This window comes from Sphaerodactylus townsendi, linkage group LG03 (genome assembly GCF_021028975.2).
Source record: "Sphaerodactylus townsendi isolate TG3544 linkage group LG03, MPM_Stown_v2.3, whole genome shotgun sequence".
Lineage (NCBI taxonomy): Eukaryota > Metazoa > Chordata > Lepidosauria > Squamata > Sphaerodactylidae > Sphaerodactylus > Sphaerodactylus townsendi.
The window spans coordinates 9,124,335-9,344,143 of NC_059427.1; the positions used below are offsets into that span (position 1 = coordinate 9,124,335).

Here is a 219,809-nt window from a genome sequence, read left to right on the forward strand (position 1 = left end):
ATTTGGACTTTACAGTTTAGGGCTAAAGAGGGGACCACAAGAGGATGCTAAAATTATGAATGATGTGGAGACAGAAGAGAAAGAAAAAAGCATGTTTGTTATTTCCATTATAGAACTTGGTTTACTGGCAAATTCAAAGTTCTTTTGGTTTACCTATTTTAACTTTGTTTCCATATCCCTCACTGTTAGCATTGATATCTGTTGTTGTTGAATTTTTATCTATTGCAAAATAGTTTTATCCCTTGGATGTTTTTTTAATTGCTCTTTTTAAAATCTTCTCTAACACTTTCTGCAATCTTATCTTGTTTTTCTTTTTTTACAGAATTGTACTGATTCACGTAACCCTTCATAAAAGCTTTACTTGCATGCCAAACTATCCTAACATTAAGTTCAAATAATTATCTCAATATTTTATTTCAATCCTGAATCACCGTGCCTTTTGTAATAAAATCTCATTCAATCTCCATCTGAATATGTTAATTTTCTTTTTATAGTATAGTTGGCTGTTGTGGATTTACAGTCCAAACTTACTGGATCGTGATCTGAAAAAGTTTTTGGTAGAAACTCTACTTTATTTACTTTAAAGGCCAAGTTCTTTGAGACACAAATCTTATTGATTCTTGGAAAAGAGTTCTGAATAATATGTATATTTTCATGCATTTGCATTCTTATATCTCCAAACCTCCACCCAAGCAAAAAATGTCCATCATATTGGCAATTTATCTTGTGTATTTTTAATACTTTTTTCCTGAAGCTCTATCCATTGGTGGCAATATAACACCATACCAGTCCCCCATCACACATTAACTTTAATATGTAAGATCTGTCCATTTCTCTAAAAGCCTGTTTCATCTTCATTTGATGCATATATCCCCAAACATAATTTTAACCCTCAACAGACTGAATTCCACCCCCGCACATCTACCTTGTTCATCAGATAATGTTTTACATTCAAAATATGATTTAATACAAAAGAACATCCCATTTTTCTTTTTAAGACTTGCTGAAATAAATTTCTGATTCAGATATTTTATATCCTTTTTTCTGATATTTTTGCATCACTGTTCTGAGAGAGTCTCTTACCTAAAACGGTACATGATGCAGAGATGCAATGGACAGCCTCCACTGTGAGTTGCTAAACTTGCTGTGTACATCAGGAATATTACAGTTGAACCCACAGTAGCAAAGGGGCAGGATTAGCTCAGACCAGCTGAGGATAATTGGAAGGTGGCAGGGCATAAGTAATTATTCATGCAGAGATGCAACAGTCTTCTCTGGAGGGCAGCTAATTCTCCTAGGAAAGAAGTGATTCATTAATTTGCAGTCAAGGCAAAGCTGTCCCAACATAACACTTCCCCTAGCAGAGGCAAGGCTCAAACAGAGATGCATCAGGAAGCCTCCTGAAAAGACAGCTAGTTCTGCTGGACTTCTGCATCAGAAGTTTTCAATTTAATTGCATTGCAGGCAATGAAAAGACGGGGACAGAATGACAGGCTGATTAGAAGAAGGCCGAATCAGGGCAGCGACTCATAAACAGTTGCATCAACTACCCTCCTCTGTGGGTGGGCGCTCAGGGGTTTAAGGTAGCAGTTTCTCGCGTGATGTCACTGTGGTCATTATTTATTAGAGGCACATTTTTGAGAATTACTGCCTGGGTGCTGATTTCCCATTTTATTTCTAACTGGATGCTAAAGCGATTTTGCGGCCTAAACGGTTCCAAGCGCGGAAGGACCGATTAATCCACTTTCGTTAATCCGGAGATTCCGGACCACCTACTGCCAATATAAACGAGTCCTCAATCTGTTTTATTTTCTTGAGGAAGGGGGATGAGGTTCACTCTATAGGGTTAAATTGAAAGAGTCGCTATCCTAGAGAGGACATAAAAGGAGCAAAAAATAGAAGCCGTTCGAGCTGCTTCCTGGACCCGCGCACCACCGTGGGAAAGCGGGCCTTTTATTTCCCACGGGGGTCGAGATGAGTAGCTGCGATAGTTCTGGTGAGTTCAGAGATGCAGTGCAGGAAAGAGCAGGCGACGGGGGTGGTCAGTTTGCATCAGGACTTGCGGGGTTGGTGTGGGAGATATAAGGCTTACTGTGCCTTACTAAAGAAAGGTCCCTGCACATAGAAAACCAAGCCATTCAGGCTAGGCAAAAGTCTAGCTTTCTGCATATGTTCCTTCCTGTGAATCCAAATTTGCATCTGCAATGGTGTATCCCAGGTAAGGGTTTGCTACTTCCTTTGTAGTCAGTGAGATTTGACTGACACGTGCAGTCCGGTTGAGTGAACTGGATTGTGATTGGGCACAGCTGTGTGGTTCAAGGGTAGAGTGCATGCTTTGTGCGCAGGAGGTCCTAGGTTCAGTTCCCAGCATTTCCAGGTAAAAGGGTCAGGTAGCAGATGCTGTGAACAATGGGCTGTTGTGCGTTTTCTGGGCTGTGTGGTTGTGGTCTGTTAGATTTCGCTGCTAACGTTGTGCCCGAATGTATGGTTGCCATCTTCAGAGGCATGCCATGGTAAGGTATGTTCTCTCTATGTCACTACCAGACCACGGCCACGCAGCCAAGAAAAACAAGAGCCCGTAGATTCCAGCCATGAAAGCCTTCGACAATTTGATGTGAAAGACCTCTGGCTGAAACCCTGCAGAGCAGGCAAAACTGACCAAGGATCACTATTCCACAGCGGAATAGTGCCTAGAGTGTCAGACTAGGATGTGGGGGACTGCAGGTTCGTGTCCCCACTTTGCTTGCTGGGTGACCCTGGGCCAGTCACATACTCTCAGCCTAACCTACCTCACAGGGTTGTTGCGAGGATAAAACAGAAGTGAGGAGAATGATGTAAGCAGCGTTGAGTCTCCATTAGCGAGGAAGGCAGGATGTAAATGAGGAGTGAGATAGGTTTTAGATATTTTTATTCTGTTCTGCTTTTCTGCTTGCACAGAGTGTGGGTTTTTTTTAATACATGAGGGAGGTTTTTTTAATGATACTATACATCTCATGCAAAGGGGAGAGTTTGTCCTATCCTCTCCTTCTGCATAGCTTGCACTTAAGAACTAGACAGGAACAGCTGTGGAAAGTTGCTGAGAACTCCAGTCTCAAAAGCAGGGAAAACTCACAGCTTTTCTCTGTCTTCTAGCCAACTACTCTCATGCACGGTCAGTTAATTGGTTAGATTATGGAGTGCAAAACTAAATGTCTGCTGGGTGCTAGGCTGTGTATTGGAAAAAGGGAAAGTTCAAAGATCTCTAGTATAGCAAGTATGCGGAAAGGCCTGTCTCTGAAACACAGAACATGCCCCTCAGGGAAACTGGTGAAAATTGGTTGATTTCATTGACCATATTACTTGTTTCACCTCCTCATGTGGAATGACGGGTGTGCTGGCAATTCATTAGAAGGCAATTGAATGACAAAAGACTGATGGTTGAGCTGACAATTCATTAGAAAGCAATTGAAAAGACAAAAGACTGGTTGTTTATTGTTAAGAAGTCACAAGGTGATCCACGGGAAAGTGCAATAGTGGAATCTTTTGACTGCTCACACAGGATAATTGCACTGAATGTAAGGACTGATCCTTCCTGTGAACAAAACATATGAGTGGTATCATGCATGATATAGATATTTATATTAGGATAGTTGTTAAGAATTAGATATGCAATAAGCGAATGATTGGTGTTAGTTCACATTATAGGATATTGATATAAGCATACAGAAATGTGATCAAAGTTATACTATTGTGGTTGTGTTTGGTGTGCAACGTTGTTTTTTTCATTCTTGACATACTGCCGTTGCACACTGATTCTTTCGGTTTTGGTCCACAGTGTGAAACAGGAGCCTGGACTAGATGGACAACTGGCAGAGCTTATACTTATGACTTCAGGCTATGAAGTTTTCAGGATTCAGGCATCACATGAAGTCAGGGTTTAATTAAGTCGATTATAATTATGCACAGGCCACTCCACCTTAGTTGCATGGTGCGTTGTGGTCTATCGAAGCAAGCTCTGAAATGGTGGTTTTGCAGGAAGTTACCTTATGCTGAATTAATATAATAATGATTAGGCACACAGAGAAACAAAACCTGCTGAGGGGAAATCTGCATGACTTTCTGCAAAGGAGAACTCCTGCCTCACCAATCTTTTGGCGTGCTTTGAGAAAGTGAACAAGCGTAGAATGATAGAATTGGAAAGAGCCGGAGAAGCCATCTAGTGTAATCCATCAGATCAGCCTAAAGAAGAAGAAGAAGGGTTGGATTTACATCCCCCCTTTCTCTCCTATAAGAGACTCAAAGGGGCTTACAAACTCCTTGCCCTTCCCCCCTCACAACAAACACCCTGTGAGGTAGGTGGGGCTGAGAGAGCTCCGAAGAACTGTGACTAGCCCAAGGTCACCCAGCTAGCGTCTGTTGGAGTGTACAGGCTCATCTGAATTCCCCAGATAAGCCTCCACAGCTCAGGTAGCAGAGCAGGGAATCAAAACTGGTCCTTCCAGATTAGAGTACACCTGCTCTTAACCACTAAAGCATCCCTGAGAAATGTTTGTCGAGCTGCTGCTTGAATGCTGCCAGTGAGGAGGAGCTCGCCATCTTCCTTGGCAGCCGATTCCACTTCTTAACTATTCTTACTGTGGACAAATTTTTTCCTAGTATCCAGCTGATACCTTTCTGCCCATTATTTATATCTATTATTGGGAGTCCTATCCTCTGCTGCCAACAGGAACAACTCCCTGCCCGCCTCTAAGTCACATCCCTTCAAATATTTAAAGGAAGCAATCACGTCCCCCTCTCCCTCCACCTCCTTTTCTCCTGACTAAACATTTCCAAGTCCCAAAGCCTTTCCTCCTAGGGCTTGATCTCAACAGACTGGATGGGTGAGTGACTATGCGATAATGAAGTTTGGTGATAAGAAGTGTAGAGTGATGTTCATTGGGACAAAAACTTCCAGGTGTAGGCTAATGGGATCGGAACTTGCTGAGATGGAGCGGGAAAGAGATCTTGAGGTTGTAGTCGATAGCTCAATGAAAATGTCATTCAGTGTGCTGCAGTGGTGAAAAAGGTTAACTCTTTTGAGTTATTAGGAAAGGGATTGAAAACAAAATGGCTGACATTATAATGTCCCTATATAGGTCTGTGGTGCGGCCACATTTGGAATACTGTGTGCAGTTGTAGTCCAATCCAATCCAAAAACCTTTATTAGGCATAAACCAGAAGTACCATACATTCCAAGTACAAAAACAGGATCATTGCTATATATCATGTAGAACATGGATTAAAAATGTAGCAACTGCTTCAGAAATTTCTACATTAGGGCTGTTCAATAGCTTAGACATTTTTAGTTTGTCTGAGAGAAACATAAATTCTAGGGGTAGTAAAGCTCCCAGATCGGTTCTAATATCATTTATACCACTACTCCGGAACAGTAAAGCTAAGGATATGAGGGGAGTTGAGTCCCATAGCATTGGGACAGTTACCATTGCCGACAAGCAAGCCGCTCACTTTGTGGGAGTTAAGGAAACGGCCTTGAAGATAGACAGAGGGGAATGAGTTGCACCTTGCTCTTGTCATGACCCATCATGCAGTTGTAGTCACTGTCTGTCAAAAAGGATGCCGCAGAAATGGAAAAAGTACAGAAGAAAGCAACCAAGATGATAAGGATGTTGGAGCCCCTTCTCTATGAAGAAAGGCTGAAGAGTCTGGGACTTTTCAGTTTTAAAATGCGATGACTAAGGGAAAACAGAGATTTATAAAATCATGCATGGGGTAGAAAGAGTTGATAAAAGGCAAATGTTTCTCCCTCTCCCAAAAGACTAGAACTCAAGGACATCCAATGAAACTAATGGGCAGTAGATTCAGAATGGACGAAAGGAAATACATACTTCTTTACACAGTCAGTTATTAAAATGTAGAATTCGCTGCCAACGGATGTAGTGATGGCCACAGGCATAAATGACTTTAAAATGGAATTAGGCAGATTTGTGGAGGAGATGCTGGACCAAATGGACCACTGGTCTGATCCAGCAGGGCTCTTCTTTAGTTCTTACCTATGAGCTTCCAAGAGTCAAAGCTCTCATCATTGGTCTCCTGTTTCACACTGTGGACCACCAGTTCCCCTGAGGGGCATGTTCTGTGATCTGCCCCCCCCCCCTTAACATAATTGGGACCCACCGTTTCCCCCCTCCTCTCTGGGAGGGTTTTAATAAGGATTTTATCTTGGGACGCCCATTTACTGTACTGACCACTGTATTTTAATGGATTTTTAGTATTTCCAGTTAATGGAGCTTGTGTTGTTTATTATATTTTGTATTTTGCTTATTTGCTCCATTTGTTTGGTGGGTATTTGTATGAAACTCTGTTGTGTACCGCCCAGAGCCCTCCGGGGGTAGGGCAGTTTATAAATCTCAATAATAAATTAAAAAATTAAAATAAAGTGCTTCTGGATTCACATCTAGCTCTTCTACTGCAGACGGCCACCCGCTGGAGCAAGCACCGAATGTATTTTTCCTATAGCAGCCCTCGAATGACTTCATTAGAAGCCGATATGATTAGATTGATGGAGCAGAGGAACTTGTTGACCACTGTGTGAGACAGGATGGGCCACTGGTCTGATCCAGCAGGACTTTTCTTATGAATCCAGCTGTTGGTCCACCTAGGTCAGTATTGTCTCCTCACACTGGCAGAAGGTCTCCAGCATCTTCTGCCACCAACTGCCAGATTTTTAACTGGAGATGCTGGGGATTGATCCTGGGACCTTCTGCCTGCCCAGCAGAATCTGCACCACTGAGCCACTGAGCCCCTCACTGTGTGGTCTATGAAGACAGCTAGCCTGCCTTGTTCACTGGAGCTGTCCTCATCAACTCGCTGTTCACAGAGATTCCTAGCCAGGGTGAAAGCGACAAAGGCAATCAAGCATCTCAGTTACGGTCTGTGAGCCAGATACTGGATTCAGAAGCTAACCATCATTGAAATAACCCCTGTTTTCTTGTTAATGTTTGAGCAGATTGTTTTGTGTTCCCAAGATAATAGGACTTGGAGAGAGATCAATGAGGAAAATCTTCAGCAGCTAAGCCCTGCATCAGAAGAGGTTGCGGCTTTGCTAGGAAGATCCCAAGAAGAGCATCTTTCCTTCCAGACTGAGGCAGGTGAGTGAGAATAGTCTATTTCTTTGTTATTTGGAATATTTGAATCCCAATTTTCCCACAAGGAAGCCGATGACAGCTGCTGAATGCATCGATTAACACTGTTTGAAGCACCCAGTGGTTCCAGAAATTCCAACAGTTGATTTGCATGTAAACCTTAATCTGTGTTTAAAATTCTCCCCAATGATCAACTCGATCAGATAGTGGTGCACTGGATGGATGTCAGTTTGGTTTGTATATACTGTCAACCTTGGCTCTTTTAAATATGCTTTGTGAAAAAAGGATTTGGCTTGCCTCCAAAGGAAACAATCTCCTGATTTAGTAGCCTTCACTCTTCTCTCCAATTTCCCCACCACCACCACCACCAATTTCCCCTACTGTAGCAATGTAAAATGACAATGAAGGCCTGGTGGGTAAAAACAGGTTTTTTAAAACCTTTTTTTCCGATGGAAAAACTGGAACATTTTGGAAATAAAATAATTCTGGTTAGGGTTACTTTTTAACCCCCCTTTTAATGTATTGAATGCCTTTTAAAGCAAGGTCTTGCTCATTAAAAATGAAAACGGAGGGATGTTTCCAAGGAACTAAAAAAACTATAAAATATATATTTTGTTTTCCAGAATGAAGTAAGTGTGGTATAGTGGCTAAGAACGGTGGACTCTAATCTGGAGAACTTGATTCAATTCCCTATCCTCATGAAGCCAGATAGATGACCTTGAGCTAGTCACCATTTCTTCAGAACTTAGCCCCAGCCACCTCACAAGGTGTTGTTGTGGGGAGAAGAAGATGTTTGTAAGCTGCTTTGAGGCACTTATATAGTTGAGAAAAGCAGAGTATAAATCCATACCCTTCTTCTACAAGTACACCATTTGGAGATATCCGGTGTTGGGGAAGCCCTTCTCTGTGGTGATCCATGGAGAAGTGGTATTAGTCTGATACCATACAGACCTAGATAGACAGCCAGGTTTCACTCTGTATAAAGTCAGCTTCTTGCATTCATCAGGAGCATTTTCACTGCAACAGAAGAACCGAAGAGTTTGGATGTATATCCCACTCTTCTCTCCTGTAAGGAGACTCAAGTTGGTTTACAATCTCCTTTCCTTCCTCTCCCTATAACAGACACCTTGTGAGGTGGGTGGGGCTGAGAGAGTTCTGAAAGAACTATGACTATCCCAAGGTCACCCAGCAGGAATATAGGATTGTGGAAACAAATCTGGTTCACCAGATGAGTGTCCACTGCTCATGTGGAGGAATGTGGAATCAAATCTGGTTCTTCAGAGTCCATCAGCTCTTAACCACTACACCTTGCTGGTAGAAGGAACAAAGAATTGTGTCACTTTAAGGAATTTGTTGTAGCATATGTTTTGTGAGCAAAGAACCCACTTTGTCAGACATATGAAGAGCAGTGGTTTACATAGTGAAAGGGTGTGAAGTCAGACCAGTGATGGCGAACCTATGGCACGGGTGCCAGAGGTGGCACTTGGAGCCCTCTCTGTGGGCACCAGCACACAGAGTTCGTCATATGGGGGGGGGGGCAGAAAATTACTCCCCCCCACACACACATCTAAGCTGGCCTGAGCCACTGAGTACGACATGTGCACACCATGGTGAGCAGGGAGGACTCGGCTGGCAGGCCTGGTACTTGTGCTCTGGGTGGCTGCTGCCCGAGGGGGGGGGGGGCGCAGAGGAGGCAGAGATGCTAGAGAGGCACAGAGTGGTGCGCGCGGGACTTGCTGGAGGCTAGAGCAGGCTGGCCCCTGCTCGAGCAAGTGGGGCAGAGGAAGAGGGAGCCAACCGTTTTTTTTCTAAACTAAAACCTCAGCATTCAGGTTAAATTGCCGGGTTGGCACTTTGCGATAAATAAATGGGGTTTGAGTTGCAATTTGGGCACTCGGTCTCGAAAAGGTTCGCCATCACTGAGTTTGACCCAGCTCTGTTGTTTGGCATTTTGCTAATTTGGTCTGTTTCCTGTTTTTTCCTTTGATGTCTTCAAACATTTCTCTCTATGCTCCAGCAGGTGATGGGTGGGAGAGTGAGAATCAGGCAAAACCAATTCGTGTGTTGCCAGAAAGAGCTGCGTGTCAGGAGACAGAAGAAAAGCTGGAAGGTCAGGCAGTAAATGCAACAAAGACCTGGAGGGATGAATCCCTTTCTTTTGAAGAAAATGGCTTCCCAGAAATTCAGCGAGCAATGCACGCAAGTGAAAATAAGAATACATGCACTGTGTGTGGGAAAATATTCAAAGATGACTCAAACCTTAAACGACATCAGAGAATTCACACGGGGGAAAAACCTTATCAGTGTTTGTACTGCGGGAAGAACTTCAGTCGGAACACAAACCTCACTTCCCATCAGAGAATCCACACAGGGGAGAAACCATATACATGTTCCGTATGTAGCAAGACCTTTTGTGACAAATCCAGCCTTAACCGTCATGAGAGAATCCACTCTGGGGAAAGGCCATACGAGTGCTGCGAGTGTGGGATAAGTTTTGATCTGAGCCAATCCCTGATCAGCCACCAGCGAACACACACAGGGGAGAGACCGTATAAATGCTCAGAATGTGGGAAAACATTCAACCGGAGCCAAAACCTCCTTAGCCATCAGAGAATCCACACAGGAGAGAAACTGTATAAATGCTCAGAATGTGGGAAAAGCTTCAGCCGAAGCCAGAACCTCACACGACACCAGAGCAGCCACACAGAGGATAAACTGTACGAATGCTATGAGTGTGGTAAAAGCTTCCGGCTGAGCCAGTCCCTGATTAGCCATCAGAGAATTCACACTGGAGAAAAACCATATATGTGCTCCCAGTGTGGGAAAAGCTTCAACCGGAGTCAAAACCTTATTAGCCATCAGCGAGTCCACACAGGAGAAAAACAGTACAAATGCTTAGAGTGTGGAAAAAGTTTCAATTGGAGCCCAGACCTCCTTCGCCATCAGAGAATCCACACTGGAGAGCAGCCGTTATGAAAAAAGGTGGTGTTCCAGAAAGATGTAGGGGAGGCAGAGCTGTCACGTGAGCGAAATCTTAATGGAACATATGAGAATCCACATGGATAAAACAACATTGGATTGAGTATCATTTACACAGGACAGTATCTTATCAGCAATTAGAATATCCACTCATTCAGAGGAATGCTATTAAAAATTAAATACATTTTAGCTATGACACTATCTTACCATGTATACTACTAATTATAATGTCTGACTTTTCAGCCCCTCAACATAAACTGCACCCGAGGTATATCACCGAGGTTGATTTCCAAGATGGCCGCCGGAGCTGTGGCACACCGAGAAAGGAGATCACACTAGCTGTGGCAGAAGCATTTTGCCTGCATCCAACTTTGAGTATTAAATTCACCATTCTTTTTTGTGTTTTTATGTAAAGCTAGACTTGTAAATCCTCCAGCTTTGATAAAGCCACAGTCTTTGCAATTAGAGTTGCTCCATTGGCTTTGAATGCCGTGTTAGGTATTACTCTGTGTAAACAGTATCTGCTTCCTTTAAAAATTGCCTTGCTTAATGATATTTTTAAAATTCTAGTGAGCCACTTTTGAGGGAGGCCTTGTGGGTACTCACAGTCTTTGGCATGGGAAGCAGCCAGGCAGTCTCCCGTCTTGCCTTCATCCTGTTCGTCCTCTGATTATGAAGATTGCTTTTAGTCAACTTTTCTTACAACCAGTGAGATACCTTCATGAATTTTATTGGTATCTATTTTATTTTTGAAATTTACCAGTAGCTGCAGTAGCTGCATTTCCCACCCTAGACTTACACTCGAGTTTCCCAGTTTTTTGTGGTAAAATTAGGTGCCTCGACTTATATTCAGGTTGACTTATACTCAAGTATATAGGGTATTATCTTTCCTAGTCATATTTTATTACCCAGTTGTCAGCCTATGACCATCATTAGATGTTATAGTTTAAAGCAGGGGTCCACAACATGGTGCCAGTGGGTTCTATGGCATCTACTAATGCCTTTTCTGGCACCTGTCAGGTGTTTTATGAAAGTTGGCAGGGCCAGGTGGGGCTTTTGCCCAGCAAGGCTTCTAGCTGAGCACTGGAGATTTGACTGGCTCTGTAGATTTTTAAATATGTTAGTTTGGTAGCGCCTGCCACCATGGCACAACAATCTTTGCTGTGTGGCTGTAGGTAAGCTACAGCAGCCATTTTGTGGCTGAATCTACCTCCTGCATTTTATGGCAGCCATTTTGTGGCTCCGCCCACAAGGTGCGCCAGAATTCCAAAGGTGCCTACAGACTCAAAAGGGTTGGGGACCCATGGTTTTAAAAGAAATCCATAATCTCCTGTTGTAGATGGGAAAACACTTTGGATGCTGTTGTCAAAGATCAGAGAAGTAACGGGCAATGTCTGAGACGTGGTGGCTTCAGTAACAGGTAGAAAACCATACAAAACAGAGTTAGGATCATGGTTCCATAGCACCCTGATGAGAACCGACTCAAATTAGGCAGAAGTTAACAGACGGTTCCTGCATCCCTACTATCTTCTAATACTCCGCTCTCTACCACTGTTGGCAGAAAGTCCCAGCAATTTAAAGACCCTCCAGCACAGAAGTGTTAGATTGGCCAGATGACGCACAGCTTTTCATGTGCTGCTTTGGGAATCACATAAGTACCTCCAGACCAAGCTTCTTGTTCACTGAGGGATAAGGGAAGCGCCTGCAGACAGCTCCAATAAAGCCTGTCCCTGCATGTGAACAGTGTATAACGGTGTCATCTGAGGAGTAATCTCTCCTCCTGCCCCTGGCCTGGTAATCTTTAGCGATTTTGCAAAACCAGATTATGCTTTCCTTGAGCATGTACAGAAGATTCTTATTGACTCATCTGCCTGATCCTCTTTCATGATGAGGCAGCATGATATAACGCAGTGTAATCTCAGACGAGGATTTAAAAGCCCCACATTTAAATCCCCACTTCATCATGGAGGCTTGCTGGGTGACCTTGGGCCAATCACACATCCTCAGCCTAACTTGAGGGATAAAATATGAGGATAACATTTATTTATTTATTTATTTATTTTTCCAGTTTTTATACCGCCCCATCCCCGGGGGGCTCACAGGATTAATACAGCTTATCGTAACTAACAAGTACAAAGTAAACAACTAAAACTGTTAAAACTATTAAAAGCAGCGATTCAATAGAAAACTAAACATAGTAAATTGATTTAGAGGATGGCATCCGACAATTCCATTTCAAACTCTCTTTCAGGAGGGAAGAGCAGCCAATCCCCAGATGGCAAGAGGCGTAGATGTAAAGGCCGGGGGGGGGGGGGCACCATCAACGGCTGGTTCCTCCAAAGGCCCGGCGGAACAGCTCTGTCTTACAGGCCCTGTGGAATTCAGTAAGGTCCCGCAGGGCCCGGACAGCTGGCAGAAGAGCGTTCCACCAGGGCTGGGAGCCCAGAGCCCGTAAAGAGCTCTGGCCTCGCGTCAGAAACCAACCATTATCATCGAGGGCCAGGGACCACCACCAGTAGAAGTTGGCACTCCACAGCTGAGCAGAAGAAGGCATTACAGGGAGTTATGTGGGGGGTGAATCAGCGGTCTCGGAGATACGAAGGTAACATGGAGGAGGGGAGAATACTGTAAGCCATTGTTTGTCCCCATTGGGGAGAAAAATAAAATATAAATGAAATAAATAATTTCAGTATAAATTAATTACTTAATAGTGTATAAATTAAGTAAATAAATAAATTCAGAGGTAGCTGTTTTGGTCTGCAGTAGAACAGCTGGATTTGAGTCTAGTAGCACCATGGAGACTAACAAGCTATTTGATGCTTTCAGAGTCCCCTTCCGCACACGCAAAATAATGTGTTTTCAAACCACTTTCACAACTGTTTGCAAGTGGATTTTGCCATTCTGCACAGCTTCAAAGAGCACTGAAAGCAGTTTGAAAATGCATTATTCTGCATGTGCGGAATGAGCCAGAGAGTCAGAGCTTCCTTTAAAAGATATGAATCTTTCCATCTGATGAAGGAAATTTTGACTCACTAAAATTTGTACCCTAGAAATCTTGTTGGTTTCTATAGTGCTACTGAACTCAAATCTAGCTGCAAATAAATAAACTAACCAGCCTCCAAAATGCCACAAAATTAGTTCCTTGTGATGTAGGCTTGTGATTCTTAGGATGCATTCAACAAGCAGAGTATAGGACATAGCAGTATGGTATGTGTGAGTTTCTGGTTTTCATCAGAAAGTAGAGGAAAAACACCCCCCTGCCTCTGAAGCGCTTTGGGACTCGGCTAATACCTACACACATTCAAAATTCTACTTTGTGATGTCGATCTAGTAGCAGGGCTTGCTATTTATTTCAGAAATTCCATGGAAAAGAAGGACATTGACCCCTTCTGCACATGCAGAATAATGCACTTTCAATGCACTTTGCAGCTGGATTTTACTGTGCGGAATAGCAAAATCCACTTGCAAACAATTATGAAAGTGGATTGAAAGTGCATTATTCTGCATGTGCGGAAGGGGCCACTGATTATCAGAAGCAGTGTATTTAACACATTTCGACAACAGTATGTTCTAATAAAATATCTCTCTAGCATCTTTTTCATAGAATCTTAGTTGGAAGAGATCCCCAAGGACCATACAGTTCAATCTCACACAAGAAGAGATCCCCAAGGACCATACAGTTCAATCTTTCTCACAATACTAGAACCAGGGGGCATACATTGAAAATGCTGGGGGGGGGGGGAGAATTAGGACTAATAAAAGGAAACACTTCTTCACGCAAACGTGTGATTGGTGTTTGGAAGATGCTGCCACAGGAGGTGGTGATGGCCACTCACCTGGATAGCTTTAAAAGGGGCTTGGACAGATTGATGGAGGAGAAGTCGATTTATGGCTACCCATCTTGATCCTCTTTGATCTGAGATTGCAAATGCCTTAACAGTCCAGGTGCTCGGGAGCAACAGCCGCAGAAGGCCATTGCTTTCACATCCTGCATGTGAGCTCCCAATGGCACCTGGTGGGCCACTGCGAGTAGCAGAGTGCTGGACTAGATGGACTCTGGTCTGATCCAGCTGGCTTGTTCTTATGTTCTTAATTCCCTGCCATGTAGGAACACATACTCAAGGCACTTCCGACAGATGGCCACCCAGCCTTTGTTTAAAAACCTCCAAAGAAGGAGACTCAACCACCCTCTGAGGAAGCATATTCCAATTTCAAACATTTCTTACTGTCAGGAGGTTTTTCCTAATGCTTTAGGTGAATAGAATAGAATAGAATAGAATAGAATAGAATAGAATAGAATAGAATCTTTATTGGCCAAGTGTGATTGGACACACAAGGAATTTGTCTCCGGTGCATATGCTCTCAGTGTACATAAAAGAAAAATACATTTGTCAAGAATCATAAGGTACAGCACTTAACGATTGTCATATAGGTCTAGTAAGCAATCAGGAAACAATCAATAAAGTAATAAAAACATAAAATGCTAAAATCATTAAAATAAAATGAAATGTCAGCACAGGCTATAGTCATACAGTCATGAAATTGGGAGGAGATGGAGTAATAGGAATGAAAGTAGAAAAGAAAAGTAGTGCAGTAATTATATAATAAATATTTAATAAATAGTTTGACATTACTCCCGAGGGATTATTTGTTTAACAGAGTGATGGCATTTTGGGAAAAAAACTGTTCTTATGTCTAGATTGTCTTGGTGTGCGAAAGTGCTCTGTAAGCCCCGTTTACCCAGGAGTAAGAGTTGAAAGCTAGTTTATGTCCTCCCGGGATGCGAGGGGGGTCCAGATAAAATATTTTCACAGCCCTTTTTTTGACCCGTGCAGTATACAGGTCCTCAATGGAAGGCAGGTTAGCAGCAATTGTTTTTTTCTGCAGTTCTGATTATTCTCTGAAGTCTGTGTGCAAGAGGACCCTTGCATAGGTCTTTGGCGATTCAAGATGCTGTAGGATATAGTGCAAAGTGCAAAGCCATATTAACAGCATCATCTGTCGATCTATTTGCTCGGTATGCAAATTGCAAGGGGTTAATGCTTTAGGTGGAATCTTTATTAATGCTTTAGGTGGAATCTCTTTTCCTGTCCTTTGATTCCATACTCTGTGTCCTAGTCTCTGGAGCAGCAGATAACAAGCTTGCTCCCTCGTACACATGGCATCCTTTTATTTAAACATGGCTATCATGTCACCTCTTAACCTTCTCTTCACCAAACTAAACATACCTGACTCCCTCTCCTCATAAGACATGGATTCCAGACATTTAATCATTTTGGTTCCCCTCCTCTGGACCTGCTCCAGCTTATCAACATTCTTTTTGTCTTCCCTTCTGCAAAAACAAGGGGTGCTTGGATATATGTGTGGTTCCCTTTCCTTTTAACCCTCAGGAACCCTGCGAAGTAGGCTAGGTTCACCGCATAGCTGGCTCAAGTTCAGCCAACCACTGTCATTGCAGGGTTGGGTTTGAACCTGGATGTTCCCATTCTAGTGTGACACTCTAATTACTACTCCACACTGCCTTGCTGTGCTAAAAGCCTGGCTGTGTTCTGAAGCACCCAGAAGGCATTGGTGTTTTTTTTAAGACTTGGGAGGCGTTTGTTATTTCAGAGCTGTCTGGAGAGCAACCTTCATACCTAGTGCTTATTACTTACTACCTGTACAGAAGTTCCTGCTCCTATGAGGCCTTGTCTCTATGATGTCTGCAACTCCCAGAGCAGTGGCAGGAGCCCTCTCTGTCTCATTTTCTTCATGCACCTCCTCAAAACACACCCATCTGTGAAACCTTGGTCCTAACCTGAGTTCCCTACCAAAAGTTCTGAATATCCTTTGCTTGTGTCTCTCCCTCTCCCCAGTTTTCCTCCTCTCTCTGCTGTCTCCCTTAGGTGAAAAATATTTTATTGGATTATTAGACTGCCCCCCCTCCCTACTTGCATGGGTTCAGAACAGTTTCCATCATTTCCTCCATACAATAAAACAGTTAAAATATAAATTACATTAGCTAAAATATATAACAGAATACAACATACTGCCACTAAATAATGCAACATCTGGTAAGGATGGGAGGAAACAGTTTTGCTCACAAAACTGGAGCAGCAGTGGCGTAGGAGGTTAAGACCTCATGTATCTAATCTGGAGGAACCGGGTTTGATTCTCCGCTCTGCCGCCTGAGCTGTGGAGGCTTATCTGGGGAATTCAGATTAGCCTGGGCACTCCCACACATGGCAGCTGGGTGACCTTGGGCTAGTCACAGCTCTTCTGAGCTCTCTCAGCCCCACCTACCTCACAGGGTGTTTGTTGTGAGGGGGGAAGGGCAAGGAGATTGTAAGCCCCTTTGAGTCTCCTGCAGGAGAGAAAGGGGGGATATAAATCCAAAACTCTCCTCCTTCTCTTCTACATGTTAAGGCCTAATGTGGTGGTCTCATATAAACCCTGAAAGGGATACCTAATGCCTCTATCCATATGCCCAAGGGTTGCCAACTCTGGGTTGGGAAATACCTGGAGATTTTGGGAGTGGTGCCTGGGGATTGTGGAATTTGGGTTAAACAAGGACCTCAGCTGTGTACAGTGCCATAGAGTCCATTCTCCAAAGCAGACATTTTCTTCATCTCTGATCTCTGTTGTCTGGAGATCAAGCGTAACACTGGGAGATCTCCAGCCCCCACCTGGAGGTTGGGAAGCTCACCCTTTACTCTGCTATGTTCCATGTCTCAAAATTCTGGATTGCGAATAGGGCAGGGACCTACCTTGCTATTGGTCTATATAGCACCATTCATATTGACGGAGATTATATTGATAGTTGGTAACTCTTGGAGGAGGGGAATAGGTATTTACATGTTAAGGCTTAACATAATTTTGACATATACAATCTGACAGGGTACCTGATTCCTCCATTTCTTTTCTTCTTTTAAAAGTATTTTGCTTCATTCACATTCTTAGAAGAACCAAGTGGCAGGCCCTTTCTTGAGGTCAAGGGGACCCACCCTGCTTCTCCGATGAATCTGGGGAATTGTGGTTGGTTTTGTGATAAGAACCTGTCCCTCGTGACAAGATGTTCTCATGGTAGCAAGTGTAAAGGCTTTGGGTCACTTTTGTGAGATGAGTTTGGCAACGAGCATAAAGATCACAGAGCTCGCTAAAGGAAGAGGTTTTATCAAATAACAAAGATTTAATTGTGCACAGGCAAAGCTACACATGAATTTCTCCACTCCCTTGCTGAGACAATTCCTTCTTACAGGCTCTGGTCTGTCAAAAACCCATTCATTGCAAGAGACCTCCTCTCCAAAAAAGTATGGATAGTATAATCTATTCATTATTTTAAAAAATCACCCTACCTTTCCGCATGTGCCTCACCCTCTGTAAGATGAACAAAATATATACCCTACAATATAATCACTCCACACTGTGCCACGGAGACAAACACATCTTACCATGAGAAGACTCTGAAGATGCCAACTGAAGATGCAGGCGAAATGTTAGGAGCAAAAACTATCAGACCACAGCCACACACCCCAGAAAAACCCACAACAGCCAGTCATCACAATTCACCCCAATTCTTAATTACTTTATTCTTTAAAACATTTCTCCTTTTTGGAAATCAAGGCAGTTTAAATAACATGATTAATAAATATCACAGCTTAGCAGATGCTTTTTAGGTCATGTCTTGTCAAAGGGTTTTACTTTTCAGTTTTTGGAGACCTTATCTGTTTGGTCATTTTCCTTTTGATATGATAGGTGGCTGGTTTGTTTCTATCTCATTGAGTGGTTGTTTATGGGGCTGGGGGTGATTTGTTAAGCTTTTTTCGTTTTTCTTCTCAGATCAAATCATATAGGGAGTGAAGAGGAGCTTCCCAGCTGCTCTCAGTTATATTTTCCCTCTTTTTCTTTTCAAGTTATAGGTTGTTAGAAAATAAATAACATGAGTACAAGAAGCACAATATGAATAAAATGACAATTATTAAAAAGGCATAAAAGTTCACTTTAAAGAACTCCTATTAGGGCAGCCAATAATTAACTAAATCAGTCAAAAGCATGTTGATAACAGCAATCCAGTAGTCATCATAAACTTGGGCCCCTTCCGCACATGCAGAATAATGCACATTCCATCCATTTTCACAACTGTTTGAAAGTGGATTTCGCTATTCTGCACAGTAAAATCCAGCTGCAAAGTGCATTGAAAGTGGATTGAAAGTGCATTATTCTGCATGTGTGGAAGGGGATGTCAGTCTCCAGGTGGGACTTGGGGGTCCCTTGGAATTACACCTCATCTACAGGTTGCAGAGATCATTTACCCTAGGAAAATGGCTGGTTTGGCAGGCAGGCTCTTTGCCATTGCGTTGTATTCCACTGAGGTCCAAGCCCCCCTTCCCCTCCCCCTCCACACCACCCAGGCTCCATCCTCAAATCTCCAGGCGTTTCCAACCTGGATCTGGCAACCCTACAGCCCCTGCCAGGGGCCAGAGGGGAGCTGGCAACACTATTACTGCATGATGGAAGTTCATGCATCATAAAGCTGTTTTGTGTGCATTGTTCCCCGCTTCTGGGATCCTAAATCCTGCCCCATCGTTTGGTGGAAGCTTTTGCTGTCTTGTTTTTGAAATGGTTTTGCGAAACCCCTTTTGAGTCTCAAAGCAGGAGGGGAAGGGACAGGGTTGTTATTTTTGGTCAGCTGGCAATTCTAAGAAGAAAACTGGCCTGGGGGCGGAAAAAAGCTTTGATTGATTGGCTGGTTGCAAACCCTTCCGCCCATCCAAACTGTGAAAAGGACAATTAATTACAACAACAATAACAACAACAACTTTTATTAGGCAATATGAGGACAATAAGTTCTCACAATCTTTTTTAAAACTGCCCTTTCTGTACATGCCTTAAGCAGCCACTGGGGTCCTCCGAAAGGCGCGAGCCTCTGCGCGCCGCTTGAGCTGGAAGAGTTAAAACGATAGAGCCTGCCAGTCCTGGCCAGAGAGGCACGTTGGAATTTATGAGCGAGCCAGGCAGTAAACAGTCCGAGGCCCCTTCCTGCTCCTCGCCCCAGAAGCCTGGGAGGACCTGCCGCCCCCCACCCCCTTTTTAAAAAAAAACCATGTCCCCTGCCCACTGAGGAATTTGTGCTCTGGGGGCATCCTCGGATCCAGCGCAGGTCGGGGCTGCGACTTCCCGGAGGGGCGGTGAGTGGAAGAGGCTTTAGGGCGATTGATTTAATCTGGCTTTGTTATTTTGGGCTGCGAGACTCCAGGGAGGGAGGAGGAAAGGCGACCTGACAGACGGGCTACTAGCAGCTTCACAAGGGCCCCTGCTTGGTTGTGCAGCTAGCAGAGATCTTTTTTTTAAAAAAAAAAAACACTCTCAGGCCTCTTGTTTATTTGTTTGTTTATTTGCAACATTGCAACATTTGTATCCCATCCCACCTTTTTGCCCTCCCGAGCCCCACCCCCCCTTGGATTGACGTTTTGAAATATGCCCCCTTTTTTTTAAAAAAAATAAATAAATTCACATTTAAAAACCATTAAAATAAATCCCCTCTCCGAGAAAACACATAATTAAAACCAATTAAAACGAAGAGGAAGAGCAAAAATAAGCATAAAGGCTGGAAAACTGCGAAACTGGGGGTGGCTCTTGCGATACTTGTTTTGTTTAATCCTGGGGGCTTGCCTGAAGTTTGACAGGTGGCTTGGGGATCTCCTGGGATTGCAACTGATCTCCAGACTTCAGAGATCGATTTCCCCTGGAGCAAATGGCAGATTTGGAATTATACACGGAGGTTCCTCCCAGGTTCCATTTCCCAGGAATTTCCCAATCCAGATTTGGCAATTGTCCCAAAGCCAAAATGTGTCTAGTATGTAATATCCTAAAAGCTAACCTGTTTCTTGCTTTCTAAGCTAGAATCCACTTCATTTGATGCATGAAGCAAACCATCTGTCAGCATGCATGCACTTGTGCATGCACACGCAAGTTCTGTAGACAAAGGGCTACAAAATATAAACTGTCTGATCTGTGCTATATTATCAATCAAAAGCCGAACAAGAGGAAGACAGTGACCAGATAATGTTGCCAACAACCTGGAGAGAAATGCCCTGTCCCTTTAATAGAGACTTACTGGGTCGGAATGGGCAGCTGAAGCATTTCCTGGCACAGAGATTAGTAACATTCCCTGGTAAAATAATATCTTTTTGAGCTGCTATTAAAGGAACAGACCATTAATTTTGCATGAATTTTTTCCAAGAGCAGGGAGCCATGTGGTCTGCTGGAAAGTGCCATAAAAAGAGTGCTGTCTTAAGTGCTGTCAAGTCGCTTCTGATTCATGGTGACTCGTATCAATCAGTCTCCTCCAAAACATGATCCTTAACCTTGTTCTTGCAAACTGAAGGCCTTGTTTCCCTTTATAGAGTCAGGCCATCTCATGTTGGGTTTTCCTCTAGAAAGGGTGGGAGAAGAAGTCTACAAATATGTGATTTCTTCTTTAAAAATTCAGTATTTAAATGTTTCCCGCAGACTCTCTCCCTCTGGGACCTTGGTGCAAATAGCAGGCCAAGAAATACGTGCCCAGCCCTGGCGTTGTTTGCAGAAGTTCCCAAGGTGAATCCCTGGCATCTTCAGTTTAAAAGCTCAGGGAACCTCTTGACAGCCAAGACTTTGGAGAGCTGCTGTCAATCATGGAAAACAATGCTGACCCTGAAAGGCCTGACATTGCTGAATGCAGATTTCCCATGTGTTCAAGGCAATAATTGTATTGTCAGCAACAAATAGTGTATCTCTTTGCATGTCTTCATGCAGTAACATCAGCCAGGCATCCCTGTAATTTTTCATTTCCTCTCTGCCTCCTTCTTAAAAGAGCCAGTATGGTGTAATCATGGTTCTTGTCAGACTAGCAGAGGTGGGATCCAGCAGGTTCTCACAGGTTCCCGAGAGTAGGTTACTAATTATTTGTGTGTGCCGAGAGGGGGTTACTAATTGGTGATTTTGCCACGTGATTTTTGCCTTAGTTACGCCCCTCCTCTCAGCAGTAGCGCGCAGAGCTTGAAGCAGTCTAGCAGGAGGTGCACCGGCGTGCGTGTTAGCCTGCGCCTGCGTGCATTCGTTTCCTGCCCAAGGACCGGCGCAGTGGCTGCGTCCTTGTCACAGCCCCGCCCCGGAATGCCCCGCCCCGGAATGCCCAGCCACGCCCCCGTCGTCCCCCGCCCAGCCCCATTGGCGCTACACCACAGTTTGAATCCCACCACCATGGGAACCTGTTACTAAAATTTTTGGATCCCACCACTGCAGACTAGGATCTGGGAGAGCCAAGTTTGAATTCCCACTGTGACATTGCTGGGTGCCCTTGAGCCCGTCACACAATCTGGGCTTAACCTACCTCACAGGGTTGTTGTGAGGATAAAATAGAGAGAGGAGAATGGTGTTAATCTCCATTGGCAAGAAAGGTGGGTTCTAAATGAAGTAAATAAAAGCGTGCTTACTGTGAACAGTGATTTAGCTATTGTCTTTTGAAAGAGAACCGAAGAACAGTATCTGCTCAAAAGGTTCACACTTGGGGGTGAGGATTAGAGAATGTCATAAAGTTGGAAAAAATGCATCTTGAATTGGTTTCCTTTGCCTCACCTCAGTTGTTGCTGTTAGAAACTGCCCCAACTGCAGGCTGGGGAGCCTGACCTAGAGCGTCAGCTAACAAAACAGCATTCCCAAAGCTCAATCGCCGAATGCTCTTAATTCTAGATCTGTTTCTTTCAATACCAAAAGCCGTTTTGCAAGTGAATCGAAATTGTTATAACCCAGTTTAGTTAAGCTGCTTTGGGGGCTCGCCCTGTTTATTCATTCCTGAACAGAAGCACAAGGTCCTGAAATGGGGGTGCGGGGGAGAGATTATCCGCTTAGAGCACCCAGCTGTCTGACATGATCCTGGATTCCTTTGTGATGGAAGAGCAAACATTCAGGTGGACGCTAAACCGGAGGCTCCAAATGCTGCGCACTATTCAGAGACCAGGAACCAAAGCAAATAGCTGTTCCTTTTATTTACTGACCTATATATGAAACCAAAAAAATCATGTTTTTCAAGCCAAGCGGCGTTCAGTCATAAAACATGTAGCAGCTATCTTTTGATCCAAAGATCATAAACTAGTTAACAACACCTGTGGTAGTCAAATATATAATCTTTTTTTACCTGGCAGACTTCTAGTATTCTGTGACTTCACAGCTCCCAGTGCCCTAAAATCAGGATTTCGAAATTCCAGCCCCTGCTGATCTTTGTTGACCCATTCTCTAACTATAATGGCCTGCTTTCTGTTGCAATTGTGCTGTGTATGGTTCTGGTTGCCCTGTCTCAAAAAAGGGCGTTGCGGAGCTGGAAAAAGTTATGAATAGGGCAACCAAAAAGTTGAAGGGGTTGGCGCTTATTTCCTAGGCATGCGTCTGCCACTCGACATGTTTTCTCCAACTTTTGAAATCTTTTCTTCCTTGCAGAAAGAAATACCTCTGTACCAACTGAGTAAGCCGTCCGTGTCTGTGTGACTTGGGTGCCTCCAGAGATCCACTGGGGGATAGGAACCTTCCCAGCGGGAACTTCATTGATCCTGAGGAACGCTCTGTTTCACAGTGATGTAACTACCGTTTAAAATTAAACTACATCGTGATGTCACTACAGTTTACAGTTTGAAAAATCAACAACCGGTGGCGAGCCTGTCTCTTCTTCAGTGACACCAAACATCACACTGAGCCAAAATCATCCGTCGTGGGAAGAAATGGCTGCCGAGCGGGGGGAAGCATCAGCCCTGGGCCTCCAGTTCCCAACTGTGGTAGACCAAGGGGTGAACACCACCATAAAAATGGAGGAAGAGGAGCCCGAAGACCTGAAGCCAGAGTTGAGATTGGAGGAGGGAAGAGACGACCCTCGCTCTGCCCATGTGGGGACAGCTGGAGAATGCCCAAGATGGAGAACACCCCTCCATATTAAACAGGAACCGGAGGATGGGCTTTCAACTCAGCCCTGGGAAACGCAATGGCATGATTTCCTGGGGGGAGTACAACCACCTCAGGTAGGATGGGGAGCCAGGGAGCTACCAGGGACGGCCCCCTGGGGGGGGGACTTAAGAGGGACTGCCCTGGACAGCATTGCACATTTACCCAGGGGTCCTCGTCCGCCGATCCCAGCTTGGCACTGAGGGGAAGGACCGTTTATCCACTCACTGCCAGCTTTCGACAGAACAACTCGGCAAACAAACAGCAGGCTGGATTCTAGAAGTGGCGGAGAGTTGAGGAAGGTGAAGGAGGAGATAGGAAGCGAAGATGCAGTCAGCACGGAGATTGAACGCCAACACTTCAGGCAGTTCGTTTACCAGGAGGCCGAGGGGCCTCGAGAGGTTTGCAGCCGTCTCTGGGACTTGTGCCACCAGTGGCTGAAGCCGGAGAGGCACACCAAGGAACGGATCTTGGAGCTGCTGATCCTGGAACAGTTCTTGAGTGTCCTGCCTCCAGAAATGGAGAACTGGGTCAGGGAAGGTAGGCCAGAGACCTGCAGTCAGGCAGTGGCACTGGCAGAAGACTTTCTTATGAGGCAACAAGAAGATGGGAGACAAGAACAGAAGGTGAGGGTGTTTATTATGAACAGTTTGAAGTCATTGGGAGTCACTAACCTCTGCCTCCCTCAACTTGTGTTCTGGTTTCTTTTAGTTAGTCAGAACCCTGGTTACTAGAGATGTTAAAAAGAATTAGGGTCCCTTTGCCTGTTTGTGGTAGTCGTGTGCTTTTGCCACCAGTGACTGAAATTGGATTGACTGTTTTCAGGAAAAGTTAGAATTCTTTTTATGGTTCTCTTTTGAACCTAATTTAATTCAATGTATTGTCGAAGGCTTTCACGGCCGGACTCAACTGGTTGTTGTGGGTTTTCCAGGCTGTGTGGCCGTGATCTGGTAGATTTGTTCCTAACGTTTCGCCTGCATCTGTGACTGGGTGTGACCATGGCCACACAGCCCGGAAAACCCCACGACAACCAACTATGGTAATTTAATTCCATGATTAGAGTCCAGTAGCACTTTAGACCGGCAAGATTTCCAGAGTGTACTTTTGAGAGCCATAAAATCATAGAACCATGGAGCAGCAGTGGCGTAGTAGGTTAAGAGCAGGTGCATTCTAATCTGGAGGAACCTGGTTTGATTCCCCGCTCTGCCACCTGAGCTGTGGAGGCTTATCTGGGGAATTCAGATTAGCCTGTACACTCCCACACACACCAGCTGGGTGACCTTGGGCTAGTCACAGCTTCTCAGAGCTCTCTCAACCCCACCTACCTCACAGGGTGTTTGTTGTGAGGGGGGAAGGGCAAGGAGATTGTAAATCCCTTTGAGTCTCCTGCAGGAGAGAAAGGGGGGATATAAATCCAAACCCTTCTTCTTCTCGAGGAGAGGAGGGATGGGGAGGGAGCCCACCATCTGGGCGTGGCCCACCCTGAGGCGGAATGGTGAGAGAGGAGGTGGGGTTAGGGAGGGGGCTGTCATCTGGTCATGGCCCACTTACCCTGGGGGGAAGGGGAAGGGAGGGGAAACTGTTCCTGTCAGGAGCAGAGGATAGGATTTGCAATATGGGTTCAAATTATAGGCAGAAAAGTACTTGCATGACATTAGGAATTTTTTGTTCACAGTAAGATCAGCAGTGGAACCTCTGCGACTACCTACTTCCGTGGTGGTGAACCTTTGGCACTCCAGATGTTATGGACTACAATTCCCATCAGCCCCTGCCAGCATGGCCATGCTGACAGGTGCTGATGGGAATTGTAGTCCATAACATCTGGAGTGCCAAAGGTTCGCCATCACTGATCCTACTCCCTTATGAACCTTATGAGTCGTTTGGCCACATACTATAGAGAGGGGCCATGGCTCCATGGTTCCATGTCTAGGTCCCAGGTTGGATCCCTGGCATCTCCAATTAAAACAACCTGTCAGGAGGTGCTGTGAAAGAGCAATTACGTGCCCCCCTCAACAAATAAATCAAATGAAATAAATACATTTTCTCAGCCCGAGACCCTGGAGAGCAACGGCCACTCTGCTCATTCCGCCCAGCATGTTTGTGACGAGTTGCAATCGTTATAAATGAACTCGTTTTCCATTTCTAAAAAGGGGAAGCGAGGAACAAATTATAATGTTAATGCAACTCGTTATAAATATACTGTCTTGAGGAAGCGAGAAACCTCTAATTGAATATGCAAGAGACCTTGAGGGGCCAGTGGCCTGGTTAAATGAGAAGGCAGTTTTGTGTGTTCAGTGTGTTGATCAGGTAAGAGAGACAGTTGATTTTCCCCTCCCTGCCCCCATTTTTATTTTAAAATATGCACAAGGTTTATTTTTGTTTCTATTGGATTTCTATCCTGCCCATCCCTTACTGGAGTCAGGCTCAGGGCGGCTTACAAAATATAAAACATAATATTACAATAAAACACTATGATAAATTAATAACATTAAAACCTATGTTAAAATCAGTTAATGGTGGAAATGACAGAAATATATGGTAGCTTATAATCCGTACATCTGTCTGTATATCTATATATCAATATATCGATATATAGATATCTATATCTATCAATAGATTTAGATATATAGATACATATCTACACACACACACACACACATATATATATATATCCCCTTCTTGATTGATTTTTATAGCAGTTCTTCTAAATAGCCTTGTCTGAGTTAGGGGAGAAGCATCAACTTGAGGAAGAGAAAAGGAAGGAGAGTGCTCAATTTATCCTTCTTAGGACAAGGTGAGAGATGACAGTTGACAGTTGGTTAGAAGATCAGGACTTTGGCCCTTTTGTTTCTGATTGCTCTTGGCTCTCCACCATCTCAGACAAAGAAAAAAAAATCTTTGCCAACCGCTTTAACTGGTGATCTACTTGTTGTTAACAAAATATACTAATATATTAGTGCAGCAGGAAATATGAAACAAGAATATTAATAAACTGTGGCACTACAGCTGTGAAAATTCAATAAACTTTTTATAACAACCGCTGTGTCTTCTCTTTGTCTAATTTATTAGAATTATGCAAACATAATTGATCAAGTAAAAATTAGAATTGTGCAAACATATGAATTATGCAAACATATTGATCAAATAAATTAGACAAAGAGAAGACACAGTAGTCGTTATAAAAAGTTTATTGAATTTTCACAGCCGTAGTGCAACGATCTACTTGTTGTTAACAATAAAAGAAAGGCCAAACCTGCAGTTATTTATGAGTCACTGTGATTCATTGCTGCTATGGGAGTTCCTTTGATGGGTGTCTGGCATGCTTGTAGAAGGATTAAGTGTTAGTACATTCCATGCTTTGAGGTACTTAATATTTTGTATTCAAGTTACCTTGAACCAGTGCGGCATAGTGGTTAAGAGTGGTGAACCTTAATCTGGTGAACTGGACTTGATTCCCCACTCCTCCACCTGAGCAGCAGATTCTTATTTATTTATTTATTTATTTATTTATTTATTTATTTATTTATTTATTTATTTATTTTATTTTATTTTATTTTATTAAATTTCTATACCGCCCTTCCCCGAAGGGCTCAGGGCGGTGTCCATCATTCAAATAACAGTTAAAATCCATTTCACCCCAATCCCAGTTAAAACCATATACAAATTATAAAATTCAAAAACTTGTTTCCCCGTTCCTGCACATGAAGCCTGCTGGGTGACCTTGGGCCAGTCACAGTTCTCTCAGGACTGTCTTAGCCCCACCTACCTCACAAGGTGTCTGTAGTGGGGAGAGGAAGGGAAGGAGTTTGTCAGCCGCTTTGAAATTTCTTATGGGAGAGGAAAGCATGGTATAAATCCAAATTATTTATTTTAATAAATAATATTAATTAATTAATTAATAATTTTAGTTAAAAGGAAAATTTCAAATCATTGCAGTCCATCTTTCTTGGGATGCTCATTCTTTTTTTCCTTCACTCCTCTTTGTACCTAAGTAAGTCACTGCTGATTTTTCAGGGGCCGGGGATGTTCCACGTGGTGACCGTGAATTTTCCTGACGCAGACCGGGCAACACTGGAAAATGCACAGAGGCAGCTCGGCAGGCAAATCAAGGAGGAGGATGGCGGGGAAGGTCACTCAATGGGTAAGTGCTGCTGCGCACTGTGGGGATCAGCAGGGCAGGAGACTGAATGACTCTCTGTACAAGAGGCTTGGATAAGTGGAGATGCAGGAGACTCTGAGGTCCAATGTGGTATCCTGCTTAGAGCAGGTGATGGAAGCTGCCAACCACAGGTTGGGAAGTTTCTGAAGATTTGTGGGCGGAGCCTGAGGGGGGAAGCATTTGGGGAGGGGAGGGACCCAGCAGGGTATAATGCCATAGAGTCCACTGTCTGACACTGCTGTTTTCTCTAGGAGAGCAGGCCTCTGTAACTTGGAGATCAGTTGTGACTCTGTAAGATTTCCAGGCCGAACCTGGAGGTTGGCAATCCAAGCAATTGCCTGTATGGCTAATGGTGCTGACATACCAGTCAATTTTAGTTATGAAATCACTACTGTCCCTAATGAACCGAGGTATACCCTTCAAAAAAAGGCTGCAAATAAAATTCAGTGAGTTTAGCTAACGGTTCAAATATAGAACCAATGTGGGCAGTATTGGGTGATCTCCGGGAGCTTTATCCCGTTATGGATTTTCGGTAAACAGTAAATTATTGGTGCCCGTGGATTCCTTTGAATTCATTAGGATTTCAGTTACTAAAGGTGTAATATTAGGATTTATAGATGAAAAAACAGGACCATTCCTTATTCAAGAGAATCCATGGGCACCAATCATTTACTGTTTACCGAAAATCCATGACGGGATAAAGCTCCCGGAGATCACCCAAAACTGTCCAGCGTTGGTTCTATATTTGAACCATTAGCTAAATTCAGTGGTTTTCACTCGCAGCCTTTTTTGAAGGATATCTCTTGGTTCATTAGAAACAGTAGTGATTTCATATCTGAAATGTACTGATCTGACAGTCCCATTAGCCATACAGGTGCTTGCTTGGATTGCTAGCCTTTGAGCAACCAACCCCACTTTCATGATGGCTGACTAAGCCTGGAGGTTGCCAACTTTAAGAGGCCACCAACTGTCCTTGTTGAGTCAGTGAGCTTTTTCTGGAATTCTGAGAGAGAGTGGAAAAGGCCAGCCAAAATGGCCGCCACGTGATGCTGGAACAGCTGCTTGCTTTGGGGTTTGGTTTTGTATTAAAATTGGGGGGACAGTTCAGTCCCTTCACGGCCACAGCGAGAGGTTCAATCTCAGAGACATAAAAGGATCTTGAGTTCATAGTTCAACTGTTGGTGAACAGCTGTGATGCACCTGCTGAGAATAAGCTCTGAGCTTTGCCGTTTTCATTCAATACCTTTTGGATTTTATCCCCAGGAAGATGTAAAAGGACACCAGGAAACAAATCTGTGGTGGATCACTGGCCTAGAGTGTCAGGCTAAGACTGGGAAGATCTCAAACAAGATAAACTCTCTTCCATCCTATCATAGTTCACAGGGGATTTGTGAGGGTAAAAGAACATTAGCCACTCTGAGATCCTTGTGAGAAGCACAGGGTCTTGCTCTAAGAACCTCATCCTGGATTCCAGTCTTTGGTAACAAAGTGGAGCTGTTCCAAAGGAGCCAGGCACTGTTGGAGGTTGCATTAATAGAAGAGCTTAGGTCTAACATGACTGCAGCATGCAATCAAATCATTGGTTAGATTGTGTGTGTGTTGCTGTCAAGTCGCTTCCGACTCACGGCAACCCTATGAATCAATATCCTCCAAGATGTCCTATTGTTGACAGCCTCACTCAGGTCTTGCAGATTGAGGACTGTTGCTTCCTCCATAAAATCCATCTTAGGTTGGGTCTTCCCCTTTTCCTGCTGCCTTCAGCCTTTCCTTGCATGATTGTCTTTTCCAGTGACTCTTGCCTTCTCATAATGTGACCAAAGTACAGTAGCCTCAGTTTAGTCATTTTAACTTCTACGGCACAGTTCAGGTTTGATGTGATCCAGAAACCACTTATTTGTTTTTTTGGGTGGTCCGTGGTTTGTGTAAAATACATTACATAATACATTTCAAATGAATCTGTTAGATCACTAGATCAAAAAATCTTATGCTTGCAAAGGAGGAGCTCTGCCACTGATCCACATCACCACGTTCATATTATGCGACTACACACAGCTGCTTTATCCAGACGGTTGATCTGCCAAGTCCCCTGTTGTGTATTCTGACTGGTAGTGATTCTCCTGATAGGGGATGCTGGGGATTGAACCTGGGACCTTCTGCTTGCGAGGCTGATGTTCTGCCGCTGAGCCACGGCCCTTCCTCACCATTTTGAAAACCACAATTGTTGTTATGAATTGATTGCCTTTCCTAGGGATAGAGAATGACACATGTTTGGATTGTCTCTTTCATTGCAGCTGACGACGGGCCCATGAGCGACAGCAAGGAGGCTGCTGCATGGAAAAGTGCTGGCCCTGCAGAGCCAGGGAGAGCGGGAGATACCGGCAGGCTTCCCGAAGGGGAAGGTGTCTCTGAGTCTCTGAAAGGGCCCCAGGCAAATGCCCCGCAGGCAGCCGAAGGGAGCACTGCTGGAGAGAAACAGTCCTTGTGTTCTAACTGCGGTGGAATTTTCAATCCAAACACGGGGCTTCTTGGGCCGGACGGAGCAAATCCTTACAAATGTTCTGTGTGCGACAAGAGTTTCTGCCAGGTGGCGAAACTGATTGCACACGAAAGACTCCACACAGGTGACTGGCCGTACAAGTGCTCTTTCTGCGGGAAAAGCTTCAACAGGAGCTCGGATGTCTCCCGGCACGAGCGAATCCACACAGGGGAGAAGCCGTTCCAGTGCACCACCTGCCAGAAGTGTTTCAGCCAGAGGTCCAAGCTGATCGTCCATGAGAGGTTCCACACGGGGGATAAGCCTCACACCTGCTCGTATTGTGGGCGGAGCTTCCACCAGAGGTCGGACCTCGTGAAACACGAGCGCATCCATACAGGCGAGAAGCCGTACAAGTGCTCCGATTGCGGGGGGAGCTTCCACCGGAGCTCGGATCTCGTCAAGCACAAGTGGATCCACACAGGAGAGAGGCCGTACAAATGCTCAACGTGCGAGAAGAGCTTCCGGCAGCGCTCGGCTCTCCTGTACCATGAGAGGACCCACACAGGAGAGAAACCGTACACGTGCTCGGCCTGTGGGAAAGGCTTCAGCTGCAAAGCACACCTGGTGCTTCACAAACGGACCCACACGGGGGAGAAGCCGTACAAATGCAATTTCTGTGGGAAAAGCTTCACAACCAGTTCGTACTTCGTCAAGCACCAAAGGATGCATCTGGGGCAAGAGCCGTTACCGATGCACTAAATGGAGGAACACCCACAGTGGTAGAGCAGGAACACGTTATCAGCAGGAGACTTTATTGCCAGACTGTACCACTTCAGTCTGGGGGATGAATCTTTGAATGTTACATATACTGTCTAAAAATCTCTTTGCACATGCAAAACTAGCATTTCAGGGAGAGGGGTTCAAGTGTAGCCTTTTCCCTGACATGGTAGGTTCCTATAAACGGGGGTATTTTTTTTCCTATGGTTGTGGGAATGTTCAAATGTTCCTTGACCTCTGTGTCTGAAGTGGTACAGCCCGGCATCAATGATGACTTCCTGAGAAAGCTTCTGCTGACTGTGAACATTAGCTCTTACAGTTTGCAGTGACCAGAGAAGAAACACTTTCACACACACAGGAGGGAGAGAGAGAAGAAAAAATCAAATTGCTTTACCGGGGCGGGGGGGATCCCAAAGAAGCTCTGCAATTGCTTATGTGATGAGAAATGGGCCCCTTCCGCACATGCAAAATAATGTGTTTTCAAACCACTTTCACAACTGTTTGCAAGTGGATTTTGCTATTCCGCACAGCTTCAAAGAGCACCGAAAGCAGTTTGAAAGAGCATTATTCTGCGTGTGTGGAATGAGCCATGGATAATTTTATCAGTATCAAAGGCTACTTCAAAATTTTGTAATTATATTAACCTTTTCTATTTAGAGAGCACTTTGGGACATTCAAAAACATTTTCCAGAAACTGTACAGCAACCCTTTACGTTAGGCCACTATTATCCCAATATTACATATTTTGGGCAGCTGTGAGACAGAGTGGGTGGCCTAAGGCAGCCTGGTGTGTTCATGGCAGAGGGGAGATTTGAACCCAAGACCTTTGGGATCATAGCCTAATATTACACCATATTTCACCGAGCCTGTTAAATTTATTAAATGGCCACAGAGAAGTGAGCATTTCTCAGTCTCCTGTAATGTAGAACAACTTAGTGAATTACTGTCTATATTAATATGAAAGTGGGTGGTTTGCATTCACCGCCAAGCCGGGTGCACATCAATAAGACAGGGGTCTTTTCCTACTTGGGAGACTCTTTAGGTATGCATAAAAATATGGCTTTGTAAATTAACCGAAAGAAAGATGACAAAGGAAACCAAACAGCCCAAGGAGAAGAAGAGTTGGTTTTTATACCCTGCTTTTCTCTACTGAAAGGAGTCTCAAAGTGGCTTACAAACTCCTTCCCATCCTCTCTCTACAACAGACACCTTGCGAGGCAGGTGGGGCTGAGAGAGTTCTGAGAGAACGGTGACTAGCCCAAGGTCACTTGGCAGGCTTCATGTGTAGGAGCGGGGAAACAAATTTGGTTCCCCAGTTCAGAGTCTGAGGACGGAGTATGTTCAGTGAGGCTCAGGATGCTGAGAAGACTTGAGAGTGTCCTATGGGAGAGGGCAAAATGGGGTGGGGATTAAAGAAAGTGAAATCTTTTCATCCACCTTGGTCAGCATTGTCCACTCAGACTGGCAGTGGCTCTCTATATTTTCAGGTGGAGGTTTTTGACATGACCCACTGCCTGGTCCTTTTTAACTGGAGAAACCAGGGACTGAACAAAAGATTTTTCATGCGCTTCTGATAAACAATGAAATGTGTTTTATTAAGTTCTTCAAAGAACTAGAAACTGTACAGAATATACAAGAAAACCAGGCTTACCCACCTAGATTTAATATAGAATATATGAAGAAGGAGAGTTTGGATTTATACCGCGCCTTTATCTTCTGTAAGGAGACTCAAGGTGGCTTACAAGCTCCTTTCCCTTCCTCTCCCCACAACAGACACCTTGTGAGGTAGGTGGGGCTGAGAGAGTTCTGAGAGAACTGTGACTAGCCCAAGGTCACCCAGCAGGAATGTAGGAGTGCGGAAACACATCTGGTTCACCAGATAAGCCTCTGCCACTCAGGTGGAGGAGTGGGGAATCAAACCCAGTTCTCCAAATTAGAGTCCATCTGCTCTTAACCACTACACCACACTGGCTCTCTGTGTATCACTGGTCAGATTTTTAAAAAATAACTAAAGCCACAGCGGGAAATGAAAACCATAGCTTGGTTGGGAAAGAATCTTAAATAAAAGGAAGTGCTTTATTTATTTCTTGCACAGTTAAGTTTCTGATCCTTGAGCACTTACATGGAAGACGACCTCCAAATGTGTTGATTAGATTTTTATCTCGCTCTTCCTCTGTTGAGCATAGAGTGGCGGAGAGCTTTGTGAAATTTACTTGCAAGAAAACACGCACTAATTTCAGGCTGTCGCTTAAGGGACTGGCTGTGAGAAGTGTTCATGGCGTTCAACACAGATTTTTAAAAAGATAACCTGACAATTCAAGGAGATAAGCTCTATGTATTGTCGAAGGCTTTCACAGCCGAAATCACTGGGGTGATTTCTGGGCTGTATGGCCGTGTTCTAGCAGCATTCTCTCCTGACATTTCACCTGCATCTGTGGCTGGCATCTTGAAGATGCACCTGCCACGAATCTGGCCTTTGACGTCAGGAGAATACTGCGAACACGTATGCAAACCTTCTGATAGCTCCAAGGAACTCCACAGCACCACAGGTAAGCTTTGCTAATGGCTGTCATGATAGTTTAGTGGACTCCCCATGTTTAGAGGCAGTGTATCTTTGAATACCTGGTTTTGGGGGCAGACAACAGAAAAGCCTAGCTTGTAGGGTTTTTTAAAAAAACATCTGACTGTTGGAACATAACGTAGGAACAGTCAGACCCGGTCAGACCAGTGGTCCATCTATTCCAGCATCCTGTACTGCACAACAAACAGTGTTTAGATAAATATTGCATCTGTAAAGCAGTAAAGCAGTTTTTAAAAGAACCCAGCGGATATGAAACCAAACTGGCTCAATAGTGACTTAGGACTGCAGTGTTCAGTTGATAATTCACAAGCTTTCAAAAGATTTATTAAACGAACCCTCCCGATTAATCAGGGGCCATTTTGGAAGAGGTGTTCTTCCTTTTTCTCTCTCTTCTTCCCCTGTCCCTTTAAATCAGTGCCTGCCATTTCCTTCCCTTTCCTATCTCTTAGACTGGGCTAATAGGATAGAAGGGTGCACAGCGCATTGGAATACTCTCGTACAGTGATGGTGCTGCTGGACCGCATCTACTTGGTTACAAAACAAAACCCGTCCTGCCACCAAGACAAATACATCAGACTATGAAATCAGTGGAACTTATGTAGCCCGATCCAGAAATTGCATCCTTAAAAATGCTTTTTGTGTGTGTGTACAGACTTGTTCAAATCGAATCGACAAATTAAATCAACCAACGCTCCTCCACTGCATTGACCTAAGATTTCCTGAAGCGGGTGACCCCTCTGTTGATCATAGCAAGATATGTTTTATGCTTAGGACTCTGGGCTGATGCTCGCTTTGATTTTGAAGGCTTCACCCTGAAGGTTAAAGAAAAGGAAATGTGTGGATTTTGTGTTTATGGTTTTTTGTTTTCTATCCCCGAGTAAAGAAAACAGTGGAAGAATAGCAAGAACTTGTTTATGAACATAAAGAGCGGCATACATTTAGCCTACATGTGATACGGAGAGGGGGGGGGGGGGTGTCATACACATCCATTTCATTAGCGGCTTGATGTTAGTGCATTGTGGATGGTATGAAGTTGACTAGTTTCCGTTTGTGGTCAAGTCAGCCTGTTTCTATACATGAGCCCAAACTCTTGACTAAGAGCTCTCAAAACTCCTCCTCCCCAATGAACAGTAATGGAAACCTTGGTGAAAACCTTTAGCTTTTGCCACCTATTTGTTCCTCTCAATTTGCCTCCATCTTGGCTGAGAGGAGTCTTGAAGGAGGCCTTTGCTGCGCCTCCTGAGGAAAAAGCTGCCGAGGAAGTTGAGAGGCTGTAGGGGGTGGGGGAGTGGTAGAGCAGGAAGCCTCTGGAGACCAGAGTCGAGTCCTCTGATTGCTACTCTTAAGATAGTAGCTACTTGTAGCATCATGATGAAAATGAATTTCTGACTTTCTAAATGCCTTGGTGCACTGGTTCTCGTGTTGGAGAACGAGCTGGTTCAGCCCTGAGGCGATAGAAAAGGCTGCGCTGCTTTGGTGGATTCCAGCTTTGAATGATCCTTTGTGTTTAAAAAAAAAAAAAGTAAATCCTTCTCTGCAATTAGAAAACTAGCACCACCAGGTCGAAAAGTTTTCTGCTTGCAACACAGCTTTTCTGCATGCAAGGGGATTGTTAACCGAACGGAACATTCCAAACTGTGATCTGTTGCCAGTAGGCAGAAGTGGCCCCACCCTTTCTGTATTCTCAGAGCTCCACCATCTCATTTTCTTGCATGCGTAACCCTGAGTTGATGGAAGTTTTCAGGATATTACATGTCTATGCGCGGGGGGCGGGGGGGTAGGTGGGTGGGTGAGGAACGCATGGGAAAATTTTAATCACTGTTATTATATTGAAGATTCTATGTTTATGCTGTGTTTTATTATGTATATAACCTTGCACATTTCTATGCCTTGAAGGACTGAGTATCTTTGTGGTCCACAATGCCATTCAGGTAGCCATGACTCTGAACATGCAGCTATGCAACCCTGGACATTTTTTGGCTTGTGACATTGACTGCTACCCAGCCTTGTGTCTGTCCATTTGTTCTCTCCTCTTCTCTGGACTCAAAGTCTGATTTTGCCAAAGAGCACTCTGCCTTACTCCAGCCTTTTAAGTATGTCTGCAAATGTTACTAGTCTTCAAAAAAGAAAGAAAGAAAAGAAAAGCCCTTGTAATCTATGTTTGTGGTGCATGAGGGCGACAGAAGGAAACACAAAAAGGAGCAGCTCTCTTCCAGTTTTGTGTAAACATCTCTATAGCTCACCACGGGTAGATCGACAAGCAATGAAGCTTGAGACATACACTGCCTTACTTTTCTGCCGGTACTTGAGCGTTGATTAGCATTATAGCAGTGTGTGAACCCTCTCCAACACGTCAGGGATGCTGTAGTTCCTCCATCTGGACTAGTTTCTTGACATCCTAAAGATGTTTGCGTGCAGTGTGTGGTACTTCTCTGTGTTTGTCTTCTGAACTTTACTGTTGTTTTGTTTTGTTTTGTTTTGGCAATGGGTGCGTGTAAACTAACCTGCTGCACCTTCTTTTATGAATATCCTTCATAGAGGAACATTAATCCCAGGGGATACTGGGAGAGGAGTTTTGAAGAAACGGGACTCGTTCACTCTTCAATACGAACATTGGTATCGGGTTGTCCTCTTTACCAAAGTGCAGCCATGTTCTTTGTATTGACAGGTGGAAGTTTACATCCTCAAAGTTCCATCTACCATAGAGGTGGTTTTGAAAGTTGTAAGGTGGCTGCCTCCCAAGTCTCCCCCCGCCCTTTCCGTTCTCTGCTTTCTGTCTCTCTCTCTTTCCTGATAAATTAGTTTTTATGTGACTCAAATTTGCATGTTTAATTAAGCCATTGAACTTGGGGAGGGGGGTTGCCTGTGATTGGTTAACAGCCACGTGGTTTTTGATGGCACAGGCATGTACCGCCTGGAACTTTTTAACCTTATAAAACAGTGTTTTGGGGCAGAGCCTGGCATCCATTATCTTGGCTCTGCGGCAGGGTTGTTTGTGAAAAATGCATGCCCAATAGTATGTCTCATGTTTTCCAATTTAAATGGAAAATATTCAAGATCTGATACCCTGCCATCTCTGGCTGGTCACAGCTTTGGGGCAGTGCTAACTAGCAATTTTAATGTTTATGATTGTCTTGTACACCAGTTTTGTGTGCCTGTTTATGATGTTTTCTTGAAATAAATGTTCCTTTGATTAAGCACCCCAGAAGCCAGCTTTTCTTGTTTTAAAGGCAAGATTTGTGAGGGGTGGTGGCAGTGGTGGGATCCAAAAATTTTAGTAACAGGTTCCCATGGTGGTGGGATTCAAACTGTGGTGTAGCTCCAATGGGGCTGGGCGTGGCCGGGCATTCCAGGGGCCCGAGGCATTCCTGGGCGGGGCTGTGGCAGGGCCGCGTTGCTACTGCATGGGATCCTTGAAGGAAGCGAGATGCCACGCAGGCTCCAGGCTGCCATGCATCGCCGGGTGCACCTCCTGCTAGACTGCTTCAAGTTCTGGCATGCATCTACTGCTGAGGAAGGGAGTGGGTGTAACTAGGGCAAAAATCACGTGGCAAAATCACCAATTAGTAACCCCCTCTCGGCACACACAAATAATTAGTAACCTACTCTCGGGAACCTGTGAGAACCTGCTGGATCCCACCTCTGGGTAGTGGTGATAGGCCATCTTGCGTTATAGCATATTAACAGGGGTGGCTGTAAAAAGCTTCCTTTAGCCTACCTGATGGAGAAAAGAGACAGAAACTTGGGGGCAGATTGAATGGCAGAGAACCCAGTCCAATAAGAAAGAGTAACTATGCAGTGGGAAAAGGGTCCGGAGAGAGAAGACGCTGTATGTTTTTGAATGAGAGACACAAGATGATTAGCTGGAAAAAAAATGCATGTGTTAAGATAGCTGAAGGCAGTGTGTTGTAGGAGCAACAGACACAGTCTGAGGCAACATAGTGGAGGGGTCCCCAAACTGAGGTCTGGAATTCTGATACATTGTGGGGACAAAATCAAAAAATGGTTGCCACAGGAGGTAGATCTGACCATAAAATGCCTGCCACAAGAGACAGAACCAACCACAAAACGTCAGGAAGTAAATGCATGCATTGCTCTGATCGTAACTCATCAACATTTCAAGCAGAAGCTCTGTATTACAGAATGTCTTTTTAAAAGAATGCCCTGTTTTTTTAAAAAAACGTATTTCTTTTGCATACACACAGCCTATCTTCAATCACATAGCGAAGTTCCTTATGCTGTGACAGCAGGTGCTGGCAAAGCAATGTTTTTATTTTATTTTTTATTTATTTATTTATTATTCTACTTTTATACGCCTCCTCGAAGGGAATCTTTCAGGCCCAGGCTACTTACAACAGTGATAAAACAATAAAATATTAAAAAAACAATTTAAAGCAGCATCCAAATTTCTGTATCGAATTTAAAAAAGAGCCAGAGATGGCGTCCGCTTCATTAAAACTCCTACAAAGGGAACAGTGGGTTGTAGCTGTTACTCGGGCATTCCTCATCATGCTGCTGGACTCTCCAAAGCCTCAAGCCGGGAATAACTCAGTCTTACCAGGCTCCCATGCGAATTCATTAAGGTCTTAACCCACCAGAAATCTCGGACAGTTGGTGGAGAGAGCATTCCCACCAGGCAGAACCAGAACCGTGAAATCACCCACAGGTTCTAGTGGAAAACTTTCAACCCAGCGATCCTTAGAAGCGGGGATCCCTGGCTCTGAATTAGCCTCTGCCGAGCGCAGAGAACCCGATGCGTATTGGACATATGGGGCTGCAGACGGTCTCTTTAGGCACGAAGCGTCCTGCAGACCGCTGTGGGGCCTTTAAAGGTTAACACCAAACACCTTGAAGTTAATAATCCGAACTCAACTGGGTTTGCCAGTGCAAAGCGATGCAAACACCGTACGGCATAGATGTGATCTCTAAAGGCACCTCTCCGGTGGAGCAAAGCGTGGCCGGCTGCATGCAATTTGGACCAGTTTCAATTTCCGGATCCCAACAGCCGCAAGAGAGGGGAGGCTCCAGCGCCGCAGCTGAAGTTTTGTGCCAAAATAGTCCAGCCACGGAGGTGAAGCCCGGTTTGCCAAAATGGGATTACAGTGGCCAAGGTCTGTTCTGGGAGAGGTGAAGCAAGGGGACCAGCTGCCGGGCCTGCAACCCGTGGAAGATGGAAGAAGGCAACTCCGGGTTACATGGAGCCACCCTGGGTCTCCATTGAAAGAGAGGCGAATCCAGGTGGGACCTCCCCAGGCTGTGGGACGGAGGAGGGGGTCGGGTGCCAATGAGACCCCCTCCCACACACCGGGCGGCTGGAAATCCCCCACTCCCCACGGCTCTTAGCCAGAGAATCTCCGTCTTCGTTGGGATTCAGCCTTTTAAACCTGCTCTGCTTTTAACCTGCTCTGCTTCAAATTCAACCAGCTACCGCCTCCCAAACAATGCTTTCGTAGAGCTGCAGGGGCGGTGACTGCTCCCCCCTCCATCGACAGAACTGGAGCTGTGGGAGTGTCATCAGCATATTGGTGGCACACACCAGCCCAAAGCTCCGTACCAGCTAGAGCAAGGGGTCGCATGTAGATATTAAACAACAAAGCGGGGACAGCAGCGCCTCCCTGGGGCACCCTTACATAATGAAGTGGGCACCGCCGGAGGTCCCGGTCCCCACACTCACACTTGCCTGACCCCGGTCCCGGAGGAACGAGGCAAATCCATTGAAGGACAGTGCCTCGCGACTCGAAGGCCGCCAGGCGCAGTGGAGTCAAAAGGTCATGAAGTGCGACCACATCAAATGCCGCCGGTAAGATCCAATAATACCAGCTTGGCTGGCCGGATCCACGCTTCTCGGTCAAGCTTCGCATACGGAGCTGCATCTGCAGATGACAGTGACGCCAGAAAACCGAGTCTCCTCGGCCCCACCTTCTGCCCAGCACGAGGAAGCTGCCAGACTGGAAGGGATCGAAGGCCGATGCGTCCTCCAGAAAACCTTGAAGCTGCTCCAACACCACTCTCTCAATTACCTTCCCCAGAAACGAAAGATTCGAAACGGGGCGGTAATTGGCCGGATCACTAGGATCTAACAGCGGTCTTTTTAAGAGTGGGCGGACCACTGCCTCCTTCAACCCACCCGGAAAAACTCCTTGCTCAAGATTTTAAAGATATGCAGAGCCAAACAGAAGTCATTCTGGGCAAAAGCCCCATCTGACTCAGCCCACTTTTTAACTCTACTTTATGTGTGCCAGGAAAGGTATCAGTGGGCCTTTCCCCACTTACCTTAAGCCCTGTGCTACTTGAGGAGAGTAGTGCGGGGTCCCCTGGCACTCCCCACGAGAGGGGCGGCGACAGCGCAGCTGCCCCGATGCTGCTGCTGTCGTGCCCCCTCAGCGCGAGGCATCCCTGGCGCTCTTGCAAAGGGCGCCTTTTGATGACCCTGCGCAGGGTCGTGGGGACACCCGGGTGTGCGCCAGGGATGCCGCACGCTGGAAATTGCGCGCAGCGACGGCAGGAAAAGTGGGGAAAGGCCCAGTGGGTGCCTGGGAGCACCATCGCATCCCTGGGCATGATGTTAGGGATTCCTGTCACAGTCCCACAGCAATTATGGTTTTGGATGTAGGACCCAATTCTGTTTACTTTGTCTTTTACAGTATCCACTACCACATTAGCCCAAGGTACAGTGACTGCAGAAGCAAACTCTGCACAGTGTTGAGTAATTCTCATGTTACACCCAGTGCGTGTACAGCTGAACAGGTGAAGTAAGCCCCTTGTTTATCCAGGCAATCAATTCCACTTTCATTTGTAAAGTGAACATGTGTTGGGTCACATATACAAACAAAGGACGCATGGGCAGGCAGGATACGCAAGCTTTCACAGTAATGTGTCAACAGGGCTAGTTGGCAAAGTCTACAACTGGTGCAGGACCAGGAGGAAACAGGCATGGGGCATGCATGCCACATCTAATGCTGTCCCAAGAGCAAGCAAGCCCAGCATCTGGCACTGGCTCAGGTTGGGCCTGGGCAACCATAATAGGAGTCCAGGGACTGCTGGCTACGCTCATCACATGATAGGTTTATAAAACCACGCACGGGATAGTGAAAGTGGACTTTTTCTCCATCTCAGAACTCAGCAGAAAGTTAAAGGCCAGTATTTCCAATGCTAGGAAAAATCGAAGGTGGCAGGAAAAGAGGAAGGCCCAACATGAGATGGATCGACTCAATAAAAGAAACCTCAGCCCTCAGTTTGCAAGACCTGCGCAAGGACGAGACGTTTTGGAAGCCATTAATTCATAGGATCGCCACAGGTCGGAAAGGACTTGACAGGACTTAACATACACACATACTGTAAGCCATGTTGAAGATCTCAGCATAAAAACCTGGACAATCTTTACCAGTCAGGGCAGACAATACTGCCAATCAGACAGATTATATTAAAAAGTAAGAGATCAGGTCGAGGACTCTTGCTGTGCCTAAAGAATTGGGTTGGTGACAGCCCAGTTCATCAAAAGCTCCACGGTATGAAGAGTATCATATTCATGGGGTCATGGCTCGGAAATAGAGCATCTACATGATCCTCCTTGATCTCAGATTGCAAATGCCTTAGCAGACCAGGTGCTCAGGAGCAGCAGCAGCAGCAGAAGGCCATTGCTTTCACATCCTGCATGCGAGCTCCCAAAGGCACCTGGTGGGCCACTGCGAGTAGCAGAATGCTGGACTAGATGGACTCTGGTCTGATCCAGCTGGCTTGTTCTTACGTTCTTATGTTCTTACTTTGCAGACAGAAGATACCATGGTCTGGGTAGTAGCTATAATTTGTTTTTTTTTTAAATCTGTCTTGCACATGCCCAGCAAGAGTTAAAACCAACAGAACTATGATTCCCAGAGAGGAGCCAAAAGACTATTTGCAAAGCGGGGAGAGAGAGGAGATGTAATTTTTTGGGTGTGCGAAGTCGTCCGCTCTCCTCTTTCTAAACCCCCGCCTGGGAGCAGCTGCCTTTAGAATGGTTCGGGTTTATGCTCGCAGAAAGCTTTGCTTCGGCAGCTTTCATGTGGAGGTGAGTTCAAAGAGTGGGTTGGGGGGTAGGGGGAGAGATCTAGACTAGAATTGCGTGGCAGCTAGAAATGGGGTCGCACGACACCCACAGACACAACCTTGTCGGGTTGGTGCATGATTCTACAGCGGGGAGGGGGGCGGGACGGGTGGTCTACTGAAGGATTAGACGAGAAATAAAGTAGATGCGTAAGAAGCACAGAAGGGCTCCCCCCCCCCCAAAAAAAACAAACCTTCAAGGGTTAAGAAGGGCTGTGCCTTTCTTCGAGGAAGTCCGATGCTTCCCAGGTCACTGAGAAGCAAAGCGAGGCTGAGGCTCAATTTTTTGCATTATTTTGCATCAGAGTGTTTCTTTGGCGTCCACCCTGGCAAGACCTCCCCTCCCTCCCGCTGTTGGGTTGGTCCAAACCGGCTACGGACACGGAGGGTCGTACCACTTCAGACTGCAGGAGGGAGGTTACGTTTTTGATTGTTTCCTTGACATTTTTTTAAAAAAGTCATTGCAAGTAGAAAGCTAAGCGCCGCGAGAGACTGGCTGGTTTTTTTGCGTAGCTGATCCACTGGTGTTCGTTTTGTTTTCTTCCGTTTCAACCTGCAGGGGGTTTTTCCTTCACAAGCATTGAACATGATATGCCTTGTTCTCGAGATATTTTATTATTCACACTGCTTTGCTCAAAACTTCCAGTTCTATACCCTTGTTTTTCTTGCTTTTTTCAATAAAGGCTGTTTGGTTAAGCGCAGGTCAAGTTTTAAGTGGGGCATCCACAACACTAACCTGGGCCTTTTCAGAGGATTGCATAAAATGCCATAAAAACATAAATAAATCGGGGATATCATTAGTTAAAAAAATGGGGGAATCGAAAAGGTTCATAGCCAACATCATAAGAAAATCAAATGAAAGGGGGAAAGGGCAAACTCAGACATTCCAGCCCAAAAGCTGAACATTTAATTGTCCACTCATCTCTTTCTACAGAGCTAACTTTTTTCAACCTGTTACCCAAAGACTCTTCATGGATGAACCAATTCTCCAGAGACCCTGATGGTAAGAAGAGGGGTTCAAGATGTCCCAGTAATCCTTTGGCGGCAATGTAACTACAGACAAAAAAAAGCATAAAATTTGTCCAGTGTTTTGTGGAAAAGGAGGCCTGAGCGGAAATCATGGCCTCCAAAGACTCTATTGAATTTGGCTCCCACTCCCCCATTCTGGTTCCATGCTTTCAGGGTGAGAATCCAGGTGTGAAAATGGAAAAAGCAGAGTCAGCAGGCCCCAAACTGGAGTTGGGAACTATCAGATCCTGTTTAAGAGGAACAGGACTGCAACATGTCAAAAATGAGCCAGAGGATGGAGTGTCATCACAACAGTGGGAAGCCCAATGGCAGGAGTTCCTCAGGACAGTTCAGTCCCCTCCATCTGGATGGCCGAACCCAGAGCCTGCCCCGTGGGACAATGCAAAGACTTCTCCAGATCCCACTGAGGGGGCCGTCAGTTCACAGGGACAGTGCCAAAACTTCAGGCAGTTCCAATATCCGGAAGCCATAGGTCCTCAGGAGGTTTACAGCCGGCTCCGAGAGCTTTGCCATCAGTGGCTGAAGCCAGAGAGACATTCCAAGGAGCAGATCCTAGACTTGGTGATTTTGGAGCAGTTCCTGGCTATCCTGCCTCAGGAGATGCAGAGTTTGGTGAAGGAACAGGGGTTTGAGAACTGCTGCCAGGCAGTGGCCCTGGTGGAGAACTTCCTCCTGAGACAAAAGAAAAGAGAGAACCCGAAAAAGGTGGTGAGAACATTTTGTCCTTTTGTAGTGGAGAGTCTAAACCTGACCCTGACCTAGAAGGCTAGCCTGATCTTTTCAGACCTCAGAAGCTAATGAGGGTTGGTCTCAGTTAGTACTTGGATGGGAAACTGCCAATGAAGTCTAGAGCTGCTGCACTGAGGACAATTCCGCGCAAGTCACTGAAAACATTTGCGAAACATTTTACATCTCATTTGTTCACACCCACTCCCTCAAAACACTTTCTCGCCACCATTTTGTGATTCCTCTATTTTATTTTGGCTTTGCTGTGGATTTGTAGCTTCAATGCTTCAACGCCTCAAGCTGCAATTCTCTGAGTTGTGTCTTTATATCTTCAACCTTCCCCTCCCAAAAAAATCTGACACAGGTGAGATGACAAAGAGAGTTCGGAAAATGGTATGGAGGAGGAAGTCCAGGGACTGCAGAGAGGCGTGAGAAATGTTTTAAAGACATATGTCCAGTAAGTGAAAATGTTTTGAAGACATTTTCACAAAAAGAATCACTACAATCCAGGATGAATATAAAATGTTTTGAGGCTGGAAATAAAATGTTTTGGGCTAAAAACCATGCGGAACTCGTCGGAGGAAACATTTATTTCCGCCCTGAAAATGTTTTATTTTGGTTGTGTGGAAAGGGCCATGGACAGGTCATGGCAAACCACTCTGCTCATCTCTTGCTTTGAAAACCCTACACAGTGGTTCTCAACCTTCTTAATGCCGCGACCCTTTAATACAGTTCCTCATGTTGTGGTGACCCCCAACCATAAAATTATTTGTGTCTCGGTTCCTAAGACCATCGGAAATATGTGTTTTCCGTTGGTCTTAGGTGACCCCTGTGAAAGGGTCATTCGACCCCCAAAGGGGTCGCGACCCACAGGTTGAGAACCACTGCCCACAGGGTCAACATAAGTGGGCTGCCACTTGATAGCACTGTCCACTAGCACTAGTCCAAACCTGACCACACAAAGCTGCCTTATCCTGAGTCAGAACTTTGGTCCACTTAGCTCAGTATTGTCTGCTTTGAATTTTATTTTACTTCATTTGTACCCTTCTTTCCCCCCAGTGGAAACCCAAATTGGCTTCCATCGTTCTCTCCTCTGTATTATCTTCTTAACAATCCTGTGAGATAGGTTAGGCTCAGAGTGTGTGACTGGTTCAAGGTCACTCACTGAGCTTCTGTGGCAGAGTGGGGACTCTGACATTGATCATCTGGTATTACTCTCCAGGGTTTCTGGGAGAAAAAAGGGTCTTTTCTAACACCTGCCATTTTAAACTGAAGGTATCAAGGATTGTAATAGGGAGCCCTTGCAATGTATTGCTCACCTGTGCAGCCAGACCCTTTCCATGGCAATGGGGCACAATGAATAGGACAAAAATTTGTTGTCACCCACTGTTTCATCATTACTTGACAATAGTCTGTGATTTCTCATTTTTCAGGAGCCTGCAAAGCTGTTCCAAGAGGTGGTTGTCAGTCTTCCAGTAGAAGAAGGGCCTTTGCTGGAGATCTCAGAGAGAGTTCCACCTGGAGAGGTCAAACAAGAGAGTGAGGCAGGAGCAGGTAAGGACTGGCTGTGCCCATAACTTATTTATTATGGATCTGGGTGGCTTGAGGGGGGTTGTGATGACTAGGTGCTTTCTCAGCGCTCTATCCTGCCATATCTTCCAGTAGCAATGACTGACTTAATTTTAGTTATAATGTGTTGCAACTCATCTGTGAGGCACTGTTAAGAAATCACGGTGCTGGATTACATGCTGCTATTGCAGAGGAACGTAGCGAGTTAGAGTAGGGCTCTGAAGTAATTTCAATTAATTTTCCTGCCATCTTTTCCTGGAGTGATTTATACCGACATCTTCCTTTTACAATTCGAAAAATAAATATACCTGTATTGTGTCTTCTTTAGAAGGACTGAGTGCTTAGTGGTTTGGTGAATAAAGCAAGGAATTTAACAAAGTATTGGTTATTTACAGTGATTGATCGCAGATGTCCTGTAAAACAGTTACAGTTGCCCTCACCCACAGTTTTACTGAACTGACAATTTGCGGCAGAGAGAGAAAGAGAGTGATTTCACTTGGGGCTTCTTCTTAAAGTCAGGAATCTCAGCTTGTTGAAATGGCGTTAGCTTGTCTCTGGATATTTCCCTCAAGAAGAAGAATGTTTTTATAGCTCAGTTTTCTCTACTCTGACATGACAAGTAGCTTACAATCACATTCCTTTCCTTTCCCTACAGTAGGCACCTTCAGTCCCCTGGAGATTAAAAAAAAACAAGCCAAGGTCGATGGTGCAAAATAGGTAAAATAATAATTTATTACTCAGATAAATTTCCCTACGCATTTCATCCAAGAGGCTTCTTTAGGAGAATCTGTTAGTCTTGCAGTGATGAAAGAGATTCCCCTGAAATAGCCTCTTGAGTAAAATGTGTATAGAAATGTATCTGAGCAACAAAATGTAATGTTATTATATTTTGCACCATCGGCCTTAGCCTTATTTTTTATTATTATTTCTGGCCTTGAAAAACCTTATGGGATTACCGTAAAATGGCTGCAACTTGATGGCATTTTCTACCATCACTTCCATGTGCAATTGAAACAATTCTTGGTATGACAATGAGATTTTTCTGATATATAAAAAAATCCCACACTGACAAACATAAATGGCTTGAAACCCTTGGAGAAAGTAATTAGAATCATAGAGTTGGAAGGAGCGATACAGGCCACCTAGTCCAAACCTGTTTGAAAATGGCCTGTAAGGGAGAACTCACCCCTCCACTAGTTCCTACGCTTACTGAAAAAAAAAATCCTAACATTTTCTACCTATAAATTAAACTCATTATTGCAAATTCTATCTCTGTTGCCAACAGGACTAGGTCTCTGCCTTCCTTCACGTGACAGCCTTTCAATCCGGTTCTGATTGGCTGCTTCCATTCAAGTAACATAGACTTTTTTCTCTTGATTCCAACAGGCAGTGAATGTCAGGGTGAGACCAAAAGGCAGCCACATGTGGTGTTATGGAAATGTGTCAAACAGCATGCATTGGAAGGAAATGATGGAGTAAATCTAGTCGAGGGAAAATGGAAGGAGGGCTATGTAACCAAGAAATGGAAGAATGAATCCATTTCTTATCAAGATGGTGATTTTCACGAAGTCACAGTACAGCCAAGAATGCACAACAGGAGACGAAGGAATAAATGTACTGTATGTGGGAAAATCTTCAGAGATGAAACTTACCTTCACAAGCATCAAAGAACCCACACAGGGGAGAAGCCATACAAGTGCTCAGATTGTGAGAAGAGCTTCCGGTGGAGCTCAGACCTCCATCGCCATCACAGAACCCACACGGAAGAAAAACCATATAAATGTTTGGACTGTGGGAAAAGTTTTCATCGGAGTTCAAACCTTCATAGACATCGGCAAACCCATACAGGAGAGAAATCGTACAAATGTGGCGACTGCAGAAAAAGTTTTCGTTGCAACTCTAGCCTGATTAGTCATAAGCGTACGCATACCGGAGAAAAACCATACAAGTGCTCTGACTGTGGGAAAAGCTTCCGCCTGAACTCAAACCTTATTAGCCATAAGCGAACACACACTGGAGAGAAGCCTTATGAATGCCCGGACTGTGAGAAATGCTTTCGTCGAAGCTCACATCTAAATACTCACAAGAGAATTCACACAGGACAGAAACCATATAAATGCTCAGATTGTTCCAAAAGCTTTTCTGATAAGTCCAACCTTCTTAGTCACCTGAGAATCCACACAGGACAGAAACCGTATAGCTGTTCAGACTGTACCAAATCCTTCTCCAATAAATCAAACCTCCTTAGCCATCAGAGAATTCACTCAGGGGAGAAGCCCTATGAATGCTTAGACTGTGGGAAAAGTTTCAGTGTCTGCCAGTATCTCACCAGACATCAGAGGAGACACACAACAGAGAAACTATATGAATGCTCAGACTGCAGGAAACGATTCAGTCAGAGCCAGTATTTAATTAGGCATCAAAAACACTCACATAGGAGGCAAAGCATGTAAATACTTGGGCAGAACAAAATATTCCATCAGAATGTGCACAACTAACCATTAAACTGTTTTTACCAAATGAGGATCATGTCAATTCTCGACCTTGGGGAGAGCGATAAAACTGGAGCACAAATACTAACATTCCATTTGCCTCTACCATAGAAGATGTGGGGGATATGATGCAGATAGGACACTGTCAGTGGCTCACGACAGCAGAACTGCTTCCTTTGGGACATGCATGTTGCTCCCTCCTACTGGCATTTGTGGGGCCGGGTAGAAATTTTCTGGAGAGTGGAAGATGATGGTCATTAGTTACCTGCTGCTGCCATTTCTTCCCCATTGCTTGAAAATGTGATGGGATTTTTTGCTCATTTGGTTTGGTTTTTATCACCCCGATTCGAAAATAGTTCATTTTAATGTGATTTTATCATTTTCTCTGCCATCGGGTGGATTCTGGGTGGATAAATAAGGAACATATATGACATCTGTATAACAGACCTCCTTGTCTGATTGGACACTGAGAAATCCACATGGGAGAGACAACATAGCTGGGTCTAAAGTTCTGGTTTCATTGCATGGTATGGGAGAAAGTGAGTAAAGCTAACTTTTTCCTCCCCCCCAGAATTCCAAAGCTTGGGGGGGGGGGTGTCACCCAGTAAAACTGATGACAAGGGCATAAGGCAGAAAGAGGCACTCTCTTAATAAACTGTGGAATTCTCTGCGCTTGTGTGTGGGTGTTAAGTGTCATCAAATTGCCCCTGGCTCATGGTGACCCTGTGAATCACTGATGCCCTCTAAAACGTCTTATCATCTTATCGTAAACAGTCTCACTCAAGTCTTGCAAATTGAGGGCTGTGACTTCCTTGATGGAGTCAATCCATCTCATGTTGAGTCTTCTTTTCCTGCTGCCTTTCGTTTTTCCTAGCATGATTTTCTACTCTTGTCTTCTCATAATGCCACCAAAGTACGATAGTCTCAGTTTAGTCATTTTAGATTCTAAGGACATTTCAGGCTTGATTTAATCTAGGGCCCACTATACTCTCTTCAAACAACACATTTCAAAGGAATCTGCCTTCTTCTTGTCAGCTTCCTTCATTGATCAGCTTTCACACCCATACATAGAAATAGGGAATATTATGGCATGAATTAACTTGATCTTGGTATCCTCTCACTTAGATGACTGTAAAAGGCAAATTCATGGACTTTGGGTCCAAAGATTCATTTGGCAATAAGCATTGATGCTTTTCCAAAAATTCAGTTAAATACATAACTGTCATGTAACAATTAATGGGAGACAGATGTGTTTGGCTCTATAAAAGCAAGAATTTTTTTAAAATTTAACTCCACTGGGGGGGGGGGGGCAGCCATTCTGAATCAAAGTAGTGGAACATGTAGGTTAATATTGCATTTCATACAATGGTTAAACAAATGTGAAAAAACTTGGAATTCACTGCCAGGGAATGTAATGGTGGCCACAGGCATAGACAGTTTTAGAAAGGGATTAGATTAAATTTGTCAACTGGAGGGGAATTAACATGGAAAGAGGCTGTACTTCTGGATTCCCCCCCCCCCACACAGCTATGGCAATACTACCCAACTGTGCACCCATTGACATCTTACCTTGTGCACCAATTAAAATTCAGCTCAAGTATCATGAATACAGAACCACTATGTTCTTCCTCTCCTTTAAGCTTTCTCAGAGATCTGTGTATCTCATCTGATGTTAGAAAAAAAATTGGCCTATTGTGGGACAATCTGTTTTCAATGGGAGGACTCTATTTTTAATATTTTCTCCCTGAACTGTAAGGATGCAACTGGCCACCAGTGTCATTTTAAACCTATACACCTGATCAGCATTTTACAGAGGATGCTGACAAGACAAGACCTTAACTTTGTGCCTTGAGAGATCCCTGCTCCCTTCCTCCCCCCACCTTTTTACATCCAGCCCAATGAAGAATTTTTGAGGAGTCCTAATAAGTAGTTCAATGGGGGCTCCTTTTGGATGTTGCTGGCAACCCATTGTTCAAAACAGAACTCAATAATTGGGCAAGAGGAAGATGTACCAGATTGATGCAGGGGAACCCCAATTGCAAATTATACCCATTATTCCTCTCCAGGATCACCAAGACTTTCCCATTTGGCTTAACAAACCCATCTCCAAATCAACCTTGTGGACTAACGCCCCCTCCCTCTCCCCAAAGAAATTGCTTTGCCTGTTACACAGACTCTGGTCGATTCCCCACCCACCATTAGATGCGCGCTCCTCATGGCAAATACCCCGGGGTCCTGCAGCACTCCCCACTACACCAGCAGCGACAACGCCGTCACCCCGATTCTGCCGCTCCTCCCACCCCTCAGCGCGCGTCATTTCGGATCCTGGTCGGAAGGACACCTTTTTGAAACCGCGCACCAAACACGGAGCAGGGGTGCCCTCCACTTTCACTTTTGAAGTGGGGAAAGGGCCTTTGGCTGTAAATCCCATAACCCTGGAAGGGAAGGAGGGAAGTGTCTGCATTTGTCTCTCACACCTCCTTCCTTCCCCATAGCCCAGATCTTGAATGCCAGTTTAGCCCCATTCCTGTAGCACTGCTGAAATGCACGTGTGGAAGGCAGCAGAGGGAGACCAGGTCTGCCACAATAGCAGTGGGGAAACTGGAAGACTAAGGGGAATAAGGGGAAATCTCTTCTCTGGCTTGGAAAGTAGCCTCAACTGGACAAAGCAAGGCTGTCATTCAGGGAGCCCAACAAGCTGCTTGTTAGGCCTCGAACCATGAAACAATAAATGGACTCTGTAGTGCTGATCAGCAGCATTTATGGATAGGCATCGAAGCACCCAGCTTGTCAATGCCAGTTCTGGCGAACTTGGCTTTTGCTACCCTCTTTATTCTGATGTTAGCCCCTCCCCTCCCATTTTCCCAATCAATGTGAGAAAGAGTTAGTTTGGAGCTAAGGCGCCCCAAGGTCAGCGATAGATAAGAGATAAAGCCACCTGGCATCCTGTCCCCACAGGACAGCGGAAACATCCTGTTTCCCATGAGACCAAAAGTGTCAGGGGTAAGCCTAGTTATCTACTTGGAGTGTGAAGCTAGAAAACAGAGATCAAGGAAAGAATGTCCCAGAATAGCAATGGTAACATGTAGCAGGCTGGTTACATATATCTTGTAGCAATTGGGCTAGGAATGCACCTCAATCAACTAGACACAATTCCTCTGACAGTGCTTGAGGGTGCCTTGATGTTCACCAATGGGTTTCCCACCCTGCTTGCCACTTCTCCAAGGCAAAGTGACAGTTCCTGGTTTTCCTCCTCTGGTGCTAGAGGTGCTTCAGAGGAGTCAAGGAAGGACTATCTTGGATGTAGGGCCGCCCGATTTCCCAAACGTCCGGAACTGTCCCCAGCTCCCCTGGAAGCTACTTTTGTGATCGGCCCGGCCTCCATTTTGTGATTGACACCAGCCCCACCGCAGCTGTTTTGTGGTAGTCACCGGACCACCACAATTCTCAACCTTTCAAAAGCACACACAGGCTCAACAAGGCTGAGGATCCTTGTCTTAAGTACTTCCCTCTGTGGACTAGGCATGTGTCGACTGAACCAGAGAGAGAGGGGTTCAAATCACGAAGCTGGCTTAGGCCAAAAGAGAGGTAGGCAACTCTAAGGCACATGTCCTGAAAAGCAACACACCTGTTCAATTCACTTGGCATGCCAGTTCTCTTTTGAGAGCCCAAAAGAAGGCATGTAGTTCATCAGCGGTCGGCTGAAAGGGAGAAAGATCATGAGGACTAGTCCCTTCCTGTAGAGAACGATGCCAGGCTGGAGTGGGGCAGGAACACGAACATTTGAGTGTAAACTCTCACACTGGTGACTCTGTGCCCTGTGGCCAACTCTCCTCACAAATGATAGGACCAGAGACTAACCCAGATTCAGATGCTAGATTCAGGTTACTAAACGTGATTATTAAATATAAAACCACTGATGTTTCACACTGACTTTCCTAAAGCAGTCTTATTTTAGTCACTTCTGTGCAAAACAACAACAATAAAAACAAAATACACATGCACAACCATATACAATGTACACAGCAAGTCTGACCAAGTATACACCTTGTGGCTGCACCTTGGTCTCCCCCTCATGACCAGATACAAACATACAAATACCATCACTGGTAGCCATGTTCTTTGTTTGGGGCTTGGGTAAAAGGCTGCTTATGGCAATCTAGACACAGCACAAACAAGATCCTATGTTTATTCAGAACTAATTTGTAGTTCCAGTCACCAAACCAAACCCTGTCACAAACACTCCTCCCACCAGGGCTTGTGTGATTGTAATCACACTCCTGAGGTTGCAGAAAATAAAAAAGTCTTGATAACAAAGAATCACATCAGGACTTTCCCCAGTATAAACAGAAACTGACTCTTTGAAGGTCAGTTCAGGAATGGCCGGAAACAGCCTATTAAAACACAGAAAACCGGAAGCCTATTTAAAAAGAAGGAGCAAGGGGAAACTGTAAAATAGAGAGTAGCTCTGAAGTAGCTTGTGTTAGTGCACAGTCAATACATATTAGCCGGCCTCACAACTGTTTAAAAAACTTGCCAAAAAAAGATTGGCAAAAAACACTGGAATGCAATTGTTTGGAAATAACACTACAAGGAGAATAAAACAGATCAAAGGAACTATGTCCAGTTACAGAATAAATGGCTAGTATGGAAATTTTCATCGAGTCGATATAACGTAGAAATAATTTGATAATCTCTGGATTCAAGTCTAGGAGCAGCTCAGAGACCAACAAAATTTTCAGGGTAGAAGCTTTCGACAGACAAAGCTCGCTTCATCAGATATGAGTTGGAATGGAGATGGTCAAGTCCCTATATCGCAACTAGAATTTGTTTAGGGGCAGAAAAACTAGCATCTGTAGTGAGATATGAATTCTACATCCGTATTCAGCCCTGGAGGTGGGGGTGCATTGTTCTGAATAAGAACATAGGGTTCATATCTCAACACAGATGCTAATTTTCTGCCCCAAAGTATTTCTCCTCTAATTTCTCCTCTGCGTTTATTTGCTTATTTGTCACATTTTTATCCTGCCCAATCTAATTGGGCATCTAATCTAGTTGATTGCATTTCGTGATGTACCTCTGCATCCTGAGTTCCCTTTTTTTTTGCAACATACCTTCCATCTTCTGAAAGGGACATAAAGACTCAGAGAATCCAACTCATAAAGAATCGACTCATATCGGATGAAGGGAGCATTGATTCTCGGAAACTTATATCCTGGAAACCTTGTTGGTCTTTAAGGCGCTACTGAACTCGGATCAAGCTGTCCTACTGTAGCCACTATGGCTACCCTCTGAAACTCAGCAATCTGCTTTGTCATTGGGTTCATATATCCGGCAGGCTGCACAGAGCTCCCAGTGAGCTGTCCCAAGGGTTAGGCAGTGTGTTCACAGCAGAGGCAGTTCCTCTCCCATTTTATTTTCCTCAATTTTCCCATGCTTGGGGCTAACTGCACCCAAAAAGGTCCTCCTACGTTTTGTAAAGCTCAATCTGCCACTGAGGAGTCGTCATCCCCGTGGGTTCTTTTGTGGGCCACCAGGGTTGAGTAGTAAGCAAAGCTCTTCCCGCAGGTCACGCATATGTACAGGTTCTCTCTTGTCTGGACTTTCACGGCCGTGTGGATCTTCTCGTGGCTTTCAAACTGAGCGCGCTGGCTGAAGGTCCTCCCACAGTATATGCATTCGTATAGCTTCTCTCCTGTGTGCATCTTCTGATGTGCACGGATGGATCTTGCGTCGTAGTTTTTGCCACAAGCACAGCACTGGTAGATCTTCCAGTCTGTAACCGTTTCTTTACACGGCGTAAGGACGGATTTCCAGCGGAAGGTTTTCCCATAGCCTGTCCAGACCTCTTCTCTTTCCCCCGCCACCATTTGTCCAGAAGTCCCTTTGCTCTCTTCCTCTCCACCCAACACTGCCCCCTGTGGTTCCCCCTCTCCTGACTTTCCCGGTTTCTCTTCCACCTTTACTGCTGCTGTCTTGTCATTTGCAGAGGAGAGAGAATCTGAAAAGAAATAAATTCCCGTGAGAAGAGAAGGAGAATCACATGCTTAATCCCAGGAATGATTATGAAGAAGAAGAATGTTTGAACCCAGTGGCACCTTTAAGACCAGCAAAGTGTTATTCTTGCTATCCAGAGAAGTGTGCATACACACGAAAGCTTATGCCAAGAATAAAATTTTGTTGGTTTTAAAGGTGCCACTGGACCCAAACTTTCTTCTGCTGCTCCCAACCAACACAGCTACTCACCAAATCCTTGAATTCCGCCAACGCGCACAAACTAAAGCGGAAAGATTTCTCCACTTTGAAAGGAATTGGCTATATTCACTGTCATCGCCCACCCTACCCCACCCCGCACTTCTCTGCAGAACAGCTAGGTGCCCCCACCCTTCAAATCCCTTCTTTTCTGCAAATCCCCTTTAGCTTCACTATCTGGCCTTATCCCCAGCTGAATCAGAGTAGGCAGGGAAGGAGCGGCACACAAGGGAAGGAGTTCCAGGACAACACAGGGGACAGGGCAGAGCCATTCTGTGCTGCCATTCTCTCCCTGATTCCACTGTCTCTTGTTAAGGGATGGCTCTACTCAATATGTGCTGAGAGGCACAGGGCCCAGCAGGAGGCCCCCACGCAAGTTGTGGCAGGGCCCAGCCTGAGCAATTTGTGTAGCATTTACTGCTCAGCAAGGTGCACAGTGGCTACCACCGGTTCCAGAAAGTCTGCTGTCCAATGGGGGCCAGGATAGAGGACGGGTCACAATTGGTTTGCCCCAATTACTGAACAGCCACGGTGTCAGTCACTGAGCAAAGGGACAAGACAGTTTCAGCTTAGACCCAGAATGCTGTGCAACAGCTGTTTGTTGTTGCCTCGTTCCCAAACCTGGCCCACCAAGCTGGTGGGCAGTTCAAGAGATAGCGCAAAGCCTCACTGGAAGAGCCGGGATGAGGCACACCTGAGTCAAGTTGCTGTCAGGCTGAGTCCTGCCCGGCCACTGATCAGCTGTCCAGGCACACGGGACCCTTTAAATCACTGGCTGCAGCTTCCTATAGCCAGTACCAGGGAGTGATGGGCCATAAAGAGGCACTGGAGCGATTCTGGCAGCAGCCTGCCCTCACTGCCCAGGCCTCAAAAGGAGCCAGGGAGGAAGGCAATGTTGGATTTCCTGATGGCCAGAAGCAGAGCAGGATAGAGAAAAAGATGCCCTAAAACCGTGGTGGTGAACCTTTGGCACTCCATGCTGGCAGGGGCTGATGGGAATTGTAGTCCATAACATCCAGAGTGCTGAAGGTTCGCCACCACTGCCCTAAAAAGATCTAAATAAAATCAGCTCTAGAGAGGAGGAGGAACAGGGTGAAAAGCAACCCTTCTCTCTTCTGAGGCCCTGCTCACGGGGATCATGGACCTATGCCCGGCCTGACAAGGAAGAGGACATCGCTGCCCACCCCCCGCCTGCATCAAAGAGGGCAATGTGGGAACTCATGGTTTGCTCTGAAAACCTGCTATAATTAATTCTCTGCTAGTACCTTATTTAAAATTTAATCAATATTTCCCATTTTCTCCCTACCTGGATGACAGGTTGTTCCTGGTTCTCCCTTCAGAAGTCCAACTGATGCAGACCCACTTGGAAAGGCAACATTCCACTGGGCATGTCCTTCTGCCTTCGCAGGAGCATCCACGAGAGAGTCTTCCTGGCTCATATTCTCCTCTTTGATCTGCCTTACGGACCCATCACCTTTTGGGGTAGAAAATGCAGGAGGACAAATACCTCTGCTAGTCCCAGAAGGATTTGTCTCTTACAAGGAAGTAGGGAACAGAATGGGCTCAACCTTTCTCCTGCTGAGCCAATTTTGAGAGATGTGCGTGGGTGTCTGTGTTTTTGGCAGAGAGGCTTATTCAAAACTGTGACCTCCCCCCAGCCCAACAAGGAGGTGGGAACTGCAGCCTTCCCTTGCGCTTGACCCCACCCACTGCAAAATGGGGGCTCACATTTTGCTCTGAAAGTTATAATTGATTCTCTGTGAGTACACCATTTGCCTGACCTGGATGGGCAACACTAGCCCGATGATGGCGTAGCACCAAGGGGGCGGGGTGGGGTGCGATGCACTGAGCATGCGCAGGTGTGGAGGCGTGGTGGGGGCATTCCAGGGCAGGGCAGGGGTGGGCATGGCAGGGTCACAGGACGCAGGCATGCCCCAGGTACAGTTCCCCCTGTCAGGACGGGCCCTGACCGTTGTGTCCGGAGGAGAAGGACCCACCCTCCATTCAGAGGGCTATCGGCCCTGGGCTGGGTGCCAGCTCATCTGCGCTCTCCCTCCCTTCCTTAGCATCAGACTGGTATCCAGGAAGGGCCACAGCCCTCCTAGCTGTAATGGTTCCTGACTTTTGTGTCAACGTTTTCTAACTGAATCACTGTATTGTTTCCTTTGTTTCTATGTTGCAGCTGCAGCACCTTGGCCCGGCGGGGGCGGGTCCAAGGCTGTGGGGTTTTTAAGATCTATTTCTTGCCTTGTGTCCTCAGAAATCGTCCATCTTTCGTTATGCCTTGATCACCAATAAAGTCTATAGTTCTAAATCTACAGATTGCTTTATTCTGCGACTGAGGTCTTACACCCTCTTGCCCCGCCCCGGCCCGATCTCATTAGATCTCAGAACCTGAGCAGCAGCATCCCTAGTCCTCCAAGGAAGTTCAGACCAGTTCTTGCCTTGAAAACCATACAGGTTCATACTAAAGGAGATGTGACCTGGTAGCACTTTCCACCTGTGGTGTAGTGGTTAACAGTGCTGGACTAGGATCTGAGTTTCCCAGGTTCAAATCCCCCCACTGCCATGGAAGCTCACTTGGTGACCTTGGGCCAGCAATGAATTTTCAACCTAACCAACCTCGCAGGGTTGTTGTGAGGGTAAAATGGGGGAGAGAAGACTGTTGTAAGCCACTTTGGGGCCCCATCTGTGGGAGAAAGACAGGGTCTAAATGAGGCAAAAAATTAAAGGATTTTGATGATAACCATTGTTTTCCATACTCTACTCACTTGGTTTGCAGGTTGTTCCTCGTTCTTCTTTTGGAAGTTTGACTAGTGCAGACTTGTTTGGAGAGGAGATGCTCCTTTGGGCTCTTCCTTCTGAAGCCAGAGGCGCTTCCACGAGAGAGTCTTCGTCACTTAGATTCTCCTCTTTGATCTTCCTCACGGTTCCACCACCTTTTGGGGTAGAAAATTCAAGAGGAAATAAATATCTGTGCTACACCCAGAGGGATTTAAAAAAAAAATAGGGCCAGAAGTAGGGCCAGAATGGGTTAGCTCTTTGGATGCAACGATTGATCATTTCTTCTGTTCTTGTGCAATTTAGTCTGATCTGAGATAGATTTTTCCAGATCCTCATCTTAATAAGTTTTTTTTCTCCCCAAATTATCATTTAATGCATTTGTTAGCCAATTTGAATTTTAACACACGTTTGCAAATATGTCACTACTGATATTAAATGTCATTTGTTTTTAATAAATAATGAGCAGCAATAAATTTTGTTCTATTGCTGTCTTTTTCTGGACAAAGCCTTCCGGCTTTAAGAGTTAGAAGGAATTGTCTTTTAAAAGAAAGCAGGGCGAGAATGGGCTAGATCATTCTTTCTGAGTCTGCAGGCACCTTTGGAATTCAGACACAGGGTGGTGGGCAGAATGACATGAGAGGTGGAACCATGAGAGGTGGAACCACACACACACATATACTGGAAAGGCAAGCGCACAGGACTGGAGGGCTAATTTTACAAAATACCCTAGGAAAGAGGAGTGTGTGAGAGAGAAAAACCTACCCAATGATGGCACCTGCTGGCAAAATAACATTATTTGAACTGCACAGTCAATCAGATCTCCTGTGACCAATCAGGGCAGGAGTCTCACTTGGCCTCACCCACTGCTTAAAAACTGTAGGCACCACAGTACTCACAGGCACCGTACTGGATCCCTTGGGCTAAACCTTTCTTCTGTTGGGCCAGTGTGAGACAATAATGTAAATCTGGCCAATAATACAAAGCAAAACCGTGCTGAGGTATACTCTGTCTCACAAAAAGATGTTAGTAAGGCCAGCTGACGTGCAGAGGTCAAGAAAATTTAAAGCTTTTTGCATTTGAATGTAGTCCCAAATGAATATCAAAATCATCCTTCATTTTACAATCGAAACAAGAATTTGATGAGAAATGGGAACTATATTTCTTAGTTGAGGCTGAATCAACCATGTACAAATAATAATAGTAAGAACACTAATTAGTTAATGATTAAGATACAAGAAATTAATTGTTATGATCTTTTAGAACCAATGGTTAGAATGTAGTGAACTTTAAAACTATGCAATATTCTCTCTAATGATATCAGTTTTGTAACCTTGAGATCCAATGTGTTAAGAGTTAATACTCATACAGTTCTTGGGTAGCTGTATTACTTTTCCTTTCCTTTTCCTTTCTTTTTTCTGTTCTACACTTTTTTGCTTGTCAATTACAATGAGAAAATTAATAAAAATATCATTAAAATTATCATTCATTTTTACACATTGCCTTTGTCAAAAAACATTACTTTGTGGATTACTGAAGCATAAGCATAAGCATTTTATTGTCATTGTGCACGCACAACGAAATTTACAGCAGCATTCCTCGATGCACACAATTCCAGACTCATACCCCATCCTCACTTTCCCCTTCCTCCACCCATCCCTACACAGCCCCAAACACATCAACATGAAGCCGCGGAGTTCAGCATAGCCACAGCTCTAGAGTAGAAGCTGTCTCTAAGCCTCTCTGTCCTAGTTTTGATAGACCTGTATCGTCTGCCGGATGGTAACAGTTCAAAAAGAGAGTGTGCTGGATGAGACGGGTCTCTCAGAATATTTTGGGCTTTCTTTAGGCTTCGGGAATTAAAGAGTTCTTCCAAGGAGGGGAGAAGGCAGCCGATAATCCTCTGTGCAGTAGTCATCACCCTTTGGAGCGCCTTCCTATCTGCCACCGTACTGAACACAGTGCTTTGAAACAAGTGTGTTTCAAACTTTCAAACAGATAGTGGGGAGCAGGGCTAGGTAGGCACCAGGACCCAGGCAGAGCATTCAACAACAAAGGTCCAGCATGTTGAGTTCTGCAGCCGAGGAATATACAATCCTACTAACATCTTTTTCTGAGACACACTAGAGAAGTAATTAATAAATTCCCATGGTAAGTAGCATGTTTAGTCCAATTAGAAACGACCAACTAAAGAATGTTTATGCTACTTTGGTAAATTGTAATGCCCTGTTTAGAGCAAAGTAAAGATCGTGTGTACAGTTGTTCAATTATAAGAACTCAAAGCACACAGAACTTCCAGCTTTTTTTTAAAGAACAACTACATAAAAATGAAACTGAGCACAGATGAGTCTAAACACAACTGGATGGTAACGTTAAATAACCAGCTCTTGTCAAAGATATAATGCAGTTCCATATAGAATGGTAACACATGTTCTTTACTTTGCTCTGAACAGAACATTAACATTTACCTAAGTAGCATCAAAAATCCTTCGTTGACGGTTTCTAATTGGACAATACGTACTACTTACCATGGGCCAGTTTGAGAGGCTTTGTTTGCATAGGGACTGTGCTGCTATGCACGGCATTGTCATACACATATTCAGCATGACTTCTCTCCCTGGCCATGACAAGAGGGTAGAAGCAACAGCCTGCCCTCACAATGGTGATACAGGGGCTCACAGTTGATGATGGAAATGGTTATGATTGATTCCCTGTAAGTACCATATGTACACAAGTATAAGCCGACCCGAATATAAGCCGAGGCACCTAATTTTACCACAAAAAACTGGGAAAACTTATTGACTCGAGTATAAGCCTAGGGTGGGAAATGCAGCAGCTACTGGTAAATTTCAAAAATAAAAATAGATACCAATAAAATTACATCAATTGAGGCATTAGTAGGTTAAATGTTTTTGAATATTTATTTCAAAGAAAAACAGTAAACTAGCTCTGTAAGTGGAAAAGAGGGTCAACAAAAACAATAACTGTAAAAGTACAAAAACCTTAGCTCAATCAGCAACCAAGCTAAAACACAAGAGTTAAAATCCTTCAAAGCTGGATTCCTCCTCCTCATCTGTATGTTCAAACAGAGCTTCAGCTGTAGCTGGTGTGAGGTTATCAGCATAGTGGCTATTGTCACCGATTGTCATCCACACTGAGTTCGCAGTCATCACCATCACTGCTGTCGTTCTCATGCAAAGCGCTGTCTTCACTGCCGTCCATATCATTACTAATGCCACATTTCTTGAAGGCGCGTTGCACCATGTCCTCTGGAATCTCTTCCATGCATCCGCGGACCCCACTTTAGCTATCAATTCGTATGTCGGGCTTCATCAGATTTCCAACTTTTGTCAGTCGAGGGCTTGACCAGATGACATCCATTCATGCCACATCTTTTGCACCAATGCAGTCTTTGAGAAAGATTTATTTAAACACACACTCTAGGGGCTGTAATACAGTATGTAAGCCCGATCTGGAATAACGGCGAAAGTAACTTGAGAGAAGACTTTGCCATTTTTTTAATCGTCATCCAGATGTGTGGGCTCTTGAAGACATATCCCAAAACTAGCAATGATGGTTTTTTCTTTAAAGGCTGCCGTTCCTGGTCGTCCGTTCCAAATTTCTTCCAGCCATTTTTTTTTTTTGTTCCGTCCTTCATCCATCCAGCCTTTAATATGTGCTTTCAAAGCACTGTGATTCGTGGTGGGAATTTGACCTTTTCAGGCAAGGTCTTTCTTTTAAAAATAATGACAGGCCGCAGCTTAGTTCCATTAGCCAAACATGACAGAACGACTGTGAAATGGTTTTTTTCATTTCCTGTGGTTTTGAGTAAAATAGTTTTGTCTCCCAAACTTGCCACAGTTCTGTTGCTTGGAAGATCAAAGGTCATAGGTGTTTCATCCATATTCCCAATATCTCCCAGGTCATAGTTATGGATCCTTCTTTGTTTAATGATGAATGAATGGAATGACATCACTTTTTCATCAAGGTCTTTTGGCAACTTCTGTGAAATCTTTGTTCTTTGCCGCAAACATAAGGCAAACCTATTCATAAAGCGGGTACACCATCCTGCTGACGCCACAAAATGTTCAATGCCTGGTGCTTTAAATTTTTCATCTTTAGCTATTTGAAGAGCATGTAAGCGAATTTCCCTGCGTGTTATGCAGTAACCATTTTGACGACACCCCATAACCCATTTATGCAATTCAGTCTCTAGAGCTTCATATGAAGTTGTTAAACCACGTCGAGCTTTTTTTGCCTTTGGAATCTTTTCCAAGTCAGCTTTCATTTTCCGCCACTCCCTCACTTGTTTTTCGTCAACACAAAATTCCCTACTTGCAATACTGTTACTGCTTTCTTCTGCTCTTGACACAACCTTAAGTTTGAAACCAGCTTCGTATGACCTGCGTTTTTGTTTTGGTCCAGGATTAGAAGTATTGGGATCCATTTCTAACAGGATAAAAAAAAAGACTTTGAAAAAGAATGCCGTACCATAGCGATTGAATTCTCAAATTATACCGTAAGCCCTACTCCAAAAATAAGCCCTAGTTATAGTTCTTAAGAGAGGTCAATTTACAGTAAAAATGGTGGTGTCCAGGCAACTATACATATAAACAAGTAAAATCAATTGGCAATAGAATGCAGCAAGACAGATAGACTTCACCACGGAAAACAGATACCCCTCAAAAGAATCTGGGTCAAGATAGGGGTTAATAAGAAAATAAAGAAAAATAAAGAAAATAAAGAAATAAAGAAAAATAAAATATAGCAGACTGAGTACTGTAAATAAACGTACTGTATATCCAAGACCAGACATATACCGGTACTTGTATTCAGCAATGCTTGGGTGGAGCAAGAGGGCGTGACCAAACACGGGTAAGACTGTAAAAGCTACGTCATTGGTAACAGCCCTGGAGAAGAGTGGGAGAATAAGAGAGGCCGCACCCAACATTCATCTGACAAGGATGCGGTGCGCCCCAGCTACCAGCACATGGAAGCAGGCAGGTTCTTGCCCAGTACAGCATGGACAACACAGAGGCTGCCGGCGTGCAGGAGAAAAGAAGAGCGGTGATATCAGCAGTTATCGGACCACCCACAGAGGCTGCAGGCACCCGCAGATGAGTGGGAGAGACCAGAGAACACCCGCATTGCACCGGAGAACAGGTGAGTGGGACCCTCACTCGAGTATAAGACGAGGGGGGCTTTTTCAGCATAAAAAAGTGATGAAAAAGTCGGCTTATACACGAGTATATACGATACATAAAAATGAAATTGAGCACAGGTGAGTCTAAACACAACTGGATGGTAATGTTAAATAACCAGCTCTTGTCAGAGATATAATGCAGTTTCATATAAAATGGTAACACAAATAAAGCACTGCTTTTCTAACATTACAGTTACATAACAATGAAACTAACTTGTAAAAACTGGAAGAGTTGCACATTTTGAATGCTGTTTGAACCTCATTTCCTCACAATTCTCCCCATTTACTATATATACTCGCGTATAAGTTGACTTTTTCCAGCACTTTGTTTTGCTGAAAAAGCACCCCACTTACCAGGGTCGCCACAGGAGCGTGGGATGCTCACGGCCCGGCCGAGCTGGCCCCTGCCACGGGGAAGGGCGGTGGAGGCGGTGCCGGGCTGCTGCATTTCCCACCCTCAACTTATACGTGAGTCGATAAGTTTTCCCTTTGTTTTGTGGTAAAATCAGGTGCCTCGACTTGTACACGAGTATATACAGTACTCTTACTTTGAAAGGCTTAGAAGTCTGCTCCCTATGTTATATCTGAATTGTCTTGAGACCTTTTTTTTTTAAAAAAAAAAACCAGTTGCTTTTGAATTCAGCAGCACTTCGCGTTTCTATCTGTGTTACCATTTATATGGAACTGCATTATATCTTTGACGAGAGCTGGTTATTTACGTTGCGATTGAGCTGTGTTTAAACTCCTACATAGTCAGTTTCACTTTTATGCAGTCGTTCTTTTAAAAAGCCAGAGGTGCTGGATGCATTTTGAGTTCTTGAAATTGAACAACTGTATACAGTGGTACCTTGGAAATCGGCGCCTTCGGAAATCGCCAATTTCGGTTTTCAACGGTCGCCGCCAGCCGTTAGAACGTCTCAGATTTCGCCGGGAGTCTCAGATTTCGCCGACGTAAATTACACAATTTTCTATGTTGTTTGCGCATGTGCAAACGTCGCACATGCGCAAACAGCGCAGTTTTGGAAATCAGTGATTTCGGATTTCGCCGATAATTGCCAGAAGGATTATCGACGAAATCCGAGGTTCCACTGTACATGTTTTGTTGAAGGCTTTCACGGCTGGATTCAACTGGTTGTGGTGTGTGTTCCAGGCTGTGTGGCGGTGGTCTGGTAGATCTTGTTCCTAACGTTTCGCCTGCATCTGTGGCTGGCATCTTCAGAGGTGTATCATGGAGAGAAGTCTGTCACTCAAAAATGTGACTTCTCTCCCTGGCCATGGCAAGAGGGTAGATGCAACAGCCTGCTCTAACAATGGTGACACAGGGACTCACAGTTGATGATGGAAATGGTTATGATTGATTCCCTGTAAGTACATCATTTGCCCTGACCTGAGTGGCTCAGACTAGCCTGATCTTGTCAGTCTGGAAGCTAAGCAGGCTTGGCTATGGTCGGAACTTGGATGGGAGACCACCAAGGAAGTCTAGGGCTGCTAAGAGGCAGGCAATGACTCGCCTTGATAACCTACGGGCTTGCAATAAGCCAACAACACTTTTCACCTCCATCAAGTATATTACTCAGATTCTACCTACTTGGATCACAGATGGTTCCTGGTTCTTCTTTTAAAAGTCTGAGTAACACAGACTTGCTTGGAGAAGAAATGCTCCCCGGGGCGCTTCCTCCAGCAGTGCCAGGCACATCCGTGAGAGTGTCTTCCTTGCTTAAATTCTCCTCTTTAACCTCACTCACGATCCTGCTGCCTTCTGGGGAAGGCAAAAAGAAAACCCAAGGAGAGAAAAAAAAAAGATATACATCCCAGAAGGATTCCACTTGAAAACAGAAAGTAGGCCAGAAATGTGCTCAAAGGTCTCCTTGCTATGCCCGTCTCAGAATATTTTTACATAGGGGTGCATTTAAAAAGTTCCCCTTCCACCGGCAGCCTGTAATTGTGCTGTTCACTCCACCCCATTCCCTCCAAGGGTGCAAGCACACATGCCCACAAAACAGTGGCCTTACCTGGCACGGAGGGATCACTGTCATCCTCCTGCTTGATATCTCCGGACAGCGACCTCTGGCAGGAGTCCAACGGTGGGTCCTCTACCTTAGGGAAACGTGCCTCCACTTTCTGGAGTGGCCCCGTTGCCTGCAGAAAACAGTGAAGGTTCCTCATTGAGGGCAGAACAAAACAAACACAAATTATATTTGGTGCATGCAGAGCAAGAATGAGGGCTGTCGTGCCTGGGGGACGCTGGCAGGGGAAAGGAGGGGCATGTTTGAGCCTTCACCCCCACCCCCAATTCTGGTTGTCTCCATCCCACAAAGGATATGGCAGAGCTGAGAAAAATGCAAATGGTGGCAACTGAACTAACATTGGAGCACCTACTTGCCAGAACTGAGTCTGGGGCTTTCCAGGCAGGGTTCGGGGCTGCCGTACCTTTGATTATCTGACACAGCCAGGACCAGAGCCTTCTGCATACAAAACAGGGGCTACATCACAGAAGCACAGTAGTTCCCCACGGTTGTGGGAGGGGGAGCTGCAGGGAAGAAAGGACCGGCAGCAGGCAGAAAGTGATTCAATTAGTGCACTTTCTTGACGGGTCGCAGCTCGCCTTCCTTCCCTGGACAGAATGGGACAGAATCTGCCTGCTCCTTCCCACCACTAGCCTCCGGATGGTCTCACCTTTTGCTCCTGGAGGAGCAGAAAACCCTCTGCAAGGGCCACCGCCCGGGGACAGCTATCTGGGTGCTGCTGCTTCACCCAATTCCGCATTTCTTGGGGCAGGATAGCCAGAAACTGCTCCAGGATCACCTGCTCCAGAATCTGCTCCTTGGTGCGTTTCTCAGGCTGCAGCCACTGGCGGCAAAGTGTCCACAATCTGTAAGAGGTCAGCCTGGGTCCGACGGCCTCATAGTAGATGAATTCCCGAAATTTTTGGCGCTCAGTGTCCCAGCTGACTGCCTCCTCACCCAGGATCACTTCCTCGTGTCCTACCTCACCTGGGAACTCGTCCTTCACTGTCTTGTCCGTGGCCAGGGTGGCATCTTGAGGGTCCTTGATGGAGCCAAATTGGAGCTGGGGGACCTCACTTCCTCGAAGCTGTTGAGTGACATCAAGGGGGGACTCAGAACAGCCTGCATGTGCCTGCTGTCCAGGCAGTTCCAGATGTCCCTCTTCTGAGCTGGGGGTCTCCATGACCTTCAGTAATGGCTGCCATTGCCCTTCACAGCCATGCCACAGCTGTTCACTTGGCTCCTGTTTCACATGTTCCAGGGATATTCCCTTCTCAGATTCCCTCACAGCCCCTGCTTGGGCACCAAGACAGTCTGGGTCTGCTTTGAACCTCTTCCCACCCTGCTCTCGTTTACAATCCAAGCGGACGCGCCGTGCAGGTGCATTATCATGCCCTGTCTCCATTTTCCTTGTATCGCCTGGCACTATGGCTCACACTCCCAAAGCCGTTGCCTGCTTCGCTGTGATTCAGCCAAGGTTGACCACTAGCTGGTGTTCTTTCCTAGCAAAAGAATCTTCCCCCTGTATGAGAGACCATCAGAAAACAGGAGGGTTAGTGGGCCAGATATGGTCGAAGCATCCAAGGAGGAAGAGAATACCACTGACATTTCTGTAGAGTTGACTGCCACAAGACTGACTCTACTGTAACTTGCTCTGGCCCTCAAACTCCCTGAAACTTCCTTCAAATACCCGAACACCAAAAGATTGATCTCACCCATTACTTCTCTTTCTTTGCAGAATAGTAAGTAAAGAAATAAGGAAAGAAGATATGAATTAACTAAGATTTGGGTTCATACAATTAATATTATTTATCAACTGTATTTTATTTTTAAGTATTCAAAGTGCTTCACACACAGCAGTGCAAGTCAGCTAGATTCGAGTCCATTAGCATTAAGAGACCAACAAGATTTTGGGGGTTTGAGCTTTTGAGAGCTCCTTTTGTCAAATACTTTGTCAAGTATCTGATGAAGGGAGCTTTGATTCTGAAAATTTCATACCCCCCAAATCTTGTTGGTCTCTAAGGCGCTACTGAACTCAAATCTAGCTGTTCAACTACACACCATCATGGCTACTCTGTGAGGATATTAGTACAGTGAGGTTTAGAGAGGGCAGTTTCCCTAAAGCCATGAACTTCACAGTGTTGGTGATATTTAAGCCAGGGACTTCCTGATTCATAAGCTCAGCCTCTGAACCTCTCAGGGCTGATTCATGCATTATGAGCGCTGCAGAGTTAAATACATTTTCCAAGTCCCTTTGATTACAGTGGAATAAATTTCACTTTCACAGTGATATTTCTAAGTGTTGAATTGTGGCTGGTTCACATCTTGTCTCCCAGATGGATACATCATAGATATTGCTTAACAACCCCCTCCGGGGGGGGGCACAAATCTGCCACTGGAGGGGGTATGGGGCTGTGCCAGCAGATTTGCCCCCATAGAGGGGCAGATTCACCAGCGGGCAACTGCTGTGGCCCTGCATGGTAGTGAAACACAGCACAAAGCGCCACGCCACCATTCCTGTGCCCCCACTGGCAGCAGGGGCAGTCAGAAGGCATGACTGGGGAAGGAGCCGACACTAGCCAGCTTCCACCTGGCTGTTGCCTCAACAACACCCAGGGCTTTGGATTTGTGCCACCAAAGCCCAGGGCTTTGGATTTGTGCCACCTTTTCGGTGGTGTAAGTTTATTAAGCCCAATGGAGGCTTTCTGGCGGCAGGGAAGTTTTTTTGTGCCACCAAAAAGCTCTATTGAGAACAACGGAGAGGAGTGTCTCTGTGGTGCTGCATCTGGGGTTGAATGGGGCTGTAAGTCTTGGTTATACACCTCAAGATTTCTTTTAATTCAAAAGAAAAAGGAATTCCATTTGTTTCATGCAGTCACACTGCCATCCTCAAATATTTATATTCTTAAAAAACCATACCATGTTTCAGTAGCAAAGCTATGTATTCATTGTTGAAAGAGAGGCCAGGAAAAAAACACAAACATAAAATAATTGGAAAAACTGCAATAAATGAACAAGGAAAAAAATTAGCAAGGCTTTGGGGAATAAAATACGAAGAAGCTTATGGAAAAGAATTAGGTCCCCTCAAGTCCAGTTGATGAATTATTCCAGGAAGCTCATAGACAGGATGATGGATGATGGAAGAAACATTAACTTATCTGAGATAAGCAGATGACATCATATTACCAGCAGAAAAATTTGAAATGACTACTTGGCTCCATTATCAATCTAAAGGGAAATTGCAACCAAGAAATCAGAAGGAGACTGAAATTGGGAAGGGCAGCCATGAAGAACCAGGAAAGATCCCTAAGTGTAAGGAAGCATCACTGAAATTCCACACGTACAGTAATGTAGATGTGTAACAGGAACTAAAGGACTTCTTATTGTATCTCCATGCAACCCTTTATAGTTAATCAACTCATATATAAAAAGCAACTGAGAATCTGTCTGTTCTACTCTAATACACACACACACACACACACACATATTTAACAGTGTCAAACTCTAGCTCTCCAAATATTCACGGACTACAATTCCCATCAGCCCCTGTCAGCATAACCAGTTGGCATTGATGTGTTTTAAATCGATCTGTATTAAAACGAACCGCTACAGGAAGGCATCTCTATATGGAATAGGATGGTAGAAGCAAAATAAAGTTATTATTGTAGGTACCATCTACTTTTGTCATACTGTTTGCACCCGGAGCTGGCAACTCGACTAATAAATAAAACTGGCAAGAAAGGGAAGGAGCCACAAACGAGGGGATAATCTTGCATTCGTACCTGTTTCGTGCAACTAGACTCAACTGGAGAAAATATAGGGGGCAAAAAGGATTGCACTAAAAGCCTCAGCCCCCCCCCCCCTTTTTTGACGCTATCTAGGTATGTTATAAGTATCCTGCTAGGTCAAGTCCGACTAGATCGGCATCTTATTCCCAGTTCCTACTGAGTAGCTGCCTCTCAAAAGCACAGTGCGAAGGCAACCGGCAGATCTGGCATTTAAGCTCCACTGCGTCTGAACATGGAGGTTCCATTGCTGGTTAACTTCAGGGAACAAACCCGCGTCTACAGTCACAGCGCGTAACGTGTGGACGAGCACCCCCACCCGCACAGCACTTCTAGGGGTCCGTGGCGTTTCCTGCCCCACACCCCTCTTCCTCCCCACTCACCCACGGGCTCCACCCGGCCTTGCTCGAAGGAAATCAAAAAGTCACTTTCTTAATTAGAGGAGGGGCAGGATGTGACAGCTCTTTGGCGTTCCCGTCTCAGCGCAGCCGCTCTAGGCAGCTACAAGGAGGGACTCGCGCAGCTTAACCCTTGTAGCACCAGCATGCGTGCCTAGAGAAGACCAGGGGGCGAGGTGGCTTCAGTGGCTTTCAACAGGCTGTCAGTCCGGGGAAAACTCGGGGGAGGGGTTAATCCATAACAGACAAAGTTGCCATGGAGAATTCCTGGAGGCTTTGGGGGTGGAGCCTGAGGAGGGCGTGGTTTGGGGAGGGGAGGAGCCTCAGCATGGCCCTAAAGGTGACCATAAAGTCCACCTTCCCCAGCAGTCATTTTCAGGGGGAACCTCTGCAGTCTGGATATCAGTCTTATTCTGGAAGATCTCCAGTCCCGACCTGGAGGCTCACAACCATAAGAGAGAGGAGACGGTCCCCTTTTGGGGAATCTCTCTGCAGGGTGGACCTCAGATCACACATCAAGGACAGCCCTTCGTATTTTTCCTTTTGGAGGAGGCCTTGTTAAAATTCACCTTGAGTCCCGGTGAGAAAGGTGAACTATAAATTAAGTAGATAAATAAAAAGGTGCACTATAAATAAAGTAAATAAATAAAATGGTCTCCCTGTATGATTCTAGTGGTCAGTCAGTCAGTACCTTTATTGGCATAAAACCTGGGTGGTGGGCATGCTGCTGCGTTCTGCCCGAGGTGGAGGGGGTATAGTGCGCAGGCACAGAAGGCCAATCGCACATCCCATTCTCTGTTGTGCCACAGTGAGCTGTGATGTGGGGGAGATTTGGGGGTGACTTAGTGCAAAAATCATGAGGATCCACAAGGAGGGATTCATCCATATTTTTTCAAGCAGGTTTTTGTGCCACTGAGGCACCACGGAGTGTTGGATGAGTGATTGTTGTGTTCAGACATGTGGTTAAGGACTCGAGCTATGATGTGCTGATGATTTGGGGGTGACTTAGTGTAGAAATCATGATCCACAAGGATCCATGTTTTTCAAGCAGGTTTTTGCACCACTATGGTGCCACAGAGCGTGGGATGCATGATTGTTTTGGTGCTGGTGATTTCATTTCATTTCAATGCAAAAATCATATGAATTCATGAGGATTTGTTTAAAATAATCTGGATACGGCTTTTACCCAGACCTCTTTTCTAGTACAAAGGGGGAATGAAGCATTTTTTTAAGTACTGCAGGGATGATAGATATTTTTGCCTATATTCACCTTCTAAACATAATTTACTATCCTTTTAGTTCCCTTAAGCTCAACATTTTCAGGCTAGGAATCTGCTTTTCCCAGATCTGAGGGCAAACTGCAAACCATGAAACAGTGAAATGGTTGGCTGGCTTTCCCTCTGAATCGCATCAAATCCAAAGAAAGGCCCACAGTCTGACTCCAGTCTTCAGCCTAATCCAACAGACAGATTTTCTGGGCTGGCCCTTTGCTGTTCTGTGGGCTCTCATTTACACGGGTGGGGGCCATGAGCAGGAGAGATGCTCATTGGATTATGTAGGGGTGGGGACAAGTAAACTCATAGGCTCATTCTGCACATGCAGAATAATGCACTTTCAAACTGCTTTCAGTGCTCTTTGAAGTTGTGCGGAATAGCAAAATCCACTTGCAAACAGTTGTGAAAGTGGTTTGAAAACGCATTATTTTGCATGTGCGGAAGGGGCCATAGTGAATATTGAATGTTGTTGGCCATGCTGCCAGGGGCTGATGGGAATTGTAGTCCATGAACATCTGCTTCAGGCAGGAAAAACTGCCCAGGGGCTGGCCTTGTCTTCCTTTTGCCAGGCTTCATGGTAAAACATCAAGTGCACATGCTCAAAATTCATTTCTCATTCTAGTCAGGAAAGCATTTCATTTTCTGAATTTATCAGCTATTTGACCAGGTAGCAGACAAGTTATTTTACATAGACAAATACACTGTTAATTTCTCTAATCAATCCTCCTTCAGGATTATGTTCTTCTTCCAATTAAAAAATTAGCCATGGAGATGTTATGGCATTCAGCACAAATTTACAAATCTTCAGAAGGGAGATCTACATAATGTAATGATTAAAACTTCAGGGGATTAGGGTACCTCTATCTTGATGTCTTTAGAAATAGAGGTGGTAATCAGAAAATCATTGATAATCTAGACAAAACAGAAAAATAACCAAATTGATTACTAGTGGTTTTGAGGGTCAAGTGAGATTTTTAAAAAATCAAAAATGAAGTTAAAGATCTAATTTTATTTTGGTGCATAATGGCCAAGTGCTGAAAAGTTCAGGGTTTAAGGAATAATACTCACTACAGAAGTAACTGGAAGACTCTATGAAATAAGTAGTTTATAATTTGTTTAACTTTTGTCTTTGTATATATTTTTGGTTTTGATTTTTAAAGTGCAAAATAAAAAAATGAACTGAACAAAATAAATGAAAACCTGTGTGCTGGTTCTGGTGGGTTTTCCACGATGTGTGGCTGTGGTCTAGTAGATCTTGTTCCTAACATTTCACCTGCATCTGTGGCTGGCATCTTCAGAGGTGTATCACAGAGAGAAGTCTGTTACACACTGCATCCAGTGAGAAGGGAATGTTTAGTGGGGTACATATTGTTCATGTCCCAGGGTGGGTAACCAATCAGTAAGTGTTTGGGTGGAACTTGCTATGCAAAGGTGTGGTTGACTGCATTGCATTGTAGGAGGGGTTTTCATCCATTTACATTCATATTCGTATTTGCATTCCCTGCAGCAGCAACAGTAATAGTGAATGCAAATCCTGTGTTTGGGTGGAGTCCATTGTCCATGAACCTAGCATGCCCTTTGCCTTTGGTTCTGGTGTTTTTAAGTCCTTGTAGCCAAGGTTTGTTAATTCTCAGAGTCTCTTCCTTCTTGTTGAAGTTGTCTTGGTGTTTGTGGGTTTCAATGGCCTCCTTATGTAGTCTGACATAATGTAGTCTGAGTTGTCCAGAATGTCAGCGTTTTCAAGTAAAATGTTATGTCCAGTTTTGCATACAGCATGTTCTGCAATTTCTGATTTTTCGGGATGGTTAAGCCGACAGGGTCTCCCGTGCTCCTTAATACGTGCTCCTTAATACAAGTCTGAATGCTGCGTTTTGTAGTTCCTATGTAGACCTTTCCACAACTGCAGGGTATGCAATAGACTCCTGCTTAGGTCTCTCTTGTCCTTTGCTGAGCATAGCATCTGCTGTATTTTTCTAATAGGTTTGAAGATTGTTTGTAGGTTATGTTTTTTCATCAGTTTCCCTATTTGATCTGTGATTCTCTGCATGTTTTATAATAGTTCTCTAGTCGGTATCTTAGAATGTCCTTTTATTGCTGCTTGAGGACTGCCAGAGAAGGGGAATCTCACCGCTTCCCTGACAAATGCATCCTCTAGGAGATCAGAATATGGTATCTTTTCCTGCACATCTACAGGGATTCCTTTGCACTCAGTGGCTGGACCTCATCATCCCTTCCTCGACTCTCAGGGACAAGAATGGGCATTCAGGTGGGGTGGAGAGAAGGTGGCTCCAATCTTGCCTTCCCTTTGCTGCATTTTGCAGGGCAAATCAGAGTGAGGCTCTTGGGGGAAACTGAGGAAGCATCTGGAGGGGGAATCCAGGAAGAGGTCCTTTTTGCCCCGTGCACTCTAAGGGGTTAAAGGGAAGGAGTCTGAATTGCTGGAGTGGCATCAACAGAGAGGATCACCTGACTTGCCCAGTCTCTTACGCCTCCATTTGTGCGGGCGGGGGAGACGGAGGGGGCGGTGCTAGGAGAGTTTTTGAAAACAGGTAAGCGATAAAAGCAGATTTACTTTGCAAAGCATCTCCTTCGTTTGGAAAGGGGAAGAGTCGGGGTGGTGGGGGGTGTATTTTGGGTGTTGCAAAAAGTCCTGTAGGATTCACCCCTTCCAGACCCCCCAGATAAGCAAAAATATTAACTAAGCCTCGTCATGAACCCCTGGGGGTTGCAAAACCTTTTTTGCAACTTGCTCCCTCGTATCTGCTCTGCTTCTACTTGCCCGGGAATCTCTGAGCCCGGGAATCTCTGCTGCACCTTCTGCTCTTCTTGGCTCCCTCTGTCGGCACATTCAGGTGTTGCCTCCAAACTCTCTAGCAAAATCCCCTCTCTCTTTGGGCAGTTCCTTCTGTCATCCTTCCCATCAACCTGCCTTTGTTGTGGGGCCTGCAGATTTAGTTCTTGCTGTTCTAGAAGAGGAAGCTTGGATTTTGGGTTTTGTGGGGGGTGCTGGGGGAGTGGGGTCTCTCTTTCCACTGTGTTGTGGCTCACCAAGGCGCAATTCTGGCTTTTCACTCCTGGCAGCAAATCTTCTTTGAGGCGGCTTGGCACTCTTGGGTGGCCTTTGCTAGCACACCATTTTTCATTGCTTGGAATCTGCGCCTCCTCTTGGGGTCACAGACCTGTGGGACGATCCGGTCGCTTTGTGATGGGTCCCCAAGTTTTCAAAAGTCAACCTTGGGCTTCTCAAACCAGCCACATACACTGAAAGATTTCTGCCATACTATGGCCCCTTCCGCACATGCAGAATAAGGCACTTTCAATCCATTTTCACAATTGTTTGCGAGTAGATTTTGCTATTCCGCACAGTAAAATCCAGCTGCAAACTGCATTGAAAGTGCATTATTTTGCATGTGCAGAAGGGGCCTTTGTTGTCTTGCGAGGGGAAAATATTGAACCAACGACTTGTCAGAGGCATCTCATTTCTACTCCCCCGCTAATTTTTCTTTTCCTGAAAGCTCCATCTCTTGCTTCCTTCTCTCCTTCTAGGGTTGCCAACCTCCAGGTGGGGCCTGAAGATCTCCTGGCATTACAACAGATCTCCCAGGTACAGAGATCAGTTCTCCTTTAGGGTTGCCAGCTCCCAAGTTGAGAAATCCCTGCAGATTTGGGAGTGCAGCCTGGGGAGGATGAGGTTTGTGGAGCGAAGCTACATCCACCCTCTTGGAGGCTGGCACATGTGGTTCCCCTGGCAGAAATGGGTGCTTTGGAGACTATAGTCTCTGGCATTATGCCCCTGTGAGGTCCCTCCCTTCCTTTGGCCCCTACCCCACAAATCCAGATCTGGAGTTGGCATCCCTATCTCCTTCCCAACCAATAGCCACCCTGAGACCTGTCTCCTCCACAAACCTTGACCTCCTCAGATTCTACCACAAAATCTCCAGTATTTCCCAACCTGGAGGTGGCTACTCTAGTCAGTCCTGCCTAAGGTGCACTCCCTCAAAGGCCAAAATAGGTCTGAAAAGTGTTCTGCTCCTCTCTGTTGTTTTTCCTGACAGAACAGAGCCTTGGAATATTGTGGTTGCCTAGCAGCAGCCACTGAGAGAATACACTGCTTAAAGATACAGTCACTCCTTTTACTGTTTTGGAGTTTTTTTAACCCCCACCCTCCCCCCAATTTTTATTTTTAATTTTAGAAAGCACATTTTTTCTGCAAACTTTCAGGTCCTGCTTTTCTGGTTTCTAGAAAAATCTGTCTTGCATTTTCTAAAGTCCAGTCTCTGGATTTAAGTATCCAAAGATTTCTCTGACTTTGCTATTGGTATCATTATTTTTTAGAGAATTCTATGCTGCCTCTCTAAGGAACTTGTCTGAGGTGGCTTAAAAAGCAAAGTGTAGTAAAAACCTAAAGATTCACAGTTCTTAATAAAAAATACAGCATGCCCTCCCGCTCCCCAAACAGAGCATAAAGCATAAATCCTTGGGCAGCTAACAATGAACAAACCGTGCCAAAGCACACTATGCGGATCAACACCTTAATGAAAAGTAGCCTTCAAAAGCCAAATTTTTCTAGTGTGCACTGCTGATGGAAAGTTATGTAACCAATCCGGGGGTTGGGGCCCCTGCGAGGTTCAAAATCAGTTCTTCCTTTCTGTTCTCCATCTCCTTCAATGCTCCACTGGTTTCCGCAAAGAAGCCCAGCTCCTGTTTGCTGTGTGGAAAGGGAAGGGCAGAAAAAATGGGACACTAAGGAGTCAATGCTACTTTACCATCTACCATCAGAGCAACAAGCAGCATACTAGCATACTATTTGGATATTCAGATGTTATTGATGAAGGGCAAGCATTCATTTCACCTCAGTTGATTTAATTACTGGAAGTCTGCTTGATGCTTACTGCTGATTTGCGAGGATTCCACTGAAGGGATATTATTTATACAGAGACTCATTATCTTTCGTGTATATTTTGGGATCCCTTTTCTGTCTGTTAATATTGTCCATGTATTGTATTATTTTCTATTGTTGATATTTGGGCTATTACATATAGTGCTTTTAATCATTTCTATTAAAGGTTATGGTTTTATTGTTGTCGTTTTTTTGAGCCAGGCAGAGTAATTTTTTTCTAAAATCCATACTGTCTCTGGTTCATTCTTTATATCCTGGCTTAAGGTCAGCCAGCTAGCTTGCATACCAGGGTGGGGGATTCAAACCTGTATCTCCCAGATAAGATCTGACATTGTAACCACTATACTGCTTGGTCCCTTCTGCTACCTGCTCACTCATTTCAGAGCAGAAGTCCAGAAAACAAAACCCCTTGATTCCAGTATGGTCTTTCATGAATCAGAGCTCTTTTTCAGATGCAGGAGCCATGTAGATTCATGTTTGTGCATTTATAAAACCTCAATCCCAAAATCAGTTTCGCTTTGCAGGAGGTCACAGATCCAGCACTTGCTTGTACAGAAGAATCAGGCAGAGGAAGGTGATCTGTTGGTCCCAGTGAAGGCTCTTAAGAGAGGAAGGGAGGATGTGGGAAGAGTTGGACTCAGCTGTCTCTGAATCAAGAGAAGGCCTCAGTACCTCTGAGGCTGGGAGCAGAAGGGAACTGTGGGAAGGAACCATGAAGAAGAGCCCAGGAGACAACGATGTCCTCCCTTCAGATGTGCAACGCAAGCAGTTCAGGCAGTTCCGCTACCAGAAAGCCGAGGCCCCCCGAAAAGTTTACAGCCATCTCCACCATCTTTGCCGCCAGTGGCTGAAGCCAGAAAGACACAGCAAGAGGGAGATGCTGGACCTGGTGATTCTGGAGCAGTTCCTGGCCATCCTGCCCCCAGAGATGGGGAACTGGATCAGGGAATGTAGGGCGGAGACCAGTTCTCAGGCGGTGGCCCTGGCAGAAGGCTTCCTCTTGAGCCAGGTAGAGGACAAGAATCAGGAACAGCAGGTGAGTGGCATTCATCTGTGAACTATGGCGAGGGGGGTGTCATGAGATACGATCAAGGATCTCCTTGAAATCAACATGGATTATCCCACTTTTTTGAACCCACCCTAGCCTGTTTCCTCTTCCTTTTCTCATCAACCTCCCCTTTCTCGGATCCCCACTTCTGTTGCAGGTGCAGGGAAGGATCGCACAGGACGGTTACCACAGAGTAGCTTTTCCAGGTAAGACTGAAAGTACTTCAAATGCATTTCCACTGGAACAGCAGTGGCGTAGTGGTTAAGAGCAGGTATGCTCTATTCTGGAGGAACCGGGTTTGATTCCCCGCTCTGCCACTTGAGCTGTGGAGGCTTATCTGGGGAATTCAGGTTAGCCTGTGCACGCCAATACATGCTAGCTGGGTGACCTTGGACTAGTCACAGTTCTTCGGAGCTCTCTCAGCCCCACCTACCTTACAGGGTGTTTGTTGTTAGTGGGGAAGGGAAAGGAATTTGTAAGCCCCTTTGAGTCTCCTTGCAGGAGAGAAAAGGGGGATATAAATCCAACTCTTCTTCTTCCTTGAGAGTAAGTGGGCTGCAGTTTAGAAATTCCATCTGAGGAATAAAAAATGTAGAATCAGTTTAAAATCACTTCAAGGCACTTGGACAAATACAGAGGCGTAGGGGGCAAAATGGTGCTCGGGGCAATATGGCGCCCTGCCCACTCCGCCACCTTGCCACTTCCTTAGTTCCTCTCTCCTAGAGCCCAGTGGGAACTACACTTCCCAGGAGCAAGGTCTCCTGGGAAGTGTAGTTCCCATCAGGCTGCAGGAGAGAGGAATTTCCTGGTGGGAAGAGAGATAAACTAAGGGGCAGAAGAGAGGAACTAAGGTTAGTGGGGGGAACGGGAGTGCTTTTCCGCCCCTACCGGCGTGCACCCCTGCCCCTTATAGCTCCGCCACTGGACAAATACAGTAAAGCAAATAAGGGCAAAGCTGCCTCCAAACTGAGGTTTTTGCCGCCCAATTTTCAATGGGGAAGGAGGGCCCAAGATTCACAAACCTCAAAAGGATGGTGGTAGAAGGCAGCAGTTGGGTAATTTGAAAACTGTGTTCTATGTAACTAGGTATTCGCAGCCAGGGCATGCGTGTTTGGTCAAAAAAAAAGGCCTTGGTAATTCCTTTGTCAAAAAATGGCCCTGTAAATCCTCATGTTTGGCACTATAACGTCACTGAACTCATAATTCTCTGTGAATATGATTTCCTATGATTAATTATTATATATAAGTCAAATGCAATACTGGAGAAAGCACTGCAGCCAGCAATATGAACACAAATATATTGGAATGAAAAGCAATACAGTTGTACTAACAAATGTGATCACAGGCTGCAGTGGTTCCTCAGAGCCTGTGCAGAATTCTTTATGGTAGAAATAAGCTGAAATACTCAATTTCAGTTTCCACTGAAAACTGATGTTTATGCTAACTGGAGCTGGATCTAAGCCAGCCTCATTTCTAAGAACTACAAAAGGATTTCTCCAGTCAGAAACAAATCCAGCCTCTGGTGTCAGTGGGTACCTTTACCAGTCAGAGCCATTTCCCATATAGTCCAACCTCCATCAGGCACCTGGTAATTGGTGTGAACTTTGATGACAAATAGCTAAACTGGCCTAAACCAGATTGTTCTTTGTCCAGAAGGGATTAAGTCGATTGAGATGTCTCAGTGTGGAAAGGAACTGAATATCTGCATTGTAATGTTAGCTAGAGAACCAATGTGATGTAGTGGTTAACAGAGGCGGACACTAATCTGGAGAGCCAGGTTCGATTCCCCACTCCTCCACATGAAGCCTGCTGGGTGACCTTGGGCCAGTCACAGTTCTGTCGAAACACAAAGAAGCAGGCAATGGCAAACCACCTCTGAACATCTCTTGCCTTGAAAACCGTACGGGGTCACCATGAGTCAGTTGTGACTTGATAGCACTTTCCACTACCAACTACAATATTATCTATTGTCGAAGACTTTCAGGGCCGGATTCAACTGGTTCTGGTGGGTTTTCCAAGCTGCGTGGCCGTGGTCTGGTGGATCTTGCTCCTAATGTTTTGCCTGCATCTGTGGCTGGCATCTTCAGAGGTGTATCACAGAAGGAAGTCTGTTACACAAACTTCTCACTGGACACAGTGTGTAACAGACTTTTCCCCCTGTGATACACCTCTGAAGATGCCAGTCATAGATGCAGGCGAAACATTAGGGACAAGATCCACCAGACCACAGCCACACAACCCGGAAAACCCACCAGAACCAATACAATATTATCATTTATACTCTGCCTTTCTAACTGGGACTCAAGGCAGAATTCATGTATGATAAAAAAAAGAAACTTTGCACAATCAGTAAGCAGATCAGAACGTCAGGCAATCAGCGGATTACAAAGTAGGAAAACAGTATTGGGTGGGATAAGAATATGAAAATTCAACGATGAAGATTCCTGGTAAGTCACAATAATACCGTTGGCCTTAGATTGTAGAACGGGTGGAAAATCCAGAAGAAGCCATGCAAATACAACAAAGGTAATATGTCACTGGGATTTGATATTTGAGTTTCTCTCATTGGTTCACAACTGCCTGTTCTTTGCACTTCAGAGTTCTCCCTTCTTACCTCTGTGAATTCTGTATCACTGAACAAACAGGCCATACTTTTGCAGACAATAACTGTATTAAAACTGGATTCGGCAGAAGTGTGGAAGAAAAAAAAATTCTGAAATCAGGATTTAAGGATAGTTGTGATCAAGAGCCAAGAGAGGAAGAATCTTCTTTTCCCCATGCAACTGGATTGCAAAGTACTCGGAAAGTACAGAATGCCTTCCATTTACCTTCTCATCCTTCCAGGTGGTGCCCTACATTCTTTGCCATCTTTTTGGGGCAGAGAGAAAGCAGATTCTGTGCAGCCTGATCAGGTAAGAGTGGCACCTGGCTCTTACCCCTCTGTTCCTCTCACCACCTCCCTAGGCCGGGTGAATCCCCCTCTCTCCTTTCCCTCAGCTGTTGTCTGTTCTGCTCACTGGACAGAAAATGAATATGTGTCATGGTGGTTCAGAACGTTTATTATATTCTATTTGGATTTGGGTTAGGAGAGGAATGCTTCTTACATTATCTCCGGAAAGAGAGGAGTATTTGTTTATTTCTCTTTTCAGGGTCTGGTGACCTTTGAGGCGGTGTGTGTTCATTTCTCCGAGGACGAGTGGGATCTGCTGGATCTGGACCAGAGAAAGCTTCACGAGGAAGTCTTGGAGGACAACTGGCGGAATGTGGCTTCTCTGGGTACGGCTCTCCTTTCCCTTGATTCACAGTTAATGAAGACTGAAGCCCTTCCTTCTAAAAAGGACCCCAACCCTGATATGGATGGCCCAGGCTAGCCTGATCTCTTCAGTTCTCAGAAGCTAAGCTGGGTCAGTCCAGGCTGGTACTTGGGTAGGAGACCACCAAGGAATTCCAGGGACACTCTGCAGGGCAAGGCAATGGCAAACCACCTCTGTCCATCTGTGGCAGTGATGGCAAACCTTTTCGAGACAGAGTGCCCAAACTGCAACCCCAAACCCGCATATTTATTGCAAAGTGCCAACACAGCAATTTAACCTGAATAGTGAGGTTTTAGATTGTAAAAAACGGTTGGTTCCGAGACGTGTGTTACTCGGGAGTAAGCTTGGTGGTAGTCAGTGGCTTGGCTTTGAAGCAACCGAGCAATTCTTTTAATGGGTGAATCACGACCCTAGGAGGTTTACTCAGAAGCAAGCTCCATTGCCAGCAACTGAGCTTACTCCCAGGTAAAGGATCGCGCGTTAGTTCTTCGCATGAAAATCAGTGGGGTTTAACAGCGCTTAACAGGGTTACCTACACTGCTTCCCCAAAACTAGGTCTTAGGTATAATGCTGATAATTGATCCCAGTGGCCCAGGCCAGCCTAGATTGGGGGGGGACGACACTCTGTTTGCACGTGCCCACAGAGAAGTCTCTGCCCCCTCTGGCACCCGTGCCATAGGTTCGCCATGACTGATCTGTGGTTTTGAAAACCCTGTGACCCTGGTAGGGCTCTTCTAGTGCAGATCTTCAGTAGCGGAATGTAGAAGGTCCACAGCCAAGCAAGGGGGGAGGTTCTGCATAATTACTGGACTCTGTTAGTGTGTAAGTTAAAATATTGGTTTGTAACCAAAAAAGAACACAGTAGAGGAGAAAGACCCATCCCGATTTCCCTTTGAGGATTGGGCGAGCTCAGTGTTCTTGAGTGCAAGAAAAATAATTTGAAAGCAGGGCACAGGAGGAGGATTGTCCTCCATAGCCGTTTATGGGATGTCCATGAGTCCAGCCTTTCAGAGAAACCTTGAAAACGAGCATTTTAAAGAATGGCAATAAAAGTATTTGTATAGGGCCTCCAGTATGCATTTTACCAAGTTCAGAATACATTTTCTTGCCCGGAGGACCTTACAGCCTTCCATGGGGATTGAGGAGGACCAGTGTGGGATGGAGGTGGAAGAACTTTGGTCCTTCTGCAGTGTTTATTGTACTTATACCAGAGTAGGCTTAGGCATGGCTCACAAATTCAGTAAAATGATAGGGAAGAGCCCTGGAGAACAAATCAAGAATAGTGAGATTTTTGTAGGTGAAGTTTGGCTCTCTGACGCCATAAGTGTCACTGACTGAATTCTGGCCTGCTGGGTTTATTTATTTATTTATTTGTTAAATTTATAGGCTGCTTCATTCCCGAAGGGCTCAAGGCGGCTCACAACACGGCTGTTTTCCAAAACAGCAAATCAATACAACATAAAACCTAAACCCATTAAAACTCAAGCAGCTTGCCTTGAATTAATTTGGGCTGATGCTTTTTCCTTTCTCTGGCTGGAAGAGGAGGCAATGCATGCTGTTCTCATCTTTTTACATGCTAAGTGGTATAAAAAGTCTTAATTCCAGAAGTCCAGAAAAAGTCTAAATTCAGAATTCAGATGAAAATAATTTCCAGATTCTAGTAGGAGTTTTTGGTGTCTTTTCTTGTCTTGAAAAGTTTGTGGGGTCTCTGAAAGGGAGAAGAGCCCCTAGACAGTGACTTTTTCTTTGAGCTGTTTAGATGTTGTCATACTGGGTTGTGGGATTCTTCTTGCCTTGGCTGAGGCCCACAATACAGTATTCTGGTGCCTCTGTCTAGGCTAGGGCTTTCATTTCCCTGTACTGGATTTCCCTGCTCACTACTCCTCCATTTTGAGGCTCTCTCCATATCAGCTGCTTAGATCCGTCTGAATCCAAGCAGAATCTTGCCCTTCTTTCCTTTTGAGTGGATCATATTTGGTTCTTCCTTTTTTGCCATTATTAGTAGCTGAGGTTCAGATTGCCTGGTTTAAAAATCTGAACATTTTTTAGAGTTGGAATGTCTGGAAGTGTCTGGTCTGTGTCTTTCTTTTATACCGGTAGAAGGACTTCTGGTTCACAAACCTGATTCCATATCCCCATTGGAAGCTGGAAATCCACTTGAACAGGACCCAGAAAAAAGAAAGAGATCAGCAGGTATCTGCTTATTTACATAGAATTACAATGTTTCCAAGGCTAAATGTTATCACCAGGGGAACAGAGGGGGGTTTCTCAAAATGCGACACCAAGAAAGCTTTCTCAAATGTGAAAGAGAGCTTAAAATGGGGAGCAAGACATTGGCTTGTTCGTACCTAAGGCTGGTGGAAATATTTATAGCTTTCAATTTGTATATACATTGGTTTATTAATATATTGCTTTTCCACATTTATTAATACGCAGACCACCTCAAACTGGATCAAAAATCAAAACATTAGTATACAGTCCTAAATTCTGCTTAAAGGTATTGTCGAAGGCTTTCACAGCCAGAATCACTAGGATGTTGTGGGTTTTCTGGGTTGTATGGCCGTGTTCCAGTACTGGAACATGGCCATACAACCTGGAAAACTCACAACATCCTATTGCCTAAAGGATCATTTTGTAAAAGACAGAGGCACAATAAAAGTGTAAAATACTCTATGAGTTGCCTCAAAAATCCCCTGAGAACACTCGTCAGGTTACGCAAAGACCATAAAACAGCTGAATAGGTCAACCGCAAAGGTAAAGGCTGGTTGGAAAGATCTGTTTTGGCCTGGTTTCAAACAGATAGGAAGGTAAGCTTTAGGAGGATATATTCCTCAGATGAGGGTTTCCCACTGGAAATTCCCAGTCTCTAGTTGCCACCTTCCTCAGCTCTGCAGTCAGGGCCAAAAGCTGTGCTCCAGACTCCCTCTGCAAGTAATTCATTCAGACCTCCATTTCCATTCCAGAAGAGATTGGCCAGATGACCTTCTAGCCCGGCCTCACATTTCAAACTAGCAAGAGGAGTAAACCACTTGTCTTCAAAGAATACTGCCTCTGAACATGGAGGTTCCACGGGGCTACCTTGTCTCTCATAGAACTATCCTCCAAGGAAGCATCAACAGCTGATTGAAACACAGCAAACTTTTTCTCCCTTTAAAGTAATTCCAATCCTCTTGTTGTCAGAAGCAATTAATGGCCTTCATTACTTGATTTTGCTTTTGTTTGAAGGCCTTACCAGTCTTCTCTCTTTATTCCAGAGGATAACAGTCTACAGAACAAGAAAGAACCACAACACCTCCTATTTGATGAAAAAGAGAAGAAAAGTGCAAAAATAAAAAGGAAGGGGGGGAATGAATGTTATGTTTCTCAGAGTGCTGAATCCCAGATACCTGATACACCAGGAAACGTTAACATAATTGACAAACCAGATAAGTGCTTCCAATGTGGAACGAGCTTTGATGTGAAGGGAGACGTCCCTGAACATCAACTCCACAAAGAGGAGACACATGAACGCTGGGCACGTGGAAGGAGCTTTGCTAAGTCTTGCATCCTTGATGCTCATCAACAAATCCACACTGGTGAGAAAATGTACAGCTGCTTGGAGTGTGGAAAAAGCTTTGCTCAGAGTTCAGCCCTTACTAGCCATAAGCATATCGACATTCGAGAGAAACCGTATAAATTCACAGAGTGTGGAGGAAACTTTACTCATAGTTCCAACCTTTTTACTCAAAAACAAATCCAAAGTAGGGAGAAACCATATATAGGCTTGGAGTGTGCAACGAGCTGTGCTCAGAGTGCAGAACTTACTATCTATCAACGAGTCCATGCTGCGGAGAAACCATACAAATTCTTCGAGTGCAAAAAAAGCTTTGCACAGCGGTCTGATCTTACTAAACTCACTGGGGAGAAATCCTATAAACGCCTTAAGCATACTGGAGAGAAAATATATAAATGTTTGGAATGTGGAAAGAGCTTTGCTCAAAGTTACCATCTTACCCGACATCAACAAATCCATACTGGGGAGAAACCATATAAATGTTTGGAATGTGCAAAGAGCTTTGCTCAGATTTCACATCTTAGTAACCATCAACGAATCCACACTGGGGAAAAACCATATAAATGCTTGGAGTGTGGAAAATGCTTTACTCAAAGTTCACATCTTACCCGACATGAACAAATCCATACTGGGAAAAAACCATATAAATGCTTGGAGTGTGGAAAGAGCTTTGTTTTGAGCTCCCGTCTTACTGAACATAAACGAATCCACACTGGGGTAAAACCGCATAAGTGCTTGGAGTGTGGAAAGAGCTTTGCTCGGAATACAGATCTCACTATCCATCAACGAATCCACAGGGGGGAGAGGCCATATAAATGTTTAGAGTGTGGAATGAGTTTTACCCACAGGTCAACACTTTCTAATCATCATCGAATCCACACTGGGGAGAAACCATATAAATGCTTGGAGTGTGGAAAAAGCTTTGCTGCGAGCTACCGTCTTACTAAACATCAACGAATCCACACTGGGGAAAAACCATATAAACGCTTGGAGTGTGGAAAGAGCTTTCCTCAGAATCCAGATCTTACCCGGCATCAACTAATCCACAGGGGGGAGAAGTCATATAAATGCTTGGTGTGTGGAATGAGTTTTACCCACTGTTCAACACTTACTAATCATCAACGAATCCACACTGGGGAGAAACCATATAAATGCTTGGAATGTGGAAAAAGCTTTGTTTTGAGCTCCCGTCTTACTGAACATCAACGAATCCACACTGGGGGAAAACCATATAAATAATTGGAGTGTGGAAAGAGCTTTGTTCGGAATTCAGATGTCACTATCCATCAATGAATCCACAGAGGGGGAAGAAGCCATATAAATGCTTGGAGTATGGAAAGCTTTGCTCACAGTACAAGATTTATTGTCCATCAGCGAATCCACACTGGGAAAAAACCATTTAAATGCTTGGAATGTGCAGAGCTTTGCTCAAAAGGCACATCTTAGTGACCATCAACGAATCCACACTGGGGAGAAACTATAAATGCCTTGAATGTGAAAAGAGCTTTGCTCAAAAGACACATCTTAAGCTACACCAAAGTATTCACAGAGGAGAGAAATCATAAATGCTAATCCATGTGTTGCATCAAAGAATTCTCAGAAGAGAGAAAACATACACATATTTCCAAGTTTGCAAGATATTAGACTCAAGCCCAACCTTTCCTGGTATCACTGAGAGTTTTTGTGCTAAATCAGTCTTGTATTATACATGTTTGAACTAGTCTTGGTTAATGCATGTTCAATTCTCAGCTACAATATTTGGAATAGAGTTTACAGGCAATTTGAATTATTTTGTCCTACCCGTTGAATACATGTTATGGTGGGGTGTCACAGACTGTTACATTTGATAGATTAATTTGTTGAGGACTAGGTTCTCTGCCTTGCTTCCTCCACTGGGCCATATTTAGTGCTGTTGAATGAGCAGTTCTGTCTCCTGCCAAAACAAGAGCAGCTATATCAAATGAACTAATGTCAGCCATGCTGACAGGAAGGTTAGGCTGAGGATGAGTTGTAGCCCAGGGTGAGCCAACGAATTTCATTGGTAAATTTGGATTTTGAACCTGTCACTTCCCTTTCTCTGTACATACATAAATGAGTGATCAGGAGCTGCAGTGGCATAGTTGTTAAGAGCAGGTGCACTCTAATCTGGGGAACCGGGTTTGATTCCCCACTCTGCCACTTGAGCTGTGGAGGCTTATCTGGGGAACTAGATTAGTCTGTGCACTCCCAACACATGCCAGATGGGTGACCTTGGGCTAGCCACAGCTCTACGGAGCTCTCAGCTCCACCCACCTCACAGGGTGTTTGTTGTGAGGGGGGAAGGGAAAGGAGATTGTAAGCCCCTTTGAGTCTCCTACAGGAGAAAAAGGGGGATACCATGTTTCTAAAACCATAAAGATAGAGCTATCATTATCCCCCTGAAGTTTTAATCATTAAATTATGTAGATTTCCGTTCTGAAGATGTTTGTGAATTTGTGCTGAAGGCCATAACATCTCCACAGCTAATTTTTGAAGTGGAAGAAGAACATAATCCCAAAGGAGGATTGATTAGAGTAATTAACAGTGTATTTGTCTATGTAAATTGACTTGTCTGCTACATGACCAAATGTCTGATGAATTCGGAAATTGAAATGCTTTCCTGACTAGAATGAGAAATGAATTTTGTACACTTGATGTTTTATACTAGTTCTCTAGTCTGTAATTTAGGATTTTTAAATCAGATTCATGTCTATATTTTAATAAATACTTATGACTTTTTTTAAAAAAAAGAGGTAGGATCTTTATTACTATTATACAGCTGTTCTTTGGTTAAGATCATTTTATCAACTCACTGTTTTCATCACATTATATATGTTGTTATAATGGAAGGTATAGTTTTCATTTATTTATTTTTCAGATTTATATCCCGCTCTTCCCAACAGGGCTCAGGGCGGCAAACATCAATAAAACCACACAATCTGTACACGCCTGTGCACTCCCACACACGCCAGCTGGGTGACCTTGGGCTAGTCACAGCTTCTCGGAGCTCTCTCAGCCCCACCCACCTCACAGGGTGTTTGTTGTGAGGGGGGAAGGGCAAGGAGATTGTAAACCCCTTTGAGTCTCCTGCAGGAGAGAAAGGGGGGATATAAATCCAAACTCTTCTTCTTCTTCTTGAGGATAGGCTATACGAAATTATATCCTACCAAAGTCCCTCCCATCCTCAGGCCCCACTCCCAAATCTCTAGGAACTTCCTAAACCAGAGTTGCCAACCTTACTTGTTATGATCTTGATATATAAGCCTGAAGAATTCTCCAGGGCGGCAGTTTGCTACTCATCCTGCCGAAAGGTCCAATACCAAATCACCAGCTTTGGCTATTATCAGCCTCTTTCCAACTCACCTATGGCAAGTCACAAATCCTTTCTAGGCCATCAGCCAAGGAAACCATAGGAAAGTCAGTTCCTAGATTATTTTACGCTGCAAATGAAAAATAGGGATTATTAAGACAAATGGGTTTTAAACTATTTTTCTGGGCCAGTGACGTCTACGAGTTTGTTCTTCATTTGCCAGCTGCTCCTCTTTCTTTCTATGGTATTGTTACAGCTCCAACAATAAGTTGATTAATTAGATCAAACCTCTTTTATTAGACTGAGAAAGTATCACAAGACAGTCACTGTAATTGCCATTTCAGTCACATTCATACAAATTCTTACCATTCACAGGGGCTGAGATGGGCATCTGGTTTGGGGCATCCCCCCTTCTGTCTCAGACATGATAGACTGCCCTTTCAAAACTGAAGCCTGCTCTTGACAAACACCTGCAGCATTTAAAAATGAGAATACTCCCTCCTGACCTCATTGGAAAGTGCATTTTTATCCACATGCAAATTTAGCCATCCTATTCCTTATAATGAGATCTCCACACTAAGAGGCAATGCAAGTTAGAAGCTGGGCAGTAGAAAGTGCGATCAAATTTTAGCTGACATGGTTATCCTGTACAGGGGTCTGCAACCTGCAGCTCTCCAGATGTTCATGGACTACAATTCCCATCAGCCTCTGCCACCATGGCCAATTGGCCATGGCAACAAGCCAATTGGCCATGGTGGCAGGGGCTGATGGGAATTGTAATCCATGAACATCTGGAGAGCCGCAGGTTGCAGACCCCTGCTGTAGAATTATCCAAGCAAATTCCTTCAGAGATGTTTTGCCCCGGCTTGCCTCCGCACAGAGGTTATGCATTTCCTCGGCAGTCTCCCATCCAAGAGCTAGCTAGGGCTGACTCTGCTTAGCTTCTGAAATCGGATGAGATCAGGCTAGCTTGGGCTATTCAGGCTAAAGCAGAGGACAGCCCTAGGTCTCTACTTTCAAAATTATCTGATATCGCATCTGTGCAAAACAGGATGCCAGATCAGATGGGTTGCTGGTCAAATCCAGATGGGCATTTCTCTTGTTCACAAACTGCAGGAGGAGACACAGGAAGAAGGTTCTACAATCTCTTCCCAGGTGTGAACAGGCTTACAAGGCTTTCTCCTGTACAAATTTAGCTGCTTGTTCCTGGGCAAAAGGTAAGAAAAGGGGCCTGTTTTAAAACACAACAGCTGCCCATCAGAAGCCAATTTCTATGGCCCAATTCTACTACTGGAAACACTTTAGAAAGTTTTCTTTTTCTTCTGTCCAGTAATTTCTTCTGCTACTGCCATTTTTTAAAAATAGAAAAGGAGGCCACTAAACAAAATCCATAAAACAGTAATCTGGCAGAGATCAGGGGCAATTATTTCATGCTGAAGATGCAGGTAACACCCTACCCATGGGATGGGCTGTACAGGGATGGGCCCAAAATGTAGGAAAGGCCTTACGGCTCTCAAAAATGGAGAGGGTGGGACAGCAGACACTCCAAAACGTCTTCTTAAAAAGCAAGCCCTTATGCTATTATTTCCGCACTGTTTTCTCCCTTGTGGGAGGTATTCTTTTGACAACATGCGTTGGGCAAGGGGAACTGAATGCGGGACTTAGGCAAAATGGGTGCTGTATAAAGCAGCCTTATACAGAATCAGACTGATTGTTCACCCAGCCTGTACTTTCCCAGCTCGGCTTACGTTTAAACTTTTAACCCAAGAATTCCCAAGAATAGACCTTGGCCACTGCCCAAAACACAATGGCCTGATGGGGACCCATGACTGTACTCTTCTGTCAAGTCAGGCTGCTAATACACCTAGCCAGTGGTGGGATCCAAAAATTTTAGTAACAGGTTCCCATGGTGGTGGGATTCAAGCAGTGGTGTAGCGCCAATGGGGCTGGGCGGGGCATGACAGGGGCGTGGCCAGGCATTCCGGGGGCAGGGCATTAATAATTTCTCTGTTACTGTAAAAAACTCTTACTGCAAAAAAAAAGTTCCTAATTTCCAGCTGGTATCTTTCTGTCCATAATTTAAACTCATTATAGCAAGTCCTATTGTCTACTGCCAACAGAAACAACTACTTCTCCTCTAATTGATTGCCTGTCAAATATTTAATACTTTCAAATACTTAATTTTGTTTCTAGAAATCAACAGAAGGATACTTTCCTTAAACAAGGAACTTTACCATATTACTAAAACATGTTTTTAAAACAGGGAGAATTATCCCGTTTTCTACCTTCGCTAACCAGCCACATAGGAAACAGCAGGACTTTATGATTTTTGGACCTAATGGAATTTCTAACGGAAAAGCAGACCCAATTAGTAACCCCCTCTCGGCACACACAAATAATTAGTAACCCACTCTCGGAACTGGTGAGAACCTGCTGGATCCCACTTCTGCACCTAGCCCAATATTGTCTATTTCAAGGGTCCCTAACCAATCTGAGCCTGTGAACACCTTTGGAATTCTGATATACTGTGCTGGGTGCAGCCACAAAATGGCTGCCACAGCTTACTTTCAGTCACACAGTGAAGATCATTGCAGATGCTGACAAATCAATGTTTTAAAAAATCTGAGCAGTCAATAAAATCCCCAATGGTCAATCAGAAGCCTTGCTGGACACAGGTCCTATATGGCCACACCCACATTCTAAGAATACTTCGTGGGCACCATAGGCACCACGTTGAGGATCTCTGGTCCAGCCAGCAACAGTTCTCCAGGATGTCAGACAAAGGTCACTGTCGCAGCACAACACCCCGAGAACCTTCCTACGATGACAAGGATCTTCCTGCATGCATCACCCTAGCACTGAGCGAGGGGCTTTCAATAAATATCTATAGCAGAGGTTATAGTCAACTCTCCACCAGCAGAATTGCTACAGACTAAGCTAAACCAAACTCAACCCAAGTTTTCCTCCTGTGGTAATAAATACGTACTATATATCCTACAGTTTTGTATCCTACAAGTAAATTTAGCCTAAGTTGTGCAAGCATAGATAAACACATTCCTAGGGCGGCACTAGACGCATCCCTACCCCCCCCCTCCCACCCCCAATGCCAATGGAAGTGTGAAGGAGAAATCAAATTCCCCTCATGCAATAATTCTTCTGTGTTTCATGTTCAACTAGTCGTCAGGGTAGGTCTCAACTCCATGGGTGCCAAACATCATGTTTCTAAATGTCCTAGAGTTCTTGAACAGTGTGGAAGTGCCCTACCCACTGGGACAACCACAATCTGTGTTTAGCTCTTTCCTTCTTGGTGGGTGCTGCTCTGATGCCGAAGGAGGAGTGACCGGTCGCTGAAGATCTTCCCGCAGTCCGAGCATTTGCAGGGCTTCTCTCCTGTGTGGATTCTCATGTGCACTCGCAAGTTCGAATTGCCCCCAAAGCTTTTCCCACAGTCAGTGCATGTGTACGGTTTCTCTCGCGTGTGAGTTCTCTCGTGCACCAGGAGGCCGGAGCTCTGGCTGAAGCTCTTCCCGCAGTCTCTGCATTTGTATGGCTTCTCACCTGTGTGGATCCTTTGGTGCCTGATGAGGACGGGCCGTTCCCGGAAGCTCTTCCCACAGTCAGTGCATTTGTACGGCCTCTCTCCTGTGTGGGTCCTTTTGTGGACGATCAGGTTAGAGTTGTCACAGAAGCTCTTCCCGCAGTCAGAGCACTGGTAGGGTTTCTCACCTGTGTGGATCCTCTCATGAGTGATCAGGTAGGCTCTTGTGCTGAAGCCCTTCCCGCAAACAGAACACTTGAATGGTTTCTCTCCTGTGTGGGTCCTCTCATGGGCTTGAAGGTTACACTTCAGCTGGAAGTCTTTCCCGCAATGAACGCATGCCTTCTCCCTCTCGTTTCCCAACTTCTGTGCTTCCCCTGAGGGGATCGTTAGCTGGACTACATTGCCCTCCAGTTCCACGTATCTGCCCTGAGAATTAATAAACTTGTCCCGCTCCTTCTCCGGGTATGTTTCCTCCTGGTTCACAGAAGCGCCTCCTCGATCAGGCCAAGGAATGCTTTGCCTGGCTCTTCCCGAAAACATCCAGCGTGGCTTGGGTTTCCTCGAATTTTCTGGCTGATTCTGCTCCTTCCCATCTCCTGCTGGAATAAAAGAGAGAACTGTGATGTGAATCTTAACAATGTTTTTTAAAAAAACCTTACTGGATCAAGCCAAAGGTCTGCCAAGTTTGAACCAACAGGCTTCATGGATAACCTTCTCCCATACGAACCTACTTGTCTACTTCAGGCCCCTTCCGCACATGCAGAATAATGCACTTTCAATCCACTTTCAATGCACTTTGCAGCTGGATTTTACTGTGCAGAATAGCAAAATCCACTTGCAAACAATTGTGAAAGTGGATTGAAAGTGCATTATTCTGCATGTGCGGAAGGGGTCTCAGTCATCTTCAGAAGCCCTGCTTTTGGTGCCCTGCCAACTAAGGCTACATGGGTTGTAATCCAAGAAAGGCCCTTCCCAATCATGGCTCCAAAATGCCAGAACTCCCCTCCAGGAAAATTCAACTGTCTCCTATCATTGTCTTCCACCAGCGGATGAAGGCTTTTTTTTCTTTCATCTGGCATATGGCTTCAGCCCTGGGTACCTGAGAGAACACATGTGCAAGCATATTCCTGCCTTGGCACTGAGATCGGAGAGGGGGCCCCCGCCTGGCTGTCCTGCCCCCTTCAGAGGTAAGAAAGGTGGGGGCAGCCCAGAGGGCTTTCTCTACAGTGTGGAATGCCCTCCCTCCAGAGTTCGCTGGGTGCTTACTCTCTTGGAATTTCAGTGCCTGGCAAAGACCGTCCACCTCACCTGGGTGTTTGGCTAAGTCCCCCTGCCAAGAGCCCCCTCCCCCCCCCCCGCCAAAGATATTGTTACACCCATCCTTTTTATGTGTGTGGGTGAGTGGCGTGGGTGCAGGAGATTTTGGATGGTGTTTGGGTTTTTTGGAAGGAGTTTTATTGTGATTTTACTATTGATGGATTTTTACTGTTATGATTTTACTGTTGTTTGGCTTTTATTGTAACCTGCCCTGAGACAAGGTGGGGAATAAATGTAAACAAGTAGAAATAAATAAAAATATCCCTCGTAACTCTTATTGCCTTCCTCCCTGGGTTTTTCATAATCTATATATATAAAAATGGAACCATGCATTTGTTGCTTCGAGAATAAACCTGCTGGCCCAAACGCTCTGAAAATTTCACAGACACTTACTCATTCCCCCACAGGTTATCTGCTTACATGGAGAGGGTATTTTCAGATGAGGCTGCCCTCTGTTGGGAATAACTGAAGCCAAAACACACATTTCTTTACATATTCTTATCATCTCACATTCTCTCTTGGAAAACTCTTGGAAGAGAAATCCATTAACCACAACAGTTAAATAGAACTTCCATGTCCTGGGGAAGTGTATCTCTGAAATCCAGTAAGGGGCAAGCAACAGGAAAGGGCTTTTGCTTTTGTTCCCGACTTGGGACTTTTCAAAAGCATTTGGTTGCCTGCTGCGGGAAACAGGAGGCTGAAAAAGATGGACTTTCAATCAGACCCAGGAAGGAGATGGACCTAAAATCAAAAGCAGACCACATTTAAACAGCCCCCAAATTATTGTAAAAAGATAGCAAATGTTTTGTCGAAGGCTTTCACAGCCGGAATCACTGGGGTGCTGTGTAGTTTCCGGGCTGTAGGGCCGTGTTCTAGCAGCATTCTCTCCTGACGTTTCACCTGCATCTGTGGCTGGCATCTTCAGAGGATCCTCTAGAACGTGGCCATACAGCCTGGAAACCACACAGCACCCCATAGAAAATGTTGCTGAGATGAAAGTCTGGGTAGGTTTTCACAAAGCAATCGGGTGTGGGATGGAAGCATTGCCCATTCAAAGTGAGGGCAATACTGATTCCCCTCATTGGGCATAATTTGCCTTCAGTAATGCCGTTCTTTCAATAGATCTAACAGGCTACATAGCAACCACATTGTGAATGTGGATTAACTACAGTAGTAGTTGGCCATGCTGGCAGGGGCTGATGGGAATTGTAGTCCATAACATCTGGAGTGCCAAAGGTTCACCACCACGGGATTAGGATAACACATAGGACTGTCGTCCTCAGGGGGAAAAAAGAAACAAGTTATTGGGGTAGGGTCGAGAAACAGTCAACATTTGCATTACTTTGGGATTTTGTGGGAGAATCAAAGTAAATGGTAACTTAAAGAAAAGCAACAATTCATGGTCAGAAGGAACACAGGGGTCTGCAATCTGCGGTTCTCCAGATGTTCATGGACTACAATTCCCATGCTGGCAGGGGGTGATGGGAATTGTAGTCCACGAACATCTGGAGAGTCGCAGGTTGCAGACCCCTATCGCAAAAAAAAAAAATTTCCAAGAGAAGATAACTAAAACGGCCCCAGAAAACAGGCTGCACAGAGGTGGTTCTTCTCTTAACTTATCACTCCATTGAGCAAAGAACATTTATTCATTCATTCGCTGCCACTCCCCTTAACTCAAGTTTTAAGCCTTCCTTCAAATAAAGTGGCTCTTCCATTGATAGAAGAGAATGGGAGGATTCACCACAAGGGCAGGATTGAAACCGGTGGCATCCCAATCCATAGGTAAGTGGACCACTGTGCTCTGCCACCTCTCAGTTGAGGACACTGTTCTGTGCAACGCTTAGTGTAGTTTCAGGTAAGCCATCACAATAAAAACTACACGGCTGCAAAAGTTGGAACAAGGGAACCCTTACCCAGCGAGGTGGCCCCTCTGTCACCCTCCTGTTTGATCTCCCTGAACAGCTGGCACTGCCAGGGGTTGGAAGGAGGCCCATCCACATCAGGAAAACCAGCTGCCCCATCCTTGAATGGTCTCGAAACCTGAAAAAGAAGAAGAAGAGTTTGGATTTATATCCCCCCTTTCTCTCCTGTAGGAGACTCAAAGGGGCTTACAATCTCCTTGCCCTTCCCCACTCACAACAAACACCCTGTGAGGTGGGTGGGGCTGAGAGAGCTCCGAGAAGCTGTGCCTAAGGTCACCCAGCTGGCGTGTGTGGGAGTGCACAGGCTAATCTGAATTCCCAGATAAGCCTCCACAGCTCAGGCGGCAGAGTGGAGAATCAAACCCGGTTCCTCCAGATTAGAGACACGAGCTCTTAACTTCCTACGCCACTGCTGGGAAAGGTGACATCCACAGCTCAACAAAGGCTAGACATGTGTCCATGTGATGCCATGTGACTACCCGGCCACACCTCCATCACTGCTCCGCCCGAGGCGTCGCACCGCCCCATGGGCGCTACGCCACTGCATCATGGTTATCAACCCTTTGGCTGGAAAATGCCATACAGATACATGCTGAAAAGGCCTGCATTTCCCGTTCAGTGACTGAGGGGGACAGGTCAGACCCTGCATATATATATATGAGAGATAGGGGCTCAGCTCACACATGCGGCACAAAGAACAGGAATTGGGGGATGGGTAGACTCTTTCGACAGGGCACCTGATGGGAATCACTCTGGGTCTACCACACTCAGCCTAACCCTCCCCAGAGGGTTGTCGGGAGGCAACAGTGAAGCAGGGGAGATCCACATATTCTGCTCTGAGCTCAGTGGAAGGAGGTCAGGTTAAAAATAAATAGCAAATATGAACACTCCCTGTGCAGAGAGGGGGGAAAAACCTCCCCAGTGACAAAAACTAGCTCATCAAGAAATGACTAGGCTACAAGCTAGCTTTCCAGCTGCATGGAAACTTCAAAGTATAGAAGTAGAAACACTCCCCAAAAGCTGCAGCTTGAAGGGGTGCTCTTTGCATTAGGATTCCACCCTCTCATTCGAGTACCTGAGACTATCTCGAGCCCCTCAAGACTGAAACACCGGCTTACCTGCTCCTCCTGCTTGTCCTTGGGTGGACATCGCAGGAAATCCTCTGCCAGGGCCACCGCTTGGGCACAGGTCTCCGGCCTGCCTTTCCTAACCCACTTCTGCATTTCCAGGGGCAGGACAGTCAGGAACTGTTCCAGGATCACCAGCTCCAAGATCCTTTCTCTGGTATGTCGTTCCGGCTTTAGCCACTGATGGCCAAGCTCCCAGAGGCGGCCACAAGCCTCTCGCGGCCCCTTGGCCTCTTGGTAGCGGTATGTCCGGAAGCGCCAGCATTGCACTTCGGCACTGACGGTCCCTTCCTCCGGGATTTCTTCCTTCACCTTCCCACACTCTTCTTGGCTGGTATCCCCATGCTGGGCTTCTCTGCTGAGGTCTTGGGTCAGCCTCCATCCTCTTGGGTGCTGCCTGGCCTCATCTCTTCCCACCAGCCCTAGTTGATGCGGATTTCTCCCCTCTGACTGAGAGGTCTCCATTACCTTTAGGAATTCTTGGAACTGAGTTTCCCATGGCTTCACGTTCTCCCGTTTTAAGTGGTCCAATACATTTCCTTCCCAGAATTCCCCAGTGTTCACAGCTTGCACAGCGTGATGGCCTTTTTCAGTCCTCACCTCAAGGGTCACTGTCTCAGTTTTCACCCCTGGCCGTACCCTGGCTGCCAGCTGGAGACTCAAAGGCACAGTGTCATGCTGCTCAGCGGCCATTTTCTTTTCTGGGCAACAGTTGCCCAAACCTGACATTATCAGATAATCCCACCAACTGGGCAAGATGTTCTTTATGTTGATCCACGGAATCTACATGCATGTAGTCTGGAAGGAAAGAGAATGATCAACAAATAAGAGTTTTCCCCTAACAATTGGGACATTTAGTTGGCTGTTACCAGAGGTGGGATTCAAATAATTTAACAACTGGTTGTTCACAAGCACCATTTTACCAACCAGTTATGCCGAAGTGGTGCGAACCTCCCACCACTGGCTATTACCACCCCCAAAAACATTTTCTGAATTTGTGCAAAGTACCATAAACACACACATATCTGAGATTAGCCAAAGGATTTAGAGATCAAAGGGGCCCTATTTTTCAATCATTGTAAAACCAAATTTTAAAACACTAGTAATTACTATATTCATTAAAAAAAATCTATGCTGGATTTTTGCCTGAATCAGGGACCGTAAGGCAGCAAACATTGAAATATTTTACATTTCGGCTATTAAAACAACAGTGATTCCAGTCATGAAAGCCTTCAACAATATATTAAAACAATGTTTAAAATGTAAACATACATACAATATTCAAAACATTTAAATCAGGCCATGAAAGACGTGTTGCTTGCTCTTCCAAGACCTGGCAAAGGCACACTGCCTCTGAACATGGAGGTTCCATTTAGTAATCATGGCTAATCAATAATGATAAACCACCATGAATAAATGTAATTTCTTTCGAAAGCCACCATGCCATTTTATTACAGAGAACCTTTTAAGTTGGATGTGCACTGAGGATCTTATGAGAATGAGCATGAGGATGAGCATGAGGATGAGCAAAGAGGATCTTATGAGAATAATAAAACTTTGCCTAGCTCAGACCCTCTGAAGATTTCCTACCTTTATCTTCGGGGGTTGATAAAGAAGAAGAAGAAGAAGAGTTTGGATTTATATCCCCCCTTTCTCTCCTGTAGGAGATTCAAAGGCTTACAATCTCCTTGCCCTTCCCCCCTCACAACAAACACCCTGTGAGGAAGGTGGGGCTGAGAGAGCTCCAAGAAGCTGTGACTAGCCCAAGGTCACCCAGCTGGCGTGTGTAGGAGTGTACAGGCTAATCTGAATTCCCCAGATAAGCCTCCACAGTTCAGGCGGCAGAGCTGGGAATCAAACCCGGTTCCTCCAGATTAGATACACGAGCTCTTAACCTCCTCCGCCACTGCTGCGTAAACAAAGTACTTGTCTAGCTCAGGGGTCTGCAACCTGTGGCTCTCCAGATGTTCATGGACTACAATTCCCACCAGCCCCTGCCAATTGACCATGCTGACAGCGGCTGATGGGAATTGTAGTCCATGAACATCTGGAGAGCCACAGGTTGCAGACCCCTGAGCTAGCTGGATATAAGCCCATAACTATCTAAATTCTTAAATGTCTGCTATTCATGTACAGGTCAGAGAGCAAGCTTTTGACCTAAGGATGCCAAAGACCTAAGGATGCCAAAGGGGCTGGTTCAAATCCCAGCTCTGCCATGGAGTTGTCGTGAGGCTAAAATGGAGGTCAGGCGATCAAGGTAAGCAAGTTTAGGGCCCTACTGGAGATAAAAGGATACAAATGAAGAAAATAAAAGAGGGAGGAAAGACAAAGAATTTGTGGCTTCTCAGTTTTTTCTAAAAAAAAAAAATCAAACTAAAGGAATAGAGGTTTAGAAAATTACACATTGAGTGGAGAAAGTGAATCTGGAGAGAAGTTTTCTCCCTCTCTCAAAATATTGGAATTCAGATGGATAAATTCAAGACAGACTCATGGGAGCACATAACTAATGTAATTAATTTATGTTCTGTGGACATGAGAGCCCTATCACATAATTAAGCATAATTAATTTATGTCCTGAAGACATGAGTTCCCTGTCACTAGCCACGAAGATGGTGGTGGAAAGGGCTGTCAAGTTACAGCCAATTTATGGCAACCCCATAGGGTTCAAGGCAAAATATTAGTTGAGGTGGTTTGCCATCATTTGCCAGTGAGTAGCAACCCTGAACTTCTCTGACAGTTTCCCATCTAACGGGGGCCAACATGGCTTAGCTTCCGAGATATGACGAGAACACGCTAGTCTGGAATTATACACCTTGAAAAACATCGTTACTTTATTTTTACCCTGCTCTTGGTCACAAGGCTTTCCCCACCCCCACTTTATCCTCACAACAATCCTGTAAGACAGGGTGGCCTAAAAACTATTATTGTCCCACCCTCACCCATGCAGCAGACATTTGAAATCTCAGGGCAGCTCTGTAACTGCTGCACCTTACTGACTGATAAGCCCCCTTTATCGAGGGCTACTCCATCCATAGGTGCCAGCCATAACGGTTAATGGAACTTCCATGTTCAGAGATAGCATACCTGTGAACACCAGTTGCTGCAAAGGGAAGATCCAGGAGGAGATTTCCCTTCCCTTTAGCAGGACAGAGAAGAGAGACCCGACTGACTGCTGTAGGAAACAGGCTGTTGGCCTTCATTGTCTGCTCGGTACTTTTCAAAGCCACAACAGGCAGAAATCCAACAGGCACAGCTTTCCCCAGCTCAGCAACAACAATGATGAAGTGAGACTTCACCTGTGCAACTGATGCCTGCCTAAAGGCTTGCCGGAAAACAACAACACCCCTTCCACAGTTGCATTAAATCCCCCCTCTCACCTGATCTTTCCCTTCCGCAAAAGAAAAACAAAACCCTTCCAGCTCCAGCGGCAGCGCCTGGGAAATTTAAACCCGACTTTCCCACGGTAGGCGGAGCAGGAAGTGATCGCCTCTATGCCCGTTCCAGAGCGTCTCCAGCTGCTCCTGGAAACAGGGTCTTTGTGAACTTAACCCGTTTGTCCCGTTGTGACGCTAGGCTCCCATTTGAACGCGTGCAGTCATTTAAAGGGTACTTATGCACCTCCCATAAGGCAAAATTGAGTGTCTGGGGTTGCCAACCACCTCGTGGTGGCTGGAGACTTCCTGGAGCTACATCTGATCTCCCTGCAACAGAGATCAGACCCCCCTAGAGGTGTCAAATTCGCGGCCCTCCAGATGTTATGGACTACAGTTCCCATCATCCCCTGCCAGCATGATGCTGGCAGGGGATGATGGGAACTGTAGTCCATAACATCTGGAGGGCCGCGAGTCTGATACCTGTGCCCTAGAGAAAACGACTGCTTTGGAAAGTAGACTTGGCATTATACTGGAGTCCCGCATTTTATGCCAAATCAGCCCACCATTGGTCGGGTCATCTAACTAGGGTTGCCAGCTTCAGGTTAGAGAGTTTGGGAATGGAGCCGGAGAAGGGCGGGGTTTGGAAAGGGGAGGGACCTTCAGCGGGGTATAATGCTGCAGAATCCACCTTCAAAATAGGCATTTTCTCCAGGGAACTGATCTTTGTTGCCTGGAGATCAGTTGTACATCCAGGAGATTTCCAGCTGCCACCTGGAGGTTGGCAACCTTACATTTGATCTTGACAGATGAGAGTTTTTGAAGCGATCAGGTCGAATGTTAGCTGGGGATGCCAGGAATTAAACCTATTGTATGCAGAGTAAATGCTCTACCCCTGAGCAGCCCCACCCACGCTAGGACGAGGTTTAGATCATTTGGAAAAATTAGACGTATTCCTGGAGGAAAGAGTTGTGGAATAATCTGGTCATAATGATGAAGAAGAAGAAGAAGAAGAAGAAGAAGAGTTTGGATTTATATCCCCCCTTTCTCTCCTGCAGGAGACTCAAAGGGGTTTACAATCTCCTTGCCCTTCCCCCCTCACAACAAACACCCTGTGAGGTGGGTGGGGCTGAGAGAGCTCCGAGAAGCTGTGACTAGCCCAAGGTCACCCAGCTGGCATGTGTGGGAGTGTACAGGCTAATCTGAATTCCCCAGATAAGCCTCCACAGCTCAGGCGGCAGAGCTGGGAATCAAGCCCGGTTCTTCCAGATTAGATACACGAGCTCTTAACCTCCTACGCCACTGCTGCTCCATGTTCTAATCACATCCAGGAATGATCACCGTCTTGTGCTTCCCCCAGGTCTGCCATAGAAAACCATATGAAACTTCCTTTGCCTGGAAGGGCTGGATACAGATGTTGTATCAACAGATGATTCTTATTACCTGTGTGCCTCGCTGAGAGCTCTGTTGGGTAGGATTGCCAGCTCTGAGCTGGGGAAAAAGTTCTGGATATTGGGGTGAGGGGGTGGAGCTTGGGGGTTGGGGCGGGACCTAAGCAAATCATAATACTATAAAGTCCACACACTCAAGCATCCACCTTTCTCCAGGTGAACTGATATCTCTAGTCTGGAGATCAGCTGTAATTCCAGGAAAACGGTAGAACTCAGAAGCTCCTTGGTTCAATCACCAGCATCTCCAGTTAAAATGAGAAGTCAATAGGTGACGTGAAAGTCCCTCCATCTCAGACCTTAGATGCTGCCAGTCAGAGTAGTCAATGCCGGCTTTGGTAGACCCGTGATTTGATTCAGTAAAAAAACCGCTTCATGGATTCATGTCTTCACAGGACTACGACAACACTATGAACTGACTGTTCACAAGCCGCACCTGGAGGATAGCTGTTATTAGACAGCGGGACTGGGTCTAGCTTAGTGGAACCTCCCCATGAAGAAGTAATATACCCCCTCAGTGTCAGTATGCTTGTGGGCCTCTGTGTGCTTTTTCCAAGGGCATCTGGTTAACCACTGTGGGAAAGAGGCTGTTGGGATAAATGGGGCTGCGTTCTCAACCAACTAAAAGAAAAAGTCAGGCCTCTTCCACATGCACAGCTTACCACAGATTTTCCCAGTGGTCAGACTTTGTGCGTTGGAAACATTCCCTGTGAAGTCACTCCACACACCTCCTCTCCCGCTGACGTTTTGAGGTTTTTTCCCCCTTGTCTCTTCAGTTGCATTTGTTCCACCCACTACTGCTGAAAACATATTATTCCTGATGGTGGTGGTATGTCATCTGTGACATAGATGCTATGTGGCGTAGTTGTTAAGAGCAGTGGACTCTAATCTGGAGAACCAGGTTTGATTCCTCACTCCTATACATGAAGCCTGCGTGGACTAGTCACAGTTCTCTCAGAACTCTATCCACCTACTTCACAGGATGCGGGGAGAGGAAGGAAAGGAGCTTGTAAGCCGCTTTGAGACTGCTTACGATTGAGAAAAGTGGGGTATAAATTCAAACTCTTCTTCTGCTGCTCCAGCGTTACTACGCAGTTACATTTTGAAGCAGCAATTTCAAAACGTCTTAGCCTCCATTTCTACTATTGAGAACCACCAGCCCAAAATGGAAACCAAAACAATTCCTGGAGTAGACACCATTACCTGAAGGAGCAGAAACAAACATATGGCCTACCAGATCCACAAAGGGCCACATTTTTTGGCCAAATTTGATCTGCAGTAGCACACAATCATTACTGCAGCAGTCCCTGATTACATGCGGCAATTTCTCCTTGTGCTCTTTTCCATCATCACAACATCTCAACATTCTGTGGCTGAGGCAATTGCAGCACCACTCACTTCAAAATCGCTGTCTTCCCTAACGCTAGTTTGATATGAAATTGACAAAGCTGATCCAATTGACACAGCTCCTTTGTATCTCTGCTTCAACATTACATCGCTAGTTTGATATGACAAAGATGATTTTTAAAAAAATCCTTTTGAAAAGGATTCCATTTCCTAGTTCCCAAAATCCATTTAATACATAATTCTCAAACAATAGACCTTTCAGACTTTAAACTAATAAGAACAGATTGACTCATATAGAGAATGCTTTCCAAGCCAAAAGGCCGAGAAGTGATAAAGAAAACTATCTTGAAACTCCTTTTCATCCTTCCACCTTGACAAATTCATGATTTTGTTCACCATGGATCTGATAGTCTGCTATCTGCATAATCCCAGCCCCATTCCCGTGATGCCATGTGGATCTTTTCATCCTTCAATGTCAGTGCTGATGCACAGATGTTGTCATTCTAGCATCCTTTCTCCATTACTGTTAAGGCAACAATTGCCACATTGTATGAGTTCTGCCTGGTTTTTGATCAACTTAGCTTCTCAGACATGATGAGTCTCCTTTGGAGGTTTTTAAGCTGAGGCTGAATGGCCGTCTGTCGGGAATGTTTTGATTGTGTGTTCCTACATGGCAGAGGGTTGGATTGGATGGCCCAGCCCTAGTGATGTCTTCCAACTCTATGTTTTGCGATGTAATTCCACTGAGTCTAGTGTATTTATTTATTGGTTATATTTATATACCACCCTCCCCCGGAGTGAAACTGAAGAGAAGTGAAGTGTCACTTTAAAGAATAATAACATTTATTCCAGAATGAGCTTTCATGAGTCAGAGCTCATTTCATCAGACATAATGAGAAGAAAGAAAATCATTTAGTACCTCATTTTTAAGAAAGTTGCAGACAGAGAGAGGGAATGGGGTTCGAGCTGAGCAAAGAGAGGCCTAGCATCGTAAACCAGGTATCATTCTGTACTTCTGTAACAGATGATGAGAGAGATTATAGCAGGGGCCACTGTCTCTGATGACTTTGAAAAACAGCTGGGCAAATTCGTGGAGGACAAAGGTTGGCTGCTATTAGTCGATTTCTCTTTACCGGAGAGAAAGGCGGGGTATAAATCCAAGCTCCTCCTCTTCTCCTCCAGAGGAAAACTAGGGGTTAACAGCCTCTAACACAATGCGGGACAGGTATTCAAGGGCAAGATTGGTGTACCAAGGCTTTGGTCAACTACCTCACCCCCTCCTTGTCTCAGCTACCTTCCATTCAAATTAGTTTATTCACAGATGTACTTGAAGCATTTATATCCCATCTTTCTGGGTAGTTCACAGTGGCTTACAGTAATAGCTAAAAATGGTTTCAATTAAAGATAGAAATAAAATAATAAACCTTACATCTCCCTCCCCCCTAAAAGATGGCTGCCATTCAAACCCCCTCAAAAACCCTGGCCAACAGGTAGTCTATACGGTGCCTCCTCAAGATCTCCAAGGAGCCCCACCCCCAACCCCGCTTCAGGAAGCCCATGCCTAGTCACTAACCATGAGATCCTAGCTGACTGGATATATGTGTGTGTGTGTGACAATACTCAGGAGGTAGCTAACATTTTCCAAAACTCCGATCCTAGGAAGAACCTCTTATAGGATTTGATCACTCAGGTGTATTTCTCGGTGTTTGGTGAAGCTCGAAATGTAGTAGAAGATTATCCCACAGTCTTGGCATTCGTACGATTTCTCCCCCATATGTACCCGCTGGTGTCTGGTGAGGCTCTGCTTGCTACAGAACCGCCTCTGGCACTTTGGACACTCATAGGGCTTCTCCCCTGTATGGCTCCGATGGTGTGAAACAAGGTGTGTTTTGCTAATGAATGTTTTCCCGCAGTGGAGGCATTCATAAGGCCTCTCCCCGGTGTGGATTCTCAGGTGCTTAATGAACTCTTCTTTCCACCGGTAGGTCTTCTCACACACGGGGCAGTTGTATGGCTTCTCGCCGGTGTGGATTCTCTGGTGGTTGACCAGTTTCCCTCGCTCCCGGAAGCTTTTCCCGCACTCCAAGCACTCGTGGGGGTTCTGGCCTGTGTGGATCCGCTGGTGCCGAATCAGTTTGTCCCTCCGGCGGAAGGTTTTCCCACATTCCAGGCACAAGTGGGGCTTTTCTCCGGTATGGATCTTCTGGTGTCGAATTAAAGTCGATTTGTGCTGGAAATTCCTCCCGCACTCCGAGCACAAATGCTTGCTTGCCTGCCCACAAAGCGTTGTTTCTGCAACAGTTCCTTCACTTTCTGTGTGCTCTGCAGGGTCACCCCACACCATCAGCGGAGGCTCTTCCTGCTTTTGCTGTGAGCCACACCCTTCCTTGAAATTTTCATACTTCAGCCGAATGTTTGCCTGGGACCTCCTTGGGAATACAGAATGTGATTCCGCTGGTTCTGAGCCTGCCACCTCTTGATCCACTTCCTTGTTCTCAGACACTGCACCATCACCTGCAAGGACAGACAGACAACCAAGTTAAGAGGGGCAATATGTTGAAAAATCAAAGGAACCATAAAGAACACCAGTTCTTTCCTCAAATCAGGGTTGTCTACTACAGTTTTCTGTTACAGTGGCTGACTTTAGTGATAGGTTACACATACAGGTTAGTAGAATAACTATCTCGCATTTGAGTTCCACAAAAGCCAGTGTGGTATAGTGGTTCAGTGTGACAGACTCTAATCTGGAAAACTGGGTTTGATTCCCCACTCCTCCACATGAAGCCTACTGGGTGACCTTGGGCCAGTCACAGTTCTCTCAGAACTCTCTCAGTCCATGCAGAGGCAGACACCTCCAAACATCTCCTGCTTAGAAAATCCTATGGCAGTGGTGGCGAACCTTTGGCACTCCAGATGTTATGGACTACAATTCCCATCAGCCCCTGCCAGAATGGCGAATTGGCCATGCTGGCAGGGGCTGATGGAAATTGTAGTCCATAACATCTGGAGTGCCAAAGGTTCGCCACCATGGTCCTATGGGGTCTCCGTAAGTCAGCTGTGACTGATAGTGTGCACACAAGGGTGCCAGCTGCACTCTGGGAAATCCCCGGGGAATTCAGGGGTGGAGCCTGGGGAAGGTGAACTTGGGGAAGGGAGGGGTGGGACCTCATTGATGTAAAAAGGGAGTCAGAACTGAGATGTGCTCTGAATACATCTGCAGTTCTCAAGAATGGTTCAGTCTGTTAAATACTAGTAGTCTCACTGGCTTGATCAAAACTGAGTAGTGACTAGCACTGTAACTGTGCCCTTTTGCATGAATAAACTTGATTAACACATTTTCCCTGATTACTTTTGTACCCCCAAAATCCATATTTCAACAGCTAACAGGTTCTCTTCACCTATTTAACTATTGATTCCTGTATCTATATTCTGCTGTCAACTCACAGCTGCTTTACGGCAAAGGGTTTTCATGGCAAGAGATGTACAGAGGGAGTTTGCCATTGCCTGCCTCCATGTCATGGCCCTGGAATTCCTTGGAGGACTCCCATCCAAATACTAGTCAGGGCTGAGAGTGTGTGACTGGCCCAAGGTCACCCAGCAAGCTTCCATGGCACAAGGGGGATCGAACCTGGGTTTCTCAGGTCCTAATCTAACACTTTAACCACTGCTGCACTATATGCTTCACCATTATCTATATATATAAAAATCTAACAGTTTGTTTGTCCCTGAGGGTCTCCATCAGAAGATGCTGGACGGATCGCCCCCAAATTTTCACAGGACATCCCTCCCTGTAGCGGGCAGGTAACTGAACCTTCAAATCACCGAAAGTCCATACCTGAGCCAGGTAAAACGTCTTTTTCCTGGCGCACCAGGCCATGAAGCTGTTTGTGTTTAACTGTCACCCTTAGAATGTTTGTGCAGCCTGTCTGTCTGTGGCCTGAGGGCTTGGGATGAGGGCTTAGAATGTTCGTGCAGATGGGCAGAGATGAGAATTGAAAACAGTAAATAGGTAACACTGTTAGGTAATACGAGTGGAAGTGAAACACATACACACTTTGCCGTGTGAGACGTCAGGTGGGGTTCCCCCCCACACGCAGGTAACTTTCACTCTCTGTGCCTCACCCACTGCTACCACACAACACACATCCAGCTCATCTTCACACACCTCACTCTGCCCTCCCTCACATCCAACCACCACTTACCCACTTCCTCACTTATATTCGCCACAGCTCTCTTTTACTAAAAGCGAGCTGCAGTTTGCCTTTTTCTTCTAAGAAAATCCGTGGGGTGGGGGGTGAACCAACACTACCTGCTCCGCTTCTTTTGCCCATGGCCCTTTACGAACCCAGGGAGCTGGCCTCGATCTGAGCGCCTCACCACCCTGCCTCTGCTGCCTGACTGGGATAGCCTCCTTGCCCCAGTTCTGCCTTACCCAAGCCAGGACTGTGCGTGTCAACCAGCCTCATGGACAGCGGGATTCGCACTCTGGACAGTTCCGTTGTGGAATGGGAAGGGTTACCTTATACTAAAAAAACAAGACAGCACCATCTAACGATGTGCATTGAAAAGGGAAAGAAGGATTCCGTTTGACCACCCCAAAAGGCTATGCTGGGGATCATTGGACCTGCATGGACATCTGTGTGGGTTGCAGACTGTGATGAGAAGGACAATTGCCACAGCAACGCGTGGCTGGGCCCGCTAGTTGTCAATAAAAATAATGCATGTGGCCAGCACACGTGTGAATTTTTGATTGTGTGGCCCACTACTGAAAGAATGTAGTTATCCCAAACGGACTATAGCAAGGGTGTAGGATGTTTTTTTGCGATGTCTCCTAGCAACTGGAAATGCTGGAGAGCACTTGTTGCCTGATATGCCTGGAAGGATCTAACTAACTCTTTGTGAGGAGAGGAAAAAGCACAAGCAAATCATGGCAAGAGCAGAGGGTCAAGTCCAAAGATTCTGTCTCTGATCTATCCCTAACCTGAAGTAAGATAGCTGCCAAAAGCAAACACTAAGCCCCCGCCTGGTAAACAATGGAAGAATGAACCCCATACCCAACGATGCAGCACCTCTCTGGCCATCCTGTTTGATCTCCGTGAAGCCCATCGAGTTCCAGGCATCTGATGGAACCTGCTCTTTCTTAGGTGAACTCACCATCCCTTCCAGGTAGGGACCTGGCGGCACCTGAGACAAGGACAAATAAACTGCATTCAGAGCAGGCAGCAGAGGAAGATTCGTTTGCGGATAGGATCTGTATGGACCAGGCCTACACCATAGCAAAATGAGATGGTAAAACCGAGTACCGGGTCATGTTTAAAGTCTTGGTATTGACCTTCAAAGCCATTCGTGGCCTTGGCCGTGCTTATCTAAGGGACCGTCTCTCCCTATATCGCCCTTCTAGGCCCCTCCGTTCATCGGAGGCGGACCTACTGGTGATCCCTGGCCCCAAGGCGATCCGGCTGGCCTCTACAAGGGCCAGGGCTTTTACGGCTCTGGACCCTACCAGGTGGAACAGGCTTCCAGGTGAGATCAGGGCCCTGCGGGACTTACAAAGTTTCCGCAGGGCCTGTAAAGCGGACCTGTTCAGCCAGGAGTTTTAGACCAAAAGCAAAATGCCCCGAGGGATTAAAATGTTTCTGATTATTGTCATTTTTAAAGCAAGATTGGTGGCAGGAAGGGAGGATTGTTAACACACCTGGAAGATAACACCGGGATGATGTCAACTTGCCATAAAAAGAAAAACATCTGGTCTCCCGTGGGTTCATAAAAAGGGGAATAGAAGAGCTGAAGCCATCTATAGTTTAGTATTTTATGTATTTTAATTAAATAATATATATGATGTTTTAAACTTTTATTCTTGATGGAAACCGCCCTGAGCCTTTGGGGAGGGCGGTATAGAAATGAGATAGATAGATAGATAGATAGATAGATAGATAGATAGATAGATAGATAGATAGATAGAGAGAGAGAGAGAGAGAGAGAGAGAGAGAGAGAGAGAGAGAGAGAGAGATAACTGGACCAGATGGATCAGTAGTCTGACTCCTTCAAAAGAAGCTGCCATTTCCTTTCCAACAACCAAAATCATTCCCTCCACAGCAGATTTGGGCCTCTCCTAAGGCTGCCAACCTCCACATGGGGCCTGGACATCTCCCAGAATTACAACAGCTTGCCAGGTGACAGAGATCAGTTCTCCAGGGGAAAATGGCTGCTTTGGAGGGTGGAGCCTTATACCTTGATGAGAACTCCCTTCCCCCCAACCCTATCTTCTCCTGACTCTACCCTCAAATCTCCTGGAATTTCCCAACCCAGAGTTGGCAACCCTAGCGCCACCACCAGTCAGTTTCCATGTCTGAACCATAAGGTTTCGAGCCAGTCACCTCCTTCTCCCATTTCTCTGTCTCTTGGTGCCTCATCAGGTAATCTTCTGCCAAAACGATCACCTGGGAACAGCTTCCAGGGTCTCGTTCCCGGACCCAGCTCTGCATCTCCGGGGGCAGGATGGTCAGGAACTGCTCCAGGATCACCAGCTCCAGAATCTCCTCCTTGTTATGTTTCTCGGGCTTCAGCCACCCATAGCAAAGCTTCCGAAGCTGGCCATAAACATCATGCAACCCTCCGGCCTCCTGGTAGCAAAAATGCCGGAACTGTCGGCGATGGGCCTCCATTTGGTCCGTTTCCCTCAGAACGCCATTCTTCATTTTGCTACACTCCTTACGGATTTGGCTGCTGCCCTTCTGCCTGTGGCACTCTTCTGGTTCTTCCTTTGCGTGGACAGATGTCTGCCAAGTTCCCCACTCTCCTGTTGTTACCAATTTGCAAGAACTATCCATTCCCTCAAAGGATCCTGGGAAAGCTTTGGGATCACTCCACAGGATGGTGTCTCTCAACAGGTGGTTTCCCCACTTTATGTGAAGTGATGGCGCTGTGTTTGTAAATTCTCGCTGTTCCTGGCCTCCCCAACCCGCCTCTTCGGCTTCTTCTTTGACCCTTGCCGGGCCTGCCCATATCAAATGTTCTCCAACGCACACTGCCTGGATATCATTGGTGTCCACGGCCACTGCATCTTGACTCGCCACTTTTATTCCCCCCTGCTGTTTGTCTGTGGCTTGTAATTGGACAGGCAAAGATGGCACTGTTGCTCCTTCTTCGGCAGCCATTTTGTCTTCAAATGTGGCCTTACCAGCTGTTCTCAAACCCAAGTTCTTCAGCACACTCTTGAAGAAAACATTCTGATTCGCTTCATGGGTTGTAATCAGGTAAAGATTGGTAACAAAAATTGATTGACGTATAACAATTTTCTCTCAGAAGCAAGAGGTGAATCAAAAACTATCTAGAGAGGAGTTGAGGACACTCCAGAGGGTAACCAAGAATTTTCCCTGAAAGAGAGAAAAGGAAAAAGAGAATGTTTAAGCCTGGATTGGCAACTTGACTAGCTAGGAAGCGTGGCTTCCAAAAATTGAGTCTCCACAAAAACTCTTAATCATGGAAGTCAGTGGGTCAAATTTCCTGTTGCTGCCTCTTAGCCACAAGTCCCCTCCCTCTGTCATGTTCACCACCATCAAAAGTATCTTAGGCTCATTCCGCACATGCAGAATAATGCACTTTCAAACTGCTTTCAGTGCTCTTTGAAGCTGTGCGGAATAGCAAAATCCACTTGCAAACAGTTGTGAAAGTGGTTTGAAAACGCATTATTTTGTGTGTGCGGAAGGGGCCTTAGTGATTTTGCCTCAATCTTTCTGTAGGAGGCATCTCTGTTCCCCCTTCCTCCATATTATACTCACAACAACCTGGTGAGGCAGGTCAGGCCCAAGATCACTCAATCCACATCTCTTTGGTCCAGCCCTGACTGCTTACTGGTCACCAGTTTCTTTTCTTTCTTTTTTAAAAAGCAATCTAGATTGTACAAAATTATCCTTTTCTATGGTTGCCTACTAAGCTCAAAAAAATAAACATAAAACTAGAAAAAAATAAAAGTTTATACTATTTCATTACTAGTTAAAGAATTTAAATGTTGCCTTTCCTGAGAACCACAATTAGGACTTTAAAATTTGCCAAACTAATATTTCCACCCTGACCTGGATGGCTAAGTAGGGTCAGCCAAGGTTAATAGGCAAATCACTTCTGCCTCTTACTGGTATCTGGTATCTTTCTGTCCATAATTTAAACTCATTATAGCAAGTCCTATCGTCTACTGCCAACAGAAAATTGACTGCCTGTCAAATAATACTTTCAAATACTCAATTTTGTTTCTAGAAATCAAAAGAAGGATACTTTCCTTAAACAAAGAACTTTACCATATTTCTAAAACATGTTTTTAAAACAGCCCAACAGGGAGAATTATCCCGTTTTCTACCTTTGCTAACCAGACAGGACTTCATGATTTTTGGACCTAATGGAATTTCTAACGGAAAAGCAGACCCAATTAGTCACCCCCTCTCGGCACACACAAATAATTAGTAACCCACTCTCGGGAACTGGTGAGAACCTGCTGGATCCCATCTCTGGCCATAGCCAGAGTTTGCAAGACCTGAGTAACACTGGTTGTGGTGGGTTTTCCGGGCTGTGTGGCCGTGGTCTGGTGGATCTTGTTCCTAACGTTTCACCTGCATCTGTGGCTGGCATCTTCAGAGGTGTATCACAGAGGGAAGTCTGTTACATGTAAGTCACGGTATTTGGTCTATTCTGCTAAATGTTGAGTGCTCTCTGACCTCCAAGAAAGGCCTTTCCCCAACACTTGAGCTAGCGAGAGATGCCTAGAATTGAACCCTTAACCCCTTGTATGCCAAACAGGGGGTTCGTTCTGTCGTTGAGTCTGGGCATGGGCAGCACACCAACAGAGAAACCTGATTGCCTGCGTCAGTCCATCTAGCTCTGCATCATCCATTCTCACTGGCAGCAGAAAGGGCTTTCCCAGCACCCAGAGGATTGAATCTGAACCCTCCGAAAAGCACAGGAGTTGCTCTAACACTCAGCCATGACCCCTTCTCCAAAGGGGAAGATCATGCACATGCAATGCTCATTGTTGCAAATTTCTTGCAGCAGCTTCCCTCTCCCCACCACCCCCCTTTTTGCAAGAAACACTGTCTTCCATTGTCATTCGTCGCCTCTCCATGCTCTGCAACCCTCACTCTTTTCCCCACATCTCCACACAAGCTCCTGCTCCTATGGCTTCAGCTCACCCACCTCACACCATTTGCGCGGCTGCCCTTTTGCAATTCAGAGCGAAGGCAGGCACCAATTGCACACCAGGACAACAAGAGGAAGAGCGGGGGAGGGGGGGGGCTTCCCCGGGCTGTATCTTCCATTTCTTGGCCCCTCTAGGAAGTGCTCTTGGTTGTTTTTAACCCTTTAGGGTATACACATTCTTCTACACTTGGAACATCAAGAAGAAAATCCAAAGGTTGCCAGTTGTCTAGACAAAAACCTGCTGATCGTTTTAGGATGTTACATACCAGGGGATGATATTTCTTTCCAGGGGAGGATATTTCTTTCCCATTTCTGCACATTTAACCTCTGTTAGAGGAGCAGGGTGTTATCTTCCAGGTGTGTTAACAATCCTCCCTTCCTGCCACCAACCTGGCTTTAAAAATGACAATAATCAGAAACATTTTAATCCCTCGGAGCATTTTGCTTCTGGTCTAAAAGTTATTGTTCTCAGACAAAGGAGCTTTAAAGGGAGAATCCAATGTGAAATTGCTGCTAGAATTCATCAACAAGTTCTAGACATAAAAACATAAGCAAAGGCATGCTGGATCAGACCAAGGCACATCAAGTCCAGCAGTCTGCTCACAAAATGGCTCACCAGGTGCCTCCAGGAAGCCCACGAAGAAGACAACTGTAGCAGCATTATCCTGCCTGTGTTCCAGAGCACATAATATAATAGCCATGCTCATCTGATACTGGAGATAATAGAATATTTACTGGGAATCTTCATTATAGCCTGGGGGCAGTGACGTTTGGTGGGATGGAGTTTAGCAGCAATACGAAATGTGATGTTATAGATTACACCTGCTATTTCCTTCTGTGGAATTGATCTCTGCTCTTACCTGGTGAACTGGATTTGTTTTCCCACTCCTCCACATGAAGTCTGCTGGGTGAGCTTGGGTTAGTCACAGTTCACTCTGAACTCTCTCAGCCCCGCCTACCTCACAAGGTGCCTGTTGTGGGGAGAGGGAAAGTTTGAGATTCCTTTGAGACTCCTTACAGGAGAAAAAGACGGGGTATAAATCCAAACTCTTCTTCCTAGATCAGTTCCTATTCCAAGAGAAGTACAAGGATGAGAACTCCAGGCTGACAAGCCCCCAAGTGTGGCCTTTTAGCAGAAGTCTCTCAGTGTCCTCCCCAGCAACTGATATTCAGAGGTACACTGCCTCTAAAGATGGAGGCTCTGTTCCCAAATACATAATGTATAACCAGCCTTTTAAAAAAATTCTAAAAATTTAAAATGAGGTCAGGAATCAGGACACATTAGTCTAAACCAGGGGTAGGGAACCTGCGGCTCGAGAGCCACATGCGGCTCTTCTGCCCTTGCACTGTGGCTCCACGAGTCGAGCCGCCGGCCCCATCCTTGCCTGCCCTGCAGGCAGCAGGGCGGGCGCACCAACTGCCCACGGTCGGCTGGGCCGAGCCGCGGGCTTCCCCTCTCGCCCGCCCCGTTGGAGCGGGGTGGGCGCTTTCCCGGTGGCCGGCGAGGCCGAGCCGCCAGCTTCATCCTTGCCCGCCCTGCAAGCAGCAGGGCGGGCGCATCCATGCGTTTCTCAGAATGAGCAGAGTAAAAGGTAAAAAAACCCCTATATATATAGTGTTATCTTTATTTTAAATGTCAAAAAAAATTTGCGCCTCCAAGTGTTTTCTTTTCCAGTGGAAAACGGGTCCATATGGCTCTTTGAGTGTTAAAGGTTCCCTACCCCTGGTCTAAACTTTCCAAAGACAAGCTAAAGCAGTTTATAAATTAACCACATTTGCTTGTTTGGTTCATTGAAAAGCTGTCTCTCCTGTAGTTATGGTTGCCAACCTCCAGGTAGAACCTGCAGATCTTTTGCTATAATTGATCTCAAGACAGCAGAGAAAAAGGCTGCTTGGAAGTGTGGATTCTGTGGCATGGTGCTCAGCTCAGGTCCCGCCCTTCGGAAACCCGACCCTCCACAGGCTCCACCCCTAAAATCTCCCAAGCATTTGCCAACCCAGAGATGGCAATCCTATGCCATGGGCTGAAGGCGGAAGAACAGTATACTATAAAGTATAATATATACAAACAATGCATTACAGCAAGGTAATGAAATTGGAAACAATGCAATAAAAGTTAAACACTGCAATACAGTGATGGCGAACCTATGGCACGGGTGCCAGAGGTGGCACTCAGAGCCCTCTCTGTGGGCAGGCACAAACAGAGTCCCCACCCCCACCCCTGTCCCTGCCCCCGCCCCCGCCCCCGCCCCTACACATCTAGGCTGGTCTGAGCCACTGGGCTCGATTATTAGCATTAACCCTAAGACCTAGTTTTGGGGAAGCAGTGTAGGTAACCCTGTTAAGCACTGTTAAACCCCACTGATTTTCATGCAAAGAACTACAGCGCGATCCTTTACCTGGGAGTAAGCTCAGTTGCTGGCAGTGGGGCTTGCTTCTGAGTAAACCCTCCTAGGGTCATGATTCACCCATTGGAAGAGTTGCATGGTTGCTTCGAAGCAAAGCCACCGACAACCACCAAGCTTACTCCTGAGTAACGCACGCCTCAGAGCCAACTGTTTTTTCTAAACTAAAACCTCAGTATTCAGGTTAAATTGCCGTGTTGGCACTTTGCAATAAATAAGTGGGTTTTGGGTTGCAATTTGGGCACTTGGTCTCGCCATGACTGCTGTAATACATACAAACAAATCAAGCAATGAAAATGGCTTAAAATTCTGAAAAAGTTTCATCTTCCTTAGGTTCTTCCTTTAACAGCTGCATGGCAAATGGAGATTCTCCAGGTAAAGCTTTTGCTGACATATGAAGCAGGAACCAAAATAAGAATCCATCCAATTATCTCTGTTAACTAGGCCTTCTGTGCTGATCAACAGGCAGAAGCTCACCAGGTCAATTACTATTTTCCTGGCAGGGAACAAACAAACCAAAGCTTGACCTGTTGGATTTATCCATGCTAGGCTGGTGTTGAAGCATAGCAGCATTCCTCCAAAAGTTAAATTCCAGTAATCTCTCAGGGTTTTTTTTAAGGAGCGAAATGCAGGAATTGGATCCTTCAAAGAGTTAACGCAACAGAGAGTGCAATTTTCAGACAGGCCTGAAAATTTCACAGGAGGCCTGGGAGCTGCAATCCCCTTCCTGCTCCATCTTCCCCAGGAGGGAATCTGCCTTTTGAATTTTCGCCTCGATTATTGCAGAGGTTGAGAAATCAACAAAAATGGGTTTTCTTCCATTTTTTGTTGTCTTTGTCACCGCAGGTTTATAGCGGAGGTGAGTTTGAATGACCCTTGCAGGGAGCCAAAGAGGGAAAGCGGTCAAGACAGGGCGATCCACACACAGACACACACACACACACACACACGCTGGTCGCTCTCCATCCTAAATTTAGAGAGAAGAAACACAGGGCATTTACCTGGGAGATGGTGCTTGGCTCATCCTTCTACATTAACCTAGCTCTTGGATAGGGTTGCCAACTCCCGGGTGGAGCCTAGATATCTGCTGGAATTAAGACTGATCTCCAGACTACAGAGAAAAGGACTGCTTTGGAGGGTGGACTGCTTGATATTATTATACTCTTTTGGGATTTCTATCCTTCCGCAAACCCCACCCTCCCCAGGCTTCATTCCCAAATTTCCTGCAATTGGCCAACCCACTTCTCCTGCTGGATACTGCGTAGTGAGTAGCATACACAGCCTGCAATCTTTCACAAATGGAACTATTGGCACCCTGGCATGCTTTTAAATACTGGCACCTTTTCCCACCAAGACAGTGCAATCCAGTGGGCAGAGTTACTATAGACCCACTCCATTGATTTCAAAGGGTTTAAAAGGGTCTAGCTCTGTTTAGGGTCTAGCACTGTTGATCTCTCACCACTCCATTGCGCCCTTCCACTTTTCTAAATTGTGGAAGACTTGTCCCTACTTAGAGATGGGCATTGCCAATTTTTCTTGTAAAACTTGTGGTGCTTTTTAAACTGGGACTTTGGCCCCTTCCGCACACGCAAAATAATGCGTTTTCAAACCACTTTCACAATTGTTTGCAAGTGGATTTTGCCATTCCGCACAGCTTCAAAGAGCACTGAAAGCAGTTTGAAAGTGCATTATTCTGCATGTGCGGAATGAGCCATTGTCACTTTCTGGTTGTAGCATACTTATTTTTTATTCATTTAGTTCCTTATAGTTCTCCTTTTTCACTGGGGCCATTTATGCACTTGTAGTCTCATTGATCGTAAACTGCCCAAATCAGTGTCCTTTTTCCCCCCAAATGGTCCATTTTCTAATATGGAGGAAAGAGCTCAATATCCTTAAAAAAAAAAAAACCCATCAAATCGCAACTGACTTACAGCAACTCCAAAGGGTTTTCAAGGCAAGAAACATTCAGAGGTGGTTTGCCATTACTCTGCATCACAACCTTGGTATTTCTTTTCTTGGTGTCCCATCCAAATTCTAACCAGGACCGACCCTACTTAACTTCTGAAATCTGAAGCCAGGCTAGACTGGGGCTGTCAAGGTCTAAACCCATTTAAAAGCTGGGGGACTCTTGCCACGTGTGGCTGCAACATCTAAAAAGAACTACTGTTTATTGTTTGATTTTTGCTCAAGTTCAGCTCTTCTTTAAAACAAAACGGTAACTAGTTTTTTAAAATATATATATTGGTTCACCCTTTAAAAAAAATTAGCATCCGCTTTTCCATAAACTGATCACTCTTTTGCTTCCTTCGCTGGGTTATTTCCTATGTTTACTATTTCTGACAAATTATAAGATCAAAAATTTGCTGACTCCAGTCATGGCCTGCATTTTTTCCATCGCTGTATAAATTTGGGGAGGACAGTTAGTAAATTTTCAAGTATATTTCTATCCAAACACACTTCATGGAGGCCCTCTTTGATCTGAGATTGCAAATGCCTTAACAGTCCAGGTGCTCGGGAGCAACAGCCGCAGAAGGCCATTGCTTTCACATCCTGCATGTGAGCTCCCAAAGGCACCTGGTGGGCCATTGCGAGTAGCAGAGAGCTGGACTAGATGGACTCTGGTCTGATCCAGCTGGCTTGTTCTTATGTTCTTATGTTCTTATGTTCATTATGTCTGTGGCCATTGTTCGATCAAAATTAAATTAGTAATTAATTTTGTCTGTGTTTTCCATAAGGACCAAGATATTTCTATGAGAACCCATTGGTTCTGAGACTAGGACCTGAGAGAAAGGCTAAAACTGACAGAGCCTCCTGCTGAGAACAGAGGCAGGTTGGAGCTGAGGCACACCTGTTCTTAAGTCTGGGAAGGAAAATGGCAGATGAGCAAAGCATTGTGGGAGATCAGGCTCTGGTGGATCAGGAGGAAGATCCAGGAAAGAAGATGAACGAACAGAACTACAAGCAAACTGAGTGTTTCAAGAGAGGGGGAAAAGCATCTCCTCACATCATCCACTCTGGAAGGAAAATACGAAAAAGGGTAATGGCTCTGCAGGTCAAACAGGAGCCAGAGGAAAAGCTGCCCCAAAGCAAAAAAACCTTGGAGTTCCCAAAGTGGAATCAGACCTACTGGAGCAACCATCAGTTGACAGACCCCATGACGCCATGGGAAGATATTAAGGCCTTTCTGGCACATTTTGAGGGAGCCGATGAAGCCAGCCAGTGGTTAACTCACTTAGTCCCTAGCCTTGGGGATGCTGAGGAGGCCCTTCACCGGCTTGATGTCAGGGAGAGCTTTGGGAAAATGAAAGCGGCCATTTTGCAAGGAGAGGCTACCTGTCGGGAGTGGCAACGGCAGCGCTTCCGGCACTTCCGCTACGAGGAGGCTGAGGGGCCCCGGGAGGTGTGCACCCAGCTCCGGGAATTTTGCTACCAGTGGCTGAAGCCGGAGAAGCGGACCAAAGAGCAGATCCTGGAGCTGGTGATCCTGGATCAGTTCCTGACCATCCTGCCCGCGGAAATGCAGCACTGGGTGCGGGAAGGAGGGCCGGAGACCTGTACCCAGGCGGTGACCTTGGCTGAGGAGTTCCTGCTGCTGCAGCAGGAGGGTGAGAGGCAGGAAGAGCAGGTGAGAATGTGGAGAGGTACCAACATTGGGAGGGAGGAGAGCTGGGATACCAACCAGGGGCAGCTTAGTTTGTGTCAGAAAAGAATGTAGCAGGGTTGACATTCTTCATTGGACTGTACAAGATGTGTGTTATGCAGGATGATCCTGGAGTGGGGTCTGGAAGAAGGAGGCCGCCTTTGTTTCCTGTGGCTCTCTCTGAATTCAGGAGCCTTTATTGGCATACAGACTCCCTCTAGATTTGTCAAAGATGGTGGTCAAGAGTGTTGTGTGGGAAGAAATGTTGCCTCTCCTTTTTCCCTCAGTTCGACCCACTAAACTACCATACCATTTTCTGCTCCACCCATTCACTTTCCTTCTCCCTTCCTTTTCTCTGTGGCACATACCCAGCTACCTTCTTATCTCTGGCAGCCTTTTTGTTCCCACCCATGTTTTAGACAGCCAGCATGAGGTAGTGGTTAAGCATTGTAGACTCTAATCTAGAGAATCAGGTTTGATTCCCCACTCCTCCACATGAGCAGCAACTCTAATTTGGTGAACCGCGTTTGGTTCCCCACACCTCCCCATGAAGCCTGCCCGTTGGCCTTGGCCTAGTCACAGTTCTCTCCAAATTCCCTCAGCCCCACCTACCTCATAATGTGCCTGATATGGAGAGGGGAAGGAAAGGCCTTTTGAAAACAGGAGAAGGGGAGTAGACTCGGAGACTCCTTAAAGGAAGAGACTCCTTAAAGCTAGAGAAAAGTGGGGTACAAAAACCAACTCCTCTTTTTTTTCTGTGCCTCTGCCCCATCTTCAACTGTTCCCTTTTACCATTTTTGCTCCTGTTCAGGGAAACTTATTACTGTAGTCTGGAGGAGATCAGTTGTGATTCTGGGAGATCTCCAGGCCCCACCTAGAGGTTGGCAACCCTGTCACCAAGATATTTCATGAGCTCTTAATGGCGTTATTTTCTCAAACAAATCAACATTGCACCTATGGCAGCAGAAGAGAGCAAGACTCTCACCTTAAAGACTATCAAAATGACTGGCCGGGTATGAGTTTTTGTGAATTACAGCTCCCTTTTTCAGTTACCTTCTGAATGGTGTTCTTCAGCTACCATCTGAATGGAACTGTGACTCAAGAAAGTTCCTACCCTGCCAGACATTTTGTTAGTTTTTAAGGTGGAACTGGACTTTTGCTATTTTCTACTGGCACAGACAGACTAACATGGCTACCCATCATGATCTATTATATCTATGGTTTCAGGGCTTTTAAACACCGTTGAATATTTATTTATTTTTACATTTTTCTGCAAACCTGGGGCTTCTCCCATGATTGTAGAAGAAATATCCCCTATCTGCAAGTGGCCCCATTGTGCATATTTTTTAATTCACATTCAGAGCTAGATATATAGATATAATCATCAAAATGGTATAGTAGGTTAGCATCACTTCTACCAGTGTGGCATGGTGGTTAAGAGCAGGTGGACTCTAATTTGGAGAACCGGATTTGATTCCCCACTCCTTCACATGAGCAGTGGACTCTAATCTGGTGAACTGGATTTGTTTTCCCGCGCCTACACATGAACCCAGCTGGGTGACCTTGGGCTAATCACCTGTCTGTTATGGGGAGAGGAAGGGAAAGTAGTTTATAAGCCCCTTTGAGTCTCCTTACAGGATAGAAGGGGGGGGGGTATAAATCTTCTTCTCTGTTGATCAATGTGATGATGCTGGGATTGAGGTGATGGATGTGAAGATAAAGGAGATAAAGAGGATTAGAATTGTGAACCTGCCTCTCACATTTTTATCGCACCCTTCCTCCAAAGAGCTCAGGGTGGCAACTGTTGTTAGTCCCTCTTCTGTTTTTATTCTCTGAACAGCCCAGTGAGGTAGGGTCGGCTGCAAGAAAATGAGTGGCTCAAAGTCACCCAGAGAGCTTTATGGGTTAGTAGGATTTGAACACAGGTCTCTGCAATTGTAGACTAATCAGTGTACCATTATGCTGCATTGCCAGTAGCTTTTATTTTTGCAGCCCTGATCCTGTTCTTGCCCTGATCCTGTTGCTGTTTCAGAACCTGTGGCTGTTTGAAGATGGATCCATCAGTCGTCCCAAAGACAAGCAGTTGGATTCAAAACATATTCTACTTAACAGAGAGCCCAAGGAAGAGGGTTTCACTGATAACACAAGCTTCCATGGTAAATTGGGTAAAATCTTGGCTTGAAAGATGGAAAGCTTAACATTACCCAGATCTTATGGAATGGATGAGTAAACTCACAGAATATTCAACAGTGGCAATACTAGCATCTTTGGTACATAGCAGATGTTCTATAGAGTATGAGAGAAGATGGAAAGTTTTCTTGGATTATATAAATCAGTGTACAATAAACTGAATAATCTTATACACTATGAACTAAAGACATTAAGGGCAATATAGGTAAAATAAGAAATTACTGAACTTTATATTTGAAGTGCAACAGGTATATTTAGAATATATATAATCCTGACAAGTAGAGTAATGTGCAGAAATGTGGATTGTGCAGCACGTTAGAATAGTTATCTCTCAAAAGACCAGCCGTTTTACCTCAGAAGTTCATAAGCATAAGGAGAACTTTACTTAACTGAGAGAGAAAACATATACAGTATATACATTAACAAAGTATCACGGCTCATAGTTTGTTACAGTTTGGTTGCGATACAATATCTTTGGCCCCTTCCGCACACGCAAAATAATGCGTTTTCAAACCACTTTCACAACTGTTTGAAAGTGGATTTTGCCATTCCGCACAGCTTCAAAGAGCACTGAAAGCAGTTTGAAAGTACATTATTCTGCATGAAAGTACATTATTCTGCATGTGCGGAATGAGCCTTTGTCAGAGCACTTTTACATAGCATTTGGTTTACAAAGCACAGAGAACATCTTTTCACTTAGTCAGTCAGTCAGTCAGTCAGTCGAGAGAGAGGCCCCTTCCGCACACGCAAAATAATGCGTTTTCAAACCACTTTCACAACTGTTTGCAAGTGGATTTTGCCATTCCACACAGCTTCAAAGAGCACTGAAAGCAGTTTGAAAGTGCATTATTCTGAATGTGCGGAATGAGCCAGAGTGAGTGAGTGTGAGAGGGAACAAAACACTACCAATGGATTTTAACTGTCACCTTCAGAATGTTCGTACAGCTTCCCAGAATTCCCTGCTGCTTCTGCTGCCACTGCATGCAAACCAGGCTGAATATTCCAACAATATTAACTATCAGATATTTAAAAATTTGAACTGGAATATAATGATATTGTAAAACTGGATCAATAGCAGATACATGCAGATTTTTTTAAAAAAGCTGTGGTGGAAAAATGAGGCATAAATACTTCAAGTAATTGTTCAGCAGGGGCGGGGGCAGGGTTGTAAAGCCAATGTTTGACCTGTTAAAAACAATTGCTAATCTGTCATGACTAATGCAGACTTTTCTCTCCTATCTCTGACAGGTGATAATGAGGGATCAACTGACAATGAGAAGATTTCTTCAAGGGGAAATCTAAAGCAAATGGGACTTAATGGGGTGGTTCTTGGAAAAGCAAAAGACGTTTCCCTGCATCAAGACCCAGAACAACCCACAGAGAAATGGCACAGTCTAAAAAGGAAGCCAGGAACTAACCCAGTAAAAAAGGCAAGCCTCTCCATTTTGGAAAAAGGCAGGGGAGAATCCAATGACACACCCTTTAGGTCCACATTTGAGAGCTCAGAAATCTATGATGGGAATGATTTTGTTGAGGATTTCTTAATCGATGCCGAGGGTAAACCTCATAAACGCTCAGAGTCTAGGAAAATGTCAGGTGGGAGCCCTGACCTTGTCCAGCATTTGAGTGAGAAACTGAAAAGGTGTCTGAGCTGTGGGAAAAACTTCCGTCATGGTTTGAATGTGGATGAGGGAGAGGAAAACCATCTAGAGGAGAAATCTTACGAATGCTCAGATTGTAGGAAGAACTCCGCCAAGGTCTTGAGCCTTGTCAAGCATGAAAGCCCACTCCTGGAAGAGAAAGTTTATCCCTGTGTAACTTGTGGGGAGAGTTTCAGTTTATACTCAAGCCTTATGAAGCATGAGCGAACCCACACTGGGGAAGAGTTGCGTATACCCTTTGACTGTGAAAAAATATCACATCAGAGTGGCAGCCCCCTAACCTCTGAAACTGTGACAGAGAAGCCATATAAATGCCCCATCTGCAGCAAGAGCTTTAGTAAAAGCTCTGGCCTTCGATTTCACAAGCGAATCCACACAGGGGAGAGGCCCTATGAATGCACAGATTGCGGGAAAAGCTTCAGCCAGAAGTCCAACCTCATCCTGCACGAGAGAACCCACACGGGGGTGAAGCCTTTCCGGTGCTCTGATTGTGGGAAGAGCTTCCTTCGCAGCTCAGACCTCGTGAGGCATGAAATCACCCACACTGGTGAGAAACCGTACACTTGTTCCGAATGTGGGAGGTCCTTCGGACACAACTCGACCCTTATTGCACACGAGAGGACTCACACAGGTGAGAAACCATACAAGTGCTCCACCTGTGGGAGAAGTTTCCGGCACCACTCGGGCCTTATCAAGCATGAGCGAACCCACACGGGTGAAAGGCCTTACCCATGCCTGGCCTGTGGGAAGGGCTTCAGTCAGAGCTCGGGGCTAACATTACACATGAGGACTCACACGGGAGAGAAACCTTACCAGTGCTCAGTTTGTGGAAAGAGCTACAGTCAGAGGTCAAAGCTCACAAAACACGAGAGAATCCACATGGTGGAAAAACTGTGAGGTGGCGTACAGGAACTGAGATAGCAAGCCCATGAAGCTCTGATTTGTGAGTTTATACTTGTGAAGAGAAACATAGAGGCCATGAAGTACTTGACTATATTTCTCAGGGCTCAACCAAGGATTTTTCTAGACAAGCACAACATTGAAGGAGAGATCAAACTTTTGATGCAGGGGCAGACATTGACAAAGGGAAAAGTCAGTCAACTATTGGTACGCACAGGTTGCAGAGTACAAGAATCCATTAAAAAAGCTTTCTCAGGGCTTGAATAAGGAAGGCTTTCATACAATTTGTAGAAAGGGTCCCATTCAAATATTTCTTCAGATAAATTGATTTCTTGGTATACTCTGGCCCCTTGGCCAGGGTGTTTGCATTGTACCCTCCTTCAATTCTGGCTTCCTTACCTTCGTTTTTCTGTTTCCATGTACTTCACCTGTGTGTGTTTCCCATTTTTCAATCCACCCCTGTACCTGTTTTCTCTCATTTTGTGAAGAGGGATTTCCTACACATACCTCTGCAGAAGTCCTGTGCCCTACGTCTGCCATCTGCTGCAGCTAGTAGATGTGCACTCAACTTCATTCACGGGAGGTGTGTACAATTTGTACTGTGTTTTGTATAAATCATGCAGATTGATACATGTATGTGTAAGTTACTTTGGTATTCATGGTCTTAAGTGGAGCCAAAAGCACTGAACATCCCCCCACCCCAAGCCTTCTAAGTCAGTGATGGCGAACCTTTTCGAGGCCGAGTGCCCAAATTGCAACCCAAAACCCACTTATTTATCGCAAAGTGCCAACACGGCAATTTAACCTGAATACTGAGGTTTTCGTTTAGAAAAAAACGGTGGGCTCCGAGGCGTGCGCTACTCAGAAGTAGGCTTGGTGGCAGTCGGCGGCTTTGCTTTGAAGCAACCGTGCAACTCTTCCAGTGGGTGAATCACGACCCTAGGAGGGTTTTCTCAGAAGCAGGCCCCATTGCCAGCAACCGAGCTTACTCCCAGGTAAAGGATCCCGCTTTAGTTCTTCGCATGAAAATCAGTGGGGTTTAACAGCGCTTAACAGGGTTACCTACACTCCTTCCCCAAAACTGGGTCTTAGGTTTAATGCTAATAATCGAGCCCAGCAGCGCAGGCCAGCCTAGATGGGGGGGGGGGACTCTGTTTGCGTGTGCCCACAGAGAGGGCTCTGAGTGCCACCTCTGGCACCCGTGCCATAGGTTCGCCACCACTGTTCTAAGTCCTGCACAAGTATCTCTCTGGCTTTTGTGCTGTTAAGCATATATTGGCAACCCTAAAAACTAAAAACATTTTAATGGAAGCTGAGAGTTTCAATAAGTTGCATATTGTATCCTCTACCACCTTCTATGCACACACACACACACATCAGTCTCCTGGAATCTGTATCTCTCTGTAGTTGAAATTATGTGCCAAAGCAGAGCAAATCTTCCCCCAACACAAATACAACTGCAAATGCTGCTGCAAATGAAATCTAAACATGCAAATCTCTCTCCCTGATACCCATCTGTGGTACGGGCAAAACATATATCCCACCACACAATCACTCCACACTGAGCCATGGGGAAAAAACACATCTTACTGTGATCTTACTGTGATGTGCCTGTGAAGATGCCAGCCATAGATATGGGTGAAATGTTAGGAGCAAACACGACCAACCATTGGCCACACAGCCTGGAACAACTCCTAACAGCCAACAAGTGAGAATGTTTGATCTATAGACCTCAAGGATATTAAGGTCTTACGTGTTGTTTAGTTGTGAGTAGTCATACTCCACTTTTGCTAATCTGCAGAAAAGTAAAATAAAGGGCTGCTCCAGCCTTCCCCCTAGGAAATCTTGGTGGGGCTAGGCTCCTACCCCCCTTGAATGAATAATGTATCATCAAGTGACGATTGACCCATGACAACCCCATCTGCAGGGTGCTCAAGGCAAGAGACATTCAGAGGTGGTTTGCCATTGCTTTCCTCCATGTAACAATTCTCGTCTTCCTTGGTGGTCTCCCTTCCAAGTATTAACTATGGCCATCCCTGCTTAGCTTCCAATCTCTGGCAAGACCATGCTAAGATGGACTATCTGTGATAGTGGTGGAAAGTGCTGTCAAATCATAAATGAGCTATGGTGACCCCATAAGGTTTTCATAGCAAGACACAAACAGGTCACCCCATAAGGTTTTCATAGCAAGACACAAACAGGTGGTTTGCCATCACCTGCCCCTGCATAAGTATGCTGGTATTCCTTGGTGGTCCAAGATCTAACCATGACCTACACTGCTTAGCATCCCACCTCTACTGAGGTCAGGCTAAGCTAGGTTATTCAGGCTACCCCCAGTCACGAAGACGACGAAGAAGAAGACGAAGAAGAAGAAGAAGTTGTCTTTCCAGTTTTCATCACCACCAACAACAGTGAAATCTTAGGTACAAGTAGATGCAAGGTTGGCTTTTTTAATCCTCAGTGATTATGGGAGGGCAGAGAGGCAAATTTGTTTGCCTCAATAACAAGACTATAGCCAGGCCTAAGAAACAGGCTCTGTAGTAGAATCTCTGCCCTGCATGCTAGAGATCCCAGGTGCAATCTCCAGCACCTACAGCTGAATGCTCTTGAGTGGTAGTAGACCTACCTCACAGGGTGTTTGTTGTGAGGGGGGAAGGGCAAGGAGATTGTAAGCCCCTTTGAGTCTCCTACAGGAGAGAAAGGGGGGATATAAATCCAAACTACTACTATTACTACTCTTCTTCTTGTCTGTCAGTAGATCTGCGGAGTCCTTGCCACACAAAGGGAGAGAGCGTGTTTCCCAGCAACTGCTGTTTTGGACCCTTTTTCTCAGGGGAATACTGTAGCATGAAATTCTTGCACACATGAACCTTGAGCTGTAGCTCAATGGAAAAGAATCTGCCTTGAATGTAGAAGATCTCAGGTTCAGTCCCCGATTAAACTGGGCCACATCTCCTGTTAAAATGGGCCACACAGTAGGTGAACTGGAAGACCTCTGCCTGAAATCCTGTAAAGCTGCTGCCAGTCTCTTACAGAGCTCCAGGGGTTAACCTCATCTGTGGTTGGTGCTAGTCCATTGGACCCTTTGTCTCACTTAAGTCTCATAAATCTTCTCTATAAGGACAAGCTAAAATGGACACAGACCAGTGATTCACACAGATTTGCAGTAGTCAGCCTCATCTGTGGCTGCTGCTAATCTCAGAGCCTTTCATTCTCTCGCCTAAGCCTCACAAATTCAGTTTACTTCCTTCACTTCTAAGGCAGCAAGCAGAAGAAAAACATATTAGCCATTGTATTATTAAAGCTTCAGATTAATTTTAGATGATGTGCCAAGGCCAGAATCAATATAGAGGCCAAATTGGATAGGATTGGCTGGTGGATGAAAAGCATACACCCCCATCCCCATCTTCTAAGTCCCATTTTTATTTATTTGTGTTTATTTTAATTCATTTATAACCTGCCAAAGTGACTTGCATCATTCTCCTCCATTTTATCTCCAGGTTAGGCTGAGATTATGTGACTGGCACAGATGGGTGCCAATCAAACTTCTGGGAAAGGCATAGCTACAGAGGCTGTTTGAAGAGTTGGCAGCCCTTTCTTAGCTTGGTTCTAGATTGGAGGTTTCAGAATGCAGGAATCCGCTCTCCAGACCATCTTCCTGGCTGTAAAGGGGGAGAAGTTCCTTCAAGGGTTGCACCAAATAACTGTGATGCACAAACCTGGGGATGGGAAATTCAAAATACAGTTTTTCCCCTCCTAAGCGAGGTTGGAAAAGCAGGAAAATTCTTCAGTCATTCCTCCGCCTCCTCCCCTTGACAAATTTTCATTGGCCTCTCTAAGAAGCCGAATGCTGTCACTTTTAACTCTTCCTTCATGGAGGTGTTGGTTTGAATGGAATAAGAAACGCAGAAAAGTAAAATATGACTGTGAATTTGCAGAGTTTGGGAGGGAAGGGGAGTCCTTTAAAATACCCCCCCCCCCCACATCACATTCAGCTATCCCACGACAACAAACATCTTTGCGCTGAAAATCTACATTGGTTGAATTTCTGCCTGCTGTGTTCAGAAGTCGCAAGGCAGCCCAGAAGGGAGAGCCGGAAGAAAGGTAGCCAGGGCAACCCCTGCCCAAGGATCTTGCAGTGTACCTGGGGTTGCCAGCTCCCGGTTGGGAAATTCCTGGATATTTGGGGGAGAGGAGCCTGAGGAGGGCAGCGTTCGGGGAAGGGAGGGGCCTCATCTTAGTATAAAGCCATAGACCCACCACCACCCCCCCCCACCACCCCTTCCGGTGCAGCCATTTTCTCCAGGAGAACTGATCACTCTTGTTTGGCGATCACTTATAATTCCAGGAAATCTCCAGCCCCCACCTGGAGGTTGGGAACGGCACTTAAATTGGACTGCGGGGGCAACAGAAAGAATGGAGGAAGAAGAAGTCCTTCCTCCAAGGAGCTTGCAATCTGAACTTGGAATCAGGGTATGCAACGAAGGATGGGTCCCTGCCCCAAGGAGCGTGCAATCAAAAATAAGACTGCGAGCGCGAGGTGAAGGGAAGAGAGAGAGAGAGAGAGAGAGAGATCAGTCCTCCCTACCCCTAGAAGTCGGCCACAATAAACGTGTTTGCCTTCAGGCTGCTTCACGATTGCCATTTTCAAGGGTTAAAGCCATAGAGGTCTCATTGGCAGATGGGCCTGGAACTTCTCAAGGTTTTGGGAGGGTGGTTAACAGTGCGAAGTCCCTTCCTGCATCGGTTCCCAACTGGGCAGCTATTGTTGCCTCCTTGCAAGTCTTTGCAGCAGGTGTCGTGAGTCGAAGGTGGGGGGCGTTTAAAGGTGGGGGGTATTAGGAGCCTCGCTGTAATGGGGCTGAGTTGGGATAATTAATTTATCCTGTTAAGGGGGAGAATCACGATTTTAAAGCTAGCAAATGCAGCCAACCATTTTCAATGTGTCAAAATGAATAGAGTTCCGTTTAAAAAAACAAACAAACTCTTTTTATGCATCCATTCTGTATTTAGCCAGGACAGGGCACACGTGGCTTTGAGAAAGAGTCTGTAGCTTCCTACTATTTAGGCGTTTGTTATTGTCCCTTGCTCTCACTCCCCCCTTTTATAAATGAGGAAATTGCTTTTTTCCTATGCAGTTTTTCAACATCTGGCCATGTTATTATCAAAGCAGAACTAATGACAGTACAAGGCTCCAATAATGTAGGAATAGTAATGCATTTAGCTCCCTGGAAGCCAGCAAACCTAGATTTTGCACCTGTGAATTTTGTTGGAATTTGTTTCATGCTCAGCCAAATCTAAGTCTCAGTCGTACCCCTTCAGGTTGCAGGTAGGAGTTCATCCCCTCCATATGAAAATGTTCCCTTCAGACAGAGAATTCAACTATAAAAAGTAAGCTTCCAGACTTTTTGATCATGAAGACACATTGGAGATTGAAGCTGTACCTGATGTGGCTGCAAATGAAACTACTTGGACAGTATTTTATTTATTTGCAAAATATATATCCTTCTTCCCTGCCCTGTGAGATCCACCAACAATCAATGCAAAAACTTATAAAGAACCAGCAAGAAAACCAGTTAAACCACAGACTCACATATATGTAGAGATGGCATTTAAAATGTAGGGTGAAAGGAGTGAAAATTTTCTGACTGTCAGGGCTGTTCAACAGTGGAATTCACTGCCTCGGAGAGTGGTGGAGTCTGCTTCTTTGGAAGGTTTTTAAGCAGAGACTGGATGATCATATGTCAGGAGTGCTTTGATTGTGTGTTCCTGCATGGCAGGGGGTTGGACTTAATGGCCTTTGTGGTCTCTTCCAACTCTATGATTCTGTGACAGACAAATATTCTTGGGCAGGAAATTCCAGAGTTTTGGTACCATGATTGAGAATGTCCTCTCTCAATTTACCATCTGCCTTACAGCAATTAGATGTATCTTCTTAGCTTTTCAAGGATGGCAGGGAGAGAAAACCGGTAAACCAGACTCATGGTACAGTTGTAAGAGCACCAGACTACAGCCTGTGAGAAACAGATTAAAATCATACCTGTCAGCACATCTTGCTGTCTGATCTTGGGCCACTCAGCCTTACCTACCTCACAGGGATATTGTGAGGATGAAATGGGGAAAGGGAGAACGATGTGCATCAGTCTGTGCTCCGTAGAAAAAGGGTGTACTAAAATGTACTAAATAAATATATGGAATCTCTTTATATAACTTGAGGATAAAATAAAATAGGAATTTTTTTTCTATCATGAGATTGTATAAATGGCATGGGAGGTCAAAAAATTATGCTTAAGTATATGCCATTAAGCACAGTTTTTTCTGTGTGTTTCTCTGTGTGTAATGTCATTACTGTGGGCATCTGTGAGGTTTCCATTTCTACTCATGTCTGATGAAGGGAGCTTTGTGAGTTTTAAATGCTTGTGCTCTAAAACTCTTGTTGGTTTCTAAGATGCTGCTAAACTTGAATCTGACTGTTCTGTTGCACATCAGCATGGCTACTCTTTGAAATTACTTCATGTGTCTCTTTCCCCTCAGGGTGATATATCCCTCATGCAAGTCTGTCCTGACACCTGCTTCATGCCTGTTTTACGTAAACACTGCATCTCTGTAGAATACTGGTTGGAAGTCCAGCTTCAATCAGGCACCTAGGAGGACATTGTCCCCAACGGTCAAGAGAAAGAGACCAACATCAACTGGTATTCAGGCCTTTCATGAGGAGCAGACCACCTTTTGCCTGAGAAAGAAAATGGCTACCGAGCAAGGGATTGTGGGGGAGTCGGTTTCACTGTTCCAAGATGGACTCCAATCTACAGGGCAAATAGAACAGGACTTGGTAAGTCCCAAGCCAGAAGAAGAAGGCAAGGGACTGGAAGATAACCCCCATAACCTCCAGATAGGAAATGTGGAGGAATTTCCAGACAAATTGACACCCCCGCAAATCAAAGAAGAAGCTGACGAGAGGTTGGCACAACCTTGGGAAATGCAGTGGCAGTCCTTTCACCCAGGATGGGGTGACCCACAGATCACAGATCCTACCGTATGGGACAAAACAGGGTCTTTCCTGCCGTCTTTTGTGGGAACTGCTAACTCCAGCCAACAGCCTAGAAAAGAACAGCTGGCCCAACTCCAGCCTGGCGCAGACACAGGTGGCAGACTGTTTGCCAAAGATGAAACAGACTGTCAGAAAGACGGGGAAGAGACAGTCGATGTGGAGATCCGCCGGCAGCACTTCCGGCAGTTTTGCTACATGGAGGCCGAGGGTCCGCGGGAAGTGTGCAGTCGCCTTTGGTTCCTTTGCTATCAGTGGCTGAAGCCTGAGAGACGGACCAAGGAGCAGATCCTGGAGTTGCTAATCCTGGAGCAGTTCCTGGCTGTCCTGCCTCCGGATATCCAGCATTGGGTGAAGGAAGGTGGCCCCAAGTCATGCGTCCAGGCAGTGGCCTTGGCCGAGGACTTCTTGAAGAGGCAGGAAGAGCCCCTGAGACTGGACTGTGATCTCACCGAGCCTCTTGTGGACGGAGGGGGTGACTATGAGTCCTTGTTACCCTTACAACACATGGAGAAAGTGGTGAGGATTTGGTTTCCTCCCCTCATCTTCCCCTTTCCTAAGGCTGCCAGGTCCCTCTGGCCACTGGTTGGGGGATGAGGGAGTAGACTCGCCAGATCCAGTTTGAGAAACTCCTGGAAATTTGAGAATGGAGCCTGTGGAGGATAGGGAGCTCAGTGGCATTGAATGCTACAGAGTCAGCCTCCACAGTCCCCATTTTCTCCAGGGAAATTGATCTCCGTGAACTGGAGGTGAGCTGTCATTCCAAGGGTTCTCCAGGACCTTCCTGGAGGCTGGAATCCCTATTCCTACCTCCAGTTAATTTCTGCAAGATTTCTGGAGGTTAAGCACGCCAATGGATGGGAACTATACTTCCAAGGAGACCTTGTGAGCCCCCAGGTCTCCTGGGAACTGTAGTTCCTCAGGCCGTTTTTAGCCTGTACTGTGAACAGGCCTTTTTTCAGCCTGAAAAAGTTCTAGGAAAAGGAAAGGAACTAAGGTAAGTGTGGGAAGAGGGGTGGGGGGCGCCACGGGGGGGGCCTGGGGGCGATTTCCCACACCCTCCAGGCATGCGACCATGCACGGCGCACCCCCTTTCCCCTTGTAGCTTCGCTGCTAGGTCTCCCCAGTATTGGTCAAACGTTTTTACTTTGTATAGCACAACGTTCTTGCCGTGTAGCTCACTGCACCAGCTCCTTTCCAAAGCTAGAGAAAAGGGGAGTGTGTGTTCTGCTTGGTTTTCCTGCAGTTGCTGTGCATCCACCAATCAGAAGCATTGCTGGGGCGGGGGGGGGGGGAGAGCCAATCAGAATGCAGCACACAGAGGATGTTCAAGCATGCGTGCTACGTCTGCATTGTAAAAACAAAAAAGCTGGTCTCATGCGAAAGAAATCAAGAGTATTTCTTCCCAGTCTTCACTCGATTCCTTCATGACAGTGGGCACCCATGTGAAGGGAGAAACCAGGATAAAATAGACCCGGATTTTTAAATGCCGAACGTAACCCAGTATAATTATGCTGCGTGGAATCGACCCCAAAAAAGACTGCCTTTGTTCTCCTTCCCCTCCAAAAAGTTAGAGACAAAACTCCCAACTTGCTTCAGTGGGGGCCATTCCACATGGTCAGAGAGAAACCCCAAGTCTCAAAATGAAGAAGGTGGGGTGGTTAATCAAGCAGGAGCTAAGTGGAAGAGGGGTCATAAGTGGACAGTCTCGTATGGGTAGGATTGCCAACTTCCAGGTGGTATCTGAAGACCTCCCACTCTTACAACTGATATTCAGGCAACAGAGATCAGTTCACCTGGAGAAAATGACCACTTTGGAAGGTGAAATCTATGGCATTATTCCCCTCCCCAAGCCCCAACTTCCTCAGGCTCCATATTTCTCAAGGGAAAAAGCTTCAGGGGGCAGGATTTGAATCTGGTTTTCTGCTGTTGAACTGGGGGCTCACCCACTCTTATCCAAATTTTCATTTTCTTCAGGTCTCTGGGCTGTTGGTGGAAGTGGGCCTGTATTCCTCCAGGATGAAGGCCTCTCCACTTGGCAACTCCAAAGAGGAGATGCAAGAGGGCAACATGGATCCTGCTTTATCCGGTAAGCTTATTTTGTTTAAAACATGTATATTTTATTACTACATAGCATATAAAACTTGCTTTTTCTCACACGCACCCCTTAAAACAGTGGTGGTGAACCTTTTCGAGACCGAGTGCCCAAATTGCAACCCAAAACCCACTTATTTATCGCAAAGTGCCAACACGGCAATTTAACCTGAATACTGAGGTTCTAGGTTAGAAAAACCAGTTTGCTCTGAGGCACACGTTACTTGGGAGTAAGCTTGGTGAAGCAACCGTGCAATGCTTCGAATGAGTGAATCATGATCCTAGGAGGGTTTACTCAGAAGCAAGGCCAGCCTAGGTGTGTGTGTGTGTGGGGGGGGGGGGTGATTTTCCACTCACCCCACATGACGAACTCTGTGCGCGCGTGCCCACAGAGAGGGCTCTGAGTGCCACCTCTGGCACGAGTGCCATAGGTTCGCCACCACTGCCTTAAAAAGTAGAAAGGTATTAAAATTGAGTCCAGTCCAACTGGAACACCCTCCACAAGCTAATTCTCTTTTCATTCCTCCAGACGGTGAGGTACCACCCAGGGAAAATTCAGCCATTCCCCAACTGGCTAGCTCTAAGAAAAAAGAACCATCAAAAGATCGCAGGGAGGACTTTGGTCCAAGTTCTGATGTTAACACCTGTGAAAAAATTCCCCTTGGGCTGAAACCTCACAAGTGTGTGGAGTGCGGGAAACGGTTTCACCAGCTGTCTCACCTCAACCGGCACTTGAGAATCCACACAGGGGAGAAGCCATACAAATGTCTGGATTGTGGGAAAAGCTTCACCCAAGGCTCCTGCCTGCTTGGGCATCAGAGAATCCACACAGGGGAGAAAGCCTATTCGTGTTCCTTCTGCAACAAGAGCTTCATTTGGAGTTCTGGTCTACACCAGCACGAAAAGATCCACCTGGGTGAGAAGCCCTACAAGTGCCTCGAGTGTGGGAAAAGCTTCCAACGCAGCTCCGCCCTGACTGATCACGTGAGGTCCCACACCGGCGAGAAGCCCTACACCTGCTCAGACTGTGGGAAGGGGTTCAGTCAGCACTCAAACCTCATTGTGCACAGGCGGGTCCATACAGGGGAGAAACCCTACACGTGCTCAATCTGCGGGAAAAGTTTCACCCGCACAGCGCTACTTATGGCACACCTGCGAATCCACACAGGAGAGAAACCTTACAAGTGTTTGGTGTGTGAGAGGAGTTTCCGGGAGAGACCAGCACTTACAAAACACAAGAAGATCCACATGCGAGAGAATCTATAGTAGGCCAGGGAAAGCTGCCATGTTTCTTTCTTGTCCGTTAACGTCCATTCGGCTGTGAGTCAAAAGCCAATCTCATCCTATCACACAAGCAATGGGGATGGCATGAAATGTGCCCATTTTGCCCATGCAGTTTAGCTGCGCTGATGGTAATGTAGGTCTGTTAAAGGGAAAACTAGTATGGCTGGCATCCAATGGGATTGCATGGAATGTGCACAAACATTCGGCCTGCATGGTTCAGTATGGTAGTATAGGTCTGTTAAAGCGGAAAGTTGGTGTGGCTGGGCAGAAAACATCACAGTGGGCACTGGCTAGAGGATTTTGGAGATGGGGTTGAATGTAAGGCAGGGAATCAAAGAGGCCAGATTGGAAGATGTGGGATAGCTTGAGTTGCAAGCCGTTTGTACAGAAAGCATGATTAGCCATGCCTGTTCAGAAGAGGATAGGTACCTGCCATCCGAGTAGCCTCTTTTTCCAGTTCCCTCACAAGGACATGCTGGGTCCCTCAACAGGACCTCCTGTTTATTTTCTGCAGATTTTATTTCACCCGATATCTTGAAAGCTTGGGAACAGTGGCAGAACACAGATGGTCCTGACCTAGAATTTGGGAAACCTGCATTCAGATCCCTACTCTGCCACGGAAATTTGCTGCATGATCTTGGGCCTCACCAACCTCACAGGGTTGTTGTGAAGGTAAAATTGAGGAGGGGAGAATGATGCATTCCACTTTGGGTCCCCATTGGGGAGAAAAGCAGAATATAAATGCCTAAATAAATGTTTGTATTCTTCCTTCTCATAGGCAGCTGATGTTGCATGGTGGTCAAGAGAATGAGCTGTGAACAAAGCAAATCTCACCTTTGCTACAAATTTGCTAGATGGTCCTATCTAAGCCACACCCCTTTGGCATCTGCAGTATGCTGATAATGCTGTTATATCTTACAGGATGGTTGTAGAGGTTGTTCCACAAGGATGTTTTTAAAGTGCTTTGGATACTGAAAGAGATGCATCAGTGCTAGGTCATGGGAAGGTGTTATTGCTCCTGGTATTCTATTGCATTTGTGGGGTTCTGTCAACAACATTCCTCTGTCAACAACAACATTTTAAAAAATACTCGTGGCCCTTTCAGCTCATTGTCTGAGCCAAATTTGCCAAATGAAGATAGTTGCCTGTTTTGCAGATGTGATGGAAACAATAAAGATGTCTCTTTCTGAAAGGGCTTATCTTCACTTAATTAAGTTCTCTTTTAAAATAACTTAACAAACACTTCATTTTTATGTACTTTCTCAAAGTATGTACAGGCTACTTACATGAACAAACTCAGTCTAGACAAAGGCGTTTCACCCAGCTATAGTAAATGCCTAATTCTGTTATCAAAAACATCTCCCAGATTCCAGAATAAACAAGGTATCGCATGGCGCCTGAATGACCCTGTTGCCTCATTTTCATGTAAAATCTCCACCCAAGGGAAGTACCAAGATGTGTCTTTTAGATTATGGGTTGGATGAAGAAGGTTTCCATATGTCCTGGCATGTGCGGGGAGGGTCTGTCTGACATCACCATGATGCTGTGATGATGCTGATTTTATAACTCTGTAAAACCTGGAAACCCATTGTTTCTGTGCTTCTGCCTTAAGAACATAAGAACATAAGAACTGGCCCGCTGGATCAGACCAGAGTCCATCTAGTCCAGCATTCTGCTACTCGCAGTGGCCCACCAGGTGCCTTTGGGAGCTCACATGCAGGATGTGAAAGCAATGGCCTGCTGCTGCTGCTGCTCCTGAGCACCTGGTCTGCTAAGGCATTTGCAACCTCAGATCAAGGAGGATCAAGATTGGTAGCCATAGATTGACTTCTCCTCCATGAATCTGTCCAAGCCCTTTTTAAAGCTATCCAGGTTAGTGGCCATCACCACCTCCTGTGGCAGCATATTCCAAACACCAATCACACGTTGCATGAAGAAGTGTTTCCTTTTATTAGTCCTAATTCTTCCCCCCAGCATTTTCAATGAATGCCCCCTGGTTCTAGTATTGTGAGAAAATATCAAATATGCCTTAATATCAAATTGGCGCTGCAACAACAATAAACATTTCTCTCACCTCTTGCGTTCTAATTGGTCCAGGGCTTAGGAGAACATAACTGATTTAAAAGTTCCCTAGACTCATCAGAACTTTATATATTTATGACATATGCCTACACAATACATATTTATTTATTTAACTTTATTTCTACCATACCTTTCCTATAGGGACTCAAAGCACCTTACATATTCTCCTCCCCTCCACTTTATTTTAATCCTCACAACAACCCTGTAGGTTGGGCTGAGATTGTGTAACTGGCCCAATGTCACCCCACAAGTTTTTGTGGCAGAGCAAGGATTCGAACCTGGGTCTCCCAGATCCTAGTCCAATATTCAAGGATCTCAGGCATTTGTCATGTGAAATCCTTATGCCCAAGCACCATCAGCCAATACTAGATTGGAAGGCAAAGAACAACCAGATTGTTAAAGCCAGTTCTGGCAAACCTGGTTTTGCTATCCCCTTTATTCAGAAACTAGCGGGACCCGGCCACGTGTTGCTGTGGCAATTGTCCTTCTCATCACAGTCTGCAACCCACACAGATGTCCATGCAGGTCCAATGATCCGCAGCATAGCCTTTTGGGGTGGTCAAATGGAATCCCTCTTTCCCTTTTCAATTCACATTGTTATATGGTGGTGTCTTGCTTTTTTTAGTATAAGGTAACCCTTTCCATTCCACAACGGAACTGTCCAGAGTGCGAATCCCGCTGTCCATGAGGCTGGTTGACACGCACAGTCCCGGCTTGGGTAAGGCAGAACTGGTTTGGGAGGCTTGGAGGAGAAATCTGGGATTTTATTCTCCCAGTGGGGTGATCTATATAAAACAACCTTGCTCTGCTGAGTGCCAGAAGCCACTGGAAGTGGGGAGAAGGAACTGCCTGAAATCCTGAATGCCATCCTTTGCCTCCCAAGTTCCTGGTTAGGAGCTGCAGGGCGTACTCCCTCGCTTCCTTGCTAATAAACCTTATAGTACGCTCAGAGAGACGTGCAGAGCATCGAGCACGAGTGTTTTTATTCATTTGCAGACAAGATCTCAGACTTTGTGCTTCCTGACAGCCACCAGGGTTCCTAGAGAGGCTATTTAAAAAGTCTGAGACGGGGGGGGACTGAAAATAGGGACGGGCCACTTCCTGTTCCTTTCTCTTTCAACCTTCCCCCCCCCCCTCCCCTCCAGTGTGGGAGATCCTGTCTTTTCCCCAATTGGTTGTGCAATCTGGTCATTGTGCCTCGCTGTGCAAAAGATCTCCAGCGCAGAAGCTTTTCCTGCAACTTTCAGGTGGGGACTTAAAAGGAGCGGGGATTGTTTCTTAAATGCTCTGAAATAGGAGAGACAAAAGGCAGAGGGGAGGCAGAGCCATGTTGAACAATGGGGGGCGGGAGGGGGGGAGGAGATCAAAGGAGCCTGCCATTTCCAGGCCGATCAAAGATCCAGGGTTTTTTTTGCATAACGTTTCTCATTTGCATCGCTTTAGATCAAAAGGAGAATGACATTATCTCTGCTCCTTTGTGCGGGGCTGTTGTGGGTAGGAGCGTGTTTGGGACGGGTGGGCCTTTAAGGCGACCAGCTGGCCAGTGAAACAAGATCAGCTTGGCCTGCTCTGGGAATCTAAGGATCGCTGGGTGCACAGAAAGCATCAGGTGAAGCTATAGAGCCATTTAGTGTTTTGCCCATATTGCCTCTAAAAAGGCGTAGTCACAAAGGCTGGCTGAAGAACTGGCAACACTTTTTATTATTTATTTATTTATTTATTTATTTATTTATTTATTTAACTTAATATACCGCCCCATCCCCGAAGGGCTCTGGGCGGTGTACAACATAAAACCATACATAAAATCATCATACTTGCGTCTTTTTACTTTGAAAAGAACAGGTTTTCCCCAGTGCTTTTCACATGAAGGTGCAAACCAGATGTGGATTCCCTAAACAAACCACCCCATGATCCCTCACAAGTTTCTCTAGATTGGAGGGTAAACTCTGTGTTGTTATACCCAGTTGAGTTCTCTCTTTTCCAAAATCCCCTCTTCTTCTGAATCTACCCAATTGCCAGGAATTTCCTGACCCGTAGCTAGGAACCCTACCAGTAAGCCAATGCAAGGACCTTGGTGTAATGTTAAATCTTTTAAATGTTAAATCTTCCTCTTTTTCCTTAAATGTTAAATCTTCCTCTTTTTCCTTCCAGATTCTGGAAATTCATTACGTCAACATCTGTAAGGCTTCTCACAGGTATGGTTTACATGTCTGGATGCCAGAGTGGGGGGTGGGGTTAAGGTTTTAATGTTTCTAATTTGCATCTCTGTAGATCAAAATGAGAATGACATTATCTCCGCTCCTTTGTGCAGCTCTAATGCAGTGGGGAGGGGCTGGGGGTGGGGCTCTAATGCAGGTCAGAGGGTTGATAACACTGACTCTGTCAATCAACTAATACAAAATGCACACACACTTTACTGCATACAGTACAAAAGTCACAAAACAACTTATGAAGAACTTAATTGTACGGAGACTATTATAACCAATACAACCAGCTGTAACTGTTGAATAAATACCTGTAGAATGCACATCCTTTACTATGCAAATTATTTACAGAACCATACATATAAATACCAAAAGCACAGAAAAGTAAAATTTTAACTTTCAGCGTCCTACAGTTCATGAGTCTTGAACATTTGTGAACATTTCATGGCATTCCAGTCCATTCCACAGCTAGGCGGTACTAGATGCCTGATAAGTGGCTGTATTGTTCTGAAGTCAGCGGCTGTTGTTACGTGGAATCTGGCTATTCCCCCAAACGTTTCATGCATACCGCTGTCAGCAGAGTCAGTCGCCTACATAGCTGTGTAAGAGCAAAGTGAAAGGATTCTGTAGAAAAATTCATGCTTCTGAAGGTTGTGGTGAAATGCAGTGGTATGCATTAAATGTTTTGAGGAACAGCCAGATTCCACACTAACAACAGCCACTGGCTACAGAACAATACAGCCGCTCATCAGACATCCACCACTGTCTAACTGTAGAATGGACTGGAATGCCATGAAATGTTTACAAATGTTCAAGTCTCATGAACTGTAGGACGCTGAAAGTTAAAAATTTACTTTTCTGTGCTTTTGGTATTTATATGCATGGTTTTAAAAATAATTTGCATAATAAAGGATGTTGTTCAAGTCTCATGCTGTGTGTTGCTGAAAGATGAGAACATACTTTACTGTGATTTTGGTATTGGCCTGAATTTATATGTGTGGTTTGTAAATCATTTGCACAGTAAAGTGTGTGTGCATTCTACAGAAATTTATTCAGCAGGTATATCTTGTTGTATTAATTATAACAGCCTACGTACAGTTAAGTTCTTCATAGGTCGTTTTCTGTCTATTGACTGCCTCCCAACAAAGCCTAGGTATGGACAAAAGGTTTTTTCAAAGAGAGGTTTTTCCAGAGAGTCTTTTGGCTGCATCATTATTTTCTTGTCTTCTGGCTGCTGTATAACAATAAGCAACTTGGGTGGGGGTGGTATAGAAACTAAACGTTACATTACATAACAAAGGAGAAAGGCTTTGCCAGAGCCTTTTTCTTTGTTTATCCTGGAGATGAGAGGGTTAATGAGCCCTTTGCCCATTTCAGCTTTGATGGTATCAGAGATCCATAGTTATGGGTGTGTCTGGTGTGTCTGTGATATCAGAGGCAATCTCGGCAGGCAGAAGGGAAGATTTTTGAGCCTGGGATTTCTATTGTATGTTGCAATTCCAGATTTTAAACTATTTTTTTTAATTTAATTTGTTTATATACCCATCCTTTCATCCTGATGGAGATCCTGAGCTGCTTACATCTTTCTCTTTTCCTCCATTTTATCCTCATGATAAACCTCTAAGGCTAGTCTGAGAGGGTATCTGGTCCACGATTACAGAGAGAGCTTTCATAACGCAAGTGAGGATTCAGACCTGGACTTTCCAGATACTAACCCAACAGTCTTAACCACTCCACCACCCTGGTGGCGTACACCCTCCAAAACAGCCATTTTCTCTTGGGAAACTAATAGTAGGAGATCTTTAGGGGCCACTGGAGACTGGTGGTACCCTAGTTCAGAGGGAGGCAACAGAGATAGATGAGGGTTTTGAAAACAGACCCTCCCAAAGGAGGCTGAGGAAACTGTCTTCATTCTGGAGAAGGTGTCTTCATTCTGGAGAAGAGAATAGAACTTGAGGTGTGGGGGAGAAGCATGAGGATGCTTTTCAAATCCCCGAAGAGTTGTCTCATTCAGATTAGCCTGTACACTCCCACACACGCCAGCTGGGTGACCTTGGGCGAGTCACAGCTTCTTGGAGCTCTCTCAGCCCCACCTACCTCACAGGGTGTTTGTTGTGGGGGGGAAGGGAGAGGAGATTGTAAGCCCCTTTGAGTCTCCTGCAGGAGAGAAAGGAGGGATATAAATCCAAACTCTTCTTCTTCTTCTTCTTCATTGAAAGGGCAGAGATTTGGTTTCTGCTATTCCAAAAGACTAGATTGAATGGGTTTAAGTTACAGGCAGGTAGGTGTTTGTAAAAAATTATTTAGAAACTTTGTGGTGGTGAGAGAAGTTAGATGATAGAATGTTTGACTAGGAGGTGGGCTGGCTCTCCTTCATTGTAGTACTTTGAGCAGAGGTCAGACATCCTTCTGTTGGGGGATATTCGAGCTCTCCAGGGTCTCAAGCGGAGGTCTTTCACCTTACCTACTGCCACCTGATCCCTTTAATTGGGGATGCCAAGATTGAAGCTGGGACCTCCTGCAAGCTGAGCCAAGCAAATGCTCTTATACTGAGCCACAGCCCCTTCCTGAGTGTTTTCCCCTTTTATTTTCCCCTTCTGAAGGAGCATTCCATGTATACAGTCTGAAGAATGTTACTATCTCACTATGAAGTAGTCTAGAACTGAGCTTTTGTTTTTGTTCTTTGTTTATTTTTATCCCAGCCATGGGCGAACAAATGAGTGGAAATGAGGAAGTTATTGATCTGAAAAGTCCCGAGCCCATGGACCCATGTGAGCCATTGCTGGAAACAGCTCAAGACCTTTCTGGATTCCCTGACATGGGAGCAATCTATGGGATTCAGCACAGACCAGAGGGTCCGCCAGACCTCATCCAAGGCTTAGAAGTTGGTAACCCTGTAGAAAGGACTTCCTACATATGCTCCGATTGTGGTAAAAACTTTTGTAGCATATCCAGCCTCATCAGCCACGAAAAGAGAAACCACTCAAATCACACAGGAGAGAAGCCGTACAAATGCGCTGATTGTGGGAGGAGCTTTCACCAGAGCTCCGACCTCGTCAAGCACGAGAGGATCCACACGGGAGAGAAGCCGTACCAGTGTTCGGTTTGTGAAAAGCGGTTCAACCAGCGGTCGTATCTCATTGTCCACGAAAGGTTCCATGCCGAAGAGAAGCCGTATAAATGCTACCTGTGTGACAAAAGCTTCTGTTCCAATGCGCACCTCATGACCCACCAAAGAAGCCACACTGGAGAGAGACCCTATCAGTGTCCCGACTGTGGCAAAAGGTTCATCACCAGTTCGAACTTTGTGAATCACAAGAAGACCCACACGGATGACAAACCGTACAACTGCTCCCTCTGTGAGAAAAGCTTCAAGCGGAGCTCGAACTTGATCCAGCATGAGAGGACACACACGGGCGAGAAGCCCTACTCTTGCCTGACTTGCGGGGAAAATTTCGCCTCCAATTCAGGCCTGGTGAAACACCAGAGAAGTCACACAGGAGAAAGGCCTTACAAATGCTCCTATTGTGGGAAATGCTTTAGCCAGAGCATGATCCTGACCCAGCACGAAAGAACCCACACAGGGGAGAAGCCGTGCAAGTGTCCGATGTGTGGGAAAAGTTTCCGTTCCAGCTCGGACCTGGTGAAACACAAGCGGATTCACACAGGGGAGAAGCCGTACAAGTGCTCTTTGTGTGGGAAAAGCTTCACAACCAGCTCGGACGTCGTGAAGCACGAGAGAACCCACACGGGCGAGAAGCCGTACAAATGTGGGATCTGTGGGAAGAGCTTCAGCCAGAGTGCACATCTCATGCAGCACCAGAGAATTCACACAGGGGAGAAACCGTATACGTGCCTCACCTGTGGGAGAAGCTTTACCTGCAGTGCCCACCTGGTGGTCCACAAAAGAACTCACAAGGAGGTGGACTCCTTACAAACATAAAATGTTTTTGTCAGGGCAGATGATGGGGAGAGAGAAGGTTCCAACCAGGTCCAACCTCAGGCCAAACTGGACAATACCTTGTACCTGGGCCATCAGGAAGTAATGGGTGGGAGTGCTATGAAGCCCAATTCTGCTTGGGATTGTGACATGGGAAGAGGAGAGACTTCAGCCTTCCCTCCTCCTATGTTGTTTTATCTAGCCAATGGGAGCCCTTTTTGGGGTGTTGAGCCGGTATTGTTTAGCAGTATTCTCCTGACGCAGCATCTGTGGCTGGCATCTTCAGAGGATCTGATGGAGATGCCAGCCACAGATGCAGGTGAAATGTCAGGAGAGAATGCTGCTAGAACACGGCCATACAGCCCGGAAACCACACAGCACCCCAGTGATTCCGGCCGTGAAAACCTTTGACAATACACGGACCCCTTTTTGCTTGTAGGGCCCCACAATGTGGCAAACAGGGCACCTGCAGCCATTTCCACTCAGGAAAACAGCCCAGGAGGGAAGGCTGAAGCCCAAGCAGAACTGGGTCTTGCAGTGCTCTTGAGTATTACTTTCAGGTTCCTGTGTGATTGCAAATCGGGTCCAGGGTGGTTGGGCTTCGTGTTAAGCACTGAGGATTCAATTCCAGAAGAAATCTTAGGAACGCTGTAAGCAACAACTTTTTTTTTTCTGAACCAAACCCTCTTTTATTTCCCCCTCCCTGAATTTTTTTTAAAGAACCTGTAGAGGAAAAAAATCGTAAAAGTAGTAGCCCATCTAATTGTTTTATGCATGAGAGACAGAGAGAGAGAGAAAGGACCCGCCCAGACAGGAGAAAAGCCATAGAACTGTTTAGATTTGAAGAAAAGTGAGCGGAATGTTTTTATTCATCATAAAAACCCAAAGCAAGCTTTTTAAATGGTTTTAATAATGTTGACTATCTGAAAAATTGTGGAAAGGAGCTCCAGGCAACAGGTTTTGGGACAGTTGTGCTGAGAGGCAGCTTACAGAGGGATTGCAAGGGTGTCAGAAGATATGGCTACAAAACAAACATCTGTATAAAAGCATAACGGGCGGTCACATATTAATTGTACATATTCTAGAGCTGAATTCTAGTCTAGTGGCACCTTAGGCTCCCAACAAGATTTGCAGGGCACAAGCTTTGGAGAGTCAAAGCTTTGTTCCATCAAATACCCTGAACATCTTGTTGGTCTCCTGAGATGCTCCTGGACTTGCATCCAGCTCTTCTTTAGCAGATCAACATGGCTAACCTCTGTAAGTATTTTGTTTCTAATAAACTGGTGGGCTGTTTCGTGTGTTTGGGATGGGCTTTCTTTATCAGCCCCCTCTAGCAATGGTTAAAATTGCAAACCCTGAATTCATGATGGTTCTTGCACAAAAATACAACAATCTTTGAAAACCAGCATCCGGGTGGAACTTCTTGGCTGCATGAAGATAATTGTATCAACATTCTGGTTCCTTTTTGGCCGTTCGCCCCTTGAACTAGTTTTCTTTACCAGGGGTCCCTAACCTTTTTCAGCCTATGGGCACCTTTGGAATCCTGACCCAAGATGGTGGGGTCAACCCTCCAATAGCTGCCACACTAGGTGAAGCCACCTACAAAATGTCAGGGAGCTTAATAATGTATAACATAGTGACTCCTCAACATTTCAGGCAGAAGCTCTGGCCCTTTCCGCACGGGCCGAATACAGCGCCCTGGGGACGGCAAAAACGCCGTCCCCAGGGAGCTGTTCGCATGAGGGGCGCAGCTGCTTTGCAGCCGCACCGCCCTCGCACCTCCCCAGCGGCGCGAAGCCACTGTTTCCCAACCTCGCTCCCCGAGCAAGGTTGTTGGGAAACAGCTGCTTCCAACTGCTGCCGTGTGAACGGCAGCGGCTGGAAGGTGCCATCTCTCCCCCCTTTCCCAATCGACTTACTGTCCCTGCGACCGTCCGGCGTGTCGCCGAGGCCAGGGGACATGCCCCCCTGCCCTGTGACTCTGGAACGGTTGTGCGAACGATCCCAGGGGGGTTGGGTCGGCGTCATGTACTGTGGCTGTGTGGAAACGGCCTCTGATTGACTGGATACCTTTTAACCTATACAGCCAATTGGAAACCCTGCTGATTAAAAGCCCCAGCTGGCTCCACCCATTTTTAAAGCACTTGGTGGACTCTAGGGGAAGTGTTGATGGGTACCCTGGTGCTCACAGTATAGTCAGTGGACCTTCAATGAATGAATTTTTAATATGCTCAAGAGACAGCATGTAAATATTCCTCTTGGTTCCACAAACAGGTGCAGTGAAGAAAGATATATGTTTACTTATTTAGTTCATTTCTATCCCATCCTTCATGCAAGGAGTTTGGGGTACATGTTCTCTCCCGGCCCATATTTTAATATGCTCAAGAGACAGCATGTAAATATTCCTCTTGGTTCGACAAACAGGTGCAGTGTAGAAAGATATATGTTTACTTATTTAGTTCATTTCTATCCCATCCTTCATGCAAGGAGTTTGGGGTACATGTTCTCTCCCTGCCCATATTTTATCCTCACAGCAACCACCTGAAGTAGGTTAGGCTGAGGAAAAATATGACTGGCCCAAGGTCACACAATGAGTTTCATAGGAAAGAGGTGGTTTGAATCTGGGGCTCTTAGGTCCAATATTCTAACCACTATACCCTGGTGGCTCTACTGATTTTGCTTCACCATAGCTTTCAGACTCCTTTCTATTTCCTTTGTTCTTCTGTGTGTACATTTAAGCCATTTAGTAACATCTTTCCTTCCAACCCAGGATACATGAAAATCCATAACCATTTAAATTGTTTCCAAGCAATGGAGGCTTTGCCTAGAAGAAAAAGTTTTTATAGTTCACATGTACTGACAACCATTATTTATGGTCCTCCTTTCTCACTGGGACTCAAGGCAGATTGCAAAGAGAGAGTCAACACAATCAACAAGATGGGACATTCAATAAACAATGAAATAGGACTGGGATTGTAATTCAGTCAAAAGTCTAAAAAAAAGACCCGCAACTGAAGCAAAGCAGGCGTGACAAACATGACACATTAAACAATTCAAAATTACACAATAGGAGCCAACCCGCAGCAAATTATACACAATAGTACAGACTACAGTCTCCAATAATTTATTCAGGTAACTTTGTGAAGCTTTTTGTACAGTGCTACCCTTTGGCGGCATATAAAAGCCCTCTTAAATAATCCAGTTTTGGCATAGTTTGTGGAAAGCCAGGAGAGCGGGCGTCTTTCTGAGCTCCTAATATAGGCCATTCTATAAAATGGGGAGGCCATAACAGAGAAGGCATGTGTACAGGCAGATGTTGATTTTGCCCATTTGCAGGTGGGCATTTACAGAAGGCCTTGCTCAGATGGCGAAGCTGTTGTGGCGGTAGGGGTGTAGCTACACAAAACAGTACCCAGAGAAAGTGAAATTCCGCCCCCCTGTCACCCCTGCAAAAAGATCCTGTGGTTCCTTTAAAATTCAGTCTACTTTCCTTCTAGCCAAGCAGTGCCAAGGCCGGCAAGAGACTAGGGACATTTTAGGCTGGGAGGCAGTCCTTCCCTGGCCTTATACCTGCCCCCAGTTTCTTGCTGGCCTCAACACAGCTAGCCTAGAAAGAAAGAAAGCTGAATTTTAAAGGAATGGTTCCTTAAACATTCAGTTTACTTTCCTTCTAACTGGCGCTGAGGCCAACAAGAGGCTGGGGGTAGGACAAGGCTGGAGGGGACGCACTCCTTGTCCCTACCCCCAGTCTCTTGGTGGTCTTGGTGCCGCTCAGCTAGAAGGAAAGTAAACTGAATTTTAAAGGAAACAAATGGGTTTTTTTAGGGGGCAGCAGGCAGGGTGCCCCCAGGCACCCAGAGTTAGAGCCCCTCCTCGCCTCCATCACTATGCCTATGTGTGGTGGTGCATAGGCAGAGAACAGGACTTGCAAATATGAGGGCCCAGGGCTATGAAGGATTTTTATCATTAAACTGAGCTCAGTTATAGATGTGCAGCAATTGCAGACTGGGAGCAATGTACATTCTCCATCTACCTTCCAATAATAGCCAAGCTGCAGCATTCTGTTCCAACTGGATTTTCCTAATTCATTTCAAGAAGAGGCCAAGGTAAATGCATTACAGTGGTCTTGTCTTGATGTCACCATGGCATGGATCAAGGTAGCCAGATGAGCCAAATCACGGTAAGGGGGCATTTTTTAAGACAGGCCGAGTTGGGAGAAAGTCTTGTTTGCAGCTGCATTAACTTGCTTCTCCAGCAATTATGTTGGGCACAGTATAACCCCAAATGAGTTTGCAAGAATCAGCTAAACCTAGAATTGGGGAGCATAATGTTCTTCAAGACCTCCACCTTCCCAACCAGCACTACCTCCTGTCTTTTCAGGGTTTAGTTTCAGTGTGTTCACTCTTAGCCACTGAACCACAGCCAGGCAACGGTTTAGGAACTCTATCACAACATTAGGAGATTAGGATAAGGATGCATATAGTTGTGTATTGTCTTCATACTGATGAAAGCCAACCCACAAACTGCAAATTATTTGTCTTTACATAGAATAGAATAGAATAGAATAGAATAGAATAGAATAGAATAGAATCTTTATTGGCCAAGTGTGATTGGACACACAAGGAATTTGTCTCCGGTGCATATGCTCTCAGTGTACATAAAAGAAAATACATTTGTCAAGAATCATAAGGTACAGCACTTAATGATTGTCATATAGGTCTAGTAAGCAATCAGGAAACAATCAATAGTAATAAAAACATAAAATGTAAAATCATAAAATAAAATGAAATGTCAGCACAGGCTATAGTCATACAGTCATAATTGGGAGGAGATGGGTAATAGGAATGGTGAAAAAAGTAGTGCAGTAATTATATAATAAATATATAATAAATAGTTTGACATTATCGAGGGAATTATTTGTTTAACAGAGTGATGGCATTCGAAAAACTGTTCTTATGTCTAGTTGTCTTGGTGTGCAGTGCTCTGTAGCTTATCGCTTTAGAGGGTAAGAGTTGAAACAGTTTATGTCCAGGATGCAAGGGGTCAGTAAATATTTTCACAGCCCTTTTTTTGACCCGTGCAGTATACAGGTCCTCAATGGAAGGCAGGTTAGCAGCAATTGTTTTTTCTGCAGTTCTGATTATTCTCTGAAGTCTGTGTTGATCTTGTTGGGTTGCAGAACCAAACCACACAGTTATAGAGGTGCAGATAACAGACTCAATGATTCCTCTGTAGAACTGTATCAGCAGCTCCTTGGGCAGTTTGAGCTTCCTGAGTTGGCAAAGAAAGAATATTGTTTGTTGAGCTTTTTTGATGACATTTGGGATATTAGGTGTCCATTTTAGGTCATGAGATATGATGGAGCCTAGAAATTTAAAGGTCTCTACTGTTGATATTGTGTTGTCTAGTATTGTGAGAGGAGGTAGGATGGGAGGGTTTCTCCTGAAATCTACCACCATTTCTACGGTTTTAAGTGTGTTCAGTTCTAGATTGTTCCAGTGGCACCACGAGGCTAGTTGTTCAACCTCCCGTCTGTATGCGGTTTCATCGTTTCATCGGTTTCATAGAGATTGCAGAGCTTGGGGGATAGGTCCCACACTGGTTATCATTGGTTTCCAATGTCAATGCTTTGGGTCCGGTTCATGAGGAATGATTTCAACCAGTCCAATGCACAAATGCCAATGCCTAGGCTCAGTGGTGGGATCCAAAAATTTTAGTAACAGGTTCCCATGGTGGTGGGATTCAAACTGTGGTGTAGCGCCAATGGGGTTGGGCTGGGCACAACGGTGGCGTGGCCAGGCATTCCGGGGGCGGGGCATTCCTGGGCGGGGCTGTGGCAAGGACGCAGCCACTGCGCCGGTCCTTGGGCGGGAAACGAATGCACGCAGGCGCAGGCTGCCACGCATGCCGGTGCACCTCCTGCTAGACTGCTTCAAGTTCTGCGCGCTACTGCTGAGAGGAGGGGCGTAACTAAGGCAAAAATCAAGTGGCAAAATCACCAATTAGTAACCCCCTCTTGGCACACACAAATAATTAGTAACCTACTCTCGGGAACCTGTGAGAACCTGCTGGATCCCACCTCTGCCTAGGCTGCTTCAAGAGGTAGTGGGAGAAGCAGAAGCCCAGTTTGTAGAAAAACCCAATGCAAACTACTGGATTGCCTGTCCCACCCCCTCAAAAAGCCAGAGCAAAGCAAAAGAAGCCAGTCTGCACGAACTGGGCATTGGTGCCCGTCAGGGAAGAGTTAAAAAATCTGTTTGCTTGTCAGAAGCAGCTGCAATGTATAAGTTCAAAAGGATCTGCGATTTATAAATTCAGAAGCATCTGCGATGTATAAGTTATGTTCTGATGGCGGGTTTCCTCCTTATCTCAGTTTTTCCCAAACTTAAGCCAGCTCTGGAACCCTGTTGGTTAGTTGCCGGGATAGAAATGCTCCAAATTGAGAGCAGCAGTGGCGTAGGAGGTTAAGAGCTCGTGTATCTAATCTGGAGGAATCGGGTTTGATTCCCAGCTCTGCCGCCTGAGTTGTGGAGGCTTATCTGGGGAATTCAGATTAGCCTGTATACTCCCACTCACGCCAGCTGGGTGACCTTGGCCTAGTCACAGCTTCCTGGAGCTCTCTCAGCCCCACCTACCTCACAGGGTGTTTGTTGTGAGGGGGGAAGGGCAAGGAGATTGTAAGCCCCTTTGAGTCTCCTGCAGGAGAGAAAGGGGGGATATAAATCCAAACTCTTCTTCTTCTTCTTCAAATAATATAAACACAGCGTGGGTGCTGCTTGGAGAGACTATTACTGTGTTTTCCCAAAAATAAGACAGTGTCTTATATTAATTTTTGCTCCCAAAGATGCGCTATGTCTTATTTTCAAGGGATGTCTTATTTTTCTGTGTTCTGTTCATCGGGCATGCTTCCAAACAAAAACTTTGCTATGTCTTACTTTCGGGGGGATGCCTTATATTTCGCACTTCAGCAAAACCTCTACGACGTCTTATTTTTCGGGGATGTCTTATATTCGGGGAAACAGGGTATTGATGATGATTATCTAATTAATTGGAGTATTTTGTTTCTTTAAAAGTGACATGTGCGTCACGGAATATGAGTCACATGGCAGGTTCCTTGCAATCTAAAATCTGAAGGGGGAGTCCCTCCTCCTGTAAAAAGAAGCGCAGGGAGGCTAAGCTTATTTTGCTTGCCCCTCCAGTATCATGTTGCAAGCAAATAAGCCTCCTTCACTCACTCTTTGCAAAAGAAAAAAGGAAGGAAAAGGAACAAAGACTGTTGCTCCGAAGATGCACCGGACACAATTCTCAGAGCACAAGTAAACAAGGGAAATTCAACCAACTGCAAGGGGGAAGGGGAGAAGGAAGTTGCCGTCAGTATTTTTGGCCCAGTCTTTTTAGGGCCGAGGAGGAATCGGAGCTCTGTGGAATTAACCCCGTAAGGACCGTCTGCTCGAAGAGTCCCAGTTGCTTGTGGATAACGTGATTCATTCCCAGGGTTCTCATCTGTATCCCTGGCAAATAAAAATCCCTGTTTTGTCCCTTTTTTTGCCATGTGTGGCTGATAGATTTATCTGTTTTAGTAAAACATTTTTAATACCCCAACTTTTGTTGCGTTTCAAAGAAGCTCTCTTTCCGAGCTGGGGTTGCCATCCTGCAGGTGGGAGCTGGAGTTCTCCTTAAGTTACAACCATTACCAGACTACAGAGATCAGTACCCCTGGAGAAAAATGGCAGCTTCAAAAGATGGACTCAGCAGCATCACATCCTTGCTGAGCTCCCACTCCCAAATGCCGCTGGGGCCTAGGTTATCCAGATCAGGGTTCCTAATACATAAGAACATAAGAACAAGCCAGCTGGATCAGACCAGAGTCCATCTAGTCCAGCTCTCTGCTACTCGCAGTGGCCCACCAGGTGCCTTTGGGAGTTCACATGTAGGATGTGAAAGCAATGGCCTTCTGCGGCTGTTGCTCCCGAGCACCTGGACTGTTAAGGCATTTGCAATCTCAGATCAAAGAGGATCAAGATTGGTAGCCATAAATTGACTTCTCCTCCATAAATCTGTCCAAGCCCCTTTTAAAGCTATCCAGGTTAGTGGCCATCACCACCTCCTGTGGCAGCATATTCCAAACACCAATCACACGTTGCGTGAAGAAGTGTTTCCTTTTATTAGTTCTAATTCTTCCCCCCAGCATTTTCAATGAATGCCCCCTGGTTCTAGTATTGTGAGAAAGAGAGAAAAATTTCTTACCAAATACTTACCAACATTTACTACATTGAAGGAACTACACTGAGGGAACCATGAAAGAGCAACAGTATTATGTCAGAAAGACTATGGAAGAGTCAGTGACAGTATTGGAGAGGTGCAGTGTGAATATACTAGTCCTTAAATATTGAGGCTAACATGCCAGAGTTTCTAAATAGCCAAGGCAAAAAAAATCAAGGATACTTTTACAAGGAACAAGTTTATTAGGGAAAACCAGGCCCAGCTGATAAACCCATATTTTTGATGCAGCTCCACCACATGCCTGCTGTTTCAAAGACGATTGTATTATAAGACTGCAGGATGACTGGCTATTGAGGGGAAGGAACCTGTTGGCTCAGAAGCAGAGCATCTGCTTGGCTGGCAGGTCAAAGGTTCAGTCCCTGGCATCTCCAGTTGAAAGAATGAGGTAGGCTCAAGTGTCTTAACTTAGTAAAAGGGAAATATGTTTAGGAAGGGGACCGTGGTTTGGTAGTAGAGCATTTCCTTAGCATGCAGAAGGTTCCACATTCATTCCCTGGCATCTCAGTCAATAAGATCAGGTAGTAAGTGATGAGAAAGCCCTCTGCCTGAAAGCTGCTGTGAGTCTGAGTAAATAATATTGACTCTGATGCACCAAAGGTCTCATTCAGTATAAAGCAGCTTCATGTGTTCATGTGACTGTCTGGAGCTGAGCACCCTTCCCACTTCTCTCTCTCCTAGGTATCTGTGTTTTTGAGCTGGCTCTGGGTGACAGGCACCACGGACTGCCTACCAAAGGTCTACTTGGGAGGGGAGAGAGAAAGAAACCCATCCTGCAGCCGGAAGGCGGGAACACTGCTGCTCTAGGAACTGACCAAGGCTGGTCATTCCTGGATCACACAGACTTAGTCAATCAGTAATTCAACCTTTTAGATGTGGAGGACAACTTCTTACCTTGACCTCGTAATTTGGTGATGGGAATTCATATGAAGTAACTACACTGCTAGAATACTGTTAACGTGTTCAGTGTGGTTCTACCTCAGAATTCACAAAATCCAGTTGGTACAGAATGCCACAACACAATCACTCTTGGGAGTGAGGAACAGTCAGCATATCACATCCACAGCGGCATTTCACTCCACTAGCTACCAATTACTTTTTAGGTTAAATTTAAGGGATTATTGACTCCTATAAAGTCTTTCAGGGCATAGGGACTCCATATCAACCGGACCGCTTCCCTTGATGTGTTCTGCACAGACAGCTTTACTCATCTGAGCAAAGCCAATAGGTGAGATCAACAGCTGCATATTCAGAAGTCTACTCTCTTATGGTTCCTATTTGGCGGAATTTCCTCCCTCCATTTAATAATTCCACAGAAAGTGAAAAATGTAACTGATCAAAACAGCATTTTTAAAATAAGGGAACAGGGTGGTAGTTTTAATCTCTGAAGTTTTTTACAACTTTTTACTGCATTATGTATGCATGTATACTATTTCATTGCATTGACATCTTAATTTTTTTAATCATTTGCTTTGATACAATGTCTTTCCACACTCCTGGAATTTATTTATTTTTCTCCCCTGTGTGAATTTTTTTATGTGCATCAAGGTTTTTGCTCGCTCTGAAGTTCTTTCCACATTCCTGGCATGTGTATGTTTTCTTTGCTGTGTGAGTTTTTTCATGGAAAGCAAGTCTTGCACTGTGACCAAAGCTTTTTCCACACACAAGGCATTTACAACTTTCCCCTCCTTTGTGAATTCTTTGATGGGAACCAAGGTTTCCAGCATCACTGAAGCTTTTTCCACAATCCAGGCATTTATACGGTTTCTCCCCTGTGTGAATTCTTTGATGGGAAGTTAGAATATCTTTCCGCCCAAAATTTTTTCCACACTCCAAGCATTTATATGGCTTCTCCCCTGTGTGAATTCTTCGATGGGCAATAAAGTTTCCACTCTCATTAAAACTTTTTCCACATTCTAGACATTTATATTTTCTTACCCCTGTGTGAATTCTTAGATGGGAATTCAAATTTCCACGCCGGCTGAAGCTTTTCCCACACTGCAGGCATTTATATGGTTTCTCCCTGGTGTGAATTCTTTGATGGGCAGCAAGGTTTCCAGCCTGACTGAAGCTTTTTTCACAATCCAGGCATTTATATGGTTTTTCCCCTGTGTGAGTTCTTTGATGGGAAGTTAGAATATCTTTTCTTCCAAAAGTTTTTCCACATTCCAGGCATGTATATGGCTTCTCCCCTGTGTGAATTCTTCGATGGGTAATAAAGCTTCCACTCCCATTAAAACTTTTTCCACATACCAGGCATTTGTATGGTTTCTCTTCTATATGAGTTCTTTGATGGGAACTTAGGCTACCCTTCTGCGCAAAGCTTTTTCCACACTGTAAGCATGTAAATGTTTTCTCTCCATTTTTATTTTTCTGGTACTTATTACATTCTGACTTTTCAGAGACTCTTTCTCCACTTGCAGTTGATTCATTCCTGTTGTCTGTTTTGTGTATTTTTAGAAGTACTGGAAAAAGCACACATGGCTGTAAAGCTATAGGATGCAAAGCACTCGCGGGAAGAACCTGACTATTGAAAATGAGTTTTATACAGTTGGTAAAAGGCTGTGGTGATGGTTGCAGGTTGCTGTATACAGAGGAATTATTGCTCCTGTTAAGAGGGTGGATTCCCTCCACCTTCATCAGTCCTTCACCAACGTTCTCTTTCACTTCGAGATATGAATCTTCATTCTTAATTGCTGGAGACTCTTTTGTTAGGTTCACTGACTCCCACATACTTCCTGCTGAAAAACGAAGAGAAACCTGGTGTGAACTCACCAAAATAAACAGCGCATTACATTTGAGACTGAACTAAATTAACTGCTGTACGAAACACAAGAACACAACCGACTGGCAACTGGACCCACTTAAAAAAAAAAACTCGGCAGGGAACCTGGTCCTGTGACGTAATAGATTTTCTCGACTGATTAGTATTTAATATCAGTGACGGAAGGGATAGCTTTTCCTGTTATTAGTAGGTTACAAGCAGAGAGACCCTTTCCTGAAGTGAAATGAAAATCAGAAAAGCTGCCACAAGGTGTAGGAGAAAGTCAGGGATCCCTTACTCAGCCAAGTGATCTGGAAAAACAGGATACTGACTTGCACTGCATCAAGGTCAGCCTTATCCACTCAGACTGCCAGTAGCTCTCCAGGGTCTAATGCAGAAATCTTTCACAACTCCTCATACCTGGTCCTTTCCACTGGAGATATTGGGGATTGAAGCTGGGACAGTGTAGTGGTTCAGAGCAAAAGATTCTAGGTATGTTTAGTTTGGTGAAGGGAAGGTTAAGAGGTGACATGATAGTCATGTTTAGATATCTGAAGGGATGTCATGTTGGTGAGGGTACAAGCTTGTTTTCTGCTGCTCCAGAGCCTTGGACCAGGAGTAATGGGTTCAAGGTGGAGGAAAAGAGATTCCACCTAAACATCAGGAAAAACTTCCTGACAGAAAGGGCTGTTCGACAGTGGAATGCACTACCTTAGAGTGTGGGGGAGTCTCCTTCTTTGGAGGTTTTTAAAGAGAGGTTGGATGGCCATCTGTCAGGAGTGCTTTGATTATGTGTTCCTGCTTTGCAGAGGGTTGGACTTGATGGCCCTTGGGGTCTCTTCCAGCTCTAATCTCGGAACCATGTTCAATTCCCCATTCCTCCATATAAAGCCTGCTGGGTGACCTTGGGCTAGTCAAGAGTTCTTTGAGAACTCTCTCAGCCACACCTACCATACAAGGTGTCTGTTGTGGGAAGAGGAGGGAGAGGAAGGGAAGGAGTTTGTAAGTTGCAGAGGGAAATCTGTTACACACTGTAACAGATACAGAGACAGTGTGTAACAGACACAGTGTGTAACAGACTTCCCTCTGTGATACACCTCTGAAGATGCCAGCCACAGATGCAGGCGAAACATTAGGAACAAGATCCACCAGACCACGGCCACACAGACTGGAAAACCCACCAGAACCAACACAAATGCTTGTATTCAAATGCTTTTGATCAGAATCAATTATGAAGACAAAGCCAACGTGGGGAATTAAGAAGAAGAAGAGTTTGGATTTATATCCCCCCCTTTCTCTCCTGAAGGAGACTCAACGGGGCTTACAATCTCCTTGCCCTTCCCCCCTCACAACAAACACCCTGTGAGAGCTCCAAAAAGCTGTGACTAGCCCAAGGTCACCCAGCTGGCATGTGTGGGAGTGCATAGGCTAATCTGAATTCCCCAGATAAGCCTCCACAACTCAAGCGGCAGAGCTGGGAATCAAACCCGGTCCCTCCAGGTCAGAGTGCACCTGCTCTTAGTCACTACGCCACTGCTGCTCAAAAAGGTGTTTGGGGAAGAATGTGAGACCAGACTCTTCTCAGTCCAAGAGAAACTAGATTACAGGAAATCCACAAGACCTTGGAAGGAATGCCAGAGCCCCCAGAAAACAGGAAGTCTCTGTACAATCAGATCTAAGCAGCTACCTGTCAATTCCTCCATTTTAAGGTCATGGCGAAAAAGCTCTTCCTCTTCTTCAAGCCAGGTTATGAGGTCAGGTTTGGAAATCGCAGGTCCTTTTTTTTGGGAGAAAACAAAAACATAATTATGACTCTTTTAGAGGCACATAAATATTTGGCAGTTTCAAGGCACCTTTATTCTCTGTTCCTCCACAAATGAGATAATTGGACTCAAGCTCATCAGTCTGTGTCCACTGCTTGACCATCCAGGTGCCAAGAAATGGAAGCCTCTGGTATGCTTATCTCAAGACACCCCACTACACACAAACATACCAGGAACTAAGAATTAGAGTGCCACTGAATTCCAGGAGTGAAAGCCAGCGTGGTGTGGTCATTAAGAGCAGCAGACTCTAATCCAGAGAACTGAGTTCAATTTCCCACTCCTCCACATGATGCCTGATGGGTGACTTGGGGAAATGCCAGCTGTTGACCCTGCGAGGTGGGGAGAACACTGACTCTGCAGCTGGCATTTCCCTAAAAAAACCCAAAAACAATCACAGCGGTTCCCACCAGATCATAGACTTCTGCACAGTGTACTGAAAAGTAGTCCTGTTCACACCTCACAGAATCAAGGAGAGAGTCAAAGAGGAAAGGTTCCTTACCCAGAGAGGCCACATTCCCAAAGTTCTCCAGCATGACTTCCTTGTAGAGAGCTCTTTGGGCTGGGCTCAGAAGGGTCCACTCCTTCTCAGTGAAATACACAGCCACCTCTTCAAAGGACACCAGACCCTGAAGGAAGAAAGTGTTTATTTTTCTGCAAAACTGCTCCACAAAGAAACAGCCAAACATGGATATTGAAATAAGTCCTAAACAGCAGCCGCCAGCAGAGGTCAAAGCCCTGAGCCTTTCCCTTTCCAGGTCTCCTTGAGGGTACCCTAGAGCCAAAAAAGTGGACAACAAAGGGGCAACCAGCCTGCTGTTTGCTCCGGCTTCTTCCTCCTACGCCAACACCTGCCTGACCTCTATGGTCATCTTTGGAAGCTATGGCTGCCCCCTGCCTTCTTAGATCAGCCTGGGGCAATCAGATGTTTTGGAGGTTATTAATTCAACAAGTTTCCATAAGTCAGAAGCAAACTGACAGCACATAAAACATGCATTTTGTAGTAGTGACCATCACCTGGCCAAAAAAAGGTTGGGGACCCTTGCTGCCAAGCAGTTCTGTAGAGGCGGAACAAAGGGAAACTGCGCCTGGAGTGCACTTGCGCCTTGTGCCCCTGCCGCAGCACTGCCCACCCCTGGAACACCCTCGCCACGGAGTCACCCAGTGGTGAAATCCAAAAATTTTAGTGACAGGTTCCCATGGTGGTGGGATTCAAACTGTGGCGTAGCGCCAATGGGGCTGGGCGGGGCATGACAGGGGCGTGGCTGGGCATTTCGGGGGTGGGGCATTCCTGGGCGGGGCTGTGGCAAGGACGGTGCACCGGTCCTTGGGCGGGAAATGAATGCACAGGCGCAGGCTGCCACGCATGCCGGTGCACCTCCTGCTAGACTGCTTCAAGCTCTGCGCGCTACTGCTGAGAAGAGGGGCATAACTAAGGCAAAAATCACGTGGCAAAATCACCAATTAGTAACCCCCTCTCGGCGCACACAAATAATTAGTAACCTACTCTCGGGAACCTGTGAGAACCTGCTGGATCCCACCTCTGGAGTCACCCCCCAGCCCCGTGGGTGCCTCGTCACTGGTTCTGTAAACTAGGCTTTTTTGCCAAGCTGTCTAACAAGAACGTCCCCTCACATACATCATCATCTAGATCAGGGGTAGGGAACATGCGGCTCTTCTGCCCTTGCACTGCGGCTCCACGAGCCAAGCCACTGGCCCCATCCTTGCCGCGCCACCTGCAGGTAGCAGGGGCTGGTCTCTTCCCGTGGCCGGCTGGAGCGCTACTGGGGGCCTACGCCTGCCCCGTTGGGCCGGGGTGGGCGCTTTCCTGGCGACCGGCGAGGCCTGAGCCGCTGGCCCTTACCCGCCCTGCAGGTAGCGGGGCAGAGCGCATCCATGCACTTCTACTCTGGACGAGCCCGAGGAGTGAAAGGTTAAAAAAAACTGTATAGCGTGTTATCTTTATTTTAAATGTCAAAAATTATTTGCGGCTCCAAGTGTTTTCTTTTCCCATGGAAAATGGGTCCAAATGGCTCTTTGAGTGTTAAAGGTTCCCTACCCCTGATCTAGATGAAGAAATGTGCTTTGCAGCTTGAAATTTAGCCCCAATGTTGTCACCTTGAGTCAGTCCTAATACAAGTAGTGCTTTATTGTAGTTGTTGTGGCTTCTCTGCACAGGCCATCCTGTGCAGGCATGGGGGGGGGAGGGGAAATTGACCATTTTCCTGCCTAAGCAATAAGCTGCCTTGACAGCAGCAGAAGCAAAAGGGAGGACAGAATCCTCAGCAGCAGCGAAGGAAGCCCTACTCCCCAGTGACTCCCCCCCTCCCTTTACCTTAACTAGCTCCATGACAGCTTTCACTTCACCACATGGAGGAGATGACGGAGAAGGCACCAAGGGTTTCTTTTCACTGTTGCCTGGAAGAGTGAGAAAAGAAAGCTGGTGAGAAACTCCTTTTTTGGCACACACAAGCTTTTGTGCACTTACTGCTTGCCTACAGGCTGTTTTCTTCATAGTGGAGTTTTCCCCGCTGGTTATCTGTTTGCCCAAGAGAATGCCCTTCTGTGGAAGTGTCCCCCTTATGGTTCGTGTCCTTGGGCTGGAGTACTCACTCAGGGACTTGTTCTCAGGTCCATTCAGCAGAGACAAGCTGGTCCAAAACAACATCTTTTATTTGCAAAGAAGGCACCTCTCACAACTATCAGCATTAGCCAAAGTAGGAGAACTAGAAACTGAAACCAAGAGCTCCACCCAGTAGGATCAAACTACTGGTAAATCACATAGATAATAGAGGAGGAGCAGAGTGTTCCATTATATACATATATGCATAATAAATGTACCACCAAAAGTCCCTTTTGCTAGGACTATTTGCATTTTTAAAAGGGTTCTTTTCTTTTTTTCTAAAGCACTCCTTCCAGTCCAACAGGGTCAAAAATTTAAATCCTGAATGCCTTGCTGTTTTCCTGTAAACTCTGTTGAAGAAGGCTGCCTCCAACTCCCCTTTTATTTTCTGGTGTCTTTCTCAGTGGTTCTCAACCTTCCTAATGCCGTGACCCTTTAGTACAGCTCCTCATGTTGTGGTGACCCCCAACCCTAACATTTATCCATTTTACAAATGGAGAACACTGATGCAGAGAGTCTTAGGTGACCCCTGTGAAAGGGTCGTTCGACCCCCAAAGGGGTCCCGACCCCCAGGTTGAGAACCACTGATCTATCTGTAGCTCAAAAGAACTTGTGGATTTCTCTCAGAGACCCTTGCATTAGCCATAGAACTACAGCACTAAAAAAGAAAACTGAAAAAATCCCACATAAAAAACAGCAAAGCCTTTCTGATTGTTTGGAAATGGTGGACAAAAGGGAGGAAAATTTTATGTTTGGTGAGTGGGGAAGACAGGAAGGAGCAACAAAACCCGGATAAAGAATTATGCTTCCTGTTTAGCTGTTTTACTTCATGGGGAAAAGTGAAGCAGCAGCAGGAAAAGTCGTGTTTTGCCAGCATTCGGAAACTGCAGTTTCTCTCCTCTGCTGTGGCGCCAGAAAGGGAGAAAAACAATAAATAAAGGAAAGCCCACAGAGAAGGAAAGGGTACACTCTTGGCAACACAGAACACAAGTATGTAAAACCCACACATTTTCTCCCCCAATCCTCTGAGTGTCCCTCAATCCGTATTTGTTTCTGGGCACAATTCAACATAACGGATTTGATCTAGGAGTGTTTCAACCTAACATTTCTCCCCCTATCCATTCTGTATGGGGGGTTGGTCCCAAGTTTGTTTATTCGTTCATTATTTTATTTTATTATATTTATTTAGATTTGTTAATTGCTCCTCCCATATTTGGCTTGGGGAGATGCACAATCAACAATGTAATACATAAAAATACATTACAGCTCGCTGTCCCCCTTACCAGCTCAGAACAGCTTCCAGCATAATAACAAAACAATCAAATCAATGTGCAATTTATTCATATGGCATAAGAACAATTTAAAATGTCCATAACAGTTTTAAAAAGAAATAAACAGAAGTATTCATCCATTCTCTTCCCTTTTTAGACATATGTCTCCCCCAACTCTGTAAATCCACTCCCTGGCAATGAGTCACTGACTTATCCCCCGTCCTGTGAAGAAACTGACTCCACCATTTTAGGAACATGTGTTATTAATGGGACAGGAGGTCCCTGAAGTGCTATAAAAAGTCTCAAAGAAGCCGGTGGGAGATCCCAACCACGAACTCTGAAAAGGCAAATGTTTCTTTTTGTAATGGGAAAAACTCCCCGCATGTAGAAAGTCAGCACTGCAAGGAGAAAGTGTGCAGCCTCTGTGCTTGCTATGCTGTTTTTTTCCTTTGGCGGGGAGTTTTTAAACACAGGAAAACCTTTCATCATGTGATTTTCGACCTGCAATCTGAAGTGAAGCTACCCACTCTGTCGCCTCAGGTCTCTGTCCTTCACTTATCATGATCCAGGCCTGAGACAGGCTTTTACAAGGGCCAAATGGGGGCTTTTTCACTTGTTAGGGTTGCCAATTTCCAGGTGGTAGCTGGAGATTGCTTGGGCATACAACTATGGGAGACAGAGATTAGTTCACCAGGAGAAAATAACCACTTTGGAAGTAGACTCCATGCCAAGGGGTGCCATGGTGCCAACTAATATCTTTTCTGGTGCCTATTAAGTGTTTTTAGGGAACAGGCATGGACAGGTAGGGCTTTTGCACAGCAAAGCTTTTGATTGGCCTTTGGCGATTTCATTGTTGGTGCAAATTTTAAAAAATGCTGCCTCGGCAACAGCGGCCACCACAACACAGAGATCTTTGTGTGACTGAAGTTAAGCTGTGGCAATCATTTTGCAGCTGGTTCTACCTCCTTCAGTAACCATTTTGTGCCAGCCATTTTCTTGCTGTGCCCACCATGCCATGTCAGAATTCCAAATGCATCTGAAGGCTCAAAAAAGGGTGGGGACCACTCTAAGCTATTATATCACACTGAGGTCTCCCAGATCTCACCCATAGAGGATGCCCCCCAAATCTGCAAGGATCTCCCAACCTAGAGCTGGCAACATAAACCCCTTCCTGATCCGTGCCCAAAAGAACATAAGAACAAGCCAGCTGGATCAGACCAGAGTCCATCTAGTCCAGCTCTCTGCTACTCGCAGTGGCCCACCAGGTGCCTTTGGGAGCTCACATGCAGAATGTGAAAGCAATGGCCTTCTGCGGCTGTTGCTCCCAAGCACCTGGACTGTTAAGGCATCTGCAATCTCAAATCAAAGAGGATCAAGATTGGTAGCCATAAACCGACTTCTCATCCATAAATCTGTCCAAGCCCCTTTTAAAGCTATCCAGAGGGGCAAGAAGGGCAAGAAGGTCCATTTTGTGTTAGCCTTTTGTCTCACCCCTAATCTTTAATGATTTCTTTGGCTTCACACAAAGTAGCTCCTCTGATGCAAGATAGGGGAAAGTTTCCTGCTTCTGGCCTTGCTCAGCAGCCTCTCCCCATATCCGCTCCTCTTTTGCCCCCCCTTAAAGACCCTTTGAGCTCACCAGATTCTCCACCAGCCATACAACATGCAGCCTGGGAAACTCAGAAGAGAGGTTCCTCCTACAAGGGGTGGTTGGGGTGGAGGAAATCACTTTCCCCCGCATGTCCACGCCTCCCCCCCCCCCGGTGACTCTCTAGGACTGTGGATTCTCTAGCTTTAACCCTTGGAGGGAATCTTACCAGTTAAAAAGGAAAAGGCAGGTGGGGCATGTCACCGCACATGCCAACTCCAGCCCAGGAAATTCATTGAGATTTGTGAGCATACCTATCTCTGGAGGAAGAAAATCTGGGGAAAGATTTCATGTAGTCTTCAGAGTTGTTGTTTTCTTCAAAGGAACTGATTTGCGGAGTTTCTGGAAACCAGTTGTAATTCTTCAGGGCAACACGCCTCCCTAACCGCAAATATCTCCCATCAGAGCATCTGGATCTATTTTCATGGGATGGTGCAAAATTAGAAATATACAAGTAGGAAAACCCACAAGGACTCGCTGGAGGCGTCTCACGTCCCTCTTCCCACTATTTCCTCTTTTCATTTTCTGAAAGCCCCAATAGTCTTTTTTTTCCCTGAATTCTTCTCTCCTTCTGGCCCAGCAGCTAACCTAAATTTATCTGCTCCTCTGTCATCAGCTTTCCCTCTCCCTCCTCAGCAGCCTCTACCTGCGAAAATTATGGTCCATTCTCTCTATTAGGCCAGGCCCACTGGCATCACAGGGAGCCCTTAAGACCTTGTGGGGTGGTACCTCACTTTCCCCTCACCACCCAATTTCCTCTTTCCACCCCCCTGGCAACCCCGACATCCTCTCCCCTTTCCCTGCCTCATTTTCTCCTTCTCAGACATCCACCAACCTACCTTTCAGCTACCTGCCATTTATTTACTTCGTTTATATACCCCACCTTTTATATACTTCATTTATATACCCCACCTTTCTCCACAATAGGAAACAAAGCAGCTCACAATAATCTCTTCGCCTTTTTATCTGTGCAACAGTCCTGTGAGGTAGGTTAGGCTGAAAGTACGGGACTGGCCCCAAAATACCCAGTGAGCTTCTACAGCAAAATGGGGATTCAAACCTGGGTCTCCCAGACCTGGTCTGAAGTCTTAACTGCTACCTGGGATGGGGCAAAATGGCTTTCATGGGGTGGCTCTTGTTGAACAGTAGTAAGGAACCAGGCAGTATCAAGTCACGCAGAGGCTGCTGCTTGGCCTGGGGTTGCCAACCTCCAAGAGAGGCCTGGAGATCTCCCAGAATTACAACTGGACACCAGGTGACAGAGCTCCACTTCCCCTAGAGAAAATGACTGCCTTGGAGGGTGGACTCTGTGGCATTACATTTGGCCAAGGTCCCTCCCGGAACCCCTGCCTCCACCACAACATCTCCAGGAATTTTCCAACCTGGAGTTGGCAACCTTAGAACTCAGGCCTAACCCCAATAAGTCCTCCCTCAACAAAGGACAGGTGTGTGTGTGATCTGGCTATTCGCCATCAATCTGCCCAGCCTAGAAAGTGTATCAAATAAATTGATTTGCATGTCCCCAGGGAGTGCTAGCCTCCCCTCTTGCCCTCCTTCTTTGCTTTAACAGCCATAGACGTTGGCTTACAAGGGTTAACCTGAGCAAGTTCCTCGTAGCTGCCTAGAGCGGCTGCCCTGGGGGGAAAAAGCAAAGAGCAACTTCCTGCCCCTTCTATGGTGGGAAAGTTGCCTTTAAATTTCCCACACGCGATAGCAAGGCTGGGTAAGTTCTGTAGGTGAGTTTGGGGAAGAAGGGAAAGAAGTGTGGGACAGATCAGGTAGCTTGGAAAGGTGGGGAGGGGGTGTGTGAGAGAGAAGTGGGGCAAACAGTTTTCACTTTACATTGGCAACAAATTCACATCTGCTGCTGTACCTCTCTCACAGATATTAATTAGGACAATTGAGCCTCCCTGTTCAAAGGCAGTATACCTTTGAATACTAGATTGTGAAGACTCATCCCCTCCCACCCCAGTATGGAGGGCTGTTACCTTCGTGCCCTACTAGTATGCTGTTCGGGCACATCTGGTCGGCCCCTTTTGGCAACAGGGTGCTTGTCTAGATGGACCAAATATAGCAGGCTCTTAACATCTCATGCACGTCTTTCCAAAGTCTTGATAGATATTTCATTGTAATTATTTCCCTGATGTATTTATCTGGTAGTAAATATACAGCTATGTTTCTCATTATTTTTAGCATAACAGTGGTGGGGGACATTGTGTGAGTAGCTTCTTTTGTAAATATTGGTTTTTATACTTTTAAGTTTGTTCTGGTACAGTGGAACCTCGGTTTTCATCAGTTTTGGTTTTCATCGGTTTTTTCAGTGAAAATTTGTCTCCGTTTTCACCGATTTGCCTTGGTTTTCATCGATTTGCAGTAAGGTGCAGGGTTTGTGGAGAAAATCACCCGGACAAAGCTGGTGCAGGCCGTGTCTGCAACTTGTTTAATGACAATGTCTTACCCCATTTCAGACAAATCTTAAAGAGGCGTCAGAAACAGACCTCTTTGGACAGCTTTCTGGTGCGACATTGGTCCACTGGCTCTGAAGCTGGTCCTAGTGTTATTGTTTGTTACTGTTTTCAGCATTAAACACTATGTTTATTCACCAAAAATGTGTTTTGGGTATTTTTTTGGAGTGCTTAGAAGAGATTAATTGGATTTACATTGATTCCTATGGAAAAGTTTGCCTCTGTTTTCATCAGTTTCGTTTTCATCGATTCTTTTCAGACGGATTACCAATGAAAACCGAGGTTCCACTATACTTGTATTCACTGAGTGGGAATAAATGTGCATAGTCGAACTGAAAAAGATTTTTTAATGTGCCAGCTGTAGAGATCGCTGTAATACTACCAAAGTTACGCACTTCGCACATTTCTTTCTTATCAGATGCTTCAGCCACCTCTTACCCTTTGACCCTGTTCCTGACCCTGGTCTCCCACTCAGGAAGAAGTCGGCCTTATGAGGAAGCCTCTTGGCTGTGGTTGTATCATGATAAAGGCAGTTCCGACTTTGGGTATCTCACCATAGCATCAGTTCAGCCTGTGGATAGAGAAGAGAAAATGTGAGGAGGCATAGAGATGGATCTACATTTAGCATTGGTTTGGATTGAGCACAGGAGAAAGGTGTGAAGGGGTCAGAGATGGACCCATCAGCAAAAACCTGTCTTGTTGCCCAAGTTGGTAGCGTCAAGGAATTTAGGGAGGGTGTTGCCCTGGAACAAGTAAAAGAGGAACCAGGCGAAGGAATGCTGCGGAGGTTCTTGAAGGTAGTAGAGATCCCCGGATCAGAAGAGGGACACTGTGGACACTCACACTGTTCTCAGTCCTCTCTTGGCGTTGGTCAACAACTTATTGGAGATGAGGTCCCCCAGCTCTTGTTCAGTTCCCTCAAAGAGAGTCAGCAGCCTGAAGAAACCTTGCTGGCTGAAGACAAGGTAGCCTGCAAAAAAATTAAGGACGAGTTCTTGGCTGGAGAAGAGTATGAGGCAGTGATCCTCGGAGATGATGCGGCCGCTTGGGATGCAGAACGCCAAAGATTCCGGCAGCTCCGCTACCAGGAGGCTAGGGAGCCACGAGAAATGTATGGGGCACTCCGAGATCTTTGCCATGGATGGTTGAAGCCTGAGAGGTGCACCAAGGAGCAGATCCTGGAGCAGCTGATCCGGGAGCAGTTCCTGGCCATCCTGCCCCTGGAAATGCAGAACTGGGTGAAGGCACATTCCCCGGACACCTGTTCTCAGGCAGTGGCCCTTGTGGAGGGTTTCCTGCTCATCCAGAAGCAAGAGGTGAGAGCGTCGGGTGGCTAGTGGTATGAGAGAGGGGGCAGATTTTGCCACGATCTGTACAGGAAGGGGAGGGGTCTATGAGGCGCAGCTGCATCCCCATTTGAAGGAATTTTGGGTTTTACAGGAAGTAGATTTGGCTTGGGTCCATCAAAGGATCTGTTGACGGAAGGGACTTCTAAGCCTGGAGTTCAGTTTCCTTACCTACCCCTCTTGCTGCGGCCCAAAATACCCCCTGAAATGCTGCTCCTGGGAAACAAGTGAGCTCCCCAAACTGCAGCGAGGGAGAGTTAAAAGTCTGTAACAGGCAGGTAGAAAATCAGCAAATATCACCCTCTTGTCCTGTCCATGGAAATTCTCCCATGGGTCCCAGCCTTTGTGTGCAGACTGAGCATCCCATCAGACTTCTCTGACAAGCAAACTAGAAACTTTTGCTGGACTGACGTTCATTCACAAGTTTAGAACATTGTACATGCACGCACGCACATGGGCTTAATAGGGACATAGGAGTCTTATCTCACTACAAATGCTAATTTTCTGTCCCAAAACCTTTCTTCCTTGCTCGAATCAAGGTGATGAAACCGCCCTCCCACTTTCTGACAGGGATATAAGGACTCGGGGATCTCCATTAGAATGAGACGGCTTTCACTCTTGAACACTTATACCTCAAAAATCTTGTTGGTCTCGAAAGTGCTACTGAGTCTTGTGGGATGCTCAGTCTGGAACTTGGATAGACGCGCAAAGTCTGGGATCCATGGGGGGATTTCCTTGCACAGGAGGAGAGGGTGATATTTCCTTATTTTCTACCTGCCTGTTACAGACTTCTAACCATAGAAGAAGAGAAAAGTTTGGATTTATACCCTGCTTTTCTGAACCTTTAAGGAGTCAGAAAGCAGCTTACGAACTTCTTCCCTTCCTCTCCCACAACAGACACCTTGTGAGGCTGAGAGAGTTTGGAGGAAACTGTGACTAGCCCAAGGTCACCCAGCGACATATTTCTGAACTGTTAACTTTGTTGGAATAGCGACAGATTCTGAAACTGTCTACAGGTTTCATTATTATGCTGATTACAGTGGGGAAAAAGGGCCGGTCTTATTATTTATTTATTTATTCATTCATTCATTCATTCATTCATTCATTTATTTATATTTTTATACTGCCCTATCCCCGAGGGGCTCCGGGCGGTGTACATCAAAATTAATACAAACAAGTTAGGGGCAAACCATACAAATAAAACAACAGCAGCCCATAAAAACTCCAACATTAAAACATGCTAAATTTCATTAAAACAGCGGTGATATCATAATAAAGGCACCCGGAGAATCCTTCCCTTTAAAACCCTCCCCTAGGGAGCAGTCGGACTCCTCCATAGGAGGATAATCTTGATGGAATCGAACAGGGGCGCCATACTCAGGGGCGCCATACTATCTCTCTTTCCATGTGTCTCAACTTCTGCTGCATCTTTTCCTTCACTGCTTTTATTCTAAACTGAAAAGCTGTGAGCTCTTTTAGCCTTTCCTCACAGGAGCCAGCGTCATGTAGTGGTTAGGTCAGGTGGATTCTAATCTGGAGAACCAGGTTTGATTCCCCACTCCTCCACCTGAGTGGCAGAGGCTTATCTGGTGTGTTTCCACACTCCTACATTCCTGCAGGTTGACCTTGGGCTAGTCACAGTTCTTTGGAATTCTCTCAGCCCCACCTACCGTGCAAGGTGTCTGTTGTGGGGAGAGGGAGGGAAAGGAGTTTGTAAGCCACCTTGAGTCTCCTCAAGGTGGGGTATAAATCCAAACTCTTCTTCTCCACCACCTACGGTTGCCCTTTTTTTTTTGCATTTTACTCAACTGTGCCATTTCACATGAACACACAAGACGCTGATCATAATGAATCAAGCCCTCGGTCCATCACTCAGTCCTGATTACTCAGACTGGCAGTGGCACTCCAGGGTCCCAGGAAGAGAGCTTTCCCATCATCCTACTGACAGATTTTTTTAACAGTAAGCATAAGCATAAGCATTTATTGTCATTGTGCACGCACAACGAAATTTACAGCAGCATTCCTCGATGCACACAATTCCAGACTCATACCCCATCCTCACTTTCCCCTTCCTCCACCCATCCCTACACAGCCCCAAACACATCAACACGAAGCCGCGGAGTTCAGCATAGCCACAGCTCTAGAGTAGAAGCTGTCTCTAAGCCTCTTTGTCCTAGTTTTGATAGACCTGTATCGTCTGCCGGATGGTAACAGTTCAAAAAGAGAGTGTGCTGGATGAGACGGGTCTCTCAGAATATTTTGGGCTTTCTTTAGGCTTGGGGAATTATAGAGTTCTTCCAAGGAGGGGAAAGGGCAGCTGATAATCCTCTGTGCAGTAGATGCCAGGGATCGAACCTGGGACTTTCTGCATGCCAAGCATATGTTCTGCCATGAGCGATAGCCCCTCCCATCCCTTTGGAAGATGAGGACAACCAGAACTGGGGAGAGGGGGAAAGGATCAAGCACATCCAATATTTCTTCTTGCCAGAGTTCCATGGGCTGCTGAACCCCGTGTTTGCATCTAGTTCTAATCTTGTTTTCCACATTCCTTTTGTCCTACCCTAAACATTTGTTTCAGGTGCCCGGGCTGCTCCAGAAGGTGGTGAGCAATTTCCCCAAGGCAGAAGGGACTCGTTGGGACTCCAGGAAACGGCCACTGTTTCGAGAGATCAAGCAGGAGAATGACAGCGACCCCACCGTGCTGGGTAAGGCTCATAATGTACCCATGTGTACTCTGGAGGTAGTAGGGCAGGCGATACCATTGCAGACTTCCAGCAAGAGGAGACCCATTTGGAAAAGGTTTGTTTATTTATTTGATTCCTAAGCCACCCTTCCCCACAGGGGCTCAGGCATATGGCATACGATTGCAAACAAACAGCAATAGGCCAATATTAAAATACTCTTAACTATATCCAGTGCCAATTAAGACCAATAAGAGATAACATTTAAAAGCTAAAAATCCTAAAACCATATTCACATAGATATTGAGGGAAGAAAAAGGAGGAAGAGAGGAGAGGCCAACTAGAACTGGAGAGGCCTCAACCATCAGCCTGGAAGAACATCTCTGTCTTACAGGCACTGAGAAATTGAACTGAGTCTCTCAGGGCCCGGGCCTCACTTGACAGAGCGTTTCAACTCGCTGGGGCCAGAGCCAAGAAGGCTCTGGTTGTGATAGGGGACAGATGGACAGCTTTTGGGCCAGGAAGCACCAGCAAGTTGTCATTATCTAGAACAGCACTCTTTGGAGAACATATAGGGAGAGGTGGTCCTGCAGATACAAAGGTCCCAGCCTATTTGGGCTTTGAAGGTCAGCCCCAAAACCTTGAACCCGATTCAGTGCTGAATCTGCAGCCATGCAGTTGCACTGGTAAGGATCTGAGCTACTACACTCTGCACCAGCTGGAACTTCCGGAGTGGCCTCAGGGACAGCCCTGGATAGAGCAAGCTTGCTGGTTTATTAGATTTATAACCCAATCTCCCTGTCAAAGCTGGCTCAGACAACTTCTAGTACAGTGGTGGCAAACCTTTGGCACTCCAGAAGTTATGGACTACAATTCCCATCAGCCCCTGCCAACATGGCCAATTGGCCATGCTGGCAGGGGCTGATGGGAATTGTAGTCCTTAACATCTGGAGTGCCAAAGGTTCGCCACCACGGTTCTAGTATATCAATAAAAACATATACAATATAATGATACTTTAAAAGTCCAGCCAGGGTGGGACGATTAAAATGAAGTTGAAGTAGCCTAGCTCGGGGGCGACCACTGCATGAATCACTGTGGCTAACTCGGGTCAAGACAGATAGGGTGCCGGTGGTCTCACCTAGCGCACATAGCAAAATGCCATATGGGCTACATTTGTGGCCTGGGCCTCCGTGGACAAGGAGACATCCAGGATCACTCCTAAACACCTGATGGTCTGCTCAGGTGTTAACTGCACACCGTCAAGAGTCAGAAGTAGGCTTTTCTGTGCCACCAAGTTGCCTCCGACTTATGACAACCTTGTGAATCAACATCCTGCAGAATATCCCATTGTTAATAGCCTGTCTTGCAAACTTGAGGGCCATCTCAATCCATCTCATGTTGGGTCTCCCTGTTTTCCTGCTGCCTTCAACTTTTCCTAGCACTATTGTCTTTTCCAATGACTCTTAACTTCTGATTATGTGACCCAAATTCAATAGCATCAGTTTAGTCATTTTAGCTTCTAAGGACAGTTCAGGCTGGATTTTATCTAGAACCCGCTTTTTTTAAAGCGATCCATGGTATCCATAAAACTCTCCTCTTGCAGTGCCTATTAGCCAGCATAGCTAGGTAGAACGCCCATATGCAGATGCAATGTACATGTGCATTCCTGTTGCTGGGGAAAAGTAAGAGGGAGTAGCTGACCTCTTTATAGTCTTTCTAGAAATGTTTTGACACCCAGTGCTAGAAACAAGGTGATAGACAAGGTTACATTTTCATGCCCTTCTTATATCCATTTTTTGTTAAGTTTTCCCTGATTAGGCCTGGTTTGACTTTGCTTTTTCTTCCTAACCCATGGGATTACTTACATGAGAATTTTCTCCTTCCGCCAGCAGGTGGTGATGAGGAGATGTGTGGGGAAAAGGTCAACCAGGGAGGAAATTCTGTGGAAGCCGACTCATCCTGGATGCTTTCAGACAAGACTGAGTTGAATAATTGCTTCAAGTCGGGAGATTCCTCTGAGAACTTCCCACAAAAGCACGAGGAAGGATTGATTGATTCTCAGAGGTGCCACTGGGGACTCGATGAAGAGATGAGCCAACCCCGAATCTTCGTGGGTGAGCCAGAAAAGATGTACCAGAAGTGTGAAGAAGTCTTTCACTGCTGGCCTGTGTTCTCTGAGCATCAGCAAAGTTGTACGCAGGAGACCACGCATGAACATTTAGCCTGTACAAAAAGCGTTGGCCGTGGCAATATTCTTGTTTCTCATGCGGGAGAGAAGCCATACATATGCTCGGCTTGTGGAAAAAGCTTCAATGACCACGCTGTCCTCGTTGCACACAAGAGAACTCGCAGTGCTGAGAACCCATTAAAACCCCCAGACACCGGCCACCGTTTCCCTCGTGACTCATTGCTAATCAAGGATAAGAGAGTGTCCCTAACAGAAAAACCATATAAATGCAGCGACTGTGAGAAGTCGTTTGGAACCCGGGCAATCCTTATCAGCCACAAGAGGATCCACACAGGAGAGAAACCGTACCGATGCCCCGAGTGTGGGAAATGCTTCAGCATGGCTTCAGCTCTCATCCGACATAAGCGAACCCACACAGGGGAGAGGCCGTACAAATGTTTGGAATGTGAGAGGTGTTTTGGGGACCGATCTGGCTTCAACACACATGCGTGCACCCACATGGGAGAGAAACTCTATCAGTGCCTGGACTGCGGGAAAAGCTTTGGGCGACAAGCACATCTGGCCGACCACGAGAGGACCCACACAGGCGAGAAGCCCTATCGGTGCCCAGATTGTGAGAAGTGCTTCAGCAGCCTGTCAATCCTCATTATGCATAAGAGAACCCACACGGGTGAGAAGCCCTACCAGTGTTCATTCTGCGGTAAAAGCTTCAGCCAGAGCTCAAGTTGCATGAAACATGAACGCACCCACACAGGGGAAAAGCCGTACAAATGCTCCTTCTGTGGGCAAAGCTTCAGCCAGAACTCTAGCTGTGTGAGGCATGAGAGGACTCACTCTGGGCAGAGGTCTTTCAAATGAATCCCCCCCCCCGCCCACCTCCGCCACCTTTCAGATGTTCATCTGTGTCCTGGATCCTCAAAACTGGGTCTCCCAGGAGCAGCAGTGGTGTAGTGGTTAAGAGCAGGTGTACTCTAATCTGGAGGAACCGGGTTTGATTCCCCGCTCTGCAGCTTGAGCTGTGGAGGCTTATCTGGGGAATTCAGATTAGCCTGTATACTCCCAACACACGCCAGCTGGGTGACCTTGGGCTAGTCACAGTTCTTCTGAGCTCTCTCAACCCCACCTACCTCACAGGGTGTTTGTTGTGAGGGGGGAAGGGAAAGGAGTTTGTGAGCCCCTTTGGATCTCCTTACAGGAGAGAAAGGGGGGGGGGATATAAATCCAACTCTTCTTCTTCTTCTTCCCTCCAAGCCAAAAAGCTTTATTTCGTGCTAAGACAGTTAGTGGAAGGCCCAGATCTGGGATTCCCGATTCTCTGCTGAAAATCTGAATCCAGAGGAAAGGCTATGATTTGGAAAGTCTTTAACTCTTCCTTTCTGTAAAGCTGCTCTTCTTAAGCATTTGGCATTTCTGAAGGGCAGTGAAGAGAGGAGAGCAGAGGGGAGAATTAATCTCCCCACAGTTCACCACTTTTTATAAGCTTGAAGATCCCAGCTGCCTGCGGAATATCTGGTTTTGCCCTCAGGCGCTGGGACTCCTTGTGCACGATGCCCCAGAGCAAAGAAGACTCTGAATATTTTGTGATCATGTAAACATAAAACATGTAATACTGGGTCTTCCAGAGAAGCAAAGACCATTTGTTTCTTGCACACAGGCATATTACACAGGTATTAAAACAATTTGTTTTCATGGACCTCTGCTTCATGGGTTATAAAAGGCAGCCTTGGAGAATCTGTACAGATTCAGTGGGCTCTAAGTACAGATCCCTACATTCAGGTTGAGCTGCCCTGGATGGCCCAGGCTTCTTATCTCGTCATATCTCAGAAGCAAAGGAGGGTCAGGCCTGGTTAGTACCTGGTTGGGAGGCCACAAAGGAAGTCCAGCTTGCTACACAGGAGCAGGCAACAACGGCAAACCACCTCTGAACAAGGCAAGCCACCTTTTCCCTTAAAAATCCTGTGGGGTTGAAGCTGCACTTAGCAGCCCTTTCCACTACCAAATTCAGGATTTCTTTCAAGCAGCTCGCTTCCACTGACCAAAATTCAGCCACAGGCTCTTTCAAACTAAGATTTTCCTGTGACTGGAAGCCCATTTGATCCAGTCTTGCTCTCAGGAACAGCAGAGAATACATCTTTGACCTTGTCCACAGGGCAGCCTTTTAGGTCAGCCATTCTCAACCAGGGTACCGTGGTACCCTGGGGTGCTGTGAGCATGTCCCAGGGGTACCACGGCAACACTACCGCCCCCCCTCATTTTTGTGGTGTCTACCACCGGCGCCAGCAAGGACATGGAGCTGGCCCATGGGGCAGGGCCTGCCACAAGGTCAGCAGCCACACACCCCCCAGTGCTTCCCTTCACTCTGGGAGGGGAAGGTGGGGTGTGTGGCAAGCAGGGGCAATGGGAGGGGAAGGTGGAGGGTGGCAGCAGGGGTACCATGAGATATGAAGAGTGAGGTCAAGGGTACCCTGACCTCGAAAAGGTTGGGAAACACTGTTTTAGGTATTTGAACAGCACACCAATCCCCCCCCTTCAGTCTTTGCCAGGTTAAACACTCCATGTTCCTTGTTTTCTATAAGTATCCTCATTATTGTCATCTGAAACCACTCCAGATGCCCACAGTCTCCTTTAACACAGCATTCAGAATTGGACATTTGGACACTATTCTCTTTTATATCAAGTGTTGAGAATTTTGAGTTTCTTTCTCTTTGCTACACAAGTTTCTACTCCTCATTATACTTGAGAGACAATTGAGAGAGCCAAAATACAAAGAGGTATTAGATGCTAACAGAAAAATAGCGGTGAGACAATAGGACAGAATTACAGAGGGCAACGGGGATTCAGTGCCTTAGAAAGTCCTCTCACCCTTCCACATGGCAAGCAAAAACAAACTCAGTGGTAAACACATTCACATTTAGCTCAATTTAGCATTTACTTACCAGGAAGTAAATGTTTAGAACAGCCATCTAAATTAAGGAGCAGGAGATCAATCTGCATAGTAGTGGAAAGTTCCATCAAGTTGCAGCAGGTTTATTGTGACCCTGCTGGATTTGCAAGTTGAGAGACAAACAAGATGTGTTTTGCCATTTCCTGCCTCTGTATAGCAGGACTTTCTTGGCACTTTCCCATCCAAGTACAAACAAGAGCCAACTGTGCGTAGCTTCTGAGATCTGATGAGTCTGGGCTAGCCTGGTCCATACAGATCAAGACATAGCTCTGTAGATGTGAATAAAATGGTCACAGAATTTGAGTACCCCAGCGCTAGATTTTCTCTCGGGAGCTATGCACATAATGTTTTTACTTTAGCTTGTTGCTTAAAATCCAGAAAGATTGTATGGATTTCGAAGAAATCGTGGGATTAGTTCTGGTGGGTTTTCCGGGCTGTGTGGCCGTGGTCTGGTGGATCTTGTTCCTAACGTTTCGCCTGCATCTGTGGCTGGCATCTTCAGAGGTGTATCACAGGGGGAAGTCTGTTTCACACTGTGTCCAGAGAAAACGGAATGAAATCGTGAATCGTGGGATGTCAAGAAATTATAATCATATGTGTTTATTTGGTCTTTGACCAGTATTAAAAAAACCTCTCTATATACACACACCACACACATATATGTGTGTTTGAGTGTGTATCTTTAAGATTATACAATCATTTCATCTTAAGGAGACATGCTAACATTATACAGAATAAAACAAGCAGCAACAATTGAAAGATCTAATAACAAGAAACCCTTGGTCAATGTAATCCTGTAGCAGTGTGAAGGAACGTTACCAATTGATATGTAATGTTGGGGACTTTATTCTCCAACAAGAAATTGACTAAAAGTTCATTTGGGCAATGTCAAGGAATTCAAAACACCACTGAAATGAAACGTGGAAATAGCTTAAAGGAGAAATCTGTTCTGAAGCAGAAGCAGGCTGCATGTAAGACTGAGCCTTAAAAATGTTCAAGTTGGCTCTATTAAATTCTGTTCCTCGGCATGTTGTTGGTCCCCCATCAACAGATCTGCTGTTGTTGAGGGTCAGATGGAGGAGGAGAAAACAATGTGAGCCACTTTTAGTCTCCACTGGGGAGAAGGGTACGGTAGAAATTATATAAATAAAGCTGTCTTACGTTTTGTTGCCTAAGATATTTTAGAGTTGCCTCAAATGTCAGGTACTCCAGCCCTGTATGAGTGCAGTGAAAAGAACCTTGACGTGTGAAACCAATTGAAAATATCGTTGGTCTCTAAGATTTTACCAGATTTGAATCTAGTGTGGTTCCCTTTCTGCATTTTTTGCAGCCCTTCAACATCCTTTTTGAGTAGTGGAACCCAGAACTGTCCACAGTATTCCTAATGTGGCAGCATTGTACTGTGGCGTTCCTCTTAGCAACTTTATTCTCAGTCTCTTTCCCAAGGGAAAGGAAGACCCCTGAGAGTTTTCACCCAGGACTATCCTGGTATGCATGGATTATTGATCCCAGTTACCCTCTCTCACTCTCTGTCTCCAGCCAATGTGGGGACTGACTACTTAGGGTAATGTCCATGGCATGATATCCTACCTACCGAGATCCCTCCTTTCCACAATTCTCAGCTCTCCAGGCTTCACTTTTACCCATCCCAGAATTGTTTCAAGCCATGCCCTTCCAGCTAAGTATGGTCTGTACTCTGACTGGATAGAAGCAACTGTCCAGGATCTCAGGCAGGGAAATGCGTTTTATGCAGCTTCCTCAACTCTTTCTAACTGGAGAGGTTGGGAACTGACCCTGGGCTTTGTGCACGTGTTAGATGGCAAAACCGTCTTTGGTGCAAGCCACGTGCCGTTTCGCCCTGTGCTGCCCCGGCCAAACACATTCCCCGTTGCCAAACCAACTTCTCTCTTCTTCTCCCCTTCTGTCCACTCCGGGCTGTTGGGAGACTCCGGTGGATTCTGCTGGGTGGAATGAACCTCCGACTGCGCGTACTAAAGGGTTAAGGAGAGCGAGTTCGCACCGATTCCTAGATAAAACCGGGAAACCGCTATCACGGGAAAGGTGAACGCTGGGGAGCGAAAGGGTAAGGGGAAAGCCACTTCCGGTTCCCGTGGGAAAGTGGCCTTTGAATTTTCCCACGCGCAGAATCAGAGGCTAGAAGGGTCTTTTTCGGGGGAAATCTTGGGAAGGAGCCCGGTGAGTTTAAAGGGCGGAGAAGGGGGAAGATAGTGGCTTGAAGAACCTTGAGGCAGGTTGCAATGCAACCGGTGAAGCTCTTTCCTGGGTTGGAGGAGAATGCATTTGGATTTCTGCCTGTTGTGCAAAGGGGGAGGTGGAAAGGCATCTTTGGTCTCGGATCCTGCACCCAGTTTTCTAAGAATAGCAGGAAGGAGCTTCTGAAGCGGAGCTTTTCTGAATGGGGATGTGATGGTTTAGATTAAAATGGAGGGGAGGTACATTTTCCTCATCCAAAGCACAGAATCTCAGTGGTTAAAACAACTCTCTACATTCAAAGTTATAACAGGACACCAGTGGTGGAGAGCCTGCGTTACATTCTGAAAATTTTAAGTTCAGTTCCTGGCATCTCCACTTAAAGGATATTAGGTCTTTCTGCCTGGGACCCTGGAGAGCGTCTGCCAGCCAGAGTAGACAAACTCAGTAGAATGCAGCTTCTTCCGTGTTCAGTGGCAGAACATCTGCTTTGCAGGCGAAAAGTCCCAGCCTTCAAAATCTCCTGCTGAGGATCTCAGTGATTGGGGAGCACTTTCCATGCTCGTGACCCTGGAGAGGCACCAACAGTAAGAGCAGACAAGACTGAGCTAGAGGGACTGGTGGTCTCAGTCAATATAAGACAGTTTTATAAGTTAATTTTTCTTCCTAGAGAGAGGATGGGGCGATGGCTGAATGATAGAATGCCTGTGTTGCATGTAGAAGGTCCCAGATTCAGCTTCCCTTCATGACCAGCTAAAAGGATCTCAGGAGCTGTGGAAGATTTGTGTCTGCTTGAGATCCTGGATAGGCACTACCAGTTTACTGAGCAAGGAGCGTACCAGCTTCCACTTGAATACAGGGAAAGGCCCAGGCTGACCCTATCTTGTCACATCTCAGAAGCTGGTTGGTAGCTGGATGGGAGACCACCAAGAAAGTGCAGGATGGATACACAGGCAATGGCAAACCACCTCTGAACATCTTGTGCTATGAAAACCCCATGAGGGATCGCTATAAGTCGGCTGCAACTTGACAGCAGTTTCCATCACCCCAGGGAAAGACTATGGCTTGGTGATGGAGCGTTCACCTTATATGCAGAAAGTCCCTGGTTCAATCCCTGCCATTGCTAATTAAGTAACTGAGGAGCCCGTTATTTTGAGTAGCCACTTCCTGGAGAAACACACATGAAGCTGCTTTATGCTGAATCCGACCATTGGTCCATCAAGGCCAGTATTGTCTATATTCTGTCTCAGATACAGATGTTGCTGTATAGCTGGTAAAATTGCCTGTCAGCAATGTATGGTTCGGGAACACTCAGAGGCTCAACCAGTGTGGTGTATTGGTTAAGAGCAGGTGGATTCTAATCTGGAGAACCGGGTTTGATTCCCCACTCCTCCACCTGAGTGGCGGAGCCTTATCTGGTGAACCAGATGTGTTTCCGCATTCCTACATTGCTGCAGGGTGACCTTGGGCTAGTCACAGTTCTCTCAGAACTCTCTCAGCTTCACATAGCTCACAAGGTGTCTGTTATGGGGAGAGGAAGGGAAAGGAGTTTGTCAGCCACCTTGAGCCTCATTACCGGAGAGAAAGATGGGGTATAAATCCAAACTCCTCTTTTTCAACCAGAGAGAAACGCCATTCCACCAGAAGTCCAATCCTAAGATTTTTCTTTTCTCTGTTGAGATTCTAGCAATCTGGCCCAGCCCCCCCGGGCAGAGAGGATGGCCCGTCCTCTGCCAAACCGTTGCAGAGAAACACAACCGACGGACCACGAGGACAGAGTCGAGTGTGTGAAAGTGAAGGAGGAGATCCTGGACGAAGAGGCCACCAGCTCGGAGGCGCAACGCCAGCACTTCCGCCAGTTCTGCTACCAAGAGGCCGAGGGACCTCGAGAGGTTTGCAACCAGCTCTGGGAACTCTGCCACCTATGGCTGAAGCCCGAGAGACACACCAAGGAGCAGATGCTTGAACTGGTGGTCCTGGAGCAGTTCTTGGCCATCCTGCCGCCGGAGATCCAGGGCTGGCTCCGAGACATCGACCCTGAGAACTGTTCCCAGGCAGTCGCCCTGGTAGAAGAGTTTGTGCTGAGGCGGCAGGAGGAGGAGGAGGAGAGGCTGGGTGGACAGGTGAGACCATTTGATGGTGCCGTTTCTGAACTTGCCATCATGGTGGGCCCAGTTTATTACATCAGCAGAATGAAAGGTGGTATTCGTTCCAGAACTGTGCTGCTTTAGAAAGGAGGTTGTATGATACCTGAAGAAAGGAAGACTTCCCTGCATGCAGAAATCTAGCAGGGCAGAGGGGCTGGCCGCGGTTCTACTGCCCCCCACTGAAACTGCAATTGCAACTGAGGCTGCCTGTGTTCATCTTTTTCCATCTCAGTTGGGCCTGATTCTTTGATACCATCACAGGCCCTCTCGCTCCCTCCTTTTCTGGCCTTTAGATTGGGCGCCGATTTTAATTGACTGTTAAACAACTTTTGTTGTTTAATCTATATTTGTGGTGTAGTAACTGCTGCTCAAATTTTAATTGGTTAATAGATTTACGTTTTATGTTGTGTGATTGCTGTCTCGAAGAACAGCCGTGTTGTGAGCCGCCTCGAGCCCTTCGGGGATGAGGCGGCTTACAAGTGGAATGAATGAAAGAAAGAAAGAAAGAAAGAAAGAAAGAAAGAAAGAAAGAAAGAAAGAAAGAAAGAAAGAAAGAAAGAAAGAAAGAAAGTAGGAGCAAAGGCTAGTTTTCTTAATTCTCTTTCCTTAGGGGGGTTAACCAGTGTGATATAATGGCTGCTTTCTCCATGCCAGCTCCATACCAGACACCTTGTGAAGGGAGTTCTGTTTCCAGAAAGCTTTTACCCTGGAGATCTTTTCTGAGGGTAGCCATGTTGGCCTCCAGTGGAAGAGCTGGAATCATGTCTAGTAGCACTTTGGAGGCCAACAGAATTTTCAGAGTATACACTTTCGAACGTCAAAAGCTCCCTTCTTCAGGTAGGGAGCTTAGACACTCAAAAGCATATGCCCTGGAAATCTTGGTCTTTAAAAACTACTGCACTCAAATATTACTGGTATTTTTTTACTGCAGGTCAGCATGGCTACCTACCTGAAACTCCCCGCATGCAGAAATCTAATCTGCCAGGGAAAAGGTTGGAGCAAATCCTGATATACCAGCTATCTTTTTCTTTGCTTGTGGGAGGGAACCCTATCTGAGAAAGGGAGCTCTGACTCTCAGAAATCTTGTTTGTCTTTAAAGGCTACCGATCTCAAATCTTGCTCTTCTACTGTAGACCAGCATAGCTGCCCACCTGAAACTTCCCACATGCAGAAATCTACTGTGTCTGGGAGAAGGTTAGAGTCAACCCCAATAAACCAGTGATCTTCATTTTCTTTGCTTGTGGGGAAAAAAACAATGTGGGGTAATGGTTGCTTCTCCTGGTCTACTCTGCAGTCCCAACTGGACTTCTTGACACAAATGCAAATGGGTGGGGCAGAATCTTGCCCACTCATCCATGTAATTTTTAGCCTCATCCTTGTGCTCTCCCTTTGATGAGGACCCAAACGTCTGCCCTTTTTCAGGTGCTGGGGCCATTCAAAGAGGAAGCGGATGATTTCCCTGAGACGGAGGAGGTGCCATCCGACACCTGGCAGAAGGTGATTTTGGGGGAGATCAAGCAGGAAGATGACGGAGACACGGCATCTCTAGGTAAGGCCTGTTTGCTCAATTTGCTGAGGCAACAAACTTGCCCATGGCATGTGAGAGGGCCAATGCCTGATACTTGTGGACTGTCCCCCAGAAGTTTGGATTTGGCCTCTGTTCTGAGTTTTTTAAAGGATAGAGTGCAGGCTAGGTATTTCAAATGCTGGGGAGATTCACTCAGAGTTATAACACTGAACTTGTCTACGGGATGGACTATGTGTTTATTTAATCATTTTTTTTCAATTTTTAACCCGCTGTTTCCTGACCCGGCCAAGCTCAGGGTAGTACATCATAAAGTTAAAATTAAAATAACATATTTCGCACGTTAAAACCTTACAGAATAATATTCGATAGGCACCTTAAAACATATCAAAGTGAGAGCCCCTCAGAGGGGAAAGGGTGGGAAAGGGAATAACTGAAACTCTAATAAAAAGGGAAAGGAGCAGGTAGCTTCAGGGATGGCAAAAAGGAAGGGTAGAAAGGGGAGGAGGAGGAGGGGAGGGTGGCCAGTTAGATGACATTTATCACTGTCCTCATCCATAGGCCTGGCAGAACAATTCAGTCTTACGGGCCCTGCATAATTGCAGCAGGTCCCATAGGGACTGGGTCTTACTTGAAAGGAGGTTCCATCAGGCTGGGACCAGAGCTGAGAAGGCTCTCCTGGAGGACAGCCAGATAAGTTGTACCCGGCTGAGGGTAATGACCTCTGGGGCGTGTATTGGCAGAGGGGGTCCTGCGATTGTGAGGGCCCCAAACCGTTAAGGTGACAGAATTCTGAGGGGGTAAAAAGAGCTTCATCACTTCATAGTGGGAGGAGGAGGGGTTTCACATTTTTACAGTGGTTCCTAAAAGGATTAGGACTGGGATCTCTGGGCAAAATGATACTCTTGCCGAGCAAGCTCTTCAAGACAGATCCTCTTCCATATGCCCTCATGGATGATAGCGTGATGGAAAACTGCAAGAGGAAGGGCCTTTTTGGTGCTGGCTCCCTACTTTTGTTTTTTTAAAGCTGGCCAACTGGAATCTCTCATGGTCTAATTTCTGAGACTGGCCTGAGTTTTTTTTTTTCCTCCGTGGATGTAGATTTTTTGATTTAATTGCAGTTGATCTGTTGATGATTCGGGGTGAATAGGGGGAGTTTTTGTGGGAAGTCAAGGAATAGGGTCTGAATTCTCAAGCATGAGAATATATATAACAGTGGAAACAGGCCACGCCCGCTAAGGACAAAAGATCCAAGTCAGTGAATGACTCTTCTCTCCTGAGCCGATTCTCATCCTGGGAGAATCTGGGTATCAGGTCAACTTGTCTCTAGGTGGAAACATTCCACAGCTGAATGCCCGACCGGAAATAGGTGTGATCCAGGATGGGATCATAGCTATGATCCAATGTGGTTTGTATTTCCAAGACTTGGTTGGGCCAAGAACAAGGTGTAGCCGGTGTTGCCTCTCCATTCACCAGGGTTCTTGCTTCAGCAGCCAACCCAATGGCGAAGGAGGTGAGGTCACCTTAATTTATTGGTGTATCATCACCCTTTGAGGCGGATGCTACTTTTCCCTGTTTCCAGCCCAAAGCAGTGCTGTCCATGTTACCACGGCAACATTCTTTCTCCTTGTTTACTGTCTCATTCAGCTGAATATCTAGACCACATCTGTCCAGCAGCACAATCCAAAGAGGGAAACTGCTTCACAGGTGGCACAACCTTGGTCCCGGCATGAATGCCACTTGCCCCAGCATAAAAGGGATTTACATTGGCACAGAGGCACTTACACTAGTGGTTGGCAGCTGCGCAATATCCAGGCACCAGTGCAGGAGTTGTTGTCGAAGGGGGCTTTCTCGGGGCAGGGCCACCTTTAGTCAGCTACCTGAGCCCTTTCAACCTGGTAATGCCCTCAATTGCTGTCACAAACTTATGCCGGCAAAATCAGTGGTGCATCCCTTTAGAACTAGCCTGCTGAATCAGACCAGAGTCCATCTAGTCCAGCACTCGGCTACTCGCAGTGGCCCACCAGGTGCCTTTGGGAGCTCACGTGCAGGATGTGAAAGCAATGGCCTTCTGCTGCTGCTGCTGCTCCTGAGCACCTGGTCTGCTAAGGCATTTGCAATCTCAGATCAAGATTGGTAGCCATAGATTGACTTCTCCTCCATAAATCTGTCCAAGCCCTTTTTAAAGCTATCCAGGTTAGTGGCCATCACCACCTCCTGTGGCAGCATATTCCAAACACCAATCACACGTTGTGTGAAGAAGTGTTTCCTTTTATTAGTCCCAATTCTTCCACCCAGCATTTTCAATGAATGCTGCATAGCACACTTTCATGGGGGAAGGGGTAGCGTTGATGTTGGCTTGCTGGCCGCATTGCAGCAAGCCTCTTAGGAGATGGCTCGGTCGTGCCGTGGTTGTGCAGTCCTGAATCACGATGCAAATACCTCCTTCCCCCTCCCGTTTCTTGGGAACCACTTCAGTCAGGGCAGAACATGTTGATCAAGATAGACTGAAGATTTATTTATTTGTTTTTATTATTATTCTTAGGCTACCCTTTCCTTTGCAGACTCAGGGCAGCTTGCAAGATACAAAAATTAAAATACGTCCAACGTTGTCATGTAATCTGGGCGCAAATCATGACTAAACCAGGGGAGAGGAAGGGAAAGAACAGGACAAAGGAAATAAACAGGACAACAGGCAGGGTGCAGGGATCTAAGCCAGCTCCATGTGTGCATGTGATTCATTTTTTAATTCTCTCCTTTTGGGCAGGTGAGGAAAGAGCATACGGGGAGGAGCCAGAAAATCCAGGAGAATTTGGACTCCAAGGGACGTTGTTGGGAAGAGCAGGGAAGAACAGTTCCCATAATCTTCATTCGGGGGAAGCCTCCAAGACCCAGCAGGGAAACTGTTCGGAGGAAGAAAAAACTGTTTGTGCCCCGCAAGGTTACCAGCAAGCCAAAGGGGTAACGGTCCAGCCAAGAATCCAAGACGAGCGGTTGAAAAAATGCCCCGAATGCGGGAAAGGCTTTGTATGGCGGTCTGAGCTCATCGAGCACCAGAGATCCCACACAGGAGAGAGACCCTATTCGTGCTCGTACTGCGGGAAGAGCTTCAGCCGCAAATCGTACATCATTAAGCACGAGCGGATCCACACAGGGGAGAAGCCCTACATATGTTCCCATTGCGGGAAAGGCTTCATTTCGAAGTCGGACCTCATTAAACACGAGCGGACCCACACAGGGGAGAAGCCGTACATCTGCCCGGACTGTGGGCGGAGCTTCAGCAGGAAGCAGTTCCTGGTGACCCACCGGCGGACACACACGGGCGAGAAACCGTACAAGTGCTCTGAATGCGGGAAGAGCTTCAGCCAGCGGACATGCCTGGTCATTCACGAGCGAGCCCACACCGGAGAGAAGCCCTTCCAGTGCCTGGTTTGCAAGAAAAGCTTTGGCAGGAGGGACATCCTAGTGACCCACCAAAAGCTGCACACCAGAGAGAAGGCTTTCCAGTGCTCGACCTGGCTTTGAAAAGGTGGTGGAACTGCAGGGCTCTCCGTTTTTGTGTTTGCAGTGGTATATATAGGGATGAACGAACGAACGAACGAACGAACAAACGAACAAACGAACGAAGCCTGTGCGGTAAAAACCGTGGACATAAAGACTGAAAGTGGAAGACTTAAAGTGTCAGGCCCGAAGTGCGTGCCTGAATGGACATGAAAAAGCCCCAAATCACAAGTTTGCTGCACGCATTGCTTTTTAAATGGAACCCCAAACATGCATTGAGGAGTGAAGTTAACCATGGTATCGTAGATATAATTTGCATCGAAGAACCAAGTTTGGCAACATATAACCTGGATAGCTTTAAAAAGGGCTTGGGCAGATTTATGGAGGAGAAGTCGATCTATGGCTACCAATCTTGATCCTCTTTGATCTGAGATTGCCAAATGCCTTCACAGACCAGGTGCTCGGGAGCAGCAGCCGCAGAAGGCCATTGCTTTCACATCCTGCATGTGAGCTCCCAAGGGCACCTGGTGGGCCACTGCGAGTAGCAGAGAGCTGGACTAGATGGACTCTGGTCTGATCCAGCAGGCTAGTTATGTCTGCAGCCTCCATGGTGAGGTTTTTGGCTCATCATAGCCAGTTTTTGGCTCATCATAGCCAGTTGTGACTTAGTGGCACTTAATTATGATTATCCTTAAATGGAACCCAGCCCCCCCCCACCCCAATGCATTGGTGAGTGAGGTCAGTCTTAGTATCATAAACATAGTTCTCACCAAAGAGCCAAGATGGACGATGGGTCTCTGCATGCTCCACAGTGGGGCAACCAGAGATTTTGGCTCCATAGATGCTCTGTAGGTCTCTGTAAGTCAGTTGCGACTTGACAGCACTTAATGATTATTATTTTTAAATGAAAACCCCCAAATGCGTGGATGTGCAAGGTTAACCCTAGTATCGTGATCCTCATCAAAGATGCAAGATTAGCAACTGTTCTTGCTGCATGCTCCGTTGTGGGGGAACCACAGATTTGGCTTGATGTGGGAGTTGGCCCAAATTTGGTGTCAACGCTGGGCCAAGAGAAGTGAGTGGGATTGGATGTTGTTCTGCTCAACTTCAGAGGTTTTCTATAAGGGCCCAACCCAGTGGTGGGATCCAAAAATTTTAGTAACAGGTTCCCATGGTGGTGGGATTCAAATTGTGGCGTAGCGCCAATGGGGCTGGACGGGGCACGACGGGGGCGTGGCCGGGCATTCCACGGGCGGGGCTGTGGCAAGGATGCAGCCACTGCGCCGGTCCTTGGGTGGGAAATGAATGTGCGCAGACTGCCACGCACGCCGGTGCACCTCCTGCTAGACTACTTCAAGTTCTGCACGCTACTGCTGAGAGGAGGGGCGTAACTAAGGCAAAAATCACATGGCAAAATCACCAATTAGTAACCCCCTCTCGGCACACACAAATAATTAGTAACCTACTCTCGGGAACCTGTGAGAACCTGCTGGATCCCACCTCTGGCCCAACCTAATCATAGGATCCAAGCCTGTGAGTTGGGAAAAGGTGATGATCTTGCATAGAACCTCAGAAAAAGACGTGAGATTGTGAAGGCTTAGTGTAGTGTTGAGAATCCCTGCCCTTTTCTGTGTTTAGAAGAAGAGTAGGACCTCTTCCTGTCTATAGCAATAAGCGCTCATCAGATTGGAAAGATGAACTCATCAGGGGTGAGCTGTCAAACTTTGTGTGACCAAGGAAAGTTTGCACTCATGTTTCTTGAACAACAGTCCTTTGGCGGTCCATGGCAAACTGCTTTTCAAAGTGAAAAGCGCTTGAGGGTCTATTTGTGATACATCAGGAAGGAGCAGAGGAGTTTTCCTCTTCGAAGAAAGGGTCAAAAATCTAACTGGTTCAATTTGAACATGCTGAACAAGGGTTTGTACTAAACATAACCGGAATCCAAACCATGGTGTTGAGCTACTAAGTCTAGATGTCACTCTGCAGTCTGAGTTCCATGACCTGTCGTTTGTTGCTGCAGATCGTAATTTTCAAAGCAAGCTGAATGCACAGTATCTGATTCTGGTTGCTGGCCAATTGCAAAGCCCGGTTTGCAGATTCAGACATTGCCCTAAGCCAGAGTTCCTTAACCACAGTTTTGGCACAACATCTCCATTTTTCTGCTAGATTTTAGTTTATAATGTTTGTGGGTTTCTGAAAAATTAATCAGCATCACCTCCTAAAGCACCAAAACAAACAAAGATTAAAAACACGTGATTGGAATGAGAAGCTAAGGAAACTTCCTGCCAATTCAGCCCATCAGCATTTGATGGTCCATTACAAAGTGGCTCTGTGTAATTTCCTAGCGGTGTAACCTATTTTTTAGATTGTAAGCCTGCAGGCAGAAATCCTCTTTTTTAACATTGTGTAGCACCTAGCATTCTTTTAAAGCTCTTAGTAATTAATAATTGAATAAACACGTGTTGTTTCCATTCCTCTCCCTTACAAGAGCAGAGGCCCTGGGAGTTCTGTAGTGTAAATTGAAACCGATCACCTGTATTGGTTTGATGATTTGCACAGCAGCCCTATAAACCAAGATGGTACTCTTTCCTGTTTCGGATACTGTGAAGGTGGATGGTTGCTTTAAGATTTAGAGACTATGTGGTTTGCCAAAGGCCACCTAAGTTTTCCCCTTGCCCCCCTTTAACAAGCTCATGCCCTAACCTGGATGGTCCAGGCTAGCCTGATCTTGCCAGATCTCAGAGACTATAGCCATGCCTTTCGTGTGGTCTTAGGATTGTCCTCATGAATAGGTTTCCCCCTGGACTTGAGGCTCAGGTATCTTATAGTCACCCTGGCCTCCCTGACTTCCTTCACCAACACCTGGCTACCTAGCCCCTGCTGAATTAATCTTTTCCTCTCAGCTTTGAGAGCCTTTTTGTTTTCTCAGGCACTCTGCCTTTTGCAAACTGTTTTCTACCTAGCTCTGGCTATAACAGTATCTCTCTGTATCTGTGTCTATGTCTGTCTCTATTTCCTCCAGGCAAGCACACACCCTCTGGCCCTTATAGCTAAGGGCCAGCTGGTCAGTCAGGGGGAGCTCTGGGTTAACTCACTGTGCTCCTGTTCTGTCAGAACGGCCTCTTCAAATTAACCTGTTTTTTTTTTCAGTTGCCCATCACGCCTACCCTCTGCTGCCAACAGGAACAGCTTCCTGCCCTCCTCTAAGTGGCAGCCCTTCAAATACTTAAAAGAGAGCAATCATTTTCCCTCTCAATCTCTTCATCTCCAGACTAAACATTCCCAAATCCCTCAACCTTTCCTCGTAGGCCTTGGTCTCCAAGAACACAGCATCCATCATCTCTTCCTCAGATGACTTCCTTGACCATCATTGCTCATGTACGTCTGCGGCTGCGCATGAGGATTTTTGGGTTCAGAAAGGAAACAGAGGAGGGCATTTCTGCCCCTTCCTTTCAAATTCACATTGCAATGTCAGAGGAAGAGTTGTGGCGCAGTGGCCGAGCCCGTTTCGCCTGCGAATTATCCCAAGTTCAATACCCGGCATCTTCCCATGAAGAATCTCAAGGGTTGGGAAAGGTCCTTCTATTCAAGACCCCACCCACCCCTTCCCCAAGAACCAGTCAGAACTAGACAGCTTAAGGAAGAGATCCGCAACCATTAGAGTCTGCAGGCACGGTTTGAAATCCAGCACAGCATGGTGGACGCAGCCACAATATGGCTGCCGTGAAAAATGGTTGATCTTCAGTCAATACCTGTGAAGATCCTCATGTGGTGGCAGCTGCTGCCCAAACAACATTTTTCAAAATGTGTGCAGCCGATCAGATTTCTGATGGCCAATCGATAGGCTTGCTAGGCAGAAGCTCCGCTTGCTCCTGTTCATTTAGCAGGAGCAGCAGTGGCGTAGGAGGTTAACAGCTCGTGTATCTAATCTGGAGGCACCGGGTTTGATTTCCAGCTCTGCCACCTGAGCTGTGGAGGCTTATCTGGGGAATTCAGATTAGCCTGTACACTCCCACATACGCCAGCTGGGTGACCTTGGGCTAGTCACAGCTTTTCAGAGCTCTCTCAGCCCCACCTACCTCACAGGGTGTTTGTTGTGAGGGGGGAAGGGCAAGGAGATTGTCAGCCCCTTTGAGTCTCCTGCAGGAGAGAAAGGGGGGATATAAATCCAAACTCTTCTTCTTCATTTATAAACATTTGGTAGGCACCATGTCGGCATCCCATACCTTAAGGCAGTTTTATGTGTGTGTCTTCATTTCCCAGTTGAAAGGCTGGCTGACAGACCTCACCCTTCAAGAAGGAAATCCTCCAAACAACCACTGGAATCGCCAGGTGCTGGCCACAGCAAACTGCAAGCCACAGCTGGGCTTCAAATGTCAATGAAGCAGGAGGCCTTAATATTTCTCTGAAAAAGTAACTCAAACACACTGTCTAGAGCAAATTTTGTTTTTAATTCATAAACACTCATAAAACCATGTTGTGCCACAAGAAACTCCTGAAAGTTTTGTTCCCACACATCTTTCAAAATTAAAATTATGTGTTTAAACCCTTCTTTAAGAAGTCAATGGCCAACCATCTTGTGGCAGTGAGTTCCATAAGTTAAATATGCACTGTGTGGCTAACTTTTCAATTTTCTTGAAACTGCAGGTTGACACAAGGGGGCGATCTCCCCCACTACACCTTAGTGTTTTCGGGGGGGGGGGAGTACTATTTACTCTCTACTCAGCATTCAGAACTATACATCTCAGGCCCACATGTTTTTCTAAATTACTTACCCATTCATGATAGAAGTACATCAGCCCTTTTCTGTTACTTTGGCCACCTCCATAACAGCTTTATTGAGAGAATATGTTCAGAATCCCCACCACATTCTGCTGGTTTCTCTTCTGGTCGGATTGCCAACTGATCAGGAAAAAAAACACCTTAAGGCTAGCCCCTGTGCCTCCAAGAAAGATTTGAAAGGCGAAAATCAGCCAAAGTTTTCACAGCTCCATGTGATTATTAGCTAATGGCCGAAGATCCTACCTCAGTTGAAAGCACAGCTCTAGGGACCAAAAGGCAACCCCTCATTTTGGGTGACCAACTTTTCCGCCTCTCACTGCTTTGGCCTTAGCAGCAAAATAATTGGCAGAGGGCACCACTGAAAGCCAGCACAGCATAGTGCAGTGGTGGCGAACCGTTTTGCACTCCAGATGTTATAGACTACAATTCCCATCAGCCCCTGCCAGCATGGCCAATTGGCCATGCTGGCAGGGGCTGATGGGAATTGTAGTCCATAACATCTGGAGTGCCAAATGGTTCGCCACCACGGGCATAGTGGTTAAAAGCAGATGAACTCTTAATTTGGACAACTGGGTTTGATTCCCCATTCCTCCACATGAACGGCAGAGTCACAACTGGGGAAGCGGATTTATTTCCCCGCTCCTACAGATGAAACCTGCCGGGTGACCTTGGGCTAGTCAGTTCTTTCAGAACTCTCTCAGCCCCACCTGCCTCACAAGGTGTTTGGTAGCGGGAGGGGAAGGGAAAGGAGTTTGTGGGTCACTTTACAGGAGAGAAAGGTGGGCTATAAATCCAAACTCTTTCTTCTCCTTTTCTCCATCCCAAGAAAAATAATCCTCACGCCTGCAAATCAAAGCCGCTGTTGATGGCAGAAGAACAATTTGAATTTTTGTGTCTAGTTAGCTGGCAATTCAGGAGTATGAGTGTGTGTTTGGGGAGGGAAAGGGATAATCTAATACGGGAAGCCTCTCCATATCCAGCTGGACAGCCCTGTTTACACAACACTAAATGTGTTAGTCTTTAAACAAGCCACAAGCTTTTTTCTGTTTGTTCTCCATCAATCTACTAAAAGGAATTGAAAACCTGTTCAGTGCATTGTGTAGGTTTTTTCCCAGTCCATTTCAGAAAGGGAAAAAGGCCGGCATACGTACCAGGATCCGTTACTTCTCACAATATGCAGACTAAATCTCCTCTTTCTTTTATTGCTGCAGGAAGGTGGATCTCCTTTGACCTGAAATTCAAGGTCAAACCTAATACCTGGTTTTAAGTATTGCTTGTAAATCAACAATCTTCAACAATAAACAAACATAATTTTTGCTTGGACATAAGGAACAAAGAAACGAACCACTATGTAGGAACTGATAAAAGCACCAAAGGAAGGAATTTCACACACAGCAGTATGTCGGAAACAAAGTATTTCTGTGAATCAGGGTTAGGGAAATGAAACCTCCTGTATTGTTTTGGCAGCTAGATTCACAAAGGCCAGTCGGTGTAACGTGGCTACAGAGAACTCAAGTTGGGAGTCACGGTTATACATTTGGATCTCCTCACGGGCTAAAAGGTTATGGTAACATTTCAACCCTTGGTTTTTTCTTACAGAACTGCAGCTTGGTATGCCAGTAATGTGGGCTCAGGACTAATTTACAGACACACCAGCATCTAAAAATCTGACATTTAAAACATCCAAGACAGAGCAAAAGGGCCTCAAATGCGCAGTTTTTAAGATGGATGAAGTATGTTTGGATGGAAAATAATATCTGGTGCATTACAGTGAGACTGAGCAGATCTTGGATTGGTCAGTGCTTCGATGTCAGAAAGGCAAAAGGCCACTATAAGAATAAACCAAAGTTCCTGCTGGTGCCTGCCGCATCCCTGGATGAGTACATGAATTAGGCCTTGCTTCCTCTGCATTTCTGCATAGGCCATGAGTGGTACATTCAGTTTCTGCCAATCGAGGGGTAGGGGTGAGAATTAGCCACTCAAATAAAAGTCTGCTTCTGTTTGAATCACCAATTTAAGCAGGCTTCCTTTCAATCAAGGCATGGGCAAATCAGTCACTCATATACAAGGGGCTTTTCTGAAAGCAGGTAAAGGGTTACTCTAACACGTTGGGGGGTGGGGGTGGGGTGGGGGCAGACATGAAGGGCATGTCCAATTCTAAATTCAGAAAATATGTCTTGGTTACCAGAAATTTGGGAACTACTGAAATAGCCACAGGTATATCAATGGGAGACATTAAAGGGTATCCACAGTACTGTGAGCTACCTTTTTAATGTACCTAAAAGATTAAAGGGGACTTCCCATGGGGGCAGGAGAGGCGCTCTGAACCCACCTTTCCCTTGGTATCTTGAACCCTCCTACACAAAGGCTGCGATCCTACACATTGACATGACAGTAATCTCCGGTGAATGGAACGGGATTTTTTTTCCTCTGGCAGATATGCATGGAATTGCACTGGAATCATACCAATTCAGAGTTAAGAATCAAGAGGATCTTGCTTTTGAAAGGGGAGTGAGGAACACATCAGTCATCACTCCCTGTATTGTAATTTTTTTTTAAGGGAATATTATTCGGAAGTCCTATAAATCTCATTAAAAAAAAAAACCAAAAAACCACCAAGATTCTAGCCCTCTTGATTGCAAAGACTGGCTTTAAAGCATGTGTTGAAATCTCCAAGGTCAGATGATTTCCAGATCAGGCGAGACAGGGAGAGAAGAAGATGAAAGAAAGATTCTTGCTTTTCACTGCTAATTCATTACCCCTTCTCTAAGGTTAGCACAATCAGAATAAATTAAGCAAATAAAGAAAAACACTTGGTTTAAAGAGTTTACAGAATCCAGGTCTTCTGGATACAAAAAGTATTGAGGGTTTTGAAATGCAAGGCCCTAAAGCTCTCTATAGTGTTCTAGTTTGGACTGGGTGCTAAAATCAGTGTTTGGACTGAGCTACTTCCTGGCCTTGAAAGTGAGGGAATCCATCTAAATCGATCCACGGGGGAGGGAGAATCTAGGCGCCTAGAAAATCTAGGAGGTCAGGGTTCTATCCAAGTATTCTCCTCGACAAACTAACTTTCTAGGAGCAGGGATCTGGAAGGGAGATAGGATATCTTTATCTACAATCTGAGTCCTGACCTGGATCGGCCCAGGCTAGCCTGACTATGTCACATTTCAGAGCTAAGAAGGGTCGCCCCTGGTTAGCAATTGGATGGGAGATCACCAAAGGAATAGAAGGGTGGTAATGCAGAGGCAGGCAACAGCAAGCCACCTCTGAACATCTCTTGCCTGGAAAACCCTACAGGGTTCCCATAAGTCAGGTGTGACTTGACAGCCCCCCCCCCCCTCACACACACACACCTACAGCCTGAAGGTATCCTCAGTTATCCTCTCAGTGAGAGCACATGATTATCACCCTTGGCAAGAAATGTACCCACAATGTCTAATCAGGAAGAGGTCACCTGGGAAGAGGTCACGAGGAAGGGGGCAGGATGCCTGAAAAGGGGAGGCACCAACTTCCAGGAAAGGAGAAGATCCTACAGGAAGCTAGGTCAGAACTGCCTTACGCCCAGCAGTTGAGGTTTAGCACAGCAACCACCCAAACTACTGTGCTGAACCAGAGAAGCTGCAGCAAACATAAGGAGAGCATGTAATTCCATGTGTCCAAGGGCCTGAAGCACATCTCCCCTTCTAAATTTTTAAAGTATGTCTTGGATACCAGACATTTGGGAAATGTTGAAGCAGTCGTGGGAAAGCTCGAGGCTTCGCTCCCTCGCAGGTTGGTTTTAGGAGAGAATCCATGTTCTAGCTCTTTTCTCACGCCAAGGCTGGATTCGCACCCCCATCCTCAGCAGGCCAGAAACACACAACCTGTGTGCCCGGATTCTGTGTGCTCGCCCCTTGGCAAGATGGCTGCCTGCAGGTTTGGGGAAGCTCGGAAGACATAAAGTTTAGACAGTCGTCAGAGCAGAAGACTGTCCACGGGACGAGACGAGAGGTGAGAGGGTGGACGTGGGGAGAGGCCACAGTTGGGGCAGAAAAACCTTTGTTGCCACAGGTCTCTAGTTATGACCCCCAGCTAAAGGATTTCAGCAAATGTTTCCCTTTACCTGAGAGCTGTAACAAGTCAGAGCCAACGTCGGACTGATGGTCTGCTGTAGTGTAAGGCAGCTTCATGGGCAATTCTAGTCAAGCGACTCCACACAACCAGGGCTGGGCTGAACGCGGGTGCTTGGCGCTCCTTCGCTTCCAGATTGGTTGGGCAAGCCCCCTTCAGGAGATATGAAGGGGAGATTTCAAGCCATCTGGAAGGCAAGGGAGCTTGGGTTGCTACAGCCACTTGGAACAACTGCCCAGGAAAACATGCTAAGCAAGCAAGGCAACGGAGAAGAACTGGTGTGGCCGGAGGGGCAGGTTGGGATCAGAGAGGCCTGGGTTCGAATCCCCACTCAGCCACAATGGAGTTCACTGGCAGCTTTGGATGTGGAAAGCCCCACCGAAAATGGCCAGGTGGCTGCCGTGGTGCTGTGGCTGCGGTGCCCCACCACTCCCAGAGAGGCTTCCCAGCATTATGGGGAGGCTTGCACAGAGCAACCCCCCCCCCCCGCTTCTGAGAAGCCTCTATGGCCGTGGTGGCGAACCTTTGGCACTCCAGATGTTATGGACTACAATTCCCATCAGCCCCTGCCAGCATGGCCAATTAGCCATGCTGGCAGGGGCTGATGGGAATTGTAGTCCATAACATCTGGAGTGCCAAAGGTTCGCCACCACTGCTCTATGGGATTGTACAGATTTACGCCGCCTTTGCGGTTGCTCAACTCTAAACCAACCTCTGCCAGCATAAGGTGGCGGACTAAAGTCAGCTCCTCCCCCAGCCACGGTTCCGTGGGGAGGATGGTGGCAGCTGCATGCTGGTGGTTTTATCCCTCCACAGGGGTAAGTTCCCTGGGGAAGGCAAATCCACTAGGGGAAGTGCAGTGCCCCACGGAGGGGGAATCCACTGGAGGGGTAGCACACCACTCTCGTGGCAGATTCACCAGCCCCCCCTTTGGATGGGGCCGTCAGTTTCTCAGCTCTAAGATAACTTGTCATGAGTACAAAATGCAGAAGTGCTCAACCAGGAGCAACCGTTTACATGGCAATCCTTCCTGTCAACCCTGAAAGGTAGGCCAGTCTTATTCTTCCCGGTGTTATATCATGGTGGGTAAAGGCCTGGGGAAACGAATCTCACAGGGGCCAGTTTACCTAACCTACCTCATAGGGTTGTTATGAGTATAAAATGGTGGGGGGGAATACCACATACACTGTGAGTCCCCCTAGAGGAAGATAGCAATGTGACAGGCAATCTGTGGGGAACCTGTTTTTTTCATGGCAGACTGTCCCTGCACACAGACCCTATTGTGGCAAAGGATGGTTTGACATTGCCTCGACAGGTTATCTTTGCATGCTCTTTTAAACCATTCTGCATGCCCTTTTAAACCATTTCATTCTTCGGGTTTTTTCAAAGCATACTGCCTTCCTCTCTCAGTGATGGTGCTTGATAAAGTTTGAATTGTCGCTGAATCTCTTCCCGCAGACCAAGCATTCGTATGGCTTCTCGCCCGTGTGGATCCTCTTGTGGACAATGAAGTTGGAGTAGTCGTTGAACCGCTTCCCACAGCCCAAGCACTCGTATGGCTTCTCGCCGGTGTGGATCCTCTTGTGCCTGGTGAGGCTCGAACCAGTGTTGAACCCTTTCCCACAGAACGAGCACTTGTACGGCTTCTCCCCTGTGTGCACCCGCTGGTGGATCAGGAAGGCAGCCCTGCTAGCGAAGCACTTTCCACAATCCGAGCAGTTGAACCACCTCTCCCCTGTGTGGGTCCTCTCGTGTGTGATGAGGTTCGACTTCCGCCGGAAGTCCTTCCCGCATACGTGGCAGGAGTAGTCTCTCTCACCGGGTGGGACTGTCTGCCGCATGATGCTCTCATCCAAGTCCTCGTACGCCCCCTGCGAATTTATGAATTTCCCCACTCCCTTCTCCAGGTGGTTGCAGAACATGCTTTCTGAAGGTTCTCCTCGATCGGGACTGTAGGAAGCGTTCAGTTCCGCTCGTCCTGACAGCATCCAAGATGGGGACAGTCCCTCTGAACTCTGTAGCAGGGTTTTCTCCTTTCTGCACATTTCCTCGTTGTCATCTGCCAAGAAGAACACATCCATGCCAGAAAAAGGATGAATCCTTCCCTTTTGCTAAGGAGGGGAAACTAGGATAAGATAGCTAGAGCGGTGTAGTGGTTAGTGTCAGAGTAGGATCTGGAAGACTGGGGTTCAAATCTCCACTCTGCCATGGAAACTCACTTAGGCCAGTCACACCCTCATAGCCTAACCTATCTCACAAGGCTATTGTGAGGATAGAATTGAGGAGAGAAAAATGTAAACCACTTCGGTCCCCGCTGGGGAAAATGGCAGGGTATAAATGAAATGAAATAAAAAATAATGACGTAAGTGTTTTGGCTCAGTTCTCAAGAGGGAAGTAAAACATGTGTTTGGGCTGTACCATTTCAGACAGTGGGTCTCACCAAATTGAATGCTGTCTATGCAAAACAAAAATCCCCGCACTTGGAAAACCAGCACAATTCTAGTCCAGCCTTTCCCCTGATACTCTAATATTCACAGAGCAGGACGCTTTTGTATGGAGAAACATTTGGTCCATTTAATGTGTCATCATAAAAAAACACCTACAAATAGAAGGCTAACTGATCAGGGAACAGACTTAATTGGAGCCCTGGCATGCTTGATCTCTCAGTGCAGGGGATGTTTGTTTAGAAGAGCATTCAGTTACACAAGACCTCACTTGCAGTCTGAAATGACTACAGCTTGGACTACCACGCTGCAAACCGGGACTCCATCCGTCCAGGAGAAAAAGATACCAAAAATCAAGGCAGTCATGGGCCAAACTCAAAAGAAACACAATTTATGGGCCTTGGGAGGAACCAACCCCTGATATATTTTGGTGTCAACCACTATTCTGAATCTGCTTTGCATTTGAAGTGATCGAATGATCCAGTTGGGTGCAGTGCAGAATTAGCTGAATAAAATGGCATCAAACAAGAGGCGTATCTATCCTCAGCAAGGAATGTCTGATTCAGAGCCTGAAGGAGACAGGGATTTCCCTCTGGCAGATATCTCTGAGGAAGGATGCCAGTTTTCAAGAAGAGGAAGAGTTTGTTTTCATACCCCTACTTTTCTCGACCACAAGCAGTCTCAAAGCTATTGTCTTCCCCTCTCCCCACAAGAGACACCTTGTGAGGTACGTAGGGCTAAGAGAGTTCTGAGAGAACTCTGAGTGACCCAAGGTCACCCAGCAGCTTCATGTGGAGGAGTGGGGGAAACAAACCTAGTTCTCCAGATTAGAGTCTACTGCTCTTAACCGCAACCAAGCTGGCTCTCAAGTACTAGGAGGTGAAGAACCGCCAACTGATGTTCCTTTTATTTGTCACCAGAACCAGGTAACTCCAACACATGGAAATACTTACCCAACAAGGGGGCCTCTGCATCATCTGCAGATGTGAGCGCCTCAAAGCGCGGCTTCCGCCAAGAGTCCAGCAGCTCCTTCTGTGCCGAATCTTCCTCAAAGGGAGACATCACCTGCAACGGCATACCCAGTCAGGGAACACAAAAGGAACAAGTCAACCTGGGTGACAGGGAGCTACTGTAATCTGAGACCAGAAGCATCTGCATGCAAAGCAAGCACCCTCTTTGAGCTACGGCCCTTTGTGTACCTATGAATAGACCAGAAGTCTACTTAACCAGGGATCCCCAATCTTTCTGAGCATGCCGGCACCTCTGCAATTCTGACACAACATGGCAGGCGCAGCCATAAAATGGCTGCCACAAGAAGCCAAGTCAGATGCAAAATGGCTGCCACAGCTTCCTTTCAGTCACACAGTGAAGTGGGCAGTCGCTGCCAAAGCAACTTTTAAAAAATCTGCATGGCCAACTGAACCTCCACTGGCCAATCAGAGGCCTTGCTGGGCAAAATTTCTACTTGGCCCCACCCACTTTCTAAGAACGCTTCATGGGCGGCAGGAAAGGTGTCAGCGGGCATCACAGCATCCATAGGAGCATGCTGGGGACCCCTGACCCACACATTTATCAGTAGCAGACCCCCGCAGTCAAAGCCAGAGGGTTGTTTCCCAGCCCAGCTCTCTGGTCTACAGTCTCTATTGCACAGGACATACAAAAATGATCCGAAAATGAAATTGTTGCAGAACATTCATATCTTGCAAACTATGACTGGGCATCCTAAGAAAATGTAACCATGAAGGGAGGGTGAGGGATATCATCTCACATGGATGGTTGCCACAGAAGCCCGAGCCAGTGACAAAATGGCTGCCACGTTCAATCACTTTAGTAGCTAATTGGTAACTAATGCCAAAGCAACATTTCTAAAAAGTCTGCACACCCAATTAAAAGCCTTTCTGGGAAAAAGCCCCAACGGGCCCTGCCCACTTTCTAAAAACACTTGGTAGGTGCCAGAAAAGGGCACTACTTTAGGGATCCCGGCGCAAGGAATGGGATTTCCTTGCCCATAGCCCAGGCTCTCCCCTATTGGACACCAGCACAATGATCTTTTCTCACCTGTTCTTCCTGTGTCTCATTCTTCGTCTGCCTCAGCAGGAAATCTTCGGCCAGGACCACTGCCTGAGCGCAGGTTTGGGGGCTACATTCCCCAATCCAGCTCTGCATCTCAGGGGGAAGGATGGCCAGGAACTGCTCCAGGATCACCAGCTCCAGGATCTGCTCCTTGGTGTGCCTCTCGGGCTTCAGCCACTGATGGCAGAGCCGTCGGAGATGCTGGCAAGCCTCTCGGGGTCCTTCGGCCTCCTGGTAGCTGAACTGTCTGAAAAGCTGGCATTCGACGTGCAAATTGACAGTCTCCCCAAGCACAACTTCCTCCTTAACTTTCTTATACTCTATTTTGTTTTGGTCTACCAAGCTTTCCCTGGCCCGGACTGCTTCTGTACTGAGGCCAGGCAGCTGCTGAGAAGCCTTACACAACTGGCTGGAGTCAATCATCTCCTCAAATGGGAACCGGAACCCCCGGACGTTGTTCCTTGGACGGGGCCCTTGGATCTGCAGAGCTGCCCCTCTGGATTTTGGAGGCTCCAGCACCTTCATAAACTCCTGCAACTGAGACTCCCACTGCCGCTGCAAATGCTTGTTTTTCTCCTGGGTCACTTCCTGCGGCACGCTCGTTTCCAAGAAGCCCTGGATGCTCTCGGCATGGGCGAGGCGAGGGTCTCTCCCTCTGCCCTTCCCTGGCTTGGGGCTGGCTGATTTCTGTCCCTCCAACGTTATCTCCTTCCCTCGCTCAGCCTGCGACAGACCCAGGGTTGATGGATCCGTGTGTTCTGCAGCCATTCTCTTGCACAGGGAAAACGCAACCGGAGTTGGCAACCAGTCTTGGCGGCGCTGCTGACCTTTAAACTCCCAAAGGCAACAAGATGCCAGGCAGGCAAAGACAGATCTTTCCAAAATTACAGGTAGGACTTCTCCCTGAATGAACGGCAGGAATCAGTGACAACCTGGGATGGCCAAACTTCCTCTGATTCAAAGCCACGCCCCCAATCTTCAGAATATCCCTGCTTCATACTAGGGCAGTGGTGGCGAACCTATGGCACGGGTGCCTGAGGTGGCACTCAAGAGCCCTCTCTGTGGGCACGTGCAAACAGAGTTCGTCATGTGGGGGGAAATGCCTCCCCCCCCACACACACACACATCTAGGCTGGCCTGGGCTGCTGGGCTCGATTATTAAACCTAAGACCTAGTTTTGGGGAAGCAGTGTAGGTAACCCTGTTAAGCGCTGTTAAACCCCACTGATTTTCATGCAAAGAACTAAAGAACTCCTTTACCTGGGAGTAAGCTCAATTGCTGGCAATGAGGCTTGCTTCTGAGTAAACCCTCCTAGGATTGTGATTCACCTGTTCAAAATGTTGCATGATTGCTTCAAAGCAAAGCCACCAACTACCACCAAGCTTACTCCTGAGTAATGCTCGCTTTGGAGCCAATAGTTTTTTCTAAACCAAAACCTCAGTATTCAGGTTAAATTGCCGTGTTGGCACTTTGCGATAAATAAGTGGGGTTTGGGTTGCAATTTGGGCACTCGGTCTCGAAAAGGTTAGCCATCACTGTACTAGGGCTTCTTGAACTCCCAGTGATACTTTGTGAAACAGTTGTAATAAAATTCAAAAGCCTTCACATACTTTAACACCCACAACAGCCCTTTAAAGTAGATCAGTTCCATTTTTCCTCTGTAGCACAAGGTCTGCTCCACAGCCTTTAACAGCACCTTGATTTTTAAGAAAGCCAAAAGCACATAGGCAGAAGCCCTCTCCTGTTTGATAACACAGCATTTCTGATGTTCAAAAGTACACTGCCTCTAACTGTGCCTTCTAAATCATTATAATATTTATAATCTAATTTATAATATTATAATCTAATTATTTTTTTATTACTATGGTTAATAGACAGGGAGAAATAACTCTTGAAGGATAGGTGTTTTTTTTTAATTTTCAACGCTACCTCCACATCTTACATCCATGAATTCCACAAAGTAATTATGCAATGTGTAAATAATCTTTCTTTTGCCTGTCTTGATTCCCCTGCCCATCACTGAATGACTCTGCTAGCCCTGTTCACATGTTACACTGAACCCATGCGCTTTGTAAAAGAAAGCCAACGTGCATTCAATTTATAAACAAAACCAGGGACAAAGTAAAGAGAGATGGAGGTGGTTTTTATACCCAGTTTTCTCTACCTTTAAGAACATAAGAACAAGCCAGCTGGATCAGACCAGAGTCCATCTAGTCCAGCTCTCTGCTACTCGCAGTGGCCCACCAGGTGCCTTTGGGAGCTCACATGCAGGAGGTGAAAGCAATGGCCTTCTGCGGCTGTTGCTCCCGATCACCTGGTCTGTTAAGGCATTTGCAAACCCTTCAGATCAAGAGAGAGATCAAGATTGGTAGCCAAGTAAATCGACTTCTCCTCCATAAATCTGTCCAAGCCCCTTTTAAAGCTACATATCCAGGTTAGTGGCCATCACCACCTCCTGTGGCAGCATATTCCAAACACCAATCACACGTTGCGTGAAGAAGTGTTTCCTTTTATTAGTCCTAATTCTTCCCCCCAGCATTTTCAATGAATGCCCCCTGGTTCTAGTATTGTGAGAAAGAGAGAAAAAATTCTCTCTGTCAACATTTTCTACCCCATGCATAATTTTATAGACTTCAATCATATCCCCCCTCAGACGTCTCCTCTCCAAGCCAAAGAGTCCCAAACGCTGTAGCCTCTCCTCATAGGGAAGGTGCTCCAGTCCCTCAATCATCCTCGTTGCCCTTCTCTGCACTTTTTCTATCTCCTCAATATCCTTTTTGAGATGTGGCGACCAGAACTGGACACAGTACTCCAAGTGCGGTCGCACCACGGCTTTATATAAGGGCATGACAATCTTTGCAGTTTTATTATTTTAAGGGGTCTCAAAGCGACTTACAATTGCCTTCCCTTCTCCTGCCCAAAACAGACACCTTGAAGGCATGTGGGGCTGACAGAGTTCAGAGAAAACTGCGACTAACCCAAGGTACCCCCCAGCAGGCTTCCAGTGGAGGAATGGGAAACCAAACCTCGCTCACCACTCAGGTGGAAGAGCCAGGAATCACACCCAGTTCTCCAGATTAGAGTCCTCCACTCTTTACTACTACGCCATGCTGGCTGGATAGATGTGGGGCCTCAATCTTATGTTCAGCTGTACAAGCGTTGAATGTAATGTGGGTATTATTAAAGGAATCACAAAACACAAGGATATGCTGTGCACAAATGGTACATGCATTCACTGCTTCTTGTGAACAGGTCTTCTTATGCCTCACTGTCTTGGGAAAAAGAAGAAAAGTTCTTTCTACCCACTTTCTTCAGATTAGACACAACTTTATAAAACACTATTTTGTCCCTCCTTACTCGTGTTTCCTCTTTTTAAAAAAAGGAAATTTAGACCCTTCTTCAGAGGCAAGGCACTTTGGGTGTTTCGATTTCTACGCCTTGCACTTTTTTTCTGCTGCTAAATATCCTTTTGGAGCTACAGTGACCACAACTGCACCACGTTGGTCTAAAAGAGCATAGCGATACTGGCCGTCCTAGGCCCCATTCCCCTTCCCAACAATCCTCAGCCCGGAATTTGCTCTTTCTTCCAGCTGTTTCCCATCCATCACAATCCTGAGATCACACCCAACCCAGATCCCCCCCCATCAATGCATCCATGAAGTGAAAGCATCATTTTTTGGCAGGGAGGGGGCAAGTTGATCCCTGACTCTGCCAAAGGTATAGTTACACAAGGTGGCTGAAAAGTTGGCAGCCCTCTGCTAAAGGCATAGTTGCACAAGGTGGCTGAAAAGTTGGCAGCCCCAGACTTTCTCTCCTGGCCCCTCTTCTCCCTGGAATTTTCCCCACCTCCCTCCAAATGGATCACTTCCTCTCCTGCACCCAAATGCACCTTCAACTCACCCGATTCCTCCTCCCAGAAGCCAAGAAGAAGCTTCCAAATCACAGTCTGGGAAATTCAAAGGCCAATTTCCCACGGTAGGCGGGGTAGGAAGTGACTTCAACTGTTTACATCCCGCCCTTCCTCCATAGCATCCGGTCCTCTCTAGGGGAAAAAAAGGCTCTTTCAATTTAACCCTTTAGAAACCAAAAATCATGGTTGAAGTTTTCCCCCTCTTCATTCCCCCCCCCCCCCAAAAAAAAAAAAATCTCACCGCAATGTGAGCCACGGAGCTGTCGTAAGACCAGATGGGGAAAATGCATCCTATTAAAAGCATAGAACATTCTAATGTACTATTATCACCAAGGAGTAAATAACATCCAGTTAAGCCTCTACTAAAAGGGTGGCACATTTCTCTCCAGTCTTGGTTGTGTTCTGATTGCACAGGTGTTAAACTCTTAGTTTGATATCAGATGAATGAGCAACGGTTCCCATCATCTCCTGCCAGCACATGCTGGCAGGGCGATGATAAATCATGTCCATAACATCTGGAGAGCCTAGCTTGACACCATGCAATGACCCAATCTGTTTTGGTTGTAGAAAAAGGTATTATTCACAGCCCTATCAAGGACACTCCATTACGGTTCTTGCCTTTACATGAGTTGAGGGAGCCAGTGTATGCCTTGGTTGAAGATGGAAGCTACCATCAACAAAGCTAACCGAAGGCTTCAAGAACAGGCCTGTTTTCCTTTGTGTAAGTTCTGGTGTAGGGTTCCATTCCATCTCATTTTCCCTTTCCCCCTAAAAGCAGCACCAATTCAGTTGCTGCAGCTAACAGTCCTTGCAAAACCCCACAAAAGATCATGGAATAACTTCCACCCTGTTAAAATACAATACTTGTGTGCAAATGTAAGAAGAGCTCTTGCAGCATCACAACAGAGATCTGCTTAACTGGAAGGTCTCTATGGTTTTCTACGCTGGAGTGTCAGGTGTTCTCAGCAATGCTCTAAGTGATATCAACAGCCTCCCCAGCATTGCCCTCTAGTAATTGGAATTCAGAGGTAGACTGCCTCTGAACATGGAGTTTCCATTTAGTCATTGTGACAAGGCAGGTGCTAAAATGTTAATGCACGTGGCTTCATAAGAGCTTCCACTCCCCAAATGAAGCACCTTCACATCCACTACAGGGAGCTGATTCCAGGAATGTACAGAATGGTCAATAGTTGCTGCACCATTCCTGGCCCCAACCAAAGGCACGAGTTTTACCAGGCCCTATGGCCTAAATCCTTCATTTACTTCCTTAAACCCACATTTTGTTCTTTTCCTCTTTTCCTGTGCAAGTATGTGACCAACGTCTGATAGGTCTCCCATGTTGATAGTTTGACGGAGCAGGTTGCAGTCGTGATGTCCAAATGTCAGCTGCAAACCTAAGCATTTTAGTTCTGGGAATGAGCTTAATAGAGTGGGACTTGTCTGTGAAAAGCTCACCTGAGAACCACTTCTCTAAACCTGTTAATTATGAAGGTCCCAGGAGACCTTCTTCATTTCCGTACCTGTACATCTGCCCATCAGAGGAGAAAGACTAAGCTGGATAGACCAACAGGGGTTGTGACATGAACGCAAAGACGGCCATAGTTCAGCAGAAGAGCCATCCATGGTCTGTGTGGAAAGTGCCAAGTTCCATTCCTAGCAGCTCAAGTTCAAGGATCTGGCACTCCTTCTCAAAGTAAAGCCAGTGTGGTGTAGTGGTTAGCACGGTTGGACTGGAATTTGGAGTAACCCTGTCGATTCCTCCACCTCCACACATGGCTATGACTTTGATCTGGTGGAACTGCATTTCAGCCTACACTACACTCTCTTCCTGGGTGACCTCAAATGGTCTAGTCTGAGAGAACCCAGCCCCACCCCACCCCTGGTGTCTGTGGAGAGGAAGGGCGGAAGTCAGGTAGTGTCCCTTTGAGTCTCCTTGCAGGAGTGAAATACAAACTCTTCTCTTCTTCTGATCTAGATAGGCCGACAGCCTGACTGATAAAGGTAGCTTTGACTGTCCATTCAGTTAAGGTATACGCTTACTCCATGGAGGGTTTCAGGAAGCCTGAACATGTTGCCCCAGGAAACAGAACATTGACTGGGACTTAGGGGTCTTATTCAGACCCGAGTCTAAGGAAAGAGAGGAAATAGTTTCATTAAAATACATATGTCTCTCATCTGTGCACAGAAAAACCATGAGACATTTGTTCTCAGCATCCAGAAGTCATTTACCAAAACCACCCAAAGGTTCCTAGGTCCAGGTTCTAGTTCAGGCCTTCCACGCTGCACAATAAATCAGTGATGGGATCCAGTACCTTTAGTAAGGAGTTCCCATTGCAGGATTCAAACAGTGGCGTAGTGCCAATTGGGACTGGTAATATCAAGGCATTCCGGGTAACCAAGCGGGGGGTATTCCAAGAGCAGGGCTGTTGCAAGGACGAGGCCACAGTTTCTGTCCATGGGCGGGAAATCGAATCACTAGGCTTAGGAGCCCGATTTACTCCAGTGCACCTCCTGTTGACCACTGCTTCAAGAAGTTCATGCGGCTACTGCTGAGGAGGCCTGAGGAGGGCGTAACTAAGGGACCATCGCGTGACAAAATCACCATTTACTAACCCCTCTTGGCACCACACAACAGCCAACCCACTCTCGTGAACCCAGTGAGAACCCCATGGATCCCACCCCAGGCCATCGTGCATTTTCAAACCCACTTTCACAACTTGTTCTGTAAGTGGATTTTGCTATGCCCACAGCTTCAAAGTATAACTGAAAGCAGTTTGAAAGCGTATCGTATTTCTACGCGAATGAGCCCTGAATCTACATTTTGAGCCTGTAGGCACCTGGGGAATTCTGCCGCCGAGCAGTGGGCACAACCTTCTGCAGGAGGTGGAGCCAATGACAAACTGGTTGCCACAACTGTGTTTCAGTCCCTGCATCTCAGGGACTCGAAGTCATGTCTCACCAGGTCTCAGGAAGAAGCGGTTTCAAAAGATGCTTTTAAAAATCACTCATGGCCAGCCAGTGTTCAGCTCATGGACACACAGCTTCACTTCCCAAATGAAAGTAAGATCCCTAGCGATGCGGAAGTTGCTGCAAAGTGTCCTTAAAAAAGTCTGTACAGTCATTCAGGCCTTATTCCTGTGGGATGAACGCCCTTGGTCAAATTCCATGATTCAAAAAACACTTGGGCACCTGTGAAGAAATGGATCCTGGTAGAAGTTTTCTGTACCATATAGACCTCCACAGTCTTGGACATGCTATTTTAAAGGAGAGCAGTGGGCGGAGGCAGGAAGCCAGTTTGGTTCATGCCAATTCCAGGCCATAAACCATCCCTTTTCACACTCACATTTAGAACCAGGGGCATTCATTGAAAATGTTGGGGAAGAATCAGGACCAATGAAAAGGAAACATTTTCTTCATGCAGCAACGCGGTGAGCTTGGAACATGCTGTCATTAGGAGGTGGTGATGGCCACTAACCTGGATAGCTTTAAAAGGGGCTTGGACAGATTTATGGAGGAGAAGTCGATCTATGGCTACCAATCTTGATCCTCCTTGATCTCAGATTGCAAATTCCTTAGCAGACCAGGTGCTCAGGAGCAGCAGAAGGCCATTTCTTTCACATCCAGCATGTGAGCTCCCAAAGGCACCTGGTGGGCCACTGCGAGTAGCAGAATGCTGGACTAGATGGACTCTGGTCTGATCCAGCAGGCTAGTTCTTATGTTCTTATGGTACTCAGGAGTAGGGACAAGGGAGACATAGAGGCTAGAGTTGGAAAGGAGGCTGGTGGGCATTGAGCCTCCCCAGTGGGAAATTCCTACAAAGATCAGGTGGTGGCAGCAATTACCCTATAGAAAGCCTCTTCCAAGAGGGGCTGGGAACTCCTGGGACAGGGCTGGGTGGAATAGGACCTGCAGGTCAAAGCAGGTCAGTTCTGCTGCAGCACTCCCATTGGAGACTCCTGTTCTAGTCCTCATGACTATCGCTAGAGGCTTGAAAGCATGTGGCCTATATCTGGACAATATAATAAGTTAAAGACGGTTAGGAGAGAGCTAGTGTCCTGTTAAAGATGGTCAGTTAACACTATTTGTTCGTGCCGGTAACCGAAAACCCCAACCAGCCCATAGGCTCTGGCGGTAACCCTCCAACCCACCAACCGCCAGCCTGCATGGAATGATACACCTCAAACGAGAGATCTTGAGGAATCTGCAGTAAGAAAATTGCTGAATTTGGAGCATGAGAGCATTGTGAATATATACAGCCTTCCATTTCAAAATTAATTTTCACACAATTTGTTTGTTGTTTGTCTGTTTATTTACTGCTGACTTTGGGACAAATCTGTGAGTTACCTTAGTATTACTTCCATTTCCTGGAAGGAGAGGTATTTAGGCTGACAGATAGTGACTCCCCCCAAGCCACAGAGTTTGTCCATGGGACAGGCGGTTTGTCGCTTAACTGAGCTCCCTTCTCCAATATCACGGCTGCTCTGCCACTCTTCGCAGTTTCCAAGCACTTCAAGGGTTTCTCGCTGTTGTGGATCCGCTCGTGTCGAATGAGGGTCGACTGGTGGCTGAAGCTCTTCCCACATTCTGAACATTTATATGGTTTCTCACCTGTGTGAGTCCGGTTATGCGCAATCAAAGATGACCGGTCACTGAAGCTCTTCCCACAGTCTGAGCATGAATAAGGTTTCTCTCCAGTGTGAGTCCGCTTGTGCGTAGTCAGGGTGGACCGGTCGCTGAAGCTCTTCCCACAGTAGGGGCACTTGTAGGGTTTCTCCCCTGTGTGGATCCTCTCATGTTTGACAAGATGTGGGCGCTGGCTGAAGCTTTTCCCACAATCGGCACACTTGTATGGTTTCTCCCCGGTATGAGTTCTCTCATGCAGAATGAGGTGCGATCGCTGGCTGAAACTTTTCCCACAGTCCAGGCATTTATATGGTTTCTCCCCCGTGTGTATCCTCTGGTGGGTAATGAGGACATTCCTTCGGCAAAAGGTTTTCCCACAAACTGAACATTTGTACTGAGTCTCTCCTGTCAGGGTCCTTTCATGAACAATCAGGTCAGACCGCAACCTAAAAACCTCTCCCCACTCAACAGATGTGTTCTCTCGCCTACCCTTGAGGGTTTTGGGTTGCTCCATTGTATTCTCCTCAATATCCTCATACCCTCCCTGAGAATTAATGAATTTGCCCCCTTCTTTTAGCCCTGGGCTGATTTGCTGTAGGCTTCCAGGTCCAGCCTCTTGAACACAACGGTCCTTCTCAATTTCTCTCGATAGCAGCACAAATGTTCCTGACTCCTCAGAACTTCCTGGCTCATTTTTCTCTTTCTGGCACGCTGTCTCAGGAGCAGCTAGAATAGGAAAAAGAATACAGATGTGAATTTGCTGGTTGCAAGAAAAAGTGAACCTCGAAATAAAGAGGAGATCATAGCTCAGTGGTTAGAGCACCTGCTTTGCAAGAAAGGTCCAGGTCCAGCATCTTCAGCTGAAAGTATCTCCAGTGCTGGGGAAGACCTTTTTTCTGCTTGAGATCATTGAGAGCTACTGTCAATCAGAGGGAAAGTTATAGAGGTAGAGGGATCAAAGTTCAAATCCTCTGTCAATCACAGCTTTCACTGGATGGTCTTATGGATCACTCTCTATGAAGCTGACCTACCTCACAGGCTTGTTGTGAGGATAAAATGGAGGGCAGAAGAACTGTTCTGAGCTCCTTGGAGAAAGGATGGGATGGAAATGTGGTATTAAGGACTGTTGTTTTATCACTAGTTATTTAATTTTCCATTTTTTCTAAGGAGTCACTTCAGAACCATTTTACACCAAGCCAGACCATTGGTTCTTCAAGTTCAGGATTATTTCCTCAGATTGGCAGTAGCTCACCAGGGTCTCAACAGACATGATCTGCCCCAACAACTGAATCGTCTACGCTGGCCCCTGCAATAAATATATTGAATCACTAAAACCAGGATGTAGCAAACTGCATACACCTAAACTTGTGGGTGAATAAAATGTGCCTTGCAGGTAGCTTTGGGAACAAAGCTCCATAATTAAGGGGCCTCCACTGAGGAGGACCTCAGCTCCGCCAGCCACCCACCTTCAGAAAGAAGAACTCCTTACCCAACAAAGGGCCATCTTGGTCCTGTTCTTGCTTGATCCCCTTGGAGTGGGTCCTTTTCCAGGTAGCCAACAGAGCCCGCTCGGTCTCAGGAAAATTCGGGAGCACATCCTGGCATGGTGGCAGTCCCTGAAACAGCAACAGTAAAAAGATCATTCAAAGAGGAACCGAAAGAGAGTCTCAAGTAATTTCTAACCATGTATACATTTCTTAGAGTACTACAGTGGTTCCACTAAAGCTACAATTTTGTTTATCCTGCCCAGTTAGATATACAATGGGGAAACTGTGCACTGGTAGGTACTGCCCCACTGATTATTTATTTATTCAGCAAATGTGTATGATGCCTTTACAGAGTCCTGTTCGAGGTGACTCACAGTTTTACGGAAACCTCTCCATAAAATCACCACATATTGAAAGATAAATGTATAATTGAAGGTTTTCATGGCCAGAATCAACAGGCCATTGTGGGGTTTCTGGGCTGTGTGCCCATGAATAGTTTTAGCTCCTAACGTTTCATCCACATCTGTGGTTGGCATCTTCAGATATTATGGCGAGATGCATTTCTCTTCATACCACATCTTATCGTGAAGCACCTCTGAAGATGCCTGCCATAGATGCAGGCAAAACATTAGGAGCTAAAATCACCAGACTATAGGTGCACAGTCCGGAAATCCCATAACAGCCTTAACAGGACAAACCATCAAAAATTAGACAGGTAGATTAAAAACAACAACATAAAGATAGCTATAAAACAGATTTCAGCCCAGAAACTGACCATAAGCAGTTAAAGGGATAAAATTGCTCAGTTAAATGTTTTGGACTGGAACTCAGGAAAGCAGAGTGGGTACCAGGAGAGACTCAAGCAGGAAGGCTCATCTTTGAAGATGGGGGCACAGAGAGCAGGCCTTGAGAGGTAAGTCTTAACTGAGAGGTTGGATAGTATGGGAGGATATAGTCCCTTGGGTACTCTGATCCCAACCCATTCAGGGCCTTAAAGGCAATCAGCACTTTAAATTGTGCTGGGGGAAAAATGGTTAGCCTGTGCAGATCTTTCACTCATCTCCCAGATTTTCCCATTCACACAGGGGTTGTTTCTGGTGTGATCATGACAGTGAGCGAATTTGCACTATACCTTCATAGCGTCCTATGACTGCTTCCCAAGGCCCACACTGCTAGGTATGTCAAGGGCCGTCAAACCGCAACCAAGTTACGGCCATCCCAGCCAGGGGGTTTCAAGGCAAGTGAGAACCAGAGGGGGTTTGCCGCTGCTTTCCTCTGCAGTCTTCCTTAGCTGTCTCCCATCCAAGTACTGCCCTTGCTTAGTTTTGAGATCTGATGAGATAGGTGTCAGGCTGGAGCCATTGAGTTTGCAACAGGGGGAGGGGAGGTCAGTGATGGACCGTCACTTTCATTTCTGCCTAGGGAATCAAGTAGGGGTGTCCGGGGGCCAGATGACTGCGTTATCTCACTTGTCTGACCTCGAGTCTATCTTACATCCTGTCCAACTATGCTTTGTAGTGTTGGGTAGAGTGCAGGAAGTTGGGAGGGGGAAGAGTGAGTTTGGGTTTAATCAGAGGTGGGATTCAGCAGGTTCTCACAGGTTCCCGAGAGTAGGTTACTAATTATTTGTGTGTGCCGAGAAGGGGGTTACTAATTGGTGATTTTGCCACGTGATTTTTGCCTTAGTTATGCCCCTCCTCTCAGCAATAGCGCGCAGAACTTGAAGCAGCCTTCGCCTGCGTGCATTCGTTTCCTGCCCAAGGACCGGCGCAGCGGCTGCATCCTTGCCACAGCCCCGCCCAGGAATGCCCCACCCCCGGAATGCCCTGCCACGCCCCGATCGTGCCCTGCCCCGCCACGCCCCATTGGCGCTAGGCCACAGTTTGAATCCCACCACCATGGGAACCTGTTACTAAAATTTTTGGATCCCACCACTGGGTTTAATATGCTGGGGTTTGGGAAAGACAATTTAGAATTGGCTTTTGCTTTCATGCCTGCTGTTGTCTACCAATAAAGATCTTTTGAACCACTCAGTCTGCACTGAGTCTCAGATCTGGGCTGTGCCATGCCACACCATCCACACTGCAACCAAGCAACAAATGCAGTTCCCAGAGAGTCATTCTGGACCCCCATAAGTCTGCACTTAAATTTCGGACAATGCTATATAGAAACTCCAAGCTCTCCCCACCTAGATTTTCTCCTTGGAAACCACACACAAAGAAGTGCCATTTTCTTCATGGTGCTACAGTGTCAGTTAAATTTTTTAAGTGACTAAGGCAGCTGATTGGAAGTAACAAGCCAGGAATCTGAACAATATTAATAATGAACATACTATTAATATGCATTGTAAAATTTAGGCTTTTATTCCACAAGAATAAGAATAAGATGAGTTTGAATTTATATCCCCCCTTTCTCTCCTGCAGGAGACTCAAAGGGGCTTACAATCTCCCTGCCCTTCCCCCCTCACAACAAACACCCTGTGAGGTAGGTGGGGCTGAGAGAGCTCCGAGAAGCTGTGACTAGCCCAAGGTCACCCAGCTGGCGTGTGTGGGAGTGTACAGGCTAATCTGAATTCCCCAGATAAGCCTCCGCAGCTCAGGCGGCAGAGCTGGGAATCAAACCCGGTTCCTCCAGATTAGATACACGAGCTCTTAACCTCCTACGCCACAACAGGGGGAAATTGCCTCAAACCCATTGCTGGAAAAATCAGAAGAGCAACAAGAAAACCCTGAGATTATCATTGACATTATCAGAGACCACCATTATTACTACATGTACAATTGATGGTAACTGTGCCACATTTGACTGGATCCACTCCAGACAGCACAACCTTGTTTACGGGACAATCTGAGAACATTTGCAATCATGAGGCAGGAAGGATGTGTTCTCGTGGCCCCTCAGACCTTCTCTGTCCTGAACCCTCCTACCTGCTCATCTTGCCTCTTGTCCTGTTGCTGCCTCAGCAGGAACTCCTCAGCCAAGGCCACCGCTTCAGAGCAGCTCTTTGGCCCACTTTCCCTGACCCAGCTGTGCATTTTCCGGGGCAGGATAGTCAAGAACTGCTCCAAGATCACTATCTCCAGGATCTGCTCCTTGGTGTGACTCTCCGGTTTCAGCCACTGGTGACAAAGTTCTCGGAGCCGCCCACAAATCTCTCGCGGTCCCTCAGCTGCCTGGTAGCTGAACCGCCTGAAGCGTTGGCGCTCTGCATCCAAACTCCAGACCTCCCCTGCCTCTTCTTCCTCCAGGACTTCTTCCTTCACTTTCCCACAGTTTTCCGGGGCTTCAGCCAACATCGCATCATCTGACTGCTGAGTTTCTTCTCTCAGGTGTGACAGCAGACGAGTCACTCTCTCTCTTCCAGAAAGTGGTCTGGTGTCTGTCACTCCCACAGATGGTGGAAGAACCATCTGAGCCTCCTCCCGTAAGGTTGGCCCAAGCAGGTGCAGGTTTCTCCTGTCTGAATGAGAGGACTCCATGACCTTCAAGAACTCCTGCAGCTGTGCTTCCCAGGGTTGCTGCATCCCCTTCTGTGGCTCTCCTTTAATGTCCGCTGCTGCATTTCTATCCCAGATTTCCTGAAGACTCTCGGCCTGAACAACGGGAGGACCTTTCCCTGCCCTTGTCCCATGTTCAGACAGGTCTGGCTCCTCCAATTTCATCCTCTGCTCCAGCACAGGTTCCAAACCTAGACTCGGAGTTGATGTATTTCCTAGCCCTGTGGCCATTTTCCTCTTTCTCCTGCTAACTTAGTGAGCCAGGTTGGTATGACTATCAGGCCAGTCTTCCTCCTCAGCTCTCTGAAATATCACAGTTTCCAGCCGGGCAAAGGGTCCCAAGTCATATTTCTCACAGGAGAGAAACGCTTCTTCCTGAAGGAGATTAACCTGAGGGAGAGACATCAGTGGGTTGAGGAATGTCCTTGATTCTGTCCCCTGCATCCCCAACTAATGGATTTTAAATGAATAAATGTCTAGCAGAGGCTAGATTTGAACCAAGATCTCCCACATCACACCTCCTTCTCCAAACCACTGCTGGTTGCGCCACTTAACCTTTGTATTCTCCAGAATAAATTCCCTTCAACAAAGTTGAGGGGGATTTATTTATATGGCCTGAAGATGTGGATCGTGTCTTCTGCATGCTGATCTTCCTTAAGAAGAAGAAGAAGAATTGGTTTGTATATCCTGCTTTTCTCTACCTTTAAAGAGATTCAAAGCAGCTTATAATAATCTTCCCTTCCCTGCCACAACCTACCTTGTAAAACAGGTGGGGCTGAGAGAGTTTTAAGGGAACTGTGACTTGTCCCAAGCCAGGAAGCATCATGTGGAGGAGTGGGGAATCAACTCCAGTACTCCAGATTAGAGTCCCCCACTCCCAATCAGTATGCCACACTGGCTTCTAAGATGTCTTAAATACAAAAAGTGTGTCGGAGATAACATTTTTGTAATAAATAGGGAGAGATTCCAAGCCCACGGGAGAAAGCCTCAGCACCTAGATCAAGGTCCCCAGTCCTTTTGAACCTTTGGGCACCTGTGGGATTCTGACACAGTGTGGGGCGTACGGCCACAAAATGAATATCAGACAAGACCAGATGTATGAGATGGAGCGAACCACAAAATAGTTGCCACAGCTTGCCTTCAGTCACGCACTGAATATCCTTCATGCTGTGGAGGCAGCTGCTGTCAAAGCAACATTTTGAAAAATCTGCTCAGCCAGTCAAATCTCCAATGGCCAATCAGAAGCCTCGTTGGACAAAATCCTCACCTGGCCGCCGGCACATTCTAAAAACACTTGGTGGGGTCCAGGAAGTGTCAGCAGATAATATGGCAACCCAGGTACTGTGGAGTATTTTGGGCTCCAGACTTGTAACAAGTCTGTTACTGTAATAGTTGGGATAAGTCAGAGAGACATCTGATAGGAAAAGTCTGCAAGACAAGTAAAGGTTGTTTCTGCCTTTGCTTGCAACACTGGCCCATTATGCACGGAGCCCTTTCCTCTGGACTCTTCACTGCACAAGGGGGCACAATGAGGTCTCCTTGCGTTTCTCTGTTTACATGTGAGAAGGTGCCCCACAGCCTGCTGCACAGCTTGCCTGCCTCCGCTTCTAGGTCACTTCTAGGTCACTGGGAGTCACAAGATTGTCGACTTTGTTAAAGCCAGGATGTTGTGTGTTTTCCGGGTTGTAGGGCCATGTTCCAGTAGTATTTTCTCCTGACATTTTGCCTGCATCTGTGGCTGGCATCTTCAGAAGATCAGAGATGCAGGCAAAACAACAGGAGAAAATACTACTGGAACATGGCCATCCAACCCAGAAAACCCACAACATCCTGGTGATTCCGGCTGTGAAAGTCTTTGACAATACATTTGTGAAAGCCCTTTACATTGCTGTTATATTCTCCCCCCCTGTTCCTTCCTCACAGAGCAGGGAGCAAAGAGCATATGGGTGGGGGTACCAGCAGGAGTATAATTTTTTCAGTGCTGTAAGTGTAAGCACATCTGTACAGAAATCTCTGCCATGAAAGAAATACTCTCTTGCTGCACAAGAGAGTAGCAGTGTATAATTGGCCACAGTCTTCCAAAGTCACCTTTTTGCTGACAAGAACAATGTATTTACAAATACTGGGGTATAATTCTATGCTAAAGGGGCAGTTAAACTTGCCCTTGACAATTCCAGTTTCTGAAAAATCAAGTTCTTGAAAATTAAGGCTCCTATATGCATAGTAGCCCTGGGTTCTGTCTCACAGTCACACCTAGGTAAGATGGAATGTCAACTCTGAAGCACTGGTAGAGGCAGAAGATGAAAAAATTATGACATCGTTTGTCATTTGTTTAGGTACATATAGTTTGCTTTTGATATGTCTTTTTATAGATAAGGATCACAACCCCATATTGAACACCAGTAGCCCTGTGGCAGATTAAAAAACAACCACAAAAAAACAGTTCCTAAATACAAAGGATAATTCAGACTGGCAAATAGCTAAAAATAAAGTGAATCCAGGGAAAGGGGAATGGGGAATTTTAACTGACCGATACAATCAGAAGTCATTTGGAGTCAGTGGGTTTAGCAGGATGTAACTCTGTTTAGGATTGAACTGAAGTTTACACCAAATTAAAGCACCGTGTCTGCCAAGCTGAATATTGCCTGCTCTGACTGGCAGACATTTTCCAGGGTTTCACGCATAGTGGTCTTTCTTGTTTCTTGAGATCTTAACTTGAGACACCAGGGACTAGTACCTTCTGTATGCAAAGCAGAGGCTGTAATGTCCCCCAACAACATCTTTTCTGGCACCTGCCAAATATTTTTAGGAAGTGGGGGGCTTTTGGCAGCAAAATCTTCTGACTGATTGGGGTGCTGTGTGGTTTCCGGGCTGTATGGCCGTGTTCTAGCAGCATTCTCTCCTGACGTTTTGCCTGCATCTGTGGCTGGCATCTTCAGAGGATCTCTTCTGAAGATGCCAGCCACAGATGCAGGCGAAACGTCAGGAGAGAATGCTGCTAGAGCCCGGAAACCACACAGCACCCCAGTGATTATTGGAGATTTGACTGTGCAGATTTTTTAAAAGTTTATTTTTTAAAATGTTGTTACCACAGTACAAGAATCTTCCCCGTGTGACTGAAGGTAAGCAGTGACAATCATTTTGTAGCTGGCTTATTTTGCCACACCCATGTTGTTCGCTGTGCCCACCATGCCATGTCAGAATTCTAAATGTGCCCACAGGATCAAAAAGGGTGGGGACCCCTGCGCTAACCACTTGGCCACACAGCCCCTCTCTAAAATACATGGGATGTTGACAGCAGCAGGACGGGATGTTATAGCTGAGCCATAGAACATACAAAGTTGCCTTTTACAGAATAAAATCAGGGGGGCACCCATTTTACTGTCCAAAGGTCTTTCCCCAGCCCTTGACTCCAGATCTCAAGGACATGTACCCCATACAGAAAGAGAAACAGTTGCGCAGATTAACACGGTCCCAGAGGAATTATGAGAAAGTTAACCATGTGGAAATCTGATGAACACTCAAAATATCACAAGCCTCCGAAGCTATGTCAAAGCCAGACTGCTACCAGATGCTGGCCGCCTTGTGGGTTTTCTATATGACATTAGAGTCTCCTTGCTTAGCTGATAGTTGAAAAGCTGTTTGAAATTGACTTCGACGTCACAACACAGGGTATATCTGATACAGACTATAACTCCTTGAAGTGGAAACTAGCTGACGGTTTAAGCCGCGTGTATATATTTGTAAATACTGTGAGTCTAGTAAGTTGTGAATATATTCAGTCTGTTCTGACTGTTAGCCAGAACTGTGCAAATCTTTACTTGATCTGGAGCCAGATCTTGAAGTGACTGATGCGCCAGAACTGAGCTCTTATATAGCCCCTTCTGACTGCAAACCATTGCCTCCCCACTCCCAAATCACATACCTTTTAAAATCCATTGATGTTGATGTCAGTTAAGACACAAGACCTGAAACAAAGAAGGACACCGCTGGGGGTCAGAGCCAGAGCCTCTGTTGACATGCAGAAAGTCGTGGGTTCAATCCCCACCATCTCAAGTTAAAACGATCAATAGTGGGAGATCTTAAGGGCTCCTGCAGGGCTCCTGCAAAGCCGCTACCACCAGTCTGAACAGTCAATACTGATCTGGATCAATGGTCTGATTCAACATAAGGCAGCTTCACGCGTTCAAACCCCCTGGCTATAAAGAAGCCATGTGGGTTTTAAATAAGAGTTAACTGCAAACCTCATTATTACAGGGAGACACTTCGTAGCCACAAGTTCCAAAAAGGCGGGGGAGACAATTAAAAGGCGAGAATGGTTTGCAAGCTTGTTGCTTTCTGGACTCATTCCCTGCATACAAAATGCACGGCAAGCTGTGCGCGCTAGTCAAGGAAGGGGCAGCCAAAGGCAGCAGGGAGCAATGCAAAATCTTTCAAAGGTCGTTCAGATCCCACCTGAGCCATCCAGGAGGAGAGAGCTGTTGTTTTTCCCCCGCTTCCCTTTTGATTTCGCCTTCTCGGTGCACGAAAGAGTCAAACTCCGCTTGATTTTCCCACAGTGGAAGAAAAGAGGAAATGATCCTAGAGATAGGGCAGCAGAACACCCCGTCAGAACTTCCGGTATCGTTATGAAAGCGGCCATTGGACCATAGAGGTAGAAAGAGGGGCGCGACTCCTAACGCGCCTTAGTTTCAGCTGGAGGGGCGGAGGGAGGGGAGGACTCTCTCTTTCCTGCATTTTTCAGTGTGGTTAAAATACAAAAACGACATAAATGGTCCCCACGGCTTGCTGGGACAGATCAAGTGTCCATCCAATCCAGCATTTTGTGTCTAGAAAGCCAGCAATCAAGCCATGAGGGCTTTCCCCTCTCTCTGCAGCAATTGGTATTTACAGATACACTGCCTATGAACGAGGAGGGTTTACTTTGTTTAGATATTACGGATGAGATTTGATCCTTAGTGATTTCTCTTTTTTTTAAATCCCATTTTGTAGACTTTTGAGATCATGAGAAATTCTTATCTCTCCCTCAAGTGGAGATCCGCTGCCTCTGAACATGGAAACTCTGTTTAGAAATTATGCTCAAAAACTTGCACACTGTCAGGTTGCCAATCTCCAGGTGGAGAAACTGTCTGCTTTGGAGGGTGGAGTCTATGGCATTATACCCTGCTGAAGTGAAGTCCCTCCCCCTCCCCAAACCTTGCCTTCCCCAGACTCCATTCCCAAAATCTTCACAAATTTCCTAGCCCCAAGCTGGCAACACTAAGGCCCCTTCTGCACACGCAAAATAATGGGTTTTCAAACCACAACTGTTTGCAAGTGGATTTTGCTATTCTGCACAGCTTCAAAGAGCACTGAAAGCAGTTTGAAAGTGCATTATTCTGCATGTGCAGAATGAGCCTAAGTCAGGTAGGAACCTGGCGCGCTTCGAGAGCCGCGATGCAGCTCTGTTGCCTTTGCACTAAGCGTCTTTCCACGGTCGGTGCCGAGTCCGCCAGCCCCATCCTTGCCCGCCCTGCAGGCAGCAGGGCAGGCGCACCAACTGCCCACGGCCGGCTGGGCTGCGCCGCGGGCTTCCCCTCTCACCTGCCCCATTGGAGCGGGGCGGGTGCTTTCCCGGCGGCCGGTGAGGCCGAGCCGCCAGCTTCATCCTTGCTCGCCCTGCAGGCAGCAGGGCGGGCACACCAATTGCCCGCAGCCGGCTGGGCCACACCGCGGGTTTCCCTTCTCGCCCGCCCCGTGTGAGCGGGGCAAGTGCTTTCCCGGCGGCCAGCGAGGTCGAATTGCTGGCCCCATCCTTTGACAAAGTTCCTCACCAGAGACTGTTGAGAAAACTCAGCAATGAAGGAATAAGAGGGGAAGTCCTCCTATGGATTAAAAACTGGTTGAGAAACAGGAAGCAAAGAGTGGGTGTAAATGGGAAGTTCTCACAATGGAGAGATGTCGGGAGTGGTGTCCCCCAAGGATCCGTATTGGGACCAGTGCTCTTTAACCTATTCATAAATGACCTGGAAGTAGGGGGTGGGTAGCGTGGTGGCCAAGTTTGCAGATGATACCAAATTAGGGTAGGGTGGTGAGAACCGCAGCGATTGCGAAGAGCTCCAAGCGGACCTTGATAAATTAGGTGAGTGGGCTAAGAAATGGCAAATGCAGTTCAATGAAGCTAAACAAAGTGATGCACGGAGGGGCAAAAAATCCAAATGTCCCCTACACGCTACAGGCGCCGGTGCTATCAGTCACAGACCAGGAAAGGGATTTGGGCGCCTGGGTTGATCGTTCCATGGGAATGACCCATCAATGCATGGCAGCTGTGAAGAAGGAACCCTCTATGCTGGGGATAATTAGGAAAGGAGTTGGATAATAAAACTGCAGGGATTGTCATGCCCTTATATAAAGCAGTGGTGCGACCGCACTTGGAGTACTGTGTTCAGTTCTGGTCGCCACATCTCAGAAAGGATATCGAAGAGATAGAAGGCGTGCAGAGAAGGGCAGGCAACAAGGATGATTTCATGACAGGGGCACTTTCCTTAAGGGGATGAGCTGCTGCAGCCGCTTTGGGACCCCTTAGTTTGGAGGGGAGACGTCTGAGGGGGGATATGATTGAAGTCTATAAAATTATGCATGGGGTAGAAAATGTTGACAGAGAGAACTTTTTCTCTCTTTCTCACAATACTAGAACCAGGGGGCATTCATTGAAAATGCTGGGGGGAAGAATTAGGACTAATAAAAGGAAACACTTCTTCACGCAACGCGGTGATTAAGCTTGGAATATGCTGCCACAGGAGGTGGTGATGGCCACTTCAACCTGGATAGCTTTAAAAGGGGTTTGGACAGATTTATGGAGGAGAAGCCACCTATGGCTACCAATCTTGATCCTCCTTGATCTCAGATTGCAAATGCCTTAGCAGACCAGGTGCTCAGGAGCAGCAGCAGCAGCAGAAGGCCATTGCTTTCACATCCTGCATGTGAGCTCCCAAAGGCACCTGGTGGGCCACTGCGAGTAGCAGAATGCTGGACTAGATGGACTCTGGTCTGATCCAGCAGGCTAGTTCTTATGTTCTTATGTTCTTATCCTTGCCCGCCCGTGCATCCATGCGCTTCTCAGAATGAGCGGAGTAAAAGGTTAAAAAACCCAATATATACAGTGTTATCTTTATTTTAAATGTCAAAAATTATTTGCGGCTCCAAGTGTTTTCTTTTCCCGTGGAAAATGGGTCCAAATGGCTCTTTGAGTGTTAAAGGTTCCCTACCCCTGGCCTAAGTGATTGGCCCTCATTTAAAAAATACAGAACTTCTGTTTTTGAGAATTTACCATTGAATTTAGCAGCCCTGCAGCCTCAATCCTATGCATATTTTACTCAGAGGTATTTCCTACCATAGTAGTCCATGAACATCTGAAGTGCCATAGGTTCGCTGATCTACATTTTCTTGAGATCAGTTGTAATTCAAGGCGTTCTGCCGTCCCCAACCATAGTGAATGCAGTAACTTTTCTGCTGTGCCTATTTTGAATTTCCCAGCTGGTTATGACAGATACTGCTGGCAGATTATTTCCATTGGAAATTCCCCTGGGGAGCCACTGGTGAGACAGGTGCCAGAAAATTTTCGTTTTGGGTGAGCCATGGTTGAGCAAATTTATTTTAGGTCATGGTTATAAATTATCCTCTCCCTCAAAAGCTTTCTAGATTCCTGCTGCTCCCTTTGGCACTTCCATTCCAGAAGAAAGACTGGAAACATCAACCCCATTCCAAAGTCTTTCTCTAGTCTAACCAAACTGGGGCTGGCAGGCTGCTGATTTATTCTCCTGTCATTCCTCCCCCCCCCCTCCCTTTATTTGACTCTCTGCTCTCCTCAATTTAGTGTTCCCTTGTGGCAGGATTTTGATTGTGATAATTGTGTATGTTTTCATGGAGTTGTGAGCTCATATATGTTTACCCGTTAGTCAATCGGATAGCACAAGGTTTTTCTTTTATCTGTAACAATTACTTAAACCTGTTAACGGAAATATTAGATTTATTGCCTTTTAAAACAATAAATTGGGACTTCTGCTCTTGCCTGAGCACATATCAGATGTAACTTTAGATGCAACAGTCTGATTGTCTCATCATTAGTAGAACGAATCATTTATCATAATGACAATGGCATGTTTAACGGTCCAATCTAGATCCCCAGGCAACTGGGATGACGCCACATCTGCCATTTCCAGAGGACTTTCTGACATCATGGGAAGGCAGAGAAAGCAAACAACAACAACAACAAAAACCATGCCACAGGAAAGCTCTCCATAGGGTTTAATGGACTTACACCCAGTGGTGGGATCCAAAAATTTTAGTAACAGGTTCCCATGGTGGTGGGATTCAAACTGTGGCGTAACGCCAATGGGGCTGGACGGGGCATTCCGGGGGTGTGGCCAGGCATTCTGGGGGGCAGGGCATTGCTGGGCGGGGCTGTGGCAAGGACGCAGCCATTGCGCCGGTCCTTGGGCGGGAAACAAATGCACACAGGTGCAGGCTGCCACGCATGCCGGTGCACCTCCTGCTAGACTACTTCAAATTCTGCGCGCTACTGCTGAGAGGAGGGGCAACTAAGGCAAAAAATCACGTGGGAAAATCACCAATTAGTAACCCCCTCTCAGCACACACAAATAATTAGTAACCTACTCTCAGGAACCTGTGAGGACCTGCTGGATCCCACCTCTGCTTACACCACCCAAAAGGGTGGCGTAAGTCCAAGACCTGGGCCACGGCACAACCAACCACAAACCTGGGGTGGAAGCCAACTAAGGTCGGCTCCACCCCCGGGAACACCCAGGCCTCCCTCCCTGTCATCCTGGCATCGGATTTGGATACCAGCGCTGCTCTATGGGGATGCAGACTTCTGACTTTCACCACCCTGGAGGTGAGAGGTGGGCAGCTGCCGGCACCTACCCCCCTCTACCAGGGCAGGTACCCCTTGCACTGGCAGAGGGGGAAACATCTGCCGCTCACTGAGGACATTTGGCCCCCACATCTGGATTGGGCTCTAAATTGGGAAGATCTAGAGAATAAGATAAGATTTTTCTACATAAACATGTGGATGTGACAAGCAAATCAAATTTCTCCAGATGGAAATATCAGAAGATATTAGGTGAGATTGCAGTTTCTATGAGGGACTTAGGTTTATATAAATATTCCTAAAAACAGTTTATGATAGCAGCCTAAAATCTGGTTTGTTTTAAAATGTTACTTAGTCAAATATGGTTGAGAAATGTTAGAAGATTTTATTGGCATTTATTTTCACAACAACAGAAGGTTTCATTTTCATGTTTATATTTTCTAGCTTTGTGACAAATGAAGAGAATTATTTCCTGTTTCAATAAAATAGAGCTGATTCACTGAAAGTTTTCTGCATGGTTTTCAGGTAAATGCTCTAAGATCATAAATCATAATTATTCTGAATCTCACATCAACAAACCCAGAACGAGATTCTCTCCCCCCCCCCCCATTTAGCATTTTTCCACTTTCAGCATTTATAGATGGCACCGCTGAGTGACAGGTTGCATTTCATCATACATGACGCAGAAGCAAAAATAAATTTGCATTCCAGCTTCCCATGAGCCTCCTCTCCCAGTTGACCTTGTTCTCCTCATATGAATCTGCCTCACCTTGAATCCTTTACTTATTATTTATTTATTTTTTGGTCCATCCAGGCCAGTTTTGTCTACTCAACACTGGCAACTGCATTGCAAAATCTCAAGCTAAGGCCTTTCACATCACCTACAACTGGTCCTTTTAAGGGGCGATGCTGGGAATTGAACTTGGCATCTTCTACATGCCAAGGAGATGCTCTGCTACGAAGCCATGGCCCATCCCCAAAGTACATGGCCAAATGACTCCTAAGAACACAGGAAGTTGCCTTCTACTGAACCACACCATCGGGTGTTTCATGGTCAGTATCACCTACTCAGAGTGGCTGTGGCTCTCCAGTATCTCAGGCTGAGCAAAATGTATTTATTTCATTTGTTTTATTTGTTGATGGGGGGCCATAATTGCTCTCTTTCACATCACCTCCCACTGGAGATGCCAGGGATTAAACCTGGGTCCTTCTGCTCTATCATAGAGCCTCCTCAAAGTATGTGGCCAAACAACTCCTGAGAACACAGGAACCAGACCATTGGGTCTTTCAAGGTCTGTATCATCTACAAACTGGCAGAAGTTCTCCACCATCTCAGAGAGAGGTTTAACTGGAGAAGGTCCTTTTAACTGGAGATGTTGAGCCTGGGACCTTCTGCGGGCCAAGAAGACCCTCTGCCACTGAGGCTCAGTCCCTCCCTCCTGATCTCACAACATATCTATGAGAGGGTCTTGACCCACTCTGGGCTCCACACCTATAATTAAGAGAACCACTATGTTACATCAAGCTTGTTTGCTCTGACAGGGACGCAAAAGCATATAAGGAAAAGATCTACAGTTTAAAAAGTAACATGTTTGTATGTCAAATACTGAACAAAACAAGCAGGATTACATGATTGTTCTAACAAGTCAGAAAGGCCTGCTTTCCTTCTGAGGTGGTGGCCTTGGGGTGAACTAGGACCTGGGATGATGTACTTCATGAGATGGTTATTTTGAGGAAGAGGGGAGGAGGAGGAGGAGAGTTGGATTTATATCTCCCCTTTCTGTCCTGTAAGGCGACTTAAAGGGGCTTACAATCTCCTTTCCCTTCCCCCCCCCCCTACTCACAACAAACACCCTGTGAGTTAGTTGGGGCTGAGAGAGCTCAGAAGAGCTGTGACTAGCCCAAGGTCACCCAGCCAGCTGGCATGTGCTGGAGTGCACAGGCTAGTCTGAATTCCCCAGATAAGCCTCCACAGCTCAAGCGGCAGAGCGGGGAATCAAACCCGGTTCCTCCAGATTAGAGTACACCTGCCCTTCCGCCACTGCTGCTCCCAAAGAGAAGAATGTGAAAAACTGCTTTGGGTTCCAGTATGGGAGAAAAAATGGATACAAATAAAAGAATAAGTATCATTTTCTTCTTGTTTTGCATGTTAATCATGGTTGGAATCAGGGAATCATGGTTGGGTCTCATGTAAGGATGTAAACTCTTGTTTTCTTTGGTTCAATTTAGACATGGCAGATAAACCAATGGCTTGTTTGTCATGAAAGCCCTTGAGCTCTCTACTCCCAATTCAGACTTCTTACTTTGAAAGAAGCCACAGTTTATCATAAGGTCTGAATTGGATGAAACATCACACTACACAGGTCATTCTCTTGGACCACTCCAATGCTGCTTTGAATGCCTGGTTTGCAGGCAAATGGGCACATCGGAGGTGGGGATCCTGGCTCAGTGGCAACACACTTGCGTGGCATGCAGAAGGTCCCAGGTTCAGTCCCCAGCATCACCAGATAAAAGGATCAGGTGTCATCGGGTGGTGTGAAAAAAGCTCCATCTGAGAGCCTGCAGAGCTGATCCATTGCTAGACAGAACCGACAATGCTAGCATTGAGAGACCGAGGGTATAAGGCACCTGCTTGGTTATATTTCACTTTGGGGAGGGGCTGTGACTCAGTGGTAGAATGTTTGCTTGGCATGCAGAAGAGTCCAGGTTCTATCCCCAGTACCTCACATTCTAACACTGATTCTTGTAAACTATGGTCCCCGGCAGAAAACCTGGATGGCCCAGGCTAGCCTGATTTTGTTAACTAAGGAGGGTGAGCCCTGATTGTAACCTGGGTGAGAGACCACCAAGGAAGTCCAGGGTTGCTACAGGTAATGGTAAACCACTTCTGCGGGTCTCTTTCCTTGAAAACCTTACGGGGTCGCCGTAAGTCAGCTGTAACTTGGCGGCACTTTTCAGCATCACCGGCAGTTGCTTTCCAGGGTCTCAGACAGAGATTATCTTTCCCGTGGACCCATAATACCATTTAGTTTAAGAAGCAGGGGATTGGGACTGTCCACAAAGCATGTGCTGTCCCTGAGCCATAGATTCCCCCCAACCCATGTCAACTTATCTTGATACAGAATTTATGTGGCTCTGAAACATTTTAGCTTAGGTTACTTAGGTTAAGACAAAGTTGGTTGGGTTTTTTTGCTCCTTTTAAAAAATAATTGCACCCCCCCCCCCCCCAAAAAAAAAAAACCCCAGAAAAGAAATAGGAAATAGCTTCTATTCTGTTCTCTGGTTATTCCTGCATGTGGGTTCTTTCGTGTTTCATGCGCTCAGCCATCTGAATGAAGCTTTTCCCACAGTGGGTGCATTTATGTGCTCTCTCGCCTGCATGGGTCCATTTATGTTCTTTCAGGCTGGATCCAGCACTGAAGCTCCGTCCGCACTCCAGGCATTTGTATGGTTTCTCCCCTGTGTGTCGTCTCTGATGAGTCACCAGATCTGTCCTTCGGCTGAATGGTTTCCCACAAACCGAGCATTTGTAAGGCTTCTCTCCGGTGTGAATTCTCTCGTGGTTGATCAGCTGCGACCGCTGGCAAAAGCTCTTCCCACAACTGGTGCATTTATACGGTTTCTCTCCTGTGTGGATCCGCTCGTGTTTCATGCAGGTCGAGCTCTGGCTGAAGCTTTTCCCACAATGTGAGCAGCGGTATGGCTTTTCCCCTGTGTGAGTTCTTTTGTGAGTATTTAAATTTGACCTGTCACTGAAACTCCTGCCGCATTCTGCACACACATAAGGTTTTTCCCCTGTGTGGACCCGCTCATGAGCAATCAGGTGTGGCTGTCGGCTGAAGCTTTTCCCACAGTCTGGGCATTTGTATGGCTTCTCCCCTGTGTGCATTTTCTTATGCGCGATCAGGCGAGATTTGTAACTGAAGCTCCGGCCACAGTCCAAGCACTCGTATGGCTTCTCGCCTGTGTGTGTCCTTTCATGTGCGATCAACTCTGCTTGCCATCGAAAAGACTTGCTGCATTCAAGGCACACTTTTTCTCTCCTGCTGTTGAGGGTTGTTTGCTCCATTGGTCTTTGGTGAGGATGCTCATAGACTTGAGGATAGCCCACGGGCAATTCTCTGTCTTTATCTGGAGACATTACCTGCCAGTTCTCAGAACAGTCTCCCTGACTGGAACCTTTGGAAAGGTTCAGATTGGCTCCTTCTGGTAGCATCCGACAGGGCTGAAGTCCCTCACAGTTTTCTAGCAGGGTTTTCTCCTTCTCACAAGAACTCACATCACCTGCTTGAAGAAGAAGAGAATCCTAAAATGAGTGATTTCCTGATACAAGGTGAAAAGGGAAACTCCGATCAGAGTTAGAAATTAAAGCCTGGCGTTTTGAAACATTTTTGAGAAAATACACTTTTCACAGAAAGATAACCATTTGGTATATTTGCCAAGAAGGACAACATGGATAACTACTGAAAAACATGTTCTGGAACATGCGCCATGGGATGATTGGGGAATCAGGGTTCGCTTTCCCATGTGGGCAAGAATTCCCTGAATCTGGATTGGGTCAGAGGCTTTCTGCCACAAAAGGCCCAGTGCCAGGAGGCAACGTTGGCATTAGGCTTCAGCTTCTGTGCCCCGTTGTTGGCCCTCCAAATGGTTGGCCACTGTATGAGACAGGATGCTGGACTAGGTGGACCAATGGTCTGATCTAGCAGGGGTGCCCTGATATTCTTATGTAGATGGGCAAACGCAGTCCTGAGGCTGTGGAGGGACAATAGTTTAGTGGTGGATCTCATGCTTCCATACAAAAGATCCCAGGTTCAGTTATTGAAGGAAGGTACTGGGATCCTGGGCAGCTGCTGCCAATCAAAGGAAAAATACTGAGGAAGATGGACTGATAGTTTGACTCCACAGAAGGCAATTCAGATGAGTTTTATTGCTAATTAAAAACCCACAACAAAGGAAAAAAGGATTTGGTTGTCGTGGGTTTTCCAAGATGTGTGGCCATGGTCTGGTGGTTTTAGCTCCTTACCATTTCGCCCACATCTGTGGCTGGCATCTTCAGAGGCATGTCACGATAAAATTTGTTTCTTTCTGTGGCACAGACTTTACGCTGCACCATGGAGAGATGCTTTTTGCTCACAGCCACAGATGCCGGAAAAACATTAGGAGCTAAACCCACCAGACTTTGGCCCACAAACAGCCAGTTGATTCTCACTGTGGAAGCCTTCGACAATAAAAAAAAAGGATTTGTTTCTAAACACAACAAATGCAGTGCAAGGCTTTCTTACCCACAGAGCTAGCAGCTTCCTCAGCCTCCTCTTTGACCTCTCTGAAGACCAGTGTCTGCCAGGCATCAGATGCCGTCTTCTCAGCCTCCGGAGAAGCAGCCCCTGTTTCCTCGGATGTCCTTGGTACCTGAAAAAAGCCAAAAAATTAAATTCACATAAACGGTTCCTGGCTGCTGTTCTTGATCAGTCAACGGGAGCTTCATCTTCAGATATTTGCAAAGCACCTCTCCCCATCTGGAACAGCTTCATCAACTAGATGGATTAAAAAACATTTTGCCCATGCTCAAATGCCATGTGTGAGTGTTAAAGAGGTCCTCAAATACATCTACCTGCCACAACCCCTATCTTTACATCCCTGAAAACAGGTGGGTATCTTATGCCACCAGTGGCCAACATGGAGGACAGATCTATCAGAGGCTGTAGTGATTAAAGAGAACCTCCACATTCAGAGGCAGTCAACCTCTGAATCCCCAGTTTCTCAGGCATCATCAGGGAAAGTCCTTGATCTCTATGCCCTGTTGTTGGATCTACAGAGGAACTGGTTCGCCACTATGTGAGAGTGGATACTGGACTAGATTCTGGAGGAATCTGGAGGAACCGGCTTTGATTCCCAGCTCTGCCGCCTGAGCTGTGGAGGCTTATCTGGGGAATTCAGATTAGCCTGTACACTCCCACACACGCCAGCTGGGTGACCTTGGGCTAGTCACAGCTTCTCGGAGCTCTCTCAGCCCCACCCACCTCACAGGGTGTTTGTTGTGAGGGGGGAAGGGCAAGGAGATTGTAAGCCCCTTTGAGTCTCCTGCAGGAGAGAAAAGGGGGACATAAATCCAAACTCTTCTTCTTCTTCTTCTTCTAGATTAACCACTGGACTTATCCAGCAGGACTTTTCTTCTGTAACCTCAAAACAGAGGTGGAAGTGCTGTTGGAAAAAGTACACGGATAATTCAAGCGCTTCAAGTTTTTACCACATGATCAATTGGTCTAAATGCAGAGTTAAACTAAGCACTGGATTGATGAATTGAAATGCATACAGTCAGTCAATGTTTCATGCCTAGAAGTATATATTTGAGCCCCTAGGAATGGCATGAAATGCTCTCACCTGCTCTTGCCGGTTCTCCTCCTCCTGTCTCTGCTGCTGCAGAAAATCCTCTGCCAGGGACACAGCTTCCGCACAAGACTCCGGGTTTCCCCTTTTGACCCAGTTCTGGATCTCCATGGGCAAGACTGCCAAAAACTGCTCCAGGATCAGCAACTCCAAGATCTCCTTCTTGGTGTGTTTCTCAGGCCTCAGCCAGGAATAGCAAAATTCCCGGAGTTGGCTGCAAACCTCTTGGGGCCCAGCAGCCTCCTGGTAACTGAACAGCCGGAAGTGCTGGCGGCTGGCCTCCACGTTCAGGTTTTCTTCCTTCATAGTTTTATACTCTGCAATGGTTCCGGGTGACAGGTTTCTACCGGTGGGGTTGGCCTCTCTGCTAAGGAGTTGGGTCACTCCCTCTCTAGGAGGCTGTGGCCTGATATCAAAGAGGCCCTCGTTCGGAGAATCACTTCTTATCGTGAAGCCTGGTAGCTGAGTGTTCCCCTGTCTTGACTGTGGAGATTGAACTGCTTTCAGAAACTGCTGCCATTGGACTTCCCAACGCTCACGGAGCCCTATCTCCGATTCCTGTTTCACGTGGTCTGGTGCAACCTCTCCCAAGAATTCCTTCATACTACCATGAGGGCCTTTGTCTGCATCCTTCCCTGGTTCCCGGTCTGTTGGGTTCCGTTCCTCCATCTTCACTCCTGGCTCCAGTGCAGCCACCAAGCAAGATCCAAAATTGGACGC

General features: G+C 46.0%; 9 protein-coding genes across 17 annotated transcripts; 4 read left to right on the top strand and 5 right to left on the bottom strand.

Annotated features, from left to right (window-relative positions):
* Positions 1-1,925: 1,925 nt before the first annotated feature.
* On the top strand, positions 1,926-31,625 carry LOC125429877 (zinc finger protein 271-like). Its single transcript, XM_048491418.1, has 7 exons — positions 1,926-2,218; positions 7,005-7,127; positions 9,139-10,090; positions 22,554-22,567; positions 23,253-23,674; positions 27,063-27,189; positions 29,499-31,625. Exons 1-7 carry the CDS (start codon positions 2,170-2,172, stop codon positions 30,440-30,442), a joined length of 2,631 nt encoding a protein of 876 aa, XP_048347375.1. The 5' UTR covers positions 1,926-2,169; the 3' UTR covers positions 30,443-31,625.
* Positions 31,626-40,950: 9,325 nt separating this feature from the next.
* LOC125429878 lies at positions 40,951-83,683 on the top strand. Its single transcript, XM_048491420.1, is given in 17 exon segments — positions 40,951-41,088; positions 42,058-42,860; positions 44,312-44,432; positions 45,834-46,896; positions 54,600-54,673; positions 60,881-61,135; positions 63,151-63,259; positions 64,016-64,324; positions 64,920-64,923; positions 65,717-65,857; positions 71,051-71,187; positions 74,136-74,574; positions 74,744-74,792; positions 77,431-77,498; positions 77,736-77,862; positions 80,001-80,093; positions 81,155-83,683. Coding segments are annotated over 16 exon segments (5,199 nt in total). The 5' UTR covers positions 40,951-41,088; positions 42,058-42,242; the 3' UTR covers positions 82,747-83,683.
* Positions 50,874-67,443, bottom strand: LOC125428666 (zinc finger protein 24-like). Of its 2 annotated transcripts, none has more exons than XM_048489159.1 (7): positions 67,350-67,443; positions 63,852-64,703; positions 63,188-63,314; positions 62,764-62,934; positions 55,963-56,130; positions 54,498-54,665; positions 50,874-52,940 (listed from the first exon to the last, which is right to left on the bottom strand). In XM_048489159.1, the coding sequence occupies exons 2-7, from the start codon at positions 64,584-64,586 to the stop codon at positions 52,423-52,425; spliced, it is 1,887 nt and encodes a 628-aa protein (XP_048345116.1). In that variant the 5' UTR covers positions 64,587-64,703; positions 67,350-67,443; the 3' UTR covers positions 50,874-52,422. The 2 variants fall into 2 exon arrangements, with proteins under 2 accessions (XP_048345116.1, XP_048345117.1); XM_048489160.1 differs by lacking the exon at positions 67,350-67,443 and adding an exon at positions 66,964-66,983.
* A 1,866-nt stretch (positions 83,684-85,549) lies between the features above and the next one.
* LOC125428704 (zinc finger and SCAN domain-containing protein 30-like) lies at positions 85,550-96,157 on the bottom strand. Of its 3 annotated transcripts, XR_007243868.1 has the most exons (5): positions 96,066-96,157; positions 92,680-93,486; positions 91,553-91,679; positions 87,234-88,921; positions 85,550-86,645 (listed from the first exon to the last, which is right to left on the bottom strand). XR_007243868.1 is itself a non-coding variant. In XM_048489255.1 (4 exons), exons 2-4 carry the CDS (start codon positions 93,415-93,417, stop codon positions 88,071-88,073), a joined length of 1,713 nt encoding a protein of 570 aa, XP_048345212.1. In that variant the 5' UTR covers positions 93,418-93,486; positions 96,066-96,157; the 3' UTR covers positions 87,125-88,070. The 3 variants fall into 3 exon arrangements, 2 of the variants coding, with proteins under 2 accessions (XP_048345212.1, XP_048345211.1); XM_048489255.1 differs by lacking the exon at positions 85,550-86,645 and having other exon boundaries at positions 87,125-88,918; XM_048489254.1 differs by lacking the exon at positions 85,550-86,645 and having other exon boundaries at positions 87,125-88,921.
* A 3,522-nt stretch (positions 96,158-99,679) lies between these two features.
* On the bottom strand, positions 99,680-108,952 carry LOC125428691 (zinc finger and SCAN domain-containing protein 30-like). Of its 3 annotated transcripts, none has more exons than XM_048489222.1 (4): positions 108,901-108,952; positions 105,232-106,230; positions 103,909-104,038; positions 99,680-101,368 (listed from the first exon to the last, which is right to left on the bottom strand). In XM_048489222.1, the coding sequence occupies exons 2-4, from the start codon at positions 106,009-106,011 to the stop codon at positions 100,524-100,526; spliced, it is 1,755 nt and encodes a 584-aa protein (XP_048345179.1). In that variant the 5' UTR covers positions 106,012-106,230; positions 108,901-108,952; the 3' UTR covers positions 99,680-100,523. The 3 variants fall into 3 exon arrangements, with proteins under 3 accessions (XP_048345179.1, XP_048345180.1, XP_048345178.1); XM_048489223.1 differs by lacking the exon at positions 108,901-108,952 and adding an exon at positions 108,038-108,167 and having other exon boundaries at positions 105,295-106,230; XM_048489221.1 differs by lacking the exon at positions 108,901-108,952 and adding an exon at positions 108,038-108,167.
* A 2,216-nt stretch (positions 108,953-111,168) lies between these two features.
* On the top strand, positions 111,169-137,690 carry LOC125429887. Its single transcript, XM_048491438.1, has 13 exons — positions 111,169-111,304; positions 113,181-114,070; positions 116,118-116,241; positions 117,524-118,829; positions 124,159-124,165; positions 125,447-126,403; positions 127,862-127,973; positions 128,508-129,243; positions 129,375-129,390; positions 131,266-131,269; positions 132,432-132,591; positions 133,496-133,539; positions 136,251-137,690. Exons 2-13 carry the CDS (start codon positions 113,318-113,320, stop codon positions 137,489-137,491), a joined length of 5,460 nt encoding a protein of 1,819 aa, XP_048347395.1. The 5' UTR covers positions 111,169-111,304; positions 113,181-113,317; the 3' UTR covers positions 137,492-137,690.
* Positions 137,691-145,933: 8,243 nt separating this feature from the next.
* On the bottom strand, positions 145,934-155,903 carry LOC125428753 (zinc finger protein 501-like). Its single transcript, XM_048489372.1, has 6 exons — positions 155,886-155,903; positions 152,966-153,003; positions 152,688-152,770; positions 150,855-150,981; positions 150,220-150,309; positions 145,934-148,509 (listed from the first exon to the last, which is right to left on the bottom strand). Exons 3-6 carry the CDS (start codon positions 152,700-152,702, stop codon positions 147,272-147,274), a joined length of 1,470 nt encoding a protein of 489 aa, XP_048345329.1. The 5' UTR covers positions 152,703-152,770; positions 152,966-153,003; positions 155,886-155,903; the 3' UTR covers positions 145,934-147,271.
* A 1,636-nt stretch (positions 155,904-157,539) lies between these two features.
* On the top strand, positions 157,540-177,344 carry LOC125428546 (zinc finger and SCAN domain-containing protein 2-like). 4 transcript variants are annotated; one of them, XM_048488840.1, is made up of 7 exons: positions 157,540-157,617; positions 158,619-159,675; positions 162,284-162,410; positions 164,277-165,245; positions 171,411-171,853; positions 173,300-173,426; positions 176,170-177,344. In XM_048488840.1, the coding sequence occupies exons 2-7, from the start codon at positions 159,031-159,033 to the stop codon at positions 176,925-176,927; spliced, it is 3,069 nt and encodes a 1,022-aa protein (XP_048344797.1). In that variant the 5' UTR covers positions 157,540-157,617; positions 158,619-159,030; the 3' UTR covers positions 176,928-177,344. The 4 variants fall into 4 exon arrangements, with proteins under 4 accessions (XP_048344797.1, XP_048344796.1, XP_048344799.1 ...); XM_048488839.1 differs by having other exon boundaries at positions 158,778-159,675; XM_048488842.1 differs by having other exon boundaries at positions 158,778-159,675; positions 164,280-165,245.
* A 9,114-nt stretch (positions 177,345-186,458) lies between these two features.
* On the bottom strand, positions 186,459-219,803 carry LOC125429889. The gene is made up of 13 exons (XM_048491439.1): positions 219,084-219,803; positions 217,985-218,111; positions 215,986-216,986; positions 212,753-212,846; positions 208,286-208,411; positions 205,098-205,213; positions 203,261-204,082; positions 200,336-200,462; positions 198,579-199,572; positions 198,066-198,129; positions 190,298-191,215; positions 189,193-189,304; positions 186,459-187,854 (listed from the first exon to the last, which is right to left on the bottom strand). The coding sequence occupies exons 1-13, from the start codon at positions 219,756-219,758 to the stop codon at positions 187,202-187,204; spliced, it is 5,829 nt and encodes a 1,942-aa protein (XP_048347396.1). The 5' UTR covers positions 219,759-219,803; the 3' UTR covers positions 186,459-187,201.
* Between the last annotated feature and the right edge of the window lie 6 nt (positions 219,804-219,809).

Coding starts and splice junctions, on each gene's coding strand:
- LOC125429877 (XM_048491418.1), top strand. CDS start 2,170: ATGTTCCTTCCTGTGAATCCAAATTTGCATCTGCAATGGTGTATCCCA. Junction 2,219..7,004: donor TCTGCAATGGTGTATCCCAG/GTAAGGGTTTGC, acceptor TGTGTTCCCAAG/ATAATAGGACTTGGAGAGAG. Junction 7,128..9,138: donor TTCCTTCCAGACTGAGGCAG/GTGAGTGAGAAT, acceptor TCTATGCTCCAG/CAGGTGATGGGTGGGAGAGT.
- LOC125428666 (XM_048489159.1), bottom strand. CDS start 64,586: ATGGAGACAGGGCATGATAATGCACCTGCACGGCGCGTCCGCTTGGAT. Junction 63,315..63,851: donor TGCTCCTCCAGGAGCAAAAG/GTGAGACCATCC, acceptor TGTTTTCTGCAG/GCAACGGGGCCACTCCAGAA. Junction 62,935..63,187: donor CAGTGATCCCTCCGTGCCAG/GTAAGGCCACTG, acceptor TGCCTTCCCCAG/AAGGCAGCAGGATCGTGAGT.
- LOC125428704 (XM_048489254.1), bottom strand. CDS start 93,417: ATGTCAGGTTTGGGCAACTGTTGCCCAGAAAAGAAAATGGCCGCTGAG. Junction 91,680..92,679: donor AGGACAAGCAGGAGGAGCAG/GTAAGCCGGTGT, acceptor CTTCTTTTTCAG/GTTTCGAGACCATTCAAGGA. Junction 88,922..91,552: donor CAGAGGGGCCACCTCGCTGG/GTAAGGGTTCCC, acceptor CTTTTATTCCAG/CAGGAGATGGGAAGGAGCAG.
- LOC125428691 (XM_048489222.1), bottom strand. CDS start 106,011: ATGGCTGCCGAAGAAGGAGCAACAGTGCCATCTTTGCCTGTCCAATTA. Junction 104,039..105,231: donor CAGAGAAATGGGAGAAGGAG/GTGACTGGCTCG, acceptor TCCTTGTCTCAG/GTGCCGCCAGGTCCCTACCT. Junction 101,369..103,908: donor GAGAGGTGCTGCATCGTTGG/GTATGGGGTTCA, acceptor CTGTCCTTGCAG/GTGATGGTGCAGTGTCTGAG.
- LOC125429887 (XM_048491438.1), top strand. CDS start 113,318: ATGGCAGATGAGCAAAGCATTGTGGGAGATCAGGCTCTGGTGGATCAG. Junction 116,242..117,523: donor TGATAACACAAGCTTCCATG/GTAAATTGGGTA, acceptor TATCTCTGACAG/GTGATAATGAGGGATCAACT. Junction 127,974..128,507: donor CATGGATCCTGCTTTATCCG/GTAAGCTTATTT, acceptor TCATTCCTCCAG/ACGGTGAGGTACCACCCAGG.
- LOC125428753 (XM_048489372.1), bottom strand. Junction 150,310..150,854: donor TGGGAATGTGGCCTCTCTGG/GTAAGGAACCTT, acceptor CCCAAAAAAAAG/GACCTGCGATTTCCAAACCT. Junction 148,510..150,219: donor TAAAATGGAGGAATTGACAG/GTAGCTGCTTAG, acceptor TTCGTTTTTCAG/CAGGAAGTATGTGGGAGTCA.
- LOC125428546 (XM_048488840.1), top strand. CDS start 159,031: ATGGACCCATCAGCAAAAACCTGTCTTGTTGCCCAAGTTGGTAGCGTC. Junction 162,411..164,276: donor CAGCGACCCCACCGTGCTGG/GTAAGGCTCATA, acceptor TCCTTCCGCCAG/CAGGTGGTGATGAGGAGATG. Junction 165,246..171,410: donor GCATAAGAGAACCCACACGG/GTGAGAAGCCCT, acceptor TTCTCTGTTGAG/ATTCTAGCAATCTGGCCCAG.
- LOC125429889 (XM_048491439.1), bottom strand. CDS start 219,758: ATGGAGGAACGGAACCCAACAGACCGGGAACCAGGGAAGGATGCAGAC. Junction 216,987..217,984: donor GGAAGCTGCTAGCTCTGTGG/GTAAGAAAGCCT, acceptor TTCTTCTTCAAG/CAGGTGATGTGAGTTCTTGT. Junction 208,412..212,752: donor ACCTGCCCTGGTAGAGGGGG/GTAGGTGCCGGC, acceptor CCCTATCTCTAG/GATCATTTCCTCTTTTCTTC.